Source organism: Diorhabda carinulata, chromosome 12 (genome assembly GCF_026250575.1).
Source record: "Diorhabda carinulata isolate Delta chromosome 12, icDioCari1.1, whole genome shotgun sequence".
In the NCBI taxonomy this organism is placed as follows: Eukaryota; Metazoa; Arthropoda; class Insecta; order Coleoptera; family Chrysomelidae; genus Diorhabda; species Diorhabda carinulata.
In genome coordinates, this window is record NC_079471.1 from 5,731,585 (window position 1) to 5,996,679 (window position 265,095).

General features: G+C 32.4%; 10 protein-coding genes across 29 annotated transcripts; 5 read left to right on the forward strand and 5 right to left on the reverse strand.

Annotated features, from left to right (window-relative positions):
* Nucleotides 1-15,468: 15,468 nt before the first annotated feature.
* Nucleotides 15,469-17,769, forward strand: LOC130899901 (WD repeat-containing protein 55 homolog). The gene is made up of 3 exons (XM_057810078.1): nucleotides 15,469-16,168; nucleotides 16,946-17,120; nucleotides 17,212-17,769. The coding sequence occupies exons 1-3, from the start codon at nucleotides 15,583-15,585 to the stop codon at nucleotides 17,702-17,704; spliced, it is 1,254 nt and encodes a 417-aa protein (XP_057666061.1). The 5' UTR covers nucleotides 15,469-15,582; the 3' UTR covers nucleotides 17,705-17,769.
* A 1,214-nt stretch (nucleotides 17,770-18,983) lies between these two features.
* On the forward strand, nucleotides 18,984-23,989 carry LOC130899949 (programmed cell death protein 10). Of its 2 annotated transcripts, XM_057810151.1 has the most exons (6): nucleotides 18,984-19,064; nucleotides 19,240-19,408; nucleotides 19,461-19,638; nucleotides 20,664-20,796; nucleotides 21,053-21,217; nucleotides 22,200-23,989. In XM_057810151.1, the coding sequence occupies exons 2-6, from the start codon at nucleotides 19,337-19,339 to the stop codon at nucleotides 22,282-22,284; spliced, it is 633 nt and encodes a 210-aa protein (XP_057666134.1). In that variant the 5' UTR covers nucleotides 18,984-19,064; nucleotides 19,240-19,336; the 3' UTR covers nucleotides 22,285-23,989. The 2 variants fall into 2 exon arrangements, with proteins under 2 accessions (XP_057666134.1, XP_057666133.1); XM_057810150.1 differs by lacking the exon at nucleotides 18,984-19,064 and having other exon boundaries at nucleotides 19,167-19,408; nucleotides 20,670-20,796.
* A 6-nt stretch (nucleotides 23,990-23,995) lies between these two features.
* Nucleotides 23,996-30,927, reverse strand: LOC130899946 (uncharacterized). Its single transcript, XM_057810148.1, has 5 exons — nucleotides 30,482-30,927; nucleotides 29,095-29,297; nucleotides 28,663-28,843; nucleotides 26,882-27,111; nucleotides 23,996-26,222 (listed from the first exon to the last, which is right to left on the reverse strand). The coding sequence occupies exons 1-5, from the start codon at nucleotides 30,832-30,834 to the stop codon at nucleotides 25,600-25,602; spliced, it is 1,590 nt and encodes a 529-aa protein (XP_057666131.1). The 5' UTR covers nucleotides 30,835-30,927; the 3' UTR covers nucleotides 23,996-25,599.
* Nucleotides 29,684-33,901, reverse strand: LOC130899948 (uncharacterized protein K12H4.2). The gene is made up of 3 exons (XM_057810149.1): nucleotides 33,584-33,901; nucleotides 33,222-33,482; nucleotides 29,684-33,152 (listed from the first exon to the last, which is right to left on the reverse strand). The coding sequence occupies exons 1-3, from the start codon at nucleotides 33,852-33,854 to the stop codon at nucleotides 32,983-32,985; spliced, it is 702 nt and encodes a 233-aa protein (XP_057666132.1). The 5' UTR covers nucleotides 33,855-33,901; the 3' UTR covers nucleotides 29,684-32,982.
* Nucleotides 33,902-34,978: 1,077 nt separating this feature from the next.
* Nucleotides 34,979-99,971, reverse strand: LOC130899950 (chromodomain-helicase-DNA-binding protein 7). 9 transcript variants are annotated; one of them, XM_057810154.1, is made up of 20 exons: nucleotides 99,716-99,971; nucleotides 91,522-91,739; nucleotides 91,071-91,330; nucleotides 83,269-90,444; nucleotides 81,587-81,885; nucleotides 80,416-80,505; nucleotides 62,055-62,276; nucleotides 56,121-56,406; nucleotides 53,592-53,726; nucleotides 48,683-48,831; nucleotides 46,927-47,271; nucleotides 45,530-46,825; nucleotides 44,828-44,981; nucleotides 44,322-44,733; nucleotides 43,885-44,010; nucleotides 43,108-43,473; nucleotides 42,217-42,972; nucleotides 41,233-41,699; nucleotides 40,790-41,128; nucleotides 34,979-39,505 (listed from the first exon to the last, which is right to left on the reverse strand). In XM_057810154.1, the coding sequence occupies exons 2-20, from the start codon at nucleotides 91,679-91,681 to the stop codon at nucleotides 39,239-39,241; spliced, it is 13,305 nt and encodes a 4,434-aa protein (XP_057666137.1). In that variant the 5' UTR covers nucleotides 91,682-91,739; nucleotides 99,716-99,971; the 3' UTR covers nucleotides 34,979-39,238. The 9 variants fall into 9 exon arrangements, with proteins under 9 accessions (XP_057666137.1, XP_057666139.1, XP_057666138.1 ...); XM_057810156.1 differs by having other exon boundaries at nucleotides 48,683-48,828; nucleotides 99,716-99,947; XM_057810155.1 differs by lacking the exon at nucleotides 99,716-99,971 and adding an exon at nucleotides 99,384-99,490 and having other exon boundaries at nucleotides 48,683-48,828.
* A 1,393-nt stretch (nucleotides 99,972-101,364) lies between these two features.
* On the reverse strand, nucleotides 101,365-108,022 carry LOC130899953 (ribonuclease P protein subunit p30). The gene is made up of 6 exons (XM_057810163.1): nucleotides 107,554-108,022; nucleotides 107,272-107,498; nucleotides 105,290-105,358; nucleotides 104,158-104,432; nucleotides 102,661-102,740; nucleotides 101,365-101,590 (listed from the first exon to the last, which is right to left on the reverse strand). The coding sequence occupies exons 1-6, from the start codon at nucleotides 107,645-107,647 to the stop codon at nucleotides 101,451-101,453; spliced, it is 885 nt and encodes a 294-aa protein (XP_057666146.1). The 5' UTR covers nucleotides 107,648-108,022; the 3' UTR covers nucleotides 101,365-101,450.
* A 105-nt stretch (nucleotides 108,023-108,127) lies between these two features.
* LOC130899951 (prolyl 4-hydroxylase subunit alpha-1) lies at nucleotides 108,128-129,983 on the forward strand. Its single transcript, XM_057810162.1, has 4 exons — nucleotides 108,128-108,850; nucleotides 112,717-112,946; nucleotides 117,027-117,300; nucleotides 126,062-129,983. The coding sequence occupies exons 1-4, from the start codon at nucleotides 108,414-108,416 to the stop codon at nucleotides 126,744-126,746; spliced, it is 1,626 nt and encodes a 541-aa protein (XP_057666145.1). The 5' UTR covers nucleotides 108,128-108,413; the 3' UTR covers nucleotides 126,747-129,983.
* Nucleotides 129,984-132,419: 2,436 nt separating this feature from the next.
* On the forward strand, nucleotides 132,420-210,911 carry LOC130899954 (uncharacterized). Of its 10 annotated transcripts, XM_057810170.1 has the most exons (18): nucleotides 132,426-132,622; nucleotides 135,850-135,928; nucleotides 140,452-140,506; nucleotides 142,203-142,334; nucleotides 169,010-169,392; nucleotides 175,551-175,728; nucleotides 176,091-176,283; nucleotides 176,575-176,821; nucleotides 177,477-177,744; nucleotides 177,878-178,130; nucleotides 178,544-178,750; nucleotides 180,351-180,654; nucleotides 181,664-181,807; nucleotides 199,522-199,792; nucleotides 201,107-201,130; nucleotides 201,284-201,595; nucleotides 201,877-201,950; nucleotides 206,658-210,911. In XM_057810170.1, exons 4-18 carry the CDS (start codon nucleotides 142,233-142,235, stop codon nucleotides 206,881-206,883), a joined length of 3,186 nt encoding a protein of 1,061 aa, XP_057666153.1. In that variant the 5' UTR covers nucleotides 132,426-132,622; nucleotides 135,850-135,928; nucleotides 140,452-140,506; nucleotides 142,203-142,232; the 3' UTR covers nucleotides 206,884-210,911. The 10 variants fall into 10 exon arrangements, with proteins under 10 accessions (XP_057666147.1, XP_057666149.1, XP_057666152.1 ...); XM_057810164.1 differs by lacking the exon at nucleotides 140,452-140,506 and having other exon boundaries at nucleotides 132,420-132,622; XM_057810165.1 differs by lacking the exon at nucleotides 140,452-140,506 and having other exon boundaries at nucleotides 199,525-199,792.
* A 392-nt stretch (nucleotides 210,912-211,303) lies between these two features.
* Nucleotides 211,304-219,887, reverse strand: LOC130899955 (immunoglobulin-binding protein 1-like). 2 transcript variants are annotated; one of them, XM_057810175.1, is made up of 5 exons: nucleotides 219,815-219,887; nucleotides 219,306-219,517; nucleotides 215,777-216,126; nucleotides 214,143-214,455; nucleotides 211,304-213,306 (listed from the first exon to the last, which is right to left on the reverse strand). In XM_057810175.1, exons 1-5 carry the CDS (start codon nucleotides 219,870-219,872, stop codon nucleotides 213,055-213,057), a joined length of 1,185 nt encoding a protein of 394 aa, XP_057666158.1. In that variant the 5' UTR covers nucleotides 219,873-219,887; the 3' UTR covers nucleotides 211,304-213,054. The 2 variants fall into 2 exon arrangements, with proteins under 2 accessions (XP_057666158.1, XP_057666159.1); XM_057810176.1 differs by lacking the exons at nucleotides 219,306-219,517; nucleotides 219,815-219,887 and adding an exon at nucleotides 216,385-216,593 and having other exon boundaries at nucleotides 211,306-213,306.
* A 21,431-nt stretch (nucleotides 219,888-241,318) lies between these two features.
* On the forward strand, nucleotides 241,319-246,005 carry LOC130899957 (sperm-associated antigen 1). Its single transcript, XM_057810177.1, has 4 exons — nucleotides 241,319-241,643; nucleotides 243,439-243,649; nucleotides 245,246-245,576; nucleotides 245,733-246,005. Exons 1-4 carry the CDS (start codon nucleotides 241,377-241,379, stop codon nucleotides 245,977-245,979), a joined length of 1,056 nt encoding a protein of 351 aa, XP_057666160.1. The 5' UTR covers nucleotides 241,319-241,376; the 3' UTR covers nucleotides 245,980-246,005.
* The last annotated feature ends 19,090 nt before the right edge of the window (nucleotides 246,006-265,095 follow it).

Genomic DNA, 265,095 nt, shown 5'->3' on the forward strand with positions numbered 1-265,095 from the left:
TAATAAGAAAAATTAGTTTTTCCCTAGTCCTTACGTCTCAAATATATAACAGTAGTCAATTAAATTATTCGTAGTTTTATTAGAATTTACAAAATAGATCAATTTTATTTAAAAAGACCTAAATAATTTAAGTAAAATTTATAGTTCTATTTTGATTGAGTTTTGATTAAATTTTCGGTAGTAGAAAAATTATTGTATGCAATTCGTGTGATTTTTCGACTCTGTGATTGTAGCAATTTGTTGAAAAAAGGCTACTTTATACAATTTATATATAAATAACTGTTTTAATCACGTAATGTCTCGTTTTAATTAAAACTAATCTTTGGGAGTCTGAAAAATTTTTAAAAGAAACTCTGGTATTTCCACGTGAAAATTTTCGATTCTAAATTAGGATGCTTATTCGGTATTAAGACAAAATAAAAAAACATATTTGAACACCGTAATTGTTGTTCCAGCCTCATTTTCGAAAAAATAAGGTCCAATGACACCGCCAGACCATAAACCGCACCAAACAGTCACGCGTTGAGGATGGAGAGGATTTTCAACTCCAACTCTTGGGTTTTCCGAGCCCCAGATTCGACAATTTTGTTTATTGACGTAACCACCAAGGTGGAAACGGGCCTCATAAGTTAAGATGATTTTTCGATGAAATTCCGGATCATTTTCATGCATTTCAAAGACCCAATCAGCAAAGACACGACGTTGTTGATGATCGGCCGGCTTGAGTTCTTGTGTTAACTGAACTTTATAGGCCTTAAGATCCAAGTCTTTATGCAAAATATGGTGTAATGACGTTTGTGGAATGGCTAATTCCAAAGAACGACGAGGAATGGACAAATCTGGGTTTTATCAACACTTTGGGCTACAGCAGCAATATTCTCAGTTGTTCTTGAGCGACGTGCAGGGGTTTTATTCTTCACATCACTAACTTGTCCCAACAGTTCAAAGTTTTCCACCAATTTCTGTATTGCGGTCCGAGAAGGTGCTTCACGTCGACCCAAAAATGTTTTAGTTTTACGAACAGTCTCTGCCAAACTTTCACCATTTTTATAGTGAATTTTAATAATTTCAGTGCGTTGTTGAAGCGTGTATCGTTCCATTTTCATTAACGACGTAGTTTCTACTTGTCAAATGTCAGAAATGACAGCTTCAAAAGTGACATTTACCGAAATAGCGGGCTGTTCAAAATAACACCTCTTATTGGAAAACCCTTTATTAAAAATCAATAAAAGCGTGTTTTGATTAAATTTTCGGTAGTAGAAAAATTATTGTATGCAATTCGTGTGATTTTTTGACTCTACGATTGTCGCAATTTGTTTAAAAAAGTCTACTTTATACAATTTATATATGAATAACTATTTTAATCACGTAATGTCTCGTTTTGACTAAAACTAATCTTTCGGAATCTGAAAAATTTTTAAAAGAAACTCCGGTATTTTCACATGAAAATTTTCGATTCAAAATTAGGATGCTTATTCGGTATTAAGACAAAATAAAAAAACATTGTGTTGGGGGACATAAGAACAAGAAAAACCAAAAACTATTTTTTAACATAAATGTTGAGGTTATGTTATAAATGTGCGAATACACAAGTTGTAGAATACTTTATTACCTACAACTTTTTACCCTTAAAAATTCTCTCCCTTCCAACTTCTGACCCCAGATGGACCGTAATTTTTCTTCAGTTTTTGTTATATTTTCTTTCTTTCCCAATAGTTTTCATTCTAGTATTATTTTTGACCATTTTCAAAGAGCAATTATGCTTATGCAATATCAGTATTATTTATTGATGCTTTTGCAATAAAATTTCTGATGATTTTTTAGCATGTGATCCTGAAAACTATCGTCTATGCTGACGATGCCGAGAAGGCTGGAAAACGACTACAAACTCTTTGTACCATTCTATATACCAAAAGTTCAAACAAGCGATCGAAAGAAGACCTAAAGAATCTTCTGTACTTCATGAAAGGTTTACCTTTGAAGTTTTCCCTCGATGGATACATTAGTCTAAACAAAGATATACTAATCAGCTTAATGAGCGAAGCGACATCCTATTTTATAATTCTGTTACAATTTGTTATAAGTATGGATCACTAATATTTATAATTTGTATAAATGAAACGAATATTCTAAATAAATAAAAGTCAGATATGAATAATTTATCAAAACTAGAAATTCCATGAAAGTAATAATAACATTTTTTATCACTACGTTCTCAGTATATAAACAATTTAACACTTTGTAGAACCGCCTCTGTCTCGTCTTAATGCTGGCGTTCTGTATGGAAAACTTATTTTTAAATTAAAATTATTGCTAAAGTCTTTAGGTATAGCGTCTCAAATTGATTGCAGCTTACTAACAAGTTAAGTTTGAGGAAACGTAAACATCGTTTCAACTGCCTAAACATTTTAGCCCAAACGTGCTAAATGCAATTTATGGCCGGTAAATACGGTGGCCATTCTTGTAATCCCGTGATAATCTACAAGTTCGCTTGCAATTCTCGCACATTGGGGTCTAGCATTATCATCACTTAAAACATATTCGTTAATTACCGCACCACAAAATTTCTGAATCAGTCCATTATAGCAAATCCATTTACTGACACAAATTGAGTCGCCTCCAAAAAGAATGATTGAGGCCAATCAATGTTCATTATGTCGTTGAATGTGTTCGATTGCTCAACGATATCTACATGCACGCTCTTTTGATTATTTGACTAGAAATCACCCTTTCAGTAGCTAATAGTCCTTGACGCGTGTACCTTCGTTTTCTTCTTTCAGTCAGAACTATTAAACTTGAGTGTGTGTGCAATTGTAGAATAATTTTAATTTTAAAAAACACCAGTATAAGTAGAGCTAGTCCTTAAAAGGTAACCTGTCGCAATCAATATTTACAATGGATTATTTTATCACTAACATTTTCTTCTTCTTCGATTATATTATCTACTGCTACCTATCGGTTATCTAATTACCGTCATTTCACGATTTTCTGCAATTTCATCTATTTAATATTCTTTGGATTTCTGTTTAAGAAGGGAATACAAAGAATACAGTTCATTTTTCACAGAACCGGGATGGGTCTTCATATTCTTTGAATTCAGTCAGAACTGTAAATATTTTTTCAACCACGCAATTTTCCTTAAATTCTGGAGTGATAACTTGCATTATCCATTACTATTATTATTCAAACCATTCTTTAAAGACATCAGAATTCATGTCCTTATGGTAGTCGCCGTTACGAGTAGATCTAAAGTCAATAACCACCTTTAGCCAAACCGTTTGAACCGACGATTTGTACTATTCCCAGTCTGCGCCCCTTTCTTGATGGTGTCTCTCGTTGATTCATTTTTCATCTTAATAAAACATATTTCTTGTTTGGTTTCTCATTTTGCTCATAGTCCTTAGGTAATTTCTTCTCCATACAGCAATTTTTCCATTTAAAACCTCTTTCTTTTCAAAAATTCCCAAGTGTACTTCGACTCATTTCAAAGTAATCCTTATCATCTCGAACTTTAACAAAAACTTTGTGTATAGAAGGAAATTTTTCTTATGGTTATAGATTAGCTCAGTTACCTTTATGAAAATCTTATCAAAATTATTTTGTAATAAAATTAAAATGGCCGTTTTGGATTAGTAAATAGGTTCTCTTACTCTCTCGTACATAAAAAGATTATAACCAAAATTATTTTTCAGTTTTCTACCTATCCTAAAAATGGCGGCTCGTTTTTCTAAACACCCTGTATAACTTCCTACAGGCTGAAAGCATCATTTTAATGAAAGTCTTCTAAATAATTCATATCGATTAATCGATTTTTCTAATAATAATTAATAATATCATCGTTCCATGTATCAATTTATTTTTCTTGATCTTCAATTTCACAAAAAAACACAATTAAACCTTAATTTTGTGGTACTCTTTCCAAGTGCTACGTAACCAATATAAAAGAGTCTTATAAATGAAAAATAAGAATTGTACCTTATCATTTCTGAAACGTTTTTCCTTTGACAAATGACAGCTTCAACTGAAATAAGAGTACACAATATAATTATCGAAAAATAACAGAATCTGTCTGCCATATCGGTACTATTCCTATATAAAAAGCAATAACAAAGCAACTAAAATAAATATGTAAAAAAAGAGAATAAAAATTAAATATAGAGCATTGAAACGAGCTCAAAGAAGCCATTTTGACCCTCCACGAACCAGATAAAAGCATTAACGCTTTTACTATACGTAAATGCATTTTGAAAGAGTAAAATGCTTTGTGTCTTGTAAACATAACCACAAACATTTGCCTCAACACAAAATCTTGATTATTAAAGCTTACTTGTGAAATGTTATTCTTCAAAATATTATAGTCAGTAAAAGAGATCGTTTGGCATGTTCGACGTAAAAACGAAATGTTGGTGGAATTTATAAATATCAATTTTAATTAGTTTGAAACTTTACAAGGCCAATTCAATGGTTAGTCTGTTCTAATTACTTATATTTATCATAAGTTATCTCTATGACCACCATTTTGTATAAGCCTATGACCATCTGCACGTGTTAGCTTGTTACTTCAATATAAGTTACAAAAAAAGATTGATTCAATTCATTCATTCAAATTTGTAGACCCCATGCCGAAAAATATTTCTTGGTACTAATATATTTCAAACTACAACGTTTTTGCATCTCTGTTGAACACAATTTTAGTATAAACGAATATTGATAGATGTCATTTGTCAAAGTAGCTCTTTTTTTAGTAATTGTTAACACGTTGAGTGCCGTTTATAGACGATTTTATACACTGATAAGTTAATAAGTTCTGATACACACGGTAGTTGACGTGTTAAATCAATATTTGTATTATTGACATAAATCCAAGTGACAAACTCTTGATAAAGAGATATATTAGATAAAAATATTTATAATACGATCCCTGATTTCTAAACTTCAAGTTTGGTTGTATAGAATTAAAATGTAAGTAAATTTTTTCTTTTTGGATATTCAATATTAGGTATCATAGATTAATTTTATGTTTGGTTTCTTATAAATGACTGTCCAACGGGACAAATAAAATTTTAGCCAAATTTTTGAACATCCCTGTATATTGGTTTATTAATCTCGAACTAAGAACTTATCTAATTCGTAAATTCAAGTAAAAAACAATGATTCATTGTTAAAACGACGAAAATTTATCAATATAGGAATTTATACAAACGAAAGCACATTTTAAAATATACAGGGTCATTCTTAAATTTTTACACTCTTATCGTTTCTATAATATACACTGTTATTTAGGATAATTCAAAAGATATGAGCAGTTTAATAATAATTTTGCATTAACCTAGTTTCTGTAGAAAAAGTATGCAAATGCATTATTTTCACGAAAAATCAATAGATAAAATGAAAATTTAATCATTTTTGTAAAGTTAGGTTAGGTTTTTTGATAAAAATGTTTTTTTCTTCACATTTCCGCGCATGCGTCAATCATCTTTTACACTTTTACTTTTTACACACTTTGATGAGATCCATCGAACAAAGTTATGCATGGTTCGATATCTGTTAGCCTTCCTGAGATAATGGCCACTTCCGGTATCTCTATAATATCAATGGTCTATGTATAGAGTTTTAGGATGATCCTCGTGGGGTGGATTATCATACTTTTACCGGTCTTATTAACATTTCTTCATAAATTTTTCATTCGAAAAATTCATTCCTACTACAAGCATATGAAACCTTGAATTCCTTCGAATTACCCTGTATAACTTACAAAATCTTATTCAATAACAACAGAAAAGTCGAAAAAATGTAGAAATATAAGATTTGTTACACGTGTATATACCTGTATTTAAAAAAATATATATTTTTTAGCATGAAACATTCCACTATTTTATTTTTATTAGCAAATGGTAAGAACCCAAAAAATGGGATACAATTAATAATTATTTTTCGAAAATCTACTTATTACAGATTCCGATTTCTATGTAGATTGAGACAAAGCGATTTATTCGCCGAACAACACAACATCATCATGTCATGTGTCCCCTGATTTATAAACGCATTGTCTGTGAGACACTTTGATAAATTAAGCAAATTTCATATTTTATAGATTTTTTTTATTTGGCAAGCAGTGTGCAATCAAATTGTCGTATTATTTTCTATCAACTGCTAGCGAAACATGAATAATGATGTCAAACAGTGGCGCGCGTACAAAATTTAATTTTCATTTAATCTAGAGATTTAAGTATAACTTTGTAACCTCATTTCTCCGGATTATTGAAGCATATGAATAACTGGAACTCAGATGGGGTAAATAATCAATATTAAATTGGACGCCACCAGCTTTTCAACGAGTGAATAAAATAAGGTGAAAAAGCTGGCAAGACCTTCCGGATTAAATTGAGCAAACTAAAATTATCCCAGGACACGGTTATCCAAATTACTATTTATTACTGTGAACAATAAAAAAAGATTCAACAAAAACAACAAAAAAGTTTTCAACAAATAAATTTATTGAAAAAATCTAATCTAAAAGAGCACAACGAATAAAAAGCAGTTATAAATTAAAAACAACTCAGATTTATACACATTGAACATAAGACTTATAAAAGGTTGCAGCCCTCAACTGAAATCCCAGATATTCGAGTTGTATTCTTTTGGAGCAGCGATTGAACCCTTTGTTGAACTCCCAACCTGGCAGCTGTAGAACTGCGGGGCAAAAATAAAATGATAAAGAAAACGGGAACACAGATGGAAATACATAAGTATTCGAAAGCTCGGGAATATATTAGAGTTAGTACACTTCGTTGTTTCATTGCCACATTCCCAATAAGAAAACGCCTCCCTCTTCGAATCCATTATGAAGAGAGGGATTAAAATAGGGTGGTTTTGATATTTTTTTCCCCAGCTTTCCATTTCCTCGGTGAAATTTCAAGGAGTAGGCAGATTGAAGCCTTGGAATCGGATCACTTCATACCAATGAACGATTAACCACCCTATCCCCATCCCTCTCTTTATGTATATATATGAATTTTTCAATTGATTGTAACAGATATGTAACAGATCGTTGTACATGCCAAAGAAACCGTTCGCCATAAAGAGACATTCTCAGGAAAATTATCATAAATTGTAAATCACTGATAAAGCTGGTTTCACGCGAGACGGTTTTATTAATTCCCATAATTTAGATTTATGGGCAGATGAAAATCTTGACGGTACAATTCAAACAAAGAATCAACATCAATTTTGTGTTAATGTATGTGCAGGTATAGTGGGTAATAATTTAGTAGGTCCCTTTTTTTGATAATAACCTGAACGGTAAGCGATACTTTGATTTCCCACCAATGTTATGTGATTTTCCTCTAAACATTCGTAGATACATGTGGTTCGTGCACGATGGAGCTCTCCCCATGGCCTAAATGAGGTAAAAAATCATCTTAATAACATTTTCCCTATTAGGTGGATTGATCGGGGAGTCCATTTGCATGAGACTACCTCGTTCCCCTGAATTAACTACAATGGACTCATTTTTTTGGGGATATCTTAAAAGCTTTATTCTGAAAAGATTTATTCTGGAATTTTGGAATGCTCTTTAGCAGTTCAAAGAAATATCCTCTGCAGACTTCGGAAGTGTGTAGAAGTGCAAGGTACTCACTTCGAACGTTTTTTTTTGTTTCGATAAGTTGTAAACTAACCAACAAAATTTTTCTACATTTCAATTTTTTCCTTATGTAAGTAACACGAAGTTCGATAGTATGTAGTTCAATTAGAAATATTTGATATTTGGAGTATTTTCAATGAATAATTACAATTTGTGATATTTTTTTTCGGAATGTCTCTTTATGACGAACGGTTTCCTTGGCATGTACAACGATCTAAAAATCTTTATATCTGCCCTGTATAGTATATACACACTTTCTGACTATATATAAAAGGAAATTCACATTAAATGATATCTATTCAGAGCCGGATTAAGCTAGAGGCTTGGGGGGGCTATAGCCCCGGGCCCCAGGTCCAAGAGGGCCCCATCATTTGGAAATCATTCTGTATTTTTTGATGTGTTGATACCACAAATCTAACGTATTGATATTATTTTGTGAATTTTTCCGGGTTTCTGAATTCCTTAAGGGGGCCCCGTCATTATTTTAGCCCCGGGCCTTATAAATCTTAATCCGGCCCTATATCTATTGTTTTCATAAAGTTTTTTTTGTCTTTATATATGCTGCTAACAAGTGTCATATCATTTTCTCAATGGAATTTATATTTTTCAAACAATATTATCTGTTATGAATCAAGAAATTTTCTGCTCAAGATAAAATATTTAATATTTAACCAGTTGTTATTTCAAGATAGATTTATTTAAAAAGGTTATCTGTACGTGCGAGTTCAATCACAGTCAATAAAGAAAAAATAGTTCATTTGACCTGTTTGTCTGAAACATTCCTTTTAACAGATCCGACTTCGATTTATTGTAACATATGTTCAAATACGAAAAGACAAACATGTATAGTTCTTCCGATATCAATTGAAGATTATAAAAACCCTTGCCGACGATTTTTTTTAATCTACCATAGGCGTAGATACCTCATTTTATAAATTTTTATAAATACTTTGAAAAATATGTATGCGAGAATTATTTATATTTATTTAAAGAAAGTTATGAATTTAATTAATCTCACCAAGCCACGCCAATGCTTATCGCAGACTGCATGTCAAGAATATTTTGTTGAAATTGTGTCCATACGGATTCGGCCAATAGAAATGCATTTATGTTTGCGATTCGATGTTTTCATTGGTAAAAAGTGGAAGAACTATAAACGACATTTTGGTGATGCAAGGTGAATCACCGCATATTTCTATACGAGGAATGTTAGACTTCAGTCTAAGTATAAAAACTGCGGTGATTCTTCGTGTGCTTGTTGATCAAGATTGAAAAAAAACTCAATGAACCTTATTTCATCTTTCTTTAGCAAAAATAAAGAACATGGTTCCAGTTGGAGCAGCTTCACACTCATCCAATAGATCTCTGCCACGAATTCGTGAACTTTTTCCTGGTAAATTAATCTTCTGGAGACATAAGTTGTTCTCCACGCAGTCCCGATTTTACACCTATGGACTTTTTCTTGTGAGGTTATGTCAGATCTATAGTTTTCTTACCTGGCACAGTTAAAAGAAAATTTCCATCACGAAATGGCAGCCATCACGGAGAATAGTAGTACATTTGGACGATGATATTTTTAAGAAAATAGTTTATGGATTAGTGCAAAATCGAGACAAAAAATAACTTATGAGAAAAGTTATTATAACTGTCTATATTGCACCGCTACTCATCGGTCGTTTTAAAAATATACTCGATACTGTCCTGTTTTTTAAAATGTGATTTAACTATAAAATTGAACTTCTAGCCTTTCGTGGGAAGTGTATAATTATGATAAATGCTATTAATTCACGATGCAGTCACTATTTCTATCGAATATATAATTCTATATATTAGTTTAAAAAAATTGAGGGTAAATCTCAAGTATATATGACAAAACAGTCAACAAGTTTAATCCAAATAATAATAAATATGAGGTTGACAAATATAAAACCAATTACCGTATTTCAGAAGTGTATTTATTCAAATTTTGGATACATATTTGATAGTATGCGGCAGTATTCACAAAGACAAACAAAAATATGTTTGTTATTGGATTACTGGATTCATTTATGGGATTCCATCGACCCACACATTTAAAATTTTAATGTTGTTTACAATAAAATATTTCAGGAAGATCATTGACCTGACCGAAGTGAATCATTTTCACATATAAACTTGTCATTTTCAGTCACATCAAATTACAGCGTAAATTTCAATATGATTTACTAATAATAAAATAGACTTTTATTTATTTGTTCGTATAAATTTTGTTAACATTTTGAGACTTGAAAGAAATTTTGTAGAAGATCTACCGAAAAATAATTACAAAACATACAATTAATCCATCTCAACAACGGTGTATTCGTTTTCAACCATAGACATAGTATTACTACGTCTATCAACATTAAATCAAATTAACTTTCACAAATCACTTTTAATCAGTCCCTTTTTAATTATAATATATTCCAACGTCAATCTTACAATTCCTGAATTATTTATAATTATGAAAAAATATTTCTTTACACAATTAAAGTTTTCTTATATAATAATATATCAAATGTTTAGATTAGAGTTCTATGAGAGGAAGCTGATAGTTGACATTTAGATTCATAAGCACTGATGCCAACTTACGAAATTTTCCCCTGAGTTTAGGAAAAATTATTTAAATATCTTATGTTAAAGATAAAATAGAAAGGAAAGTTTATTATAATGACTATTTCGTACATATTGAAATCTTCATAATATCTTACGAATGACAAACCCTAGATGGTCGGGAAAGAAACAATGATCTTTAAATTGTTTGATATATAACTAAAGTGTGGTTTAAGAAAAAATTCCACTACTATTATGGAGTAATCTTATGAATGATTTTTAAAATACTAAACTATAATTTAGATTCCATAATTGTTATTAAGCACATTATCCATTTATTGTTAGTGCGTATATTTTATGTAAACAGGAAGTACACTGGTTGACAAACAAGATTGTTCAAATATTTCCTGTTGCTGTTTCACGCCGGTATTTTTTCGAGTTGTAATGCGACAATCGATTAAAAACGCATTTTCATGCTTTTTATCATCTAATTTAATGTCACCTAGAGAAAAGAATCAAAGAAATTATCAACAGGATATACGGTCACTAGTTATTTAATACACGTATGCTTCAGTGTTACAAAAAAGTACTTAGAATCATTAATGGAACACCAAATATATATTATCTATACTTAATAATTTCATTGCCTCCAAAATAGGAAGCTTCCGAAATAATTTCATCACATTAATGAATAATCCTAATGTTATAACATAGTATATTTCCATAACTATAGCTCTGAAGTTTTCAAATATATTTTATTGTTTTTGAAGAAAATGTTTTATTATTTAAAGTATATGAAATTAAAATACACCGCTTATAAAATACTAAGAAACGATTCACATCATTTATTTTAGAAAAAAAAATTGAAATGAATCGTATATAACTATAGCGCCTGCGCGGCGACACAAGATGACACTAGGACACTGCTAGGAATACGTCTTAGTTTAATACTATTTTGAAACCACTTTTCTTTCTTATGATTGAACTCAATAAGTAAATTTTGCCGGCATTCTTTTATTTTTCCTTGTATGAATGGAAAGAAACACTGTAGTAAATAGCGGCTTATAATTATTGTGTCAAATGAATGTCACTCTTCTGTCTGTTTTCGCGATGTTGCCGCAATTGTAAATTATATTTCGGCAATAACATTGGAAAATAAACTTTTTGTTAACACTGTTAGAAGTACGTTTTCGTTTGTTGCTACCTTTAAATCATTTTTTTTGAACTCGTCAAATTCCTTGTTCACAGGATTCCTTTATTTTTCTTTCTAAATGTATCTTTTATATACTTTATATCATAATTTTGCGAGCAAAGTGAATGATGAAATCTTAATGGCATATTGTAGATTGTAACCCATGCAAGTTCTTAATTAAAAACTCTTAGAACCAAATAATAATTATAAAACGGAAATTTTCTCACGACCTACATACTAATAAGCTACCATTCAAGCGTGGGTAGCGGGCATACAACGTTGAGTTTGTCATGCTGTAAACATTTCTATTATTAAGGAAGTGACTATTTAACCGGTAGACAAAAGTAAAGGAAAACAAAATAATTTGTCTATTGTAGATAACATAAAATCGACATATTTATGAAAGTATTCCAATTTTATTCTCTCTTTTTCTGCAACTATTTTCATAAACTATGTTAACAACCAATTCGTTAAATTAATTATTACTATTCATGTAACCCTTGTATAAATACATTTAATAAGTCCGAATATTGACAAAGAAATTTCTACTTCATAAAATTTATTATTCTGTGGCTGAATTCTACAATTTATCATAGACTCAATAGACTGGTATAATTCAATTTAGTATGAAGTAAGATATTACATGTTTTGTAATTATTAATATTAAGCCAAATTATTATTTTATATTATCTAATATAAAATTGTTTCTCTTTGTCCATAAAATTGTGAAATTTTTTATATGTACCCAGCTTATATGTAATACTCCTATATGGACTTCGAGACACTTTATGTCTCATTCTCAAGCGCATGCTTGAGAATGCGCAGAACCGAGCTGAAATCTGTCTTCCTTAGTCGGAACAGCTTCCACTTATAGAATCTGTACATATAGAAGAAGTATTACATATATGGTACCCAATATTTATATTAATTGATCAGCTGAGCATGACAAATTTAGGCTAAAGTTTAATTATATGTATATGGAAAATGTTATGTAAAAATTAAATATCTATTCTTTTTTTTTTGTTCATTAAAGGAACTAGATTATTTTTCAGCAATATTCACTCAAAATCAACACAATCTTACTTTGTTTCCTTTCTCATTACATTCTATAAATAGCTCAAAGTGTTTTGTTTGTCAAAATAATTAAAGCCACGTCTTCAGTGCATGCAGACGTCTAAGCTTTTCATCGATGTTTATTAGCAATATACATGAAGGTATAATAAAAACCGTCGCTGGTATACTCTCCACACTTAATCTGACACTTATCAAATGTATCTGTCTATCTACTTTGAATTTTTTACATTTACATACAGTCAAATGCTTGTATAAAGTCAACAGAAAATATTTAAATCCACTTTTCAATAGTTTGGCTCCTGATACCTCGGCAGTTGATTCGTTTCCCGCGCCTATATTTATATTTTCTTTATCCCCGTATCAAAACTTTTTAATTTCATAATCCCATGAATATTTATCGTGGATAATACAACTTATCACATTTATGTAGTCACTACTATTTATGACTGCTGTACTGTATTACTATAAGGTTGCTCGACCTTGTAGTCCTTGATAGTATTTTTGCGAAGACAGATTTAATTGTTGACTATTCGTCACGCGATTGGTGAGTGGGAGGAAGCTGATTGACATAAATTTATCTGTTTTCGTTTATAATTGAAGACAAAAACAATTGCCTGTTGATATTTTTTATATACTCTCATTCAAGGACAAAAATTATCCTCTTTACATTCTTTCCTTATCGAAGTCTTGAATAAAATGCATTAGATAAATATATTTATTTGTATAAAGGTTCACTAATTTATTATATTTCATTGAGAATTGAAATCATTTTTTTGTAAAAGAATAGCAACGTCTTCATTTGTTGACCTACATCACGGTCTTATATACACCCTGTTACTCATACTAGTACATAACACCGTGACCCACATTTAGGCAGACAGAATTTCCAGGGTTGCCAGGTTACAAACAATACATAACAGACGGTACGTAATGGATAATCATTTATTATAATTTAGAATCATTAATAGTTTGATGTTTAAACGAATTGGATTCTAAATTAAAGATTGCAAAAAAGAAGTTGTCACTTTTTAACCTGCAGCTAAAAAATCAATGTAGTAACGTTACACTTTCGTATTTTTAAGTTAGTTCACTAGTTCAACGTTTCATTAACATAGATCATGTAGAAGCCCGTATTGTTTTGAATTAAAAAAAATCCCACGATGAGTCAATTTCTCACTAAATTCCCTCAAAAAAGCCATACTTCATGAAACTCGCATTAACAACATGGTCGACGCCTTGTTGTCATGACTGTTCAATAGATGGCGCTCGCGTCTCGTGGCTTGCCGGGGCCGGGAACCCAAGCGTAGAAAAATAAGATTTTGGGGTTATCCAATTTCCCCAACTTGTGAAAATGGTTAGGTTATGTTATATTATATTGATTAGTAATATAGAGAAAAGAATGATAAGAGAAAGATGATTGGATAAACTGAAAATTTCTATTTTAGTTTTATTTGCAAAGAATGTGTAGAAAACTTTTTTCAATGTTTTCTAAATATTTTGGACGCCAACAGATTCTCGTCTCTCTTTTTTTAATAATTCTCTGGTTTAAACCTCACACACTGTAATAAAAATCAGTCTGTTCGCCATATTTTTTAAATCGATGTTTGAGTATTATTATTCTAACATTATTTCAGACAATAAAAAATCACAGCTATTATACATAAATTTTTCTTTAAATATTATACACAACTCAACATTTATCGTGTATGTATTAATACTTCTGTTGTTCTGCTTGAAGATCTATGAACAGTTGGGTATAAGAAATCATACCTCAACCTACCGGGTAGGCAAAAATAATGCAGCCGCGAACCACATCAAAATATGCCCCACTAGAAACATATATGTAATATCACATATTTGGCTAGAATATGCACGGTCTACCATCCACTCTTAAATAACTGTAGAGGTGAGAGCTTTCTACCCGTCTAGATTTATATTGTTGTATGGTAGTCAACACAAAACAAACCCAAGGGTATGTTCTGTGGTACTTGATAACATTTTGAATAATACATATGAACTGAACCCAAAATCAGATGAAAGGTTTTTTTACAGAAAACATAATTAAAAAAAAGTAAAACAATGCTAAGATATCCCCACGATGTTCCATTTCACATAATCATCTAAATTTTCAAAACAAACTGAAACGGTGTATTTTAAAAGAAATAATTAAAGAAACAGAAATTTTCTCTTTTTGATTTTACTGAATTATTATCTTTGCGAATATTTCATATTATTTTCAATATTGATTACCGGTAAAATAGGAACGCATAATGTACAGTACTTACGCCGCCTCTGACTCTAACAACCAATGAAAATAAATGTTACGTTCAAAAATGAACATAGTTAATAATTACGTCATTAAATAACTGAATGTTGATAAATATTTTTAAAACCAACAGCTGATTGAAGTATTGAGTCAGATAAACTGTTGTTGCCAAAATGACACGTAATGTAACGCAAACATTCACAATACGCTGGTATAATATGAAATTTATTTTCTGCGTGAGTATCTCATGATCTCGACATGTGATTTATTCAGTCACATTGAATTGCAGTGATGAAATATATTTTCCGCGGAATTCACTTTATTGTTACTACCTCTTCCTTTTTGACAAATAAATAGCTGGATGAAAACCTACTCCAATAATAAAAATTAGTATTCATTATATCACTTATAAATTTACAAAATATACATGTGTTTTTAAAATATTGTATATAAACTTGTTAAACATTTGTAGTTTCTTTCATATTTTTCTCCAAAGTTAGTTGGAAATTTGATATTTAAATAATTACAAATTAGATACTTTACTTTCGACGTGAAATTCATCATTATTCTTTCCCAAATTTAATTATATTTGTAAAGCGATGCTTTACAAATTCTTCAAATGGTTGAAAAATACACACGTGAGCTATTCATTGCTTAGAATTCGCGACAAACGATTACATGATGCCCTACCTTTAGATGTACCCACGGAATATTACATATATGTAATTCTGTGACTCTGACACTTCATTGAAGAATAAAAATATAACCTAAAAAAATACAAGTGTGAATAGTAAAGTGCTTGTTTGTTATGGTTATTATTAATAATTATAAAGCATGTGCCAAACCAAACATCCTCAAGATCAAGAAAGTTCAGAAGAAGAAGAAGCAGTACCCATGATGAGTAACACAGATGAAAGCGATGTTAGCATGAGTGATTCCAGTTCAGATAATGAAGATGTGAACGTAAATGAAAGTTGTATTTTAGATAACAGTGAATCAGATATAGAAGAATCTCAAGAAATTGAAGACGAAGAGGAGGATGAAACTATAAAAGCTATAAGAAATGAAAACCAGCGAGAAAGAGATCGTCCTCCAAATATACAATGCGAAGATTTTATTACAGATATATCATTTCATCCTCACAATAATTTATTAGCGGTTGCTAATATTGTGGGTGATGTTTTACTATACCAGTATTCTAACAACGAGAATAAATTGATAAATACTTTGGAACTACATACAAAAGCCTGTAGGGATATTGAATTCAGCCTTGATGGTAATTTATTATTATCAACATCAAAAGATAAATCTGTAATGATCAGTGATGCAGAATCTGGAAAATTGGTTAAATTCTATGAAAATGCTCATGAAGTTCCTATATATTGTTTGAGTGTTATTGATGAAAATATCCTTGCCACAGGTATGTTACAGTAGATAATTATTATCTCAATATGTATTAACATTTTTATTTATAAAAAAAGTTGATTTTCTTTCAACCCATATTTCAAAGTGTCAAACAGTTCAAACTGTTAACTTTTTCTAGTTGTACAGATGTTATAATTGACATATTGATTTATTATTAATTTCTTATTTGACCATGTTTGATCACATCTATAGTGTAAATATTTGTCATTATTTACGTGTTTAACATATCATTATTCCTAAGAGGACTTAACTAACAATTAGTACATTTACAGAAGAACAAATAAACTTGTTAATTAATGTATGTTTATTATTTTTAGTAATTATTGAATTATGAACAAATTATTAATGATACAGTATATTCAAATCTCATTATTTTAATATATTCAAATTTTTTTGTTGGTTAAGTACGACCTATTGGTATTTGAAATGCTTCTAATTTGTACATTAGAACATCCAAGAAATTACTCATCTTGTAAAGGATAGTACAGTAGTGGTATTCATATTTGGATAAAAATATTCATTGCAATTCTGCTATTACATGTTTAAAGCAATTTATTTACTTTTAAACGAAAATAATTCTTCATTCTTATCATATTCCTTTGAATCTTGGTATTGATTAAATCATGAAAATAATATGTATCTTTAAGGTTAAGTTTCTTGATGTTTCTGTCTTTCAAAAATTAAAAAAAAAACAATTTAAAATATAAATTACCGAAATCAAGAAGATTTAGAAACATTCTTCTACTTATATATTGAATATTGCTATTGCTAGGAGATGATGATGGTACAATAAAATTGTGGGACTTGAGAGAAAAAAGTGATAAACAAATATATAAAACGAAAAAAAATGAGGACTATATTAGTGATATGGTCACAAATGAACCTAAGAAGTATCTTGTGTGCTCTAGTGGAGATGGATCTATTATAAGTATTGATTTACAAAACAGGTTTGTTAGTTTTTAAGAAATTTCAATATATCACATTAAACATCTTATTGTTCAGCTAACTTTTGTACACCATGCAAGTATACTTTTTCAGAAAAGTACATATGCAGTCCGAAGAATATGAGGAAGAATTAACATGTTTAGGAGTATTTCGATCAGAAACTAAATTAATATCGGGATCATCTAAAGGGAAACTGTTTGTATATAATTGGGAAGAATTTGGACTCCATAGTGATATTTTCCCCGGGCCGAAAACATCGATCAATGCTCTAATACCGATAACAGAAAATATAGTAGTGACTGCTTGTGAAGATGGAAATCTCAGAGCTACACATTTATTTCCACACAGACATTTAGGTGTAGTTGGACAACACGATTTATCAATTGAGAATGTTGATATTTGTAACACTGGACAATTTATAGCTTCCAGTAGTCATAATAATGATATTAAATTCTGGAATATACAGTATTTTGAAGATTTCGAAAAAGTGAATCATAAAAAACATAACAAAAAGAAGGAATTAAAAAATAATCTTCCATCATCAAACATCAAAAATGCCTCAGAATTTTTCAGTGGCTTGTGCTAATTCATTTTAATATATAAATTATATTCATATGGCATTATGTTTGGTAATAAAACAGTTTTATTTAATTATACTTTTTTTTATTTTCTTGAAGGTGTTTGACAACTGAATCACATCTGAATATCCTTAATATTTGTCAAATATACTCATACCTAAAATGGTCTATTTAGATCACGATCTGTGATCCTAATAAATGATCGCGATTCAGCTTGTCAATATAGGATGTTGTTTGACAATTTGATGTAAATGATCACAAAACATCCAGAAATTTTGAAATCTTGATTGCAATCCTGTGGTCACAATCAAGTTTGAAGATGTAAGTACAGGATTGCGTTAGTCTCATAGAGAAAATATTAAAGGTAGAGAGTGGTATATAAGTGATATTATATCATTGGACGATAAAGAAAGAGCATTAGTTTACTCGTAGATGAACCACATCCTATAGATAGTCTACTCGAATTCTCGTATCAGCGATATCTTTTGGTTCATAAGCACGATCGTGATTTTTAGTTACCACTCTCTATCTCCCTCTACTCGTCAATAAATTTAAAGCTTGTTACTTTTTTGCCATTCCTACCACTTGAAACTTCGACGTCATATCGATCCAATCAGAATATAGTAGAGAGAAATAGAGAGCGGTATATCGATGTTCTTTGTTTCCCATTCCTCGCCCTCTACTTGTTCCATATCTTCTCTGTGTTTAGTTTGACACCAATCGTCACGAAACATATCCAATAAGAAGATCAAATTGCATGTAAATTTCCCAAACACAAATTTATTTATGCCATCGTGGCGCTGGCTGGAATTGTGGGAATATGAATAACATGGAATATATTAGGTGTTCTGTATTGTAGATTTATATGAACCGCGAAAATAGATTAGTTCTGCCTCCTGCCGTCGTGGGCACTGGCATCGAAAATCCGCCATGTTGTTTATAATAAATAACAAATAAAGAGATTTTACCTCTATGATAACAACAAAGTTTGTATTTCTCTTGAGATATGTTCTATGCTAATAGATAATATATAATAGAATAATACTATTACTGTACGATTCCTTCTGATACTTTTTATACAGAGAAGTTGTGCCAAATTTAGAAAGAAACAACCACTGGTATAAGGTAGAGCTATTTTTGTTCCACAGTACGGTGATTGGTTAAATCAGATAAGGGAACAAGTGAAATTAGAATGAATACATGTTTTAGCCTTTGACAGAGATAACTATACCGTAAGTATCTATCTCCTTTTAACATTAGGAAAGAATTTCATCGAATGCGCAATCTAGTATTACTATATCTATGCACGAACCTAGATAAGAGCTCGACTCGTAACCTTTATTTCTTAACAGGAGACATTATTGCAGGGTATTTTGATTCTTCAATATTTCCACCTGTAACAAGTAATCATTTGTAACAACGTAACTTTAACTACATTTTATATGTAGGGGTTACTTAGATAACTCAGAATCTTAGTCCGATAATATGATAAAAATGAAGAAGAATACCAGTGACATTTGTTGATTAATTTTTTTGTTTTTAGAAATGTTTTTTATCTTTAATCTTATCTTTGGTCATTTAGTTCAATAGAGTAAGTTGAATATAAGATAACAGGTAAATTGACAACAATCCCAGAAAATATGACAATGGGAGATGAAACTCCTGTGACAACATTAATACTGCCTGTATTAATACGCCCTATTCTATCAGAGGTATGTGTGTGTAAATTTAACAAAAACAATGTAACTAATCATTCATTTGTAGCTAGAAAAACAGGATGTTTCAGCGTCGCAGACCTTACGGTCAGCTCTAACTAAAGCAGAGGCATCACATCCAGGGCTCACATATGACCTTGTTATTGGTATTTTACGGAAAGGGGATCTAACAGTCAATATGAATGAAAGTATTTTACGCTTACAAGGGGCAGTATCCGACTCTGATGGTAATTATATGTCTTATATCTCATATTATTGTATCAATTATTAACATTAGTTAATAAGTAATAGTTCCGATTCCACAATTATTGTACATTCACTTAGCATAGAATTGAATGATCATTTGGAAACAAGAACTTACTTAAAAGTTATATCATTAATTAGCAGTTAAACAAGCATACAATCATACACTTTTTTACTGCACTTATATAGTTATGTAGTTGATGAATAAGGTTTTTTCAAATTTTAAATTGGAAATATATTTTAAATAAAATAATTTGTTGGATGAATGGGATTTTATATAAAAAATTGTCATGAAGGTTCTAGGAATATTTGATAACATAAAATTCTAATTTTTTATCTAATATTACTATTCTTGAAATTTAATGAAATATTTTGGAATAAAGAGGATAAGAATTTGTTTATTATAATTGAAATTATAATTTTAATACATATTTAATATTATTTGGTAAATCTGCAAGCTATACCTCTTATATCCATAGAGATAACCTATTTATTACAACTTGAACATAAAGTAATAAGATTCCAAAAAAGTGGTGAAACCAGCAAATCTATGCTCAGCAATTATTAAATCATAATTTAGCGTAAGTTGGAAATCAGATAGAAATATCTTGCAGTTTTTTATTGTTTAAATAAATACCACTTTTAAATTTGGCACTGATGTACAGTGAGGTTCGAATATAACTTTGTTTGAGAACTAATGCATAATCATCTGGGTTTAAAAGCTTTTTCTAAATACGGGAATGATTTTTAAAGGGGTATAATTATCCCTGAAAGCCACTAGTAACTACTACTTTAAGACATTGTCAACTTGTTTCTTTTTTTAACATTCTGGTATACTCAATATTTCTTTTGATTGAACTACTTTACTAGGAAATAATTTATATTTATATTACAATTTTCATGCGCCAATTTTGACCACTATGTTTCAAGATCTGGAGCTATAACCATTAAATTCTGTCTATTTTCTCAATAAATAAGGTGAATGGAAAGGATTTTTTACTATTTTCAGTTGTAGAATATCGTCTCAATCGTTCAGAAGATGCATTCCAAGAGCTAAACAGAAAATCAGCTGCGTTAAAAAGAATCCTCAGCAGAATTCCAGATGAAATCACAGATAGAAAAACGTTTTTGGAAACTATAAAGTTAGTATTATATTGAAGTTCAGTAAAAATATAAATTTTACATCTGCCCCTTGAAAGTATTTAACGTATTTGTTTTTCTGTGTATTTTCTCTGAGTACATAATTGGAAGAATAGTAATTATAACCTCATAGTAGACTAGACATCCATGGTCTCAGATTGAGCTAAAATTTTGCATGCATGCAAACTTATACTAATAAGATTCATAATATGTCAACAAAATATCAATTCTTTCTTATGAAATTGAGGTATTTTTTAGGGAAATTGCTAGTGCTATAAAAAAATTATTGGATGCTGTAAATGCAGTGAATGGATTTATACCTGGTACAGCAGGAAAGCAGTCTTTAGAACAAAGAAAGAGGGAGTTTGTGAAGTATTCTAAAAGATTTAGTAATACATTAAAAGAATATTTTAAGGAAGGACAGTAAGTACAACTTTTTGATCATGTGTCATTTTATTTCTTACGTTCCACCTCTAACTTTCCAAATTTAATAACAATTCAACTAATACAGTTCTTAAACATATCCAATTTAAAGATAAAATGTATACGTGCTATCTATTTTGTAATTATTTTCTTGAACCAATTATGCTAACAAAAAAAACTTGATACCTTCGAAATAAAAATGATAGGTATGGGCCAAAAAAGTTAGGTGAATATTAAATCCTTATGAACGCTGAAATTAAAGGAAGGGACCATCATCAGATTTATGAAATTGCAGCTAATACGATGGCTAGAACATAAAACTAATAAAAAATAATAGCGAAGTAAAAAAATTAGCAGAATGAACCAAAAAGTTAATGTGACCAATGATCTGAACAAAATAGGAGTCTGCAGATGTTGGGAGTAATACCCAGGATAGGAAAAAATGGAGAAAAATAGCGGATAAAGCCAAAACATGCAAGAAACTTTAGTTTTAAAAAAGAATAATGGTTAGAAGTGGATTGCCTCACAATAAGAAATGAGTCAAACAGCTATTGTTCGAGCGGTTTTTATTCCTATTGGAATGTACAATTGATTATATATAATTGTTGAGGTATACAGAGTGATGAATAGTAACAAAATAGAAGAGTATGAACAGAAAACTATATAGTGTATAAACATGTAAAAAAGAAAAAGTATATTTATCGAATGGCTTGTCTATGGATTTTTAAACCTAAACTAATCATACCTCTTTAATCAGGACTGGTTGAAACTAAATAAAAGGAAATTAAAAAACCAGAGCTGGACTTGACTTATTCTTTATCTGTTTCATTCTCTAAAACAAATTAGATTGCAATAGTAATTGATTATTAACTTATGTAAATGTAATATTTGATATTAAAAAAAAAGTTATTTAAATAGATACTTTTGTTGACACAAAGCACAACTTAGAAAGGCCTCTGATCCTATTTTTTTTCTTTTTTAGTGCCAATTCAGTATTTGTTAGTGCATTATATTTAATTCATCAGACGAATATGATCATAACCACAGTGAAGAGCAAGTGCGAGTAATAAGAAGTATAAAATTACAGAAAATACGCGCCTTGTTGACGATGGTCGACTAAATGACTAAATAAATCAATAAAACGAAATTTGAATCATATCTATTTATTTTTTTCTTACTTTCTTTTTAAAAACAATATTAAAATAATTGATAAAGTTCACAAACAGGATTTACATATTTTATTGTCTCATTTTAACATTTCTAACAAATATATATTTATTGCTTTAGACCTTTATGCTAATGGGCATAATTCAATTTTTTATATGGAAAGTAAATTCGAAATTTTTCAATTCCACTGTTATACAGGGTCAGCAAAAATACACTGCGCCACAAATAACACATAATTTTAAAAATGAATAAAAATTGCCTTCAAGTTTTATTCAAATCTGATGACACTGAAATAAAATAATAATATGGGCATATACAAATTTTTATTAATGAATTTTAGAGAAATATATCATTGATTATTGAGTATTATTTTTTTATTACTACTCACGTCATTTCAGACGTAGTTAAAATCAGCCAACAAACCATATAATCCCACTAGTGTTTAACGGACTTATAATAAGCACCTGTTATAGATCAAGCTAAAATTGCAATTTTTAGTTTTCTGGGGGTAATTTTGTAACCATAGCCACTTTTGATTGTGCAATGTTGTTAATTGATAAATTTTTCTCTCTTTTATATGGTACATATGCAGTTTTAGATTCTGTTATTTATCTAGTAGTGTCTCCTTGAATTACAACCATATCCATGATGGTCCCTTAACATAATTTTTCCTCCAAATTTATTGTCCTATCAACATTGTTTTTGTTTTCTTGTGCATATAAAAGATGCTACATGTGATGATTTAAGGTTAAAAAAGAACCATCACTTCTATAGGAATGAAATTAGATTTCTTTGCACATTATCTTCACTAATTTGATAGTTATAACTACAGTATATTTTTTATGCAATACAGTGTTTGCAACAAAGTTAATGCTTTTGCAAAAATCATGCCACTTGAAATTATGGCAAGTAGTACATTCTCCAGTCGATATATTTTTATTCTCACAAACGTTTTGGAGGAGTTTTGCTTGGAGGTGGCTTTTACGAATATTTTAAAGCAAATTGATAACAGAATCCATACAATTTACTTTTTGCTGATTTTTTTAATATTCTGATAAATAAAAAACATTTACAACGTTGAAAATATATATGTTTAATTGATCGGCCGCAGTTTTTAAATTTTAAAAAATATAATTTTGCAACGCAGTGTATTTTAAACAGGAGAAATTATCAGTACCCTTTTTTTATTGTGGAATTAGTCATCCTCAAATGGTAGAAAAATTCCTATTTCTTCTAATAGAAAAAAAGTATAATGCAAATGTAATGTTCATCTCTAGTACCTTTCACCATTAAACCATAGTGACAAAAACTATTTTAGGCACTTCCGAGCATCTTTTAATCGACCATTGTACCAATAGTCACACTCTTCAAACAATACTAGATTTATTATTTTATATTACTTACTATTTGTTTTAATAAATTAAAATGTACTCCCGCATACTTGTTAACAACTTTTTCCCTCTTGGTTAAGGTTTAGAGTATTAAAAATTATTATTAAAAAGAATATGTAATATATGTTATAAAATATATAATGTTGTTATGACACATGTTTGTGTTGATTGTATAGACGTATAAATAAGCGTATTAAAATGATTTCAATTAGTAGTACTATTTTTCAATTTTATTCCCACCTCACAATTTTACATTGATAACACCTAATCTTAGAGATTAATGTTGTTACTAATTGACATAGACCGTGACGCCAGCTCTTCTGTAATATTTTAATCGAATCTAAAGCTAGGCGGAAGCACCGGTTACTTTTTTTGTATTTCTTTGAGTGACTAATTATTTGTTTTTGTGATTTTTTATAGGGACACTTTTTAAGAAGGCCTTTTTGTTTGTTTATCTAAAATTCTGGAAAATGAAAAAAATACATGAAACGAGTCTCTTACAGCCGAATTTTATGTCATAGTGAACACATCGGGATAGTAAAAAGAAAACTAGATGGTAAATAAATTAGAAGTTTTAGGGTGTTTAGCTATTGTTGCTTCATTGTTAAATGCTGTTTCTTTGACACGTTGGTCTGCTTTTTTGTTTCTTGGGATGAAACCCAAATAATTATCTTATGAGGAGCAGCTTATTTTCAATGTTTAATCATGATTTTCTGCCAATGAACCAGTACATTTCTCTGAATTTAATACCCAGTTTTTTGTTAAGATCTGCTTTGACCATGTTAATCCCCTATCTAGGTACATACCCAGGTGTTTTGTCTCATTTTCTTGTTTTAACTAAATGTTGTTAAGTGTCACTGGTGGGTATGTCTTCGTGTAAAGTAAATGTTCCCTAATTTGACTTATTCATGTTAGACTTGTTTATCCAGATTTGAATTTTATTTAAACTCACTTGTAAATTATTGTTCGTTGCGGTTTGAGGATTTGAATGTCTTACATGTGTCATCAGCAATCATATTGCTATTTCTGTTTTCATGGTGATTGGCGGATCAGAAGTATAAATTAGATAGAGTACAGAATACTTTCTTATGGTACCCTACGGTTATCTTGTATGTTGACATTTCACACAAAAATGTTCATCCTCCAAATATAATAATAATAGGTAAAAGTTACGTGGAAGTTTATTTTTGATTTTATATAACAACTCTGTGTGAAACCTTATCAAAAGCTAAGCTGCTATTTTGAAACGCTGCTGAGACAAAAAAATTTTTTTTTAAAGCCTTTGTTAATGATTTCTACCACTCTATGGATTGCTCTATCATACGATGTTGCTTACAAAAGTTAAATTGATAATTAAAGGACCGTTACTGGACGATATGACGTTGAAGTAACAAAATTGTTAAAAAAAAACGATGAAAAAAAAAATAGAGCATAAACTGTTAAGTAACAAGAAGGCGATCGAAGAGGACCACAATTGTTGTGGTACAGATCATTAAGAAGCAATTGAAAACTAAATAATGTAAAAAGGTAAATGGTATAGATAAATAAATAAATTCAAAATAGTATTGTAAGTAGAAGTTTATAGGTATAGATAAACTATAAATTGATGTTTAAACGAACTATGTACTCTACTATGTACTATGTACTATGAACTACAAATGAGAAAGAATATTAATATAAATAAAATATACAAATTTCAGAATAATATAAAAGTTACTTTTTTAGTTCGAGGTTCCCGTATAATTGATTGTAAGTCTGGCAATATGAACGTTTCCAAAAATGATATATAATTCATTTTATGGAACAAAAAATAAGAGAGCTGTACTATTTTTTCACAATTGTTTCTATTGTAACTTTCTGAGGTTTATTTAGAATAAAATAAAATACCATCGTCGAAAAACTTAAGATAAGACAAGAAATGATAACATAAAAAACGTATCTGAACCAAAAATCATTCTCGATAGAATCAACTCTTAACAAGTACCATAACAAACACATTATAATATTTTCTATAAAAACCACTACGAAGAATCCATAGAAAATTAACGTAGCTTTTTTAAACTTAATCTTGAATTCAATTATACAAAAAATATATACAAGACCTATAAATAGAAAAAATACGGATTTAGATCTTTTAACTGCGTCTGATTTGACATCATAAACGAGAATAACTACAATCAATATAAAATGGATGGTTAATACGTAGATAGTTTCTTTCATATAAAAGTATGCGAAAATAGATATCGTCAAAACTCTGGCTAATAAAAATGTGAACCACCAAACAATAGCTATCAACTTTCCGGCAAGATCATCATCCTCTAAACCTTTTACGTTTATAACTCTAGAAATGTTGAAGTCTGGTTCTGTATAATCAGAGACAAGGCTTTGGCTAGATACAATTCTGTTCGAATCATCAATTATTGGCACTGCGTATGACCCAGATGTATCTGTAAAATAACTATTAGTTAATGCACCATAAATTGTAATTACATGTATTCAATGGTGGATTTACCAGCAGGCTTAGTAGTTTGTAGCCTACAGCTTCAAATTTTTTCAATTTATTTACAAAATTTAAACAAAAAATATTATTACTGAATACACTGTTTACACCACCACTTACGATTACACTGTCTGATGCGCGTTTCGGTAACCACGTTATCGTCTTCAGAGACTGAAGGTAAACTATTTACTTTTTTACTTTCAGTCTCTGAAGACGCAAACTTGGATATCGAAATGCGCGTCAGACAATGTAATCATGAGTGTTGGTGTAAACAGTGTATTCAGTATGAGTATCGCCAACGGTTCCAGAAATTCCAACTTAGTTAAAAAATAGTATCGACAAGAAGAAGATGAGAATCTAATTGGAGAGGTGTGTAGAAGCTGCAGAAGACGGGTAGCCAACAGGTATAAAAACGGTAAATCCGCCACTGCAGTATTGTTTAACATTACTGAAATCTATTTCCGGTGCTTTTCATGTTCTGAATATATAGAACGGAATATATGGACACCGGATACTTCTTAAGTAAGGTTAACAATATCCTTTATATGTATAATGAATGAAACTATTTTTATCAGAATTTTAGAGTCGACTCATTAGAATACTTACATTGTGGTGGTCCATCTACTTCGTCTAGTCCTTCATCTAAAATTTTAATTTTTGTTTGTACATTCTCATCAAAGTCGGTTTCTAAAAGTGTATGTCTGTGATATAGTCCAGAGGTTGTTGGTTCTAAATAAAAATCACTACTTCTTCTCCTACTTAATCTAGAATATCTTGGAGGATCTGAATCATGTTCATTAACCAGTTGACTGTTCGTTAGCCTCTCTTCTTCATTTCTGTGAAATAAATATGAAAGGATACTTGATATGTAAAATTTGGTGCTCTTTACACTTCGACAACAGATAAAAACGTCGAAACAGTTATAAAAATAAATAATAAATCAACGAACAATTTTGATATATTGAATATACAATACATTAAGATATCTATAATAATATTATAAAGATTAATACATAGTTTGTTTGTTTGTATGAACGCGCTAATCTCAGGAACTGCCGGTTCGAATTGGAAAATTCTTTTTGTGTTCGATAGTTTATTTATCGAGGAAGGCTTTAGGCTATATAACATCACACTGCGACCATTAGGAGCGAAGCATCAGTGAAAGATGTTGCAAAAACGAGGGAAATTATTCATATTTGAGGGCTTCCCTAACGTGCGTTGGGTAAACATTTAAGTGACCAAAAAAATATGTATGCAAGAATTAACTTTAGTAGTAGCGTCGTCAGGAATCGCTGCAACTTTATTAGCAGGTGGACGCACAACTTATTCCACTGTTTCTTTACAGAAAGATAGCAAAAAGTTTTACAAGACGTCATAAATAATCTGGGACGAATGTGCCATGATCCATAGAGCTCATGTAGAGGCTCTAGATAGTACTCTTAGAGATATTAGATGTGATAACATCATGGATGCGATGCTGGTGATTTTCGACAAACTAGAGCAGACATTGTAAAGTCTTGTCTAAAGGTTCCCCATTAAGGAAGTTTTTTCATACCTTTAAAGTATCTACCAATATGAGTGCACATTTGGGGGAGGGAGTACAAACTTGCCTTCAAAGTTACTTTTAATAGGAGACGGGAAAGTACCTCATTTTGATAATAAAATTGATCGCGATTTAAGAGAAAGTTTTAATAGAGTACCCTGATATCATCAAAATAGAAAATAAAGATTATGAATGGATGTGTCAAATGGCAATATTAACGGCGAAACAGTAGCGTTGACGAAATTAACAACCTAATTTTAACTAAACTTCCATCGGATATAGTTACATAATGATAATGTAATGAATCAAGAAGGTGCGGTCCATTACCCACAGGAGTTTCTTAATTCTTTAAAACCGAGTTGCTTCTTCCTCCATGCACCAACGGTACTCCGGATCTTCCGTGATGCCCATGGTGTGGAGATGGCAGTGTCTGGTCACTAGATCAAACTACTATTCTTAGAATAAAAATCAGGCGCGTTTAAGCCTATCGCTAGATCTTCGGCCATATTCGATCTGAAGACGTAGCAGCGCGGAAAAGTTATAAATTCGAATTAACTCAAAATATTAAAGTGTTTTTAACAATGTTCTTCTGTCAGAAGTCTTATATGCAGACCATTTAGTCTATAGCCTTGTAATTACTCTCCACTTCATTTGTTTCTTCGCTTTTTCTCTCCAGCTCTGGATGCTTTTCTCTCTAGGATCTTCTTCCACTGTTTCCCTCTTTTCCTCTGGTATCTTCCATGCAAATCAACCACAAATACTTAAAAATTATTTTCTTTTAAAAGCTTCTTAATCGAAGTGCTTTAATAAAATTGGTCAATTTCAGAGTATGATTTATAGTTACCTGCTTTGGGGAACAAAATGTCTTCTCAGTACCACATTGGAAGCTTGAACATTAGCCACGTGTTGTTTGTACCATGGATATTGTTTCCCTGTTAATTTTTGGGATTTAAATCGTTGATAATAAGTAGTTGTTACGGAAACTTTTACTAAATTCAGTACAAGACTAAGTATTTGGGCTTTTTCTAAAAAAATACAATCCAAAATTTCAATTATGTAAGTCTGTTCTTAGTTTTTGAACAAATACAAAAAAAAACAATATTCATCTTGGTAATTTGCAAAAATATCCTAAGTTTCAAAAAACAAACACACATACTAATAACTCTATGCTATTAAAAGTGTTCCTGACTCAAGAAAACTAATCACTTGACTTAGATCTCCTTCAATTTGAACATAATAGTTGATTCTAAAATTAATATTTCTTAAATCATCTCACCTGTTTGGCGATTTAGATCATTGTTATGTCGTATAAGAATATAGAGTTGTAATAAAACTTGTGGTAAAGCATGTAAATAAGATTGTAAGAATATGTACAACTCTATAGACCGAGGAGATGTAATGACAGATACAGCATCTTTAGTTGATCTCTCATCCGCAGCTCTTACGGCTTCTATAGACCAAAATATTCTTTCTGCAAATCTAAGAAACGAAATAAATATATAGTTAATGATTATAGGATAACTTGCAGTACGATTTGAATGTAAGCAAAAATGTATAAAACATTATACACTATTTTTAACTTAATTTTAAGAGTTCAACAGGTCTTATAAGCCCAAGACTTAAGAGGCGGTCTACTGCTTTCTTCCATTTATTTTTGTTCATGTCTGTTTCACGCCAGTTGTCTATCCCTATTCATGAATCTTCTCTTCATGTTTCTATCCATTTTTTTCGTGGACGTCATTTTTTACTTTTAGCTCCTACTCTTAATAAGGACTTTTCACTCAACAATCTATGTTAGCCATTCAACGGAGTCTTTTTGCTTTCCCATCTCAACTTTGATCTCTACATTCGTTCTTCTCCTCCACTTGTTTTTACTGCTGCACTCCTCCTAAATGTTCATTTTGTTTTCTTTTTTTTTTGATCATGGCCAAATACTCACTGCCATACAGCTTTGTCGGTTTTATAACTGCGTAGTCCCCCTAGGGCTCCAAACGTTTTGTTCCCACTCGTCAGTATTTTGTCGATTTTTTTGGTTCCACCTTCTCTGTCACTGTCACTCCCAGTTATTCGAGTTCCTGGACTTCATCAAATTTATGAGTCTCTTTAGTCACTTTTAATTTGTTGAAGTTATTCAAATCCCTTTCTTTTTCCATATATTTGGTCTTTTGTTTGATTATCGTATTCCATAATCTTTCACTTTCTTTTCAAAGAGTAGTAACATTTTTCCTAATCCTTTTTCGTTCTACTTATATCTGCATCATCTGCTTAGGCACGGATTTATGTTTTGTTGTTGTAAATCATCCCTCGGGTTTTGATACCACTAATACTCAGAATCATTTTTAATAAAAAGTTGAAGAGTACTGTTTATAGTTGGTCTCCTTGCTTTAAACATCTTTTTGCTTTAAAAATTTTCCTTCAACAACTACTTCATTTTTGGTGTTATTCAACATAAGGCATAAAATATTTTGCAATAACTGTCTAAAAATGTATTTAGACTTTCCAAAAAATGTATAGAGATAGTAAAAGGTAATGTAGATTAAATACTCTTCAATATTGGTTCACCGTTTAAAACTAGTAAGTTATTATTTTTATGATTAATGAATTTCATTCGATTAAGGTTTTTCTTGTACAGTTTGAAAATAAAAAAAAAAACATTTACATACCTCCACATACTCCAAACTGGAAAAAGTAAATGTTCCAACACTTTCGTCCAAAACCATATTAAATTCACTTTTGAGCAAGACTCAAATTCAGGCCACAACTCCCAATTAGAAATAATTATAATGAAACTTGCCAATACTGGTATATATAAAATAAATAAAGTTAGAGAAGCCCAAATAGGATCTCCATTTTTATAATGACTAAAAATTACCGCAATATCCGCTGCTATTAAAAACATATAAAGAATACATGCACAAACTGAAGGTACTAAATAATTTACTAAAGCATCTTGCTTGGAATTAAGTTCATATGTTAACAAAACTTTTTTATTTGGTACATTTTTTACTGTACCCATTATTCATATTAATATATTATTGTACACTTATTTGTAGTTTTTTGTGACACATTATTGGAAAATATTTGTTGATGTATCTTATCTCTTACAGATAAACTAGATAAGGCAATTCCTATTTATGACTCTTTATCAGGTTACTCACTCTAGTTAAACTACACCATAATATAGGATATTGCTAAAAGGTAATATTATGCAGCCCCAAAAAAATATATTATCCTCTAGTGTTGACCATTTTCACATAAAAGGATTATTTATATGTTTTCATTCTATATTTTTTAGAAATGAATATAAAAATTGTCACATACATATTAATTTGCAAATAATTGTTACAACCAAGTATATTGTGGACCAATGAAATGAAGTGAATTTATGGAAAAAAATTATAAAAACCTTAATAATTGAGAAATTTTTTTAATACATATATATACTCAACATGTATCTAACTATTATGCAGGATCTTTCCCAAACCAAAAATATCTATTCATTGATGTACACTATACCTAATATACCCAATCATAGTTTTTGTTAATGAAGTCTAACAAGTCCACCACTGAACAGAGAAGAACTATCAAACTTTCTCAGCAACTATGGTTTGTAGCATATCAAACTCACACCTTAATGGTCAAAAGTCAACGGAATATCATAAGAAGTTATTCAAAATTGTGACAAAGATACTTTTGAGTTCATATTTAAAAACAGACAGTATCGAATGTATGAAAAAAAATTCCTTATAAAGTACACCACACACTCAACAAATGAAGTCTTCATTTCAATTGTGTTTTGGAAGGCGATAGCATTGTATAAATCCAGCGACAAAAATAAACTACTTCAGATTAATAAGAAAAACACAAGCCAATAGAAAACTACTCTACTACTACCACAAACATGTCCAAAACTTTTACGAATATACAAAATGAAGAAATACTACTCTTAAACTCTAACAATTCCTAGTTTACTTTGGCTGTATGGATACTAGATTCTCAAGAAAAAGATTGATGACTGCAAATGACTAAGTGTATTTGAAGATTTAATAAACCCAATTGAAATCATTACATCATCAGAAGAGAGTGAAATAGATCCTAAAATCAGTCCAAATAAATTTTTAGATTCCATATCAAAGACCCTAGAAGTTTCAGAGGAAACAAAAATATTTTTATTGTGTGTATATACTTTCTATTCCAACATAAAATAAAAATTGTAATAAAGTATATAGATACAAAATTGAATTGATTTTGAATATATATAAAAAAATAAGAATGGTAGGATTTTGGAAGATTTCCTATTTTATGTATTCATAGAATTGACTATATGAGAAATTTGGAGCATTAGAAATTTGATTAATCACTTTATATCTTGAGATCTTGATAACTAACAATTTCACCTTTAAGTATTTTTTTGATCCAATGAGGAAATTACTTTAGTTTTGTTTTTGATTTGAAGAGTGTCATAGTTCAAGATCTATACTGACAGGTATCTCTACACGGCAGGCACCACTCTAACTACTCGGCAGGCACCACTCTAACTACTAGAGTGTAATAGGGTTTAGCCTCTTGCTTTTTACATAGATGAAAAATAGTAAAACACAGTGACATCGATAGGAATGAGGTAGTCCTCATCAACCATCAATTACAGGCATATTTTTAAAACAAGAAATCCATTAATGGATGAAGAAGTGTAGACATTACACTTTGTAATTTGTAATATCCTCCTGGGAAAGCTTTTATTGATTCTTTTTACCATAGTAATATAAGTCAATACTTTCAACTGCAGCTCCCTTTTTTGAACATATTAGACTTGGAAAAAAAAATTTTGCCTAAAGTAGTTTTCTGTCACAATTAAACTCAAAACAGTCATTTTCTGATCAAAATATACTGATAAAAACAAATTTTGAACAGGGTTAAAGAGAAAAGCTATTGTTTAAGCAAATTAAACTCATGCAATTTTTAAATAATAAGACTGAGAAAAGTCAAATTTTTTGTTGTTTTATGTTAACAAAAATCATATTGAGACAAAAAAAATGAAGAGTATAGTGATAGAATAAGAACAGTAGTTTCTAACTTTAATATTTTCTACCAATTCTTCAAAAAAATTGTTTAAAAATAACAACTATTATATTTACATTAAACTTAATTTGTTCATATCCTTCAATCACGAAGCAGGTTCTAATCCTTTTAGATAAATAGTTTGTTTTTCCAACATATCAGACACCGGCTCTGGCTTATTATATTCTTCATCAAATTCACTGCCTAAGCTCCAAAGGGATTCCAAGTCATATAGTTCTCTTGCCTTTTCAGAAAATATATGTAATGCTATATTACCTAGCAAATATTTATACAATATGAATCAATATTTTCAAGTAATGTTTAACATTGACAAAATATAGTTACCTAAATCCAATGCCATCCAATCTTTGGAACGTTCACCCTCTATTTTTGGTAATAGATCATTCGATTTTCGTTTGTGTTTGTAAAGTCTCCTCACAAATTGTGCTATAGATTGCATGTGTCTTACAGATTTACCGCTTACAATACAAATGTATTCTACATAAACTACTTCATTTGGTACTGCAGCAACAAATATATTCTGTGCCTGTTCGCGTTTTAATACTTCTACCAAGTCCTCTATATCATATACTCCTTTTATACCACCTAATAAAAAAATAAATACATCCTTCTTCATTATTTCAAAATTTAACTATGGCAAAGATTCTAAACAAATTCATAGTATCATACATCCAAAATCAACTTACGCTCTAAGTTAAGCCCTTGATAACGGTCTTCTTCAACTTCTTCATCTTCCAAAAGCTGTGAATATTTTAAACGCTCTTCATACACATCTAATATAATTTCTGAATCTTTGTCATGATATACTTGATACTTAGAGCTCATATTTCCTAACGGTTTTGATACATTTTCATCTGATACAGATTCTCTATTAGATTTTTTTCTTATCAAATAAATACTAGGTTTTATAGATTTAGAGGCAATAAATCTTGATATATGTCTGAAATTCGAAAGCATCGTTCCAAAATAACATTTACAGTAACGATATAACCTATTTTCTCTATTCTTCTTTTTCGCTTTGATCTTCTTTTTTATACTTGAAAACTAATATTTTATTCAGACATTCCCAGACATTATTTTAGGACTTCAAGAAACTATGAATTTTCGATAAGTAATCCAGAAGACGTTCACTAGCGTTCGGAAAATAAACAGATGATAGCCTTAAACTTTTTTCCTTGTCTAAATAGTCATTTGATAGAAGATACTTTCTACCCCAAAACAGCAGTGTGTAAATGTGAACGTCTGTTGATTTATTTTTGTTTTTTTTAAAGACGTTGTTTAGGGATTTATATTTTCTGGCTTTTTGACATAAAAATATCTTGGTTGAAATTTGTAAAATCCATGTGAGCGGATAAATCGCTGTTAACAGATTTCCTGACCTATGTCTCCCAACTTATGAACTGAAGCTATAGAGAAATTGGGGAATTCCGAGCAATCGCACTGGACATGGCAAGGCTTTTGACAGGATTCGGCATGCCAGCCTTCTAAATAACGGTTCGTTATCTTCACTTATCTACTGGCTCAGTAGCTTCTTTGAAGATCGATCCATTCAGGTCGCTGTCGATGGCCGCACCTCAGAAAGGTTTGAGGTGAACGATGGTATTCCCCAGGGATGCATGTTATCATCGACGTTCTTTCTTCTGTACATCATCAATGCTCTATTCGGCAAAACTGCTTTGCTGACGAAAGCACACTGGTGGCGCCCCAATAAACTCGATCAACACCCAAATTCGTAGGTAGCAATAGATCATCGCTATCTATACCGATTTTAAAAACATTCTGGAGTGGGGTGAAAGCAATCTGATTGAGTTTACCGTAGCAAAGACCCAGGCTGTTGTTTTTACAAAGAATGTAAATACCGTGAAGTTGCCTTATTTCACCGGGAGTATTGCCACGTTTACGAACCCATTGAGTTGGTGTGAGAAAAGTTAACACCACCCAACAATGCTGAACAACAGTGAAACGATATCGTGTCCAGAAGTTCAAATTTGAGATTATTCCACCAGAATAATATGTGGGAGTGGGAAGAGTAGCAGAACGAAAAATAGGATAGTAGCGAGAAACCAATGAAACAAATTAAGTGTTTCTATTTTTTAATTTATTTATGACTCCACTACACGTACATTGAAAAAAAAGGAAAAATAAAAAAACACTAGATTTTATTTACACTCTTCACACACCGTATTTAAAAAAAATGATTTCGTTATTATGCCTAACATATTTATATATATACAAATTGCGAATTGTTGAACGTAATATTAAAAAAAAGATCTTTCTAGTTAACAAAACTATAGCACTCTCAAATAATAAAAAAATGTTTTTATTAATAAAAAAATTTTTCTTTTCCTGTCGTAATAAATGAAAAAAGTTGGCCTTACGTAAAAAAACATTCGATATTCATGAAATTATTCAACTTCATTGATACGGATTACAGTAGAACATATAATTTTCTATGGGGTGGATTTTCCATATCAGAATGTCAGAGGTTCGTGCATGAATACTGAATATTATGAGATTTTGGAAAAATCTAAATTTTTAAATAATAATTCATACTGAGTAAAGTAAAAACATTAAAAAATCATTTTCTTAAACGACATAGCAGTGTAATTGTATTGAAGATAGTGATCACTTTAATGAAGATTAGTTATCTACCAACATGGCAACTAAGCCTCTCAAATGGAAAATTTTGATGAAATGGACAAAAACGGAAACTGATATAAAATGTGATCATAAAGTAGATTATAAATTCCATTTCAAAATAATTTCATCAATATTTTGGATAACAGATTGGATTTCATCAAATTCATCTGGTTTAGATCAAAAAATGAAGAGTTAAAAGTTATTTCAGATAAAAATTTGGCTTTTTTACTTTAGGATATTCACTACTCAATGTACGTTAATATATCTTGTATAAATATGAAACTTCCATTATATTGTAGTTAATCTAAATGTAAAAAATGGTTTGGATTATCCGCATTATATGAAGTTCTTGGGCCGAACTGACCTAAATACTTTAGTTTCTACTGTAGTTTGTGCAATATTCTGTTTTAGTCACATTTAAATATATAATTTGGTTAAAACTAGAAAGAAGTATTAATGTTATAAAAAGTATATATATACACCTCTAAATATCAGACTAAATATCAGAATTGAAATGGAAAATACATACTCTGAATAACTATCTAATTCATCTTACATTTGATATACTGGAAATAGTGTTTATAGGATTCTTAATTTATATTTACTCTGCAGAGGAATTATAGGAAAGTTTGATGAAAAATTAATAACCATTTTGTCTTTACACATATTTCTTTATTAAAAATGAGATTATTAAACTTTGTAGTGCTACAGTTGAGCTATTATGGACTTTTAGCAAGGAGAGAACGCTTCACTACTGTAAGAGAAATCAAAAAAACTAACTAGAAACTTCTGAATGCAACCATACAAAACTAAAATCATTAGTTCTTTTCAAAAACAGACAATATTCTACAATTTGAATTTAATTTCATTTGTTGTAATTTAGTAAAATACGCATTTTCAATTCATTCCGTAGAAGCGTCTTCTCGATACATTCGAGTCGCGAGAACTTTCAGATTTTTTCTTTTTTGGAAAAAAAGAAATGCCCCAATGACTGAGTTTTGTGCTAATAATATCCTATATTGATAAGAAATTTTCAAATCTAGATATTTTTCTTCATTATGAGTAGATAAGTATATAAAGCAATAAGTTTATAAATTAAGCAAAAAGAAAATATGTAAAAAGTACAATTGAATCGTTTTAATACAATTACGGAAGACAAAAAACTGTTTAGTAGAGGTATAAAGTAATTTATTGTTAAATATTTATACACATTCTGCTCAATGATAAATAAAGAGAAATATATTAATAATTGAAGAACTTTGTTTCAGTTCATCTATATATATATATATAATAACACATTATTGGAGTGAGGTGTCCATATATCGCTCAATCTAAAATAATTATACACCACATTAGTTGATAATAAATTAATGATTACATAACTCAACCTACTAGAGGCTGCTTGTCAAAATAGTACAGGTATTTCTATTAAATGTAGACTTATAAGTATCTGATTATCAATAATGATTATGTAACAATAGTTTCAAATCTGCACAAACTTAATTATTCATTTTAGAAAAAACAAGAAACCATCAGTTTAATTATTATTATTGATCAATTTCACTTCATTGTTACTAGAGATGACTCAATCGAGAATCATACCTGTTTGTGAGATAAAATTTATTGTAAATATATCAGTTCTATGAATTATACTTGTTTTCCAAGTAAGGAGTCACATTATTCCACACATCGACTAACATATGTGAAGTGGCGTCAGAACTTCGTCTTTTTTTCCGTCTCTTCATACGATATCTTAAAGGACTGACAATAAATTTAAAATAATAGTAATTTAATACTTATATTGTCATATCATATTGTTATTTTATTGAAAGATATTGATACCTCCTTTTTCGCATCAGTCGATTTAAAGAATGGTTGATGTTGCGGTAGACATATTTTTTTATGTAAGTGCAGTAACAACACTATTAACATTTGTATTTGAACATGTCAATACCCTAGAGCACTTTTGGAAATTTCGAAGTAATAAAACTTTCTTTTGATATCCAGTAATTTTGTAATCTTCGTAAATATATTACAAAAAATCTTTTTCCATTCTGGAACCAATTTTTGATTTATTCATTACTTGAACATGGCAAATTTGTGCTCTAAGGTATCGATGTATAAGAGAATGTAAATTATCAATCAAAATCTCATGTTTTGAAGAAAAATATCCTTGTTGTTAGAATAAACTTGTCTATAATAAGTAAAATCAAATGGTCTCATTTCTTAGGTTAGATATCGACCATTTTGTGCATCCTCAATTGTAATACAGCCATTGCAGTCTTTTTATTCCAAATACAACACTTTAAATTATTTATAAACACCAAATAAACATGAAACATAACCACAAAGTAATTTTAAATAATAAAAATTGGGCTATGAAAATACTGTTCACTAAGAAAACTGTGTGCTACCTCTACACCAACACTCTCACATTTATACTGTCTGGTCTTTTGATCCGGATATGAACCAACGACTACGGAAGGTTCGAAAGACCAGATAATGTAGGTGCTAGTGTTGGTTTAGTGGTAGTAAGCGTTATATTAAGTAATATCACAACGGCTCAAGAAATTATAACTTAGTTAAGGTACTGGGATTTTGAAGACTTGAAATAAATTAATGAATTAGAAATTCACATTATCTGGATTTTTTAAATTCTTGTATTTGAATCTTGAAGATTTTTTTAGTGCCGTTAAACTATCATCAGGCCTAATAAGTTTTTTATATTAAATATAGTAAAACTGAAATGCGAAAATTCTTAATGAAAAAAAGGCAACAAAATTCTCATCTAGGCAATTATAATTAAGTTCAAATAAGGGTTACCTCTTACTGAGTTTAAAAAATAATCACTTCTTCGTGATGTAAAAGTGACACTTAAGAAAATATAGAACAAGTTGTGATGAGTTATGTTTTGATAAGAAAAGACAAAAATCAAAGCAGTGACATGACATTTTAGAGACCTCATTCTACATCACCGCCTCGAGTGGCCAATTCAAACGCGATTACCCTCAATAATACTAACTCCATAACTCCATACAAACTCTGAAAACTGTATAAGAGCTTTGTTTAAAGATTATCTTTAAAAAATTAAAAAAGAAAACAATATATTATATAATGATTCTGGTTATGTCCCATATATTTGGCGTTATTAAACCATTTCCTGTTTTAGATAGTTGTATAACAATACTAGTTGTCATTTGTTAAGCCTACTAGATTTTTCAGTAATTATATCCTAAATATTGTTAATCATTAAAAATGGGGAATACATATTATATTTTTCTCAAGCGTAATTGTAACAATCATCAGTTTTAATGACAAATATACACCACAAAATCACTTTAAAAAGTGTTCTATAACGTTGTATCACAGTTCACCCAATACCCACACGACTGTACAACAAATCGACGATTAAGTAAGTATAAGTCAGATCCTAGATTAGATATATTATTCAAAAAGTGGTTAATATTTTTTATAACTTCAAAGTATATCAATAATTAAACTGTTGTCGAAGTAATTAGGCAGGAGCATTAATTGTGTAATTTCACATCCTCTATTCAAAGATTAATAAGTGAAATTTTCAGTACGCAAAATGTGAAATTTGAAAATTCCACTTTCAATAAAAGGATCCAACTTATAAACGCGTCGTTAAGTTCCGAGCACTAACCAATCCGCAAAAATAAACAATAAACAGAAATAATAAATTATGAATTGTTCTCACTCTCCCGTTGCGCGTTTTCAGCTTCCATTTTTTGTCTGGCTGCCGCAGCGGCTGCAGATCGACTAGCACTTGAACGTAAATTCTTCTTCGCTATCACTGATTCGTGATCGATGGGAACTTCACCCGATTTGCGTTTGCCTCGGGTACGTTTCGCGTTTTTCTTAGGGGGCGTTTCCGATTCCTCGGATGTTTCGGCCTTCGACTGTTCGTCTTCTTTACTGGGAATATCAGGAGATTCTAGTGGTGAAACCTGAAATACGTTTTTGTTAGACAATCGTATTTATTGTAATCAAAAACTTTGAAATTGTTACATATCGATAAATTTTACTCATTTATTGAAACAAATGGAGGTTAACAGAGATGAAGGTTTTTAACTATTTGATAAAATTTCGAGGATTTTTCTAGATTGGTATTCAACTTCCTTTCCGTCTCTGAAGTATACCGTTTTTATACAAAGCCAGTTTATATTTCTCGTATATTGTCGAATGTTCTTCACTATAGTCTAGAATATTCCAGAATATTGTAATATGTACTCAAATTAAGGCAATTTATTTTATGTCCATATAGTTTATACAATTCAAATTATTTTTATAATTTTGTTCTATTAGCAATCAAAACTTTACAATAGTTCTAATTGGTTGGCTTGTGAGCTGTTGAGCTTCTGTTGAGTTATCTTTCAGGTCATTGCGCCAGTTTCTTTTGATTCTTCTGTCTGGTTGAGGTAGGGGATTCATGTGCAGTTTTAGTCTGTGTTTTGTACTTTGATCTACGATTACTTCTAGTATGTAATGGATTTTCAAGTCTTTTTGAAAAGTGTGGTTTTTGAAACGTACCACGAGGCGTACCAAACATCCAAATTGTCTTTATAATAGTTTTGTAAATTGCGAGTTTGTTTTCCACGGCCAGTTTTGATTTTTACTTCCTCTCCAGTTCTGATACTTAGTTAGTTTTGTGATTGGGAGCCTTGGTACTGGCTTTTTGTATACTATAAAAGGTATTAAATAACTAAAATTAGACAATCTAGTGCGTTAAGGCCGTGAATCTACTTCGCTAACACTTTGATCTATAGCAACGAGCTACCTGTTTGGAGGCTATGCGGCTTACCTCTTCTAGGTTTAAAAAGCTCAAATGAAACTGTCGGGAGGTTCTCCCATGTTCTTGAGATAGTAATTCATTGGACAGTGTCCAGTGAGTATACCAGTAACTCTTCTTGGCTCGTCTTTGTTCAATGAAGGGGCGTTTTGAAACAAGTTGGTAGATCTGTTTTTTAGGACTATGTCTTGGCCATATATTCCTGCCCCTATTTGTCAATTTTTTATTTTCGACCCATCAGTGTAGACACTAATGAACCTCGTTGGAACGCAATTTCTGTATTTGTCCATAGCTGTCGATTTGTTATTATAATTTTATAGTTTTTGATGAAGCATAGTTTGGAAAAACTTTTATGGATGTTATTGTAATATATAAAGTTTCAGAGTCAACTTATTTTGAAAGTTTTTGGCCTAAAAATACATTGAAATCCTTAAGTACGTACTTTAGACCCAGACAGTTCTGGTTCTTGTGGAGTAACAGATCTTCCAGAATCCGGTGATTTATCCGGCTTTTCTGTCTTTTGTGGACTCGCAGACGCCTTCACAACCGTTGAGGGTGGTAACAACGCTTCTATATCTACACCTTCCTGATCATTAGACATCGTCGAAGGAATGGAAACTGGTGGTGGGACTACTGGTGTTGGTATTGCCATTGTTGGGGTGACACTGGGCGTTGAGGAGGGAGTTGGTGTCGAAGTTGGGGTAGGCGGAGTCGGAAGAGGCGTGGGTGTTCTTGATTTGTCGGAGGCATCTCGTATTCTTTTTACTGGAGGATGCTCTACCTATTAACAGAAAGTAAATATGTTAAGAATAAAAACTTACTATTCTAATATGGTCAAACACTGAAATTCACATGATTAAATTAATGTAAATTGTTCATACTAACCTCAGTTTCTATTGAATGAGCTCTATCAGAAGATTCTGAAGATACTCTAGGCCTTTTATGTGACACTGATGATGCAGTTGCCATATATTTGTTCTGTTCCTCGCTCATAGCTTTTGCTACCAACTCGATATTTGTCCTACTAAAATGCTCTAACGCCTCTTTCATCTGTTGCTCCTGAGATTTTTTGGAGTTCTGACTTACTTGAGCCTCTAATAGTTTCGTGAAGTCAGATAAATTTGGTAATGCAGTCTTTTTCTCTTTCATTGAACTAGAGAAATCAGTTGGCAGCATACCTCGTAGATTTTCTAGAGCTTTTCTTTTGTCTTCTTTTTTGTCAGATTTGCCTTGTTTCAAAGTGATGTCTAGGTTTGCAGCTTTAGAAATACTTTCAAGGATTTGAGTATCAGGTGGTAAGAGTAACTGTTGAAGGTGCACGTCTCTACTAGATGATCTAGGTCGACCTTGTCCTGAAAAATAAAAAATTAAGTTCGTTAGTATATAATTAAACTGTTTCTAAAGTGGATGATGTTTGTTAGCTTCTTCTAATATCGTCCTCCAAAAGTGGCAAGTAACAATTGAATAAATGCTGTATTCTATAAGAACAGACGATGTATGTTCTTGTTAACTACATACATTTCTTACCATCACTCTAACAAGGTTTACTGAACATTTATTTGAACCAATGGTACACAACTTAGATTTGCTTTCTTGTATGTGTTAAGTGCCAGTGAAACAAGAACAAACTTAAGAAAAATTTTACTGTTTTATTTAGTCAAATCTAATGTGCAAAAAACAAACTGCTTTATATTAAACTTGTCCAATTTTCCTCCACCAAGAGGTGCAAGTATTAATTAACAGAATGATGACAAAAAAAAATAGTAAAAAAGTTACATTATACCACAAAGAAATATAAATATTTAAATTTGGATATATTTAGAATATATTATTTCAGGTCCTCCATCTTTACATAAACAGTAATCTTACCTGAACTACCTGAAGAAGTTGTTGTTGTGGCAGAAGGCGGCCTTGAAGTGGGTAGTTTATTCATTTTCGAGCTGCTATTAGGTGAAGCTGCGGGGTTCAAATTGCCATTCAGTAATCCGCATTGTTGTGCTAACGTATCGTATGCTGCAGACATGCCTGGTTGTAGAGTAAATGGATTCAATCCGCCCAATCCCAAAGGAGTATACAACAAACTTGGATTTGGAAAGAAAAATGGAAATGGATTAGTTGTCGGTAAACTAGAACTAGACTGAGATTTACTGGAACTGTGAGCCTCTTGAGGTTTACTCGATTTGCTAGTACTAGTACTAGATTTTGAGATATTTTTCGATGTATCAGTTGCAGCACCAGCTAAAGCCGATGGATCCATACTACCTAAGCCAGGTAAACCCAAACCGGCTAGATTCGCAAATAAATTCATATTAGTAAGGTTACTTAGACCACCCATTGATCCCAAAGCATTCATATTAGGCAATCCTGCAAATGGCATCAACAGAGGATTGGTCTTCGGGTCAAATTGTCCTAATCCTGACAGACCGGTAAGTAGATTGGAATTAAGGCCGGCTAAAGTTGAAGTACCCAACGATGGGAAGGACATGCTTGATGGTAGAGAAGTTGTTAAGTTGGCAGAACTAACACTAGAAGTTGAACCAGTTGGACTTGATAACAAAGGTGGACGACCTGGTACATTTCCTTTACTTTTGCTTGAACTGGTACTGCTACTGCCACTTGGTTGACCTGAAATTTTATTTTATTTCAATAAACTAATGATAAATAATGACTTTATGATTTTGACTCGTATAATTTTTTATATATTTATACATGATTTTTGATTCTAATGAAAATACGTATTTTCTATTGAATATATTTTACCTGGCAACCTCTTCTGTAAATCATGACTCAAATTCCCTCTCTCTTTCACTAATTCTGACCACTTTGGATCAATATCGTACATTGGATTTTCCATCAGCCATTGTCCTAATCTCTTCAGAGTTGGAGCTTTTGGTCCGGTTAATTTTTTGCCAGTTACTCTATGTATAACTGAAACATTTTCGTCTCCTGTTAATTTTTTCCAGTCTAATAGAGTTGGATCTACCCTTGGACGTCTTCTTCTTGCTGCTAGATAATCAGCAGATAAGGGTTGTTCAGCTAAGGCAGCATTTTGTTCTGCTAACCATTTATTCACCTTTGCCTCGTGTGAGTAAGAGTTTACTTTGGAACTGAAATCTGATACTTTGCCTGTTAAAAATAAAATATATAAGAAGTTTGCAAATACTTTTCCATAGGATGTTAAGAAGCATTACAAATATGAAAAATGTCGATGACTCATGCACATTAAAGCGACATGCAGCTATAAAAAATATTACAAAAATTAAGTGTTTGCATTTTAGATGGATGAAAAATATCAAAATCTTTGAATGAGGAAATATTCACATGTGAGTAATCTCCAAAATTATAACGAAAAATTACAATTAATCATCAATGTTTATAAATAAGTAAGAAATTGCCAATACAAACAACAACAAAGATACTGGGGAACCTTAGATTCCCAGTAAGAAAATTGAAAATAGAGCACTAAATAAACAGAAGAAAAATAATGATTTTTAACTAAGTATAAATTTCATTCCTAGATACGAAAAACTTATTTACCGATATCGGCAATCATTGCTTCGTAACTTTTCCTCTGCTGTTGTTGATGTTGTTCTTGCTGTTTCTTGAGCAACATATTTTGTTCTTCAGCTTGTGCCAAGAAACTCGAAAAGGAATCTTTACCTGCTATCGATTTTCAAATTATTTGTTGATTTTTGCGTAAGCATTATAAGCATTTAGAATGAGTTCAAAAAATAGTACTTGTTACAACAAACAACAAATACACAACAAGTATTAATTACATTTAGCAGTAGTAACATGATTTTTCCAACTGAAAGTTTTTGATTGCTTTGAATGTTTGTTTTAGCAAGCTTCAATGATTTCATTAAAATATGGATACTGTGAAATGGTCTAGACTTTATAATTTATAATTTGATTACAATGATATATAGATAATGTAATTTTGAAAAAAAAAATATTAATTTGCATAATCTTACCAATATCAGCTATCATAGCTTCGTAACTTTTTCTCTGTTGTTGCTGTTGCTGCTGCTGTTGCTTCTTTAATAACATGTTTTGTTGTTCAGCCTGTGCCAGGAAAGTAGAGAAACTGTCTTTACCACCGGTAGGTAACGAAGGTAGAATATTTTGAGAAAGAGAACTGCTACGACTAGAGGGAGCTGTGGAAGGAACGGAAGTAACGGTTATGGTGAATGGTTTTTGATTAGGATTATGTGAGGTGCTTACGGGGGCTGAGGTAGGAGTAACAGTTACGCTTGGAGTAACCTGTTGCTTTTTAGAAGACTCTGGCGTAAACAAGGATTGTTCTTTAGCAGCAGAAAGACCTAGTACAATTTCATCAAGTTTCTTGCGTTTCTTTTCCTTGCCAACTAGTGGTTCGGGTTCCGGCTAGAAAATAAGAATTTGATGACAACTATTTTGTGAAAGAAAAAAAATTAAATTGATTGAATGATTATCAATGTCTAATCTGAAATATACTTACACAATTCTTGCGTTTCATCAATTTTGAAAGGGTATCGTCCAATTTGTTGCCTGTTTTGGACGTACTTATAGGCGTGGATGACTTTTTAACAGAAAAATCTTGAACTTCACTTTGCAAATCTACATTAGATGTCTTTTCAGGTGGTTTTGGAATGCTGAAAAAGAATATACATTTTGTTTATTACTGCATTATCACAAACTCACAAATATACATATACTTATTTAAAGCTTTAGTGCACTACTAAAAATCCAAAGTGTCAAATTATAGTACATAAAAGTTGAAGAAAACATCACTGCGAAAGTGTGCAGTTGTTTTAAAACCCTCTTTTATCTTTCACTTTTTCAGGCGTCGGATTTTTCAAGCTTCCCTGTTTCTAGCAAGTACTTTTCATCTTAGATCTTTTGATATGTTTATGTTTCTAAATCTTCTCAATTTTAGGTCTCATCTGTTTCAAAATTAGTTTTTTTAATAATTTTTGAAAGATAAATAAATTTGACGTCAGTTTTATCTATCTTTATAACGGTGATACTTCGGAGCACACGAGTGCCTCTAATGACAAATTCATTTGTGGTAGCCAATATTGGAAATCTGTCAAATTTATCTATTTTTTTGTTACTCAAAGATATAAACTAAAACCTTCCATAAAAAAAATTACTAGATTTCAATTAGATGGTATTAGAAAATTAAGAGAATTTATCTTACCTTGAGCTCAAGTCAATGGGGGTAAGAGTACTACTAGTTCCTGGAATAACCGTGGTCTGCCCAATGGTCTTAGCTACAGGAGGATGATACTGAAGATCATATGGCATTTTTAATGTAGATAAATTCATCCTTGACGTCTGTTGATGGGCAGGAGGAGGTTGTAAATTACTTTGAGGAACAGGTGTGGATCTTCTAGATTCTTCAGAGTCTTCATTTTCCCATGTCAATTGATGTTTAGAGGGTAATGGGTTAGTCACATGACTACTATTTAACAAGGCATGTAATTTTGCTCTCTCTGTTTCCACATCTATGGCTATATGCCTTTTACGCTTTTTATTGACACCAAATCTATCGGCTGCATTAACTGATATAATTTCGGTTTCACCAATAGACAATGGAGTAGAAGTTTCTCTTTTGACGGGCTCACTAGGTATTTCATGGATTGGAATGTCAAATTCATTGCCAATGCCAGTGGCATATGCAGAAAAGCTTTTTGTAACAGGCCACTCTTTAGTTTCTACAGCGTAGATAATATGCTGTAATCTTACTTGTATGGCATATTCTTTGGGCCATTTCACAGCGTTATTGAAAAGTTGCGCAACCGTAGTTTCACTAAAATCTAAAGCTCCTGCTGCCGGTTTATCTCTTAACACAAAAGTGTCAACTTGGGAGAGCCTCGAAAGAGGTTGAATAACCTCCAAGTCTGGAAACATGGCTTTAAGCTCAGCTGCTTGTTTTGAACATAAATCTGCTTCAGCTTCTGCCAATTTCTTCAACTCTTCATTGTTGTCTTTCTTTTCTTCTTTTGCTTTTGAAAGATCTTCTGACTCTGGTTCTTTCTCCGCCTTCTCACTAACAGTTTCGGCTTCTACTTTTTTTTCAGTATCTTCAATTTCCGCATTTGCTTCTTCAGCTTTTACCTCAGGTTCCTTCAATTCCTCTTTTACTTCACACTTAGTTTCTTCTTCCTCCTCTTTATCTTCTTCTTCCTTAAGCGTTTCTTTTTCAATCACCTCGCTCTTAACTATTGTTAAATTAACTTTATTGTCTTCTTCCATTTTCTTTTCTGCGGGCTCTTTTTTATGTGCCACTTTTTCGATTTTCAGTGTTCCTTCGCCCTTTTCTAGTTTCACTAATATCTCATCCTTATCAAATTTCAAAATATCCTCGTGACTTTCTAATTTAATAGCATCTTTAGTGTCTGTCGTATCAGTACGAACTTTTTTCCGAAGAACTGCATGAAAAGATAGATCTGGGTCATTTAACAAGTAGTAGTCAGTCCTTCCTAGGCCGTGTCTGAAAGTAACAAAAAATTTAGTATGTATTTTCTTCAAATTTTTAAAGAAAATTAATATAAATATGAAAGTAAGTTCATCAAATATAAAAAATTTACTCACTTTGCTACACCTAATAACAAGTCCCTGTCATGTTTACCAGCAATCCACCATTCTGGCATATCTGCTGAAGTAAGACATACTCTCAACCTTTCGTCTAGTTTTGGATGTGTCAAAATTTCTTCTCTAATTCGGGACAATAATTCTAATCTCTCCAAGGTTCTTCTTGCCTTTTCTTCAGATATATGTTCTATGGTATTGTCATAATTGCTTTCTTCTATATTCATACCCGTTTGTTTTTTACACATCATTACAAAATGTTTATAATATTCAGTTAATTCCTCCTCGCTCTTTTTTTCTAATTTAGCCAGTTGTTTGAATTTGATCCAATCGTAAGATTTCTTTTTCCTGTGTAGAAATAGAGAAAAATTTGTGGTTAAAAGGATAAGAAATAAAATCAGAAATAATAAAAATGTAGATTTATAAAATTACATATAATGATTTACTCAACAGAAGCTTTGAAACTAAGAAAGAAAAATTCACGAAACGGAGATAAGTAAAATCAATGAATATTAGATACCAGCAAGATATGACATTATTGGTTTACAAGCAAAGTACTGTTACGAACAAGTCCGCTATATGGACCTTGGAGCCGGTTCTGCCTGGATGTAATGGAATTCTAAAATTCGACAAAAGCGCGGTGCTTTTGATGTAAGTTATAAATACCCGGAATCCGTTCGATGTTTGTTTTATAAAAGTTTTTATTATAGCTGGCGGTTTATTTATATTGTTTCTTTTGAAATATTTCAAGGTCTATTTATTTATTTGTTTTGTTTCTTTGTTTTCCAGAAGTTTATAATAAATAGTCGTAGTGAACAGACCAAAATAGAAAGTAATCGAAGAATTTAAATAAATTATTTAAGTTAGTTAAGTGATAGTGATAAGTGAAGTTAATGTAGTGTTGAAATAAATACAGAATGTAAGAGACAGTGTTTATTAATTAACCCCACGATTAGAAATTATATATATATATATATATATATATATATATATATATATATATATATATATATATATATATATATATATATATATATATAAGAAAAACATTACAGTACAGCAAAGAATCGATAAGACAAATCATTGATTAATATTGACAGGGCTTAGGGTGGGCAATCGTTTTGACTTTTCAGTCCCTCTGCACTTATACCTAAAAATTTATTTTGTACATGACTCTACATCTCATTGTTCTACCCCCAAAATTTGTGGACTCCTCTCAAAGTACAAGTCTTTTATACAACTGCTCCAAGTGTCCTTAGAGGTACTTATGCCTTTTGATCGCAGTATTTGTAGTTGTCGACATTTGTCATGCTTATCGTTTTAAGATGGTATTTGAAGGGGTAGTGGACCTTTCGGAAGACTGACTATCAATTTTATGTCATTTCTTCTTCTCAACTGATATGGTTATGAATTATTTGGATTTTCTTAGACTCAGAGTGTTCCTTCAGTAAGACTCCATCTGATCCTTCAGTTACTGATTCAATTGTTTGAGTGATATCTCATGATCAACAGTAGGGCTTTGGTCCATAATATGGAGTATTTGCTCATTTTTCGCAAGGTTCTCGCAAGTTGGCTTGGACATGCAAGCAATAGCCTTCGGGGTTTCAATTCAAACACCTCTGAGCATAAAGGTTTATATTGGTAGCAGCTCTGCCTGAAGCACATAATAGGGATCTAGTTTACCACCAAACTAAATGAAAAATTTTGCTATTCATTTTTGATTACACATTTTTGAACATCTAATGAAATATTTGTATACCTGTAATATATGACACCATACGAAGATGCGACCCTAAAGAAATCTGCTTCTTCACGTTTCGACCATCGTTTTCCAATCGTTAATTTTTCTTTTTCCTTGACTGGATCGCGCAATGCTTCTAAAGATTGTTTACCTTGTCTTTCCATCTTCTGAAATTATGAGTATCAATTCTTGGTATATATTTTATTTCAGTTAGTAAACATGCAATAAGTTAGTAAAAGGAAGAAAATTGAAATTTTTACCACATTATCATTTTGTGCAATATACAACAAATTCGCAATTTACTCATTTTATAGATTTGCAATTAGAATAGTTATAATAATAATGGGTGTTCCAAAATTAAAGCAGGGTATGAATTTATCACAATAAATTCTTGGTAATCTTGAAAAAAGAATAATGTGACAATTGAGAGTTGAGGGTAGCAAAAATAGAGAATTATTTTCTACAGTGTGTAATTTTCTTTATTGAACAATCTCTTGTTAATAATGAAAGTTTGTATTTTCAACTAGTAAGAGGGAAGATTATTCAGAAAACGCAAGAAGACTGAATCAGTCAGAGAAGCTAAGAACACACACATACAAGTCACTCTCTACAAGCATATACTCACAAAACATTTGTACCTCGATGCTTACAAAATTCTATCAACACTGAACAACAACTGAAGCCTAACGATCAAGTATCGAATGGAGTCACAAAATCCAAGCCACCAAGTAGGTGAGTAACCACCTGAGTATTACAGGAAGATATTAAATTCAGCCTTAATTATAGTTATGTCGATAGAAGAGTGAGTATATGGCAACAAGTTATTGGAAGTAGTTTTCACAATGTGTTTTAGTCAATACATAATTTTATTCTATGTATATCATCATTAACTAAAAAAATAATGCGGAGAACAAAATCTGTTTCCTTTGTAATTCAAAATTTGCTTTAATTTTGGGTCACCTTTTATTTGTGATAATTATAAGTCCAACTATATAAAAAAAAACTTTTTGATTCTTTTTCAATGTTTAAATTGCTGATGATGTTCACACAAATATATTGAATTATCGATATAAATAATTATAAAAAAAAACAAACATAAATAATAATTGAGGAAAATAAATATGATAAAAAATTACTAAAATGATATTAATGAACTACTAATATCAATAATTTATCTAAGTTGGAATTTTTGTAATTGTTAATGATATTCATACTGAACAAACTGTTTAGACTACCACTACACCAAAACTCACAATTACAATGTCTGACGCGCGTTTCGATAACCAAGTTATCGTCTTCAGACACTGAAAGTAAACTGCACTGCTGTAAATAGTTTACCTTCAGTCTCTGAAGATGATTATTTGGTTATCGAAACGCGCGTCAGACATTGTAATTGTGAGTGTTGGTGTAGTGCTAGTCTAAGCATCGTGTTCAGTAATAACTTATTTGACATTTGAGAAGATTCATCATTAATTTAGACCCAAACAAGTGTATGATTGAAAATACAAGCGTATGAATGCGAGTAAATGAGTTATTTAATATTAGAATTATTATATAATAAACGTTGAAATAGAAATATTAGTGGAAAATATAAAATTGATATCGCAAAAGGTGATAATGCAGTAATAAAATAATAGCTTAGAGGAAGGATGATATTTTAAATAAATATTTAAGACAATATTAGAATAATAACAACGACTATACCTAAGATACAAAATTATTTCTGTCAATGATAATTATTAGAATTGGTTATCAACATTAGGAAATACGAAAATATAAATGATATTATTTCATATTAATAATTCTTTCGAATTATACTTAATTTTAGCAGATTGAAAAATTTAAGGGCTCGTAAACAATCCCAACGAAAAAAATATCGATGCTACAACTAAAAACGAAAAATTTTACGTAATAATTAGGCATCATTCAGAAATATTTAAATTTTTCATTCTTACCTCAATATACCGCCCATTTAGATCAGACCCCATAGAGTCAACAGGCTACAAAAAGGAAAGAAAATTTGATACCGGATACCCAATACTTGAATTATAAATTATGATTAACTATTATTCTGAATTATATATTAAATAAAAAATTAGTAAGTTTATTATTTGTAAAAGAAGCCAAGTAGTACAAAAAACTGTATACAGGTCATCAATGACTCCTATTAGTCATAAATTCCCTCAATGAACTGTAGGCAATGTTAGTCGTTTTAAGAAATTATTTCATTCGACACCTGTGTCAGGTTAAAGTTGTGGCACTCAAACATGATATCGATTTGATTCCAATTGGCAAGTGATTGTGCATTTTTTGCATTGTAAAATATTGAGTCCTTAACTAATTCTGAACGTGGAGAGTGAATTTTTAATATTTTAAAGAATTCCCTGCAGTGAGCCTTGCTGTTTAGTCCGAGTAAATATGTAACAGCTCTCTTTTGTAGTTTGAAGATTCGCTCAAATTGAGTCGCACCAGAAGGGAAGGGCATATTGGAGATGCGACTCAATAAGGACATAATAAACTGTTAAGGAGGTGGATAAGTTTAGTTCTTTGGAAATTAATCTCAGCGCCCTGGAGCGGGCGGGATGTATGTAGCCAGTATATAAGTTTTTAGATGAAGACTTTATAAAATTAATTACAAAACAAAGGAATTTGTATGCCACCCAATAATCCGGAATTGAAGCCACATTCGAAAATGGAAGATTACAAAGAAGTTAAGAGGAAAATATTGTTGGGGTCCCTTATTTTACAAGCGATAATTGGGAAACCAACTTTTGAGTTATGTTTGTCTAGAAGAACAATTGAAACATCCTTTTTATGAAACTAAAGGCGAAGGTTTTTACGCTTTGCAGACAATTCAAGTTTTGATCCTCGAGTATCTCATAGAAAAACGTACAAAATCGATACACACAAATATTTTGTCATAGGGTTGATATAACTGGGATAAATACTTAAATGAAAAAAATAAATCCCACCAGAAGAGAAGCTTGTAGTTACTTCAAGGTTACTCATATAAAGAACGTTAATATTATGTTTTACGTGGAAAAACGATTAAAGAAACCGATGAAAAGTTACGTAAATGTAACCCTGAAAATGGAATTTTTTTATAAAAACCATGAAAAAGGTAATGATGGCTAAAAGTTATTTTAACATGCATTAAAATGAATTGGATGTGGGAAATTCTTTTAAGAAACATTTTTGAAATGCGCAGATTTGTTTTGCGAAAAAATCTATTATGTTAAGAAGTAAAATATTTTTGAGTTAGATGGCAGAAAACTATACCAATTTTTAATTCTGAAACTAATTATTTCTCACTATAAATATTGAAAAAACAAAATAGTTGTGAAGCGAGTAAAATCGATTGAAAGTTTGTCAAAAAATCGATAGTGTATTGAAATACGACATGATTGAATTGATTGTGCTAAAATCTGATCACATTTTTCAAAACTGGCCTGAAAAAACGGAAGAAGAAATTAAATAACCTTCGATTTAAATACAGTTGAAGTACAGAAATTTTTAAAACGAGTACAGAATTTTTAATACAAAATTAAAAACAAATTGGAAAATTATTTTATGTGATGCTGAACGTCTGGAGTATGCAACATTTTCCATAAAAGGTTACTTGTGCTGTCTGCAAAGCGGGTGTCGCGATTCATTAATGCTGATCAAAAGCTCGCTCGCATTAAAAATTCAAACGATACGTCGATATGTTATAGTTGATGAAACATAGGTACACCATTACACCCTATAAATAAAAAGAAAGTTGAAACAATGGATTCCAAGAAAGCAAAAAAAGTTTTATCTTTCCAAAAGGTCAACAAACATAGTATTTTAGGATTCAAAAGTTGTAATATTTATTGATTAGGAATGTATGTATGTGATCCCAAGGTTCTATTGTGTGCATGTGGCATTGGGGGGTGCGCAGTGTTTACAGCTGATCTATCAATCCCATTTTGTCCAGAAAGTTCACAATGTGGGATGGCTCTAACGAAGTATCCACACTTAGATTGACCCATTTAATCGTTCTTCTTTGGTTATGGAAGTTTATTGATTATTTAAAAGGTTTGGTTGGGATAATGCAGGCAACCTCCATCTAAATTGGTCTTGGGTCACTCGTGGTTATTTAAAAACAAAGGATTAACATGAATACCTCTTACTATGCTGATATGGTGAATGTATCGGTGCCTAATTTAAAGAAAAACTATTGCATTTGTTAAAGAGAAGTTTTATTCTATCAAAACAACGTATCTTCCAAAATATTTTTTTATGGTTGGAAAACGTTGAATAATAATAATAATATTTTCGAAATTTTACTTTTGTTGGAATTTTTTCAATTGTGATGTTTGTGTAAATGAAGAGTTTTTTCTATAACATAAATTCCCAAGTATGTACACTCATTGCGATCATTTTTGTCTATTGCAAATTATTCGGTTTTTATTGATCAAAAATCAGCACAAACAAGTAAAAATTAATAAGTGTGCTACAATGAAACCAAAATTTGGAATAGGAAAATTGCTAGCATGCTACTTGCGTGTTACAGAACATTGATAAAAAAAGTGCTCATCGTTATTACAGGCTAATTGACAATAAGTGCTACAGTTTTTACGACCACCAATTGGCGAGACCGGTGAGTGAGGTCTTGAAGTATAGCTGTCGAAATTTGTTACAACGATATCAGTTCAAAAAACATTTCAATACCTCACTCTACATCAGCTCCTCTAGTGGAATATTCAATAGCCCTCATTGAGAACGACCAACAGTTTACGGTTATCTGCCTAATTCATATTATTCGTATAACTGAAAGCTCAGAATAAATTTATTAACAAAATAAAACTAAGGAATATGTAGTTGTTTTAAAAAAAAATTGTTCTTTTCCTTTTTGAACTTGTTGAAGGCCTGACCTAAAGACGGCTGCACTCTTCGTACTTACCAGTAAATAAAGGGCCAGTTGCTGTAGGTCCCATCCTTGGAGGCCAAGGGCAGCCGCATCTCTCGGATCGAATTGCTGCGATACTTGCGCCAGAGCGGCCAGGGGAGAGGAGAGAGCAGTATCTATCTGGGGGGTCTGTACAAGTGCAATACTTTCACTACTAACTACCCGACACAGCCATGACGCTCATGCGTGTGCACAAGAGATGGATGGGTACAGGGTAGATAGAATTGATGATGAATGAATTCAGAAATATATAGCGAGTAAAAATGTTTCGAAATGAGAGTTATTTCACTTAGTTTTAAAAAAATATATATTCAAAATAATCGAAAGTACCTTTCAACTTCTAACATTGTTACTCACCACAACACATACATTTTATAAATAGATAATAACAAATATAAACAATGTAGGTTTAGATGATAAGTAAAAATCTACATTTAAAAGAGTTTACAATCAAGCGCTAAGCACATTTACTGTCAGGTATGAGATCTAAAAAAGTTCGTATACGAAGTTGCCACCATTAGTAAAACTATTCCCGGCCCTTGTTTTCATAGTACCAAATTTTATAATAAACTTTCTTATATTAATAATTGAAATTTCTTCAGTTTCATACAATTTGATGTAAAATTAACAAAATTTTAAAGCACCAAATGTTTCAAAAACATTTTTTCTATATTTTCACACATTTCCATCAAAATTTTTTGAAAATCTAGTTCGATTTTGTTATAGAACCTGAGATATCAGCGTAAAAGACTCGAATTTCGATGTATATAGAGTATTCAGGTCGAAAGTTTGAGCTGCCCTAATCACTTGCCACATTAGTAAAAGTATTCCCGGTCCTTGTTTGGATATATTAGATGCACCTCGTATATCCCCATATTGACTTCATATAATCGCCAACTACGCTTTAATTTACTGATGGTTCGGAATGTTTAACTACAGGAACCAAATAATAGCAACGCTTGCCGATTCTGCCTTCAGTTCGAGTCTCAAGCCTGAGCGAGAGTTGTTATACCACTCTGGTGAGACGTAATAACGTCGAAACTAGCAAGTGATCATAAACCTCTTGTGATTGCGAGCCATCGGTGATGTTAATATCGACAAAAAGGTCGATAGACATTACATTCTTCATAGGAGATGTAATTCAATATTCGTCGCAGCATTAGCCAGGAAGGTAGTTGTTTTCTCCGGCAAACAATAGTTTCGAACTATTAAAATTCGAAATAATATAAGAGTTGGCAAGTAGATTCTCTAAAACATGAAAGATAGATAAAATTTTTGACGTTTCGACTACTTTCAGTCTTTATCAAAATATATTGAAATCCAGGGGATTCTAAGAAGCGTCAATTTGAATATTGAATTGATTCCCAAACGATGAATATATACGTATATTCGAAAGCTCGGAATATATTAGAATTAGTCCACTATATAATTTTCGAAAAATTAAGAGTCGGAAAACTTTATTTTTGGAAATCTAGTTTCATCTTGTTACAGAACTTACAATTTCCTACAATTTGATGTCAAATTTTCAAATTTTGAAAGCACCTAATGTTTTAGGATCATTTACTCTATATTTTCAAATTTTAGTTCAATTTTCGAAAAATTAAGAGTCGAACAAAATTGTCTTAGAAAATCTAGTTCGATTTTGTTATAGAATTTACAATTTCCTTCAATTTGATGTCAAATTTTTTTTTGTACAAACAAAAATCAAGAGATATAACAGCTTAAAAGACTCTGAAGATGCACTTGCAAACTTCAGTGGAATTTATTCAGAGTATTCTACATTAGAATCATATTTATAATATATTTAACGTGCTTCAAGTTTTAAAAGATTTTTTTTTACAATCCAAACCACGTTTCTCACTAGTAAATTTCCTTGATTGAAAGTGAGAGGCCTCCAATCCGTGGGAAAGTAATAGAACCACTTCTTTAAAATCACTTACTGTTTGGATATATATACAAAATATAATGAATCTTTGCATTACTTGATCGAATGTTATAGGTACAAAGTTATTTATTAGAGTCGCTTTTCTAGCGGAACGTGACTTTTAATTGACTCGAATTACACGTTTTTGATTAACCGTGGCTTACAATTTACTTTACTAGTTTTGAACGACCTCATGGTTCAACAGTAAATTCTAGTAAAAAATGTGGAAAAGAACTAGTTTCAACTTCTATGAATTTAGTCAACACTAGTTTTGATTAGTAAAAACTAGTTTTAACAGAAGGGGTTCGTGTAAAGTTAAATGATTGCGTTTTTGTCGATCCACAAATTCAGAACTCTTCTGCGTTTGACTTGATTTAAAAACGGAAAGAAAGGTGACTTCAAAGGGGTTATTTATATGTTTATAAAAAAGTGGACTGGTGAATATAAAAATGACAAATAAAGATAAACCAAAGTGTTATTGACATTCTTTACAAGTGGCAACCCCGTTCTAGAATAAAACAACAAATATAACGTAATAACAATTAGAAACAATTAGATGATTGTTTTTAAAATATTATCAAGATAAAATGTATATTTACCTTAGCCTTTGAAGCTGCTAATTTCTGTTCTTCCTTCCGACAATTTCTTTGATACGATGTAATAACTCTTCTTAATCTTGTATTAAGATCCGTTATTGTTGGCCAATTTTTATCGTCACCTTCTTCCACGCCTCTATCTTCGCTATCGAGAGGTTGCGTTTCCGAAGATGCCGAAGGACCAGGGGACGGTTCGGCGATTTCCGAGTTTGCTTCGGAAGGATCTCTATTTTTAAATTTAACACTCGATTCTTCATTAGTATCGTCGTCTTCAACGTCATCCTCATTGCTGTGAAAAGGGATACATTTAAGAAAAAAAGTTCCGTTTATTAAATGCAATCTGGTGATCATATGAAAATTATAATCAAATTTTATCGAGTAACTACTAATTTGGAGTGGAATGGCCAGCCAAAAACCAGAAGAGCATATCCAAGTTTCGCAACCAAAAAAAAAAAAAATCCGATATTCATCCAAGTGCATTAGATGTTCGTAGGTTCAGATCCGGTAATAATGATCCTTTGGATCGCAATATGCATCACCCTAATCACAAAACACATAGAAAACGACATGCTAATAACAGAAGTGGAAGCAAATCCATGCCAATTAATCGAGGAAATCTTATACACCCTTAACCAACCTTGGTCGACGATCCAAGAATATTTATAGCAAGTTAGGGAATAAATAAAGTAGGTGTTTGGGTCTCCTATAATTTGTTCGAACATAAAAATATCAACCGATGCATTTTGCTCAATGCATTTATGGCAACGTTTCTCAACGGAGAAGCAGACCCGGCGAAGCATGTCAAGAAGGGTCCTTGGGAAGACCTATCATGTCAGGTTACATGAGCGTGCGGGCCTCTCACTGAATCCTCGTCTGCCCATCCATTCTCAAAAAAAGAGCATTAAAGTACTGCCGCACACATAACTTGTAGTGCAGCTAAACTCCATCCTGCATGAAACTCGAATATTCGAGTGTTTTGGATTGTTGCACGCATAAATCTTCGAGCATTTCCAGATAACTTTGCCCGTCACGTGACCATCGACGGACCCCCGAATGGATACCTGCCCTCCACAAACACACACCCCAGGCAAGTTCAATTCTTCTTTAAGGAAGACGTAAAGATTCTGGTCGTTCCAGTAGACGCAGTCATGTCGATTGTTCAGATTTAGGTCTGCTTCAACCGACCACAAAATGGAATGCTGGAACTGCGGATCATCCCGGCTGCATCCGAGGTATCACTCGCAAAATTCCAATCTGCGATCGATATCATCCTCGTGAAGTGTGCGGTAATGACGCGGACGGTATAATCGATAGTGCAAACGTTTCAGCATTCGTCGTAAAGGACGACCGTATATTTGTTACCGCACTGCAGATTGGGTCGGCTGCTTAACTAACGCTAGCGCTAATGTTTCCATATTTTCGTTAGTAGTTACAGATATCGGTCGTCCAGAACGCGGCGCGTCCACACCAGAGCCCGTTTTTAAGAATTTCTGGTACGTGTTCACACTGAACGATTTGGTAGCGGCGAGTTCGGAAATTGTTGTTGAAATTTCGTAATCTGTGTTCGTAGGCATATATAACAAAAAAGCTCTTTCTTGAAGCGTGACTTTGTATCGGTTATTCATAATGGAAACGCATCTACTCGACTAGCACGTGTAATCATGACACAGATACACTGTCTGAACCACGAACATGCTTCGTTTTAATATTTTTCGACAGTGTTGCCAGGCTTATAAACGTAGTCGGACTTTGTCGATTTTTCAAGAGCGTTGGGGAGGAGATTTAAGAATGGTATCCTTGAAGCTTCTAAACAGAAATGTGGAGTATGGAAAATATCCAATAAAAACATAAAGAGGACAGAGTGGTGTTTTATAACAATTCTAGATCGCACCTTTTAAGGTTAACCTTGGAAAATATCAATAAATTAGGATGGCTGGTCAGTTTTTCATAGGTTTCGAACGCTACATTTTCTTAGCGACAAAAATTAGGATTAAGTCCAAAATGGCATCTTGATAATATTTACCCGAAGAATAATAGATTTTTATCGGTCCAGCATGAAAAGTTTGCACATTAGACAGCAAAATGTTGTTGGTGACGAAGATGATTACATGGTTGATTTCGGTCTCTATTTTCAGTTTACGTATTCAACAACCAAAATTGAATGAGTCGAATTGTGAACAAAAAATAATAAACTAGATGTTAATGATGAAAATTTTACGAATACGTCAACTTAATTTTTTTCAAATCTTCCTTAAACATGTTGAATAAGTTATTGAAATTCAGTTCGTAAAAAATAACAAAACACTCAATTATTTTTATTTCTATAATTTTAATAATACCGTTACATTACCTTACATTTAATAATCGTCATTGAATATTTTCAAATTTCTTAATTCTTACCAGTTTCTCTTAATCAATCTCTGAAGACGATAATTTGGTTATCGAAACACACGTTAGACAGTGTAATTGTGAGTGTTGGTGTAGTGGTAGTGTAACCACTATTCTCTCAATCAGGCAATAAAAAATTATTTAAAAAAAAATTATCAACATTATAAACATCATTTTAGGAATGGCAAATAATTAGCTGCAGATTTATGTTCTTCTGGCAACACTGGGCTTAATACGTTTGCGTTAGTTATATGCATGAAAAGTGATTCTAATAGATCCACTACACTACTCGCTTCGACCAGTGCAACCTCGCAAAGAACTCAAACTTCGTTTCACTTCGAGCCCTCGAGGCGAAACTCGGACGCAGTTGAGTGAGGCGAAGTTGCACGAAAGATTTTCTCTACAATCGGTTAAACTCGATGGACTTGGCGAGTAATGTAGTTGATACTAAAAAACTGAAACTCGAAATGTAAATGATAAACGCACACCAAATTTGTAATTTTATGAGATTAAGCAACAACAGCGAACATCAAAAGTGATATCCAAAAAATTGTTTAACGCAATACCCATTCTATAATGTCTATATCTACCATTACCAAAAATCCTCAAAGCAACTCGTACTAGTTTCGGTTAGTAAGGGAGATTAAAATATAAATGATTAAAATAAATAGTAAGACTAAACAGCGATATACTAATAAAAAATAAAATAGCGACACCTCAAGCAGATCACAGAAATCAGATTTTTTTACATCGTAGTATATAAACAGTCGATTTGAAAGTAGCTTTGGAATTTGAACTCCTTTGGTAAGTTTTCGAATCACATATCTTTGTAGAATTGTTTTAAAAAATATGATCTACGTTTATTTATATACTTTCAACTATAGTTTCGATCAAAACTATTTTCTGGTCCCGTAAAACTTAGTAGTAGGCAACATCTGCCTAGCAAAGAGTCTTTCTATTTCCGTTTTAGTCTAAGCTCCAAGTCGATAGCATGTTTATTTTGTGTTTTGTACATGTTTTCTAAAAAATGTCGTGTGATTCAATGTTTAACGAAAAACCGAAATCCTTAACAAATTATACTTATTGTATGTCAAAAATATGATTATTTAAATAGACGTAGTGGTTTGAAGAGGATCCTGAATCAGAAAAAAAGATCTTCGCGAAAGAGCGCAGTTGCCACTCACATCGACGCGAACATCAACAATTTTAGCAAATAATATTAACAGTTTGCGCACGCTATAGGCATCAAACTGTCTTCAACCATTCGTATGTTTATTGATAATTTGAATATCAACTGTTAGCGCACGCTATTAACATCCGTTTAACCATTCGTGAGTTAACTAATAGTTGAATATTTAACAGTTTGCGCACGCTATTAGTATCGAACTAGCGTTAACCATTCTTGTGTTAACTAATAAGTTGAATATTAACCTTTAACGCACGCTATAGGCATCAAACTGTCTTCAACCATTCGTATGTTTATTGATAATTTGAATATCAACTGTTTGCGCACGCTATTAACATCCGTTTAACCATTCGTGTGTTAACTAATAGTTGAATATTTAACAGTTTGCGCACGCTATTAGTATCAAACTAGCGTTAACCATTCTTGTGTTAACTAATAAGTTGAATATTAACCTTTAACGCACGCTATTGGCATCAAACTGACTTTAAAAATTCCTATGTTTATTGATAAATTGAATATCAACCGTTTGCGCACGTTATTCGCATCAAACTGTCGTTTAAACATTCGTGTGTTAACTAATAAGTTGAATATTAACAGTTTGCGCACGCTATAGGCATCAAACTGTCTTCAACCATTCGTATATTTATTGATAAATTGAATATCAACAGTTTGCGCACGTTATTCGCATCAAACTGTCGTTTAACCATTCGTGTGTTAACTAATAAGTTGAATATTTAACAGTTTGCGCACGTTATTCGCATCAAACTGTCGTTTAAACATTCGTGTGTTAACTAATAAGTTGAATATTTAACAGTTTGCGCACGATATTAGTATCAAACTAGCGTTAACCATTCTTGTGTTAACTAATAAGTTGAATATCAACCGTTTGCGCACGTTATTCGCATCAAACTGGCGATTAACCATTCGTGTGTTAATTAATAAGTTGAATATTAACAGTTTGCGCACGCTATAGGCATCAAACTGTCTTCAACCATTCGTATATTTATTGATAAATTGAATATCAACCGTTTGCGCACGCTATTAATATCCGTTTAACCATTCGTGTGTTAACTAATAAGTTGAATATCAACAAAGAACTTGTCCGCGAAATGTCAAGAATGTTCAAGACCGAAAATCCGAAAGATTCGCGCAAAGATGATGCCATGAATGAACAAAGAGAAATTCCGAGAGCGATATACGAGGATTTATAGTGTAGAAGGAGCTGGATGAGTCAGGTGAATACTGGAAATAAGATCTGAATATTTGAGTATGGATCCGAGCACTTGTAAACAAAGTCAGCAATGTGTACAAAGAGAAACAAAAGCGAAGGTGGGCAAGAGAATCCGTTTTTCTTATTACCCACAACATCATCCATATATTTTTACTAACCAACAACATAATGTACAATATTATGTTACATGGATATTGCATAACAAAAATGCGCGGTGATTAAATACTTGCGTTCATAAGACTCCAATGCAAATTTACGAAAAGTGACGAAAGATACGAATAGTGCCAAATCCGGTAATGGCTATGTTGCAAAATTTCTGAAACTTTGCTGTAATTATTGTCAATAAGAATGCTGCTTTTTTAAATAGGAAAAATTACTCTCTGGATATAATTCGTTTTTCAATAATCAAGTTATTTGGTGAAAGGGTCCAGCTTTTATTATGAAAGTGATGACGCGGTGTAGTTTTCAGTGACATTTTCTTTGAAGGAGGAAATATCCATCCACTTACGTACTGAATATAAGGCACTACATAATATAGATTTAGGAGGATCCCGGATAGAAAGAAGAATTGCTCAAACTGATGTTGTACCAAGAAAAAACAATCATTAGTTTCAGAAACATAATAAATCTTCTAGGTCTACAGCAAGCACATACCTACAACCCGAAACATGTTCTAGTCGTTATTTGATGTGCGCATACAAACAGAAAAGCCACTCCGACGCCCTGCTCTATATGAAGAGGCCGTCACCGATGTGTGGGAGGGAAATCTATGTGTATACTCGCGAATCTCAAGCGCGATCGGGTCTTAACGAAGCTACGCGTATGATATCGAATAATTTCGAAAAAATTTAGATTTACTGATAAGTAAGTACCCCAAGGACGTCTAATACGGAATTTTTGTCTAATCCCATAATCTAATAGCAGTGAAATGTCTAGTTTATTTAGTATGCAATCTGAATACTTAATTAACAATTTTAATATAATTTTTCAAAGAAAAAGTTAAGAAAACGACATAATTTTTATCGAAGATACGATGGGTGTACTGGAAACATAATTTCTGTGATCTGCCTCTCGGTAGAATAAAAAAATAGGTTTTTCTGAGTGGAGAGAGAGACAGAAGAGGACTACTTACAGTGCGGGCGTTGGGGGTTGCGCGTTATTCGTAGCCATCTGAAGGTCACGGTCGGAAGGCGGTCCGCAACGAGACAGGAAGCATAAGGTGGGGTCAGCACGCATCTCCGTATAATTTTCATAGCCGTGCTTCCAAGTGCCAATGAGCAGAGACTTGTCGCATTCAGCATCCCACCACACGCAAGGTAATTGCTCCGTTACAGGAGGATATATCGGCAGGGCACTGTGGATTACGTCATATGCCAATTGTAAATTTTGATTGTTTTTTTTTGTTCTAGTTGAAAATTTTGTGCGCCAGTCAACTCAGATCGGATTGAAAAAAGTTTCTCGTCGATAAATTTTGATATTTTGAATTTTTCGTTTCGATGATTTACGGTATTCACTTAATTCTAATTAAATAAAAATCGTCACTAGCTCTAGTTTACTAAATTTTCAATTAAAGTGAGATCAGAAACAACAAAAAAATTATTTTTCTAACATTTGAAATTATTCGAATAAATTGTATGTAGTATTTCTCTAGAAAGCGTTAATTTTTTATCACGAAAATATGGAACGCCTTTTCCCTTTTGGGAATCAGTTTCCTTCAAAGTTTATAAAACAACAGCATTATTTTTATGAAGAATTAAGTGGAATATAGTAAAGTATAGTAAAATTTCAATTATTCAATAAAAAAGGAACCAACCAGTTCATTGCTTGAAGTTATCTTAAAATTTTTGTTTGAAATTATCCCTTGAATTTTATTCATAAATTTTACACCGTGTATTGAAGCAAATTATATTTCTAATGGAAGATACTTTTGTATGAGAAAAATAAGATTTGCTAAACAATCTTTCGGCCGAACTGTACGTTGAATTAGAAAAAAATTATGGTATCTCAAGCATATTAGAAAATTTGATTTAATGGTTTTCAGTTTGGTGGGTCTCAGAGGAGATTCCGTTACCCACCAAATCTTGTTGATAAAATTTGCAACAGAACCCTAACCACCAAAATAATGAAAAAAAATTGCTATTTTCACAAACGGTGATTTTTAAAGCCGCTTTATTTCAATTCAGATTATCCCTTGTACAAATTTCTCTCCCTTAATTAATTTCCAGGATTCAAACCATTTCAGGTAATCATCTGAAGTTCATAGTTACATAGTAGGCGGTCAAAGGGGGCTGTTTAGCACATAGGCCTTCAGATAGGGCCGCCGTCTCTCACTTTGTCCTTTGAGAAGCCGATCAGGCGCTTTGGCTAGAAACCTTTGATATTATTAAGCAAGCTATGAGGCCTGCTACAGTGTTTAAGCCACACTCGTGCAGGGCACTCACAGTTGGCGTCTTAGATGGCAGTGTCCGGTTACTAGTCAGATTTCGCGACTGTTTAGTTGGAGCAGTTATAGTAGTGTGACACGCACAAGGTCCATCAATATGTGCCTTTACTTGTCTCATGCCAGGTGTCTCTGCCGAGCCCGCCTTTAGATTAGACCTTTCAGAGAAGCGATAGCAACACTTTTAGCTACACCAATGATGGGCTCCGGGCCCATCAGTGAGTTAGTCGATCCCAGTCTGGCGAGTGAGTCCGTCTCGTCGTTTGCTTTGTTGCCCGAGTGACCGGACACCTAGTCGAGCTGAATCTTCCTTTTAGCCATCATTCACTGAGCAGATTGAGAAAAGATTCGCTTATTTTGGGGTTTCTTCCGCAGAAGACTGCTCTGTCCAAGCCACTCCTCCTGGAATCGTCTTTGTACCAGATGGCGATAACAAACTGACTAATAATAAGGAAATATCCGCCACGAAATGGCAACCATAACGGCGAATACCTACCGAGATGTAATTAATTCCTGACGTTTCTTAAAATTGTTTTTTCAAATGTAAACTTTCTTTTTAGACACCTTATATTATTTTTTTTTCTGTACTTCTCTCTAATTAATCTGACATTTTATCACGGTTTTTACAGTTCAATAGAATCGGCCCGAGACATTATTTAGCAAATTACATATTTTTCAAAACTCGGAAATGATCTGGTTGAAGAAAAGTTCATGTAATAAACGTTGATGTACACATTTTGGATTATACTGATTTCATAATAAATTGGTAAATAGAAGTTGGATTTTTGAAAAGTTATTATAGCTTTTCAGCCAGTCTACACCTATTCCTAGAATATATTTTGTGCTTTTAAATAAAATTTGCGTTCGTTTCAAAGATTTTTAAAAATATAATTTACTGAAGGAACTTGCGTGCTTAGAATTCGGCCTACTGTAAACTTTTCACTTTGACTACTTTAACAAAAATAACCCATCAGATTAAAAAAAAAATAAATACTGTAAATAGCAATTTAGTACACTTCAAGATGAGTTTAAATTTGTTTAAATTCATTGTAGGACTTGTGGTCAAACTTAATTCAATGCATGATACAAATTTTCTTGTTTTCATATTGAGGTTTATTAACCCTTATCTAAATAAATACTTAATTTTTAATTATGAGTATGCCTCATACGATTAGGCATGAATCTAGGTTCGATCTATTTTCTGGTAGGATATTAAGCTCCTCTCCTTCAACTGCGAGAATAAGCGTGGATGAGGTACGAAACGAATTCTTCTTTTCAGCTCACCCCATAAAATTTGTCCATCGTATTTAGGTCTGAACTGTGTGCTGGCCGCTCCATAAACCGATAACCGACTTCTGCAATGTAATATTGCAGTGCGCGACCTCACATTGGCATGAGTACAGAGTACAACAGTTATAAACAATCATGTCTACAATGCAGCATGCTGCAAATCATTCTCATCGTATTTTCTTTATGTCTATAGCTACTATAGAAGCTATATTTTTTGATATCATTTGAGAATACATGAGGGCATATTTTGATCTATATGGAACAGACCAGACTCCTATTTTTCCATTATCCCATTTGCAAAACGACCATAAGCTGCTCAAACAGCATTCCAAATTTTTACAAAAAATTCAAACCAAATCAACACGGCAACGGCTAATTTTTTTTGCTGTTTTGCAAAAAGACGTTGAGCTACGGTACGTTCTGGACCATTCGCAGATAATTTCATGGTTAGCTGCTCAAACGTCCAATTCAATGATCCTGTACAAAGCGATGATGTGCTGGGGTAAATTCTGGACCATTCGTATTATTTTAGTGGTTAGATGGTCAATTCAGATGAATCTGTGCAAAAAGACGTTGAGCTACGGTACGTTCTGGACCATTCGCAGATAATTTTATGGTTAGTTGCTCAAACGTCCAATTCACATGATCCTGGACAAAACGATGATGTGTTGGGGTAAATTTTGGACCATTCGTAAGTATTTTAGTGGTTAGATGGTCAATTCAGATGAATCTGTGCAAAAAGACGTTGAGCTACGGTACGTTCTGGACCATTCGCAGATAATTTTATGGTTAGTTGCTCAAACGTCCAATTCACATGATCCTGTACAAAGCGATGATGTGCTGGGGTAAATTCTGGACCATTTTTAGCTATTTTAGTGGTTAGTTGTTCAATTAAGATGAATCTGTAGAAAAAGACGTTGAGCTAGGGTACGTTCTGGACCATTCGCAGATAATTTTGTGGTTAGCTGCTCAAATGTCCAATTCACATGATCCTGTACAAAACGATGATGAGCTGGGGTATATTTTGGACCATTCGTAGGTATTTTAGTGGTTACATGTTCAATTCAGATGAATCTGTGCAAAAAGACGAAGAACTGGTATAAATTCTGGAACATTCGCAACAACATTCAGTGGTCGGGTTACTTTTCTGATGTCATCGTCTTACTATCTACTGACTTATAGGTTCTAACTCATATTTCTCAAAGGTATTGTTGTACTTGAGCTGCGTTTAGATGACGATTTTTTTCATGTTGTCAATTGATATAATAAAGCGACCATCATGATCAGTTGCATATCGCTTTGTAGATTTTCCACGCACATTTGCATACTTCATATTTGTTGTCGAGCAACAGCTCTGTGACTATGTCGATTTTTGCTTAAGCTAACAGAAATTAAATCCAATTATATGAAAATTTCTATTGACAAAGGCAATGAGTTCAATCTGTCATAAGTTTGTTATTCTAGTTTACGGGTATACGTATAAAATTTCCAAAATGATGAACCCCCAGGCGTTCACTATTTTGAAAATAGTCTACAAAGAAAAGTTACAATTTTGACAAACTCATATAGAAGAACATTAAATTGTCTTTCAAGCAGCATTGATTTCTTTTCTTCAACTGATGATTAGAGCTTAAGTGAAAAGTTGTTAGAGGTTTGATTTCTATTTATATTAACAAATAAATAAATGTTCCAGAATTAAGAATTTCTAGAGATGAGTATTTTCAAAAATAAGAGTATCTCGTCTATATAACTTTTTTTCAATTGAATTATGCACAAAAATCTGCCGAATGGTTTCAATTGAAGGGTAATTATAAGATATTGTGATCAATTTATTTCATGTCAAAGTATCCCCATACCATATGAATATTGGTCAGAATCAGAATATGAACCATACAACATTTTTAATTACAAGAAAAGCCTTTTTGTAAGGAAAAGTATAAGTAATCAATTTTCAAGAGAAATTTTTTCAATAATTGAAAATTATACAAGTTCAAAAGTACAATTCATCCCCAACGTACTATGAGCTTTAGAAACTAATGAACATGATTGTATAGGATTCTTTCTGATTCATAGTAGATTCTTAAATTGTTTATTATTCAATTTTTTGAAAAGTCTGTACTATATGGAAAATTCTTTTTTATCATCGCGGAAAACTGGCATTTGGGTTCTTAAAATTCTAAAGTTTAAAACTCGGTACACGGAAAACCAAAATAAAAAGAGTAACACACCCTTATTTTCGATATTAAAAAAACTGATGATTGAGAAAAACTGTCAAGACCTCATTGGAGAAAATGAAGAAATTAATTAATTAATAGTGAGCAACTGATTAATAGCAATTAGCAGGTCTTTTTATGTAATATGTACTTAATATACAGAGTGACCTTCCTTAATATGTTTAATTGTTTAACAATAATTAGTTAATTAATTATTGTGACCACGCCATTCAATCTTTGAAGATTGAGGCGAATTATTCCTATTTTTTTATAAAGCCCTATGGGTTTGGCTATTCTCATTATTTTTTTTCCACTCTACTCTATTTTTACACGCTTTAAAGTAACTTCGTCTGCATGTATGAGCCCTGTCTCAGTGAAGTTAATAAAAGGTTGTCCAACTATAATGCACGATGTTAATTGTGAGCCGCTTTTTAACGTCAAGTTTTTTGCCCAACTTAATTTGACATTTCTTTGTTTCAGTGTTTGACAACTTTAACCATGGAGAGCTACACAATTGAGCAGCGCGTTAAAATTGTTGAAGCCTTTTCGTGCGCAAATTTCAGCAAAGCGGGTCTGTAGGAAATGTGAAAACACCTGTGTATACTCGCCCCGTTCGTTCTGCGGAAAACATTACTGTTGTTCGCGATAGTGAGGCAGAAAAGCCGTCAACCTCGACTCGTCGTCGTGCCCAACAATTAAATATCTCACGAACATCACTGATGCGAATTTTGAATAAAGATTTGAATTTGCACGCTTACAAGGTTCAATTTACTCAAGAGCTGAAGTCCGCTGACCATTTCAAGCGTCGTCAATACGCCGAATGGTTGGTTGAACAGACAGAAGTGAACGGTGACTTTACAAAGAAAATCATCTTCGGCGACGAGGCACACTTTCACCTCAGTGGATTCGTTAACAAGCAGAATTGCCGCATTTGGACAAATGAGAATCCACGAGTGATTGTTTGGTGCGGTTCATGTGCTGGCGGCGTCATCGGGCCGTACTTCTTCTTCTTCGGTCAAGCAGTTACTGTGAATGGTGTTCGCTATCGCGAGATGATAACGGACTTCATTGTGGCCAGAAACTGAGGATATGGACCCGGACGATATGTGTTTCCAACAGGATGGTGCCACTTGTCACGCAGCCAACGAAACAATGGCTCTTTCAATGGTCGTGTTGTCTCACGTCGTGGCGATGTAAATTGGCCGCCACGATCATATGTGATTTGGCACCGTTGGATTTTTTTCTTTGGGGATATTTTAAAGAAAAAGTGTACGACAATAAGCCAAGAACAATTCAAGAGCTAAATGATGAGATAATTCGGCACATTAACGACATTGAACCTCAATTATGTCTCAGAGTCATTGAAAATATGGAAAATCTGATAGAGGTATGCCACCGAAGCCGTGACGAGCATTTGGCCGATATTTTGTTTCACACATAATTGTCATAGATCCTTCTATCATTATAAAAAATATTAAGATAATTCTCTGAAAACTTTTTGTTTTATTTACAATTAACATCGTGCATAAACATCGTGGTTGGACCACCCTTTACAACTCCCCAAAACATATTTATGAATTTATTTCAAAAAGGATTGGAATTTTGATCGTAACGTAACACATCACTTAATTCGTGTGACTGATTTTTTCTCAAAAAATTGATTTTATTCATCAATGTAATCTCCTTTAAAAGCAATACAATCATTCCAACGCTTCTCTAATTTCTCGATGCCGTGCTTGTATCAGGATTTGTCTTTTGCCTCAAAGTAGGCTTCAGTTTCAGCATCTTCTTCATTTGAGCTGAATTTCTTAGCAGCGAACATTTTTTTTTTAGATTAGTAAATAGTCGGTAGTCACATGGTGCCAGATATGGACTATACGGTGGCCGAGGAAGCAATTCGAAGCATAATTCGTTTAATTTTACCATCGTTGTCATCGACTTGTGAATCTGTGCAATGTCTCGGTTAAAAAGTGGTTTTTTCTTTGATATACGAGGCCGTTTTTCCTTGATTTTGATAGAGTTCAGATAACACTGCTATTGCTCAGCTAGTACAATATTTGTTTTCATCGAGAAGCAATGATAAATTAACACACGAAATTGTTTTGAATCCATTGTTTAGAAAATAACAAAAGTAGCTTCACTTAAATGGCTGTCACTTTTTTCAGACTAAACGAAATTTCATGAAATATGAAAATAGAAAACGAGAAAAAGGATTTTAAAGCGCTATAAGCGATAGCCATAATCCAAAAAAGGATAAAAACTTGAAGTAAAAAATTAGACCAAATTATGATTAAAATATTAATATAGTAATATGAATCAGTCGCCTAAGTTATATACGAGATTATATATGGGGCTAAAACTATGAAACGTGGTGTTGAGCATTTATTTTTGTTACATTATATGATTTTGATTTCAAATTTAAATATTTTACTCTCGATTAAAATTCCTATTTTTTGTTCTTCCCTGTACGCTGATCGAAAATTTAAAATTTTGACAACTGAAATACCAGTTTTTTATCATGATTTCAATTTCCTTCATTTTTTGAAACTTTATTATCAATAACACAAAATTATTGGAAAAAAATACCATTTTTTAAATTACATAAAAAGTGACGTTTTTAGAAAAGAAATTTTAAATTAATTGGCAATACCGAACGCAAACACAGTTTTAAAAAATGACAACTAGACATGTACAAAATTTTGAAGTGGGAATGGCACAACTGAATACACTGAGAAAAGTTTTCTATACGTGCACTTCCAATATATATTAGAAAATACCAAATTTATTGACATTATTACAATCGACGAATATTTGGTCTTATAACTAAGATAAGAAAGTATTTGAGCTCATTCTTTCAGTGTATTCTATTGTACTTTACAACATAGCTTGTCGAAGAAAGATCTCGCTTCTGTGTATGGTTTTTCTGGTAAAAACTCATAATATATATAATGAAAAACCACTGGGATCTAAATTTATTGAACGTTTGGGGTTGTATATCCAGTTTCTCGTTTAACTTAGATCGTGTAGAGGCACGTGTTGTTTTGAATCAAAAAAAAAATGCCCAGTGTTTTTTTCATCAAAAAGGGCGACGCAAAAAATTTAATTTTTAATGACCACCCTAATATAGCCGCTAGAAAGGCTCTGGATATTTTCAAGGAACATCTGTACCCATCCGATTTCTATATTCTAATTTTTTTGAAGCCCTAGGATAATATCTGTTATCAATATTTCGCTGGCAACTTTTGTGTTCGATATCGCAACCATGTAACAGTGATAATTAAAATCGAATTACTTGTTTCGAACAGAGTTTTCAAAACTTAATCTAAAATGTGTACGTAATCTTTATACATTTTCAAAATATCAACAAAACGAAAATTCGAACTTCAACTGACAAGAAAATATTTCAATACGTGATTCTCAGGTGACTGGAGTTTTTTAGGGACTCCCCATGACCTTGGCATCTTATATCACACAATTAATACATATTCATGAGATAATTATAATGCGTCACTTTTTATTTGAAAAAAAAATAGAGCCAAAAGTAGAATTTCAAGTAAAATAATTATGATAGTCCGATTTCATAAACATTTTACTCAATAACATCTTTATAACATAATAATTTATTAGTTTCTCGTTAAAACTAATATCTATAAAGGCGTTACGTTTCTAAACATAAAACTACTAATTTCAAGCTAAAACAAAACTAAAAATGCATCAATCTGCTTCGAAAGCTATTTATTTAAAGCGAACCCATGGCCTCTTAAAGGAACTGAATCTGTGTGATTTTTAAATCGACACTTCTAGTTTTCGTCATGCGAGACCGATAAGCAAAGGGTTTGGAACATTGTTCTCGATCATTAATTATAGAGAGCAATATTTCAAAATTTTGGGAAAATCAACTATCGGTTCAATTAAAGTGATAAATAATGCCGAAAAAAAATTTTCCACTGCCAAATTTACATATTCACACATTTATTTGATAATAAAGATAAATTCAACAATAGTTACTGTATCATTTATCTGGGGCAATTAGACCACCGATGTATGTATCTGAATTCTAGTAAGATTTACTTGAATTTTTTGTGTTTCATTTCTTAAACAGGAGTTTTCGTAAATCCAGTAAAAAACAACTCGTTTCTTATATTCTAACCCAAGAAATAATTTGCAAGAATCATCAACCGGGCAGATGGAAAGCGACAATTTCGAATGAAGATTCATGTCGTTGTTGAAGGAGATCAATATGCACCTATCAAAGTTTCCACAGCGAAAGTAATCTGCATAAAAAAGACCGATTCTCAAGCTAATATAGAAGTAGAAGTAGAAGTGCCAATTGGGTAACTTAATTCTTCGTTATGTGTTTTGTCAGTTCGATCCAACGTTAACAATCACCATTGAAAAGGTTTTACAACCCTTGCTACATGCATTTTCACCCTTCCACCTAATATTTTAACATCTATAACCAGCTGCAGGACTCGATAATAACTTCACTCGCCACCAGACAAAACAGCTTATACTTGATTACTTTCCAACAGTTATTGGCTGTTTTTAGCACTTCTTTTTGTGTGCTATCCAAGAGAGTTTGATCATTCGTCTATGTAACCGCATTTCCAATGCTTCAATGTGGTTAATTGATGACAGTTTTAAGTTCTAAGCTTCCACTCCATACAAAAGTACCGAATAAACATAGTACTGTCATATTTCTAAATTAAGGTGATCTCGGTACAGAGAAATATTTTCATTTATCCAAAATATCCTCTGGATTAATCAAAATTTGAATTAATTTTGATTTGAAACGTTATGGTACAAAAGCAGTCGAATAAATAGATGAACAAGATGTTGCTTCGTATGAACATTGGCGGGTCTATCGTAATCTGGTGAGAATAGATGGTAGAGCAGTTCCTTCTGTTACCAATTTAACCTTCCGCCAGGCGCTTAGACCACCAGGGGATAGCTAGTTGAAAAAACAATATCAATCAACAAAAAATTTAATGAATTCATTTCAAATAGGATCATATTTTTATTGCACAATATATTACGAACGATTACACCTGAACTTTTTTAACACGGTATTATTGTTCTTTGATTTTCAAAGAACCGCTGATAACGAAGACTTAGAAAAGCTTGAACGTCAATGGAGAGGTTTTTATGTCTGGCCCAACATACAACTGTTCTTTCATCAAATGTTGTGCCAGATTTTTTAAGAAAATACCACTTGGCGTTTCGGACGACAGTTGCCAACTTTCACTCATTATTCATTGAACGACTGAGATTTACTTTTGCCCTTTTGGTGCAGGAGATGCATAGCAGGTAGAAGAACTAGAGCACAAAAAGTCAGCCGAAATTTCCTATTTTCTAATAATAACGAAAACACGACGAAAGGTTCATTGATCCAGCAAAACAAAGAGAGCAGGGCTCAAAACTTGTGCCCGATAGATAAGAACTAGATAAAGACGCATATAAAGAAAAATTGAGGTGAAAACTGTATAAAATGAATTAATAATAATTATATTAATCGTAGCTATAGTAGATAACCTCACAAAAAACCGGCCTTTCCGATTAAGAATCCTTGTTTATATGTAATTAGAGGTTTATTTTATTTAGGCAATAATTAGGTACGTTCCTGCAGTATGATATGAACAACTTTGGTGCACTAGGCAGGACTTCACTATAATTTATTATGAAAACGTAACCAACAATAGCTGCTTGAACACCATAGGGAGGAAAAAAAAGAAAATCAACATTTTAAATAGTTTCACTTTCATTTCAACCACCAACTAAATACTGTATCATTATTTTTAAAATATTTTTCAACCTGATAAAACATGATGCACGATCTAAAATATGTGTTGATATGCGCACATGTTCCAAAATTTATTCAAAAATTCTCTTTTGTTATGTTACACTTTCAGAACCTCCTATAGAATAGCAAAAGATTATAGTTTTGATATATATACATATCTCCACCGTAGATTCTTTAATTTTGGAAAACTATTCAGAAAGTAATCCTACATAAGTTATGTGAAGAAATTTTACATATTACCACCAGCACTGTAGATTCATAAATTTTGAAAATATTTTCAGAAAGAAACCCTAAATTAGTTATGTGAAGAAACTCCACATATCACCACCGTAGATTTTTTAATTTTGGAAAACTATTCAGAAATAAATCCTCCATAAGTTATGTGAAGAAATTCTACATATTACCACCAGCACCGTAGATTCATAAATTTTGAAAATATTTTCAGAAAGAAACCCTAAATTAGTTATGTAAAGAAACTCTACATATCACCACCGTAGATTCTTTAATTTTGGAGAACTATTCAGAAAGAAATCCTCCATAAGTTATGTGAAGAAATTCTACATATTACCACCAGCACCGTAGATTCATAAATTTTGGAAATATTTTCAGAAAGAAATCCTCCATAAGTTATGTGAAGAAATTCTACATATTACCACCAGCACTGTAGATTCATAAATTTTGAAAATATTTTCAGAAAGAAACCCTAAATTAGTTATGTGAAGAAACTCCACATATCACCACCGTAGATTTTTTAATTTTGGAAAACTATTCAGAAATAAATCCTCCATAAGTTATGTGAAGAAATTCTACATATTACCACCAGCACCGTAGATTCATAAATTTTGAAAATATTTTCAGAAAGAAACCCTAAATTAGTTATGTAAAGAAACTCTACATATCACCACCGTAGATTCTTTAATTTTGGAGAACTATTCAGAAAGAAATCCTCCATAAGTTATGTGAAGAAATTCTACATATTACCACCAGCACCGTAGATTCATAAATTTTGGAAATATTTTCAGAAAGAAATCCTCCATAAGTTATGTGAAGCAACTCTACATATCACCACCGTAGATTTTTTAATTTTGGAAAACTATTCAGAAATAAATCCTCCATAAGTTATGTGAAGAAATTTTACATATTACCACCAGCACTGTAGAATCATAAATTTTGGAAATATTTTCAGAAAGAAACCCTAAATTAGTTATGTGAAGAAACTCTTTATATCATCACCGTAGATTCTTTAATTTTGGAAAACTATTCAGAAATAAATCCTCCATAAGTTATGTGAAGAAATTCTACATATTACCACCAGCACCGTAGATTCATAAATTTTGGAAATATTTTCAGAAAGAAACCCAAAATTAGTTTTGTCAAAAAATTCTACATATTACCACTTTAGATTCTTTAATTTTGGAAATACTTTTAGGAAGAAACCTAAAGTAGTTATGTGAAGAAACTCTACATATTACCACCGCAGATTCTTTAATTTTGGAAATTTTTTCAAGATAATGTAATAAATACAATAGGAAATTAGAAAATATCAAAAAGAAAAGAATCAAATTGATAGTACGAGTATATGCTGTAACAAAATGATTGGGTAAGATTCACCGATATCTTCTTCTAAGCAGAAGGATAAAAAAATATAATATGAAAACAAACTATAAAGAAATAATAAAAATGTTCAAGAAAGCACATGTTACAAAAAATAAGCTCCAAATAGACAGTAAAGAAATTGCTTAAAATTGGAAATCTACAAAAAAATATTGAATAATCTAAAATGTAACAAAACTAAATTGAATCTTAAGAAAACTCTAGGTAAAGATAATATCTATGAAACTGGCGATTTCCGAACTAACTGAATTAAATCCACTTTTTTATCTTCCCGGAAGAAGCTTAGTCTTAGACTTAGTGAATATATATTATATATGCTTCATAAAGTCTTTTGGCAGTCGAATGTTAATCGGCATACGGGTTATTTTTTACTTGGTCTTCCAACCCTTCACTTTACCTGTATTTTCTTCATTTGTAATAAGTAAAATTTTGTCTTTTCATATGTATTATATGGGAAATTCCCAACTTAAAACTACAGAAGAATTATTTTGAATATAATTGCAAAAATGTATTTCTTAATTCCAGTTATTCAGAGATAATTTTTTTGGTGTAGATAAACAGTAAAAAAAGATCTAAACTAATTGTCTCATGTCAAAATCCGTTAGTTGAATTTTCCCAAAATTAAAAAAATAATATCAGAAATCAAAACGATTTCGGTATATATTTCTAAAAATTAATTATATAATTAATAACGATATACATCAGTAGAATAAAAAAATGTTCCAATATTCAATAATTGAGCCGATCTTTACAAATTACCTGTAGATTAACCAAATCCTAAACGTATTTTGTATTAAATAGGAAGTGAATATTCCAAAGATGCGAAGATCATTTCGAAGTCCTTATAGAATAAAAATAATGCTTTGATTTTTTTTGTAGCAGTATTTTTTCAATGTTATTTTATCTAAAAGAGAATTTGGTATCAAGTGCCATACCGTCACTTCTCAGTGTTTTGGGGTTGGGAACCAATTTATTGGATGTTTTTTATTATTAGTGTTAATAACAAAATGTATGGTTAAAAAAAAGCAATGAAGCTGTGACATGTGATATGTAAAAAGGTACAAACACAACCTTACTCGTTTTGACATCCAAACAATCGGTGGTTAAGAAAAAACAATTTAAACAGCAATACGTGCATTTAAACTAGACCAAGCAAAATAAAATATATAAAATTTAACAAGCAAAACACTAGTGAAAACATTTATAGAAAAATGTGATATTTAAACACACAAAAAAATTAAGTTCATTTAAAAGGAACATCAAACATTCGACATTATAAATGGAAATACGTATACATAAAAAATATAGTATGGTAGTAGATTTGAACATATATATTTTTTTCAATATTTGTACATTTATAATTTTCGTATTTCTATTGCTTATAACGCTACAAATTGCACCCTGTTTACATGTAATTTTAATAAATTTGAAATGCATAATTAATAACCGCCCCATATGCAACCGTTTTGAAACAAAGGTTGCAAATCAGTTGGTTTTGCAACGTATAACAGCAGGGAGCCGCACACGAAGTGACTCGAACGAAACTAGTTTGCAATCGGTTGTGCTGGTGACCCAGGGTTCCCAACTTAAGGGTCTTTCCCTCAAATTAAGGGAGAACAGATGTAGGATGAGATGTTTTTAGGGATTTCTATTGTAAATAATAATTAACTAAGACTGTTTTAATGGATTTAAGGAGTTATTTGATATTTTTTTTTCAAGTCTAAACCCCAAGGTTGACAGCCCTAGTTACACCTACGGCGTCGGCGTTTGTGTACCGTTCTAACTATCCTTGTTTTAGACGTTTCCATCTGGGTTCCCAACTCAGGGGTTTCCCCTCTAAGTTTAGGGGGATAAATGTGGGATGGGATGTTTTAGGGGCAATATATCTTTAGTGATTTTTAAAATTTCAAATATCAATATATAACATTGTAAAGAATAAGTTGCGTAACATAATATCGATGGAAATGTTACAAAATATGATTATGGTTCGATCCACTCTACAACTGAATGGTGGATAATGAACAACATTTAAACCATCCGCAAAAATGTTAAAATTATTTTAAAAAATCAGAATATTAAGAAAATAATTTGTTACTTTAAGTTTTTGATAATTTATGAATAAAGAATTTAAAAAAATAATGTCGAATTAAATTATTTATTGATTGATTTTATTTGTTTAATAATATTTAATTATCTTCAATTATTTATTTTACAAATGATATAATTTTTTAGGGAGAATCTCTAATATTTGTGGGGATTTTAGGAGGTTTTGATAGTGGCTTTAGGGAGATGAATTTTTGAGAGTTGGGTGTACTGAGGTGACCATGATTCCACGTTGCATGTGTTGTTTTATTTGATTATCCCATGTTTATTATGTTTGTTCAATAAGAGTTATCAAGAACTAAACCTCAAAATTGTGCTGCTACCAACAGTCTACAGTTCACATTTTGAGTTAGATTTGGATGGATCCAAAATTCTTTCTGAATTCCCTCTATATTCTGCGGTATTGATAATAATAATCAATAACGCCTTCCTCATTCTGATTACATAGAAAAATTAAGTTCAGCTGCTGCACCAACTGTTGCAAGATCAACTGGTTTGCTACTTTTTTTCGACACAGTTACTTCGTCGTGGGCGGTCGGCCTTAAAATACCAAAAACAGTTTATAGTTATCACTGTACTTCACAAATGTCTATTTCTACCCTTATATTTTAATTAATTACTACCACTTAAATGAAATTCATTGTGGTACAAGTTTATGATCAGCTTTTGATAATATTTGGACATGACCACTTGACGTATCTGAAATTTATCAATTTTGACAAATTGTAGCAAAAGTTTACCGATTCAAATTCAATTTGTACTTTTTTTAGAAACAAATCTGTGAAAATACCCGATAGTGAAACCAAACAACAAAAGCCGTTAATAATTTGTAAATATTCATTCATTTTGGAAACAAATGTTACATAACTATGGTCAACTTTAAACTAAAAAAACAACAGTTTAAAAAAAATTACACAGCTTTTTATTCAAGTTTCATTAAAGAATTTTTGACTAATACATGTGTATTCCATCAACATTTAATTAATCTAAAAGTTTTAACTAGTGTATTGCATATTTTATTCAATAAGTTATTTAAATAATTCTCACTTGGTCTAAGTTGTGTTAAAAAGACACTCACTTGTCCGGTTGCAAAAGAGTCAGGATATATTTGTTGAAACAGTAACCAATGTAAAAAATTTTAATCGGTAAATCGGCAATTCAACTAAGCAACTAGCATGACTTCGAAGCAGAATCATGCATGTAACTGTTAAAAAAAGTCAAAAAGCGGAGGGCTCCCAACGATTTAAAAAAAAAACGATAAATGCCAATATTACAGGAAACCTTTATTATTTAATTTAGTATATTAATACATATATAAGCGGTTCGTTAGAATAAGAAAATTTCAAAAATAAACCAAGTACATAAATCTGGTTGGAAATTTTTATAAATAAATTTAATGTCAAATAGTTATTGGTTTACTAGACCAGGGTAAAAGCCTATAAAGATAATAAAATAGTGAAAAAAAAATGATAATAGTAGGATGAAATCTATTGGAAAAGGAGGAGAATATGATAAAAATTAAAGGAAAAATAATTTACGGGTGATCTGAGGTCGGGAAGGGGTTAGGTTTTTAAGGGTAAGTGAAAAAAAATGTTTTTTGTAAAAGAAATAAGAAATCAAAAACTCGGTTCATTTAATTTTCCACATAAATTTTGAGGTTATGTGTGAAAAGTGTGATTACAAAAGTTGTAGATCTTCTTATAACCTACAACTTTGCTATTCGACTTTTTTCCATAGGACTTGTAGTTTTGTCGGAAATCGAGATAAATCGTTTTTTACCCTTAAAAACTTCCCTTCCAGACCTCAGACCCCATAAATTATTTTTCTTCAATTATTATTGTATTCTCCTCCTTTTCCAATAAGTTTCATCCTACTTTACTTATTATCTTTTTTTCACTATTTATTATTTTTTAAGGCTTTCAAAGGCTTGTAACGTGACCACTTGTAAATATTTACCATTTAATTAAAAAAAAACAAGAAACCAAAAATTGATTCTTCTTTATCATTATCAAAGGTCCAATTGTTAGTAGACTACTTTTCATGATAAAATTCAACCTATCACCAAGTGTTCCAAAAATTATACAGCGGATTTAAAATTATATAATTAAATAAAGGAAATGGGTTCTTTTGAAAAAATTTTTGATCGCCAAAATAAATACAGTACCCAGCAAAATTAACGCAAGTAATTGACTAAAATTTTGTTGTAGCATCATAAGTCTACCTAAGATAAATACTTTCTGCTTCTGCGCAAAAAATTAAGTTTGATAAATGCAAGAAATTGTTTAATTTGACATAATCTAACGTTATAACTCAAATAAAACTTTAAAATGAACCCCAACGTTCGTCAAAATCATAATATTACCCCAGAAATATGTGTTGCAACTGTGCTTAAGAAGGCTTTTCACAAATTGTATGTAGTGCAATTGAGAATTTTTTAAGAGATGACAAGAAACCAAGGGGGCAATAGGTGTGTAACTAATGCAAATCAGGACCCATTTTTGTTACAACTACTTCACTTCACTAAGGCGAAACGCGAATTGGGCACGTATAGCACGTGTGAGGTGACGCTGCACAGCACGTAATTTTGTAATTTACAATATTAAATACATTGCCGCAAATTGAAGACGCAGCGCGACCTGACACGACACGCGCGAACTCAAAGACGTGTCCCGCTGTAGTTCAGACACACACAGTTTGCTGTGCCACACTTGTGGGCGACTAGCAAGTTTTCCTTATTTTTTTATGAAAAAATGACTGAAGAAAATATAATAGAGACTACATTTGGAATTTGAAAACTTCCATTGGTCGAATGTAAGGATGAGTAGATATTTTGCTTATTTGATCAGTTTCAGAATCCAGAAAAGAGAGCTAAATATTTGTGAAAAGCTGCATACAATCAAGGTATGCATTTGGTGGTGGTTGAATACTAATAAACAAGGGAGGAATTAATACTGAAAGCTACATTGTCATCGAACAAAGTTATCTGAACGATCACAGTAGCACAAGTCGTACCTTTTACTGTTTTAGTAGAAGAAAAATTTTTCATGCATGTCGATGCTCTGCCATATATAGTAAGAATCGTCTAAAATTACCTCAAAGAGGGTGAAATCCAAACAATATGACCAACCCGGAACCTCTTTGGAAATTAATTAATAATATAATACAAGCTTTATGGAATCTACATGAACTAACTAATTGAAATATATTATACTTTTAACAAAAATGAAAACGACAATGAGATTTGAAACATGGTATTTTCCAAACTCTTTTTTGTACATTTTTTATTGACAATATTCATTTTTTTACAATAGTATCATTAAATTTTTAATTCCATCTCCATATATAATAAATATATAAAATAAGAATCAAACTTATGCATTAATTTTGCTGGGGAATATAAAATTGTTATCAAAAAGACATCAAAAGAAATCTAACATACAAACTAGCAGATTTCAATTAATAATTTCAAATATTTCGTAATACACAGGATGTCACAAGTATAAAGTGACAAAAGTCATTAATTTTAACAATTATTCTCTACTGATTTCATTTACCGAATAATAAGATTTAATAATGCTTTTATAATTAAATTTTTTTTTTTAAATTCATAATTATATTTACAAAATTTTCGTTTTCTTTTCATGCGATTATAAAATAATTATTTTAAAGTGAATATTTCAAATTATAATAAACCATATATTTAATACTATATTAGTTGAAACTTGACAAAATTTCTCTTCAATCAACTGATTTATTCAAAACTAATAAAGATTCCAATATTAGTTAAAACACTTTAAACACATGTATTGTTTATTAGCTGAGAGGTTAGTAATTTTCTTAAATTGACGAACCGTGTTAATACACAAAAATATTTGAACAGGGGTTCCTGGAAATTGACTTATATGTTATCTTACAAAAATCTTACCTTTTGGTGATAAATAAAACAAGAAAAACAGCTTCGATAAAACGGAATTGGGGAGTTTCAAAAACAGTTAATAAGAAACATTTATGAAACAAAAAATGTTGAACTTACCTTGCATGCACACCATCTGCAATATGCTGAACTAAATCGCCAATTATTTCGTGTTTGATATAATACAACATCCTTACACGAAGCAGCACTCTACAAGTAAAACAAGAGACAGTTAACATCTTCAATGTAAATCAAATGATAAACTAAACAATATTGTTAAATTCAGTATTGTTTGAGAATAGTTTTGTTTTCATCAAATACCTACGTATTCTCTAAATTAGCATGATATTCATCATTGAGTGTTTTATTATTCAAACAAATGTCAATAAACAAAAATAGATGGCAATAAAAGAATGCAATGAACATCTAGGATCCATTATTATTATAATCGAACCACTAAGGGCACTTTCACTGAAGACACAGTCATATTAGGAAGCAACGAAAGTCCAGCTTCAAGGATTCTGCATATACGTTTAAATGACATCCAAACGTGGCTGAGCAAAAGGAAAATCCGCCCAAATGACTTTCAATCTAAGAAAAGACCAGTGCCCACCTTATTATATGCACAATGTACAAATACCACAAGATGCTGACATGAAATACTTTGGCAGCACCTAGGCACAAAGATCATATGGAAAGACCATATCATTAAAAAACGCAAACAAATTGACCTGAAAGTAAAATTGTTAACTGGCTAATTGGTAAAAAAATCAAATTAACACACAAAAACTCCTAGTCTAAAACTACAATAAGTCTATATGGAATCGAGCTCTGGGGTTGTGCAAATAAATCAAATATAGGCTCCTACAGAAAATATTTCCAAAATATTTTGGATGATAGCTAATGTACCCTACATAAAGACATTAACATCAATTTTATCAAAGATGTCATAAAGGAACGAAGCACGAATTATCATGAACAATTGGCTAACCATGAAAAGACGTTACTCCATCCACTTATCCACAAGACAGTAGAAGAGTAAAAGTAAACCGGCCAGCAGACCTACAAAAACGTAAGGGTAAAAAGGATTTGTCGATGGAGAATACCTCATCGCACCATATTAGAGCTCATATACTCTGAAACCATCCCATTAGCTTAAATAACTGAATATGTTTTGATGGTTTATAAAGTAAAAAATAGATGGAAAGATTAATAATTGAAATTAACTTCTTAAACTATTCAAATCTACAATTATACTATTAAACGTGGTGTAAATAATTGATAGACTTACTTGTTAGCATGCCTGCCTAAATGCTTCTTATAATTGCTCTCCAAAAATATGTCACCATCATACTTTTCATGTTTACTCCAATGATTAGGATCAGTAATAGCGGGATGTCTAAGATCTTTGGTTAAAATTCCCTTATCCTTCTTTTTATGCTTGTTTCTGATACCTCTAGGCACAGGATCTTTTAGGCCGTGATGATTCTTAGATATTTTCTGTTCGCCATTTTCAGATGGCGCTATCAAATCCCAAATAAAACTACGAATTTTCTCATCGCCTCGGTAAAATCGCAGACAATACAATAACTAAAAGTAGATTAATGTTTGTAATTATGAATATGATAAACTATTTAAGTAGCATAAAATGTTTATTAACAGATAAAGTAGAAAATAAAATACAGGGAACAAAATAAAATATTTACATGCTGATCAGACAAGATCTGAAGTGAGTACAAATTTAACGTATGGGCAATTGATAATGTAAATCTATACAAACGGTCTATTTAAAGGAATGAAACATGTAAATTCGAGTCTTACATTCAATGAAATATTCTGTATAGAATCTATGTGTAATTATCGAAGTTTCTAATAAACTTATAAATGAAGAATCGAATTATAAAAATTATCCTTATAAATCGTTTTAATTTTAGGTCTCTTTTGATAGAAAATGGAAATTGAAAACATAAATCAAAAAGCAATTCTTATAAAAAACTTTGATTCACAATCGAAATCAAATAAAATAATAAAATTAATTTTTTTGATGTCACATTATACAAAATTAGCAATGACAATCATAAAAACAAAAAATATCAGTGATTATAATTTTATCTGATAGTTATCCAACTATCAGATCATGAATTTAGATGCTTAGCTATTCAATAAAAAAAACTGCATTAAAAAAATAATTATCCTGGAAAATGATAAATAATATCTTCAAGAAAAGTACGAACATATACTATAATCAATTAAGAAACAAAACAGAAAGTAAACATCAAAACATAAAACATTATTCCTTAGCATATGTATAAGGAGTTTCCCAACAATTATTTCAATAAATATGATATTAGTATAAATCATAAAGGAGATAAGACATTATCAAAATTTTGTAAGTGTATCATAAATGTAAAGTCGCATTTTGGTTAAGAGCGATACATCAATTTTTACCTGTTGTTCAACATAATTTTCTATCAAAAGAGACCTAAAATCAAGACGATTTATCAAGAAAAACATAATGTTAATCGACATGGTTTTGAAAAACCCCAAAAAAAAACGAATTAAAAGCAATAATAATCTGATTTTTTGGTAAATTACCTGAAAGAGGTGAATTATTGGAATTAATTTTTTTCAAACTGTATTTGACATTTGTTTTTTCAAATAAATATTTCAATTCGATAAATTATCGTTTTATCATTTCTAAAAAAATGAAGTAGAAATTCAATGGATCAGTTGAGGTTCTACAGTGGAACAGTTGACTTTCTATTGAAGTATGTACTGGTATATCGGAATCAAAATATAATTCATTGATATTCCTATGTTCCTTACATGATTTATTTTAATATACATATAAAAACTTTCGGTGAAATATTTTACTTGGGTCCACACATTATTGTATTATCACTAAATATAAATTAATAGTGCAAGTTAATAAATTGGTATATCTATAAATAAATGAGTTTGAATAATACGTACAATTACTCTAGCGCAGTCTTCAATGTCTGTTTCCTTCCATCCCTTTCGTAACTGAGAATGTACTAAAATTTCAGTCCATCTACCCCATCCGAACGTAAGCAAACCTCTCTCTACCATAAAACATTCTCTTCTCGCCCAACTTCCGTATACAATATCTCCTCTTGGTTCTCCTTCCCTAGGAATGTAATCGTCTGGACGATACTTTCTTTTCCTCAATTTCTTTTTGGTTCTCAATCCACCTAGACCTTCGTTTTCGGGATCCGAATCTGATGAACTTTCCAATTCAGACATATCTATGGCACTTTCGTCATGTCCATATCGTTTAATTTGAGTCCTTCTTCGAGGTTCCGATATTACTAAATCTTCATTTTCGTCTTTTTCCGTTGTATCAATTTCTGCTTTTTTGGCCCATTTATTCCAGAAATCTGGATCGTCTATAGCTATATCTGACCTATTAGCACTAGATGCAAAACTAGCTTTAGAAAAAGTGGATCCCTTTTCAGACTCCATTGTAATAACTTGGGTTCTTCTAGCAAGAATAACATCAATATCTTCTTCACAAAATTTATCTCCATCGTCTTCGTCGAGTAATGCACCATAAGCACCTTTCTTCAATAAATCTTCTATTTCTTTTTTACTCAATTGTCTATTACCGGCATCTTTACCTCCTTGGGAAGTATTCATGCTTTGTAGAATGGCTTTATCGAGTCCTAATTTTAGGGAAGCCTTGTCAAACATTTCTCTTTCATAGGTGTTTCTACATAACAACCTATATATCTTTACCATTTTCTGTTGACCAATACGGTGACATCTAGCTTGGGCCTGTAAATCATTTTGCGGATTCCAATCACTATCATAAATAATAACAGTGTCCGCTGCTGTTAGATTAATACCTAAGCCACCAGCTTTTGTACATAAAAGAAATACAAATCTGTCTGAATCTGGCCTGGAGAATCTATCAATAGCTGCCTGACGTAAGTTGCCTCTAATTCTACCGTCAATTCGTTCGAATGGATATTTTTTGTACATCAAATAGTCTTCCAATATATCAAGACATTTAACCATTTGACTGAAAATAAGGACTCTGTGCCCGTTAGCTTTAAGTTTCGGTAATAATTTATCAATAAGCACCATTTTACCACTAGATTGTATTAGTGCTTTATAGTATGCATCCGAATCTTCTCCACATTGATTTTTATAGTCATACTGAATCTGTTCTTCTGCTCCATTCAATAAATACGGGTGTATACAGCATTTTCTCAGTTCCATCATAGTATTCATAAGATTTGGAATGTTTGCATGGGTAGTACCTTTGGATAAAAATGAAAAATTTCTTTCCAATATCCCTCTATAATATTTCTTCTGAATATTGGTCAGTTCTACTTCAACAACAGTTTCTTCTTTCGGAGCCAACGACTTTTCTACATCTTCCTTCAACCGTCTAAGCATCATGGGTTTTAGTAGAATTTGTAATTTTTGTACTTCTTGTTCAGTTTTCAATTGTCCAAATTCGCTAATAAAAGTCTCGTTATTACTGAACTGTGTTGGTTCCAAGAAGTTTAATAACGAAAATAACTCGTTCACGTTGTTTTGTAGTGGTGTACCAGAAAGTAAAACTCTATGTTCCAATGTCAACTGTCGTAAACCTTCTAATAATTTGCAATTCCTATTTTTTAACCTATGAGCTTCGTCAATGACACATATTCTCCAATTGAAACCTTTTAAATCAGCAAAATCCGTAACGATGATTTCAAAAGTAGTTATTAAAATATTAAATTTAGTTATTTCTTTAATAAACTGCCCCTTTTCATTTTTGTGGTACATTTCGTATTCTTGTAACATGTTTCTACTTGTTGCCGATCCATGGTAAACTATAACATTCATATCCGTCCAGCTTTCAATCTCTCTTTGCCAATTGGGTATAGTGGATAAAGGTGCGATAACCAAAAAAGGTCCTCTCACTCCCCAATCGCCAACTGCATGTAAAAATGTCAAGCTTTGAATTGTTTTACCCAGACCCATTTCATCTGCAAGTATACAATTTCTTCCGTTAAACCAAGAAAAGAGGAGCCAATTAAGACCTTCCAATTGATATTCACGTAAACTATTTCCACCTTTATAAATGGGAGATTTTTCTAGTTTTGTCCATTGGTCTGGGGTAGGTCGTTTTTTAACTTTCCAAGTATCTTTTGGAGGAATTTTATTGAATCTCTCATATTGTTGAATTTTAATTGGATCGACATCTTCTTCAAGTTCCCAGGTACAGTCTTCGTATTGTAAAGCTCGCCATTTAACCAAATAATGTTTCACAACTTCACCAGTTGTTGAGTCAGTGTGCTCAGAAAGATCTAATACTCTATCAACTTCAACATAATCAGGATTAAATGGTTCTTCTTCTAAATTTTCGAATATATTCATTTGTTGCGCTTGCTTTTGTCGGAACCTTTTAATCTTATTGGCAATCCTTCTATCACCTTTATAAAGTTCATCTTCTGTTTTCCATTCACAATGTAAATATGAAAAATTTCTGTATTTGACAAAATATTCCTCAACATCTTCCATTTCATCATCATCATTATCATCATTAGATACTTTCGTTTCAGGTTTGTGATTTTCTAGTGATGCAGTTTGCTGATCCTCCTCATCATCAGAGAATTCTTTTTTCTCTTCATCAGTATTACCTACTTTTACCTCTTTCTTTGATTCGTCTATTGGAGATTCCTTTTTCTTCTTTCTTCTAGTCATTCTAGCACTTAAAACATACTGCACAACCATAGAATCCTCCTCTGTTGGATTAACATATACATAATTCATTTGATTTTTGGCGTCTGTGTTGGAATTGCCGTCTTCGGCTACTAAAGGTGGCGGTGGCGTTTCGACGGGAGGTGGCGGTGCAGTGACAATTGGAGGAGTGGCAGGTACTGGAGGTTTCCTACTTCGAGTTGGGGTTGGAGGCGCATCGTCATCAGAAAATCTAAGCATCACGTCATCAATATATTTTTTACGCTGAGTGTTTCTGGCAGATCTTCGTTTAGAAGAGCTCTCACCGTCGTCAGGCGGTGACGGCGGAGGAGTTGAGATCATATCCTCATTTTCTCCATCAGATTCGGGAACAATAGTACCCCTACGTTTGCGGCCTGTACCTGTGCCGCGTTTAGATCTTTTACTTACTACTGATTTTGTTCGCGGTTGTTGCGATTTTGCTTTTTTACTTCGTTTGGGTAATTCGACTAATTCTGGACTTGGCTCATCATCAAAATTATATTCATCTTTTTTGTCATCATTTTCAATTGACGTACTACCTTCGGCGGGTGTTTGTGAATCAGCCTGCATTTCTTCAGGTTTTTCAATAGTTGTAGTATCTGAAGGTACCGAACTCTCTGGAAGTGTTTGGGAATCTGGATCGTCTGATTTAGATTCAAAAGGAACAGCAGCTTCTGCTTCTGCTTCAGATGTTTTTGAGGGAGATATTTCTTCGATACTTTCAGATGATTTATTGAAAGATTCGTCAGTGGCACTTTCCTCTGAATCACCTGTTTTTTTCTTTCTTACATATTTGCGTTTTAGTCTAGGCTCTTTAGGATCTTTTGATTCCCTTTTCTTTCTTTCCTTTGGTATCTTCGGTTCCTTTGGAGATTTCGGTGGTTTAGGTTCCTTGGGATCTTTCATATCTTTCGGTTTATTGGATGATCGTGGTTTTCTCCCTTTTTTTTTCTTTTCGGGTTCAATTTCTGTTCCAAAATCCGTAAATTCAGACATTTCGTTGGAAGGAATGCTTAAACCTGCACCAGGTGTGACAAAGTCTTCAGATACAGGTAATTGCTGAGGAGACTGTGTTATTATGGGCATTACTGTATTTACAGGGGGAACAACCACTTGATTTTGTTCAAGAAGTTTTTCTCCCTTTTTAACTCGAGGTTTTCTTGGTTTTGGTGGACCCTTTCCTCTGCCTCTGCCTGTTGTACTCGATACCTGAGGGCTATCTATCATTTGTGAATTGAACATAGGACTTTGAAGAATGCATTGCGAACCACCATTACATTGATCACTTGCTTCGTGTTGACTAAGAAGATTCAATCTCTCTTGAAGAAAAGTAATTTTTTCTTGATGTTCTGGTCCAGGTGGCATACAGTACATTTCTTGCAACTGCTGTTGTAGCGCTGCCCGTTCTTGATGATGACTGATTGGCGTTTGATAACCGGGAATGTCTTGTCCAGGCATCATACCTCCCATACTACTCATCATTCCTGTCATTCCCATAGGCATTCCGGAATGAGACATTGGCATACCATGTGGCGTAATTCTCGGAGGTATACCTCGGTTTGCCGCACCAATTGGCACACCATTTGGATTCATCATTTGATTGGTTTGATCAAACATACCAGGTTTATTATTTGATGGTATATTAGCCACATTCGCATGCTGAGGTATATTTGCATTTGCCATTTGATGAGGTATCTGAGGATGTTGTGACATAGGCGTAGACGGCGGTGTCTGAATTCTTTGTGAACCTACCATCATAGGCATATTCGACTGCACTGGCGAAGGAGACTGGATACATTGAACAGTATTTTGATTAGCGACACTGGTCGGTGCAGACATATTTTGATTCGATAATTGATTTGTGTTATTCTGTAGTTGCATGGTATTTTGACCTGGTGCTGTTGGTAAATTGCCAGGTATTGAAATTGATATGGGGTTACTTTGAACACTAATCGGTGGATTCTGATTCGATATAGGAATATTAGGTTGATTTCCTATATTAGGTATACTTTGACTCAACATAACTGGAGTATTCGACGGATTTTGGCTTGGTGCACTTGAAGGTGTATTAACAGCAATATTATTCTCAGTTTCAGGTGGAATTTGTTGTCCGACATTTTGTAAAGATCCGTTTTGTGCTGGAATAGGACTATCTGTACGAATCATGCTATTTGAAGTAAAAATACTAGGTAAGTTATTTTGATTGTTTTGGATCGAACCACTAACTGGGGGTGGACTAGATAAACTATTATTGTTACTAGAAACACTCTGTTCAGTTATATTCACTTGATTCTGTGTGTTGTTACTAGGAGATTGTTGTTGATTCTGATTTTGTATGCTACTAAGATGCTGAGAAATTTTCGGTAGTACCTGCGAAGTAATCATTTGATTTGAATGGACACTTGGCATGGTGGTGGATGATTCTTTGTTAGTAGTCTGTATTGAAGAATGCGATTGTGTTGGCGAAGGGGTTGAAACATTATAATTAACACTATACATTGGTGTCCGACTATCTCTTTGATTACATACGGCACTAGATGGCAGAGGCATTGAACTCTGACTATTTGAGATAGGCGATTGCAGTCTTGGAGAATGAATCGAACTATGATCAGACTTATTAGATTCTGGTAAAGATTCTTGAGATACTGAGTTATCTTGACTAAATATAGATGCATTCGATTGTACCAAGTCATCCATTTTATTACTTTTTGGAGTACCAGGTTGACTAGGATAACCCGTCATACTCGAGACGCAGTTAAAATCTGTAAAATTATTCTGACTACTTTGACTTGGAGTTTGTTGCTGTGAAGTTGAACTGGTATTACTCGATTCATCAATTTGTTTAACAGATTCGCTATTAGAGGGAAGACTAGTATCTTGAGTGTTGGTTATATTGTCATCTGTAGTTGATGTAGGAGTAGGTGTTGGCGGATGAGACGGAACAGAAGGTACTGATGTAGGTACATTAACTTCAGTGTTTGTCGTACTACTGGGCATTTTGTCAGGTATACTTGTAGTAGGTGATTGTACGGAGGTAAATTCATTTTGACTACTAACAGGAATGCTTTGTGATACTGATGATTCCTTTTCTCTAATTGTCATTTCCATTAAATTCGTACTATTACTATTATTAATATCACTCCTAATTTCATCATTGCCAAAACTTACATTGATATTGGGTGCTGGTGGCATTTGGGTATTTGGCAAACTAGAAGGCGGTAAAGACTGAGAAGGAGGAATTGATTGGCTGGTCGGTACTGGATTTTGATCCATCATATTTAACGAACCATTTAAACTAGATAAATGTGTAACTTGTCGAGACTGTACTGGAGGCCACTGCTGTTCACTTAAGGGATTTCTCATTCCCATTGCAGGGCTTAGAGGGTTTTGAGAACTTTGGGGAGGTCCTAACGAAGCTCTCGATTGATAAGTAGGATATTCAGATGAATTTGTACTAGAAGGTGGCATGACCATCTGTTCGAGAGCTTGTAGAGTACTTTGTTGTGAATATGCTGGTATTGGCGCAGGAGATGGTGCTGAAACCTTTGGTGCTATGTTAGCTGCAGGCCTAGGACTCAGAGTAGTTTGTTGCATTGGAGTTGGATGTGGAGACATATTCGGTTTCGCCGGAGACATACTTGGTCGCGGCGACATTTGAGATGTGGGCGTAGGTCTTGGTGACATTTGTGACCTAGGTGACATCTGAGGAGACAATTGAGGAAATGGTGCTCGATACTGAGGACTTACATTACCCATCGGACCAGCAGAATGCTTTGATTGGAATTGTTGTTGGCTAGGTGGTACTTCCATTGCTCTCTGCATGGATTGCATACTTTGGTGGCTTTGATTGTATCCTATATTAGGAGGATGCGCCATAGGATTAGATGGCTGTGATTGTTGTGGTGAAGGATGAGTCTGTGCTGGTGAATGACCTACTGAATGAGGTGTCTGTCCCATATGGCCCGCAGTTGGTGTTGCATGCGACAAACTTTGATTATGACTCATCTGAGCATATTGCTGAGTTTGCGAAACAGACGTCATATCCATTTGGTGGTGTGGTTGTGGGTATTGGTGATGATGTGGTAATCGCTGGTGCATATATCCGGCATAGCTTTGACTTGCTGCTGATGTAGGATATCCTGATGCAGCTTGCGGATAATGTGGCGTGTGTCTTTGTTGCATTTGATACGAGGTTTGATGTGGTTGTTGCATCATTGGATGTTGGCCGCCAGTAGGAAATTGCTGTTTCGGTTCTTGTTGGTGAGGGTAACCTGTCATTGACTGCTGCCTATACTGACTCATCTGACTATACCTATGCATGCTTGGATAACCAGCAGCGGCCGCTGCTGCGTTATGACTCCAACCCGCGGCCGCAGCTGCTTGCATATTGCTAGTGTCACCCATAGCGCCTACCTAGACGGAAGGTAATTCAAAAATCAGATATTTAAAAATAGTCTAATAATCTGTAAACAAATAGTTTCGAACGAAATGAGTCAGACAAAGTAATGTTTTTTTTTTTATTTCTAGAAATAAATATCTTGACGATTTTTCTACAACTTTTAAACAGAAGGAATTTTGAAAGAAAATTCAAATTTCTATATTGTTCTGTGATTACTGTCTTAAATCTGAACTCCATATTGCAAATAAAATTAATCATTGTCCTATTGTCTAAAGCTTTCAATTTCTATGGAAGCTTGAAATTATTTTTTTCCAATTTAGAACCAATATAGAAATAAGGTAATTAGAAGGAGAATAAAACCAATATTGAAACCACCATTGAGGCATTAGGTCCTTATAATTATCAAAATTTTGAAGAAATGTAATGGAAATATAAAACTAAGCAGAAATATTCCAATATGCACTGGCCACTATAATGATATGTAAAATAGAGATTTATTATTAAAAAACATAAATATTTTTTTAAAATCCGTCTTAATGATCGAATATTTAATAAAAAAAAAAACAATAGTATATTAGACTAAAATCAATTTAATGCATATTACTGTTGATTATCAATGTAATAAGAATATTTTGTTTACCTGCACATCTGGCATAGAGTACATATTGTCAGTCTGATAGGGATACTGAGCAGATGATGCTCCACTAGGCGGCCTTACTGCCATTTGACGTTGGTGTTGATATGCCGCTCCCGGAGGCGGTCCCATAGGTCTATCAGTACCATATCCTTGAGCATACATGCTCTGGGCGTTTGGATCCATATGATTGAAATCCGGTCCACCGAAAGTCGCCAATTTCTGTAGGGGTGTCTCTTGTGAGTATATCGGCTGTTGCTGTTGAGCTAAAAAAAGTTAATAAAGGGACTATAATCCACCATCTCTTATTTTCAAGTTTAGGAATGGAGAAGAGGTGATAAAACCATGTTTCACTTCCAAATTAATTATTAAGTTTCTTATATTATTAACCATGATTATGAAGTGCAATACACTTTGGTTTATTTGATACATTAATAAATTTTTTTTTCAAATTTACCTGTAGGATAGGGGTTGGTAGCATTCCTTGGTGCGCCAGTCACCGGCGCCGGATCAAAACCACTACCCCCAGCACCTCCTCCCCCAGTACCACCACCGAGTTCTGGCAGGCCTTCCAACATTCCGGTACCATCTTCCCCGAACAAGTCGTAAGAGTCCATCGCTTTAAGCGGCACATATCTTCGCTTCGTCTTTATTGCTCATCTCACTACAGCATCTCTGAAACATTAATAAACAATTAATAAAACCTGTACTTTGTAAAAAATTTGAACATGTCAGTCAAAATCTCAAGTTTATCTGGTCTATTAACCAAAAATTTTGTAGTCAAAGGTGACAAATATATTTGCAAAAGTAAGTTATTAAAATGCTACAATCATTTTTTCACCTAGTACAAATCTTAATAAGCTTCTGATCCTTTGTTAACGCCTTTCGATACATTAGAAACAAGATACTACACCATGAGATCAGATTACATCAGAAATATTACTTCCTTCGACTGATTATAAAAGTAGTATATCTATCTTCTTATACTAACCTATTTTATATCACTATAAATGTGTATAACGAATCGCCAATGCAAGACAGCACTTTTTACAAACAATATTTTACAATGTAGGGTATAGCTCTACAGGGGTCCCGGCTCTCATTGTGTTTATGTCTACCTCCCCGATGCCTAGACAGCAAATAATTTATAGAACACGTGTACCATAATTTTCGAAGTATACAGTTTATTTACCATAAATTTAAATAGTATTTAAACGTTCGTCACTCTAATTTACTCTGGAAGTCAAAATTTTATAATAAGATACAAAACTTTGATTCAAAAGATTCACCTTATATTTGATACCAAAGTGAAACATGTTGTAATCTCTTATGTTTTATTACAATGATTTTATTATATTTAGATATGCCAATTAAAAATAATTCCGATAATAAACATTCAATTACATTTAACAGGAAATATTTTCAGTTAAACACAAATTTCTTAATCATTTTGTGTATACAAGGAATGCTCAATAAATTCCTTGTTTATTTTATTTTCCTTGTCACCTTTCCTGTCATTTATCACCTAATTCTTTATATTGCTGTTCCAATAGATATTAGTATACTTTATACGTTAAAAATTAATTTTTTCTAAAGAAATATATTCAATAAAGTCTGGATTATTTGAATGTTTGTTATGTAATTTAGTCTCTCGCATCCTTTAGTAACTAGTCCAATATGAAATTTTGATCACAATATTATACTTGTATATACACTTTTTACGCATTACCTTTACTATTGAAAAACTAATTAAGACAGATTTGTAAAATATTTAATCAGTGATACATATATAAATCCGACAATTTCTATTAGTTCCGATGCCAATTTGAAAAGAAGCTTTTTCAGACCATATTTTGACAAATATTTATTATAGGAAAACAACTGGCTATATGCCACGACGAATATTGAATTACGCCCGGGAAATGTAGCAAAGGAATTGTCACAGTTCTCTTTCTATGGTCTATTTTTATGTAATAATACCGAAGTTCTAATCCAAAACTGATTATTACAGAATTATCCAAAAATTTCCGAACATTTTATAAAATGTAATACAAGTTTTCAGTCTTTTATAATCATAAGCTGTACTAAACAATAGAAGATTGCAAACCCGCATCATAAGATCTATAAAAATCTATTTGCAAATAAAAGTTAGAAATTGTGTTTCTTCTTAATTACAAGATTTTCTTCCAGACAAATTTCACTGAAAATGCGATTGTAGCTTTTAAATCGTTTACAGACAAAAATTTATGTTAAGTGATGAGTCTATAGAAGAAGTGGTACGCCTATGGATTACAAACGCTTCATCATTTTATAACTCTCTCATTCATAAAAATAGACTATAGGAGCACTATGAGTTGAGTATACAAACTAATAAAAATAATGTTATATTTAAGTTTATCCAAGGGCAAGAGCCAATATATATTTATAAAATCGTTTGAATTGTTGAAATATTTGACAACAATAATATTTGTTAAACATATATCCATACATATTTTGAAAAACAATAACAAAAACAATTCAGACACCAACAAAAGTAAACATACCAAGGTAGATTCACAAACATTCTATGAATTTTTCCCACTTACTCGAGACAATAAAATATGATTAACTTTAAGCAATTATATAAATCACAAGTCGATGTTTTTGGTTATGTTAGTATGTAATAATGTATCAAGTGAAATTAATAGTCAACTTTAATGAGTATTTATTTAAAATAAGTATTACGATAGGTATATATACATTTCTAATATTTCCTACTGATGTAATCCGACATTTTGAAAATTATATTTTTGATATATTTTAGTAAATATATATTATGAAGGGTGTTTTCTTTAATACGGAGACTTTAAATTGGATTTATAATAAATTTGAAGACGTTGCTCTATTCATGGTAATTTGCAAGACCAAACTAACTTAAAAATAACCAAGAACTGTGAAATTGGTTGTAGAGTCAAATTGCAGTTGTCCCAAAGGGGAAACTTGTTATGCTCTCCAAATTCCATATTTCCAAGAGGATCAGTCCCATTATAAAGGCTCTGCACCCTAAATAGGGAACTTTTAATGCTCTCCAGGTCCCATATTTTCTATTTCTTCCTTTAGTTATAGTTACAGAGTTTTCGTGTCTTGCTTAAGTCTTCTTCCACATTCTGTACCCATTTTGGTCTTGATTTGTGTCGTCTCTTTGTTCTGTTTGGGTTCCATTGCAGTATTGAATGTATGTCCTTTTTTCACTTCCTCACTTCCTTTCCTCTCCCCAAAATCTCCTATAACCACTTAGCTCTGTATTGTTTTATCAACCTCATTAAATTTTCTTCTCATTTTTGTCCAATTTCCAAATTTGTTCTAGTTCTTATGATATTTATGTCCTCATAATATCACTTCTAAATACCCACAGGTCTTCTTCATATTGTTTCATCTACTCAGATGTATACTATTGGTTCAATCGCAGTATTATAAATATTTATTTTGGATTTTTTTCACTTTTGAATATTTTTTTTAATTGCAAAGAAAGTTCTATTTGCATTCAATAGTTTTTGGATATTGTAACACGAAGATATCCAAACTCTTTTACTTCTTTGAGTTTTCTTTTACATATTTTGATATTCCCAACTATGTTTTCATTTTCTAATGATAGTATTTTTAGTTTATTGTGAGTCCAATCCTTTCCTTTTGTCTTAAAAATTCCATCAGCATCTTATTCATTACTTTTGTTCTTGTCTTGATAACAACTACTATATCATCAATGTATGCAATGACTTGACTTCATCATTTTATAAGATTTATTTTAATTAGTTTGTTAATTACAAAGGTTGAGGTAAGGTTAAATTAAATTGTTGATTATGTTCAACTTCTTTGTTAACTGTAAAATCATCAGTTTGTGTTTAAGTGTATGCATAGTTTGTAACCAATTTTCTTGGTATTTTTGCAATTCTATTTTTTCTGTTTATTACCGAAACCCATCTCAAAATCAATAAAGAGTTATTTCTATCTAGTTTATATTCAAATTATTTTAATATTTGATTATCATAATGGTAACGTCTCATTAGATGGAACCTGAAGTTCTTGGTTGATTCACCAAGTTGTCCTAGATTTGTGTTAATTTTATTAATCACAACTTGTTAATTATTTAAAAACAGATTTGATTTGAGCTACTTAATTAAAATAAAACATACTAAATAATTTATTTTCTCTTCACACTTGCATGTAAACTAAATATTGATTTATAACTGTAAATATTAATAGAATAGATGCAATTAGGCACTTGAAGGCTAATTGAAGCATCTGTTTTATGTGGCACTTATGTACCTACCCAGCATATATCCTATATTTTAAATAATTTTCATGATAAAAATTGTACTATTTAAAAATACACTCAATGTTACAACAGCACAACACTCACAAAATAATAAAAGACTACTAAAGTTGGTTATTTGAAGCTTGTAATGATACGAGGTCCAGGTAGGTATGGGGACCTATCAACTGTTATGCATTGACATAGGGTACTATTAATAAAATGTAACTAATCTCAAAGGTATAGTCATTTTGCACCTTAACCAAAATCAGGTAATAAAATGTTTAGACAAGGTTTCCCTCCAAACAAACAAATGTTCAACTGAAAGTACTGAATAATATTTAATGCTATACACTAAGGGCGAAATATTTTCTATTATTTAATTTTTTAATATAGATTCCAGTAAATGAATATTTAACCTCACTTTCTCAACACGTACTAAGTGAAATACATTGTATTCAATTTTCGTCCAAAAATAATTATATTAAACATAACAACTCTGTACAAGTGAACATACAAAAAAAGTTCCAGTGTCACTTTGAAGACAAGTAGAAATTTTTCCAATATTTGTAAGAAAATTGTTTTTTTCTTGACAATGAGGAAAGAATATATATATTCGATGTATAAAGTAGAGGATTTCTTACACACAAGATATATCAGTTTGATCTTCTCAGAACCAAATCCATTCTACTCTATTCTACTAGAACATTTTTTTAGGATACAAGCATATAGATTGAACATTAACCTTTTCAAGTCAATGATATTCCACTGTCATACAAGCTCCTTTCTTGGCACATCTACCAAAATTTTACTCAAAATATGTTTAAAAGGCAGCTATTTTTTTAATTGGGAAATAAAAGGGATGAAAAGAAATTTCACCAAAACTTAAATTATTGTTATTTTATATTATAGGTAGTAAATATTATTGGTATACTCTGTATCTTTAATAATTTAATGAATTAAATTATAAAACAATAAAATATAATTTTGGAAATTGGAAAATTGTTGGACATATCAAAAATTAGATGAACATTCACAAAAAAAATTCATTGTCCACAAAGTTCATAATACAAAAAAAAACTCATTGATAACAGAAGCAAATTAGAGTTGTCAACTATGACCAGTTGAGTGTATTATGTAAGAAGAAATGTTTCAAGATCCACAAGTCACCGAGAAGCTAAGAAACTTGGAATTTTGTTGTACAAGAAATGAGACATTTCATTCAGATTTTCTGATACGAAAAATTAAATTTCTGGCATCAAATATGGTATGTCTGGCAGTTATACTTTATTTATAGTATTGTCAATACTCATTAATATTTAATGTTTGTTACCTAAAATGGAACTAGAAGGACGATTGTTTATTACCAGATAAAGTTGTCTGTAATACGTCAAAAACAGTATTTAATTAATTTAAAGACAACAATATTAGACAAAGTCTCAAGCAACCCTAACTTATAGTTTGAAATTAGAAGAAGACATTCATCTATCTCCTGCAAAATCAGTCAGATAGCTATAATTTAAGAAGTATGACATGGATTCATCTCACAAGATTGCCAAGGACTTGTAAATAGAAGGCACAAGATGATTTCTATTGCTATCAAAGCTAAAGAAGATGCAATAGCAAAGTTTCGTTAATGTTTATAAAAGTTTGTATTTTTTATAGCTATTATTTTTGATTTTTCTTTCAAAGTTGTAAACTAGAATTTTATTAAAATGCTTGATGAAAGGTATAAAACCTTGCAATTAATCTTTTCATCGAAAATGTTACTGCCTACACATTTCACAATAAATTTTCTTTATAAAAGACTATTATACAGAAAAATAAGTTTCTTGAAAACTTTTCAATTCATAGCTGATTTTGCAAAGCTGTTAAATGTTAGAAATTAGCCTATTTTTGAAAGAGCTATACCTCAAAAAATTAAAGTTCAAATCTATACTTTACATATTACAAGAGTCATTCCATCTATCTAGGAGCACATTGTATTCAGGGTGAAAGTTAACAAGCTTAATATCAAACCTCAAAAGTATGTATTTATGCAAAAAATATTGATTTTCATATGAAAATTATGATGCTCCATTTAATTAAATATTATCTCTAAAGGGAGATTCTTCAAACAAAATAGAGAATTAGGAATATGTGTGCCAATTAAAATAAGGCACATTTCATAAGAAATGATTGTTGTATATTACAGATAGATGAGGTAGCAGTAATTTGCTCACAAATTTTAAGATTCGCTATAATAATAATAATTTTGGAATTATATGTTTGTGCATTAAAATTAATATTTTGTGCTTTAGTAGTGTCAAAAATGGAATAAATTTCTTCAATTTCTTACTCCTTAGAGCTTTTTATATGCTTTTGTTGATAAATCCTGTGATATTTATTTCGGTCTTTATCAAAGTGGAATAAACGCATCTATTATTTGGTCTCCTCAAAACGAATGCATTCTACTACCTTGGTAAGAAGTAATTGGATCAATCAAGAGCATTAGGTTTTTTCCCCATTAGTTGATCTGAAGAAGTTGCACAAATGAATGATCTAAGATACAAATATATGTATTTTATGATTGTGTTTAAATTCACATACTGTTCAATTTGTTGTTTGGCTCTTCTACAAAGCATAAACGGATTATGGAACATATATTTACTTTGGTGATGGCATACACACCCCTATCAATCTAATCCATACCAGATAATTTTATAGTTTTATTTTTTTCTTGTTAGATAATCTGAAGGAAGTGGAACAAAGGAAAGACTTAAGTAGAAGTAACAGTGATAATAAAGGATATGAATATAGACATAATAGATGTTTTCATGACATATAAGAGTTTATTAGGGAGTTGTTGATTTGTATCTGTCTAAGCCTATTATATTGTTTTTATATAATATGGATTTTAATTCAGTACGTACTATTTTGTATACTTATACTATATACATTTATAAGTATGACACATCCTTATATAAATTAATAGAATTTATTATGTAAAAATTAAATGTTAATACTTAAGTTCGTCTTAAACAATACATCATCTTCTATCTTATTGAGTTTCCTCTAAGTGTAATCTTAATCTTAACATGACAAAAATAAAGAATATTTCGCACAATTTGATTCCAGTAATACAAACTTCATAAAGTTAATGTGATCTAGTACTAAATAAAGGTGTGTCTTGTTCATTTCCAATAAAACAAAAGACATAAAAAAACATGGTAATATTTTAAATTACAGCATGCCAAATGTCTTCCAATATTCTTATTTTACTAATGTATTTCTACAATTTCTATATTAATTGCCATAACGCATGCAACATACCTACCAAATATATTAGTGTATTCAAATTGTCTCAAAATCGCAGGGAAGTCGTAGAGATACGATTAAAACCAAAGGGGAAAAGCTATACGCTTATGTCTACTAAAAAACCATGAGCTGTACAACTTTTCACCCCCCGGGCCCAATCACCGATGAGCGAGCACAATGAAAGACAGAGACAGACAGAAATCGAAACGAATTAATTAAAAAAAAATTATCATAATATCCGCAGCTCAGCAGCAGTACCAACAAACACAACTAATTAAAATCAATATATGCGACCTAAAAATAAATGTATATTCACGAAATCCGAAAACGTATCGTATCTTAGGTGTACGTTAATTTCATACTCCTATGCGATAATTGCAACAGAAGATGCAAGACAATTATAAAAATTGATTTGTATAACTACTCATACCGAGGATTACAAGACTGCAGGGGAAAATTCGATACGTTATAATAGTACGATAAAGATGTTCTTTGTTTTTTTTTTCATGGCGCGAGACTACGATTGATATGAAATCGCTACAACCGACAGCGAGTTATCAATCTAGCCGGCATAGAGAACAATGAACCTTTCCGAAGTTACGACCGCCATTTAGAGATGTCCACCGCTTGGGTTCGAAATTAGCGACATTGCGGTATCTATCAAAGCAAAGGTCAACATTGAGACTATTGTTATTACCGAAAACTATTCTCCATGTAAAATACACACTCACCTGAGAGTTTTACAATTCCTTTTATTTTTGATCAGAATTTAGAACAGACATACATGCACTTACACTAGCCATAATGAGTGAAAAGAGACTACTTAATTGGTTAGAATAATACGATTCGGTATTTAGTTGTCGAAACACAACCAATCAGGTGATATCTTGTAAAGAAATGTTGATTTTCCAAGAACCAATAGCGATTTAGGATTGACACAATTCACGCAAAACAACTCGATTTTCCAACAATATGTTTTCACTAATCCACATTCGCATTCAGATTTATAAAAATACTCACATGCTTTAAATTTATAATCACGTTGTAACGACAAACAACTTACCATGAACACCGTTGATTATGTGTATCAGTTCAGGCACTACTGCAACTACCAATATTCGATTTACACCTTTTTTCACTGTTTCTACACTTTTCCGAACTATTTAATGGCGTTAATTACATTTGATTCGACTTCGCGTTACTTATCGTTATATTTAATACTGCTTATATACAAGAAACTAATTAGATTTTGTGTACAAACTGCTCACAGAAATGAGACTCCATTTTATCATTACGCTTGTGATGTTGATTGATTGTCTGGTGCGCCCTCTGTCGCGTGTCATTACCCGCGAATATTTGAATATCGGATCGCCCATTGTTCCAGATAATTCTGTCGATTTTCACATAGGAAATTTTTATCATTTTTGTCGATATACCGACTTGTACTAAAACTGATAATGACATAATGTTTTTTAAAAGTAAAATATACGAATAAGAGTGGCGTACAGTTGATATTTTTAAAAGGGCCATATTACACTCAATAAATTGTGTTAGCCTGCGCTAAAGCTCAAGTTACGGTTATTTGATCGACACAATATATTTATTAAATTTAATAAGATTACCTTAAAAAATAGTATTTTATGTCTCGAAAATTGTTATATAACGAACATATGTGAATAATTTTTCCTCCTAACCTGATTTCTGACATACGGTACTGACTTGTTGGAACCAAATTTGTAAACGTCTGTAACGGTCGTTTGTTAATAAAGTCGCCAATTTTGAATGTGTCCAAAGAAATTAAAATAATTTATATGGACATTTATGTTAAAACGAATATTGGTTACATTTTGTTTCATAGTTTGAATTAATGTAAGTAAGTAAGAAAAGTAGGCTTCATCGGATAATTTATACAGTATGTATAGTATAGTTTATTATTAGGTATAATTCATGATATTTTAGGTTTTTCTACTATTGATACTACTTCATATTCGGTAAATTCATTAAATATCAATTCTTAATAAATTTTTAATGAAAATCAATATCAATATTTATATTAATATTGTATTTATTCACTTATTTTATAACTGTTGATTATCTAATTTGTATTTCTATATAGATGCCTATTATTAAAAACCCAATTTACTATGTTTATTAAATTATATTTGTTCAAGATTTTATTCGGGATTTTTAATTACTTTCAATTCTAATAAACATATGTACAGATGAAATTATTATATCTCACATTTTCCAAAAAGTTGTATTTCAAAATTATTGGGTGCTTTATTTTAATAGCTATCTACCTCTCCATTACCTGGTAATTGCTGATTTGGTCTCTTTTCATATATTTTGTTTTTTCATCTAATAAAGAAATAAGGTAAAAGATATAAAAATAAAATTTAATAAATACATTCAAATATCTAGATAAATAACTAACAAGAGAAATCAATTGATAAAAATGTAACATGCAATTAATATAACAATATCAGTTATAACTATATAGTATTACGAACTCGTCCACGACATGGACCGTGCAACCGATCCTGTTAGTTTATGTTAATAACATCTAAAATTTGGTGTACAAATTTCCAAGAACGACAAATCTTTTTATAACTTATTCGCAGTTTGTTAATGCCGTTTTCGTAGAATGAATTCCCGGAAAGGCATTTTTACATTCATCAAAAAACTTCCTCAAAATTTAAAAACGTAACAATATCAGTTTTCAAAACATTTTTTATTAAACATACATTTGATACCTAATAATACAAAAAATCCAAAAACTATATAATGTAATTTTTGTTTCAAGTTTTAGTTTTTTTCTGTTTCGGTTCCTCAGTATCTATTTCTTCTTCTTCATCATCGTTACTGCTAATTTCAACCACTTCCATTGTACTAGTTACATGTTCTACAAACATTACAGATTTACCAAGTCTTCTGCCCACTAAAAACAAAAAAATATTCCAACAATGAGAGAATCACTTTTTGAATATTTCATCAATTCTCAAGAATAATTTAGAACAGATACGTGTACCCATGAAATCAATAATTATAGAGGTAGAGTCATATATAAATAATTCTAAACCCGTATAAACCCACTGTGGGTGTTTTTATTTTTCATTCAAGGGCCAACTTCTGTTGTGACATATATCCATGTTATCCTTTTATCTGAAATTGTGTTTTCCCTGATTTCTTTGAGCTTCCTCTTACCTAAATCAAAAACTTGTTAAATCTTTTTTGCTGGTCAATTGCAATATATTCTAGAAAGGTGTCAAAGCCATCTAAGTTTTTGTTTCTGAATTGTATCTAGTAGTCCAGGTCACATCTTCCGCTAAATTTTCATTTTGTATTAAATCTTTTTGATGAATAAATTTATTTTGCTTTATTTTCGAAGAAATTTGTAGTTGTACCCAATTTTCACTACCCAAAAGTAAAATTTAGGTATCTCGATAATCAAAACCTTGTGCTACCTTTTTATGACTGTTATTTCAGTACAGATCAACTTGTTCATACAAATGTAGAGTACCATTTGAGTTCTAACCTCACATCAAAAAGAAAAGAATTCACCGTTCGAGTATAAGTCGTTTCCTTGTTTCTACTCAGAAAAAGCTCAGGAAATCTGAGGATAGAGATAAAGCCAATAGGTTAAAAGAGTTTTTTTCTCTATGAAGAGTTAAAATAAATTACAGTCCCTTTCAAAATAACCTTCATCGGGATATTAAAATACCCGTTGATTCATAAAAGTGCAAGAGAAAAAAAGTTAAAATATCCTCATTACAATGAGAAATTTACAAATCAATTTTTCTTGTTCTTAAAGTTATATAACTAAAATTACTATTTTGCCAGAATAGTTAACAGAATAGAAAAAATATTAGACGATAAACAAATCAATTGGCATAAGAAAAATCCTAAAAAATATATAAAATTGACGTGGGGATATTTGGTTAAAACTTTTGAATAATTTTCGTTGTTGAACATTTGAAATGTACAATTTAAAAAAAAAATTGTACTTACCAGAATTTAAAATTACTTTACTAGGACAATGGGAAACTGCCGTTTTGCATTGTAACTCACTTAAACCAAATAAAAAGCCCCTGTGATGTTTACACGCTAAGGAAAATGATCGTTTAAACAATTTTTTTAACTACACAAAATATTTTCCAATAGGTTACTCCCAAAGTCTTATATCGAACATATTTGACATGGACTCTGAGCGGTTGTTGTAGTGACCAAAAAAGTCTTAAAGATACATGGGATAAAATTGTAAGAGAAATAGGAAAAAGAGGATTGAAATAAGACCAGAAAAATACAAAATATATAGAAACTGAAAGAAACAAGGAAGTTCACAAATAAGAAACAATAAAGATGAATGACCTCAACTTCGATCACATTCAAATACTTGGAAACAATAATGAGACAAGACATAGAATCCATGCAAGATAAAGGGGATATAATATATGCAAAATCATAATGCATAATGTGTCCAAAGAACAACTAAGCATATTTGAGAGGAAAATAATTAGGAAAATTCATGGACCAGTGAAAGTTGGAAATAATGAGTATAGAGAACTTATGAAACATAAAATTAAGAATACAACAGTATGACACATTAATAGAATGGAAAAACGGCGGGGTATAGGGAAAATTACAGAATCTAGAATGAACGGAAAAAGACTGCACAAGATATGGAAAGTCCAGGAGTACGTACCAAACTGATGCAGAAATGAGAGAAATGGAGAACAATAGACAATGCTGGTAAAACATGTATCAAACCGTAACTAGGTAATGATAAAATGTGGGTTGACTACCCACATAAATACAGGGTCAAAAAATTTCAATCTACGCAGCTACAATTCTAATGTATGTATAAGTATTTGACATATATTAAAACCAGTTATGGTTGTAAACACACTGTTTACACTACCACTACACCAACACTCACAAATTTATTAGTGGGAGAATTCAGTATAAAACAGGTGAGTTATCAGGTTTCAGTTTATCTTCAGTCTCTGAAGACTATAACTTGGTTATCGAAATGTGTATCCAACAGAGTAATTGTGAGTATTGGTGTAGTGGTAATGTAAACAGTGTGTTCAGCATGAATATTACCAACTGTTCCAACAATTTCAACTTTGTTATGGTTCTGACAAGCGAAGGGGATACATTTTTGTTTCCAAAATAGTTGTAAAATAAATTGCTTTGTTTTTAATAGCTAAACACAAAATAAAGCATATGATATTAAGAAAATTAAATATCATTACAAAGACATTAAAAAAAATTAATACTGATAATACAAATATTCAAAAATGAAGAAGACATAAAAACAATAATTAAAAAAAGAAAAAGCTGAAGAATATGACCAGAAATGGGAATAACATATAAATATGCAGTTGTATCTTTTTACATTCTCTGAAACTATTTGTTATTTGTGCTGTCCAGCGTAGAAAATAACAAATAATCTTCACTCAATCTGTATAGAGATATTATACAATTATAATTTTAAAAGGATACATATTAATAACATCATATGGGTTTCTTATCAGCGCAGGTCGATTAGCTCCACTTGAAAAAATTATGTTTTTCGATTTTCCATATGAATGATAAAGATGGGAAGCATGTATTAAATGTTTCCGCTGTGAGCTATCTTCAATAGCTGGACTATATAATAATTCAAAGTAATAACTCCTTTCCATTAACTGAGTGTACAATTTTCTGTTCAAACGTAGATCAAATTTGATTTCAGGATTATACGCAAAGATGTCCGCTTCAAGAGTGCTGCAAGTATACTGAAAACATAAAAACAACTGTTTAATAATAGAATAAGATTTTTATCAACATATATTTGAAATTTCTAGAACAGTTAGTTGATTTTCAGACTAAACACATTGTTTACCACCCCTACATCCACACCCACAATTACATTGTCTTCATTCGAGCCGGACACGAGCCTAAGGAGGACCTAAAGGACCAGAAAATGAATTGTGTAACTGTGTTTGTATAGTAATAGTAAACAGTGTGTTTATATATTAGTGTCAGTAAAAAGTATTAGGCTATAAAGTAACTATTTTAATCATTTGTCCAGTTTATTTTGGCACAATTTCCTTTATTTTCTTATTTCTTACCAATTACTGGAACAGCCCACGGGGGGCTGAGACCCTCTTAAGAAACTATAATATAATTATTTGTCACTTATTATTTTATTCATAGGTTCATAGGTTTACATAATTTAAAAGATTAAGTTATTTATTCGAAAAAAATAAAAATGAAGGTGGGGTTCAGCATTTTCTCAAATCATGAGTGCATTTGTTCTTTTTAGCATCCATTTCCTAACTAGTTTCTGAAAACAAAATGAATGATTTGTTCACAAAATAATGGACTGGTTTTGTTTCAATATTTTAAATTAAATCAGTATTGGTAAGTAAGTCATCATTTTCTTTTTTGTTTTCAAAAACGTAGGATAAAAGATTGCAATATTGTAAATAATATTATATATAAGATTCAAACACCAGGTGTTTGCTACTTTATCTCAACTGGATAATATATGTACAAAGTAACATGATTTTTTTGTACTTTCAGAATTTGCATTAATCTGGCTAGTAGAATGTGTAAAATCTGATTTTCAGTATAACATTTGTTGACTTACCAGAAGTGCCTGATTAGTAGTAGGTGAAACTGCAAAGATGTGGTACTTTTTGAAATTTGATGACTTTGTCTGAAAGTATATTAAACATTATTGAGTATGACCATATTAAATTATTTCAATTTCAAAATATGGTAAACAAACAATTGTACATAAATTGAATTAAATATTACAATTTATCCAATCTTCAAAGTATACTGAAGCATATCTTTTATCATTATTCTTCATCTAGATCAATCTGGATATAACTGATATCAAATATAATGTGTTTAAAATCATTTGCAATGTTATTGAATGGTTAACAATGTCTTAAAACAGTAACTAAAATGTCAACAATGTTGAATTTTTTTTTGGGACATTGTAAGAATCTTTATGTCATACATTCTTTTTATCAGAGGAGAATAGGAAGTTTAATTTTGGTCTAAAGAATATCATTTTAAAAATTTAGAGGCCCTATTACAATATGGGAAGAGTTCAAGTAATTCAACATCATCAATTATACTTTTTTACAAATAATAACAAATTTTAAATATTTAAGTGTCTTTGAAAGAAGATATAATGAGAACAAAGGATACAATCAGCATATAGAGCTGTCTATAAATACCAACAATACTTACAAAATAAAAAAATAGTCCTAACACAAAAATAAATTATGAAATTGTAAGGAAAAAAATACAGACGATATAGTTCATAGAAGCACCCAGACTAAGATGGTATGGATACATTTACAGTAGTGAGTAAACACTGAGGAAAATAACTGAATGGAAACCAGTGATAGACAGAGCAAGGGAAAGACTAAAACTAAAAAAAGTAGATGTAACTAAATCATATGGCAACATTCAGTTGAACAAGAATGGATCGATAAAACTTCCCCTTATGATGTCACTAAAATTCCAATGGGAATGTGCAGTCACATATATGGACACGTATTTAGATACATAGATAGAATACAAGTACTAGAAATTTTGGCCAAAACTATAAGCCGAAGAGTGCCAAGAGTCAAATGTCGACCCATGAGAACGCAGAGATATTAACATATAACAATCTAATATGTGAACATGTATCATCTTTTGTATCTTTATTTTTTGTTTATTATTTATTATTTGTTGTTTTATTAGAATTGAAATTCAAAATGAGAGTGATCAGTACCATTACAGTCTACTTACACGAAAGCACTTTTGTATTTGAATTGATTAACAGCTCACATTTAAATTTTCAATGTATTTTGAGTTTTACAGTTAAACATTTTCAGAAAATATATTTAATAACCATATTTGTTTCAATTAGAAATCATCAGGAAAATATTCTGGAGATTATATATTTTCAACCAAATAACAACTAGAATGTGATAAAAATATATGTTGGAATAATATATTATTATAAATATTTAATACTACTGCAATTATAGTTTTTATAAGTATTATAAGTGAGTTTCTTGTAGTATAACTACCTGTATTTTTATACAGAAAGTGTACAATATTCGTTATTAAACAATTATAAATATTACATAATGCATATATAGATAGCATTTATTTTCATTTGTGATTTTAATCTACTTTTTCTTATTCACTGCCATATCTTAGAATTATCTCAATGGTCATTAAGAATATAAAAACATTTTTTAAATCAGAATACTAACGTGTATTTATGACATCAATGAATGTATGTTTTGGCATCAGTATTTTGTTGTTATTTTCTCAAAAAAAAGTGATTAAAAAATATCCATATGTACATAATACACACAAGAAATAGAAGAACTGGGAGTAGAAACTAAAATAACAAATATGAAAACACAAATATTAAATTGGGCAGAAAACATCATGAGAAGTTAATCTACAGAAATGGTGAGGAGTATAACAATGGATAACTCTATGACCAAGAGGTAAAGGAAAACCAAGAAATACTTGGAGAAATCAAATTAAAGATACCAGGATCCTAGAAATAGTAGACTGGAAAGCAAAGCACAGAAAAAGAATGTAACTTACAATTTTATGAAGACCATCTTGATTCGCGAATATCACTGTTAATCGATTAAAAACATGAAAATTGTCAATATCTAGTTTCTTAATCACATCTTGTATGGCACTCAAATTGTAAGGTACAGGAACAATATCTTGGTTTTCCTTAGATCCGCCTTTTTTCTTTTTCTTCTTAGATTGCTCAATATTTATATCTTCAATAGTCTGATTTACGGCAATAGTGCGGTATCCCACTAAAAAATATTTAAAATTTATTTACTGAAACACTCAAAGTGAATACAAACTTACATTGATAAAGGGATTTTATGGATTTTTCTAAATTGTCTTGAGAGAAAAATGATTGCTGTATACATAAATCATAAAATGCAGAAGTTTTAATCATCTTTCAATTTGATTTTGTTAATTATATTACATTATTTCACACACAATAAACACTTCTCTATCTTATACCTAACCTCAGATTCCGATTCTTCTATTTTAACCAGTTCTCTGTTTATCTCCTCGTTTTTCATTTAGTCTATTAGCCCTCACCACAATATTATTTGGTCCCTTTCACACTTTATATTCTCCCTAAAATTCTATTTTCTTATGATTTTTGAAAAAATTAAACTATCACATGGGAGAATCAAGATTTGATAGTGTAGATTGATTATGCAAACATATTTGTAATCTAGTAAATATTTTTAATGATGATTTATCTTTATTTTCGGTGAATTTCAGAATTATTTTAGAAATATGTTTTTTATTTTATTAATTTCTACACCTTCAGGAATGAAAGAATTTGGTCAAAATTACAAATTTGATTATAAAATTATTTACAGATATTAATGAATCCGTGATGGTGGTTGCATATATCAGGGATAATAATAAACAGCTTTTGTTGATGAATGTACTGTATATTTTCTGCGCTGATGATTACAGTTTTTGTTTATAGTAATCTTAAACTCTGGTATTGGGTTCACGATTTATAAGAGTAGGAGCATTGCAGTGTAACATGTGTTTTATAAATTCGTGATTTAAATTACACATTTAGTGGTATGGTTTGATGCACGTAGGTTTTACGTCGCGCTTATATTCAGAAGATAAATTGCTTCTGGAATAATCGAAGACTGATAATAATTGGTGATAGTTGTAAAATAATTTTAAACATGAATCTGTGCCATCATACAGTTCCTTTTTTGGTTTATTTGTGTATTGTTAACGTATCCTGCGAAGTTTTTACCGCGTTGGCGGATTTAGAAGAATTATTGGACACAGAAAAACTAGTTATTGATACCCTACAAAATTATATAAAAGCCGAAGAGCAAAAACTTGAATTATTGAAGAGATATGCAGACTTTTATCAGCAACAACATAATAGAGCCACCGAAGATGTTCAATTATATATTTCTAATCCTATTAACGCATACACATTAGTTAAACGATTAACCACAGATTTGACTGAATTAGAAAACCTAATGGGTTCACAGATTAGTAGAGACTTCCTCAATAATATAACACATTTCAAACAGACGAGATTATTTCCTACAGATGAAGATCTTAATGGTGCAGCCGTTGCATTGACTAGATTACAAGATACCTACAGGTAATAGATTTATTGTTCAATAAAGTGTTTTTTTGTTAAACTTCACTTTTAAAATACTTTGGAGATAGTTATAATGATATAAATAAATGAAAATTGTATAAAATATTACCAGCAATATTTAGTTCTAGAAAAACGTTTCTATATAATCTGCTGTATGACAATTTGAACTGTTATCTTCATTATATGTGTTATATGTTGATCTAGTTCAAGCTAGTTGTCAGTAATTTTGATTCAGATTAAACCATTCATTCATTTCTTGAAATGTTTGTATTGTAATGTACAATTTGTCAAATAAGTTCTAACACCACTAAGTTCAAAAAATGCTTTTTTTGATTTTTGTCATTCGATAGAGAATCGAAAGATGCACCTCCAAACAACTGATACAAAGATCTTAAAATCGATCTATGTTTATTACTTAAAAAAATATATATGTATTTTGATTTATATTCAAAGAAGCACAGTTTTTTGCTATTTTGAAAAGTTCATTTTTGACTTTCAGTGATGAATTATCATGTGAGCATTATAGGACCATTTTCATATTTTTTTTTATAATACCTGAGATTGCATAATTTAAAGTACTAAATGAATTACCACTTTTAACATGGAATTTTACTTATAGTAAGTAATATTTGGTTAGTAATTGAACCTTCCAAATTTAATAAACAATTATTTTGTAATTTGTAATTTCGCATATTAGCGCAAATCTCTTTGATATTACTGATTGCATAATTTCAACTCTCCTTTCTCTCATAGGTACATCTTTCATTGTTTAAGCATTCAAGGTTGATTTACAACATCTTTATGACATTTATTCTCTTCTGCTGCACGATTTTGAGTCACCACACATTAACATTCTATTTTTATCAATTTACTATCTGCAATATCTTTTCTTCCTGGCTTTCTATTCTTAACAAATCTAACTAAATGAAAATATTATAGTCTTAAAATAACTATAATTGTAAATAATTGAAAAAAAAAAACTATTTCTTGCTTAATTAAAAACACCAGTGGCAGACACTTTACTGAGGATATTTCTTTACAAAAACAATTTCAAATAAAAAAAAAAAATGAAGTAAAACTTCAATTTTTAATGCTATTAAGTAGTTAGGTAGGAGATCTGAAGATTTTTATTTCTTTTGATATAAATTTGTTTATTTAAAAGTGTGAATGGTCCTATACTAGAGGTGACATGAAGAAAGTCGGACATCACTGGGTACCAGTGGAGACAATCTGTTAATATTGCTAAAAATAACAAAGGTGAAATAAATAAAATGTTGAAAAATGAAATAGTATAATTCTAATTATTTAAATAAGGATACAAAAAAAATCATCATTATCAGTATCTGAAAAATACAGATTTTACGAAGGTATTTTTCATAAACTTTAAGTTAAATTTTGGCTAATACACTGGGATAAATTTGGATGGCAACACATGATACTATTTACATCCGATCTTATAGTTTTTGCATCAAAATAAATTTTCTTCAACTCAGCTGCTAGTTTCCTAGCACACGATATTATATTAATAATAATTTTATTAGAAACTTCCCCTTTACCATAAATTTAACAATTTTTCGTTGTTGCTTTGGAGAAAACATTGGGGAAGGTCCCATTTTTTTCCATTCAGGATATTTTCCATGAAATTTTCCCGAAAGAGTAGTTCTTGGTACATTAAACTTTTTTATAGCAGGCAGACAGAGCTGAAGATATCTGCTCTTTGCTCCATGCCAATATTTTCGTAGACATGTTAAATTGAAAATAAAACTTTTCCTATTTTTGCCCAAATTTATTTTTGTTTACTTATTGATACATCATATTCTTCATTTTACCTATAGTAGACTTAACCTAACCTAACCTAACCGCTGATACGAATAAAAAAAAATCTACCCAAAATCGACACACCCCTCATTTAAAATAAAACAAAGTAACTTCAATTCCAACCCTTGCAGAATCACCCTTAAGTCACAGAAAACTAACAATATTAAGTATATACTATTAATTTGAAATGTACTTACCGTAACATGTCTCCATTAAATGGCGGAAAGTCAGTTTTTTAACCTAAAGGGCATCCTATTTTTAATCTACCTATTAACAGATAAATGGAAACGATGATAGTTTTCTTAATTTTGAGTATCAAAGTAGAAAGTGTTGTATATAGATACGATGTCTGGCTAAAGTTTTCTGAACTTTTTAAGTAGTTCAATTATTAAATAATTACATAACCTTCAAAAGATTTCGTGCAAATTTTTTTTTATCTTTTGCTAATGTGTAAAATTGGTATGAATAATATAACATACACATTATATAATAACGAAGATAAGTTGTTGCTTAATAAAATTAATGATAAAATATTGATAAATATGAAATATTCATATATTTAATGATACAATAAAAAAGAAACAACTAGAAATATTTGCTTTATTACTGGAATTTTAGGAATTAAATACTAACAAATAAATAAACAGTCTCTATTTTGGCCTATCTGGTGCTCGCTTTGAGATCTTTCACTATATCATTTCATTTTTTCCCTTATTTTTGCTTCATTTTGTCAGTTCCACTCTCAAATCTCTACTAAACTCCTCCAACCATTTTTTCCTTGATCTTTCTCTTTTTTACCTACCTTTTAGTAGTTGTTTTACCCATTCGTCATTCTGCCTACACTACAAGTCAAAAGTTTTTGCCCACACTATAGTTTTCATGACACACAACAAATAAAAACGATCGATTTTGATATTCATATTTCAAAGAACATATATAGATAATAATTGGAGAACACCCCAAAATAAGCGAATTTTTTTCGCTTGGGAAGCACGTTACCGTCTTTAAAGCCGAGTTAATCGCTGTGATTGAATGCAGACGCCCGATACTCAATCAACGCCACATGAACACAATAATCTCAATCTGCTCAGACAGCAGAGCTGCCTAACAAGCCATAACAGCTAAAAAGGTGTGGGGTGCAAGAAAGTCCTACAAAATCTGGTGAATAATGGCTGCAAGATCCAGCTCGTTTGGGTGCCCGTTCACTCAGGCAACCACGAGGCGGACTTACTCGCCCGACTGGGATCGCCGAACTCACCGATGGACCCAAAGCCCATCCTTGGAATAACTATCGCATCTTTCAACGGTCTACTCGCAAAGCGGGCTCGGCAGGGATGGATGGAGATACCTGGCATGTGACAAGCAAAGGCAAACGTTGTGCGTTTCACACCGAACAACTGCTCCAACTAAACAGGCGTGAAATCCGACTAATGACCGTCATCTAACACGCCATCTCTACAACATTGGCATCACGGACGATCCGGAGTGCCGTTTGTGCGTGGTTGAAGATGAAACCGCAGACTACAACATCTGGGAGTGCCCTGTACTCACACGAGCGCGGCTTAAACACTTGGCAAGTCTCATAGCTTGCTTTATGACATCAAAGGGATCAAGCTAAAGCGCTTGACCGACTTCTCAAAGGACATCGGCCTTCGGTAACTTAACAGGTTGAGCACGGCAGGAATAACGGTCAAATTTTCAATTGTTTCAAATACTCCTTGCATAGATTCGAGGAATGCTTGGGATCGTTGTGATGCTGGAAGATGAATTAATTTCCTTTAATATTTTTTTATAGCCTTCTTTCTTCAAAATCTCTAACCTAACCAAAACATCCCCAAATCATCACCGAACCTCCGCCGTGTTTTACATTCAGAATTACACATGGACCTAAATGTGTTCTTCCTTTGAACTGCGCACAAACAAACACTCTTAAACCCAAAAAACTTTGAGTCATCACTTAATAAAACTCTTTTCCATTTTTCCACAACAAAACATATTCGTTGTATTCTTTGGGGACTCGCGGTACATGAAGTTGTGTATAATTTCAGATTAGACACGTCGTCTTTAGCAAGAGGTGAATTGAACGGTATCAAATATAGTTCTGAGTTAACAGCAGCAGACTGTTTCGAATTGGGTCGTCAGAGTTATAATAACGGGGATTACTATCATACTTTATTGTGGATGACCGAAGCTGAAGAAAGGTTACGCGATGAAGCTAACCACACGATAAGTCAAAGCGATATTTTAGAATATTTGGCATTTTCTACTTACAAGCAAGGTATTTATCTATTTTGTTATTTATTTGTGTTAATTTCCTTTCGTAGCGCGCTTGTTAACACAATAGAATATGCAGTTATACCATCATTTACATATTTTTTACGCCATTACTTCGTTGGTTGTATATTGAACAGTGGAAGTGGAAGTTTTTATTTTATTCATACACTCGTAAGCAAAAAAATCGACTCGATCAAAAGACTGTTGCAAAAAGTCTCCATTCTTTTTATAATAATTTATTTGAAATTGACCTATTAGTATTTAGTATTCATTTCCCTAGAAAGGAGAGCAAAGAAAAACGAAGAAATAGAGAGAGAACTGAGGAAGGAGAAAATAGTGAGATACATAAAAGCATAAAGGCTCAACTGGGCCGGGTACATAATGAGAAGAAAACCAATTGAAATGATCAAAAGAATAACGCATTGGATCCCATTGTGGCCAAGGAAAACTTGGAGAAACGAAATAGAGGAGGACATAAGAGCACTCGATATAGAAAACTGGCGAGCAAACTATAAAGAAAATAAAAATTAGAAAACGAGGAGTAATCCATCTCAAAAAACAGGATTTAAAGCACCAAAAGCGATAGCCATAATCCACATGGGATTGAAAGGCTTGATGATGATGATGATGATGATTTATTCCCCAATCGCTTTTTCATAGATCTTGTTCGATACTATCCCATACTTCAGTAAGCGCCGTTTTGGGGTCCGATTTCATACCTGGTACATGATTTCTAGCCCAAACTTTTCTCTTATCGCATAAATGCTCGATAGGATTCAAGTCGGGATACGCGATGGTCAATCCGTAACGGCAATTTAGACATTCTGTAAATATTTCTGTACGGATCCTGCAGTATGTGAACGGGCATTGTCCTGCATCAGGGTGAAGTTTTCAATAAAAACCAACTCGGTTTTTTCTTCCATTCAAATGCCCGCCCAAACTATCCAAGAACTTTGTATAAAAACCAAGTTTTCTTTTATGCAACGCTGCGCGGAATTTTTTTCCAGGTCTTCTGTAGACTCGCCCTCTCTATCGCTACCGCGCAGGCACGCTCCGCCCCTTTGTTCATCAGTCCAATTAACGTGTTCTCTGGCAAATCGTCGACGGGCAGCTCGGTGGTCTGGGGTTAATTTGGAGCCGGTAGCTGGTCATTTTGGGTCAATGTCACCTACCTTAAATCTTCTTCTGGCTCTCTCGCAACCACTCATCGCGTTTATCTGAGCTTTTGTTGGACTTGAACACCAGTGACGGTTCGATTTCTTAGCGATTAATCGGTCATCAATTTCGGGTGTGCATCTTTTTCTTCCGGAACCGCGTCTTCGATTAAAGTAACCAGTCTCTTGGTAACGACGGTAAACTCTGGAAACATCAAATTGACTTATGATCAGCGAACTGGTCACTTCCCGCTGATTTTGGCCTTGTCGGTGACTTGAGCAGCTAACTGATAGTGATGGGTCTAGTAGATAACCTTTTATAAGGATTAGCGGTACTGTAAACAAGCATAACAAGGGTTGTTACCTATCATAACATACTGTTGAACTGTGACAGCGCTAAAAAAATACAATTTCGTTCTCAGTTTTTTGCCAGTAACTTGCGATTGCGGGGGTGACGCCTGAGTCGATTTTTTTGCTCACGAGTGTAGTTTATTGTTTATTTTTCACCAATATTTTCACAAGAACGTAACTGTAATTATATATTTACCGCGTTCTCTTTTATTTTTTTCCACCTTTTCTTAAAAACTAATATCACAACAAACTTTTTAATCGGAACGAAACTAACAATGAAACTTATTAAGTAATTAAATTATTATTAAATTTCAAGTCGAATGAATTTTTTTTATAAACAATGTTATTATAAATTTGCATGTTTGGCGTAGTTTAGAAATTAACCCAACGGAAACATCGTGATCGTGTCCCGATAACAAGTGATTATATTTTTAGTCGTGCGTGCACTGGGATGTTGTATAATGTGTACATACGTTTTAAATCCAGATTCACTCATTTCCACATAACTTGATAATACAGGGTGTTACTCAATTATTATCAAGGTTTTGACGCTTCGTCATATATTAGGAACTATCAATGTTGTTAGTTTGAAGAAAAAAAAAATGAAAATGTTTGAAATGTTCGTGAAATATTGAAAAATTAATATTTTTTTTACATTTTGTCTATTTCTCCAGTGCTTTTTAAATAGAAATGAAAGTTTGGAAACCAAAATATCAACTTTCCCCGATTTGGCTCCGAAAAACTGTATTTTTTTCAAAAACAATTGAATTTCATGGTTTGATCACTTTTTATTATTTATTAAGTATTTTTAAAAAGTTAAAATTTTTAAATTCACGTAACTACCAAAAAAAAACATGAAAAAATGAAATTTTAACCTAAAAAATGTTTAATAATTTGTAAAAATTCTTTAAATTGTGAAGTTTTTTTTCAATTTATTTGTTTTTGTATGTACTTTTTGAAAAAAAATACATTTTTTGAAAAAAGTATAGTTTTAGCAGATAATTCGAGGAATTTGTGGTTTTTTGACTTTTTATTGGCCAAATCAGCATTGAAATTTTGCTTTTCAAAATTAGTTCTTATTATTAGCCTAAAGTAGCGAAAAAACAAACAAACTTATTGACAATCTTTGACCACCGAGCCATTTTTTCAAGTCTGAGAACAGAAAATAATCGGAGGAGGCTAAATCTGGCGAATAATGTGCATGAGGTAGCAATTCAAACTTTAATTCATTAATTTTGGCGATTGCAAGAACGGATTTGTGAGCTGGTGCATTCTAGTGATGAAACAACACTTTCTTCACTTTCTTCTTAGCCAAATGCGGCCGTTTTTGCTTGATTCCTTTGCTCAAATCTTGCAATAAGTTCGCAGAATATTCGCAGTTGATAGTTTTTCCTTTTTCAAGATAGTCAATCTTAAAATCGTCCCAAATAAACCGACGCTATGACCTTGCCTTCAGATGAAACGCTCCTTGTCTTCTTTGGAGCCAAACACTGGATGGAAACACGGCACCCATCTTACGCTTAGCTTTCTCATGTCAAAATTTTCAGTTAACATACGATGTTCCGCACTTTTTGAAATGACTACTTTGTCTGCTAGCTCACCCACTCTCAGTCGACGATCATCCAGTACCACTTCGTGGATTTTCTTCAATATTTCTGGAATCGTTACCTCATTAGGTCAACCACTGCGATGCTGGTCTTCGCAGGTCGTAAGGCCTCGTTTAAACTCCGCTACCAAAGATTTTACCATAGATAAAGAAGGAGCAGTCTCAACCAGAGTAGAATCTAGTTCAGCTTTTATATATTTACAAATTCCCTGGAAACGTTCACTATTGGTAATTGCCAAACAAAAACTAAACAACGTGCCGTCTTCATTTCTTAAAACATGTGTGTAGATTGTTCTAATACAGTGGTATTTTTGAACTACCGCCATCTCTATGTCAGTCCAGGTACTCATCCTCGTATATGGTAGATACAGATGATTTCATCCGAGTGCCATATTGAAATTATTGAATATTTAATACCAATCAACCTTATTTTCCAAGTATTATGACTTCTGCCTTTTAATTAGGAAAAGTAATAAAGATTTTATATCGAATTACATTTGAACAGCTGAAGTATATGAAACTATCTCTGTATAGTTTTGTTTGTTACAAATAATTATCATACTTCCAGTAATTGTTGAAAATAAATGATTTTATGGACTCTATGTATAACTCCTTCCTCTTGTTTACCGAATAATTTAGAGGTCAGTAAAATTACAAAAAAATAGGATCCAATGTCTGCAAAATATTTTCTAACATCATATATTCATTGTACTTTTAACTTAATAAGTTTGGAAACCAAACAAGTAGTAAGAAATATAATTTTCTATTCTTTCCTTATAACTTTTAATATATTTTTGCGGTGATTGGCTTGATTTTAGGTCTCTTTTTTCATAAAAAATCAGTTTAAAAACAACAGGTAAAATATTTACCGCAAAAACACAAAAGTACTTTTGGGATACATCCAGAAATTCCTTTCTTAATACATACTTATCCCCTAAATTTAGAAAATTCATGTTGAACAATTTTTGTGCAGGTAATGTACATCTAGCTTTAGATCTAACGAACAAGCTTTTGGAGATTATTCCAACGCACACAAGAGCATTAGGTAATAAAGTTTACTACGAAGACGAATTACAGAAAACGACAGATACTCCAAAAAAGAAAGGTGATGACGAATCTGAAGAGATACAACAAGATGAAGAAGTCCATACAGCTGAAGCTGACCCCTATGGAAAACAACACTACGAATCACTTTGCAGAGGAGAAATCCAACTTCCCCCCAAAATGGTGGCGCAATTAAAATGCAGGTATGAGTAGAAAAATATTAAAATGATAACCTTGTGTAACCATTCACCATAAATCAGAGGTTTCCATACTTTTTTTTTACATAAATAAACGTTCTTAATTTATTCAAACACTTTACACTACACTTAACTAACTTATAATAATTCACTTATCACTAACACTTAACTAATACACATATTTGTTTAAATTCTTAGATTACTTTCTATCTCGTTCTGTTTACTATGACTCTTTATTATGAACTAAACTAAACTGCACTCATCAAACTGGTTTATATATCCCAAAGGAAATTCTCAAAAGTTCTAGAAAATAAAGAAATAAAACACATAAAAAAATAGACTTTCCTAGAAATTAATTCAAAAGAAACAATGTGACCAAACATCAAACTAATAAAGTGTATTTAAACGTGCCACGCCTTAACCGAATTTTAGAATTCCATTATATCCGGACAGGACATGCTTTGTAACTCTAAACAAGCGTTGCAGACGGGACGGCGACGCCAAGTCTCGACACGTTGTACTTAATATGAAATATGCAAGTTTTTACAAGTTGATAAGTAAAGTCATATCAACTTTTTAGTTATTTGCTATTAAAACCAAATAATTCTGATAATATTCATACTGAACACACTGTTTACACTCAAGACTATAATTTGGTTATCGAAATGTATGCCAGACAGTGTAATTGTGAGTGTTGATGTAGTGGTAGTGTAAACAGTGTGTTTGGTACCCAATTTTTTTGTCACGCCAACGTAGACCCCCATCGAGTCTCTCATAAAACCCCTGGGGGTCCACCTGAATCACTATGGGAATCACTGACTTTAGAAAAATACGTGAAAACTGATGTTTATTCATACGTTTTGTATGCTTATTTTTCCATTTTTAAAATAGAAAGTTTCCATTATCAAAGTGCATTAACTTTTTATAGTGTTATTGGCATTAACGGACAGTCGACAATTTTTTATAATGTAAATTAATTTCACGGTAAAAAAAGTTCACTTTAAATAAAAGTGCTCATCCATTACTTAATTAGCAGTATATAATTATATATTGATGCATAATTGGATATAATTATACAAATTGATATTATTAACCTTTCCACTGATAACTTGTGTGTAATTTTGAAATTTTTATTTTAAAATTAGTATTTGCTGAATATTTCGTCACAAAACAGTTATCATATAATATATTAAATCTCCTCAAGTCATAGTATAAAAAAGTACTTTTCCTCTTGTCTCAATACAAATGTATTAGTTTTTTCCATACTGCCTTTAAAATAATAAATTCTCTATCATAATTAAAATCAATTTGAAACAGATCTTCACTATTATACAGATTTTTAAATCACTAGAATACAGTTACTTTTTACTTATGTGATAAGTATCGAACCTAACCTAAATAAAAATGTACATACCTCCTAAACCATAAACCTACTTCGAAAAGTTAAACCTAAGACAGACACCTCAAGATGAATACCGAAAGAGCCATGAGGCCTAACCTAACCTAACTAAAAATGTATATACATCCTAAACCATAAACCTACTTCGAAAAGTTAAACCTAAGACAGACACCTCAAGATGAATACCGAAAGAGCCATGAGGCCTAACCTAACCTAACTAAAAATGTACATACATCCTAAACCATAAACCTACTTCGAAAAGTTAAACCTAAGACAGACACCTCAAGATGAATACCGAAAGAGCCATGAGGCCTAACCTAACCTAACTAAAAATGTATATACATCCTAAACCATAAACCTACTTCGAAAACTTAAAACTAAGACACACACCTCAAGATGAATACCGAAAGAGCCATGAGGCCTAACCTAACCTAACTAAAAATGTACATACATCCTAAACCATAAACCTACTTCGAAAAGTTAAACCTAAGACAGACACCTCAAGATGAATACCGAAAGAGCCATGAGGCCTAACCTAACCTAACTAAAAATGTATATACATCCTAAACCATAAACCTACTTCGAAAAGTTAAACCTAAGACAGACACCTCAAGATGAATACCGAAAGAGCCATGAGGCCTAACCTAACCTAACTAAAAATGTACATACATCCTAAACCATAAACCTACTTCGAAAAGTTAAACCTAAGACAGACACCTCAAGATGAATACCGAAAGAGCCATGAGGCCTAACCTAACCTAACTAAAAATGTATATACATCCTAAACCATAAACCTACTTCGAAAAGTTAAACCTAAGACAGACACCTCAAGATGAATACCGAAAGAGCCATGAGGCCTAACCTAACCTAACTAAAAATGTATATACATCCTAAACCATAAACCTACTTCGAAAAGTTAAACCTAAGACACACACCTCAAGATGAATACCGAAAGAGCCATGAGGCCTAACCTAACCTAACTAAAAATGTACATACATCCTAAACCATAAACCTACTTCGAAAGGTGATTAAATCGAAGACATGCCTTAAGATAAATATCGAAAGAACTATGAGACAAAATTTACCTCAAAACTAAGATGTAAAAGTAAATATAAAAGGTATTAAAACACCATATTAGGACTAAACAGAACCACCATAAAATTGTACACATATGCAAAATGTGTCCTTACATAGGAATTATCTATCTAAAGAGATTATCATCTAGTCAAATAGCCAAGCAATCGTTAGAGCTCTAAATTACAAAGTCATAAGATCCAAGCTTGTTTGGAAATTCCTGGACAAGTTAAATGAGTTATGCAAAAAGAATAGTTATCCTCCGCAACATAATGGAGTGAACCCTTCTGTGGAATCAGCCACAAAATATAGAGAAAACACTACAAAAGGATGAACATAAAAAACAATCAGTACTGAAACAATCTACTGGGGTTGAGACAGGTAAAGGAACCAATAATCGAGTAGGATCTATTGAATGTACCAACATAAGTAAAAATAATATGAATACTACCAAGACTCAATGGACACCTGAATACGGTAGATTTTCCAGGGATAAATATTTTTGGAAGCTAGAGCTATCCCATAAACAGAACTTGCTGAAACAAGTTAGATTAATGGATCAGCTATGAATACTGAACCTCCCTAGTACAACAGCAAGAAAAAAGGATACATTTAGTTGAAAATAATTTATAACAACCAAGAAAACTTGAGATAAATATTAAAAACAGTTTATGTATTAGAAAATAACAAAAAAAAAACACATTTTTAGAACGTTTTTTTTGTTAAATAAAAATATAATATTATCAAGGTAAAACTAATGTTGATTTTGTGTCATATATTGTCTTATTGCAGTTTTTTTTCTTTCATCATACTGTTTTTTAAATTTTCATCTAGAGGAACAATTTTTTGTATTGGACTAATAATTGCAGGGTATTTAATAAACCGTATGTCTCTGTTAATTGTTTTTAGATGGTTTTATCTTTATAGGTGACAAGGTCATTGTGGTTAACAATTTCAAACTGAAACATTTAGATAGTGACCTGATTGAAATTTCTTCAATGATATTAATTAATGTTTTTGTTGATGGCAGTTTCGATGATTTGATTCAGTCAGTAATTAAAAATTCAATATCTAATTGCCTCATTCATCTACTGACCTATTTAAAAAAATATATTGTCAGTTTTGGTGATGTAAACCTTTGATTAAACCCCTACCATAAAATTTAGGTACATATACCATTAGATTACCAATTCAAATAACGTCTCTTTACGAATACATCTAATTATGGTTCTTATAATAATTTCCAACCTATTACTCTTTCAGTTGATATACAGGGTGTTCCAGAACTTGATGCAAAAACTTCGGTAGTACATGACGTGAAAATTATGCTGTGACGACCCCTCATTTCTGAGTTATAGGCATTGAAAGTTGAAATATCAGAACTTATATTTAAGAATGTTTTCTAAATTATACATTCGAACATTATGAGTTTTTAATGGATGATTATGTATGTCTATATACTATCTGAACACCAGATCGTTGTACATGCCAAGGAAACTGTTCTCCGTAAAGAGACATTCTGAAAATAATTATCATAATTATTTGTTGAAAATACTTACAGGAGGTATTAAACCATAATCAAATATTTTATATGGAAAGAATTTAAATGTAGAAAAATTTACTTGGTTAGCCTACCACTTATCAAATAAAAAAAACTATAATAAATGTTCAAAGTGGGCACTTCTACACACTTCCAGGGTGGGTCTTCGGAGGATATTTAAATGTTTACCGATGAAGTATTTATTTATTCATTAAGTCTCCATGAAATGTTTGATTGTGTATTAGAAACTCCTGTAAGTATTTTCAATAAATAATTACAGTTTATGATAATTGTTTTCAGAATGTCTCTTTATGACAAACAAAGAGTACCTTTTTGTTGAAAAATCGATTGAAAATGTCTTTTTGCTATCTTTAGATTGTATATTTCTTGCATCAAGTCCCGGAACACGCTGTATATCAACTGAAAGAGTATTAGACTGGAAATTATATGAAAATTGTTTTTCAATTGATAAATTTGGTTTGGTTGCCCAACATTAATTTTTTAAAAAAGAAATAATTGATTCAATTTATTTTCTATAGAGTTCAGATAATTGTGAAGAATCCGAATCAAATTGATGATTATTGTATCTTTTTTTATTTCGAAACGCTTATGGAATAGTTCGTGTAATGATTAATGAAGTGTTAATAATCACCAAAGAATTCATCTATTAATAGACTTTGGTCATTGTCCTACCATCTTATAAAGTAGTTCAATATTATTTAATGCATTAAATGTTCATTATATTGAGGGTTAATTTAAATATTGTCAAAACATATGTATATGTATAATCTTATATACCAGATTCAGATGAAAAGTAATGCCTTTGATGAAAATAAATAAGATACAAATTTTATTTTTGTACCATCTTTTTTCATAATTGCAAATTATGAGAAACGTGACTCCAAGTCAAGCAGCTATCAAGGCACTGAGCACTGTTACCGACTCAAAGTATGGAAGCACTGAAGGGAACTTGATGAAATAAGTCAGAATAATCTGGGTCCCTGAAGTACGGCAAGGCATCTAGATCCCAAAAGGATTTGGATCTCAGTGCAATCAACGAGGCACTGGCACTAGAAATTGACAAATGAGATTCTGGACTGAGGAGAAAGAAACTCCAATTCTACAAGTCCTAGAATACAACAAGATTTCAACCGTACGCAAAAAATGTATTGGACCACAAACGTTTAAGACCAAGGATCAAACCAACACAGATACTGGAGTCATTGGAACTCTAGAACTTTGAGGGATGTGGGGATGAGGTAGAAGTTCGTTATGTTATTTTATTGAGGGAAAAAGGGACATTTTTATTTGGTATTTTACGGATGGCGTTGATGTAGGAAAAATGTATCTCTGCAGGGCTGGAATTGTGTGTTGCTCTGCATTGGATTACATTTGGAATCAAAAACAAATGTGTCTATCGATTATATGGTGTGGGTAGAGCAGGGATGACTGTGGCTGTATTATCGTCGGCTGGTAAACCTGTAACACTGACGAGTGGTGAGGTGGGATGTAGGAATGGGTTTCACCTTATAGTAATAGGGGAATTATGGAGGAAGGTTAGGTAATTTTCAGGTAACTAAAAGTCTAACGAAAGAATAGGAAAGTTTCCTTTTGGGTTTTGAGGAAAGAGGCCGTCCAATTCTTATCCAGAAGGTGAGAAGAGTATTTAAATCAGCCACGTATCGAGCTTATAGATCATTTAGAGGGCTCGGACTTGGAGTTATGTCTTTGGTGACATAGAAGGTATTGCTGGGGCTGAATCAGTACTTGTATTGGTAGTACCTGAGAATTGATTGCTCGTAATACAAGAAGATTGTTATGTTGGCTGTATTGGGCGTTTGCTCTATATTTAATTATGAGCTGGGTGTAGATTTTATACATATGTAGAAGGATCAAGGGGTAGGTTCGTCTGAATGTTCCTCCGAGTGTCTTGGTGAGACAGACTTTACTCCATACTCTATCCAAGGGGCAATAGGGGCACAATAAACCTTAAGACTGTAGTGGACTACATCTACGTGCATACATTCAGCCTTCTGTAAACTTTTTCCTAAATCGATTGAAAGGTTTGAGATAGTTATATGTATGAACACTTCTGTACTCTAACAACGTTAATTTGAGAGCGAATAATTGCAAAAAAATTCACTTTTATATGTTATAAAAAACAATTTTCTTGCCTATTCTGTTGTAACAATTTAAAAGATATTATCAATCGCTCCCCGTAGTGGTGAATACTTGTTTAAATAATTAACATCATGTTTCCTTATATTATAATAGAAAAAAAAATTAAAAATAGTTGTTACAGTTTGATAATTTTATGTCGCATTCAAGGTTATTGCACTATGCATCATTTTACATGGTATTTGATTTCTTAATAAAATTTCAAAATATTTACTTGGACATTTTTCTTTTGCAAACCGCAAACCAACATTAATTTTCCTTATTTTAGAAAATTATTGTTACCAAGAATTGTATAAGACAGTATTCGCACTAAAAGCAACTGGTGATTTAGTATTGAATTGACATTTTCTAATAAGTATTAACTAAAATAGTTATTCAAGAAATAATAATTAGCCATTAGGAAACATAACCTTAAAAAGTCCTTGTAATGTAAACTAACGTAACTAAAAGCAACTAATGACGTAATTTAGTCTTTAATTGACATTTTCTAAGCAGTATTAACTGAAATTGTTATTCCAGATAATAATAATTGGCTATTCCACAACATAACCTTGAAATGTCCTTGTAAGTGAAGTAACGTCACTAAAAGCAATTAGTGATGCTATTTATTATAGAACATTTACTAAACAGTATTGATTGAAATTGTTATTCCAGATAATAATATTTGGCTATTCCAGAAGATAACCTTAAAAAGTCCTTGTAAACTAACGTCACTTAAAGCAACTGATGATGCAATTTATTATTCAATTGACATTTATGAATCAGAAATCACTGAAATAGTTAGTTCGGATTATAATAGTTAGCTATTCCAAAACATAACCTTAAAAAGTATCTGTAATGTAAACTAACGTCACCAAAAGCAACTGAAGACGCCATTTATTAATGGATTGACTTTTTTTAACCAGTATTAACAGAAATAGTTATTCCAGATTTTGAAATATCCTATACTATATATACGAGAATCATTTATTATTCTTATCTTCTCAGTTGGCCTTTTTCTATTTTTTATCCAATATTTTGGACTGATCAAATGTTCTAGATTATTTTGAGTTTTAAGAGCTTGAGAAAATATTCGATAGGAAATCGGTATGGCTATAAAAGAAAAAGGGAGACAAATGAGATTTTGGAAAAACGTCAATTTTTAAGTAGTCATTGATTTCTGTTAATCTTTACTTATTGTAAATAAATAAATTTAGAACTCTAGAGTGTTACGACACATTTAAATGTTCTGAGACACTGAAACATTGAGATTTTGTTAGATAGTCCGGTCAATTTAGACAACGAAATTACATAAATTACCATCAAGATGAAAGTCAGTAAAATTGCTTGAAATGGAATCAAAAATATCCCCGTGTATGGAAATATTCAAGGTCGAAGGTCAAAAAATGATTTTTTTTCTTCCATTTTCAGCAAAACTGTGAGTTTTATCATAAAAAACACCTTAGATAAAACTTGTAGATCATAAAATTGTCTACAAAAAACCTATCAACAAGTTTTTTGGTACGAGCCACTGTTTCTGAGATATAATGATTCAAAAAGTTGTAAATGTTGTAGTCGTCATAGCCAATCACGTTTCCCCAGTAGGGTTATCCAACGGGTCTGTTGTGATCATGTTTAATCTGAAACTATTTCAAAATAATGGAAATTAGCAGAGATTGAAACGATTCAAATTAATAAAAAAGTTGTGGAATTTGATCGTCCAAGTCGTAACTTTCAGATTCTTCTTCAGCTTCTACTGTAGCATCGTCTCGAGTTCGAGCTACTTCCAGCATTGAATCTCTAAATTGAAGTGTACTTACTTGGCTAATTCGACGGCTAAAATCTGAGGATTTTCTTTACTAATACTCTTCATTCAATTCCTGGTCACAAAAGAAGCATAGTTTTTTAAAACAATTCACTGAAACATAATCTAGTACGAGGAGGACTTACAATGAATGTGCTGGCTTCTTGTTGTTCACGTTGTTTTTTATTAGCTGCAGTAATAGACTTTCGAGTATAATTTTTACGACAATTTTCATGTATTCTCACAGATTTCCGATTTTTAAGATAGTCCGAAAATTCATCTGCTCTCTCGATACTTGGTTTAATTAATGTCTTCATACCACGTTTAACAGTAACAACTTCACTTTCAGTCGAAAGTTTAGCATAAATAAAACAATATTTTGACATATATTCTTAAAGTTTTAATCGTTATATAACAGAAACGGTGGCTCGTAGGAAAAAAACTATTTTGTATATAATTTTATGATCAACAATTTTTGTCTAAGGATTTTTATAAAACTTACCGTTTTGCTGAAAACCCATTTTTTACCTTTAACCTTGAATAACATATTTTCTGTACATGGAAACTTTCCAATTTTATTTTTAATATAACAATTTTACTAATTCTTAGTTTGGTGAGAATTTATGTAGCTTTACTCTTGTTTTATGGTTTAATTTGACTGGACTATAATATAGTAATAAAAGTACTGTCCAAAATACTAAATTAGTGGATTCCTTTGATCTTAAACTAGACCATATTTACAATTTATAAGTACCGTATGAACATTTTATAAATAATAAAATTTTTTTTGCAGATATGTGACTCACAACAATCCTTTTCTGCTCATAGCTCCTTTTAAAGTGGAAGAAGCCCATATCAATCCGAATCTTTACATATTCCACGACGTCATGTCAGATCAAGAGATAGAAACAGTTAAACGTTTAGCGAGACCGAAATTTCAAAGAGCTACAGTACAGAATTCAGTAACAGGAGATTTAGAAGTAGCCCATTACAGAATAAGTAAATCGGCCTGGTTAAAAGAACACGAACACAAACACATCGCTGACATTGCTAGGAGAGTTGAAGATATGACTGGACTGTCAATGTCAACGGCCGAAGAACTACAAGTTGTTAATTACGGTATCGGTGGTCATTACGAGCCCCATTTTGATTTCGCTAGAAAAGAAGAGAAAAACGCTTTCAAAAGCTTAGGCACTGGAAATAGGATAGCCACAGTTCTGTTTTACATGAGCGACGTGTCGCAAGGTGGAGCTACAGTTTTCCCCGTTATCGGTGCTGCTCTTTGGCCTAAAAAAGGTACTGCGGCGTTTTGGTACAACCTTCATCCCAGCGGCGACGGTGACATGTTAACTAGACACGCAGCTTGCCCTGTTTTAGCCGGATCGAAATGGGTATCGAATAAATGGATTCATGAAAGAGGACAGGAGTTTAGAAGACCGTGCACGTTAGAACGACCACCAGAAAATCTAATAGTATAATGGGACAATTATTAGTAAAAAAAAAATGGGCTTCACGTTTCAATCGAAGAGTACGGATAATAATATATTGATGAGTTTTGAAGGAAAATCCTTTCTAATTCCTTTTTAAATATCATTATGTGGCGGATCAAGATACATAAAAGTACATTCGATTTGGGAAAGCCACAGAGTGATTAAAAAATGAAAAAATTATAAGTGGGGAAATATTGCCGGAAACGAGTTCAATGTTACTATATAGAGGTCACTAAACACTAATATTACGACAGAAAAAATCTACGAGGTACCTAGTCTCCAGGTGAACGACATCTACGTCTAAAATCCGTGGTAATTCGTTATGGCGGCTCCACATTAGCGCCGTTAAACTCCGTAAACAGACGTGGACGGTTTCCATGGGGTTAACGCCTGTTCTCCATGGAGAGTATGAAATGAATTACCAATAAATTGAAAAATTCACAAAGAAACACATTGATCGGCTCGATGTATTTCAGTCATCCACCACCATCTAAATAGTGATATGTTGCCACAGCAAATAAAATTATTGCAGCAGCAGCTTTCATATCCATTTCGCTGCGGGTTTCAAGGACGATTGAGAACATACCGTGAATATGGAGGGCACACTTGTGCCGTAGATTCATGGCGGGAATTCACGGTACTAATGTGGAGCCACCATACGAAATCGGCCGATTATATACATCCTGGTGGCTTTCGAAGTCGCTGAACACGGATATCACGATGGCGATGACGTACGAAGCACCTGGTGCTTGGGATTGCTTATTTATACGTAGTCTCCTGCAGCCACGTTGACATTCGTTGTGAAATTGGCCGTATATAAACATCCTGGAGGTTTTTGAGGTCGTTGTACACGAATATCACGACTGCGAAGACCTACGAGGTACTTGGTGCTCGGGATTGCTTATTTATACGTAGTCTCCTAGAGCCCCGTTGACATTCATTGTGAAATTTACCGATTATATACATCCTGGGGGTTTTCGAGGTCACTGAACACGAATATCACGATGACGATGATCTGTGAGGTACCTGGTGCTCGGGATTGCTTATTTATACGTAGTCTTCTGAAGCCCCGCTTACATTCGTTTTGAAATTGTCCGAATATAAACGTCCTGGGGGTTTTTCGAGGTAGCTGAACGGGAATATCACTATCAATATAAGGAGTCTACGAGGTTCTCATTATTGAGAATTGTAGGTAAACTCAGAGTAACTAGTTCATTTTCTTTTTTTCATTTAAAATTATTCGGGTCATTAATTCTCGTTTTTTAAGCATTTGAGATGAACTTTTCCAAATGCTTTTTCATTTTTCCTCTTGATGAATGCAAGTTTCATTTCTTATTCATAATTTTTGTTCACAAAGTTTCTTGAGGCACTTTGTTGGGTCTTGATCCGTCTTACTGTTAATAAATTTCTAAATTTCGTGTTTTATATCCTTGACTTTGATTTCGACATGGCACAAGCCATGGAGTTGTCCCCAAGCAACAAATTTTCTACATTCAATGTCATCAAGTGATCAATATCTTGGCGGTGGAATTATACCATAAACAATTAATTTTATTTTGTTTATAAAACGAAGTTTGTTAGACATATGCAAATGTACATGAATTAACTGTAGCGATTACTTCTTTGGCTACTGCTGGTCAAGTTTCCTCGTTCACCTCTTTTTGAAAATATTCTGCCAGTTTAAAAATACATTAGCAAGGATTTTCCCCAGTATCTAATAATTTCTATTTAATTTTTGTTTATATTATTGTTGTAACATGATTTCAAAATATTTCAGCATACACAGCTTGAATGTATCTTTGCTGGAGCTTTTAACTATTGTTTATGATTTTGTTGATAAATTATCTTGATTTTGGGTACCTTTTAATTAAAATTTCGTTTAAAAACAAGATAATTCGTCAACTAAACTATATATTAAACACAATAGATACACACTGGCGACATCGGGTAGTTGGTGCGGTGCTTTGATGGTAAAATACCTTAGACGAGCGGTAAAAGTGTCTTTTCGACAGAATCTCTACACCTGGATCGGTATTCTCAGGTCCTCAATGTCGTTGAATGCGAGGAAATCGAAAGAGAAGTGCTTTATTTTATTCGCATGTAAATAGACAATTCTAACCTATCATTTTTATTGATTCAGGAATTGTTTTGGAAAATAATACCTCAATAATTTTGTAAATGTATCCACTCACTGATGATTGGGAGATATCGAAACAATAATTATTACCTACATCTTGCTGGCAACTACCAGTACCAAAAAACTTCAATGCTGCCAATAACTAAATGAAATAATTTCATTTTAAAATTTAGAGGGCATTAACAACTTTTAATAGTATATAAATATTATAATAAATACCTAGAAGCTAAATTTTTGTGATAATTTTATATAAATCAAAACCAAATAAACAGTGAAACAGTTCAAACTACTGTAGTTTTTACAGGTTCGTCCTAATTGTGTCTAAAGATATCCGAAAGTTTTTTTGTTTAACCGAAATATTTTTTTAAATTGATAATCACCGAGTTGTATTAGAGGGTATCTTAAGACAACTTCTTCTAGTTCTTCCAGCATTGGCCGCCCACTCTGAATCAGACGCCGTTTGCAACCGCCCAATCTGGGAACGGACAGCTGGTCAATAAGATAGGAGAATACAATGGGCCTAAACTTCAATACCAAAAAACAAAATTTATGATTATTTCGAGAAACATAAATGTTTGAAAACGCCACCATAACACCGTAGAATCCTTGGAAGGCTAGATTGAAAAACGAAGAAATTCTGATCGAAGGTAAAATTGAAAAAAAGAGGGATCTGAAAGAAGAAAATATCTTGACTGCGAAACATCAAGCAGTGGAGAGGACTATACCATATACAATCCTCAATACACACCGCAAGAAATAGAGAAGCGATGGAAAATGTTATCGCGAACATCCATTAGTGGATATGCATTGAAATAAATATAATGATAGGTTAGAATTGTCTATTTACATGCGAATGTGAAATGAGCACTCGTCTTTGGCGGGAACGTTCCTATTGCTAGGAGAAGGCATGAGAATCGAGACAACAATGAATTTCGATCCCCTCGCATTCAACGACATCGATATCGCTCCAAGGAAGGACCTGAGAATACCGACTCTGGTCGCTTCTTTTGAGTAATTTCGTATATATTCGATTTTTATATCTACTACCACTTATCGATTTTCTTTCAAACTAATTACCAAAAAATAAATCTAATTCAATATTTGTAGATTAGATTTTTGTAATAAATTTTGTATAATACTTTATATATTTTAAAGTTTTATATAAGTGTATATAAATATACTGTAATATATTTTTTTAAAGTATACATGGTATTTTGATATAACGTTCGAATAAAATATTATGTAACCGATGTAATATTTTCAATAAAACTTTCTAATAACGGTCTCCTCTTAATCGGACAACACCAGTTGTTAAATTGTAACACTATAGAATAAACTTCTGTTCATTGAAAAAGCACACACTTACATTTTGCCTACGTAAATCACTGTCACCCGACAGTGACAGATAATTCAATAATTAATTTGAGTTCAATTCAAGTAAAAGTGTACTCTAAATACTTCCTCACTTAACTAAAATTCAGAAAGCTGTCATTATCGCCAAATTGGAAGATAACTGGTCTATCAGAATACTGGCAACTAATCAAGGTCCTAATGCGAGTACCGTAACCAGAATGAAGGAGCGATGGGAACAAGAACGGACCTTGCACCGAAAGGTTGGGTCTGGAGGAACGGAAATTTCAAATGTCGCACAAGATGTTGCGTTTATTAATTTTTGAAGATAACATGCTTTTGAATCGGTTGCATATTCATCAAACTTTCCAAGATAACGTCCTATGCTAGGAAAGCATTACTTTCAAATGACTGGAAGAATTAATATTATTTTGGGCCTCTTTATCTTACGATTTTGGGTGTACCAGACAATGGGGAATCAGATAACCTTGCCACAAATAGCATAAAAGAAATCTTCGCTGACCTGACTCTGTTTTACTGTTTTACCGATACTATCATGGCAGATACTCTTCCGACCTGCATAACATATTCCCACCTAAAACAGTGTAAGACCTACTCGACAAGCAGACGTAGCTCATGAACACCAAATTCGCCTGTACACACCCAGAACGTCAATTTATCGGTACTCCTTCTTTTGGAGAAATGCAAACCTGTAGAATAAGCTACCAAGGCCGTCTTTCCCGAACATTACAACCTACAGAAGATCAATATCTACAGGGATCTCCAGGGCAGGCACCACTCGAATTACTCGAGTGTAATAAGGTTACCGTCTTATGCTTGCTTTCCACGTAAAAAACGGCTCAATATTTTGGACCAGAGCAGTACTGTTACCTCATGATATTTCACATCCAACTAATTCTATACACTCATGAACTGGCCTGTACTGGTCCAGTTCCAATGCAGCTACCAAGAACAAACCTAACCTCTTCCCTGTCATTGAAACTTTAAGGTTATGACACAAAAACAAACGCTGGGATCCATGGTGGGTGGTCAACCAATTCGAAGTGTAAGTTAAGAATTTTAGTCTGGATGATAGTCGGAATGTGAAAAGATGCATGGTCTTGATAGAAAAGCACATACTTTTCTGTTTTATTGTTTTACCTCTTTGAAAATAAATGATCATCACAATCTCATGACTGTCTCAAAAAATGATCACCATGACTTCTCTGACCAATGAAACCGTCTTAGAGCCACAGCTGCACCACATAGGCAACACAAATTACTATACAATAAAAATATATATTGTGATCTAAATCCGTTTGAAGCTTGTTTGGGTAGAAATCAAAAATTATGTTGCTTCTAAAAATTTTTTAATATAAGTTTACAAAATTTCGAGTTTATATCTATAGTTAAATTTGAGGACAATAAGAGCAGAGGAAATTTTGTCATAGAAAATACCCGTAATCATTTTATTGAACTAATCACCTCCGTAATTTCAATATTCAATTAATATACTTTTACTCAAGTTACTTTACTACATTTCAGGAAAACATAAACGTCTTTTGCAGTATTTTCTGTTGAAAATTATTTAATATCATTCAAATAAAACATGATTATAAATTCGAGTAATTTCCAGAACTATTTTTAATAACAGAATATCAAGTTTACATTAAAAATTTCTATTTTATCATATATCTTTGTATAAACTTTGAACTTTGCAACCCATTTCGATAATGTCATTAAGTAAATGTGAATTATCATAATATAGACTATTTTTCATTTTCATAGCTTTAATAATATCAATTTATTTTCTAACATTACAAAACGATTCCAAAAATAAGACTTGAAAAATATATATACTTTTTTGGGTCCGTTATTTACACATTACAATATGTATTGTTTAAATAAATAAAATAGCTTGTGGTGCCATCTCTACATTAATAGTCAAAGTAAACATTCCATGTGGTGGTGTCATCTTTTATAGGATAGTTGAACACCTCGGGCTTACCAACACAAAAATTTATCGACTATGGAAAACGTGTAAAATGTAGTCGATCAATTTTTCATTCAAAGTTCATACAGTTATAACATCGCTAGCGAGTTAGCTGGACAACAATACCAAACTGATTTATGAACATGGAGGGAATATAACAAATGTATACTACTTTTACTGTGTAGTATTGTGCATGGACTAGCCCATAATACCATCAGATCGTTTATGGGTTTAAAACACTCTGGTTAAAAGTTGAGTGAACGCGGTACGGCTTTCGCGTTTTACAGGTGTTCGTAAATGAAACTAGATGTAATAAAATGATTTAAAGTGTTTATGTGACTATGTCTTTTGTGTGTTTTCAATCTCTCAATCAAACTGGAAGAGGTACATAATTTCCTTTTTCTATTCTATTCATTTATTTTTAACTTCAATATCTAGTTGCTTAATCCGGCAACCTGTTTTTGTTTTGTTCAAATTGTCAATAATTATCAACTGATTTATTGGAATTTATTACCATGTGAATGATTTGTGAAATATCTGCGGAAATAGCGCTTGTTTTTATCATACTTTTTTAACTAAATAAGAACATGAACCTGGATTGTTTAAAACAAATACATTGTGTTATTTATCTTGATCTGTCAAATTACTTTATTTAATCTTAATGTCAAGGTTGAATATCTCATTTTGATATTGTTGTATGTTTTAAATATAAAAGGTAGTAGTTCATTTTTAATGATTTACTTAAATTATACTTAAACATTAATACCCCCGTTCCGAAATTTTATGAAAAATATTTATACGTCGTCTTCTAGAAAGCATCTAGTTGTGAGTGCTTATCATCTAAAAATAGTCCAAAAAATTTGTATAGAAAAGGCGCTGTATGATGAGTTGAACTTTAATTTTGATATACTTAGAATATCTAATTTTAATGGAAATACAGGTGACAGAATTTTATGTAAAAATAAATTGAAACGTTGTCAGCAAGATAACATTACTTTTTGAAGTATTAATAAACATGAATATGGCAAGAGCCATTTAATGAAGACTCTATCAACTCAAAATACATTTTGAAACTATATTCATGCCTTTTGAGCTATTAATAAAGTATTATATATAGCCTGTTGACATTGTTTCATCATAATGCAAGGACATTATTTATTCTGTTGCTTAATTTATAAATGAAACAACTGAAATGCCTATAGTACATTATTCACATTGCCAATATCAATAATATGAAAACATAAAATTATATTCAAGACACAGATATTGTACTACAATATGTTTTTATTATGCCCCCCTATCAAAGCTATTTTTAACATGTATGGCTCACTATCCAGTTCCAGAGTTTTAATTGCACATCATTGAAAAAGGTTGGATCTGCACACCCCATTTAGTTCTTGTGTATGTTTGTAATAGCAAAGCATTCTAGAAATAGGTGAAGTGGAATTTTAATCAAGAACAAGAGGTGAATAAAAGAAACAGTGCAACAATCAGACTTTATTATGCTTTGAACAGAAATTTTCTGGGAAGAAAAAACACCAATATGAATGTGTAAGAACCAATATTTCGAATTGTCCTTTTGCTAGCGAAAACTCACTCAAAAGCAAAATTCGAGTAGCTGAAATCAAGTACTTATGTAGAGTCGAAGGTGTCATCAGAAAATATTAAATAAGAAACATAATGATAAGAGAAGACGTCAATGTAGAATCTATGATAGTAACAATTGGAAAATTTAGATGGTTTGGACACTTTTATCGAATGAAAAGCAATAGACCAGCAAAAAGTATTTAGCAGTATTTACCAGCAAAATCTTGGGAAAACACAATTGTCACTATTTTACGAGAGAAAGAAAAGACACACACACACCCACAAAAGGTACACAAGGGTCTATGATTATATATTTTTTTCTTCAATTTTTTACTTCTTACACCTTCTTATATATAATTTATGATGAGTTGTCTTGATTTCAGATTGATTTTCTTTTAAATTGATTCTTTGGTTGATTTTTTTAAATGGATAAAATCTGATGTTCAGACCTATTTTGATCTTTATTAGAATATTATATTTTGATGAAGACCCAATCGAGTCGAAACGTCAAGATTTTATCCATTAAAAAAATTTCATCCAAGAAGACATAAAATCAAGACAAATGAGGTCACTAGAATCAAAAACCGCCAAGTCCATATTTTTTCGAAGTTCAGTTCGATATTGTTTCTTATAGATTGTTCCAAGCCGAATTCAGTACAACTGTTATTTTGTAGCAAATCCCGCCGCACCGTAGTGTATTTTGAGGCCAGAGTTGAGGTTTAGTCGCCAAGTCTATTTGCAGTTACACCATTTTCAGTTTCAAAATCCTCCTATTCCAAATCGGCCAATAGGAGGAGCGCCTAGTTCCGTCACATTGTTGTTTACCCTAAATGCTTCATTTTCTACAGGGTGTTTGGATTGATTGAAAAAGATTTGAAAAAGAAGGACACTATTCTTAAGCCAGAAAAGTATGAAGAAGTTCTGGGGATTATGCTAAAAAAGAACAAGAAGAAAAATAACATTCTGTTTCAGGGTGTGGTCTTTTATAGAACTGAAACTTGTCAAGCAAAATTTGTCCCAAACCAAAGTTTAATATGTCTCAAATAAATCCAAAAGCCATCGACAAGGAGGTTAGCTTTATTCTGCAAAATGAAGGATGTTGCGAAACTCCTAACAAAGCACTTTGGACAAAGGTGGAGAAACCAAGAGACGCTGAAATTTTATAGAGATTTGGAAAAGCAAGAAGCCAAAGGTCTTAACAATGAAGCTGAAGATCTCAACTATGCAGAAGATAAAAACATTATTGTCGATGAGGAAATTGATACAGATATAGTGTGATCTAATTTAACAATAAAGACATTGTTTAATTTTTAAAAAACATTAAATTTAATTTTATGATACTTTGTAATTTTTGTAATAATTGAAGTTTTTGCAGCCTAAGTTTATTTTTTTTTCAAATCCCCCAAATCCAAATCTTAGTATCAAAATCCCACAAGTCCAAACATTTTTTTCTAAATATTTATGAAAATATTTTGGGAATCTCGATCATACATTGTCTTTGTTATAAAGTAAAAATTATTGATATTTTGGTAAAAAAATTAATTTCCTACGATTGGTTTGTGTTTGTGGCAGTTTTTTCCACTTTTCTGAAAATTTCTTGAGATTTACTTGGCGGATTTTGATTCTAAGCGCCTCAAATAATCACAAAATTATTATATACGGTAATGGCAAAGCATTTTAGAATTTGGTGAAGTGAAATTCCATCCTTCTGTTCCTAAAGGATATACACTCATGTGTTTCTGCTCGACCTAATCCTATCAGGTGTTATTTGAGAAAGCAAATACTTATTGGATATAGTACTACTTAAAAGACTTTTTAGAGTGATCTTCAGTGACAAAACACCCACCGGGTACTCTCTTTCAGTTTCTTCCTTCTTTGAAAACTCTTCTCTATTTAAACATTTTCTTACATTGCAACAAGATTCTAGGCAAATATTTGGAGATTCTTGGATAATTTAATATAAATTATAATATTTCGCTTATGGTTCTAAAGTTTTAGTTTTTGAAGTATATTTTTATTTGCAGTTGACCATTCACCCCGATTTCTATACAAACATAAAACTTTTTAGTGACGAAATTAAAAGTAAAAAACTAGATTATTATGGTAAGTTATGGGGTGCTAACTACAAGTCCATAGTATCTAACCTTTTAATTGATTATATTTCATTAAATATTTTTTGTGTTGTAATGTTTACTAATATTGTTTTTATATAAAACAAAGTAATAACTAATAACTGTACCAAATTAAATTATTAATCGGGGTTAATGTTAACTACTCACTAAAATATTATTGCGTGCTATTCACAAAATGTAGTCATTGTGTTGTCGTCATTCATAACTGTTTTTACTTTTTCTTAGAACACTGTTATAATCATTCTCCTACATTTTTATTTCATCATGTTTAATTGACAGGATATAAGCCAAATTTTTATCTACGTACCATTGAGGTTAACTAAATTTATGAAGTTGTATACAATGGAAAACGAAATTTAGTATATTCAATGCACCAGTTACTACTATGCAAGGTATTTCATTGCTATCCTGAAGTTGAAAGAGAATAGCCCAGATATATAACGTAATGACTAGTGACGGGTAAATTCCCGGAAACTATTTTGTGGGTTTTTTCCCAGAAAAAAATCTTTGTGTTCTGATTGAAAATTGTTTTTCCATTGTTTTAGAAGATTCATTTTATTTGAAGTAAAACTGATGAAAAATATGGACTGGAGGAACTTATTACTTCATGAAAAAGTTATGTATTTTTTTGAAACAACATTGGCTATCATTCAATTTCTTCTTCTGTTTCTAACTCGTCCGGGTATCCTATATCCATAGTAGTAGAGGCGCCGGCATTGGGTCCTGATGTTGTCACAAAACTTTCATCTTCATCTTCATTTGGTGTTGCTTCTTCTCCCTGTTTTGTAAAAGCTTCCATTTATGGGAAAGAAAGGTTATTTTACCGGCCTTTTCGTTTGTTAAATGGGATCTTCTCTGTATGTATTTCTTTAAAACAACATTGACTATGAAAAAATCTGTCATCTTCCTAATCAGAAGCAGAAAAAGACGTTGCATCCATTAATGCAGTACCAATTTTCATTTCACTTTCTTCTTCTGTTTTTAACTCTTCCGAGTATCCTACATCCTTAGTAGTAGAGGCACCGGAATTGAGTTCTGGTGTTGTCACACAACTTTTATCTTCATCTTCATTTGGTGCTTCTTGTTATTCCTTATTTTGTAGAAGCTTCCAGTTATGGGAAATAAAGGTTATTTTACCGACCCTTTCATTTATTAAAAGGTATTTTCTTTTATTGTGAATCCACCTATACGTACTAAAGGATCTCTATGTCGCCTTGTAACTTACAGGAATTGATAAAATGCAAAGTGCAACTTCTAAATCTGCATATTTCGTAGGATAACTTTCCACTGTCCTATTGGTGACACAGAGGCCACAGAAGCCTAGATATATTTTCTACCACATATACCATATTTTGCTCGCTCGAAACTGAAACATTAATATTCATATCTTCAGCAAGTTTCCAAGGCATACACATGCTTTTCCGCAGTTAAATGAATGCCTTAATTTAAGGGATCTAACGGTGAAGCAGCTAAATGTATTGGTCCCAAAACCATGGACTTCCGTTCTTCAATTTTCTGTACAATTAGATTCTCCTCTGCTTTTGAGAGTGGGGATTCATGTAACAGAAGCTTCAATGCTTTCTCCAGAGTATTGAAGGCACAATGCACTTGGTGAAGTAGGCAGTCGTTAACCTCAAATTTTTTAATCAAATCTACTATGAGTTGTATAATCAAGATAAGTTTCTCAGCACGAAGAGATGGATGTCACGAAAACCAACGAGTTTTGACTGACATTTTCAAAGTAATGTTTATATTTTTTTGTGTGTTTACCTTACTGAATAAGGCATTCCGTACATGAACAAGGGGTACTGGATGATCGTCGACGAAAGTGCACGAGCTAGCAGACATTGTAGGCATTTCAAAAAGTGCGGTACATCGCATATTAACTGAAAATTTTGACATGAGAAAGCTGTGCGCGAGATGGTTGCCGCGTTGCTCACAATGGAACAAAACAGCGGCGTGAAGATGTTTCCATCGAGTGTTTGGCAATGTTTCACAGAAATAAAGTCGAATTTTTGCGATGGTTATAACCATGAACGACACGTGGGTCCATCACTTCACACCCAAAACAAAAAAACAATGGACTGAAAGGGCAAAGGTCGTTCCATCTGCAGGCAAGGTCATGGTGTCGGTTTTTTGCGATAATCAGCATGTGATGATGTTGATTTCAAATTTTAGCATTTTTTCATTTCACTTAGAGACTTGAAACACTTTTCCTCATAAGACAAGTCATTTTACTCGATTTGAAAAATAGTGTTTTTCGTAACATCTACTTAAGACAGATTTGTCCTCATTTACCTTCCACCAATTCCAAATATTTGCTTTTTTGCGTTGCGTTATATTTTTTTAACAGTCCTAACACCAAAAAGACCATAATGATTACGCCTAACCTCAATTTCAAGTAATGGTAAACATCCTATGTCCGATGTGGTTAGGGCAACCAGAGGGTCCGCCCAGACCATTTAGATTACACAAAGTATTATTTTGACAAAACTATTTTAGGGGGGGAAAATATTTTTAAGAATTTTCCGGGGAAAACGGGTTTTTTATATATTTTCCTTTCAGGTAAAAACCACGCAACATATCACAGCTAATATTCATTATTCTTGATATTTAGAGTGTGTCTAAAGTCATTCAATAGAGATTTTTTGTTTTGATTGATTACACATTAAGGGGTGGTATTTTAATATAATAGATTTGAAATTAACTAAATATTTTTGTAGTTTTTAAAGCTCAATTTAGTATTTTTGAATATATTTTCATAATTTTTTCTAAAACTTATGCATTAAACTATAGTTGAAGTAATTTATATTATATTTATATAATAGGTACCTACAAGAACATTTTTTTCCTTTCTCCAATGCTCTCCAATACAAATTAAATAAATTCTTGATCTTTCGAATATAAATTCCTAACATTCAGGCGTTGTGTTATTGGCAATTCTGTGTACCATAAATGTTATAGCTTTAAAATTTACATTCTCTTCTTAATAGGAGTACCAACGTTATTAAAACCGACATGAACAATATCTCTAACTTTTACACCTACAAGTACTTACAACGATTTATGTCGTGAAAGTAAATGATTTTTGTACTTTAAGTGACAGGTACCTGCTTTAAAACTTTTATTATATTGTAGAGTAGGTTAATCCTTTTCAAAGCGTCTTTATTTATTTGACATGCTGAAGCCCATCATTTTTATTCTGGTACACATATTCTATATAATACAGGGTATTCCGAGACTTGAAGAACAAAATTCAGGAGTGAGTAGTAAAAATTCTCGTAAGACCCCTCGTTTCTAAGTTTTAAAGCATTTAAATTTAGATCTCCTAAACCCTTAAAAAATCGATAGAAAAATTCATTTTCGCTATCTCTAGATTGTACAGGTTGTCCCTGTAAAAGTTACGGATTGATAACCATTGGGCATGAGTCGCCCCTGGTATTAAGATAGTAGTGTAGAATTATTTATTCCGTCAAACACAACATGGACATTCGTAATAAAAATTCATGATGTTCGAATGTATAATTTAGAAAATATACTTAGATATAAGTTCTGATTTCGCAACTTTAAATGCCTAGAACTCGGAAACGAGGGGTCGTATGAGAATTTTTTTGTATCACAGCATTATTTTCATGTCATCTACTCACTCCCGAATGTTCCGGTTGTTTGTAAGACCTATTTTGTTATGTTACAATAGATATTATTTATTTCGTTAATTTCTTATTTCTTGGACCTTTTGATATATTAATGCTTCTAAATGTTTTTGATTTTAAGTCTCTTCTGTTTTAAAACTATTTTTTTTTAAATAATTTTTAAAAGAAAAATAAAATTGACGTTTCGACTTTTAAGTTTTTATCAAAATATTTTTTAGACGACGTCATCTGAAAGTTGTTCGTCCCGTATTCATTTACATAACGAATGTTGCGTTTTGACTGTTCCATGTAGTGACAGTTGACAGTTCCGTACTGCGCAACACTTTCGGGACGCTCTGGAGTAGACAACTTTAACTTCCTTAAATGTGACTCTAGCCACTTTAATGTTGACAGTTGACAGTTTCACTTCGATGATTACAATCAACATTACTTTTTGCAAATAATTAATAAATTAATATTGACATTGCAAATATCATTAAGTACAAATATATTGTTCAATAAATAAAATGTTTATATTCTCTATTATTTATTTTCTTTCCTCAGTGTAATTGAAAAAGTTATGGATCTTATGCGTCTTATGAAAAATGTTGGGTACGCCGCGGCTGAAATACTACTCGTCTGCTTCAGACTCGTCCAACAAAGTAGCACTTTCAGTCCTTGGCATACAAATAACTATTGAAAAAGACTGAAATAAGTCGATACGTCAATTTTATCTTTCTTTCAAAAATTATTAAAAAAAAGTTAATTTTTAAAGACCTAAAATCAAGAACATTTAGAAGCATTGATATAATTTATTTCATCTACATATTTTTGGTGTTAATTTAATTTTTTTTGTGTACAGATTCTCAATTTTCATTTGGGCGTTCGATTTTGTTGTACGAAACAACAAAATCATTGTGAGTATTATTTGATTTATTTTGCATCGGTTGCGGGTTTCAACATCATTTTTCTCTACTATTTTACTTGGTTATGGGAGCACATTTTTCATTAGCTTAAGCCGGGTCTACGCCTCATGGTAATTTGGTTCCACTGTTGTGTACACAGGACGTTCATAGTTATCCATCTCAATTGGGATTGTCACATTTTGCGTAGTATAAATAAATTATATATTTTATTTAATAGTTTTATACTGATTAAATTAGACGTACTGAAAACACTCTTTACACCACCACTACACCAACACTCTCAAATACACTGGAGCGCGTTTCGATAACCAAGTTATCGTCGTCAGAGACTGAAGATAAACTAGTAGTATGAATATCAGGTACCTTCATACAGTTCAATCAAGGTCTGTTTTAACGTTACTCACATTTTGAAATTATTATTTTAGTTAAGCTAAACAATGAATCAACCACCCTCCGACACGGTAAATTCGACACTTCATAAGCAAGTGCCGAGTTATACCTCGGGGACAGTTGTAAAGAAGGCGAAGGACCACTCGGATTAGACCTTTTCTTGCCGAAGAAGGCTGGAAATGGTTCACCCGAGACAGCGAAAAAACACAAACACACATTAAGACCTCTTAATAAAAAGATAACACCTCCCAGAATCGCCCATAGAATTCAAACGAGAGGAAGGAGTCTACTCGCGAAACTGTGACGCAAACGAGGATGAGGACCTGTCAAAATGACAGGGGGTGGTGGAATATCCTTCTTCGCACCCATCCGAGGATTTATCCGGGCTTAGAGGGACGGGATTCATCACGCGCGAGCGTGTATGTGTGTGTGTTTGTTGTTTCTGATAATGAACACGATTATATTCCTTTGGTTGAAGAGGGTGGATTGGAAATTTCGGATGTTGAGCCAAACGCTATAGTAGAAAATGAGATTGATTCCGATGCGAATTTTGAATGGGAATCGTTTGAAAATATTCTTTTTGAAAAAGATGGAACGCGGTGGCAGTCTGATCCAGAACACAAACTAGTAGTTGAAACTTTATTCGTTAACGGTTGGGCGGGGGTAGGGGCATCGTTCAGTAAAATGATCTTGAGGTAAACTAATCGCAAAGGGACCAAGACCACGCTAGTAGGATGCCAAAAAGTATAAAAATCACAAATCTATCTCAGTAACTTTATCGTCGGTGTTGCAGGTTTTCTGCGGTTTCTTTGTAACCTGATTCACCAGTCAAATGACCTACAATAGGGAATAATGCCCGCCTCCAATTACATTAAAGAGAACAAAAAAGCAAATAACAATAAAAAATTACAAAATATATCCCCAAACTGGGAAGAACCGTTTTTTTAGACTGAAGCTTTCCTTTCTTCTTCGAGCCACGTTTGGTCCGTTTTTTTCTCTTTTTTTGGCCTGGAATAGCACGATTACAAACCTATCACCACAACTCAGGCCCTGAAGAGAAACAACTCCTCTATCAGGGCCAATTCCAATATACCCAACGAATCTCTCTCTTACTCTCAATAACTTTATCGATCGAGTTAACCCGATCATAATTTCCGAAAAGTCCTAATATTTCTCATGATAATCATATAACACTTTAGTTCTTGGCTGCTTGAGTTCGGTGGTGGATTTGGGAAACCATTTCCTTATTATTTGTTCCTATAATAAGATTTTTTAATATACATTTTCTGTTTTGAAGGAAAAATATCGGGCGAGCTCCATACGTCCGATGGGGCAATGTATGTCTCGTAAGGCCGCTGGGGCCCTCGCAGCGTCAGCAGCGGTATCTCAAAATAGACCGACAAAAATGCAGAAACATCAGAAAATACAGGTGAGTTGATGAAATATTTATGTGTTACATATCCCGAAACCCAAATTTTTTTTATTTTATATTCCATTTAAATAACACAAAATCGCCAAGAACTGGCCAAGTAAGCGCAACAATGCTGAAAGAACCCTTTAAAACAATATCGTAATACCCACCTACTTATTTAATGCTTTATGGCTCAAACAACTAAAAGTAACTTTCAAGAGATATAATGGTTACTAGGAAGAAAATCTAAATTGACTATCTTTGGGGTTGTCCCAGTAAAGATCTTTGCATTCTGTACATCACAGAACAAATCCAAAAGCATAGCAGCAAATATCATGAACGACTAGAGGGACATGACAATCCTCTAATACAACCATTACTATGACCACAATGGGAAAGACGACTCCCTATCGATCTTAAATGAAATATAAAGGCTCCTTGTTTAGCAGCAGTTGCAGCTACGGGTATATAATTCTGTCATTGTAATAGAGCACCTACTCAAAGAGAAAACATGGTTGAATGAAGAGGTGGCCTGAAAGAACTCATGCTGAAAGGTATATATAAAGGCAATCAAGAAGAAATTTGATGTACTTAATGATTTATTTGAAATGAAATCAATTATTTTTCAACCTATCTCCTGCTAAGCCTCTTGTAGTTTTCTTTGATCACGATCATTCTTACTGCGAATGTTGGTATTTTCGTACTTCTACAATTAATTGCTCTTCCATTTTCTGCTGGAGCTCTTCGCCTCATATAGAAAATGCGTCAGTGACAAATCTCAAGAAGATTTAAGTTTCAAGTTGCTGCTTCGATCCATTTTATTATCGTAGCGCTCGAACGACCACTTAGACAATTGTTTTTAAAAATGTCCATCATTTTCATCCATATAAATTGGTCTAAGCTGTTTCGTTGGGGAGGAGAATCATTAGAAGATGACCCATATGCGGAAGATCCGGGGACGATGACTAGAAATGGTTCTAAGTGCGCGGCAAAAGACTGGCATCTCCAAAACAAGTGTTTCAAGGATGCTACAAGAGCATTTAAATACGAAAAATTAGCGCAGGATGGGTGCCTCTAACTCTGAGCGCAGTGCAAAAGCAGCGCCGAGTAGAATACTGTGAGCGATTTTTAGAGCTTTACCGCGAGGATCAAGAATGAATGACCAGGCGATAAAATTATGGTTTTTTACTACGATCCGACATCTATGAAGTGGCATCGGAAAGGAGAGTCCGTGCCAAAAAAGCAAAGATCACGAATAGCACCAAAAAAGTTAGCGCTGTAATATTTTGGGACTGCGAGTATAACCTTTTTATTGATTTTCGGGTATCAAATACAAACTTAATTGCGCCCTATGACTCTCGACTTACTAAGGCAGTTGCGTCAAAAAATTATCAAAAAAAGGCGCGGCAAAATCAGTCAACGTGGGCGCTTGCTTCATGACAATGTTCCAGTCCACGCTGCTTAGCTTTCCAAGGCTGTACACGAATGTGGAGACACCCACCATACAGCTCTGATCATGCTCCGTCCGACTATTTTTTGTTTGCAAAGTTGAGGGGTGAAAGATTTAACAGCAACAATAAAATAAACGTACGCATCATAAAAGCTTCAGTCAGACGTTCTGAAAAGTGTGTGGAAATAAAGGGAGAATATATTGAAAAATATTCAAAGTTTCCCTTTTTTTTATGACTTTTCTTTTTCTATTAGGCTAAGAGCTCAGGATCTGCAGTACCTATGAGCTGAAGCAATAACATTTTGATGATAATCTTGCGACTCTTGATATTCAAACACGAGTTTTGACTTGTGTAAGCGTGTTTTCGGCATCTGATGACAAAAACATAAAAATATTGTTAAACAATCATAGAAAAATCGTTTTATTATTATCATTGTATCTCCCACATAAGCGAAAGTGGCGAAACTAAAAATTTCGTTAACTAAACCAGTACTAGTTACGGTTTCTCATTATTGAAATAGATAAAATATACATCTGATAATTTTGATTGATGTATCTTTTTTACATCTCACATACACGTTTGATCAGAAGAGTGATTGTTTTCTCTTTCTGGGCGAAACTCCATTGCATATGAATGCGATGAAAGCGGTTTTGTTTTTAATATAAATAAATGAACGGATTCGCTTCCTTTTTTGATAGATGCTTTGTTTTTATACCGTCGAATAAATTACCTAGTTTCAGCATGTCGTTCATTAAGTTACTCATCTTTTATAAAAGTAAAAGTATTATCAGAGTGGATCGGTAAGGAATACATTAATATTCCATCTTTTAGAATAGCTATTACCAGAATGACGTTCATTTTTTTTTAATAATAATCTACTGGCTTTCGAAATATCAAAATACGAGTGTTGTCTGAAAAGTTTCCGACCTATGAAACAAAAATAATTTATATAATTAAGTAGTGCAGTACATGAGTTGTTGGCCTCATATAGAGTCGCAAAAATCTTTTTGTACAACTGTCATTTAAAGTGACACGTTTAATGACAGCCAACAATGTTAAAAGCCATCGTATAGCGCGTTAAAAATATTTTTAACAGTGTTAGAATATTAAAATGCATTTTGATACCATTACAAATTCCATATAGACGTCAGAAGACATCAATTAATATAAAGTGACAATCCACCTCAATCGGTTTCAATAGATGTTGATAGACAATATCTGACAAAAGTAGATGCCAATTCACCTGAATTTATGTGAGTCGACCTCAATCGACGTCAATAGTCATCAGAAGATATCAATTAACAGAAGTGATAATCGACCTCAATTGTCTGCAATAGATTATAAATCGACATTATCTGACAAAAGTAGACGCCAATTGACTCAAAACGGTACGAATTGAAGTAAATCGACATTAATAGTCATCAGAAATCGTCAATCAACATCAAGTGACAATCGACATAAATGGATTGTTAATCGACAATATCTGACAAAAGTAGACGCCGAGTGACTTGAAATGACGTGAATTGAAGAGGATCGACGTCAATAGTCATCAGAAGATATCAATTAACACTAACAATCGACCTCAATAGATGTTAATCGACCAGATATGACAAAAGTAGATGCCAATTCACCTAAATTTATGTGAGTCGACCTCAATCGACGTCAATAGTCATCAGAAGATATCAATTAACACTAACAATCGACCTCAATTGATTGTTAATCGACAATATATGATAAAAGTAGACGCCGAGTGACCTGAAATGGCATGAATTGATGTGAATCGACATCAATAATCATCAGAAGACATCGATTAACAGAAGTGATAATCGACCTCAATCGGCTGCAATGGATTATAAATCGACATTATCTGACAAAAGTAGACGCCAATTGACCCAAAACGGTATGAATTGAAGTGAATCGACATGAATAGTCATCAGAAGTCGTCAATCGACCTCAATGGATTGTTAATCGACAATATCTGACAAAAGTAGACGCCGAGTGACCTGAAATGACGTGAATTGAAGAGGATCGACGTCAATAGTCATCAGAAGATATCAATTAACATTACCAATCGACCTCAATAGATGTTAATCGACCAGATATGACAAAAGTAGACGCCGAGTGACCTGAAATGGCATGAATTGAAGAGGATCGACGTCAATAGTCATCAGAAGTCGTCAATCAACATCAAGTGACAATCGACCTCAATGGATTGTTAATCGACAATATCTGACAAAAGTAGACGCCGAGTGACCTGAAATGACGTGAATTGAAGAGGATCGATGTCAATAGTCATCAGAAGATATCAATTAACATTACCAATCGACCTCAATAGATGTTAATCGACCAGATATGACAAAAGTAGACGCCGAGTGACCTGAAATGGCATGAATTGAAGAGGATCGACGTCAATAGTCATCAGAAGTCGTCAATCAACATCAAGTGACAATCGTCCTCAATGGATTGTTAATCGACAATATCTGACAAAAGTAGACGCCGAGTGACCTGAAATGGCATGAATTGAAGTGGATCGACGTCAATAGTCATCAGAAGAAAACAATTAACATTAACAATTGTGTTGAAAGTGATTACATTTTCTTCGTGAAACAGGTTCTACACTCTTACAAGTTTGAACTTGCTGCTTCGATTTATTTTATTATAGTAGACAACTCAGTCGTTTTGAAAAATATATCGGATTGAGTTTTGCGTCGCAATAAAATTATTAATTTTATGAAATATTTCAAATTTTTTCCCATGGAATATTAACTGTTCATTCACTGAGAAATGTTGAATAAACAGTACAGGTGTTAATAGTTTTTATGTTGATTGATATTTTCTTTCTCTTATTGTTGTCTACAGAATTCACACAATAAAACATGGGATAACATAACAATGGGTGCATAATAATTGGCCATTCAACTTAATTAAATAAAACTGCAAAGAGTATAAAAATCGCACGATGTTTCAAGGTGTGTGTGAAAAAATTAACCTTTTTTCGCTTCTAAAAATCTTTAATGAATCACTTTTCCAAAATGTTAAATATAACTATTAATTTTGAAGTTTTTCAATCATATATAATTTCACAAAATGATCCAATCAATGAGCTACCAAGATTGTGTGGGTGGTTTAAACCCTTTGGATTATTTCATTTGGGATTCTGTAAAGTCTCTTGTCTACCTGGAAATGAATATTCGAAGAGATATTGCCGAAATCCTGAATGATCGAAGAGGAGGCATCGGTTTCAAACTGAATTAAAGCGAGTGTGGGAGAAAAGTATTGCTTTCTATCCACTTATCGTAAAGCTTAGGAAATAAATCGCCGAATCGTGTTTGTTTTCCGTTTATTAGACCTCGGAATAATCTCTTTGAGCAGGTTTTTTTTTTGAATAATGGACATTTGAAGCCAGATGACGGCCACAATATATTACGCTTATGTAGAAAATATGCGATACGCGATGAACTCAGTTTACGATATGATTCTGAAGAAAACAATAGCAAAGGAGAAGAAAGGAAAAGTGGAAAAATAGAGGGTTTTCAATGTTTACAATAACTGATGGATAGAATGTTTCATTAGCCCTCGTATATATTTTTACGAAGCGAATATACACCTACAATTTACGCACGAGTGATCAATTCGATCAACCGTTCAAATTATACAGAAAATTAGTTCAACACGATTTTTTTTCTCCGTGGATTTATTAACAATAAACCTGATCGTAAAACGTGTAGAAAATGCAAATTATTTAATATTTAATTGGAAAGGTAGACAATCAGGTTGATTTAGAAGAGGTCAATGGCATGTAATTCCATCAAGCGATTTTACACTGTTTATATTTGATTATCTAAATTTGTAACAGCTCACATTGTTGTTAATCCATTGTTTATATACCAAATCACAAACACTATAAAATACAAACTTGATCTAATCTAAAATAACCGTAATATAAATATTGGAACAAGGAAAATATACCAAATTGATGATGACGGGATTAGGATTAGATGGATTATATGCAGACGCATTCACCCGAATCCCTCGACCCCCGACTGACCAATGCTCTTCTTAGAAAATTCCTTCTTTTGGAAATTACGTCGCATTTCTTTTATAACGTTAACGGCATGCAGTTAACTTAATCCTCTCCGATTTACCTGGTAGCACCTTTAAGAAAAACCAATATACCTACATCCCTTTACTTTCCATATTGCATATGCTATATCGTCACAAGGAGGTTGGATGGTAATAGTGGATGGTGGAGGGTGATTCGTGGACGCAGTGAAATGAAGCCAGTATCCAACTAACTGCAAAATGGCCCCTCGTTTAATGAATAAACTAATCGCGCTCTCCTCTATTCTCGCTAGGCTACCTGGATATTAAACACGACCGATATGGGTGGATTGCCACCTGTCGGTTTCTTAAGATGGTTTCATGGTTTAGATGCTAGTGAGGATCCGCTGGGACTACCGTCGTTATGTTACTCACAGGTACCTACCGTCCACCATCCTATCAACCTTCTTGCTAGGCTACCAGGATATTAAACACGACCGATATGGGTGGGTTGCCACCTGTCGGTTTCTTAAGATGGTTTCATGGTTTAGATGCTAGTGAGGATCCGCTGGGGCTACCGTCGTTATGTTACTCACAGGTACCTACCGTCCACCATCCTATCAACCTTCTTGCTAGGCTACCAGGATATTAAACACGACCGATATGGGTGGATTGCCACCTGTCGGTTTCTTAAGATGGTTTCATGGTTTAGATGCTAGTGAGGATCCGCTGGGGCTACCGTCGTTATGTTACTCACAGGTACCTACCGTCCACCATCCTATCAACCTTCTTGCTAGGCTACCAGGATATTAAACACGACCGATATGGGTGGATTGCCACCTGTCGGTTTCTTAAGATGGTTTCATGGTTTAAATGCTAGTGAGGATCCACTGGGTCATCATGTTACTCACAGGTACCTACCGTCCACCATCCTATCAAACTTCTTGCCTTGGGTTTAGATATTAGGCACGCGAAACTAAATTTAATTTTACGTTTTGATTATATGTTTCTGTATATTGTTTTGTTGGTTTAATATTTATCCACAGGATCCACAATTTTTCACGTTTTATTCTTACTTGAAGAAGGGAAATATTTCGTGACAAAGGATTCTGCCGCCTCCATCAGCGAACCACTCCTAACATAATCATCCAAGTAAACAACCGAAAAATGATCGTTTTATTAGACTCAATCTTACTTGCGATGGAAAATGAATTTATCCGAACAACTCAAACATGGAAAACCACTTATTAGACGAAGGACATGTATACCAGAACCCGTCGCAAAGATAGGTCGATTCGAAAGGAAAGTCTTGTTGAGTGTCTATAAATACCGAGGTATATAGTGGACACATGAAGCGAATGTATGAGGTTTCATCGAAGAACTTATCCAGGTTTAGTTAACCAAAAGCTGTTCCAACAAGACTTGGTAGTATCTACCACATCCATTATTTAGTTCGGATCTAGCACCGTGAGATTACCATTTATCCAGATCCATGGCGAAATTTTTGCGTGAGAAATTTTTTTTGCATTTTAGCCAAAATAGTGGTTTCACCAAGATTTCAAAGAGCTGGCTGAATGTTTTATTGAAACCATAGGATACGTCATTATTTTTGATACATCCTCTATAAAATACAACAATCAACGTAATCCGCAATGCACTGCAAAAAGTAATTGGCGGTTAGCCATGGCTCAAAAAAAGTTCATCGGATTAATATTTTCCTTTGGGTCATGAAGGCGCATGGCGATCGACGAAGGACGTCAGAACGGCGCTCTGGCGCCGTTTCTTCGCGTCTACGATCAATTACAAAGGTTCAAACGCCGACGCCGATGCGTCTCTTTTACGTCGTTAGTTTTTGCCAAAATTTTGAGCATGATTCACAATTCGCCTCGATCAATTGAGTGTGAAATTTAAAAAGTGATACTATTTGTGATATGTAGTGTGAAATTATCAAAAGTATGGAAGTTAATTTAAGTAATCTGCTCATGGACGAATGTCCTCCTGACCTAAGGGTAAGTATTTTACCTTCGGAAAGGCTTTTAACTACCCACATTTCATAGATGTTATACTGCGGTTGTTAATATGATTCACACATTTCATAATGGATTATTACATAAATTAGGAGTTAATAGAAAACGATTATTTTTGAAAACGACAAGTCATTCGTTCTTTTTATATTTTGGTCTGTTCTTAAAACGCAATTTAAAATAAATTTAATATAATTAGGTTCCTATTATTATAACGAGCCTGAATATGGCATTTTATATTTATATTGAACACATTTTTTATAATATAATGGAAAATTCATCCCTCAGTTATACGGATTCACGATTAACCTGACTAGCAACCCTGATCTAATGATTTTACATCTTTATTTTAAATAAATTAAACTACATAATACATACAAGGTGAGTGAATGAGAACGGTCGATAACTCCATTATCATGGAAAGTATCCAAAAAAGTTTTGAACAAAAATTGTAGGCGACATGCTCGTTGTTTGGAAAATTTTAAATATGACACTATGTAGACCGTCCACCTGTGTGGAATATTGAGATTACAAGGGAAGCAGCAGTACCAGCACTCGACAATTATCTGACTACCTTGGACCTTCTAAAGATACCATACATCATAAAAACATTAGGTAAAATTTATAAAAGTTGTCACATAAACAACTCCTTGGGGGAGAGTACGATTTCCATGGCGCCGCGGATTTGGCTTAATTAGGCCAAAATAAATCGAAAATGAGGAATGAAATTTTTTGATATCTCGCTTCGTTTTCGAGATATCGATACTTAAAGTTATAATCAAACGTTAGTTCAAAATTCGCTTTATTGAACAGATGGCGTTCAATACTTCGTTTCAAATGAATATTTTATCACTTCAAATTCAATATAAATCTTGTAATTCAATAAACAAAAGATTTTTTATTTAATTTTTATATTATTTACCCTGATACTGAGCAAAATGAATATATAACTTAACATACGATAAATACATGAATAATTTGATGTTATTCATAAAGAATTGTCGGCGAAGTCCCCCATAAGAAAAAAAATAATAAAATAAAACTAAAATAATCCTCACGAACTTTTTACATTCGACGTGCACCACGAGAAGGTATTGTCTAATAGCACATCGTTCCAACAAGAAGAGGACCCCTCGGCTCGTCACTTCCAAACCTCTTCTGTTGGGTAAGATTCTTGTGAATCTTTAAAGACATCCTCACCTCTGTAATCAGGATCGGTTGTGTCTTCTTCAATGGCTGTTCCTATATCATCATCTTCATCATCCTAATCTTCTAATCGCGGCTTTTTTACCGGTGAAAGATATTTTTTCTCTTGAGATGATGTAAATGAAGGAGGATAAATTTCTTTAAGTGTTAAACCTTCTATCAAGTTTCCTTCCACTACTCCCGGATATACTAATTTAATATCAAAAAGTAACTGCATGATTTGGGAACCCAGATCATCCTTGTACATGTCCAAACACACTTTTCTATAAAAATAGACAGCCATGCATTGGTGAAATAACTTTGGACATTTTATTGATTTTTTCAATAATTTATTTTGATTCTCTAAATCATTAATGCTGTTCAATGAATTTGATTAATAACAGTACCATGTCCAAACATTCATTCAACTCCTTCGTACTGTTTTGCGCTATCAGTATACAAGGGAAATATTGAAGAATCAATGTAAGGCCAAAATTTCGTCTTGCATTTTGAATTGACTTTGGAAAACAAGCCAATTTTATCATCCTTGCAATATAAACCCAGGACGGTTGTTGTCATCTGCTCGGTAACCCGGCCCCGATGATATTTTCTCTTCGTTAAAAACGTTTAATCAATCTGGACCGTTTTACCTGCGCCACCCAGTACAAAATCAGTTTGCGAAGTGATTACTTCAGCTATAACTCCATACCCATTTCTCCAAAATTCTCAACGCGCATTGGAAGATCACAACAGGTTGGTGGTTGTGAAGAACGCGAAGGAATCAATCCAACTTCTTCAAGAAATCGAATTGCATCTTTATTCGTTTTTAACAATTCACCAAACGAATATTAAATCGAAAAATTAACTAATTTTTTATGCAAATCAAGATTCTGTCAATAGAGATCGTCAATTGAATTTCAATTGTATTTTCTTGGCAAAAGCGCTAACAAGTAACAGTAAATAACGCGAGATGACGTAACTTCACCGTTCTCATCTTTAAAAACAAGTAAAAATAATTTTAAAAAACACAATTACAATAAAATAATTAACAAATTTGTTACAATTTATTATTTACTAAATATTTTACTTGATCTATACAAATATTAAATAAAAATAAATTTTTCCAACTTCAAGTATCGATATCTCGAAAACGAAGCGATATTTCGAAAAATTTTATTCTTCATTTTCGACTTATTTTGGGTCGATTTACAAAATAGTCAAATCCAGGCGCCACAAAGATCGAAGAACTTGGTGGTATTGAACTCTTACCACATCCAGCATTTAGTCCGGACTTTGCATCATCAGATTACTATTTATTCAGATCCATGGCGAAAGGAGGTGTTGAAAGTGCGGTGCATATTTCGAATATGAAGGTTTCCTCTTTTCATTTAACCCATATCAGTCTGTAGAAAGGGTTAGTTTAACAGTTTTTCCGCTAGGCAGCGTGAATATCTGGTGGAAAGCTCCATCTTCTAGCTACGCTTCAGTAGATCCATCACCTTGATTGTATTTGTTACCTTTTACGAATCATTGTCATCTACTATTTTCATTTGTGTTGTTGATATTGTGATCTTTAATGACATTATTTCCATATTTTACTTGATAGAGTTTTAAAAAAATAAAATTTGAACAAGAATCTTTTACTGCACTTCCATACCCTAAATACCGAGAAAAGAAAACTTTGACGGATGTTACTGGGAGTGTGAGTTGAAGGGATTTTACTGGGTTAATAAACCTTCGTCAACAATTTTTATGGATAATTTCCATGACCACGAAGGTTGTCTAGCTAAAAAATCACTATGTAGGTAATGTTGAGTGTTATTTCTCAAATTAGTACCCGTTTGATTGTAGAACATGTTGATAATTGTATTTTTACTACTTGAAACATTTCGGGAATTGGAATTGCTTTCGGTATAGTCGTCCCATAAGCATTAAATTCCAACCAGATAATTAAATTAAAATTATAGGTTAATACCATAAAATTGAATAGACATTTTGAAACGAAATAATTCTATACTAGTAAAACTGATTTTTATTTTTTTGATGCGTCATATTCAATTCGATTATCCTTTCATCTTCCTTAACTTTGTTATATTCCATGTTAAATTGGAATCGTGCTTGCGAACGTCGGCACATTATTAAACTTTTAGTTATGCTCGTGTTCTTAACATCGATTTAGATGGCGATACACGATGCAAAATGGAGCAGGTCCAATTTAAGCGACTTTCACGTGAAATAAATAATGACAGTAACTATTTTTTGAATACTAATGAAACGAATTATATTAAAAATTAGATAATACAGAAGATGTTTTATCAATAACGTTTCCAACGTTCATTTTGTTTATTAAATAATGATACAAATAGAAAGCCTTTATATTCGACGTTGGCCCATCATATTTGTATACTTTTGCATAAAGGGCGAGATTGCACTCCCAATACCCATCAATTTTCCTCCTAAATAATGTTTACTCCAACCTAAACAACCATCAACACACTCCAACAATTGCAGGGCTACAGTTTCAGAGGTACATCTCTAGCATGGCTTAAGTCAAACCTTACCAACAGAAATCAGCTTGTAAGGGTTGATACAACGATGTCTTCTTGCAAACCAATATAATGTGGAGTACCCCAAGGTTCAGTACTAAGCCCTATTTTATTTCTTATGTTTATCAACGACATTGCCTAGACACCAGCGGTAAAATATATCTTTTGCAGATGATACTAGTTTCTCTTGGAGCAACTCTGACGTCACGGTACTTCATTGGACCATATCTAGTGACCTAATCACCCTTACATCATAGTGCGATGCCCGTGTTACATATTGTCGCTTTATCTAAAAAAATAAGTTGAGCCTATTTTGAGCTAATATTAGTTTCCAAGGAACTAAACTTATCACCCTAATCGCAGTTTATTATGCCCTGTTTGAGTCGCATCTCCAATATGCTCTTCCCTTCTGGTGCGACTCAATTTGAGAGAATCTTCAAAACTACAAAAGAGAGCTGTTAGATATTTACTCGGACCAAACAGCAGGGCTCACCGCATGGACTTTTTTAAAAGATTCAAAATTCTGACTCTTTCTTATTCATCTTTGAATCCGTTTGTCTAATTAGTAAGCACGCTTCTCCAATTTCAGAAAGATCGTAGTTAAGGGCTCAATATTTTACAATGCAAAAAATGCACAATCACTTGCCAATCGAAATCAAATCGATATAATCTTTTCCCGCATAACAATTTTTTGACAATAAAGCATTTCTCTCTTTATATATATTTTCTGACGTTGCATACAATGTGAGACAGTAATTTAAAATCAATTGGATAATTCAAATAATAATTTTCATTGGTTCTGGGATTTTTTACCAAAAGTTATACTGTACTAATACTAATATAGAAATATTTCAATTGATATTATAATATGGTTTAGAAGATTCCAAATATTGATTTTTACTTCTTTATTCATTTTTGAATCCGTTTGCTTAATCCATAAGCATGTTGCTCCTATTTTAGAAAGGCCATTGCACAGCTATCCACTTAGGAACGCGATGCACGACTTTTAACTACCTACTTCACGTTCAGAATTAGTTGAGGGCTCAAAATTGTACAATGCGAAAACAATGCACAATCATTTGCCAATTGAAATCAAATCTACAACATTTTTTCCCGGAAGTGGTTTCTACGCTGTAAAAGACTTGTATTATAGTACTAATATTCAATTCTGAGCATTCTATACACACTGGTTTAATATTAATACTGATTTTTAATACAAATTATTACATATTGTAGGATTGTCGCCTGGAAGCAAAAAGGTATTTAAAAAACATATTGAAACCAGAATTATTAGTCTAATCATTTTCCTGTTGAATTTACAGAAGTTCATTTTCTTTGTAACGCCCATTAAATGGTGGAATTTTAAAGATTGATTTAAAACTTCTGTAACTTTCTGCTTCATATAAAAATTGAGTTAATTAATTCAATTGATATATCAAATATTTTGCCAATTTTTTTATTTTATTGTCATCAAGAACGAGAAAAGTGCGAAATATCGTCAAAAGGTTGTGGAAATTTAATTAGAAAATTTCATCTAAATAGAAAAACCAACAAACCGATAAACTAACAGAGTAAATTGAAAGAAGTGTGGTAATAATTAAATTTTTTCCGCTTTATTTTATTTACATCACCGAATTTTTTTTAATGGAACTCGATTTTAATGGTACTAAAAAATTTGAATAGGAATCCCGTTAGTTTATTATATTTAATTGCGACATTTTATTGGCGTTCCTCTTCATTTTTTACGGTTTCTCCCTTTCAAGTATGTCTATTGAAATTTTCAATTATTGCTTAATAATATGTTACATTATTATATCTTAATTTTAAAGAATAAGACTGTGACGGAATCGAAAGTATGCATGAAATTCCACCTGTGCGTTTTCTATGCAGACCACTTAGTTATTTACTGACTAATGTAATCAGGCCCGGTACCGTTAAGCGGCCTATAGCTTCTTAATAGACTTTTTTGAATGTCTGCGGCTCATTATCGACGTTTTTTACGCTATATTAGATACCGTAAGTAGTTAATGTACAACAATCACATACCACCTACTGAATAAGAGAAATTCCGTTTAGTAGAATCTACCGTTCCATTAGAATTAGAAATACAAGTTCTCACACATCAGTTGAAACAAAAACGTTTTTGAACATCCAAAACCTGATATGATGACATTTTGTTTACTCTTCTTCTGTGACTGTTTGGCTCCCTTTCTGGCTATCGTATTTACTCATTGCTCAATTTACTTCTACGTGGAATAGTTACTTCCAAGACACCGATCAGATGTAAGCTTGTGGTGGATAACGAAATAATACACCAGGAAATGAAATTTAAATATCTGGGAATCGAAATATCTGGACACGGGGACGTGGAGACGGAAGTAAGAAACCAAGCTACAAGAGCCTCAAGAGCAGCAGCATACCTAAATGACCGCAATCAGACCTATATTATCCTATGCAGCAGAGACCCGACCTGAGACCTCTAAAACGAAACGGATATTGGAGACTACAGAAATGAAAATAGTTCGAAGAATAGCGGGAAGAACACTAATGGATAGAGAAAGGAGTGAAAACGTAAGACTGGGTACTGGATAGAAAGATAAAATGGAATGAGCACATTGACCGCATGACGGAAGAACGAATTGTGAAAATATCAAGGGACAAATCACCAGCAGGACAAAGAAGCATTGGAAGACCTAGGAAAAGATGGAGTGACAACCTCCCAGGTGACTGAACAGAGGCAATGATGCCTATACACAGCAGGAAGAAGAAGAAGTGGAATAGTAGTTATTACCCACCTCGTAATCCATTCAATAAATTTCAAAATAATACAAATCAAAAAGAATAGTTTCCGTTATTTGTTTACTTACTTCGGTGTTTATGATTGTAGTTTAGTTCCAGTTAATCCTGGGAGAAGAGAGAAGTGCTGTGATTCATACTTTAAGGACCTTTATAGATTTTTTTGTGAAGTTCGTCTACGAATTGGTTTCGTTCTCGCAGATTCAGACTTTTATGTTTTGATATGAGTAAAACCAAGGAACTATATTTTGTAATTCCTGCATTAATCGCAAGTCGTCAAAGTTTAGGCGAAATTAACCGTACCATCTGTGTTTAGGCTTGATGCAGCCCTAGGGCCTGCACATCGTCCTTAAGGTCTCTTAATATGATGCAATATAACGTGCAATGTAATGCAAGATGCAATTCTAGCGAGAAATTGGCTAAACAACCAACCAAACGTCAGTCTTAAATCAGCTGAAAATCGGAAAACTAATAATTTCGACCTCGAGGTGAATTTAACCTTATTTCGATTTTGTTTTTGCTCATATTTGGTAACAAGATCGAAATGATTAGTTTTATGAAAGTCAGCTGATCTAAGACGACATTTGGTTGGTTGTTGAGCCAAAAGTAAAGGCTGCTTGACAAGATGCGATACAACGCGCAATGCAATGCAAGATGCAATATTTCTTGATCAAAAGCATGCGCAGATGAAGTTCAGCTGATTGTTTCATGTAAGATCTTAATATTATCGGTTTTGCGCCATTTTGATTGCGTGCAAGTTGCAACCTAATTATTTTTGGCTTAATAGATCAGGTCATAACTTTCGTAAAACTTGCATGCAATTTCTTGCACGTTGTATTGCATTATGTCCAGCGGCCTTTAATGTAGGAATAAATTCCATTCCTTTTATTAGAGATACATCATAATTAACGTTAGACAAATGAATAAATATGTCTTTTTAATATAAATCAATTTGAAAATTTCTTTTTCTTGGCTTTGGTCCTCGCAAAAACGTCGATTATATCATCATAATTAATTTCTTGGACAAGTTGAGCTTCAATAGACAGTAATGCAAAGCTTCAAGTCTTATCTCGACCAATACTTGAACGTAAATAGATTTCAAAGTAGAAAAAGATCTTTCTCTTGAACAATTTGTAGCCTATCAACGTTTGGGTAAACATCTCGAAGACTACGTGAATGTAATACATTGCATATTTTTGTGCCTACAACTTTGCTGAAGAATCTTTGAGTAAATGTAAACGAATACATTCATTTCCAAATGTTTCTTTTAAATCGCGAGGATTCTTGTGGACTAGTTTATTGGCAATTCTTTTCAATTCGTTTGTATCTATTTAAGATAAGTTATTGAAGAAATTAAAATTTCTGTAAAGCTTTTTATATGCACTTTTACTCAATCAATTGCACACTCAGACTATCTAAAATAAGATACTAAACATTTGTGCGGAAATTTTCTTGACCAGAAAAAAGAAACTCATCTGGCTGAATGTTTCTAGTTTCATAACGAGCTTTATCTTCATATTTAGAAAATTATCTGTCTCTCATGCCCTGAAGGAATAGAGCCAGAGAACTATAGATCTGCACAACGGATGATAAATCAGCTTGAGACTCTTGCAGTTAGGCACCATTGAATCGGTCTAAAATTACATTCCAAACAAAGATTAGAATTGCTGTTTCTAAATGCTGCAACTTTCGCCGCAATAATAATAAATTCCACTGCGTCAATTATTGCAAACCATTTTTTTGTCGAAGGCATAAAAGGCATCATGTCGAGCAGACCAACTAGTTTGAGAAAGCCTCTTAACTTTGTGCGCTGCACCAAGATTTCTGGATTGATTTTACTTTTTTCCGTCTCTGAAATTTTGGCATTTCAAAAATTTTGTCGCCCTTAAAATCATGACCCCTTAGACCCAGACCTTTGATTGAATTATGATGGGTTGTCAAGAGGATGATACCACATAATCATCTTCTTTGAAAAAATGTTCAACACATAAATCTGTCTATTAAAACTTCGCTAATCTTTTATCTGACGCAAATAATCTTGTCGCCATCCGTTTCCTGTTCTCCTTATATAAACTATAAATTGTCCTACGTAAAAAATCTTGAGTGGCTTGGTCAACTGATTTCATTTTTTCTTTATATGTTTTTTGGTACAATTTCATCGTTTTCATTCGCCCATTGTCTATTGAACGTCATATTTCTATTTATTCAACGAAATTTATGAATTGAATAAATTTTACTAATCGACGCTAATATCTAGCAGGAATATTTTGAAGAAATTCTGTACATATGCCTTACGACAGCTTCGGCTAATAAAAATGCATTTATGTTTACGATTCGATTGGTAAACAGTGAAGATGATGAGTCCACGAGGACTGACGGTTTTAGATCTATACCGAATTTCTTAATTTGGTATGAGTGCCGTGCGTATTCATGAAATATTGATTGTTCCTCGCATAATTGTCTTCTGCATTTGATATTGGAAGAACTATAATTCTATCGAACCATAATATCTTTAAAACACGACGATAAACCCACATCTCAAAAGCTTCCGAACGTTTGAGCAATATCCATGACTCTGTACCGTTTAAGAGCACAAGAAACACATAACATCGTGCAATTCTCATTCGCAGTTCAAGGTTTTCATAAAATTTGTTTTCATCACGTTAATTTTTCTACCAGATCTTTGTATGTGTTATTAACAGCGATGTCTGTTTCTAGTACATTAGTTTATTAAGCTTTAGTCTGTAATTCTGGCAGAATATGAGGAGCCTCTGTCGATGAAATAATCTCGGCAATTCGATATTTTTGTTACTATTGTACTACATTTCCCATATTTCCATACTACTTTGAAGTTTTGGCAACGCTGCTCAAATAAATGAACCTGCATGTAGACAAGTACAAAAAATAAAGTAGGGCGCCAAGTCGTGACTGTACTTGTATACATTCTAATGCTGAAGAACATGAATGAGGATGGGAGTTTCAACTTGTCAGTTAATCATTTATTTCACCATCGACTAAAAGGCGATCAACTGGGAACAATCGACATTTAACCTTTTCTTTTACTAATGAAGAAATTCGTGAGAAAATAAAGAGAAATTCGTTTCGAACAGATTCAAAAGATATCGGTTAATGAAATGTGCGAAAATAAGGATCGGTTATCCTAGAATCAATAACGGGTTTCAATAAAGAAAGAAAACATTGTTCTGTTCGGTTAAATGTACGAGGGCGGCTTGATGCAAAAATGATTTTTCAGATGTTGATTTCGATTCCACTATTGTATTGTTTCCTTTGTTTGGTAAATATCTAGGTGTGGTCAATTAAACATTACTTTTACTTGAGAAACCAAGGAAAAGTTACGTTAATATTATCATGAAAATCTCTTCAAATAATTTCTAAGCGGTTCTGTGCTTTGAAAATAGATCTTATGAACATGGATGATGTACTTTACAATCGTGCAATAAAAGTACGTGGGATGTAGCTAATGAAGTCAATATTTCAAGTGTAAAGCTTGCCATAAAAAGGTTATATTCTAGACCTAAAAGGAAACTTCCATTGTTCCCTATTCAGCTACTAGCAACGGCCTAAGAAAATGATATATCTGTAAAGTAAGACTTCTGGTACCACACAAAAATAGTTCCTATCCCTATGCTGTGGTGTTTTGACCTCTGGGGATCTATACTTTTTAAACAGACTGATGCTCCAAAAGGGCCCATTTTCGAGGCATCAGAATGAGAAGTGGAAAATCTGATGTGTGATAGAGGGCTGCCAAAGTGCCGTCGAGTGCCACCAGTCACTACAGATGCCGTACCTTCTGTTTGTGATGTAGTGAAAGTGGTGGCACTCGACGTCACTCTGACAGCACTCTGCGCCACACCAAGTGAACCATGGAACTTGCAGTTCCCGAGGGAATTCGCACATGACTTGGCATGGATTCACGAAAAACGGAAAATTGAAATCGCGGCGAGGCAATGAGTTTTTGGTGTGAAACTGGTAGCAATCGACGATACTCTGGCACTAGTCTACCACAGACCAGAATTGATCACTTCCCGTCATAGTCTTCAGAACTATCATTCCCGCATCCTCACCATAAAATGTGATTTTCTACTTCCCCTTCTGAGGCTTCGAAAATGAGTCCTTATAACGCTGCAATCTGCTTGAAAAGTACAGAGCACTTCTTTTCGAGGTGAAAACATTACAACAAAAGGGGTGTGAATTATTTTTGTGCGATCCCGGAACTCTTACTTACTAAATTAGTGAAATGGCCAACGAAAGCTGTAGCTGTACCCACCTTCCCATCTCACGCCTTGTCGAATGCTTCCCAAAAGCTGTTTAATTCGTCAAGCCGTTTGGTTATAATTCCAAACCCCTAAATTTAATTTTATGCACTGAGTAGGCGCGCACCACCCCTATCTGTAATGCCGAGGAAATGTTTTCCTCGGGATTGTTCCCAAGAAACCATCACTATCTCTCCCAATAAAATTGACACATTTTTCTCTCGCTCTTTCAAAACTTTGTGCATGAAACATGCTGTGATTGCTTAATACTGATTAAAAGTTCGGTTTTATTAAAAATTTGAACGAATTTTCCGTACACATTCCAAACTTTATTGCACCGTTACATGTCTGAAATAATGAATTAACAATCTTTTGTTATTTTTTCTTTTCGACTTATTTTTAGCTTTTTTAAGTAAGAATACATTTGGTATATAGGATATTCCACTTACAGAATATTTAATTAACAACAATAGTAAAGATAAATCTACCATATGTTATTTTTTTTCAATAATTACCAGAATGTCGCATAGTTGACTTGCTAACATATTTAGCTTTAAAGACACCTATTATATATCTACCTTATGCAATAATTACATACTCGTTCTGCTGATAAGATAGATAATTGTGTAGGTACATATAATTACGGTAAATTATGAAGTCATAAACTAGCACAATATATATACAATGGAGATTGAAAGACTGGAAACTTAAGATTAACCATGTCAAGATTACTTATAACAAACTATGTGCTCATAACTGCATATTATGACAGAAATATACGCGAAAATAATATTTCATCACACTCTATTTAACTTAAGTTTATACATGGCAGGTTAAAATCGAAATGAACGTCAACACGTCAAAAATAATGGAGCCGTTTATGCAGGAAGTATCAGAACGCGCGCAGCTTTTTCTTTCACAGCTTCAACAGACTCAAATAGTGGTCTTTTTAATGCAGATTTGATTCTTCACATGTTATTACCTCTGCTAGTAAGTTTAAATCGCATTTTTGCAAGCTTCTTTCTGTTAAATTTTGACGTCAATTCCTATAGATTCAGCAATCGCACGAATACTTAGCCTAAGGTCAGATTGAACAAAATTCCCTACTATTTCAATATTTTCATCCATTTTGACGTGAAGGGCGACCCGACCGTAATCATCTTCAACATATCAGCATTAAAAGGAACAGGATTTGAGGCTGTGAAAGAAAAAGCTGCGCGCGTCCTGAAGGAACTGATACAAAAAAACTTCCTGCATTGGAAGTTTCGCATGGAGCGATGTAAGTGTATATATTGAAGATTCTAATAAATAAATAAATATACATAATATGACCATAAAACGTTTTATGTCACCATTTAATAGCCACGCCTCGTAAACCGTCAGTTTTCACACGCAACCGTTAATAACTTAAACTGATCTAAATGTTTCTTCTATCGCTTTTAATATCATATCGGTATCACCTATAAAAGTAGAAAATTGATTATATCATCTTTCGACGTCATTTTTTACAAACTGTTATTCATAAATTATACATTTCATTTAAAATTCAAGGACGCAACTCAAACCACATTTTATAATGCGTAGCCTCTCACTTTTTTCTTGTGTATATGGCGTGACTTTGTATATATTAAATTTATTTAAAATACATACTTCCATAGTAAAATAATTGTTTGTTTTTCTTATGTTATAAATGAAAATAATCACTGAGTTTATTGATTTTCACAAGTGCTTTGTTTTAAAATAACGCTTAGATATTAGAGGATAAATCGAGAGTGTGGATAGCTTACACTCCTGTCGCATCCACTCGCCAATGTTCGAGTCGAATTCGTTGCGAATATGGATTGGACAATACACGCGAGGTTCTCATTATACGTGTATAAAATGGTCATGCAAGCTTGAAATGAACTGGCCCAAATTGTCCTAAAATGCACAAAGTGTATTTCGACAAGGGCTTTGTTCATATTCAATCCCTTGTTAAAAAGAGGATAAAGTTCCGAGATGTCAACCCCCTGATTTAACTGAAATTTTCACCATGTTTGATTAGAGGAGACAATCCCTTACAGGATATTTCCGACAAACCCTCGATTACCCCCTAGGTCCCTTCAAAGTTGGAGAAGAATCTTGATTCCCAGCAATTAAAAGTTCTTTGATTTGGCTGCGCAATTACCATGTTATTTCCTCAATTTAATAAAATCTACGAACACCGAAGCCAAACCAAAATTACGCTTCCGATTATTTTGAAATGTTCTCCAGAGCTTATCCTTGATTAGAGAAGATAATCCCCAAAAAGATTTTAACCGATAAAACTTCAATTGCATTACTTACCCCTTCCCAAACCCCTCAGAAGTTGTTATAATTTTACTAAATATCTCCGAAAATATTAATTTTAGAAAAAAGAAAAAATCAAATTGAGAAACTTGATCTAATCTCCTCCAAGTGTGTTAGCGGGCCTTAACTACCTTCCCTGTAACTGGTGAGCGGCTAGTAGGTTTACGTAAAAACTGTATATAACCTTTTTTGTAGAGTTTTTTATCAGCTTCATTTTTTGTTTGAAACTTTTTTCTCTAAAATCAATATTTTGGAGATATTTAGAAAAATTATGACAACTTTTGAGGGTTTTGGGAAGGGGTGGTAAGTAAGGCAATTGAAGTTTTATCGGTAAACATCCTTTAAGGGATTATATTTTCTAATCAAGGATAAGCTCTGGCAAAAATTCCAATATAATCGGACGCGTAATTTTGGTTTGACTTCGGTGTTCGTAGATTTTATTAAATTGAGAAAATAACATGGAAATTGCGCAGCGAAATCGAAGAACTTTTAATTGCTGTGAATCACGACTCTTCCTCATCGATGGCAATCGCCAAATATTGGTTTGACGAGTTTCAAAGTGGTTTTTGATCAGCCACGTCCAGTTGGGCTTTCGGAAAGGGTTACCTCGGAGTGGATTGAAAGGGCGCGAGATAGCTATGAGAGTAGGTTATAACCTGAACCTGAAATTTTGTGCATGAGAAAGTTGTCGCCGCAATGGGTACCGCGTTTAATCAATCCAGACAAAGAGAGAAATCAGAGCTGTCTGAGCGCAATCCTAAGGAGTTTCTGGATCCACTTATATACACCAGAGATAAAGTAACAGTCGAAAAAGTGAATTTTATACGGCGAATATAGGACACGAAGATTGTTTTATCATAATGGAATAGTCTAATAAGATGGCCAAGACATTGGTCGGAAAGGTGATGGCAAACGTTTTCTGGAATCCACTGTCAATAACCTGGTGAAAGACGAAATAGTCATAAGGCTGTATTATACTGAATTATTGGGTCGATTCGAAGCCAAATAGAAGAAAAAACGTCCCGATTTGGCGAAGAACAATGTGGTCCACCACCATGAAAACGCACTGGCTCATATATTCGCCCTTACCACGGCCATATGGTATCAAGACTGTTGCCTGCTTCACCGTATTTTCCAGATCTAGTTTTCTTGTTGTTTCCAATTTTGAAAGTGGCAGAAATTTGATTAAAATGAGAAAACCATCGCCAACACGGAGACCTACTTTACAAACCTCAAGAAAACGTATTTTTTAGACAAGTTAAAGAAGAGCATCATTGAGTTAAATGTATAGATCTAAAAGAAGACTATATTGACAAATGAATCGCCACTTTTACAAAATTTTCGTTTTCCTTTTGTTGACTAAGTATTTATGGAGCCACCCTCGTATATATGTTAATATACTATTTATAACCGTTACGTATATATGGTTAATAGCTTGAAATAGAAAATTCAATTGCGACATTTTCAATAATTATAGGTAACAACGCCAGTAAACTGATCTGGTCTAGACCAATTAATTCCATACGATAACAACTCCAATAAAAAAAAAACTTTCTACGTTTATCGCAACTCTCTCCTGCCGTTAGTACAACGATCTATTCGCCAAAATTCGTTTAAATACCATCGGTAAACAGAAAGTGATTTTAATAGGGTTGAAAACTGCTATCTCATGTATGGTAATACGATTAAGATATTTTTCCATGGCTTACACTAAATTATACTTCACAATTCATTAAAGTATTCCTAAAACTTAACTATTCACTTAATACTAAACACTTATATAATTTATTTAAATGTATCGTTTGGTTTGATCCTGATCTGTTCGGGATGACAACAGATTATTCATTAACTGCTACGGCTGTTAGTCACTCGTTTATATACACTTTAATCATATTCAGAATGTTTGAAATCTCTAATTTACAGTAAACAAATGAAAAAGTCTTTTTAGAAATTGATTCTATAAAAACGGCCTCAACATATTGTAACTAAGTTATAAAAACAATATAAAGAAATTGACGCTGTCTTTGAAAAACTTTATGTATATATTCCTTCTAGGAATTGCACTCGCCTTATCCGTCAAACTTGCAATTCTATTAATATAATAGAACAGAACCGACTTCGCGGTCTTCGTCTTCGTAACATTATCCCATCCATACAAAGGATCTTATGAAAATAACAAACCACAGTCTTCATTAAGTGCTGCTGACGGGGCATATAGCTGCAAAAATATGTGGATCTAATGTCCTAGATTACCTCTACGATGTTCCTGACGATTCGCCAATTCAACTGGGTACTCGCTGGTTTGGTCATAACCAGTTTCTTTACGTTGGATTTCAACTCATGGTCGCGAAAGCTTTGAAGTGTTTCCCACACATTATGTTTGAGTCTCTACGTCTCGAAAGACGACTACCAACTCTCGTGCGTTCTTTATACTGACAGGAATGTTGCAGGACTGCGGCAAAGTTAACAAATCTCGTTGTTAGGCTGTAGTGACTCATTTCTGTTGTTGGTGTCTTTTACCGAGCCCCGAATCTCCGTAAACAGGGGTGAACGTGAATACAGACGGTTTTCGCGGGTTTCCGTTTGTTGCTCGATCAGAGCTGGTGTTTTATCTCGCGGCAAAGGGTTCGCACCTCGTTCGCGGAGCGCTCACGCGTACGCACCACATTTACGGTTTCTGGCTACAAAGGCGGGTTTCATTACCGATTAAGAGCATACTGGGAACGTGGAGGGCACGACTTTTACCGTGGATTCATTGCGGTTGCAATATTTACTATTGTCGGCCATTTGGCTGGTGATCTGGCTCATCAGATTACAGGAAACCCCGGAAAACCTGCAACACCGACGATCACTCATCGTCAGATCATTTATTTTGTCGAGATGACGTTGTTTTACAACTTTCTAGCCATCCCTATCCTTCATGGTCATTGCCAAATTGTTAGAATAGTGGAATACACTTTTTAGCATGTAATTAATTCATCCTACCTCAATCTGACACGTTCGAGATTATCTCATGATCAATTTTTTTTACTAATTCGATTTTTTATCCCCCCAAAGGCGCCCTCTGTATATTAATTCCCGCTAGGGCTCATTTATTATTTGAAGAAACTCTCTTTCATTCAGCATCAACATACAGGGTCGCACAACAAACTTACAAAGTGTCCATAATCTATTTTACTTACAAATGGAGATAATGAAATAAAAACAAAATCTAATTAAATTCGTTCATATCACAACTTTCATCTTCAAATAAATACGTGGTTGGTTATTCACCGTAAAGTTTTAGTTAATTCATTATAATCTGCTGCAATCACAGATCGAAATTGAAAGTTATATAATCACATATCATTAAATTTAATATAAATCTATTCGAATTATTGTTTCGGATACCGCTGGAAATACCACGATATTACTTGGAATATTCAGAATAAATACATCGGGTTTGTACGTAAATGAACAAGTAGAATGTTATCGAAGGCAATTTATACATTCGTAGTAACTGTAGTTTATTCAATAAATATGTATAAGGCGAAGTGGTATATTGCATATTTTTAAATAACAAACGTACGTACATGATGCAATCTTAGAGGTATCCGTACTTAAATCTCACAATTTGTAAAAATGATTTATATTGTAGAGCGATTTTATAAGGCTAACTAAATAGTAATTAAATACGGTTGACCAAAAAGTTGTTTTTAATTATTGTCGACTCTATAAATGGTGTCGATACCGGCCAGGTTGGTGTTTGGCGAGGTACAATGCCTGACCCTTGAGGCAGCGAAATGTGACAAACACCACCAAAAACCCCGCCTAGCTGTTGACCAGAAACATTTAACTTTAACGTACCGGCCAAGTTGATGTTTGGCGAGGCACAATTCTTGACCCTTGAGGCAGCGAAATGTGACAAACACCACCAAGAACTCCGCCTAGCTGTTGAACCAGGTACATTTAACTTTAACGTACCGGCCAAGTTGATGTTTGGCGAGGCACAATACCTGACCCATGAGGCAGCGAAATGTGACAAACACCACCAAGAACTCCGCCTAGCTGTTGACTAGAGACGTTTTACTTGAAGAACAAATCATTTATTACGGACTACATATAACTTACTAACTATAACTATCAATTTGTTAAATACCTAACAAATGATTATATTCTCTCTACAAAATAATGTTTACTCCAGCTTACACACACAACTATCACTTCACCACAACAACTTCCTGCGATTTTTTTTAAGGTTTCGATTGTGTGAATTATTATACTGGGTTTTCCAATAAGAGGTGTTATTTTGAACAGCCCGCTATTTCGGTAAATGTCACTTTTGAAGCTGTCATTTTTTGACATTTGACAAGTAGAAACTACGCCGTTAATGAAAATGGAACGATACACGCTTCAACAACGCATTGAAATTATTAAAATTCACTATAAAAATAGTGAAAGTTTAGCAGAGACGGTTCGTAAAACTAAAACATTTTTGGGTCGACACGTGAAGCTCCTTCTTGGGGCAAGTTAGTGATGTGAAGAATAAAACCCGTGCACGTCGCTCAAGAACAACTGAGAATATTGCTGCTGTAGCCCAAAGTGTTGAAGAAAACCCAGGTTTGTCCATTCCTCGTCGTTCTTTGGAATTAGCCATTCCACAAACGTCATTACACCGTATTTTGCATAAAGTCTTGGGTCTTAAGGCCTATAAAGTTCAGTTAACACAAGAACTCATGCCGGCCGATCATCAACAACGTCGTGTCTTTGCTGATTGAGTCCTTGAAATGCATGAAAATGATCCGGGATTTCATCGAAAAATCATCTTAACTGATGTGGCCCATTTCCACCTTGGTGGTTACGTCAATAAACAAAATTGTCGAATCTGGGGCTCGGAAAACCCAAGATTTATTGTTGAAAATCCTCTCCATCCTCAACGCGTGACTGTTTGGTGCGGTTTATGGTCTGGCGGTGTCATTTGACCTTACTTTTTCGAAAATGAGGCTGGAGCAACAGTTACGGTGAATGGATTGCGCTATCGAGAAATGATTAATGATTTTGTATGACCGGAATTGGATGGTATTGATTTGGACAACGTTTACTTGCAACAAGACGGCGCTACGTGCCACACAAGCAACGCAACCATCGATCTTTTACGGGAAAAATTTCCGGACCGTGTTATCTCTCGAAGAGGTGATCACAACTGGCCACCGAGATCTTGTGATTTAACACCTTGCGACTTTTTCCTTTGGGGCCACGTGAAAGATAAGGTCTACGCCAACAGTCCAGCATCGATTCAAGACCTCAAAGATGGAATTCGTGAGGCTATCGAGGACATAGGGCAGCCGCTTTGCAATTTGGTTACGGAAAATTTCATGAAAAGGATATGGTCCTGTAAGCGCAGTCGTGGCGGCCATTTGGCTGATGTTGTTATCCATTATTAACGGCATACCTTCCTCTTTATAATGAAATAAACATCCGATCATTTATCTCAAAAAATGGCATTTTTCTTTGAATATCAAAATAACATCTCTTATTGGAAAACCCCTTATTTTGATCAACAAATTGCAGTACTACGGTTTCAAGAGAATACCTCTCGCAAGGTTCAAGTCATACCTTACCAACAGAAGTCACGGTTTCATACAACGATGTCTTCTTGAAAGCCAACAGAATATTGAGTGCCTACAAGTTCAATACTAAGACCTATTTTGTTTTTTCTGTTTATCAACGACATTCCCCATGTCTTTTTGCGAAGGATATTAGATTCTCTTGGATGTCACGGCACTTGGTGATATGATAACCATTGACTCTGTAAATTATATATCATATTTCTTTGCTTTTTAACCCTCCTGCCAGGGGATAAGGAAGACACAAAAATAAAGAGGTGACCAAGGGAGGTCCACTACAGAAAATAAAGATGTGATCCTACGAAAAAGCTGCTTGAAGACACGTTTCCGACATTGTAATTGTGATTTTTATTGTAATGGTAGTGTAAATACTATGCTCGATAAGATTTGATTCGACATTTTACATTGATAATCAAGTGTTCAAATTTTTCAATTGTTTCAGAGTCCAGATGATGAAAACAACAAACCCCGCTCCCCCTTAATCGAAACCGATAGTAACAAACAGCACCATCAGCAACGTTTGGTACAAACAACAAACGTCGTCGCGACAGCGCCAACTACTAAAGGTGTTGCGATGTCATTTGGTTTTAGACGTCGCCAAACAGCTCCGTCGATTGCTGCTAATGCTACAGCTGCGCGTCGATTGGCAAATAACGCTGTTGAAACGACTAATGCTATTTCGGATTCTTTTGATAAAAACGGCAACGACTCCAGAGATACTGACGCTTTAACTGAAAATGCTGCTCCGACCGGACGATCCACGCCGAGACTTGCGCCTCCAAAAAAAGAAGCTAATGCTACCAAAATATCTAGATTTGGATTCAGGTGTGTTAAACTTCAAGATTAATGTTTAGCTTTACGGGCGGTAGAATAGAATTGTAATTTTCTTTCTTTATTACGTGCTCAAAACAATTTTTCTATAGTATTAACCCATAATAATATTGAGGCAATTTGGATAAGGTAGTGTGACGCAATAGATCTTGCATATTTAAAAAATAAATACAAAAGACATAGTTCAAATAAAATAAGGAAATTGTTAAGTAATAACTGAAGTTTATTTTTTCAAAATAAGACCATCTAAATGATAACCTTCTGTACGACGGTATTTCTCTAACCGCGAAAGGAAATTATTGAAACTTTCTTTAGTAATGATGATGTAGTTGGTGCAATTTCGCTACTGATATACTCCTGGAGTTGATCGAAGTATCTCGGATTATTACTGTAGACTTTATTTTTGAGGTATCCTTACAAACAAAGTCAATAGGAGTCAAATTTGGACTACGTGGGCGTCAAGGAATATCACCTCTTTTCGAAATCAGTCTGGCTGGAAACATCTGTTTCTAAATCACCATGAGGTCATTTGACATGTGACTGATAGCTCCGTCATGTTAAAACCAAGTCCTGGAATTCGCTTTTCTTGAAAGTTTCAAGTTATGGAGCCAAAAAATCTTCCAAGATCACAACAACAGTAACGACGATATGAAATTGGGCCTGTTCAGAGAAAGGATATTTTCAAAATTGGAAAATCGATCAAGCATTTTATTAGCAAATGCAAGCCTTTATCTGAAGTCGTGGTCTTTCAATTCTTGTGTTATTTGTTGCTTGTATGGATGCAGTTTAATATTCAAGTTGGAAATTCGTTGAAACTTTGTCTTGATAATTGTAAAACAGACGATCTCTTGCGTGTATGGATCTTCTCGTACAGATTTACAATATTGTCTTCGATTCTAGATACTCTAGGACGACCTTTAGCTTGTGGTTTGAACTTTGAACCATTCTCTTTAAAACACTACCCATATTTTAATTAAAATAGCGTTAGAAGCTTCACTAATTCGTTGTAGTCTATATTCAAAACAGTATAATCGTCTGGTAACAATGTATGACCGACAGTTCTTGTAAAATAAGCAACGCTTCTCGTCGAAACGACTCGTTATGACTAAAACTTCATAAAAGTGGCTTCCCAATGGTAGTAAGCTACTCCTCTCCCCACCGCGCGATTTCTACCAAAATAGATGATGCAGTATGCACACTTCGTATATCCATGAATCATAAAATACGAGGATATATTGAAAAATTCTTAGCATACTATAGAACCAAACAAAATTTCAATGTCAAAATATTTTATTACTCAACATATTCTACTCTTAATTGGATACATTCATTACAGCGAACCTGCAACGTCTCTAGACATTTCAAAAAAAATTTTTCTTCTTGCTCTGCAAACTCTCCACAGGCCTCCACAGTTTTTATTACCTCCTCGTTGGAAGAAAATTTACGGCCTTTTAAACTTTTTTTCAGTTGAGGAAAGAGATGATAGTGGGACGGAGCCAAAACTGGTGAATAAGGGGGGTGTTCTAGTAATTCAAACCCTAAATCACGAATTTTTTACATGGGAACATGAGAGTGGTCAGTAATGTCGAATAATAATAAATCTCCAGCTATTGTTCTACCCTTATCCAAAAAATCAATTATGATTACTCCATGGCAATCCCAAAAAACTGAAGCAAGAACTTTTCCAGCAGATTTTTGGACACGAAACTTCTTAGGTGTTGGAGAACCAGAGTGTCGCCATTCCATCGATTGTTGCTTTGTTTCTGGATCTTAGAAATGTACCCAAGTCTCATCCATAGTAACAATTCAGTTTAAAAAGTCTACATCGTTTTCAAATCGAGCACAGATCGAACGCGATGCTTCTACCTTTGCACGCTTTTGGTCAACATTCAAACATTTGGAGATCCATTTTGCAGCAATTTTTCTCATGTCCATGAACTATATGATGAACGCGTTCGTATGAAATATTCAGTGCTTTAGATATTTAGTCCAATTCGACGGTCTGATAAAATCATGTCATGAACTGCATCAATTTTTTCGGGGACTCACACAGAAACTGGCCTTCCCGATCGGTCATCATCTTCAACGGAAAATTTGCCCAAACTTTTACAGTTGCATACGAAGAACATTGATCACCAAGGGTATTAAGCATATCTTCATAAATCTGCTTACCTCTTAACCCTTTCAAATACAGGTACTTGATGATGGCTCGATACTCCAATTTTCCGATTTTCAAAATTTCGGTGGACATCTTTTTTCTTTTAATTAATGGCGTAACTCTGGTTAACTTTTTCGACGTCAAACTTTACACTTACACTTCTAATAATTTATTGTTCGTTGCTATGGTAACGCAATATTTTGTTTATGCATGGAACTGGTCTAGGCTAACTAGATATCAACACATCCTCGTAAAACAAATTCACTTTAATTGAATAGTCTGTTATATCAACATGTATACCAGTGACAGTTCGATCAACATTTTCACTTGAATGTCCTGATTGTTGTGTGGTTTCTTTTTCTTTGTTCCAAAAGTACTTCTGGGAACTGCTTATTTTTTTCAATACACTTTTGTTTTTTATGGACATTTCGTAAAATTCATCACAATAATGATTGAAATTCACTCGGAGCATCAACATGGAACTTACCGTTTCGATCTCTTGACGAGATTTTTTAGATGACCAAATGTTATTCACCAGGAAAAATACACGTTCAACTGGAGGGAAATGACCTTGGCGCCATCCCACTGCCCAAAAATTACGCGTATCCTGACGCCAACGCTACTCATACGTACATTTTTTCTAAAGCTACATGAGGATTGATTTCATTATTAATATTCTAGAAGTGAATCTAAATCTTCACCGAATGTGCAATAAGAAATTACCAAGTAACAGTTTTTACTTATTTTATAAAACAGACGGAACCCCAAAAGTCTAAAATAACGGCACGTATGGCCAGCCTAATCATAATTGAATTTGCTTTAAGGAAGATTTTTTTCTGTCTGAAATTACATTATTTATGAATTAAATTAATCTCACAGAGCCACGCCACTGCTTATCGCAGACTTCTAGCAGGAATATTTCAGAAAAATTGTGTACACATGCCTTCCAACAGCTTCGGCCAATAAAAATGCATTTATGTTTACGATTCGATGTTTTCATTGGTTAACAGCGGAGATGATGAGTCCACGTGGACTGACGGTTTGTTAGATATTTTATACGAGGAGTAAACATTTTTCATTTCTTAATTTGGTATTTATGAAATATTGATTGTTCCTTGCATAACTGTCTTCTGCAATTGATATTGGAATAACTATACATGTTGTTGTAAAGATTTTCACATTTTGCCCAAACTTTTTGATGTACGCAGCTGCATCTGGTACAATGATCAAAAAATTATCTCCAGGAACAGGTGTAGGAAGAAAATATGTTGAAAGAGTCTCTTGTACACATCAGGCCACTGTCAGTACATTTGCTTTTTTTTTCAATTTCTTACAAGCAATGTATTGATGACGTTCTGCCAAAATATTTTGTTTTTGTAATTTCTTAAAAAATAACACGACCCGTAGTTCTTTGTACGACTTAATCCATACTTTCGCAGAACGACTTATTTTGAATTTCAGACTGGGAATAGCGGACTTATTGTTTTAATTTTGAAATGCCTGCCAAAACATCTTTCAAAATTTGTAAAATATGCGCTTTGCTTATTTATAATGAAGATTTTGCACAAATCAATACAAATATTTAATGTGAAATTATCGCTTCCAAACAATCTATAACTAAACCATATTAATAATAAGTTCGCAATAATTGGGGAGGCGTTCATTTTACTGAAATTTGATGTTTTTTTAAAAAAAATGATCTCATTATATCTCTAATTACTAATTGTAAAAAATAGAACGCCTCTACTCAGCTGTTTAAGAATGTAAACTCGTAACCACTCAATGAACTCTCCAAACTACTTAACTACTTGGTTTTAAAAATATTTTTATCTGTCCAGATGCATGTCGTTTATTTTTGTGTCGTTGCCTTTCAGTTAAAATTATTTTCCAAGGTGTAAATATAGTAATAGATACAGTTATAACATAATGTAGTTTTTTTTTCGAATTGAGAAGGAAGTGGATCTTTTTTTGAAGAAATTGTGGGAAATTAGAAAAGTAAAAATAAATGTGTTAGTGATTGTAATTAAGTAGAAATTCCTTGAAAAAAATTCATGTGATGTTTGAAAAAGTGTCCTTTCTCTTAGTCTACGTATCTTCGATTGGATAAATAAAGTGCCTTGGTGTTAAATAAAGAAAATATTCCAATATTGTAATTAATAAAATTTTAAATTACAATATTTTAATCGGTAAAAGTAAGAGGTGAATTAATTGACACTAAAACACTGGTAAATATTGTTAGTTTCTGGCTATAGAACAACTATCGATTTCTTGTTTGAAAATATCGCAATTTGACCGGTTCTATTTAATCTACGTCTTCATATAGTATACGGTACATTTACGATGAATTTCTGAAAAAAAAACGCGAAGGAAATCAGCAATTTAAAAACAACAAAATAAAATTGTAAATACCCTAACCTCACTTTCGATAAAAAAATTAAACGAGAATATGTTGCAATATCAACAAGTATTAAACTAATAAACTAAATTACTAGTTGAAAGACACTGAAATGGTACTTGTAGTTCATTTAAATTATAATTAAACTAAGAGTTCGCCAACTTTCAACTTCTTAGTTTAATTCCCATAAATGTAATACTTCTATATGGACAGTTTCTATAAGTGGAAGGCGATCGTAGGGACGTTTTTTCCCATACCAAATGTCCATATAGGAGTATTACATATGTTAATTCCTTAATTTTGTGAGGTTATGAACACATAATACTTCAGGTCAGTTTGTATTGTTTTTTGGTTATGGAAATATTCTTCGCGTTATTGCACTGATATGACAAAATAAAAAAAGCATTGTCTGAAAGTCAGCAATGTCCTTTAGACGATGGATCACTGATAGAAAGTATCAGGAGCTTTCCACATTTGTAGGACAAAAAGACCCAAACAGGGAATTTCTATTGGTTTAGCGGTAATTTATAATTTACTGCATCAACCAAAAAATTACCACCAAGTACGTTTAGTTTAATATTAGTTTTAATTTTGGCTGCACAAACCTAGGTTAAGACAACGAATTTTTTTCTAAATTATTAATTAAAATAGGGAATATTTTGTAACAAAATATAATAAAGTAACAGTAAATTTAATATTGAAATGAAATTTAATTATTATCGAAATTACCGAAACATGTAACTTGTAATTTCTATAATAAATAATATCATTTAAATACCATAAACCAAAACTTATATTGAAATAACTGTTTAGCAAAACATTCTAAACTGAAATAATAATTAAATGTGAACATATGGAAGAGATTTAATCTATGTTCATCAAAAAAATTAATAATAATATTTAAGCTACATTATGAGCCCAAAGTATTTCATTCTTTCCGGGCAAAATGTTAAAACATATTAATTAAAAAACTAAATAAATTTTAATAATACGAAATTCTTTTGCGAAATATCAAAAGTGTTAAATTAATTACCGGAAAGATTGCACTTTGGAATTTTAGGTTAAATTTAAACTTATTTGAAAAGTTGTTAGCCTTCTTTTAATCCTTGGATATTTCAAATTTTCATGTACGGTTATGTACCCACATTCAAATGTGCATTTTTCAACTGAAAACCAAAAATCATCGTAAAACACTTCACTTCTTATTTTTATATTCGTATTATTTTCAATATTGATGAATAAAGACTCATTTTGTAAGTAAAAGAACATCGATAATATTTTATTAGCGTACATAATGGAACATTATTATTATTATTATTATTATTATAAATTCACCTTCTATATAAATATTTTGATTAATTATACTGTTTTCTATTATTTTCTATGCAAGAATTTAGTCTATAAATTTCCAAGTTTACTATCTACCATCTGTATCATTATAATTAATGTCAACTGTTTAAAGATATTTAGTTAGTTATCTAGTTCTTCTTGGATCCATTCTTCATTTATCATTCTTTTATCAAATGATGTAGATCTAGTTGTTACTGTACTCCGTATTGAAAAAGCCAATTTATTTACCATCACAAAATTATTTTTCAGGCATACCCAATCGTCGAGATTGAACAAAGTAGGAGATGTAAATAGTACTGGTGAAGTAACAAATCAAAATAAGAACAATAACTTCGTTAAGAAACCGATAGCTCTTACTCGAACAGTACTACCTACTGACAATAATAACAGGAATAGAATGTACAAAGTAGAACCTCCACCATCGCAGGTAAGAATTAACTCTACAATAATTGGATAGGTAACTTGGTTACAAGGGAAGACATTAAAAATGTGGGACCCAGAGTCATAGCTAAATATTTATTAATAGTGACTGTTATTTCTAGTAGTTTATGCATTTATTCCAGCAAAACAGTAATTTGTAGTGTTTTTCTTTTTTTAAAAACTATTATTTGTTGTGTATTTATTATTTTATTTTTTAAAAACTCTAACTATAAATAGTTTCATTATTGCTTCAATCGTGTCAAAAAGGAAAGAAATTTTGAGTTTCCCAAACATGTACATCATATTAAACAATTTTCAGCCTCACATTTGAATTATATAACTTGTAGTAACTAACTTATATTTTTCCAGATCGGTAGATTTACCTTACAGTCAAACCAATTGCCAAGACCTGAACCCATTAGATTAATAGAAACTAAAACAGCGAAAACAGTAGCAAACAACAACAAACGTGTAGCAGGGATGTATCAGCATCATCCCGAAGAAACGTCTTCCAAAGACGGCTCTCTTACCGAAGATTCTGGTGTTGGAAGCCATTTTAGTAGTAAGTAATCGTTTCTAATTTGTGAAAATATGATTCTTGAATTTAGTTATAAAATTTTCATCAGCATCTAACAACCCATTCGATTATGATTCACACTTCTAGCATTTGAAAATTTCTACCTTTGAGGTCTTTATTTGCTTAGATTCTTCAGGGTATTTTCCAAACAATTATTCATATTGTTATTACTTGCAGCATTGTATATTTTGTTATAATATACAAAATCATCATAAACTATATAAAATAAATAAATAAAAACTGCATTAATTTATCTTACGAAATATTTTAATCAAGGTTATGTAGGAGAAAACGATGTCGTATTGAGAGGATTGGACCACTTGGATGCATCTCCTACTTTTGGGGTTAGAAGAAGGCGAAATAGTCATCACAAACCTCGAACATTAGAAGTAGTTCCTACTGGTACAAACAGATTCGATGTACGAGATTTGGAGGATTCAAACGATAGCTGCGACAGTGCTTCTGCTCCTCCGTTACCTCAGTTGCCAAGTGCTTTCCATTCCACACCTGAATGTAAAAAGAAGTATGTATCTATTGAGTTTAATATCTTCATTTCTTTCCAATTTTCTTCTTCATTTGTTGATGGAATATCCTGTTTCCATTATTTTTCTTAATCTATATATGTTATGATATATCTATACCAATCCAACCTGTTTCTTGTTTTTTTTTCTATTATTGATTCCTATTTTGTTATTTTTCTTATGTCTTCATTTTTTATCGTGTACGACTTAGCTTTTATCGTTATTCATCTTAGATATTTCATTTTTATTGTGTGTATTTTTGCCTCTAATTGTACCCTTTATTTTCATGCTTTTTCTAGCCTGTATAGTTATTTTGATATTCTTTAATATTGTACATATTTCTCTTCTAACGACTGTGTCGAAGGCTGATTTCACATCAGTGAATAGTATGAATAATTCTTCTTCTTCTTTCTATACATACAAATATATAACATCGATGTTGCCCATTCTTCTTCTAGTGTCTGTTTTAACTAGTATCTCACTTTTCTTCCAAAATCGTTTTGTTTGTTTTTTTGAGCCAAATGTATTTGAAAGTTATAAATAAATACTTGTAAAAGGACGACAAAAATAAGTAGTGTTCAATTTAATTTTAAAGAGTCTAAATATTTCGAAAAATTTTGAATTCCTTAAAGCTATATTTTTATAATTATATTCTAGCTCATATCATACATCAGGGATGGTTAGAGAACGTACTGTAGAATACCAACGCTACTTAGAAAGAAATAGTCGTGTAAGGAAAATATCAAAAACTTCATCAGAAGGATTTAGTGATGATTATGGAGAGGAAGAAAAGACTTATCGAGATTTATTTAGGAGTGAGAAAACGTTTGTAAAACCTTCAGGACTGCAGCCTAGTTTCTTAAAATCTAGAGCCAATAAGTTAAAAGATGATTCCAGTCCTCCTAGCTCAGATGAACAAGAATGGGTAAGAGTTATTAATATTATATTCACTATTCGTTACTATAAGGATAAATCTACATTTCTTTGGTGTGCAATGTTACTTCAATGTATTTCACCTGATGTTTACAGTAATAGTTAGAAATTTTGTTCATTTTCAGGCACATGGAGGTGAAGCAATGGCTGATGATGTTAGTTTTTCACTTAGTTCGAGCGATGAGAGCAAAGATAAGAATTATGAAGATCCACCTGTACAACAAATACCAATATCTACAGCAGTAATTGGATCAGCATTACAGAGTCTTATGACTAGTGCTTTGTCCAAATCATTTACGGCAACTGCTTCTAAAGAAGTTAAAAACGTTATGTTAACTATTGAAGATCCCAAGTTTGCTGCTGTTGCTAGCAATACTGGTAATAATAATTTATATAATAATCTATTGGTCTTCCTTTCTTTCTTGTTGCTTCTTTTGTACTACTTGAAAATTGGAAAAAAATGTATATATATATATATATATATATATATATATATATATATATATATATATATATATATATAAAGTGATTACTCAAACAGGTATTAAATTATTGAGTAATCACTTTATATGACCGTTGATTAGTTGAAGCGATTGTCTCATCAAGAGTAAATATTTCAATTCCATCTGAAAAAAATCCTCGCTGCGAGTAAATGTCTTTTAAATTACATAAAAATAGATATAATTATTATTTTTAAGTTTAACTTTTGATTTAAAAACTTGGATAAATCATTAATTTTTCAATAACTAATAAAATTTATTTTATATATTTTTTCTTTAATTCTTTTTTAGGATCTTTGTTGGATGATGAAACTTTGTTGTCTCCTCTGGATAGTGTATTGAGCTGTTCAGAATCCGAAGAAATTAGAAGGAAATTGAATCGCAGTTCATCTAACTCCAAAGATATTAATGAAAAACCAACACCTCCTACTCCTGGTACTCCAACAAATGCTTCAAATTCTCTGTCAATATCGGATGACAACGATAATTTGAACCATAGTAAGATTTTCATTGGTTTTAATGATTATAAATGCCATTGTCAATGACTCATTAAGTGTTAATAGTTTTATGTCAATAATATTGGACGATGCAATACAAATTCACTATTCCTATATTATTTTATTAGATTAAGTTAGTAGGGCAACCTCCATGGTTCAATCAGAAGTCTGAGACCATTGTGTCACCCTGTATTTTCCTGGAAACTTAGTTAACTAGCTAATCACACTCCCATCTTTTTCTCTTTTATAGCTTCATAGTTCATTGGGCAACCAAGGTCACATAGGCCCGTCGTGCCCCACCAAGGGCCGATATTCTTTGAAACGGTCATCAGGTGTATGTAACTTTCAATGAATTAGGATATTATTCCTAACCAGGCGAAGAAGGTGGATTGGTTTCGCTACAAGATGGAGACCACAGTCACTTCGGCAATGAAGTCTAGTAGCTTTTCATCTGTGATGTGGGTATCAAGTTATCCCGCTCGTCTCACAGCCAGCTGTAGATTCGATCGTCCCTCTTATTTTTCGTAATTAGCACCTACTGTGGGTGCAGTTTCACAGCTTTTGGAGGTCGAAGTAAACCTAGGATTCGGGTCTGTTAAACCCTGAGTCATCTGGACAGCCTTAACTTTCCTTCTCATTTTTCATCTCCGCACCACTGATACTGCGGCGTTTGAGCCGATTCAAAAACACAGGTCAGACTTCGACATCGATGCTTTGGGGGTAGTGGGTTCTTTCGTCCCAGTTTTATCAGAGCCTTAGAGGAAAGAGGATGATTTGTCATTGTCTCTGCTCTTGTAGGCACTTGGAATTTCGCCAGGTTTCTCGCAAGGAATTGTTGGTGACACGTGGTTAGAGAGCTCAGGTACCATTCATCCACGCGTTGGAATTAGCCCATAAAAATGAATCGTTCTTTGCACCTCCATGACCACGTAGGCGTGCACGGGGAGGGCGGCTGCTGGATCTCATCACCAACATTAAGGAGCCACGGCTCCTAGAGGGAACCTTTTATAACTTATTTTTAAGCATTTTGAACTCAAAATATTTTTTTTTACTTTCTATATTTCTGCTTCTGCCATTTTTTCGAGGCAATATATTGTGACGTCCCTCAGTATTTGATGTTGTTTCTCAATCAAGACAAGGGACTGACAGAAAAGATGCTCGATTGTCTCTTTTTCTTCGTTATACACTTGGCAATAGTTGTCCCCATTTCTGGAGTCCTTTTCCAACAGTACAATGTCCAGTAGTCACTCCAATGTTCTGGATTGAGTCTTCATTTATATTTGGTCAAATCGCTCTGGATAATGGGCAATCACTTTGGTTTAACCATATATCCCGATGCTTTACTTTTTTGCCAATAACATTTTTTAACAAATCCGTAGGTAGTAACACTGTTACTGTCTCTTCGGCATTCTCTCCTCTCATCCCATATACCTGTCTTAGAGTTCCAGGTACCCAGCAGAGGTTCAGTGTCACTATTTTATTTGCTTTTGATATTAATGTTTTTAAGGCTGCCTGGTTTTTTGCATAGATTGTTGTGTTTCTGTTTAATTCACCACTTTCCTTAATCAGTATTGCACTATTAATGTTATTTTTATTTGCAGGTGGTAAAGACGACTTCCTTATTGATGATGAAATAGCTGATCAACCTGCTCTGATATTCGAAGATTGCACTAATCCCGTAACTAATGACAATAGTTCAGAAACTATGATGGAAAGTACTCCCAAACCTAGAAGAAGGATTTCCTCTGGTGTAGAAAGCAGTCCAATGAGCACAAGAAACAAAAAATTTTCATACAACCGAACTGGGTCTCTTGATACACTAAGTCCTTGTGAAAGTATTGCTAGCGATGATTTGATGATGGATTTTTGTTACAGCCAAAGTAGTGGATTGGATGATTGTGAACTGTAAGCAAAATATTAGTAGATTTGAACAGTAAATTTATAATTTCTATAATTAATCACTGTAATTTATACATATAAAATACCACATGCTCATTTTCTTATATCTATATACTTTTACAAAACTTTAAAATTGTCTCATATTTTTTTTTATCCCAAAGATAATATTGCAAACAACAAAATATACAGAAAATGTAAAATGTACAAAACAAACAAACATATGAAAAAATGCGTTTAATAATAATAAAGCAATCATTTTATAATTCTGATTTCAAAAAATGTAATTTCCTTACCTTTTTCCCAAATACTAGTCATCGACCTATCATAATAATAATAGGTATACATAAATGTCTTTAGGAGTAATGTTAAGCATAACTAACCATATTCGAGACTGGTTTAGAAGGCAGAAAATACTCTCTTATAAATGAAGCATGATCTGGAAACACTGTGATTTACCTTTGATTGTAGTGAATGAAGAAGAACTGTGATTTTTCATGTTTCCAAGAGCTTTTTACTATATAAAAAATGGGCCTATTGCGGAAGATGGATACCAACATGAATGATTGGGATATGATATTAGGCATCAATTCTAAAATCAGTAAATTAGAGTTTCTGTCAATTTAATTTTAAACCAAACAATATGATGAATCCTACATTGATGTCTCTACTTACTATAAATAAAAGAAATAATTTGATTTAATTTTTAAATAATAGATTCCGATAAACAATTTATATGTCTACTTCATAATCATATATATGCATTTTTTCTTGAAATTTAGTTAATAGTTGATGAGTTGATTTGGCAATTATTTTTATTCTACCCTATATAAAGAGAAAATAAAGAAATTGAATTTTTCCGGGAAATTGAGGAACCTACTTATATAAATATGAAAACTTCTTCACATAATAACAATTATTTGTAATAAGTAACAAACCTTCTGAGTTGAACATTGAAAATTATTATTCTTCTTAATAAAATGTCAATCCTGTTTGATTATTTTAAACTTTGTTCTAGACAAAATAGCGGATATCCATCATTAAATGACACTCTAACGCAACAACATCAAGATACAACAGAAATTCAAAAGGAAAACAGGGATTGGAATTCCATCTCGGAAAGTTATACATTACATAGGGGATCAGAAAAGCACAATAAGGGGTAAGTCATAATATTATTTTTATTTATTTGAAAGGTGTTGAGAATTGAATCCATTTCGTTTGAAATACAATATTGCATCTTGATGAAGAAAAATTAAACGAAGAATTCGTTTATTTGTAACAAAATTTGACTATGGTAATTTTTTCAAAAAATATGGATTTACATCTGATTTACTGCTTATATTTTTGATTAGTATGAGTTGATTGGAATATTTATACGTATAATTGTATTTACATCTGATCTAGTGATTATATGAGAATGGATTAAAATAGTTATAATTATATTTTCATTGAAAAACATTCATACGAATCCTTTGGAACCAATCTCTGTACATTTTCCTATATTATAAACTCAAAATTTTGATTTGTTATTTGAATTAATAAAATATTTGATTCTAAACATACTGTACAATTGATTTAATTTTTTTTCAAATATTTTACATCTCTTTTTCCAATTTTATTTTTGGATTTCACTATTATAGCTATGTCATTAATTAAAATTATACATTAGCATTTTTTTATCACGGATTGACTCATCTTTGTTTTATTTGGAGTATTCAAATTGTAACAAATATCACGTATGTCGAAACAAAACTATTTCAAATGTTATAACATATGAATGCATATTTTGCAAAAATAGATTGATATAAATATGGAATATTTAATAAATCGTGATATGGCAACACAGATATTTAGTTGGAACCTTTAACTGTATAAGTGATTGAAAGATAAAATAAATCCAAGACATCTAATGTTTTCTTCTTCTCAGTTCTGGTGAGTTTTGGTTGCTTTCATCTTGATCACCATACCAGTACTTTCGGTACATTGCTTTATATATCTTATAATGTTGATTTGATTACTAGCTTTAGTATTAACTGTAATTAACAATATAGGATAACCATAGCAAAAAAACTAGAAGGAAGTTATAGTTTAGAGATAGAAATGATAAATAGAATTATGAATGGGACTCATCTGATATCAACAGTAGGTAAAACATACTGATATTAACATTTTAATAATAACAAATTATTTTGAAACAATGATGATAAACAGAATTAAACTAGTACAGTACAAAATAAGGGAGAGAGGTATTTTACAGGCATTAGTTTATATTGGGGAATTTAAAAGCAGCCTTTGATACAGTCCGAGGGCAAAAATTGTGCAACCGATACAAGTATTAAGGACATAAAGCAATATAATAAGAAGAAGGACATAATACTTTTTTATCGAATAACGTATATATGGAATTTTACCACCAATATTCAACCAAATTTCATTTAATATATTGACTTGGAAGTCTTCAAAGAATTAGTTTGTATTAGAGAATTTAAAAACAGTCTTTGATACAGTCCGGGGGCAAAAGTTGTAACAATGCATTTAGTAATATAATTTAAAGATTATTGGTAAAAATTTTTGATAAGGGACAAAGTGAAAACAAAATACTTGATTGCACCAATTGGAGTAACAACAATTAAATTTCTTCTCAAGTATTAACTAATAGACAAGGAATAGTATCGATATCTGGTTTTTCACTAGATAACTAAATGAGAATTACCTAACATTTAGGTTAGGGACAAAGTGAAAGCAAATTATTTTCAAATATGAACAGATCTAGAGAATTGTGACAGCTAATTTTTAAAATTAAAAAGCAAAAAATGCAACCAATCAAAGTATTAAGAAGAAGAAGAACTCTCTAAAGTATTAGTTTATATTAGGGAATTTGATACAGTTCGAAGACAAAAAATGTGACAATGCATTTAGTAATATAATTAAAAGACATGTGGTGAAAAATATTGATGAGGGACAAAGTAAAAATAAATGATTTTAAAATGTGAACAGGCCTAAATAATTGTGACAGCTAATTTTTAAGATGAATTATTCAATCAACTTTCATTTAATACATTGGCTTGAAAGTTTCAAAAAAATTAGTTTATATTGGGGAATTTGAAAGCAGCCTTTAATACCGTTCGATGGCAAAAAATATGACACAAGAATACTCTTTTGATTCCTATAACTCAAGGTTATTGAATTATGTACGTATCTATTAAGAGGATAATATTTTCCTAAAATTTCTATTCATAAATTCTTTTTATACACATCACCAAAATTATTGACATTCACAGTTGATCTAAGTTCAAGTTTGCAAACTTTCACTTTGAATTAAAAATATTTTATGTGAACTGTCCATTTTCTAGTGAAGTCAAATAATTTTTATTTTCTTGTTATTTTATCCTTTCAAATGGTTACAAGGATATTTCAACACATCGTAGTTATGAAATCTGTTATAAAATTACAATCACTTTGTTATGTGTGAGGTTGAAAGATTTTACTAATTGTTTGAGAAATATTTTATGAAAAAATTGATATACAATGATGCATGAAATAGAAATCGTTTCTTATTTCATTGAACACTAATATGAAAATAATATAAATAACTGCAATAAACCACAACATAAATAAATTACAAGAAATCTAGTTTATGAAACCTTGTTTACTTAAGTGGATGAATAAAAATTTTATAATATACGAGATGTTTTATATTTTGAAAGGTATTCCACCGTTCTGAAGAGGTACGAAAAGATTGAAACCTGTCAGTAGTTATCTGTCATGATTTTATAGTAGAAACACATTATTTATTAAATATGAGTATTGTGAATTTTAAACATTAAGATATGTAACCACCCTTTTACATATTAATAACAGGCTGAAACAGCAATAAATAACGGATGGTTGGCTTATGTTTTCCAAGTTTATAGAAAAATTAAAAGTTCAAGAATACTTGATTGCACCAACTGGAGTAGAACAATTAATTTTCTTCTCAAGTATTAACTAATAGACAAGGAATAGTATCGATATCTGGTTTTTCACTAGATAACTAAATGAGAATTACCTAACATTTAGGTTTTTGTGATGGTTTTTTGAATATATAATATATTTAGATGAGAGTTTCGGAGCTACAGTTTTTTGCTTAGGTACTGGAGCGAATATTTCGGCCAATTCAATCATTGGATTAAATAATTAACCATAGCTCTTTTTTGTTGTTATTTTCATTGGTTATTTTTAAGCTATATAAATTGAGAAAATATTTTAATTTTTTTCCGGATAGAGATATTTGGAAATAGTTTGACATATTTTTGGAAATTTCATGTTTTGATTCTTATATAACTAACAATTCAGATATTTGATTAAATAAAAAGATAATATTGCTGTGGGTTTTAATGACGATAAATGACAGTTTATTTTTTAAAGAGTCTCTAAAGACAAATGACAGTTCGTTTTTTAAAGAGTCTGTAAAAACAAAAGACAGTTCGTTTTTGAAAAAGACAATCTCTGAAAACAAATGATGATGAAACGGTCTATAAAAACAAATGACAGTTCGTTTTTTGAAGACAGTCTCTAAAGACAAATGACAGTTCGTTTTTTAAAGAGTCTGTAAAAACAAAAGACAGTTCGTTTTTGAAAAGACAATCTCTGAAAACAAATGATGATGAAACGGTCTATAAAAACAAATGACAGTTCGTTTTTTGAAGACAGTCTCTAAAGACAAATGACAGTTCGTTTTTTAAAGAGTCTCTAAAAACAAAAGACAGTTCGTTTTTGAAAAAGACAATCTCTGAAAACAAATGATGATGAAACGGTCTATAAAAACAAATGTCAGTTCGTTTTTTAAAGACAGTCTCTAAAGACAAATGACAGTTCGTTTTTTAAAGAGTCTGTAAAAACAAAAGACAGTTCGTTTTTGAAAAAGACAATCTCTGAAAACAAATGATGATGAAACGGTCTATAAAAACAAATGACAGTTCGTTTTTTGAAGACAGTCTCTAAAGACAAATGACAGTTCGTTTTTTAAAGAGTCTCTAAAAACAAAAAAAAGTTCGTTTTTGAAAAAGACAATCTCTAAAAACAAATGATGATGAAACGGTATATAAAAACAAATGTCAGTTCGTTTTTTAAAGACAGTCTCTAAAGACAAATGACAGTTCGTTTTTTAAAGAGTCTGTAAAAACAAAAGACAGTTCGTTTTTGAAAAAGACAATCTCTGAAAACAAATGATGATGAAACGGTCTATAAAAACAAATGACAGTTCGTTTTTTGAAGACAGTCTCTAAAGACAAATGACAGTTCGTTTTTTAAAGAGTCTGTAAAAACAAAAGACAGTTCGTTTTTGAAAAAGACAATCTCTAAAAACAAATGATGATGAAACGGTCTATAAAAACAAATGTCAGTTCGTTTTTTAAAGACAGTCTCTAAATACAAATGACAGTTCGTTTTTTAAAGAGTCTGTAAAAACAAAAGACAGTTCGTTTTTGAAAAAGACAATCTCTGAAAACAAATGATGATGAAACGGTATATAAAAACAAATGTCAGTTCGTTTTTTGAAGACAGTCTCTAAAGACAAATGACAGTTCGTTTTTTAAAGAGTCTCTAAAAACAAAAAAAAGTTCGTTTTTGAAAAAGACAATCTCTAAAAACAAATGATGATGAAACGGTATATAAAAACAAATGTCAGTTCGTTTTTTAAAGACAGTCTCTAAAGACAAATGACAGTTCGTTTTTTAAAGAGTCTGTAAAAACAAAAGACAGTTCGTTTTTGAAAAAGACAATCTCTGAAAACAAATGATGATGAAACGGTCTATAAAAACAAATGACAGTTCGTTTTTTGAAGACAGTCTCTAAAGACAAATGACAGTTCGTTTTTTAAAGAGTCTGTAAAAACAAAAGACAGTTCGTTTTTGAAAAAGACAATCTCTAAAAACAAATGATGATGAAACGGTCTATAAAAACAAATGTCAGTTCGTTTTTTAAAGACAGTCTCTAAAGACAAATGACAGTTCGTTTTTTAAAGAGTCTGTAAAAACAAAAGACAGTTCGTTTTTGAAAAAGACAATCTCTGAAAACAAATGATGATGAAACGGTCTATAAAAACAAATGACAGTTCGTTTTTTGAAGACAGTCTCTAAAGACAAATGACAGTTCGTTTTTTAAAGAGTCTGTAAAAACAAAAGACAGTTCGTTTTTGAAAAAGACAATCTCTGAAAACAAATGATGATGAAATGGTCTATAAAAACAAATATTTTGTAAAGACATAAAAGTTTGTTTAAAAAAAATTTCGTGGGAAATGCGATTCAATAAGGGCATAATAGACTGTTAAAGAGATGGATAAGTTCAGTTCTTTGGAAACTGAATTTTACAGATTCAACGACGTCAATCGTGTTTATCATTTGTTGTTGATCCTATATAATAATATATATATTTTATTTAATGGAATCATTTTGAAAAAAAAAATATTGAATTCGGATGATGATGAATTTTTTTTTTCGTCACGTAAAATCAAGATCATCATTAAGATTCATCACGAAAAACATCTAAAACGGTCTAAGAAGTAAAAAGTTGAAGATTTGCCTCTACTTGTTATAAATTTATAGAAATGATAAATTCACAATGAAACACCAGATCTACACTTTCATATCTACAATTATCGAGTTTAATAGACAATCTAGAAACCACGGCAACGTCGAAAAACAACTGTAGCATAAACTACCTTTGTAATTACAACTGAAACAAAACAAGTATTGCCAGTCGGTATGTCGAATGGAACGTTGGGTTTATAGTTTTCTTTTTTTTTTTTTTAATTCCTATTACTTTGGGTGGCTAAAATATAAAATTCGATAACTAATAATAAAAAATGTTTAATTCGTGGATTACGTAAATAAATTGATAGTTATGTGTTCATTTTGTTGATAAGATAACAATATATTTTCATCTTTATCGACAATGAGTAATACTTCTACAAAAAGTATAAAGGATAGTGTTAATAATATGAAAAGTGTTAATGGATATATCCCTGTGAAAATCGGATATCAGAATGGGTAAGAAGATGAATTTTGTCTATATATTCTATAGAAATATTTTTGAATCGTTTAAAAATGTTTGAGTTTGTCCAAATGTGCAAATTACGATTTTCTAGACATTTCTCAAGGTTATTTTCACCATAAACACCCCCCGAAACAATTTTCTTTGTATAACATGAAATTTTCATCCAAACTAAGTTGATAGCTATTCCGTTAATAATACAAAAATAACCTACAAAAGTCTATAGAATTAAAATCTCCTTACGTGGGGGACCAAGTGTATAGGACCCTTTTTTTAGGTAGATTCATAAACTTGCCTTTCCGTTTGCAGTTGCCGTTTGCTGTTACAAAATTAAAAACATTGAAATGCATAAAACCATTCATAGTTGCCGTTTGACGATCGGCATGCCGTTGTGGACTTTGTCGGCCGTTCGTAGAAATAGAAAAGAGCCAATCGCATTAGTTTGCGTTTGTCACGTGATTTTGCCTAATGCTGCCAATAAAAAAAACACAAAAATATAACTAAAACAAAAAGCAGTGAGTACGTCAAAAAGTATAACAAAAATTTTAGGTTAACGACAGCAACGTCAAGTTTATGAATAGGGTCAATAAATGTCAAACGGCAAACGTCATTCGCGAACGGTAGCGGCAAACGGAAAGTCAGTTTATGAATCTAGTCGCGTCAACGAAGCCTTTGCTTCGGAAGTCCTCAAGAACAGCTCCGATTTTGATAAATTTTTTTTTAAATTTTTTATATTATTTAAAATCAGAAACGGAACTATTTATATTGTTTAAACAATATCAACGACATTTATATAAAAAATTCAGTTTGGTCTCTATTTTTTTGTAAAAAAATCTCCATATATTAATCTTATTGTAACAAATAGTTGTTACAAAAAAGTTTTTAACAATAATTTAATATTAAAATAAAAAAAACATTTATGTGTTACCTGCATACGCTACAAATACTTCTTTTGCTTACACATATGTGGATGAGGATCTCTTTAGTATATTTTTCTTAATATTATTTTCGATGTCCCTTTTTTTTCCACTAATATATATGTCAAGTCATGTCGAGGCGATTTTCTTTACCAATTTTCTAAATAGAATTATTTAGGTAAAGAACCAGCGCATTCTTTGTTGATCATGAGCAGTGAAATCAAAGTTAATAATACTGCAGTCGCTATAGATCCAAATTTAATTTTCCAACGTTTATGCTTTTTAAGAAAAAGTAACGATGAACTTCGCCAATATTTTGGCTACGAGCTGGCTCCCTATCCTCTTTCACTGTTGGATAACGCTGGAATGAGGAAAATGACCAAATCAACATTATATGATGCCTTTGTACAATGCCAAACGGATGTTAGTGATGTTCATAGATTAAAATGGAAAAAAAATTAAAAATTTGCAACAGTACTAATGTTAAAGTTGTATTTGATGGATATAGTAATGATGGAACTAAAGTGTCTGAAGGAAATCGTAGATATATCGGCAATACTTCCATTGATTATTTATTTGAAGAAGACATGCCTTTAAACACAACGAAAGAGAAACTTTTAGGTAATAGCAAAAATAAAAATAGGTTTATTAATCTTCTCTGCAAAAAACTAGGCGAAAATAATATTGAGTGGAGTCAAGACGAAAGTGATGCTGAACAATTTGAAAAAGCTAGGTCGGAACTGTCAGTTTCAGATTAAACTAAAGCTTAAACCACCCTCAGGCGGCCGATGATGTTGAAACCGAAGTTTCAATCAATTTTTACTAGAGAGAAATACGAATTCAAATTTCAGAATATTCATTTACTTTCACTATATGATGTCATAAAATATAGAAATTGTCATTGGCATCAATAATATTTGTTATTTATATTCAGTGGCGTGGCGTGGAGTAAAACAAATGCGAGCAAAGTGCTTCTTTACTGCATACCTACTCATGATAATGAAAAAATATAAATTAGTAGTGAAACAATTATTCTTCGACTTTTTTCTTTACTGAAGTCTAATAAGGATATGTAATTATTTTTCGCTGCTAAAGCTGCTTTGATTGAGAGTATTGCTAAACCAGTTAATCGGTACTGCTTCAATATGTTTAATAATTTTTAACTTCTTTTGGTGGAAGTTATACTTACAGGCATATATTCCAGTTCATTGGTAATTATGTATTGATCATCTGACTGGCGTCTTTAAAGGATCTTGGTATATTAGGTACTAAAAATTGTAATTTTTTGTAAAGCTCGTAAGATTCTACGTCTTTGCTTTCTCCATCTTGAAGTAGTAGACTTAAATCATTTCAGTACTTTAAAACCTCGATATTTGGCAAAGATTTTGCCGTACAAGAATCCAAAATAGTTAATGTCAATCATTATAATAAATAAAATCTATCTATTTCCAGCGGAATCAATAGGCTCATCTACAGCTTCATAATTAAACATTTTCTTTTTCTTTTGTGAAGCGTTTTCTCTATAAAAGTCAATGGAATCTCACAAATTCGTAGGCTTGTGCAGTAGATTCATTACAGCCTGTTTCTCGAAATTTGTGACATTTTACCAGATCTTAGATATGTTATTGACGCGGTTTAATATTTCGTACCGTACGTGTATCGGGATAATAAATTCCAGAGTTAGCATTTCACGTTTTTTTTAGTACCGCTCGTTAGTTGCTATACTCTTTTGGGTCTTAAACCATTTTCCTTTAGGTCTGTCTCTACTTCCGACGCGCGGGTGTTTACTGCCAGTCTTTTTATGACTAGCTTCCTTTCTTTTTCTTCGTTGAGTAGGTACGTATACCACTAAATCTCCTTATACTCAGGAGCTCAGGAGCATTTTCAATCTGTTGAGATCCTCTTTTATCGCCGTCGCTATTTTCCCTGTGTGTATTCCCATTTTACACTGAGCATCGATTTTCCTCTGCCCTATCTGCTTAATTCTTCTCTTCTTATCTTTTCTAATTCTTCTTGAACTTGTTTGTCCGTTGTGTCTTCTTTTTCGGAGGATTGCCTCTCTGGTTTCTTCCTCTTTTTCTTGTTCTTGACTTATGTGTATCCTCCTTCCATGGGGCAGTTTTCTATTTGATTTTCCTCGGAAACTCTGGCTTCCGTTGCTTGTTTTTGAGGGCTCTCATTCTTATTTGTTTCCTTCTCCTTTTCCATTCTCTTTGCCTGCTTTTCGATGAGTGTTGTCATTTATTCTAGTTGTCTTATTGTGGCGTCATTGCTTTTCCTCACTCTTTCGACAGACGATCTTAGCTGTTTAGTATGAAGTATGCGTGTAAAGAAACGTTTCACAAAATTATGTTGCCAATATGTGATGAGTGTGGCCAATATTTTTTAGGTTTTTATTTAATTTGATAATAAACGGATATTTTCGCGAGTCCCCTTTAAAAGCGGGGTCGTGGGCGAAAGCCCACTTCGCCCACGCCTAGCTACGCCACTGTTTATATTTTATTGCTAAGCAGTTTCAATATAAAAACTATTAATAACAAACTTTCACTTCCTCCATTTCAAATCGGTGCACCAGATCATATTATGGAACATCGCTTCCTTTTTTTATACAAAAATATATTGGTAATAATTAAATAATTCAATTAATATGCTCGATTTATTGAAATTTTTATCAGTACTTAGTTGGCATTTGTGGTAACAAATTCTAAATGTTCTGTAATGTTTCCGAAAAAACTTGTACTTAGAAGTTTTGTCTTTTTGCACACATAATCGATTTAATGGTCTCCGTGCTGAAATTGTTGGAACGGTTGACATACAATAAAAATATTTGCTACTTCCAGAGTATTTCGTATTTTTGCTAGTTGCGCTAGAAAGACGTAGGCACCGATGTTTTGAGATGGTCTGAAAACTTCAAAGACGTACGGTTTCCAGAAAAGACGACATTAAGACGTCAAAATAGCGGACTGCTTCGGAAACTTAGATAGACAACATGAACTAAATTAAAAACTTCAAAATTCCAATAAAACAACTTCTATATTAACGATTATATTATAATAAGTGTACGCAATGAAATGGATATAGTCTACCTTTCGTTACTAATTCCATCTTTTCTGGCCATGAATATTTACTTCCATACTTCACAAAGTTACACAAACTCTATTATAGTATATTGTTATTCAATTCAACTCGTTCCTAAAGAAGTAGGGTTCAGAAGTCGCAAAAAAGCTATTTACTCGGTACTGTATTGAATGCAGCGAACTTCTCCAGTTAATTCAAACCACCGCCGTTTTTTTTTTCAACCTCCAATAGGCTATAAATAAAAGACAAGTTCATATAAAACAATAATTTTATTACCAAAAGATTGATATAGCTATGGTTACTTTTCGACATAATCACCGAAGATATTGAGACATTTGTCATATCTGTCAACTCGTTGAACCAGGTCATCTGAAACGACAGATTTGCGTCTTTTGTCCTCTTTTTAATGCACTTCATTACGGCCATCTTTAAACTTTCGACACCATTCACGCACAACACTATCACTCATGAAGTTTTCCCCATACATACGACTCATTCGCCCATGGATTTCTGCAGCACTATTGCCTTCAGCCTGTAGAAAACGAATCAAACTTCGCAATTCACATTTGGCGGGAGTATCAATAATGGCGGACATGTTTATGTGGCTGTAGCACAACGCCGACTGACGCCTGAATGTCAACAACGCGCAACACGGACCGATCGGAGGTTGAAAAAAAATGGCCCTCGTATAACTTGGGTATCGTAGGTCATGGAAAGATCGAGAAAAATACATTCGCTAATATTCTCTCAAGATAATCTGAAGACGATAAATTGATTGTCGGAATATGCGTTAGACAATGTAATTATTTGGTGTAATGGTAGTATTAACGGCGTGTTCAGTATTTTTGTCAGCAGCAAATACTTAATATTATATAATGAAAAAATTGGTGATTTTATCGTATTTTCCACATTACTTACCTCTTACTTTCTCCTCTAAATAACAATTTATGAAACGGAAGAGAGGATAGCAAATTGAGCTGCAATGTTTACAAAGAAACTGAGAATTAAGTTTTGCTCTGGTGATCGTTGAAATATGAAATACATTGTTGTTTCAGTTATTTTGCTGTTACAACGAAATTTATGAAATTTAAATATCATTTTCCATTATTCTTTTGAAGACTTTTGAAGATTTACGTTGGTTTATACAGAATAGGAAAAAAATTACTGTCTTAGGAATTTTTACAATTACAATTGGTACATAGTTTTTATCTTTCGAATACAAGAAAGATAAAAAAAATATTTACAAAGAATATACAATAAAACATCGTAAATCCGAAATCGCTGGGAAAGGATTAGTTCCGGATTTTAGAACCAATCCTTTCCCAGCGATTCCGGATTTTAGACGTTTCCGTATTTTAGATTTAGATTGAATGCATTTATGTTGGCGCCATCTATCGCATTAGTTAATAATGTAAAAAGAGGGAGAGGTACACATAAAATATAATAAAATCGCGTTTAATACTGCACAAGAAACATATTTATAAAATAATAATAAGGAGAAGATTAAATACTTTATAAACATATTCTTCATTCTATAGTTATGTATGGTGTCGCAATCTAGTGTCAAATACAGAAGCTAAAAATTACGATACGAACTAATCAGTCCGGATTTTAGATATTCGGCATTTTAGAAGTCCGGATTTAAGATGTTCAACTGTATATTTACGAATTCGTCCATTGATATAGACCGAAAAGCCAGTCCTGTTCTAATTTGTTTGGTTTGGTAGGGGCATCGAGTATTTCTTTTAAAGTCTGTTTATTTTTTGTTACTATAATAATTTCTAACAAGGCAATATATAAATTTTAAGCATCCGAAAGTTCGAGAAGGTGGTTTTAATTTATAAACCTAGAGTCTAGTGACAGTAAGTCAGTTAAAAGTTTGATTGCAATGGCGAGTGGATACAATGCTCTATCCGACGAAGTTTATTTGCTTTTATTACATATCCTATCTCGACTTGTCTATACAGTACTTTGATCTCTGTGTCCGTCATTTTCGTCCACTCGTTTTGCTATTGCAAGTCTCCGAAAATAATCCTAAGTACCTTCCTCTCCCTATTTTAATCTTAATAGTCCTCCCAGGGGTTCCAAATGTTTTGTTCCCTTACAGCTTTTTGTCGCTTCTGTCACTTCCAAGTAATCGAACTCTTGGACTTTATCAAATATATACTTCTTGTTTTGCTCTGTCGTCACTTTAAATGGGTTGAGGTTATTCAGATTCATCCCCATCTCCAAATATTTGGTTTTTTATTCGTTTATGCGCAATACATATTCTTTGATTTCTTTTCAAATATTAGGAACATTTTTCGTTGTACTGATGAGTACCATATCATCTGCGTGAACAAGGATTGTGTTTTGTTATTGTAAATCATTCTTTAAGGTATTTTGAGAGTTGTAAGTACTTGAAACAGATTTTTTTTTTTATTAACTCGCTTGCTTGAAATACCAAAGAGGGGCTTCAGGTTTAATCCTTGGCCATAGCTATTGTTCTGTATTACCTTCAGTATAAAAATTTGTTCACTAGTTGACTCTTGGTACTCGCCCAAAAACATTCTTTATGCAATTCCAATTTAGGTTTCTTGGAATTATTTTAAATTAACTTTTGTCAGGGAAATATAAAACACTAATTAAACTGTTGAGTCATGAGTCATTTGGCTTAAATATGACTGTTTACAAACCCCAAGGTCTGTTTCCAACTTTGACATTTAAAAATATTAATAACAACTTTGGATGGTCATAGGAAGAAAAACTGAAAACTTAAAACTTTATTAACATAGTTCATTATCTAAAATTCATATGTTGAAACCAATTACTTACCTAATTTCATCTTTGGGGCAACGAAATAAATATTTTTGTCCCTTTTTTGGTAGAACATCCATCCAAATAGCAAATTCGTGACATTTAATTGCAGCAGTAAACCTAAAACACTGAATACTTAGTTCAATTTAAAAAAGAATTGCTCGGCAAATGAGGACAATCGGTATATTTATGTACAACTCGAGGTGGAGGACAACCGGTTTAAGTATTTTGTCCGGCGGCGACTTCAAATGATCCAAAAGAGTAGCAGCCGATATATAATGGTGATAGGCATCACAAGGGGGGGGTCTAAAGTGAATCTTCTTGTCTTGTTAACTAAAATCACTTGGTTTTATAAATGGCTTCGTTTTGCCGGTTACTCTAAAATCGCGATCTTTCCCAACGCTATTTTTTCCTATGGCCGTGCAATAAAAAAAAGGTATTAAATTAGTTTTTTTTTAACTTAAGGAACAGTTCGTCCCTACAATTATTGGTTTATTATTTTCTCCGCCGAACAGTTGCTCCGACGATCCTTCGTGGTTAACTTACTGTAACAGAGTCATTGATCTTCATTGTTGAATCTCTCTTTCTGCAACATTGCCGTTTGTAATTTTAAACTGTATCACCTACAATGTTGTTTAATAGTTTTTGTCTACACTAATATAAATTTTGGTGGAATGACATGCGCTACGTCGCGCTTAGTCATCGTTTTGATAGCAAAAATAAAAGTTGTTGGTGTACCGGTATTTGGAGCATGGAATCGATCTCACGTGGGTCGCAGTCGATTGAAAAAATACGGTACCCATGGTGGGTATCGCGTTTGGTGGTTCTTAAAACGGTAAAATGAAACAAGTTTATTTATATATATATATATACCTAAAAGTCAATTTGGATGGTACATCGACCTTTTCCTGTTTTAGGAAGTCGATAATCCCCAATAATGAATATCGAATATTTACATAAGATCAGTGGAGAAAACGGTATCTTATAAATATAAAAATATAGACTCCATATCATACTACTCAAGAAACTCTTAAAATTATTACGCTTTTCGTTTGATAGACCAAAGAAGTGTCTTTACATGCATAATCTATCTAAAGTAAAGTGAAGACAGTTATTTTTAATCCCATTGATGGTAAATACAGCTAAATGTCGTGTATATGTTACAGGAAAAGTGGATTCTCCAGTAAGAGTTGACTCTTCCTAGGTAAAGTCGACTCTTACTGGACTTTTTAGAAAAATGAAATTAAAAGGGAAAAGTGATAAATTTTGAACAACATTTACTAGACAGAGTTGACTAGACCTAGGGAAAGTATACTCTTTCTGCCTTGAGTTAGTAAAAGTTGACTTATTGCAAGGGGAAAACCGATTTAGCCTTGGTAAAGTCGATTCTTACTGGACTTCTTAGTAAAAGTTGATTAAAAGGGAAAAGTGATAAATTTTGAACAACATTTACTAGACAGAGTTGACTAGACCTAGGGAAAGTATACTCTTTCTGCCTTGAGTTAGTAAAAGTTGACTTTTTGCAAGGGGAAAACCGATTTAGCCTTGGTAAAGTCGACTCTTACTGGACTTTTTAGTAAAAGTTGATTAAAAAGGAAAAGTGATAAATTTTGAACAACATTTACTAGACAGAGTTGACTAGACCTAGGGAAAGTATACTCTTTCTGCCTTGAGTTAGTAAAAGTTGACTTTTTGCAAGGGGAAAACCGATTTGGCCTTGGTAAAGTCGATTCTTACTGGACTTTTTAGTAAAAGTTGATTAAAAGGGAAAAGTGATAAATTTTGAACAACATTTACTAGACAGAGTTGACTAGACCTAGGGAAAGTATACTCTTTCTGCCTTGAGTTAGTAAAAGTTGACTTTTTGCAAGGGGAAAACCGATTTGGCCTTGGTAAAGTCGATTCTTACTGGACTTTTTAGTAAAAGTTGATTAAAAGGGAAAAGTGATAAATTTTGAACAACATTTACTAGACAGAGTTGACTAGACCTAGGGAAAGTATACTCTTTCTGCCTTGAGTTAGTAAAAGTTGACTTTTTGCAAGGGGAAAACCGATTTGACCTTGGTAAAGTCGATTCTTACTGGACTTTTTAGTAAAAGTTGATTAAAAGGGAAAAGTGATAAATATTGAACAACATTTACTAGACAGAGTTGACTAGACCTAGGGAAAGTATACTCTTACTGCCTTGAGTTAGTAAAAGTTGACTTTTTGCAAGGGGAAAACCGATTTGGCCTTGGTAAAGTCGATTCTTACTGGACTTTTTAGTAAAAGTTGATTAAAAGGGAAAAGTGATAAATTTTGAACAACATTTACTAGACAGAGTTGACTAGACCTAAGGAAAGTATACTCTTACTGCCTTGAGTTAGTAAAAGTTGACTTTTTGCAAGGGGAAAACCGATTTGACCTTGGTAAAGTCGATTCTTACTGGACTTTTTAGTAAAAGTTGATTAAAAGGGAAAAGTGATAAATTTTGAACAACATTTACTAGACAGAGTTGACTAGACCTAGGGAAAGTATACTCTTACTGCCTTGAGTTAGTAAAAGTTGACTTTCCGTAAGGAAAAACAGTCTTCCTAATAAATATGCTAGCATCCCGGATGCCAGCAAAAATGTATGTAAATATTAGTGAAAAATTATCATACAATTATTTTTAAATAACCAGACATATTCAAAGGGTTAAACGTCCCCTTAGACTGGATAAAGCCTACCTAGAATTATATATGAGAGAGCATAACAATACGGAAAAAATTATTTATTCTGTTTTAGATTTTCTCTCTTCTTTTCCACTTTTCATTCGTCCAAATCTTATGTCTTATGATCTTTAGTCCTCTACAACCTCTTAATTTTATTTTGTCATCTTGAAAAGAGGTTTTTTCACTGCCACCCTTTCGAAAAGACCAGCTTTTCTCAATTTCCTCTCAAGGCAGATCGCCAGATTCATTGATCTGATTTGATTCATCACTCCATAAAACATAGATTCATTGATCGGAGCTGCTATCTCTGGGCCCGTGAGTCGTCGATCACGTTTACTGATTAATACGATTAATACGATACGATATTCAGCGGTGGTGGTTTTTCGAGGCTGCTCTGAATTTTTTTCCATCGTCGTAGTCCATGGTACGACGAGCTATTTTTAATTCGGCGACAATGGTGCGGTTACTTGCGCATAGACTATGAAGACTTGCGATTAATGCACTAGTTTCTTGTTTTTATCCATTTTAAAACTTTCAAAAACAGCACAAAAACATGTATTGGTCCAAAAAGTACAAATCACAGCACGTTCTTGCGTCTCACAGGGCTAACTGGGACTAAACTACAATCATGAACTCCAAAGAAATAATTCACAGTTGCATAATAATAAGCAAATCAGTCGATACTTGCAAATTTTAACTTGTCACAGTCGCCGACGTATAAAGTAAACAAATAACGGACACTATTATTTTTTGTTTGACACCCTTTCGACTTTCGCTTGATAAACTTTGACCGGTTTTACATGTTTAATCCCTCATCGTTTTGATGCGCCCACAGTACAGTACGGAAATTACACCATCTGATTATTATTTTTATCGATCTTTGCAAAACTTTCTTGATGGGAAAAAGCATTCAAACAGACGTTTATAAATAATTTCCATTCAAAAATGGTAAATACTTTTTAGATTACCGTATATTTCTCTGATGGCAAAAAAGAATATTCAATTATAAAATGATATACAATATATTTTGGTATGTCTTATATAATGACCTTTTGTCGTTTACCATGAAATAAAGTGCCGATCGATAGTGTTGCTCTACTTGTGTTGGAATGAAACGTCTATCCATCCCGAAAAACGATTTCCCTTCAGTTTCCTTATAAATGCGAGATAGGAGCGATGTCGCCGAAAACTATCAATAATTTTTGCCGGTCTAAAAATGTTTTGTGATTATTGTGCCTCGTTTTCAAACAATAACAGACTTGTATATTTTTATATTTTGAAAATGTATAGGGTGAGTCAGACTTTTATAAGAAATTAACTAGAACATAAATAGTAAATTTGTGATCTCATAATAATGAAATTTTTTAAAAAGCTTGAAAGTTTGCTATTTCTGCTTGTGATTAAAATATTATCAACCCTCCCATAATACAATCCGTTCCAAAATTTCCAATTTTTTACATTTTATGTATCACAACTCGCTCTTAAATTATATGCCTCAAAACATTACAATAATTACTTGTTTTTTAAAATTTTCTCAATTTTATTCTGATTTCCAGCTCCACTGATCTTCCCATACATCTTTCCCAAACTCACTCAGTTTTTTGCCTCTTTGTGGATTCAAATTTGGATAATTAATCTTCTGCCATTGTTTTTTATAATGTCCGTCATTTGTCTCCAAAATCTCATCTTAGACATCGAATGTTTTAATTTTATGTACCAAATATTAGATCTAACCCAAATCACTATATACAAAAATTGGAATAATCCTCACACATTATTTTTAATTTGATAAAACCCATCTGACTCGCCCTTCTAAAAAACAGACTCGTTTTATTCAGGTATTAAATAACAAGATAAAAATTTTATTTTTACACGAGAGTAATTCGTAACTAAACCATGAAGAATGGAACTATAATTAGAACAAACAGGACTACAGAATTGAGATATAAAAGATCTCCATCCATTGTTCGAAAACAAGAAAATGCAACTAATGGTATATCTACATCTGTCAAGCCTGGAAGTTCATCTACGTAGGTTATATTTTACTTATCAGTCTTTGTGTTACTGAGTAAATATATAAATTAGGTCGAATTTATTTGAAAATACGTAATTTTCGATGTATTCAAAATAGTTTTCAAAATTTCCGCTAAGATATTCCAACACACATTGAATAAAGTTGAGTATAACTAGTCTGAAGAGGCCCAAGTAGACCTCAACTGGTCTGATTATGATTTTCTCTTGTTGTATCGATATCAAAAAAGTTTTCGAAGTAAATTTAGATCAATACAAAACTTTTGTTATATAGTTGCATTGTTATTAATTTTTCCTGTAGATAAAACTGTTCCTTTTATTTTCAGCAGTACCACTACCTCAAGATCTCGCCTTCTGTCATCAAGAGTAAGTACTCCCAATTCCATTGTAGATTCCCCGAAGTCCATAGCTCGTGTAACACGTCCATCAACAACTAGTAGCCCAGTTCGCTACAATAGAGTTGCTAATCTTTCATCAACATGCGGTTATGATTCAGATGAGAGTATCCGTCTGGATCGTGCCAGTCGTACAGCAGTCAAACAGGATATCGTCGTGATTAAGACTTTGTTGTTAAAACTAAGGAGAGCTCTAAACGAGGTTAGTAATCAAGCAATAAATGTCTTTAAATGTTTTTGAGTTTATTTGTTGCACACTATGTATTATATTGTAGATTTTTTTTTTGAGTTAATTTTTTGGGATATTAATTGCAACATTCTACATATTTTTGGTAAAAACAAAAAAATTACAATACACTCTTAATATGCCAATGAGTTGGTAGTAAAAAAACATGGTTTCTATAAGAAATGAAAATTTCAATTTTCTTTCAACACCTCACTGGTGCATCAACCAGAGGATTATCCCTGAAGTACCTGGCTTGTCCTAGAGATGACGGTAGAGGCTTGAAAAATACCACTGCAGCTATCAATAGTGACCGTCTTCAATGAAACATGGAACAAATTGGTCATCGTTATGAGATACAATACTTTTATTTGGAAGGCGTTAGCCCAAACCAAAATCAAAGTTGTTATCAACAGTAGAAGACCAGCATCGCAGTGGTCTACCAACCAATCAACCAACAAGTAACGACTCCTAACCAATGGAATAAAAACAGCGTCGTGAAGATGTTTCCATCGAGTGTTTGGTAATGTTTCACAGAAATAGCCGACCCTTTGGGACGTTTCATAACCATGGATGAAATGTGAATCCATCACTTCACACCCAAAGGAAAAGAACAATCAAATCAATGTACCAAAAAGGGAGAAACGGTCCCAAAGAAGGCAAAGACTATTCCTTCTGAAAGCGTCGGTTTTTTGGAATGCACAGGGGATAATTTTTTATTAACTATCTTGTGAAAGGAAAAACTATCGACGGCGAATTTATTGCAGCGTTTGAGCGAAGAAATCAAGCAAAACGGCCGCATTTGGCTAAGAAGAAAGTATTGTTTCATCAAGACAATGCACCAGCTCACACATCCGTTATTCTAATGGCCAAAATTAATGAATTAAAGTTTGAATTGCTATCTCATGCACCTTATTCGCTAGATTTAACCCCCTCGGATAAATTTCTATTTCCAGACTTGAAAAAAATGGTTCGATGTTCGTCTCGGTGGTCGAAGATTTTCCAACAAAATTTTGGTGTATTCTTTGTTGGGCCAGGTACTTCTGGGACCATCCTCGTACTACCATGTTTCAATTTAACACGTCCATTTCAGGTTCATTATATAAAATTGATTGTTTGTTTTATTTCTTTGTACTACTGTACTATACTACCTCTGAATCCTAAATACGAAGTCTTTAAGTAATAATTTAACCATGGGGATAACAGTAATACTAACATTTTGGCTTCTCATATATATATTTACCTATTTTGTTTGTTTTTTTTTGCATGTTTTGTGATTTTGTTGCCCTTCAGACAGTAGAAGAGGAATTGTTGAGGGTAAGTAACCAAAATTGCCATTTTTGGTGTTTCATAATGAATGAAAAAAAGAAAAATTTATGTAAACTATAGGAATTTAATTCTCTAATGTAGTAACCAAATTATTTCGTTCCACCAGATAATTAAATACTGAATTTAATTTTAATATTTCAGTCAGAAACTCACAACCCATTCGAAAGTCAGCACTTGACGAATGGGATCTTCAATAGTCTGTGTGCGGACAACGACGCAAGCGGAAGCGATGATGGTGGTCACAATGACTCCAAACAGGTGATGTCAGAACTAGCGGAATTGCGGAGACAAGTACTGTTTCTTCAAGGACAACTAGAAGATAGAGAAAAAACTGTACAAAATCTTCAGCAACAGATGTTGCGGCTCGCAGAAGATAATTACCATGCTAATTCGGCACCAGCTTCTACAACATGTGAAAGTCAAACATGTAACGCAGCTACACAAACAGAAAGGGTGAGTTTTAAACAAACTTACTAATAATTATTTATCTAAAAGTTTCACATCGCCTTAAATCCAGCTACTTAATATGAAAAGCTTGCTGGAACAAGTTAGTCTAATAAGCTTTTTCCAGGAAAATTCCATCAGCATTTTGCAGTATCGTGTAATGTTCTTTTCCTCTTGAAATTATTTTCTACCTTGTCTAATAGAGTGATTTTCCTTTGGAATGTATTTTTTCAGTACGATTTGTATCGAGCTTATGAAATACTCAATATATTAAGTTTTTTGTATTTAAGATTCGACCAATTTCGGCGGGTCCTTCGCTTCTTAATGGTTCACCAGTCGATGGTAGCGCTGGGTCCTTAGTCAGGTAAAAATAATAAACTTTTTATAGCACATTTAGCACAATTCATTTACATCTCATCTTCATCACTCGCATTTACACTTTTTTTCCATCATCAACTTTTAATCTCATTAGTTTAAGTATAATTCATGTATGCACAAATTTTTTAATTAATTACTTTAAGATCAAAATGGTTAGACCTTTTTGGTTCTAATCTAAATAATGTCAATCAATCCAGAGCAGCTCTTCTGGCTCATCGAATGTTTTGTAGTCTTATAGAATCAACTTTGATTCTGTGGTCATACTTTGCACTGCCATTAGTCCACTGCACTATATATGAAAATAGTATTAAATGGATTTGAATATTGGTCATAATAATGCTGGTTAGATTATGTCGAAAAACTAAACGATTAAAAGCTCTGTCTTTCATGGTTTGTTCAATTCCAGCTCTTTGAGGGTTTTTTTCGTCTCCTTCTATTGTGCGTTTTAATACATCAATGCTTTCTTCGACCACCTGTTCTGCTCCATCCTCTTCACATGTCCGTACCAGAGCAGTTGCTAAGTTCTCTCTGAAGTCGTGTATACTCGACCAGTTCTTCGTCGTATATCTTTATTCTGTATATGCTCTGTTATGGATATCTTGTACGATCTTCTTAAGTAGTCCATTTCCACAGCCTCTATATTTTTTTTTGTCTATCTGTTAGTTGCCAGCACTCTAATCCATACGTTAAAATAGGTTCCACTAAGATTTTGTATATTGTCATTTTTGTGTTTAAGTTAATTTTTTCAGACCTCACCAATGAGTTCAGAATTTGTGTAGATTTTGCACTCTACTCCTTATATTGTCTTTTGATGTTCCATCTTCTAAGTTATTTGAATTGTCTAACCCTATTTATTTGCAGTTCGGGGTCTCCTTCTGTGCTTCTTAATCAAACCCCAGCATATAATCTGAATCGTCCTCGTCGCCAGCTATAATAACTTGGTCATCTGCGAAAAATAGAGTTGTTAAGCACTTATCCTCTATCTTAATTCCCATTTCCCAACTATGTACTCAGAGCTTCCTGAATGTATATTTTAAATAATGTTGGTGATATACTGCACCTTTGTCTCAAACCTTTCGAATGCGAAAATTGTTTTGATAGGGTTTTTCCCAACTTGTCTACACCTTTTGACTTTTTGAATAGCTCGAACACAAACATTTCTGAAGTTAGATTTCATCATTATATCAAAAAGCGTTTTCAACGGTACCGTATCGTAGACCTTTTCGACATCAACAAATCTGATCTGGAATTTAACCACAGATACTGTCTAATATAATAATTTACCTCTTTTCTATCATAGTATAAGACCCCTTCTTTTCCAGCAATTTGATTACAATATAATATTGACCTTAAAGTCTTCATCAAGTCCTGACGTTCAATACCCAAAATCTCTTGTAACTTCTAAATATCAAAGTCCAAATAATAACACCAAGTTTTGTTAACTAATTTGTTAAAAATAAATTATTGCATTGATTTTGTATTATTTTTTGTTTATGCTGCTCTTGATTCTTGCATTCCTCGGCTGGGATAACAGCTTCAGAATCGGGAAGGTAGTATTAGCTGATATGATTCTCGGCATTATAATTTTGTGTAGTTTTAATTTGTTCTGTTTGTTACATCTGTTATATTCGTGTACGGCAGTGTAAATATATTGCGGTTATAAGTGGTACATGAAAGTTTTTTGAAAAATCAATTTCAATTAAAATCGAAAAGAGTATTATTTGTATTGTATATATGTTACTAATGTCCAACCATGAAAAATATAATGAGATATTGAACACACTATTCACTATCACTTCACCGATACTCAAAATTTCGATAACCAAGTTATCATTTCCAGAGTAAAACTGTGTAGTGTGTACATTTTCAAATTGCAAAAATTTCACGTTAAAATATTCCATTTGAAAAATAGTTGGTGCCCAATCTTAAAAACAGTACTCTAAATAAAAATTTTTTATATACGTCACTGACTTCTATGTAAAAATATCTATTATAACTAGCTTTCATTTTTTTTCCTATTTTATATGGGACCTGAAAATTAATTACATCTCCAAAAGTGAACATTTTTATTTTTGCCTTGTATTTCAGGAACAAAAGTAGTTGGAATATTTCTGTTTGTGGCTTTAATAGTTTAAAAAAAAAGAGATACAGGGTCGAAAAAACAGCATGTTTATATCTTTAATAACAGCTGAGATACAGTGCAGTCTCAATCAAAGTGGGACACAGCGTACATCTTATTTTTGGGGTGTCATATACACTGCCACCCAAAGGATCCATTGTGTCTCCTTTTCTTGCTGTGGTACTGGAGAGGCTCATTATTCACAGCTGATCTTTCAGAAATTTCAGTATTTGGGATCTTCATATTTTATTTAATACAATCCAGGGTGTAATGATATGGTCTGTGTATGCCAGTAGTTGTGTTCTCCTTGTTTTTAGCCTCCCTTATTCTGGTCAAACCAATTTTACGTACTATCCATATTGAACAGCTTACTGCTTAACGGATCTCTCTGTTTTAATCCTGTGTTTATCTAGAAACATTTTGATATTGTTTGGTTTGCCTTTATCTTTGTTTCTATATGTTCGATTTTCATTTTGTTTAGTATACAACTTGAAAATAGTGAATACTAAGCCTCAAAGAGAATGTAGATAAAGGTTTTGACATCTACATAGCAGAATTTGCACTTTGTACCTTTTGCTAAATCTTCTCCAAGTGTCCATTGAGGCGGTATTACCCCTACAAAATTCGTAGTGTTCGTACGTTCAATAAATCTTTGGTTATAGGTTCCCAATAATATCTTTGCCTGTCTCCCCCTGTTAATTGTTGTTTAACTGATTTTTTTCCTATCTTCCATTTCTGGTGTCTGCTCTATTGCCTTGTAGCCGATTCCACAGAAAGGTTCAGTTTCTGTGATGGGTTTATCCTCCCCTACTTTAGCTTGTGTTTTCCTTATTCCATTTCCTTCCACTCCAGAAGAAAGATAGAGCCAAAAATGAGTTAACGCTAGACAAATAATATTCTTCGTGTTACTGTTTTAATATCTAATGTATGTTTTTTGGTAGAGATTTTACAAACAAGTTTTTTTAATTTATATGAATATAGTTTTTTTAAGTAAAATATTGAATTTTTGTATTAAATCACTTAGAACCTGTTTTTATTTTTGTCTGTCGTCACAGTACTTTAAGAAACTCCAGGTACTCTACGATAGGTCAAATAAATTAAAATTATAGTCCTGACATATTTGAACGTCTTCCTAATTGTAGGTAACTACTTCTTGGTACTGTATGTTCCAATATGCCTTGAATTCATTCATTTGGGAATTAAATCATTCAAACATATTTACTTTTCATTTTTATTAAAATTATTTTTCCTAAAGTAATATTTTTCATGTTTAAAAGATGATTATTATTTCTCAAAACAATTATTTTGTGCCATTTGACCTACTTTTTTCAGAATTCATAACCCCTGGAGAGAGATAGCGAAAATCACAGAATAATATGGTATTTATAACACAAGATCTCTTTATTTTCCTCCAAATTATTTAATTAAATTTTTTTACTTTAAATTTTTTGTTAAACTGTTTTTCAATTGAGTAACAATAGTTTTTTTATCACAGAAAGAATAATATGGTATTAATATCACAAGATCTCTTTAGTTTTCTCCAAATTAATCATAAACTTTCTTACTTTTCATTTTTTGTTAAATTTACTTTATTTTGTGAAAAAATGAGAAATATCTAGACAAATAACTAATATACTGTGAAATTGTTGATAATTAGTGCAGCACAGATTCATTTTTAATATATTTCCACTTCAATAATATTGGAAATTTGTTGTGTGTATCAAAGAGAAATATAAATCCTCATGAATTTTAATTAAGAGAAAATAACGAGCAAAGTTAAGAGTATAATCAAAGATATAGCATGTGCAATGAACGTTTTTGGATACATATCACTTAAGTAAAAAGAAATATTAGGAAGAAAAACATTATTTTAGTAAAATTGTCCAAAAAATTCTTTGCATTATTGACAACCTGTCTAGTATTAACATATTTTACCCTAATGAGGTTGTTGTGGGAAAGTATTAATTTTCCATTAAGTGAAGAGCAAAATGGTTGGGTGATATCGCACATACAAAAACAGAATTTTATTATATTCAATTTCTTTTAAATCTATTTATGAGTGTAATGAATAAACCATTGTTCCTTCTGAGTATACAGTGCCTTAAGATATTGTTTTCTGGTCACTTTTGTTGCAAATGCTATTTTCTTACATAAAATTTTATGTTGATTATCTGTGATTATATATAAATGTTTTTCATTGCTATAAATTTTTTTACTCATATATTTAGTGTTGATACTTTCTACAATTTTATTAAAAACTTTATCTTCGTATATAAAAATGTCAATTTATTATCTTTATATACATTAAAATACATGTTAATATGAAATAAAGTGGCCTTATGTATAAATATGATATGCTTAGTTGCAAATATTTGTTTTTCCAGTACTTGTAATAGTTTTTTTATATTTTACATGCTGCTCTACAGCAATTCCAGGTAAGAATAACCATTCCATTACTTATTGGACTAGAAGGACCAATAAGTCATTTCATGCCCACTTGAAAGCTTCGTTCTAATTAGAATTCTTGTTGTAATGTTACTATCTAACTTAACAATACGATTTTTTTTGTTTCAGTGTGACTGAATCCTCATCACCACCGTCACCGAATGCCAGAAGGTCGCGACCTCCAACAGCGACATTATCAACTCCTGTTGACTTGACGCCATCGAAAAGATCTGCTTCGAGGCTTTGGAGGCAACCAGGGGAACCTCCTTCACCTCAGCGTTACGTCCCAAATTCTACTTCTTCTATACCGAGGCGGGCCCATAGTCGTACTAGAACGCCTGCTTCTACAACGTGATATTATATACTTTTGTCTTAAATTTTTGTTGTGAGGTTTTAGATTGAATTTTAGACGCATTGTAGTAGCAGTTGAAAATGCAGTAATTTTTTTTGTCGGGACACAAGTGTCATTCGATAAAATAAACGACGAAATTTTAGTGTCTGAAACTTGTATCCTGTTGGGATCAGATTTTGGTAGAACTATATCAGTCGGATCTGCAACATAATTAGATTGCAAGTTTACCTATTATTTATTAAATGCATCCCTATATAAATGATAATATGCTTCAGTAATTCAGCCAAATAAAATTGATAGTGTACTTTGACATTTCTGACTTTATATACCAGCAAAATCTTAATCGGAAATGTAATTTATAAAATGTTCAGTTCAATTCTTGAATGTGTTAAATGCAATATTAAATGATCCGCTTAAATATTTCCTGTAGTTAGTCGGAAAATTTGGAAAAACTTGTTGAACATGTCAGTAAAAGTGCCAAAATGTAATATATTATTAATTGCCATGTAATAACCTTGGTTTTTAGTTATTAAACAACCTTATCACTGTATTTGTTGTTACCTATACTTAACTACATTATGTAAAGTATAAATTGTGCAGTCTGTAGTATGGGTATTTATTATTGTGGCTGTGAAAAATAAATTTTTTTCTACTACTGCCAATAAAAAATATTTTGCTAAACATCTTCAAAAACATTTTTACCAAATATGTTCATTTAATTTCATAGGTCCACTATAATACAGTTTTCTAATTTTTCCTCAGTCCAACAGAAAATAAAAACATTATAACTCATTATTAATTTGTCATCAGTGTCGACGCTAACAACAGGTTATAATTTGCAAACCCTCCCTACAAAAATTTAGTTGCTAGATTAAAGTTATGCTAGAATACTTTTTGTTGGCATGTTACATAATTTTGTATGTCATACTGAACACACTGTTTACACCAACACTGACGGAAGTTCACTTTCAGTCTCTGAAGACGATAACTTTGTAATCGAAACGCGCGTTAGACAGTGTAATTGTGAGTGTTAGTGTAAACAGTGTGTTCAGTATGAATTTCATTACTATATGTATCAATTGTTTGTTTGGCTTTTTTATAAATGTTGTCATTTGTATCTATCAAGATTTGGTAGAAATCAAATTTAAAAGGTTGTTTTCTTTTGAAGGAATTGGTACTATGACATTCTCGGGGAAAAATTTACAGGTTAAAAAACTTTCTTATGAAATATTTTTTTTATTCAGACATTATAAATGAAAAATAAATATTCTTGAATGACAAATCAGTTGATGAGATTGATTCTCACCATAACTGTCATTATAGTATTCGACCACTTCAGCTAATTGCACTGGAATGTTATCATTAATCAAGGGGCGCACGGAATGAACGCGAACATGATGCTGGTTCGCTAGGAAACATAACCTTAAAAGTTCATTTATTTGAATAAATTTGAACTTACTTTTACTGGATGAAATATCTACAGTTATTTTTCTATAACATATTTCAAAATGAATGAAATAGATCCAGTCGAATTTTTTAAACGTATATGAATGAATCGGGGTTTATATGATCAACTTTTTAACTTATTGAGTAGATGGTTTACAAAACATTTAATAAGAAACCCTGATTGTCAATTAGACCATAAAGTTAATCATCAGTTCTTGTCATGGTGTTTACAAATGAGAAATTGATTCCATATATTATGCTAAATTGAAGTTTTCTTATATCCAGCTGACTGTTTGTTATATAAACAGTCATAAACATATTATATCAATAAGTAATATTTCAGGGTACCTGCAACGACAAACTACACTAGAAAAGTGAGGTTATGTTTTTGACAATCAACGCGTAAAAAGTTGGATAACTTCGACGTGTCATGAGCGCGTTCAAGTGCGATCATTGTGTGCGTTATCGCAGTTTCTCTACAAGTTGAACTATCTTTGACTTTTAAGAACGTGTAGAGCGTGTCATGTTCGCGTTCATTCTGTGTATCGCTTAACCTTGCATTGTATTAATGCTACACTCAAATAATTTGTAACCAAAATGGGTATAAAAACATGGTAAAATTGAATTGTCCCATATAATGTTCAAATTATTATAATTTACGACCATAATGATCTAAACGATCTCGATATGATGCTCAAATAGACTATTTCATTAAGGAAACTATTCGTTATTGTAATAATTACCTTATATTGATAGTTCCGGAAATTACTTGTATTTGAAATAAAAATCAATAGTTCCAATACAGTACAAGATCGTAAATCCGGAATTGCTGGGAAACGATTGGTTCCGGATTTTAGATCATACGAACATTTGAATGCATTTATGGTGGCGCTATCTATCGCGGTAACAAGAAATCATATCACATTTAATACTGCACAAACACACTATAAAATAATAATAAAAAGTGTAAATACTTTATAAACAGAAGTTAAAATAACATCAATAAAAGTAATAGTGAAAAAACAATAAATAAAAAAATTATAACTGGAAAGGCAAAAAAATTCTGATTCTACATGCTATCTTTATGTAAGATGTCGCCTTTTAGTATCAAATATATAAGCTAAAAATTACGATACGAACTAATCAGTTCGGATTTTAGAAGTCCGGATTTACGATGTTCAACTGTATACAAAACAGGGCCGAGAACAATATGTCTATAAAAGCGTCAATTACGTGAAACATGTAACGTCAAATATCATTTTTCTTTAAATTTATCACATGGAATGTTGTGTAGTGCCACAGTGCACTAACAAAACTGAAAAATTTAAGTCGTCGTTATGAAATCTTTCATTCGGGGTCGCTGATTTCGAATTCGACGCCAAATTTACGGAAACTTACCCCCTTTTCTTGCACAGAGTTGCCACATACAAAAATTTTAAATTTTATGTTGTGAATGTTCAAAAAATATACATAACTTAATTAAATGAAAATAAAATACCATTATCTGCCAGAATGACCACAATTTGTAATAAATTTCAAGATAAAGTATATTTTCATAGTTTCTAAATAGACTATTGAGTTTTATTTCTACTTTAATGCTGGTCTAAATGCAGTAGCAAATATCATTATGGTCTCTTCATGTATAAAAACGGTTTAACTAAGTTGGAATTTCTGGAACTGTTGGTGATATTTATACTGAACACACTGTTTACACCAACACTGTCTGACGTCTATTGTAAACAGTATTTAATAGACTATGGAGAAAAAAATTACTGCATTTTTGTTATAAGTCACAAATAATTATTCATGGGAAAATGGATTAGTTCATTTTGAACAATAATTTACATTAACATCACATTCCAATTAAGTTGGAATTTTTGGAACCGTTGGTGATATTCATACTGAGCACACTGTTTACACTAACACTCGCAATTACACTGTCTGAGGCGCGTTTCGATAACTAATTTTTATTCTTCTTTTCTGAAGATGATAACTTGGTTATCGAAACGCGCCTCAGTCAGTCTAATTTTGAATGTTGGTGTAGTGGTAGTGTAAACAGTGTGTTTATTATCACATTCCAATAGTTAGTTTCATTTTTATAATATATTATTTTATTACAAATAAAATCTAATTAAAATAAAGATTTTTCAAATTGTTTTCAATTTACAATATTATTTTTATTCCCATGAGTATATATTAACATTCCTAAATATTTTTATAGCAAATGTAAAAGATATATACATGAATACTTTTGACTGTGATTTATTTTTTTTAATGTAATTATTATTCCCCTGTATATCAAAACTCAAAAATATTTGTGTAACCTATAAAATTTAAGCCATAAATATTCTTTTTAGAAGGAAAAGAAGTATCAATTTCAAAATTTCGAAAAAATCATAATATTGTTTGAAAAATGTATTCTTCATGTGTAAATTCAACTGAAACGTACAATGTTCATTTAAAATATTTTGTTAATATTTATTTAATTGTGCAATATGTTATTGTTGCTCTTAACGAGTATTACTAGCAGTAATTAGATCGTATTTATTATTTATTGAATGAAAATATAGACAAGTCTTACATTCTATTGTCTTTTTATTCCCTGAACGAGAGTCGACAGACATATCTCTGAAACCTTTTTAGTAAAATTTTCGATGAATAAACTAAAACACATTGGAGAAAATATTATAACAAGACTAGGTATACAATATAAACTCCTAGCTTACAAACTCGCCTTCAAGCCAATATGGACCTATAGGTCCAGTTATGAGGGACGACAGCCAAATTTCATCTAAAGATTATAGAGGTTTCAGTCTAAAGTATTAAGCTTATTTAAACAGACTTTAAAACCACCGAACGAGCTAGCAGTGAATCTACTTGACACAGGGCCGGATTAAGCTAGGGGCTTGGGGGGCTATAGCCCCGGGCCCCATCATTTGGAAATCATTCTGTATTTTTTGATGTGTTGATACCACAAATCTAACGTATTGATATTATGATGATGAAAATAAATATTTATATTTGACTATACATACTGATTGCATGTAGTAATAACCAGGACAAAAAAAGTTTTCTATATATAATTAGGGTAAAACAATGATTCCGTTTTAAATTTTACTTTGTAAATATTACAATATTTTGGAAACTTGTAAAGCTAAATACTTGAGATGAATTTCTAGATTCCAAAACACGGGTCTAACAAATATAAGTTCATTGAAATAAATTGGAATTTATTCATTTTATTATTCGTTTAATATACTATTGATTTGTTAAGTTGTTTGAAAGTTTTTTTGTAGATAAAATATTTTTTAAAAAGTTATATTTCTATATTTTCAGAAAAATAAGTAGTTTGGAGATCTACTCTACTACAATCAACATTTTTTAAATTCAGTACATTATATTTCTGGTCACTCCGTATAAATAGAAATTAGTTAAAATGTCCAGTCCTCCCAATGGAATAGGATATTTTGAAATGTAAACCAACTATCAAAAGTTAGACATTTTAATAAATAGTTATAAAAAAATACAAACAAAAAAAAATCACAACTCAATCCTTAAACTTGCAAAATTCCAATATTTTTCATAATGGTCAGAATTCACCTATTATACAATATTATTTTATAGGAATAGCACATTCAAAAAATAACAATTAAATTGTTTCCAATTTCAGGAACTGGGCACACATTCAATTTTCAATTTCTTTCTGATATCAGGAAACAAGCTTCAATCAAATTATGTCCACATACCAGCAACTCAACATTGAAACCTTGAAGCAATGAAAAAAATTTTGTAGGTCTTTTCAATGACCAAAAGCTGTAGCACCCAAACGGTTTCATAGACTTGTTAAATGGGTTTTATCTTGCATAGATAGAAAGTTGAAAGATACCCACTTGGGAAATGGTGAACATAAACATTTTCTTACAAAATCATTTGAATGCCAAATGTTTAGTTTGAAACGTTGAAATTTGTTTTATATACAAAAATCTTCTAAAAACATGGATTTAATTCCAACTAGGAATTATTAATAGACTTTGGGGATCATTGAAATTACCTAAATGAATATGGTCATGTCATTAAAGCTCAATCATTCCAATAAAAATGTATCATCAGGATCGAAAGGGTGAAGATCAATATCATACCAAAAAGCATGTATCAGAATAACTTTAGAGGATTGGAAAAGGTGCTTGAAAGTGTTTTATATTGATCAACAAATATTCGAGAAAAATAGTTGCATTATATGATTTTTTTTATTTCAGTCAGTGTTAATAGTCAAATTAGACATAATTAAGTATCAGATAAACTACAAGTGGATTTTATGTTAGATATCTAATAATATTTTTTGAAACTTTTATTGGGTAATACTTTTAATGGCAAAAATTAAAAGCCGTGCTAGTAACAAAACAGTAATTGATATTAGTTACTGAACAAAACTTTTTAGATTGGTTGTTGTGAATATAACATAAAATATACCAATCTACAGAAACAGTAAATTACTAAAGTTTCTAAATCAATGTAGCGTCAATTTTCGATAGGCATTTGAAATACCAGTTCATCAAAAATCCTTATAAATACTATCGTAAAGACATCAAACCATGTATAACGACTGATTAACGTTGTACATCAGTTTGTAAAATACTTTTAATGTAGCCATTGTGTATGTATTTTGAAACATATTTTAGAAAAAACTATTAGTAAATATATACATGTATTTACTTCATTAACCATTTCTTAACTTCGATTCATTCTGTTACCCCAACCTCTTCTGTGTTCATCTTTAAATTCATCTCTGCTCCTCATTCTTGCGATATGTTCATCACTATCTTCTTCAATTAATTTTTCAGTTTCTTCTTTTTCTTTCTCCTCTTGATTTAAAGATAAACCAGCGGCGGCGGCTTGTTGTAAAGTCGTTGGACCTTTCTTCGGTTTAGTTGGATCAGGAAAAATACCGTCCTCTACTCTTTTGTGATAAAATTCTTCCACCTGAAATTAGTTTCGCTGTTAAAATAAATAAAACGTTTTTTATATTAGTCAATATATGCAGATTGTTGACTATTACCATACTATAGTGTATTCATTTCAAAAACGATGTTAAATTTTCAAAATATTTTTTAATGAACCACCACAAAGAATTACAGCAGAAAAGTAGGTGAATACATTCAACATTTTAATAATTAGGTTGAGACCAACATGTGACAGTAGTTGTTTACCTACTGATCAAAAATATTGGCAACCTTAATGTACAAAACGAGATGATTGTAAGCAAACTGTATTGCTGAGCATTCGTACAACATTTTTAATCGTGGTGTCTAAATAGAAGTTATATAAAAATAAATATGCCAAAATATTACAATAGTCTTTCTCTTACTAAAACTTACAATAAACAAAAATTTAGCATTGAAGAATGAAGATAAACTAACTTTTTACAAAATATTGGTAATTGGAGGTGATCCACGCAATTGGGTATCACAGTCATCTGAATCAAGACTCGATGATTTGGGAATAAAATCTAGCGCGTTTGAGTCGATCGGAAGAAGCAACTGGGCGAAAAATACCACAAATGTGATTTTATCAAAGCATGGATACTACAATTTCGACACCATACAATTATCATGTGTAGAAGGGTAATTGTGTTTACTTGTTGTCTATTTGTAAAATAAGCGCACTTTTGAAAAAGAAGCTGGTCTTAAATAACTGATATATTTATAAATGCAATGATATAGCTAATCATTTTCTAAATATGTTTTGATAAGAAGAAAATTTAAAGATTTCTCTATCATGTATATTCTAAAACTAATTGAAAGATTATTAATACATACAGTCATTATTGGCAATGATGGATAACCAGCTCCAAAAACAGCTTTCTGTATGTCATCTTTTGTTATCACAATTGGCTTCAGTGGAGGAGGGGGTCTTTTGGGTTGAGGTTTTTCTTCATTTTTCATATTAGCCATGTGTTCTAAGATCGGTTTTTCCATATCAATACTGTTTAATTCGTCTATTGCTTCATGCATAAACAGTTTTATCATAGTTAGAAAGTATTCTCTTTTTATTTCTTCATCGGCATGTTCGTTTTCCATATTTTTCTTTAAATCTTCTAATTTGGACTTTAGTTCTTTTTGTTCTTTAAATCTGTCATATGAAAAATATAAAATGTTAGTTTTGAATTCCTTAGTATATCCAAATGTCTTCTATATTAATTGGAATTTTGTTTTTTTAAGCAATATTATTTAAATTGAAAAATTGGAAGTTTTTATTACAAAAAACAATTAAATTTTATATGTAGCTTCCATAATAAAATAAACACATATACTACAGGTGAAAAGTTTTCGCTCACCCTATAGTTTGAGTGATATACAAATAAAAACAATACTATCAATTTTAATATAGTTATAAGAAAACCACAGTCTGCAATTATCACATATTTTAATTTTTATTCATCAATGTAGCCCCCTTTTATTATTTTGGCATTCTGTGTAGCAATTTCGACAAATAACCGACGATTATTTGGTTTCTTTCGTTTTTAAGGATATTCTAAAGGTGTGAAGTGGAAGTACAACACTGCTTTTTGATTTCCCTGTCCAATTTGTCCCACAACAACCCAATCGAGTTGAGGTTGAGCGACTGTATCAGTAAAATCATTACATTATTTCTCTCCAATTATTTCAAATACTCTTTGTACCGATTCGAGGAATGCTCCACCAGTCGCCCTTCCTTCAAAATATCCCCACACATGGATATAGAATCCGTTTTTCGTTTGACCTGAGCACAACAGTCTTAGATCCAAAAATCTCAAACTTTGACTCATTACTTCAAAATGTTCTTTAGCCCACTGTAACCACTCTAACACTGTAATTTTCTTTCGACACCTTAAAAGAGATTTCTTCACTGTCACCCTTCCAAAACTTCCTAGCTTCTCACAAATCTACTTTTCACTAGAAGTACTCAAAGGTATATCCCTAGATTCATTGATCTGAACTGCTATCTCTGGGCCTATGAGTCGTCGTTCATTTTTACTAATCAATGTAATATGTTTATCTTCAGGGGTTGTTGTTTATCAAGGCCACCTTAAACGTTTTCTGTCACAAAAGCTCCTAGTGGATGCATATTTCTTCACATTGTAGTCCATATTAATATGTAGAGGTATATTTAATTGGACAGTAATGATAGTTACTTTTGCCTAGACTATGGAAACAATTTCAACCATTAGTTTCTTGGTTTTACCCATTTTAAACCTTACAAAAAAATTCCTAGGTATACAAACTTGCATCTTACTGAGCTAACTGGGACTAAACTATAATCATAAACACCAAAGAAATAATATGAGCTCAAATAAAGTAAGCAAAATAGTAGCCACTGTTATTTTTGGTTTTGTTAGACATTAATTTTGCTTGAAAATGTGGATTATGGGGTAGGGAAAAACTTTTGAACGCATTTACTCAGAAATAATTACCTCTGAATTTTATTTGCTCTAGTATTAACAGAATATTCTAATTTCTCAAATTCTGTTTTTTCTTTTTTCTCCTTCTCCTCACTTTTATCTTTGAATTGATTACTGCCCATTCCATAATCATTACATCTTTTTAAAAAATCTTTAAAGTAAATTTCAGCTACATCAACTATATCTTTTCTTTCTTTTGAAGTTAATTTTAGAGTAAGGGATCCTAAAAACGCTGGCAACAGAAAATACTGTAAATCATTGGTGCTAATTTCTTCAATTCCTTCATTTGTGCTAAATATACTGGATATAGACACAAGCCTAGTTGCTTGTTCAAAGGTTTTCATGGTTTTCTTTATTTTTGTCTAAAAATGAAACATTCAAAAATATATATTTAAAAAACGCATAATTATTAATATTATCAAATGTTAATCTCCACCAATTCTGTTATAAATTTATTGTTTAAAGAATGTTTCAGCTTTTTTTATATACTAGTCTCCTCAAATGATATAGTAACAATGTATGAATTTCGTTTTAATTTAGTGAGTGAGAACTGTATTTGTATTTTTACAAAAAATATCACCAAAATTATATTTATATATAGAAATATTCCTATTGCACACCTGCAACTCATTGCTGTTTGTAGGTTGGTCACTGCTTATGATCGAATTATAATTCTCCAAACCTTCTTTGAACATCGAATCTAAAGTCTGAATATCAGTTTCATCGGTATCTTTCGTATTTTGAGCCATATTTCAGGAATATTAAAACAACTTTTCAATACCTCTTTTGATCAAGTTTTAAGGTTAAGTTTCAATTTTGGATGTCCAGTTGACATCTGTTAAAATATTAGAAAAAGAGTAGTGTATACTAATAAATTCGTACGTGAAAATTTTAGTGACGATACAACTAATACAAAATCAAATGAAAAAAAGGATATTAGGTAGAAGAAATAAACCACGAATAATATTTCAAGATATATTACATAACTTTTGTTTAAATATCAACAATTTTCTCTCCCAGGTAGTTCTTTCACTTTCTATCAATTTTACCATGTTACAATCGATATTTAACACTTGTTCGATAACACTCTCAACATTTTCTCTATATTTCAGTTTTGAAAACTCGGGAAATACAAATTCTTTTTGTTTCATTCGCTTTACTGCGGTTTTGTAGCATTTCCAAGGTTGTGGTTCAATTACCACTACCTCAGCAATACTACAAATATATTTCAAAAAGTTTTCTAATCCCTCGTCACCATAATTTAAATGTATCCACATTGTTGTTGAAAAACAAAAAGCTACTTTGAACTTTTCAACTTTCATTTGAATCAAATATTTATTGATAGTTTGGTCTCTTTTAGTTACATCCATGATATCTAAACATTGAAATGTAATACCATCAGATGTGTGTTCATTAGCTCTATTTATTAACAGTGGGTCAATATCAACCGCCAATATTGAAGGCTCTAGTGATGAATATGTTTTTAAAAAGTCTTTTAAAGCCATTGTTAGGTTCTAAAAAAGTTAAATGTATGAATTTTCAAATTTTGTGTGCTTGTGAAAGAAAGAAGCAAATCCATCAGCCAAATAATTTTTTAATGATACTTTTTTGATATCTTTGATAAAATTTACTAATAGTTCTAAAGTATGTCGATTATCTATGATTAATCGGTATGTGGTGAGGTTTAGAGGTAGGGAGTAGTTTTGTTTAACAAGTGCATATATGTAATACTCCTATATGGACAGTTGGAGACACTTTATCTATACTGCGCATGCTTGTAGATGCGCAGAACCGAGCTGGAACCTCGAAGGATAGAGAAATCGTTCTGCAATATTCGTCACTTAACTGATGCGCCAGGCGCTCGACTAATTGGAAAATGGGTCGAGAAGTTTTTGAAGATACCGGATTAATATTGGATAAACCAAAATCCGGGCTTCCAAGGTCTTTTGGAACAGTCGAAATCGTAGACAGTGCTACGTGACGAGCCTAAATTGTCTATTCGGGAGCGTGCTGTTGCTTTAAAAGTGCATAAATCATTATTGTTTTGCATTTTACTCAAAAATTTGGGGCTACAACCTTACAAAATTCAGTTGGTGCAAGAATTGAGGCCTCAGGATGCTGGTCAACATCTTACTTACAAATGAAACTCATTTTCACCTAAATGGACACGTAAACAAATAGAAATGCTACTACTGCAATCAATCCAAAGCACAAACCCCCCGCTTTCGCCTAAAATGACCATAAGGGATGCGATGTTAGCACGATGAATTATAAGCGCTTACTTTTTTGCATATGAAAGGGTACACACTGTTACAGTGAATTCAGAGCGTTATGTGCAGATGTTAGACGCCTGAACTGCAAAACTTTAATGGTTATGTCATTCTTGATATTATTGTCCTTACTGGTATGAAATTTCGAATGGTGTTGTGGGTTGAGTCTTTTGGTTTGCATCTATTTTTCATTAATGTATGGGGTTCTAGTATTCTCCTCACTCATCCATTTCACATGTTAGTTATTTTCTTCATTGTTCTTCAGGTTTTTTATTTAATATTTTGTCTGTATTTTTCATTTTTGATACGGTCCAATTGAGTTTAATCAATAAAATTAGTGTTATATATAAAACTCACACACAAATAATAGGTAAGCTAGTACTTACAAATTAAAGTCTGATATTATATTTTTAATACACACTAATGTTATACATGTATGAAATACATGTTTTAGTCGAATTTATAAGTCAAGCACCAGAAAAGTGACTTTGAATTTTTTTCATATTTAGATGGACAAGAAATTTGTGCGATATATAAGAAGAAAAGACATAACTACTCTAAAATAATGTGAAAGGAATGATACAAATATTATATAAGAATTTGTTGTAATGAAAATGCAATGGATTCAATAAGACATGTCAGCGTGAAATAATAATTAACAATAATTAATGAATATTTTTCACTACTTCAATAGGAATATTCCTTATCTATAATGTTCCTTTTGTATGAAATCTCAGAGAATTTGAACCCATTCAAATGTTGCTTATTTCATTATACAGATGACTGAGGCCAGATTTACTTTGCTAAGGTCTCTCCTTTGCTATCATTTCCACAAGCCCACTTTTGTATTGACAAATGAATTTCAAGTTAGAATACTAGTTTGTCACTCGATATGACCCACCACAACAAATTGAGCTGATAACATCAGTTCAATTTGAATTAGATCATTGGCAAAAGGAAAGTTATAATCATTGGAATAATAAACATTTATGACAGGAAACAAACTATGAAGAAATTTGTTTACATTTTTTGTTATATGAATTTGAAGATTGCTTAGATGATTCAACTCTAGTTATATGTCAATATTTCAACTAGATGTGGTACTACAAAGTAATATCATAGATAAAGAACATTTCTTGAGAATTTTATAGGTCAGAAACAATATTCCCAATTCATGACCAGTGAAGTTCCTTGAGGGACATGATATAGGTAAGGCAAAAATGGATTAAATACAATTATATGCGAAATAAGAAAAATGTAAAAATACATACTCCAGCATTACAACCAACGTCCAATGCAACACAAGGATTCATCTGATTCCATATATTTTTTGGTAATAAATTAATACGTTCTTCTGTGGAATGGAATTGGTAATAATTAATAAAATTTCCATATTGAACTGCTCCGGGATTACCGCCCTTAAATTGTAGATTATTTTCATGCATATCACATATAAAATGCACTTTCTGCCTAGTAACATAACCTAAAAATAATTTCTTCTCAAGTTTGACAGAAATAAATATTCAAACATTATTCTGAATTTTAGAGATACATTTTTTTTAAATTAATCGTTGATTTTTCCAAAATTATTGCATAACAAATCTAATATGGATTTATTCCTTGTTGATTATTTCCCCGAATTTGACCAAGAACAGCACAAACTTAGATAATGTAGAGCACAGAATATGTTCTGTGGTGTAGAGTGAATACTAATACGTTCGGTATTGATCAAAGATTACATACTCGATGTATTGAATTAATGACGATACTTATAATATACCTAGGGTGCATTGCACTAAATATTCACGGCCCCTGAAATACTCTTTTGGGCGTACCATATAGCAAATACGATCGTTGTGGTCGCGATGAGAAAGTCATTCATGACGTCATAACTAACTTTGTCACCCTTGTCAAGAGGAGGGTCGAAGTGAGCGTTGAAAAAATTAGCGGAGTTTTCAAAACTTCGCAACGAACATGGTAACCATGAGAACCTATCTCAGTATTTGATGCGATATGGTATATTCTAAGTACTTTTGAATCATTCTTGTGAGGTACCACCAAATAATGTGATTTCACTTAAATGTAAATCAGATAAGCACTCCACTAAAAAATTCAATAACGTACAGCTTTCGCTTTATTTTTTCTGTTCTTCCATTCGTTAATATTTATTTCAACTCTCAAAACGCCTCGTAAGCCATTCCACTTGGGTCTACGATTAAAATGCTTTGGACTAAGTGGAACAGGGAAGATCATGGTCGTGAACGTGATTGTCGTGAGTACTTAGTGGAATGCACCCCTAATCATAAATAAACATGATTTGACATTTAGCAAATTTTCAGACATGAATTTTTAAAAAGCCAAGGTATAGTATTTACAAGTTTTTTTAAATTAATCGCTTGGAAGTAATAAAAATTAAAAAAAACTGTGTATTTGTGAACAGGATAAATTATACTTTAAATTTTTTGTTACGATTCAACAAAGGCACCAAAGTATTTATTTGTGATTTTTATAGTGATAACATATATTTACCTTAATGCACACCAATGCTAAAGTGTCTTTTTTTGTTTTATTTTTATTTATTCTGTGTAAACAAATAAAGTGTGGGGTCTTTGCCCTTAGCACATAATTCGTTATCGACATTTTGTTTCCTATATGAATCGATTGCGGTTATCTTATATTTATCTTTAGTATATAATTATTAAATAGAATGTTTGTAACTGTTTGCATTGTTAGGTATTATTATCATGCAACTATGTATTAGTCTTATACTACACACAGATCAACATGGGTACATACATTAATTAATTAATAATTTATTTTGTTTAACTTCAATCATTAATAAAGTATTTAACAAGTTTATGGGGTGTTTTCATAGTTATCGATAATGAGTAGAATACACAAAAAGTAAATAACTAAAAAAATTTAATAGTTAATCTTGTTTTGGTCAATAAATTTAATTGACTTGAAATGATTATACAGTAAATTTTTTAGTCAACAGTATGTTATCTATCCAAATATAAATAAAATGATATATAACCGAAGCTTCGTAAATTTTGAGCTGATATTATCAAAAGTAGTGCTAAACACAGTCAGCAAAACGTGATCTATTGCCAAGGTCTTATTTTTTTGTGGCTGAATAAAACAAGATACGCATATTTTTTGAAGGCGGGACAAAAACCTGTGGATAAATTGCATTGAATTGAATTAGGCACTAAATCAAAATACAGGGTGCGGAATTCAATCCTAAATTTTTGAAGTAGCTGTGAAAATAATCGGATTCATTTCTCAAAATTTTAATGTAATTGTCCATCACGTCATGGTGTGAGGTCGAATGAACGGTGAGGCGCCAATGAATCGCTCCGTTTCAGGATATCACACGATGTAGGAAAATCTCATTAAAAATATTCATGTTTACACAGGATGTGTGGCTTGTGGCTCCATCTTGTTGGAATAACATTTGATAATTCACTACATACTGACGATGAATGAAGAATGACAACATTTCCGATTTGCGTTCATGATAACTGTTGAGGATTGATCAAATTGATAGCTGACCCGACCTATCCCAACCTTAGCTTATATCCTTACCTCACAGTATTTTGTTTTATATAGAGTCAAAGTTGGTAACCATGTTTATGTTAATTTTCAATTTAGTTAAGTTGGCAGGCGATAATCACTTTTTGATATATGAAAAAGCGACAGGCAGACGTGCTCCATTTTGTACTCTAAAGAATTGTTAAATATTGAGCAACAATTGTTTAGCAAGAGTTTTGTTAATCAAAACAAGTATTGTCAAATTATTCAAAAGGTACCTTTGGAAACATGCTTTTTCATATCATAAAAATTCATCAAATGTTCAACGCATTGAAAACATGCTCAAATGTCTGCATTAAATTGAAAAAATATATTGATATTACAGTTTACCTCACTTATAGTAGTGTAAGAGTGTTTATGAGTAACTTTTCATATCGACAGCAGTTTTATCAAAGATAACGATAACAACTGTTATTAAAGAGAGGAGCTTAGTATTTCGAGACATGACGCATTTCTTCGTCTGGCATAGCCGACTAAGGAGAACGATCGGGTGACTCACGATACATTTATTTAACATTAAATTTGTTCACAGAAGAAGAAACGGAAAAAATATTTTATCCAATTTTAAAGTTAATGGAAAACAAACCATTTATTTGACATTTAAAATTTATTAGATATAGTTTCAAAAGAATTGTGCGAAAATTTATTTGAAAAATCATGTTTATTCAACTGTTTCGAATAGGCATTACCAAACGAGGAGCAAAATATTTTTTATAGAATGAAATTATTATAAAAAAGGCATCATTTATTACTAGAGATGTAACTGTTATTTTATTTTCAATAGTTGACAAGGTTTCTTTTGTAAATATGAGAAAATACTTTTGTTATATATAGTGATAATTTTATTTATTTCGATAATGATACCATATTAATAATTTTATTATTTACTATATTGTAAATGAAGTTCTTATAGATAAAGTCGATAAGAACGACTTTATATGTTACGGTGGTTTCTTCTTCAACTCTAGTTTCTAACTTTAGCTTTGTTATACAAAATGAATTCAAATGCAACAAAAAATGTATTTTGATATATTTACCACTTGTGATTTTTACATTTACGACAATCCGACAAGAAAAAAGAACAATAATATATAATTCGATGATTGCGTTAGGTTAGGTCAAGTATAACTTGGTCAAGTGACGGTACAATTCAATAACAAGGTCTTTTTAGAATAAAATCGGGTCGGGGACAATTCGACATGCAATTTACTATATGAGTTTGTTTCAATATGTCATAAACTAGTTTTATTTGCGACAAAAACTAATATCTCATTGTTTGAAATATGAAATATATTATTATAACTAATAGAAAAATTACTCACGGGCTAGTTCTATACGTAGTAGTTAACTACAGGGTGGGTAATAAATTTTATAGTTTGCAGATTGTAATGGAATGAAAATATGTTATAAATAAAGAGTATTAAATGGAAAATTATTTCTTCAAAATAATCCTCTCTTTTAGATTTTCGTAAATAATTTTTTTCAGTTTCATTTAGACAGAACTATAAGTGTATTAAATATTGGATATCTAAGGATTTTGCAAAATCATTAATAACCTGCTGTCCTGTGCTTTATACTTTTAATTTTACACAAATAGGGAAAATATGTACGAGGGTTGTCTTGAAAGTTTCCTACCTAACAAAGAAACATGTTTTTTTCAGAATTATTTACCTATGAGATTAAACTTTAAGGTTAGTAAAGAGGAAAAAGTTCCCGAGGGCCAGATCTGGAGAATACGTTGGGTGGTCAACCAATGCGAAATGAAATTTTTGAATTGTAACCATGGCGATCATTGAAGAGAAAGTCCGTTATCCTGGTGGAAAAGCACTTTCTTTCCTTCCAAATGCGGTGGCTTTTTTGACATTTCTCCTTTACTTTTTCAAGCAATGATGCGTAGTACTTCCCCTTTAAAGATAGTCGTTGAACATAATCCCATGACTATCTCAAAAAAGGACCAATTTTACAGTCATTTTCGGCGAAAATTCACTACCTTGGCTGTATTTTTCGTTTCAAGAGCGTAGAGTGGATCCAGATTTCATCTGAAATTATGAATCGATTCAAAAATCACTTTTCTTACGACAGTAGTGTATGAGAAATTCAAAGTAATGCTAACGCGGCAATCACGCGCAGATAACTTAAGCATGCGTAATTCTTTAGTCAATATATACGTTATTTTGATATGTCTTTAGCCTCTTCAACATCTCTCTTGGTCGCAGTTTTTGGTGGTTATTCTTCAGTGAAGCTGATACAGTGAATGTTTCATGATCTTAAATGATGGTGCGGAGTCTCCGTACACAATGTATAGCTTCTCTTTTATTTACGTAGGGGAATTGCCATTCCAAAACACATATACAAATAAACGTCCAAAATGGCTGAAACTTGTATTGATAAGTGCCGACATCTTTAGGTTGACGTCGGAAACTTTTCAGACAACCATTGTATATAAATACACAATATTAAAAAATTTGTTTCTATGATATTTTTGTTAATGATTTAAATATTTAAGAATATTCTGGATATTACAATTTTTTCCAAGTACTTCTTCTATATTGTGATTAAGATTTTTATCCAGTCTTGTTTGTTGAAATTTTTTGCAGGCGGCTATTGGGTGTTTTACAGTGTCTTGCGTATGTTACGTTTTGAAGGTTCACTATTAGTAATAAATAATTAAAAGCTTATTGTCGCTTTTTTGACGTAATATAAAATCTTTCAACCAAAAACAAACATTCATTTTAATTGAAGATAGAGATAATGATGAATGATAGGGGGACGCGCGAGAATGCTTTTTATCGTCATTAGACACACTAAGCACGGCCACGTGCTTACAAGACCATAAGCGATTCTTCACTTCCACCGACAGGAAACCACCCAAATGTAGAGGCGGCTGCTCAGACATGGTCAGAAATTATCTAGATTTTATTATCCACTATAGTTTCAAATGTATTTTAAAACACAATGTATTATTGTTTTTTGTTGTGGCGTCAATCGTAATATCATATCTGTACATTATACAAACCTTTGTTGATAAACATCCTTTTATTTGTACTTTGAATGGTAATATGGAATTCCAAAGATTACGTAGTTTACCAGATTAAAAAGTATGGTTGAATGTCTATTGTGCATCATTCTGATATTCTCATCCTTTTTGTCATTCGACAACGCGCTCAAAGTATTATCAATAATGACGCTGACGTTGTTTGCCATTGTTGAGGTATTAATTATTCATAGTCTATAATGCAGGTTGAATAATTGATCTGTTATACAGGTTTTCACCAAAAATTTATAATTTCGAAATATATATACAGTGTAAACTAACAGAAAAAACTTTGAGATACAGAATTATGAGGAGTTCGGCGAAGAATACTTTTTATACGGGGTTAATCATGAAGAACTTTGCTACTTTTATCGTATGTCCCTCAAGGAGTATTTAATTCGAACGATGAACGATCAAATCTTTCCAAAAATAGAACATCTATAATGACTCATCACATAATAAGGTATATTTCTTACAATATCAATGAGAGGAACAATCAATATTTCATAAATACGTAGAATATTGAAAATAATGTTAACTCCCCGTAGAAAAATTCGGTAAACATCTAACAAACCGTCAGTCCACGTGGACTCATCTGTTTACCAATGAAATCATCGAATCTAAGCATAAATACATTTCTATTGGCCGAAGCTGTCGAAAGGCGTATGTACACAATTACTTCGAAATATTCGAGACAATCTGCGATAAGCATTGGCGCCGCTTGGTGAACTTATATATTAAAAAAATTGATGATTTCCATTCCGAGTCCGTTCAGGCGTTCTGCCCAACCGATTTGCTTAATTTTTTTTTTCAATGAAAGGTATTGATGCACAGATCAGCCATCAACCTTCGGATTTCATCTAATTTTCACCATTCTCAAGTTATACTCAAATGCGATTTCCCCCTGTACATTACTTATGGGAGTTTTTCACATACACACGTTCTATCCTCAATATCTCAGGTTCTATTCAAGATAGAGACTTCGTTTTGGTTTAAGAACATTTGCTGAAACACCTTCTTTCTTTTGAGTTTTTGAACACTTAAATCGGTTGAGTTGGAGAGGAGCTAGGCGCGGACATTCAATGTGGAGTTATGGATTTTTGTAGGTTTTTGGCAACTTTTCTACATTCAAATATCTATATCTCAGGTTCTAATATAGCTACAGAGTTCGTTTTGGTTTAAGAACATTCGCTGAAACACCTTCTTTCTTTTGAGTTTTTGAACACTTAAATCGGTTGAATTGGAGAGGAGCTAGGCGCGGACATTCAATGTGGAATTATGGATTTTTGTAGGTTTTTGGCAATTTTTCTACATTCAAAGATCTATATCTCAGATTCTAATATAGCTACAGAGTGCGTTTTGGTTTAAGAACACTCGCTGAAACACCTTCTTTCTTTTGAGTTTTTGAACACTTAAATCGGTTGAGTTGGAGAGGAGCTAGGCGCGGACATTCAATGTGGAATTATGGATTTTTATAGGTTTTTGGCAATTTTTCTACATTCAAAGATCTATATCTCATGTTCTAATATAGCTACAGAGTTCGTTTTGGTTTAAGAACATTCGCTGAAACACCTTCTTTCTTTTGAGTTTTTGAACACTTACATCGGTTGAGTTGGAGAGGAGCTAGGCGCGGACATTCAATGTGGAATTATGGATTTTTATAGGTTTTTGGCAATTTTTCTACATTCAAAGATCTATATCTCATGTTCTAATATAGCTAAAGAGTTCGTTCTTTTCTATTATAATGATTTCTGATACTTTTTTTATTGGATTCGATGCGAGCGAAGCCGCGGGTAAAAGCTAGTATTAATATAATTCATAAATTTCTTTAAATAAATAGAAATATGACGTTCTTTAGACAAAGAAATTGTACGGTGTAGTAAGAATAAAGATAGGTATGAATTTAATTATGAACATTCAGATATACAACCTCAGCAAGTTATTTTAAATATATTCGAAAGTTCGAAAAAGGAAATTATCATCAATCTAATAATGCAATCATAATAAGAATTGCTGAATTAACTAGAGCAAATAAATTTTCTATATATCGAGTAGTCACGAAAGGGGGTGCTGTGGATCATTCACAGAATCGAAAAACATGTAAAGAAAAGCTGAAATCAGTTGACAAAGCATTAGAAGTAATACAGTAAAAGGTATAGCAAATTATCCAGAATACAAATATATCAGTTTAGAAAAATTGCGTCAAGTTTTGTCAGCATGTGGTTTTAAACACAAAAACTGAATAACCGAATCGTCAAGGATAGTTCGATGGGGACAGATGGCATCAGATAAAAGACTACCGAAGTGCTAATAGACCAATGAGGTACAAAAAGGTCCCAGTTCACGTCTGGTACCCAGTTTAAACCAAACTCCCTTATAAGCAGGTACATTTTACGAGGAGAACGACGAGGAATGGACAAACTTGGGTTTTCTTCAACACTATTGCTACAGCAGCAATATTCTCAGTTGTTCTTGAGCGACGTGCACGGGTTTTATTCTTCACATCGCTAACTTGTCGCAACAGCTCAAATTTTTCCACCAATTTCTGTATTGCGGTCCGAGAAGGTGCTTCACGTCGACCTAAAAATGTTTTAGTTTTCCTAACCGTCTCTGCCAAACTTTCACCATTTTTACAGTTAATTTTAATAATTTCAATGCGTTGTTGAAGCGTGTATCGTTCCATTTTCATTAATGGCGTAGTTTCTACTTGTCAAATGTCAAAAAATGACAGCTTCAAAAGTGACATTTACCGAAATAGCGGGCTGTTCAAAATAACACCTCTTATTGGAAAACCCTTTATTTCGAATATTTTAAGTGATTTGATTACCTACAACATAATCAATTGTATTATTTAGTTTGGAATTTTTAGACAAAAATAATACAACTGTACCAAATAAAAATTACGAGAAACATTGAAAAGTTTTAAAATAAAGCGTTGACTTTTTGATGATTTTTTATATTTTACACTCATTGTCATTATTGTCATCATCAACTATTATATTTATGTACAAGAATACATATTTTTTTGTCTGTATCTATGTTACTTATACTATTGTGTTAGCTTTGGTAGAGCTTCTCTTACTTCCATTCAAAATGCCTCATCAGGTTTCGACCACAGAATATGCCGACATAATTTTTGTTTATGGATTTTGTCATGGTGATGGTACAGTTGCTGCTAGAGAATAAATACCACAGTAGATTTCATAATCGTCGAACTCCCACTCATCCAACATTTGGGTCAGTTTTTAATTTTTTGCGAGAAAATAGCACTTTTCAAAGTGGAAGAACAATAAACTTTAGACAAGAGAACTTAATATCATATTCAAATGATGCAGCGACTACATCATGGAGATGAAATCCATAATCCATAAATTGGAATTTGTTGATGGATTAACAACTATAGTTAACCATAGTTGTACAGAACACTGCTTACAGATGAAGCCCAATTTACAAGAAACGTCCAAATGTCCAATTAGTACGAGAATGGTCCCAGAAGGTGTCGGTTTTTTGGTATTTGAGCGGGATAATTTTTATTTATTTTCATGAAAACAATTCATTAGGTCACTCATCTGTTCTTGCGATGGCCAAAATTAATGAATTAAAGTTTGAATTGCTACCTAATGCACCCTATTCGCCAGATTTAGCCCTCTAGGATTACTTTTTGTTCCTAGAATTGAAAAAATGAGGAGGTGGCAGTTATTCTGACTCACTGCCTATTCCAGTTTTTAGGTTTCATATTATTCACAGACATGTTATTGATTGAATTTTAACAAACAATGCATATGTTAACTGCGAGACCTTCAATAAATTGAACAATACAAAATAAGCGTCGAGGATTACTGTCAAAAGCTGTTGTTTTTTTTTACTACAACTCCCGACCTCACACTACGAAGGTGACAAACAACTCCTGCAGGAATTTGACTGGCAAGTGTTTGATGATCCCCCGTACAGCCCAGATATCACTCCTAGCAACTTTCATCTCTTCTTACACCTAAAATCACTTCTTGATGATGACGATGTTACCATATAGTAAAAAACACAATCTTCTACGAATAAGGCATATAAAAATTTGTGCCTACGAAATTTCGGAAACTATGTAGGAAATAAATTTAAATTTTTGTACCATAAAAACTTTTTCTGTACCTGCAAACGTTTTTCTTATATAACCAAAGGGAGCTTACTTTGTGAATATACCTCGTATCATTACAATTAAAACTTTTGAAAACACTGTATATAATATGATATATTGAAATGAAGTTGTTAAATTCAGATTAAATTAAATATTAATGATAATCAATATCTTTGTTTAATTTTATTAACATCAACATGTTAGTATTTGCGTTCACTTTGCGAAATAATCATTGACCATCAACTGAGCACAATATTTCAACAGTATGAATAAAGTGCATGTACTGTCATTGTAGTAATTAATAGTCTGATGTGAAATATTGCATCCATAAAAGGTTATCTATTGGTATTAATGTTGAGCAAGCAGAAATGTAAGTAAGCATCATCCAGGCCACGTCTTTTACAACACAGACATGACACTAAAATGAACAAAGTGTATCAACATGTGGTAATATTCAGATATTTGTCTCATATTTTGTGAGTGGTGATTAGAAAAAAAAAAAAGGCAGCAGCGACACTCAGTGGACGAAATCCGAGATCAACAAATTACGATTTTTCATCTCAAAGTGTTCATTTTTTGTGTGACAACGGTCAATAACTTCGTATTATTTAAATTATTCAAATAATTATCGATAATAGTTAGACAATTACTTATCTAGAAAATATGCTGATATCTACACAGTGGCTAATAGCTACGCGACAAAGCTAATTCACCTTTATCTTATCCTATTTTCACAATAAGCAGTTTTATCGAATTATTAGTCTAGTCTACAAGTTTAAATTGGTGTAAATTCGATATACGAGGATGGTACCTGGCCTGACCTAGAGGCCTGACCTTTGCTTAACCTAACCTAACCTCACTTAACCTAACAACTATATTAGAAAGTACACAGAAGTACACAAGTACAACATGGAAAACATTGGTCATCGCTATGCGATATAATACTTTTATTTGAAAGGCTTAAGCACAACCAATATAAAAGCTGAACTAGATTTTACTCTAGATGAGACAGCTTCTTCGTTATCAACAGTAAAATATTGGGTAGCAGAGCTTAAACGAGGCCGTACAACCTGCGGAGACCAGCTTCGACCAAATGAGGTGACGGCTCCAGAAAAGTCGAATAAAATCCATAAAGCGGTGCTGGTTGATCGTCGACTGAAAGTGCACGAGATAGCAGACATTTCAAAAAGTGAGGTACATTGCATATTAACTGAAAATTTGGATACGAGAAAGCTGTGCGCAAGATGGGTGCCGCGTTTGATCACAATGGAACAAAAACAGCGTCGTGAAGATGTTTGCATCGAGTGTTTGGTAATGTTTCACAAAAATAGCCGTTTTATAACCATGGAGGAAACGTGGATCCATCACTTCACACCCAAAAGAAAAGAAAAATCAAAACAATGGGCCGAAAAGGGAGAACCAGCTCAAAAGAAGGCAACTGCAGGCAAGGTCCTGGCGTCGGTTTTTTGGATGCGCGTGGGATGAGTTTCATTGACTGTCTTGAAAAAGAAAAAACTATCAACCCCGAGTTTTATGCGAAGAAATAGCTCGAACAAAAATTTCAAACATATTGGCAGTTAATGGCTATATCGAGGAGCTTGATGTACGTTAAAAAAATAACTAGTAATAATTTTTGTGGCATTCAAGTTAACTTAAGAAAATTGAAGCTTATAAGATAATACTTCAGGCTTGTCTCTACTCTCCAAGTGCATGTTTCTTCCTTCCATTAGGCCAAATTGGAGAAAAAACGGTTCAATTTGGCGCAGAAAAAAGTGCTCATCCACTTTGATAATGACGAACCAACTCATATATTCGCACTTGTCAAATAGGTCTACGGACTGCTCCCAATTTATCATATTTTCCAAATTTAGTTCTCTTTTGTTCCCACATTTTAACTGGTGGGTATGAGAAAATCATCGCCGACCTACTTTGCAGACTTCTCTGTACGGTTCAAATGATTGTTTCCTCCTTTCACACTACCATGACGCCTTCAATGTCATATACAGTGTTTCTAAAATTATGCCAGTTTCCAATGTTCAATCAAACAAAAAGAAACCTTTATTATTTGAAGTACAGCCCATCATATTCTAAGGGCTTAACCCAACGTTCAGCAAGCTCTTTGAGATCTTGATAAAACCATTTTTTGAGCATATAGAAGCTTAAAATTGTCGTACTGCATTCCTAACATCTCCTCCCCACGAAAAATTTCGCCATGGATCTGATTAAATAATAATAGAAAACTTAACTACACCTGGATATTTATCTGATAAAATCTTGTACATTAGGATCAGCTCATTTCTACCTACCTTCCATTTAGCTCGATCATCTGGAATGACTTTTACGTACACTAAACCTTCATAATCCCACCAGACACATAACAAGACTTTACGCTCGAATCGACATCTTGGGACAAGTTTTGGTGGTAATTGTCCTTTGTCTAACTACTGATGTTCCATGTTCGGGTTGCTTAGATAAATAAAACGACGTAATAGGCAGGTGCTGGGTTGGTTTTTTCCTGCTCCTCTTGTAACCTCAATATCCCAATCAGGTGGTCGAGCTAAGCATGAACGATCTTCAAGCACCAAACCTCCACTATTAAAACGATTAAACCAACCGAGATGCGACATATTTTCCATCCTGCTACGGCTGCTTTAATCTTTTGTTTCCGATAAAGTTTTAACAATACTTGAATTTCAAATTCGTCGCAGTCTATACAATTTATTACAAAAACTCTTCATAGAGACTGGTCTTAACAATATATGACATTTTCGAAATTGGGGGGTACGAAGAAAATCGACAAAGATACTCTAATAAGAGAAAAATAACAATCCTCTTATTAGTTCAGTGGTTTTCTTCATCATTAGTCTACTAAGCTATATTTTCAATCGTTCGTTATTAAATGTTTTATATATGAAAGTTTTTTCTACTTTTTTCTGTGTATACCCTACCAGTAATAAAAATTTCCAATTACATTGAAACAATTTGCGATCAAATATTTAACATTTCATAAGAGTACAACACAGACAATGACATAGCCGATGTTTTTTATTTGATCGTGATTCATGTAACTGATAGTTGTTAATAAAATAAGAGAATGAGTGTTGAAAAGTTTTATTATTGTAGATTTAGATCAAACATATGAATTGCGCGATCGTCGGGGCTAAAAAATATAAACTTGCGATAGAATTACTTTTCTTCAATATCAGGTTAATCGATTGCTATTAGAAATAGGACATAAAACAAAACGAATAATTCTGTGAAGGTATCAATTAGAATTAAATAGTAATAATAAAATAATAAAAAAAAGTTATCGCGTAGTTATTTATACAACGAAGCGTATCAAAGACAAGGTACATTTTTAATGAAATCTCGAGGTCAATAACTTTTAAAGGTTCTGTTTTTTATCGAGCTCTACAAGTATTTTTACCATTGTTATACACTGGCCTTACGAGAAGACAAGAACACAACCGACATTATAAGTTGACCGTGTATGTCTCCAGATTATTGTTTTAGAACCGTAGACATTATTTTTTTATAAAGGGTGGTCCAACCTTAATGTTTTTCACCCAACGTTCTTTGTTTTAGCCTTGGACAAAGTTAAATATGGAGAGGTACACAGTTGAGCAGCGCGTTAAGATTGTTCTGAAAATAGGCGTTCTAATCAAAACGCAAAACGAAGTTCAGCAAAACTGTTGGAGATGGAAAAACACGTGAGCATGCTCGCCCACTTTGTTCTGCAGAAAACATGTTGCTGCTGTTCGCAATTGTGTGGCGGAAGAATCGCTAAACTCACCTCGCTGTCATTGCGAGTTTAACGATAACATTGAATAGTTTATTGTACAGATATAAGTGAAGCAAATTAACTCCATCGAAAAAGCAAATTTTCACCGCATTGGAATCTTTAATAAGCATAATTGCAGCATTTGGGTAAATAAGAATCCATTAGTGATTGTAGAGAAGCCAAAGCATAGAGTGACTGTTTATAGTCGTACTTTTTTGAAAGGTGAACCAAGCAGTTACCAAGTTCTCTATCGTGTGTCGATAACGGATTTTCTGCAGCTAGAAATTGAAGATATTGCGTTGAACAATGTGTGGTTTCAACAGGACGGTACCACTGCCATAATGCCAACGACACAACGGCTTTTTTGCAGCCGTGTTATCTTGCGTTGTGGCGATGTTAATTGGCTGCCATGATCATGTGATTTGATACGATTCAAAATCAAAAGTTCACATCAATAAAAGAGAATAATTCGAGAGTTAAAGGATGAGATAATTCGTTTCATTAAGGACATTGATTCTCAATTATACCTTAGTCTGATTGAAAATATAAACCATCGGAGATAAAGGTGTGCCATCGAAGCTTTGTAGAACTTTTCAGAAGGAAAGAAGAAAAACTTTTTGGTTTATTTAAAACCAATATCGTGTTTTATAGTTGGACTACACTTAATAAAAAATTTAAGTAATAATTTGATTAGAACTTAATCGATATCCTCAAAACTCAAGTTTTTTTCAATGGCTTTGGGATGTTAAATTTCAATCTCTGAATAAAAGTTTTTTAGTCAGCGAATTCTATCACCAAATTTGTATATTTTGTTATAATAAATTATAAAGTCTCTTCATAAAGTAACTTAATTTGCTGATATCTAAATTTCTGCTGATATTTCCTATCTCTGATAGAAGGACTACTAGCCCCTGTCTGCAAAATATGATTTTGTCGCCCCTCAAAGCATTTTGGATAATGTTTTTTTATTTTTTTAGACTTTAGAAGTCAGCTTTAATTGTTGACTAAAATATCAAAATGAAACAAACAGAATAAAATCATAACTAAATAAATTAAAATAAATTTAATGGTATACAGACACATTGTTTATGAATACTAGAATAAAAACCAAAACTAAATATTACTTTTGATAACAAATACTCGTACCAAGGTAACTTCGTTATAAAAAGTATAATAAATAGTAAAATACAGTAGAAAAATAAAAAAAATCTATTGTAGTAGCGATATTTTCCAAGATTTCTGTTGCAATTTCATTAATTACATCGTTAAAATTTTTACCATCAAAAATTTCTTATTCAATTACTAATATTGCTAGCCCAGACAATATTTTTCGAAGCATTGTCTATCTTAAATAATTTTTAATGGGTTTTAACTTTGAAAAGGATGGCTCGCCAGAAGCTACAGGCAATGTCAGAAGAATTCTTAATATATAATAAATAATTTCTCAGGACATCTTTTACTGTTTTCAATTTGTACATTTGCAGTTTTATTTCAGCTAGATCTTCCAGATTACTTTCCATATCAAATTCTTATAATTGACATGGATATTGTCAAATAACGTAAGATAGACAATTTGATTGATTTCCACTAATTGTACGATAGATAAAATTAGAATTATTAGATCTTGACAGCTGTATTTCCGCAAAAAAGTAGTTTTTTTATAATATAATTATTATTATAATTTATGCCATACTGGAATGTCACAAATGCTAAAAACTATTGGTTCATTATATATAGCAAAGAGCCAGACACGAAACATGAAAGAAATTTGTAAAAATTTGTATAAAAAATAAATCACGAGGTTTGCACAAGTATGGATTGATGTCACATTTAGGTCCGGTCATGAAACCATTTGAAATAATGCCAATAGACACAAGTGGAGGATTTGGAGGATCAAGATCAACAAAAAAATATGTACATTTGTTAGTAGATCATTTTACAAGATATGCTTACATTTTAACTTCAAAGACACCATCAGCTGATGATTTCATAAAACTTATGAAGAAAGTAACACAACCAGAAAATGTTGGTATGATTTCAACTGATCAATATCCAGGAATAAATTCAAAGGAAATTAGAGAATTTTTAAAATAAAGAAATACTTCTGATATTTACAACAGTAAATGCACCATTTTCAAATGGCTTAAATGGAAGATTGAATCAAACTTTAGTGAATAAAATTAGATGTACAATAAATGAAGAAGGACAGACAAAAACTTGGACAACAATAGTTCAAGAATGTGTGATTAATATAATGAAAACAATCACTGGATTTGCACCAAGTTATTTACTGTATGGAAAAGATGTAAGGATTTTACCAAATGAATTAAAACTGGAAAAGTTATTCATTAACACTAGTTGGGATACAGACAGAAAAATTGCTATAGAGAATACCATTAAATCACACAATTATAACAAGAAACAATTTGACAAAAATAGAAAATTTTATGAATTTAATGAAGGAGGTATGGCGTTTGTGGAAAATGGAAATAAACTAAATAGAAAGAAATTAGATGAATTAAAAATAGCACCATTCAAAATTATTCAAAAAATTTCAAGTACAATTTATAAAATTGGGTATAGAAAAACAGAATCTAATTTTTTTCATATAACGAAACTTATTCCAGTTTTGACATCAAAAGAAGAATAATAACAAAAGTATAACTGAAGAAAAGTCATAAAGGAAAAGTTGATAACATGTGAAGAGGTGAAGGGGAATTATATTCAAATCTGCCTCACTTGGAGGGGTGGAAGTGTAAAGAAATAGTATTTCTTTAGTTTTAATATGATTTGCTTAATTTATCTGTGGGTTATGATGTCTATGATAGATCTGTCATGGATGTCACAAATGTCACTGTCACAAGTGTCAATTTTGATTGATTAGAATAAGATAATAGAGGTTAGGTCGAGAAATATTGCTTATTTAAGAAGCAGTTGAAGAAATAAACATTAGATGTCGTTTCTTTGTTTTTTAAAGCAAAACGTGTTTATTTCAATTAATATGAAAATCATCTTATAAAACGACATTTTTCGTTTACTTCAGTGAAGAAAGAAGAGAAGGATGGAGAAACTTCGTTTTGAATTCACATTATTGCCTAGAAGTGATGGAAAATCAAATATTTATTGCATAACCTCAATAGCAAAAGTTGATAACATGTGAAGAGGTGAAGGGGAATTATATTCAAATCTGCCTCACTTGGAGGGGTGGAAGTGTAAAGAAATAGTATTTCTTTAGTTTTAATATGATTTGCTTAATTTATCTGTGGGTTATGATGTCTATGACAGATCTGTCATGGATGTCACAAATGTCACTGTCACAAGTGTCAATTTTGATTGATTAGAATAAGATAATAGAGGTTAGGTCGAGAAATATTGCTTATTTAAGAAGCAGTTGAAGAAATAAACATTAGATGTCGTTTCTTTGTTTTTTAAAGCAAAACGTGTTTATTTCAATTAATATGAAAATCATCTTATAAAACGACATTTTTCGTTTACTTCAGTGAAGAAAGAAGAGAAGGATGGAGAAACTTCGTTTTGAATTCACATTATTGCCTAGAAGTGATGGAAAATCAAATATTTATTGCATAACCTCAATAGCAAAAGTTGATAACATGTGAAGAGGTGAAGGGGAATTATATTCAAATCTGCCTCACTTGGAGGGGTGGAAGTGTAAAGAAATAGTATTTCTTTAGTTTTAATATGATTTGCTTAATTTATCTGTGGGTTATGATGTCTATGACAGATCTGTCATGGATGTCACAAATGTCACTGTCACAAGTGTCAATTTTGATTGATTAGAATAAGATAATAGAGGTTAGGTCGAGAAATATTGCTTATTTAAGAAGCAGTTGAAGAAATAAACATTAGATGTCGTTTCTTTGTTTTTTAAAGCAAAACGTGTTTATTTCAATTAATATGAAAATCATCTTATAAAACGACATTTTTCGTTTACTTCAGTGAAGAAAGAAGAGAAGGATGGAGAAACTTCGTTTTGAATTCACATTATTGCCTAGAAGTGATGGAAAATCAAATATTTATTGCATAACCTCAATAGCAAAAGTTGATAACATGTGAAGAGGTGAAGGGGAATTATATTCAAATCTGCCTCACTTGGAGGGGTGGAAGTGTAAAGAAATAGTATTTCTTTAGTTTTAATATGATTTGCTTAATTTATCTGTGGGTTATGATGTCTATGACAGATCTGTCATGGATGTCACAAATGTCACTGTCACAAGTGTCAATTTTGATTGATTAGAATAAGATAATAGAGGTTAGGTCGAGAAATATTGCTTATTTAAGAAAGAGTTGAAGAAATAAACATTAGATGTCGTTTCTTTGTTTTTTAAAGCAAAACGTGTTTATTTCAATTAATATGAAAATCATCTTATAAAACGACATTTTTCGTTTACTTCAGTGAAGAAAGAAGAGAAGGATGGAGAAACTTCGTTTTGAATTCACATTATTGCCTAGAAGTGATGGAAAATCAAATATTTATTGCATAACCTCAATAGCAAAAGTTGATAACATGTGAAGAGGTGAAGGGGAATTATATTCAAATCTGCCTCACTTGGAGGGGTGGAAGTGTAAAGAAATAGTATTTCTTTAGTTTTAATATGATTTGCTTAATTTATCTGTGGGTTATGATGTCTATGACAGATCTGTCATGGATGTCACAAATGTCACTGTCACAAGTGTCAATTTTGATTGATTAGAATAAGATAATAGAGGTTAGGTCGAGAAATATTGCTTATTTAAGAAGCAGTTGAAGAAATAAACATTAGATGTCGTTTCTTTATTTTAGAGCAACACATGTGTTTATTTCAATTAAGTTGAAAATCATCTTTTATATATTTTCGGCAAATTAGCTTTTAATGTTACCTTTTTCTCGTAAAAATTTAGGAAAACAAAAGTTTACAGTGACACTTCCCTGATGCAATAACATTATTAAAAAGTCCCTATTGTTCTAGTTGTTCAAAATAATATACACACCCCGAATCGGTACCAAATTAACGTCTTTCCAATATTAAACAATAGAAAAATAAGTTTATAGAATGAAGGTGTTGTTACAGTAGTGGCAGTTGATCCTATTGTTTCATATCCATCACAACACCATTACTTTCAATTTTTCGAAATCGCTGCACCTGTATATTGCTAAACGGAATTTACAATAATTTTTATTATCTGTATATCTAAGTGGTGTAGCTAAACACACGTAATATCGCGATTTGACAAGTAAAAGGTGTGCAGTACATTATTATTCTTTATTACGCAAATTGTACATACCTTGTCGTTAATAAACATGTATAAAAAGAACTGAAAGTATATACGAGAATGATATCATTTCTGTTGAAATGTATGGAGAAGATGAGAAATTAAATGATGTTTGAATGTTGATTGGCGGGTGGCGGGTACAGCTGTACCATTCCCTATCTTTTTCCACTTGGCTGGTGAGCCGATTCTTCAGATTACAGGAAAACCGCAGAAAAATTACAAGACCGACGAGGTGGGATTTGTAGAGGGTAGCGATAGAGGAATTGTCGAGGATCGCAAGGTAGTTTTCGTATGCCGTTGCTAGGACCCAAAGGGGAGGATAGGATAGTTTCCTTTTAGGCTTTGAGGAAAGGGATCTTCTAGTAGGGATTAGGAGGGTGTTTTTGATTAGATGGTGCGAATAATTATTAGGTTTGCAAGTCAATTATACGTCTTGGAATGGGTGTTATGACAATATCGACATTTTTAGTTCAGATCGTTCAGATCGGCTGTCTAATTGAGGGTATTGGAGAATCTCACTCCCAAATAGATGGTTTCTCTGTGGATCCAAAGCCTTAAGTCGACATTTTGACTTTGAGGTAGTAGTCATACTCTCCCGTATGGGTTTTTTGAGAATTGCAAGTAAATTTCTATTTAATCCGAGAATTGATTCAGAAGATTTTGGGATCGGACGATAAGAGAGTTTATATGTATGGGGCGGAAGCACATACGACGTGGTTCGAGTATTTTCCCCAACACCCCGTCGGCAGCCATAATTTTTTTTATTATGGGTTTGATCAATCCGATCTCTAGTTTATTCAGTGTTTATTACCACTAAAAGTAACCATGCCTGATGCGTATCTTCGAGCTCAAAGATGGCGTGCATTGAATAGAGAAAAAAAAACTAACTCAATTGTAAATGGGCAAAGCTTAAATAATCTGAGTGTGAACATCAGCTCAGTGAATGAGGTTAACCATAGTGATACAGACTTGTGCAATATACAAGCGTTTAATAATCATAATTTGGATAATGATGATAATAATAATAATGATTCTATAAATTCTATTGATAGCGATCTTGACAACAGTACTAATAATAATTTAGAAAGTAATAGCAGTAAAGATAAAGAAGAAAAAGTTATGTAATGAATAGGTCTTGGGATTTAACCTTGGCCAGGTCCTGGCATTTAAGCATGGCCCAATCTTGGTGACCAAGCTTGGCCCATCGTTTTGCCAAGACTGGGCCAATCCTGGCTTACAAGCTTGGCCTAGAGTTCTACATAGTTGGGCCAAGCTTGGGCCATTGCAACATTCCTCTATGGGTGGAAGACAGAGGTACGAAAAGTAATCTAGAATTTATGCAGTAAGCATCGACTTCATCTTCGACATCGTCTACAGTCATTTCAAGTTCGTTCCATCGACAGCTTTCGGCTATTCCGAAAATTAGAACATTTTTTTGCACCAGATAATCCGTAAACCGTAAGTTAGAGATTTAATAAACGTGCTTTCACTTATTAAGCAATATCTTATCTTGTAAAAGAAATATAAATGTCAAAATATCAGCCGATAAAGTCAAATCTCAAAAAATGTGATATAAACAGAAAATTTGGAAATACCGAAAGATCGGAAAAAGTCATAGTAAAGCCACAAATTCGGTGTTCTGTCCATTTTGCCCGACCCTGTATATTAAAACAGGCTTTTTGAATAATATTCTCACCCAACCCACGTATCAAATTCTAATTCAACCTTATCAACCATTGTATCCAATGTTATGACCTTTAAAAGTGTTAAAAAACTAACTTATGGTAGATTAGAAACGAAAACCATTCCAAGATGAATTATGGGAACCGATACTTGTCGTTTTCATGCTTCTTGTAAGGGGAGGTCATAATATCTAATCGAGGCTATCAATTTTCTTCGGATATGTCAACGTACGCCCAGTAACAGATGGCATTTTGTTTTTTTTTTTCGACGGCATCGAATTTACATTTATACAATTTTTTTCCCACTATACCATCTAGTTTTGAGAATTCCTTCGTAAGAAACAAACGTTTTTTTTAACTATTTATATAATGTATCTGTAAGATATATTTTTAAATCTGTTCAATAAAAGAAAAGACAACAGAATTTGTTTTATTTTATTATCTAAAACAAGATATCGTAGATTCTCGTATCTGCTGCGAGATTCACCAGAAACTATCCTCTTTCGCCACATCTGCGTTGTGTTCTGTAGGATGTATTGATTGAAAAAAGCATCACGAAGATTAAACAAACACCTAACAACTACAAACGACGTATGCATTTTATAGACGTTTCGCACATATGACCCAAGGTAAATCAGTTTTCTGATTTCTAAACTTCAGAGCTTTAGATGGATCTGTCAGCATAATTAGAAATGGCAATTCGACACCAAACTGAATGATTTAGTGTTGATATGCATTGATCAGTTTTTCTTGATGATACATTATTGTTTTGATGTGCTTGCTTACAATGTTGTTCGGAAACTGATTGTGTTAATCGATTCGTAGTCATATGATTGGATCCTTTCTACCTAAGTAGACTAGTTGTTAAATGGTTAAATAATTTTAAATATCTAGAATCTATTATACAATTGAATTAATATTAACGCACGAAAAAAGTGTAGATTTTGGAAATTTCCACCGAAAACACTATCTCGTTCTCGCTTAAGGCGGCTACAGACGTAACTGCAAGCTTGACAAGCATGCATGATCAAGCTTTTTGTGCAAGCAAGCTGGATCATGCATGCTTGTCAAGCTTGCAGTTACGTCTGTAGCCGCCTTTAGGATCCGCGATCAGATGATAGATGACCTATCTAATCCAGGATCATATTTTCCGGAAAGCTCTTGTGTCTTTTTGATTATAGTGTTAGTTATTTTTAAAATATAGATGGCGATTAGAAACATCTCAAGACATCGGAGGACGTTGTAAACCGCCATCTATCCTGCCAGAGGTTTTCTGTTAATTCTCTCTGCTGCATTTCCTTATCCACCATCTTCTTCGTGGTTTGCCTCTTCTCCTATTCCCTTGTGGTTCTAGTTTAGGTGTTCTGTTATCTGACATTCTTTGTACATGAACATACCAGATTAATTGTTGGGTTTTGATGTCATCGATTAATGTGTATCTGATTCGCGCACTACTTCCAATTATTCTGTTATTTATTATCCTGTCTCTACTAGATTTGCCTCTTGGAGAAACATTGTGGTGGTTTCTTCTTGCCTTCCTGATCCCTATGCCTTTGATACTTTGATTACCCGGCTCTAGGACAAGAAGTTGTCCTTATTTGGTGAACCAAGTGTGATTGCTTATACCAGTGCACATTCTGTCCCTGTCTACGTCACCCCCCGCGATGAGGTGTAAATAGGGATTCTTTTTTATCAAGTTTAAGACAATATGGTATTGCTCTCGGCCATTTAGCGAAGTATAAATGTTGATTGATCAATAAATTACATCACCATAGTAACACTAGAACTTTTATCGAACAAATATGTCCTATAAAGTTCCCTCAAACGTAACATTGTCACAAAACTAACATTATGTCAGTTTTGGATGATTTATCCAAAATTCGAGACTATAATATCGATTCTAGCAATAATGTAAAAAGCGAGTCTCTAATATCAAAGTATAACATACCAATCGACCATTTTGAATTTGAATATGTTGAGAAATGTAACGACGGCAGGGAATTGGAAAAAATTCTTCATATTTTGCGTTCGGGCGAAGAAGGATATTACCCAGATTTATTGAAATGTACCGAAAATCGCTTAAGAATCATAAAACCTAAAAGTAAATTTTTAAGAGAGGTACGTGTTAATTATATTGACATATTTCTTAAAGTAATTTTAATTCTATGTTTAGTATTATAAATATTTTCTTATTGTACCAAATAATACCGCAAGTACGAGGAAAACGGAAAAGTTTCCGACCTCTACCTGAAGATGCCAACGAATAAACTAAATCAGCAGCCTGTTGTCCAATACATAGATAGTCATTTAAACATGTCATAACTTGTTAAGACTATTTTCTAATTCTATGAATAGTACAATTGCTTCAATTTCTTTCAATCATTCCCTATTGACGACGCAATACGTTTTTAACATAAATTGTATGAAGTGTAAAGCAACTGTGGTAGCAACGTGAGTAGTGAGTGTAGTACGTGAAATTGAAGGGAAAGTTAATTAGCGAACGACACACAGAGGTGCCAGAAAAAAGCGCGAATTTCGAAAGCGCTTAATTGGTTTAAATAGTACATTTCTACCGTACCGAAAATCATGAATATCAAAGCGATGATCAACCCAGAAAAATTCCAGCTTTTCTCAAAAGAAACAGCAGGGATGGCAATTGAGAAATAACCATGGTATTACATTTCATCCACGTTGCATAAAATTTTATCCCATGATGCTGAAATAGTGCAGAAGTCGATTCTCCCAGTCAAAAGATTAAATAAATAAATACAAGACTATGAGGATCGAAAACTAGCAGAAAATGCCTTGTATTTCTGCCAAAGAAAACGTGTTCCATAAGCTACTGGAGATTTTGGACGAACATGAGACCCGAACCAAAGAAAAAGCACCTGAAAGTCAGTGATGCAGCTGGGGAACTGTTAATCTAATTTCCTTGCATCGTAAGTTTGAACCCCCGGTTTTATTATTTACAACATTCCCAAGTTTTTAAGCTTTTAAGTACACTACAAGTATTTGTTGAACTTGCTTAGTTCACGAAAATATGATGAATTTCAATTTCTCATTAGATCTGTAATCTTCTTCGAAATTCCAAAAAAAACACTTGATGTATTCTTTTGCTCCGAACCGAATGTTAATCTGTTATTAGGCCCAACTGTACGACATCGACAAAGTGTTGGTTTAATCGTTTTAATAGTGAAGATTTGATGCTTCGACCGTTGAAAAGACGTGTATAAATAGCTGATTGCTCTGTATGAGGAATGGATTTAGCTCAACAACCCGAACATGGAGAATCGGTCATTAGACAAAGGACAATTACCAACAAAACTTGTGTGTCTGGTGGAATTATGAAGGTTTAGTGTACAGCGTAATCATTCCAGATGGTCGAGCCATCATACCTAGGTATATATTGGACAGCTGATGCGAATGTATAAGGTTTTATCAGTTAAATATCCAGGTGTAGTTAACCGAAAGCAGGTTCTTTTAAAACAAGGCAATGCTAAACTGCATAATTCGAAAGTTACGCGGAATAAGATCGAAGATCTTGGAGGTACTTAACTCCTACTACATCCAGCATTTAGTCCCGAACTTGCATCATCAAATTACTATTTACTCATGGCGAAATTTTTGGGTGAAAAGAATTCAAAGGAGATATTGAAAATGCACTGCGACAATTTTTTGCATCAAGCCCATAGAATGATTTTACCAACTCTGCATTTAATAAACAAAGTGAACATTGAAAACCGACATTTTTAATGAGATACTCTGTATATATTTGCGCATTTGTTACAATTTAGGTTAATCGTTTTGGAGTTTTTTTGAAAATGAATATGCCACGCAGCTTATATAAATTGTGAATCACATTGTTAAAACTCTGTTGAACTGTTTTTCATACTAATTCATATACTTCTACTAGGTCTGTCCTGTGTTAAATAAGAAAGATCTGGATAAGAGTGATGTTATAGAAATATCTAAAGATTTAGAAAGTTTTGTGGTTATTGCTGATAAAAGAGATAAAGAGCTGGAAAGAAGACGGGTTAAGACAGTTGAACATGATTCAGATATCAGAAAATATGAAAAATTGATCGAGGAATCCAAAATTTCCGAGAAACGTATAAATTCAACAGGTAAGTCTACACACGAGATAATTTTTATTCTTAGAAAAGTTTAAAACTTGCTGGTTTTAAACTATAATTCACTTGAAAAGGAATCATCACAATTGACACAGAAGGTAAACTCAATGTTTCATCATAAATTAGTGACGGAGATAATAGTAGAGACAAAACATTGCCAAACATTAGATGATACGAATTGTGGAGGACTTTGTATGGATTAGACTAGAAATTATTTGTTTTGAAATGTATTTTTTGTTTAGATTAAACTTTGTTAGACCTGGTTATAGGTAAGACAAAAACCTGTAAAAACTTCGCATATAATAGCCAGAAGCTTTGTCTCTTGGTGACACTTGATGCAAAAAATTGCATTTAATTCAGCTTCTTGTGCAAGCGCTTCGAGTCAAAAGCATACTTAGAACTACCTTCATAACAGAGAACTCTTGATTGGACAAGAACATTATATGCAAATGACATGTAGAGTGTCACAAAGATCCATCCTAGGTCCAACCTGGAACCTCTACTATGACAAAATCCTCAGCCTAGAGATGCCATATAACTTCACCCTTATTGGTTATACTAACGATCTTGCAGTCACAGTCACCGATGCATCAGAACAATTAGTGGTGAACCAGACAAATATTGCAATACATAGAATATGGAAAAAATGAATCTAGAACTCGAGGAAGAGAGGACCGAAGCGGTACTCATGCTCGACCGCGGGGCAATTAGGCAGGTGACCATAGAAGTGAAGAACTCACGTGTCACAACTAAACCAGAATTAAAGTACTTCCGAATTTGTATAGACCGATAAAAGACACCGGCAAAAAAGTTGAGACATCTGCGATGTTTTTTAGGCTGCTTAATGCCAAATCTCAATGGCTCTACCTCTGTATAACCAAAACTCTTAAGTACAGCACTTAAGTATGCACCAAAAGACTTACTGATAAGGGAAAGAAGCTCGACGTATAGTAAAGATAATGTAGCCAAAGCAATATTCATAGAAAGGTACCAAAGACGTTGACTTGTCTTCACTGTCATAATATGGAAGATAGTGCAGAGCACACCTTTTTTGTATGTCAAAGATGGCAAGGAGAACGTAGAACAGCTATACAAGAACTTGGAAGCGTACCGTCACCAGAGAATATCGTCCTTGAAATGACAGCTAGCCAGAAAGCCTGGAAAAATATATCTGATATGGTGACAAAGATAGTTACCCAAAAACAAGAAGATCTAGTAGATAGACCAAGAAAAGTCCAAGAAGTATAATGAAGTAATACCTTCCTGGTGGTTCCGTTATACTCTCTGTTGACGAAAGGGGGGGTTAATGGGTAAAAATCCCACATAAAATCGCCGTGATGTCTTTTGAAGATCTCCTCTAAATCTTTGGATTGCTTACAGAGTTATTTGTATTCTAGACAATATTATCCGAGAACGTCTGAGTGTTGTTATGTATACGGAATACCAGAAGAAAATTAAAAAGATCTCATAGCTTGTTGCTACATCTTACTCAATTTTTATTTTTATAATTGCAAATTTATTATGGGGTCTTGAATGTTATGAGCTTGAATCTACCCCGTAATGAAAATATTTATATTTTTTTTTCTACAGATTATAAATCATGGGATAAATATGACCCGGATACGGAAATATTGAAAATGGATATCGAAGAAGAAAAAGCTAAAAAAGAGGCTTTAGAAATGAACGACAAACGTATAGAGAAAGAAATACTGAAAAAATCTAATAAAACCGTAACATTTAATCAATTCGGAACGGAAGCGGAAGCTGCATTTTTTTCCGAAAGGGAACGAGAAACAGGCAACGAGTATTTTAAAATTGGCGATTTTGAACAAGCCTTACAATGCTACTCCTCAAGTATACAGAGTAAAACCACTATAAATAATCTAAATAATAGGGCTGTAACATATCTAAAACTTAAAAGGTATGAAAAAATAACCAATTTATGTATGTAAGGTCATTATTTTGATTCAAAATATAAAACAGGAAAACAAAAAAATAGAAGCATGACGATTCAAAAAAAGTACCATCATACAATTTGTAAAACGATGAAATGACGAAAAGATTTTATTTTCATTAGGTATGAAGAGGCAGTCAAAGATTGTGATAAAGTGTTAGCTATAGAAAAAGATAACGTTAAGGCTCATACACATAAAGCTGAAGCTTTGGAAAAGCTAGGAAAATATGAAGAGGCTTTGGAAAACATAGAATTTGTTATTTATAAAGAACCTAATAACCATTTAGCTCAAGAAATCGCTGGCAAAATCAGAAAAAAAACTAATACTAAACTTAAAAATACCAGAATGAAAATTGTTGAAATAGAATAAATTAAATAACGTATTATTGAAGTTAATTACGTTTTTTATTTAATCATTAAAATTTTGAGTTGATTGCTTTTGCAGTCTTTCAAGTTTTTCTTTACTAGATAATCCCATATGAAATGATCTTAAAAAGAAGACGTATAAGTAACTGAAAATGTGCGATATCATGTCGTAACACACTTGAGGAATGACCATAATCTGTTACCCAAAATATACGAGGGCGGTTGAAATATGATCGAGAAAAACGCTGTAGATGGTGGTCAAGTGCCGACCGCCTTCATCGCGTAGTATTGTCATTGATTTTTGGGTGTAGGAAGGCAATAAAAGCACATAAATTTTCACCATATCAATTCGGTAGTGCGTGCCTGAGTAGGTTTGGTGTTCAAATATAGCCGCGAAACCGTGGAGAATGATCCGCATGAATCTCAATCGCGAACCATCATCACATCAGACAAATTCGCCGCTTAGAACTCATTTTGGAGGATCGTAGGATGAATGTTCGAAAAATTTTAGCTGAATTCTGGAAGAGTATTAGTTGTGTAGAGCCCTTCATCCACGAACACCTTCAATTTTGGAAAGTAATGGCTCGATGGGCTCTCAAACTTATGAACTTCGGGTAAAAATTCAGTTTGTTGCCTCTGGCTGATGCAACACGAGACGGAAGGGGACGGTAATTCAACACGAATCTTCACTTCAGAAGAAGACTTCATCTACACTAAATTTCTGAACGTAAAACCCGCTTCTCGCTCGAAACAGAGAAGCATTCCAGAGCAAGGTGCGATTCTTTTCTAGAATAACGTGCCCTTCACCAGAACTGGGGAGGGATATAATGGAACATCCACCCTACAGTCTAAATTTATCACCCTGCGAGTACCACATGTTTGGACTACTGAAAGAAGCCCTCGGAGGTTAAACATTCACCACTGACGACGAGGTACTGCATACGTGTGCTTACATGGCTATCCGAGTAATACAAGGAATTATTCGGCATCGGCATCAAGAAGCTTCCGAAGAGGTGCCAAAATTTGTAACTAGTGGGGTTAATTTGTGGATATTTTCGATAATATATAAATGTTTGAACCGTTCTCGTATAATCCTACCGAAAAACCAAACTCATTAAGTAGACAACAATCCATACATGCCACCCCATTGAGCCTATAAATTAAATTTTGTTCAATAGTTTCCTTCTCAACGGCCCCCTTAAAACAAAAATGCTTCTGCTCCACTGAATCTCTTCCGTAGTAACTCAAAGTTAGAGGACAGTAACTCAAAGTTAGAGTGCACACAATTTTTTACAATTTATTTTTCGTTGTTTTTGCTCAAATAATGTACTCAATTATTAAAAAATGTTTCGTCTTGACTTCGGATGACATTGATGAGAATAAATACTTGTTTGGAGAATAAGGACTGGTTATATTTTTTTATATACGTGTTTTAAGAATTCGGCGATCAACTACTGTGATTGAGGAACATATTGTTGATTCTAAAAAAAAAATAAGACAGATGCTGCAAATAAAAAATATAGTTCTAGTACAGGGTCCTTCACGACGAGCTGTATCGATATGTATATAGGAAAGTACTACGACTAGTGTTTTGAAAATTTGCTTGTATGAGTTTTCCGAAATGCTCGCTTCAGCTAAAATAATTTTAGTTTTCTGAAACTTCCGGTTATACCGGAAATGGACCCAAATTTCGTTATTTTGAACGGAATGCTATGGTTTTTATTAAATTTTTGGAATCTACGCGAAATTTCAATATAACTTTATATAAGACATAGTATGCCTAAAGTTCACCATTTTTTAATTATTTCACATTTTCGAAATTTTTGGACGCATGCAGCCCTCCACTAAAAAAATTATATTTCTTAGTTTAAGTGAGTCAGGTCTAATATTTTCGGGATTTGGACAAATAACACTTACAGCTTTCAAAATCTGTGAAAACCTTGACAAAAATTTATATAGGGTGTGTATAGAAAATGGTGCCGAATTTCGCTATTTAAAAACTTAATTTTTTCATATGGTAGCCCCCATTTTTCTCTTTACCATTGGATTCTAGTTCGTTAGTAAATTCATATATCTCAAATTGACGGTTTTTGTAGACACTTGAAATAACTGAAATCTTCATGGTTTTTAATTGTCGGTTAACATATCAACAAACAAACAATGAAAACAGCTTGACATTTAAGCGTTACAAAAGTTTTCATCATGTCCCGTTTATGATTTATTGATAAAGATTATTTCATTTTACTGAATGAAAATTTCATTTATATTGAAATTTCGCGTAGATTCCAAAAATTTAATGAAAACCATAGCATTCCGTTTAAAATAACGAAGTTTGGGTCCGGAAGTTTCAGAAAACTGAAAATATTTTAGTTGAAACGAGCATTTCGGAAAACTCACGCAAGCAAATTTTCAGAACACTAGTTTCAGTACTTTCCCGTATGCATATCGATTCAGCTCGTCGTGAAGGACCCTGTACATTAACAACATACGTAAAACAAACACGAAAAGAAACATAATTCATTCCTAAATGTTTAGATAACTGGTTGTTCGAACTTTATATCTAATTTAATTATAATTATATATAAAATGAGTAATTGCAACTAAAAATTTATAGCGTTGTTATAGATAACTATTAAAATTTGTACTTGTTTCTTGGTATTTATTTTTATAGTCGTACTTGATGCATAACAGCACTCGCCCGCGGCTTGTTCTGCAAACTTCATGTGTCTGAATTATGACACGTGTATCACAACTTGTTGCGTACATCTCCGATGTATAAAAATTCTAAATCGTCAACTTTTATAGTGAATAAATTGGGTTTTAATAAACTCGTACGAACAAATATAGTAGAAACTCTACTGTCAGGTCGACTTGGACATTGGAAGTCTTTCATTTCACCCTGATTAGATGCTCGTAGTTTCAGTCACACAGCTACACGTGAAAAATTTCTATAGACAGAATACTATTACAGCAAAGAACGTATTGTAGACAGGTAGAGTGTCCCGATTTCGTAATATTACCTGGCTGCAAAAAGGATCACCCGCACAATTTTCTTCCACATATATCAGGTAGACTGTACCTGATAATCTTAGGGTAAGCCAGACACAAAATTACAGTGAATGCCACGTTTAAACGTATTCGCTTTTAATATTAAGAATAATTGCATGTAATATTGGTAATATAAATAAAATACGAGTAAGATCTACGTCAGATATAATTTAACATCCGTACTTTCTTCTCAGAGAATAATAAAATGATGAAGCATTCCTAATCCATACGCGTATTACTTCTTTTAGTATACAAATTAGAATCGAAAAGATGAACTGTTGCAACCAATACTCACGATGGTGAATATTGGTTGGGTACTATTGTTCAATTTCCTCATTTTTCTTTTCCCAGTTCCCACCATCATTCTAAGATATCCTGTAGTTTCATCAATTTAATATTCTTTGCATTTCTGTTTAAGAAGGTAATACAAAGAATACAGTTCTTTTCTCACAGAACTGGAATGGAATTGATGTTATCTGAATTTAGCTAATTCTGTAAATCTTTTTATAATCATTTGGTTGTGGGCAAATCTATTTTTGTTTGAACCGTTCTTTAAAAGCATCAGCATTCATTTCCTCATTTGTAGTCACCGGATCGAGTAGATTTAAATGTCAACAAATAACCGTTTTACTGTTTGTGGATTCAAACCAGTAGATAAATTTTTTGAAAAAGCCTGTCTCCGACTTGTAACAGTTTCATCTTGCCAAAATTTATTTGATCTATGTCCCTCATTGATCCATGTTTCATCTAAATAAAATATATTTCTTCTTTGGTTTCTAATTTTATTTATGGTAATCCTTATCATCTCGAATCGTGACAAAAATCTTGTCAACTGTCAGAAATTCTTTTCTAAAGAAGAATGCATGTACTTTCCTTCGAAGTCTTTGTTTAAAATGATTTTCTTATTGAAATTTTGGGTTTTCTGGAGCTTTACGAGCTGCTTGGAAATCTTCACATTTCTCTTTTTGAATAACTTTAATAACCCCAAGCGATTTTTCGGCGTTTACGTGGCCCTTACAAATTTTTCATAATCACAATAAAATAGATTGCACACTGCACCTTGCAAGTTCTAACTAAACTAAACTAAATCGTATTTTCTTTCTTGGAATTAAAATAAAATTTGTAACTTTCATTGGAACACAGGTACTTATAGATCTTACTTTACGACTTTGTAATATTTAAAAAACAGAACTTTTGACCAATCCAAACCATTTTCTATTGTTCGTTCCTATGGTGATAAAAGGCCAATAAAAGCCCAAAAACTTGTATTAGTCAGAGACATTTATGAAAATGTTAGAAAATATTTAGATTTTTCTTAATTACGACTGCTTCCAACAAAACCAACCACCTTTGATGGTGGTGTATGTGAAAACTAAACTTATATTTAGTAACTTTGTTTTGTAATTTTATTAGAGGTACGAGGATGGCGCCAGCAGTACTTGGCCTGACCTAGAGATGACTGTAGTTGCTTGAAAACTGTCACTGTATTAAGAAGTAGACAATTTATACGGTATATGTTTCAATTTTGAAGACGCCACGTTGTTTAGTATATCTTTGGCAGCCATCAATAGTGAATTTGTAAACATGAAGCGAATTGATAATCGTTATATAATACAATACTTTTATTTAAAATATATTGAAATATAAAATCTGAACTAGATTCTACTCTGGGTGGGACTGCTCCTTCATTATCAACAGTGAAATATTGTGTAGCAGAGTTTAAACGAGGCCCTACGACCTGCGAAGACCAGCATCGCTGTGGTCGACCAAATGAGGTGACGGCTCCAAAAATGCTGAAGAAAATCCAAAAGTGCGCGAGCTAGCAAATATAGTAGGCATTTTAAAAGAGCGGTACATCGTATATTAACTGAACATTTGGACACGAGAAAGCTGTGCGCAAGTTGAGTGCCGCGTTTGTTCACAATGGAATAAAAACAGTGAAAATGTTTGGCAATGTTTCCCAGAAATAAAGCCGAATTTTTGCACTGTTTGGTAACCATCAATGGAACATGAGTCAATTACTTCACACCCGAAACAAAAGAACAATTAAATCAATGAACTAAAAAAGGAGAAGCGGCTCCAAAGAAGGTAAAGATCGTTCCAACTGCAGGCAAGGTCATGGCGTCGGTTTATGGGAATGCGCGGGGTATTATTTGCATTGACTATGTTGAAAAAGAAAAAACTATCAACGGTGAGTATTATGCGAACTTATTGGAACGTTTGGGCGAAGAAATCAAGCAATAACGGCCGTATTTGGCTGTTGTTTCATCAAAACAATGCACCAGATCACACATTCGTTATTACAATGACCAACATTATTGAATTAAAGTTTGAATTGCTACCTCATCATCCTATTCGTCAGATTTAGCCCCCTCGGATTAATTTCTGTTCCCAGTCTTTAAAAAATGTTGAATGAAGAGGTGATGTTGGCAGTTAATGACTATTTTAAGGAGCTTGACGATTCCTATTATGTATTAGTATCGAACTTATTGAACATCGTGGGGAAAAGTGTATGGAGCTAAAAGGAGATTAAGTTAAAAATATATTTTTTTCCAAAATTTTTATGTTTTCTTTGTTGAGCCAGGCACTTCTGGGACCACCCTCGTAAGCTGAATTTATGTATAATGTAATAAAATGTTGTAATGCCTTTAGTTCCATCCAAAACATCAATAAACAGTGGGTAAGTCTTTAATATTTCACTTAAATTCTGAAGAAATGCAGCAACGAAAATGCACTTTACAATAAATTTACATAACATAACCTAATAACGATTCTGTTTCGATTTCGTTTAGTTTTTTGCATAAGAGGATGATAGAGTAACTCAGATAAATCATATGAAAATAATTGAGTGCTTCTCTGAATATGAACCAAGTGCTTAAATGTACAAACACTCACATTTTCTATATCCACATTTACTATTAGGGTTTCTCATTGTCTTTTTCTTGGAATCAACTCTAGCGCTTTTAGAATAAATTGTTATTAAGAAACACACGTAAAGACTACCAAATCAGGCAATTAAAAATGTTTTTGAAATTATAATTTTCTTAACCAACTGTTACTAGCTTAGTGGCAATGTCCTGAAATGCGATGATAGTTTCTTGTACTGTACAGTACCGGATCTTCTGAATCATGTTTTGTCGAATGAATCATATTACATTAAAAGCAAATTATAATACAGGGTATAATAAGATTAAGATTGATGTTACTTGTAAGTTTTAACTATTTTTTTAAATGTCAAAAACATCTTAGAGGACAAAATTTCAAAAAATCTTATTTATTTTAAGAATAATTAAAAAAAAACATAATTTACATTGATACGGGGGGTGTTTTTGTGACTGTTAGCTTCGGATAATGAGTTATGTAAATTCAAAGTCATAACTCATTATCCATTAATAAATATTTTTTGTAAAATTTTGTTATTTAGAAGCCAATTTAAATAAGTACGTATTTACGAAAATGAAATCTTATTTTGTACTACAATAATTTTATTAAAAGTTTCTTCTTCTTCTTCCTTCTTGTATGGTATATTTAACACGTTGACTGCCAGCTACGAGATAACTCGTAGATTGCTTTCTTTTCTAGGACGCCAACTACGAGTTGTCTCGTCCGGTGTTTACTTGCCATGTTCAAGAACAGAAAATTTATGAAAAAACGAATAAAAAATATAATCATAAAAATTTGTTCAAATTTACAAATTAAAATAATATTTTATTGTTTGTGGAACTTCTTAAAGCAATCTTCCACACAAAGGTCTTGATTTTCTTTACATGCTGGACAGAAATAATGCGTATCTCGACGTTTTTTTGCTTGGGTTTTGTCTCTACGTTTTTTTTGCTTGGGTACATATACGACACGGCTTTGTCGGACGCTGCTTTTTTTCGGTAGGTGGTAGACTCTCTAAATAATGAAGCTCTTTTTTCGAAGCTGGTTGAATCTCTTCTTCAATCAACGCGAAGACGAATTTTTCTCTGAACTTGATCAGTTTTATTTTAGAAGAAGTTACTTTTTGAAAAATTTTGTGAGCATTGTGTATACATATCTCTATAATATGTAATGAAACCCTTTTTAGGCCATCTAATAGTCTTTCTTAGATTTGCGTAGTACTCAATTTCATTTTGAGTCAGTGGTCTTTTCTTATCCATATTGGATACTTGATATTTTAATTGCAATAATAATTATAACACAAAACACTCAGAATTATGTTACAGAAGCCAACTTGTAACACCGTTTTTTATGATAACTATGCACTAGAATTTGAGTTTTTAATAATATAATGTAATTAAATCAAATTGTCATTTTAAACGGAATTCTGAACCTTGCCGTGGCAGTCAACGTGTTGAAAAACCTGGTTCTTATTCAGTTTGAGCCTCTTGGATCCAGATTGTCACACCATCTCGTTATCGGTCGACCAATACCCAATCAGTAAGCCTCAGAGTTGGACTGATCACAAGTTATAGGTTTCGGAAATAGTTATCATCAGAGTACTTGAGAGAGTTATTTCTAATGTATGATTGCAGTTTAGTAGAATGGCGGTTTGATAAAATAGTGACAATAGTTCATTTAGATAGTACGTGGAGTAGTAACTCATAATCGATAGATTGGACGAAAGCTTTTCAACCACTGGATTATTCCACTAACTTCGGCATTTCACATAAACTTTTCTTAAATCTTGTTCATTTTCTTGATTAAAAAAGACCTCAACGGTATAGAAATCCACTAAAATACATACACCGTCCCTGTATGCCATGAAAACAGTATTTGGTACCGAATAATTCATTTTAATGCAGCTCTGTAAATTCAAATTTCAACCCATGTCTCGCATACAAAAGGATGGATTTATTTATTTGTTTATAAATTTAATTACGATGTTGGAATGCAACTAATTATTTTCGTTAGATATATAGTTTCATTTACAGTAAATAGATTGTTTATAATTGCAAAGTTTAAGAGCTACATCGATTCAGCAATATCCATCCACTGTGCAGATTCAGCCTAGTCATACTTGCATTAGCATTTGCTAAAAAGGTTGCCGACGTTCCATATAAATAATGAATGCACCCAAATATTTTTCAATTATTCAGGAAATTTTACAAACGACTTGCACAGAGTACACTGTAAACTACCAGGAGATAAACAATAACCGGCTAACTATAGGGGGATAAATCTGCTGGATACAACAATGAAACTCGTTACAAAAATTATTAACAACAAAGAAGACGCGCAACTAGGATTCAGATCAGGAAGATTCTGCGTAGATGCTGTATTTATCCTAAAATAAACTGGTTGAGAAATCCATAGAATATAACAAACCAGCATTCATATGGTTCATTGACTTCGCGAAAGCGTTTGGCCGTATTAAACTGAACAATGTTATATACACATTTATTGTACAATATAAACATACCAATAAATATAATACAAACCATCGAAAACATATACTCAGACAATAAGTTCAGGCTTGCTTAGTCTCATGTTGTTAAACATAATAATGGATGGAATCATTAATAGGGTGCATCTAGTTAACGGATACGAAATGGGAGACAGAGAGATCAAAATCTTCTCGCCATATGTGCCTAAAATGAAGATGATTTTCGAAGATTATGTAAAACGTTTTTTCAAAGGAAAATAGTATAATGATACGACTATCTAAAAGGTCTAATAAGGGACATTGAAATTGACATAACCAGTCATGGAGACGTAGAAGACGAGGTGCGGAGAAGTAGTCAGATCTTCGGATCGTAGTATGACGAAACAAACACCTAAGACAAGAAACAACGAAGTTACAGAGCAAAAATAAGACTTATAATAACCTAAACATCGGAAACAAGGTCGGATACAACTCTGGGAGACTACAGAAATGGAAATTCCAGGCGGATTTCGGGAAAAACAATACTAGACCGAGAAAGAGAAGCGATAACAACAGACATAATATTAATGAATGGGTATCACAGCTTAAGAAACAATGTAATCAACATATATAAATCGAATGACAAACGATAAGCTGGTAAAAATTGTAAGAGATAAATCTCCAATTGGAAACATGGAGTAGTGGTCGGCCACGAAAGAGGGGAAGTGACATCCTGGAGCCAGAGAAAATATATCGAAGATTGAATAGGTGATAGACCTATTATAGAAGAAAGAAGTTGTAGAGTACAGCACTGGCGCCACCAGAAAACTATACATAAATTAAATAAAAAATTATAAAAAATACGATTTATCAAAAAACATCTTTTTATTTCAGTATTGTTAGAATTTAAAAATAAATGTACTTGTTTTACTTTTTTAACAAATAAAGAAAACTTTGTCAAAAAAACGAAAATATAAAAATTAATTATTCATTAATTCGATGATAATAAAGAAAGAAGTTTAAATAATAAAAGGAGGAATTCCAAAAATAAATTTAAACATTTATTAAGATAATCTTCTCTATTTTGTTTTATTGTGCCTCTGTGTACAGACATAAGGCAAAGGCCGCTTTGTCTATTATTCCCGGTCTGGTTCCGGACCCAAGTTTTCACTCTCCTCATGGTTGGGTGAAAAACAGTAAAATTTTCAAAATTCGATCATAATGTTGATAAAAAAAGTTATACGAGATCAATAATGATTACCTTAAGGATCTTTCAATGGTGCATATTGTTGGTGGCAAGCATAAGGCAATCTGTATTGCTTTGCACACACATTGCATGATTATGAGCAATAAGATCCGTTAAGCACATTTTGCTTAAGCTGTCGAAACATTTTTGCAATATCTTTTGACCAGAGATCGTACCACACTAGACCTTCAACTGTACTCTGAGTACAGCGATGCTGTCTGTAGGTTTAGAGGAATCTGCAGCAATCTGACCATGAAGAAAGATAATCTCTAATAAGTTTTGAACTCTTCGTATTGTCTTCATGAATATGGTGAAGGTAACTTAATATAAGTAGTCACTAATTAATACATTTCCTTTCGATAAGGGCATTATGTTTAAAGAAATTCAATTATTTTCAGTATAAATGGAAGATTTATAAATTTCTATTAACCCTGCAGAGAACTTAGTACATTCTTAGTCAACTCTGACTGGTAAATGTTGATTAAATGGATCGCTATTTATCAACTTTCACTAAAAAGGCCAGTCGATATCACCTACACCGAAAAAATGAAGTTTCTTTCAAGAAATTATCTACTCCAGAAAAATCTACCTACTAGGTGGGTGCAGAGATTGTTTAATGCTTATCAAAGGCTCGGTCGCATTAAAAATTCAAACGAACGTAATCCAAGTGAATAAGATCGTCGCTAATCTGTTTTAGAATTTCAAAGGTGTAATCTTTATTAATTAATTAGAAGAGGAGAAAACGATAACTGTGTTAGTTTGCTGACACGCTTTGATCGCAAAATGAATTAAAAAACTACCACATTTGTTGAAGAAAACAGTTTTGTTCCATCACGACAAGGATACTGCTCTTTCGTCCATCATTGTTACCAACTGCGTTACGATTTATTGGTTCATATTACCATCTAATCTGGTTCCTTCTATTATGTTCTTGCTGGTTTAACGTAACTTTTTCATTGAAAAGTCACTTTTCCGTCTAAGTGCCATCGTATATTAAATGAAAAAAAGGATCTTGGACTATTGGTATAAGGTTATTCAATTATTTCTATTGAGGGGAAATTTACGAGTCTAATTAAGCACCTCTAATTGAAAAAGACGACTTAAGTTGGTATATCAAAATGCTAATGTATATTTTTAACAAATATATATATATATATATGACTGTTTCGGATTTTATCGTTTACTGATTACGCTGGCAAATTATTGCAAATTGGATTTTTTTCATCAAAGAGCTAGTAGCGTATTCAGTGGCAATGAACTCATTTTAGAATTTTCAGTAAATAGAACGTAAAATGTTTCGCGATTGAGCAATTTTTTGTGATCACATCAGCTCTGTTTAGGAGAACTGATTTCTACTTTTTTACAAACAAATTGAATAAAGTCGCGTCTACACGTTTTATGGTTTATTTTATGACAGCGGCTGGAAAACTTTTTTATTGGTGGTATATTGAAAAGTTTAGGTTTATCAAAATCTTAATATCCATGAATTGTTCCATACAACTCAACTACAGGTCAAAAGTTTTTGCGTGATACACAACAAATAAAAGCAATACGATCGATTTTGATATTTTTTTTCCAAAGAACATATATAGATAAGAGTATAGTAATTTAACGTTTTTCGTATCTAATCACACTCTTTCTATTCGTGGGGTGAATTAATAAACACTATCTCTTACGTACTTAATTTATTTAAACACTATACAATACACTTAACTTATAATAATTTACTTATAAATATCATTGAAATAACATCTGCGATCACTTAACTACGAATTAACTTACTGCGCTACATAAACTGATTAATATACCACAAATAGAATTCTACATAGTTCTAGAAGGAAAAGAAATAAATCAATACATTTCACAAGAAATCAAATCAATCAAAAAAATTGATTAATTAACCGCCTTCTGTTATAAAAAGTTCGTCGAAGGCGCGCCCACCATTTATACAAAAACAAATCAAAGGCGTTGCGCGAATTCGCCGAATTTTAAAATTCCATTGTAGCTGGACTAAGGACCCATTTTGCGAGCTTATTCGTAACAGTGATAATAAAACTATAATCTGTAATTGTTACACTAAATATTTAAATTTTTGATTCATCGATATAACTCCCTTTTGCTTTTGTTATTTCGCTGTACAATTTCGGCATTCTCTATAATAATGTCGACAAAATATCCTTTGTCCATTTGGTTGAATTCGGACACTTCTTTCTGTCTAATTTGTTACACAGCAACTCAACCAGGTGACTGTGATGGACAAATTATTACTTTCAGTACATTATTCCTTTCCAATTCTTTCAATTACTCTTTGGACAGGTTCAAGGAATGGTTGGGATCATTATCTTTCTGTTTCAGCCGCCCACTTAAACGTACTAAATTTTCCTAGGAAATTTTTTATAAGCTTTCTTTCTTCAAAATTCCTTCAAATCAGGTCTCCAGTTGCCCTTCCTCCAGAACATTCCTAAACCATAACCGAACTTTGACTAATGTCCAATTTTAATGCTCTTTGTCTTAAAAGAGGTTTCTTCCAAAAAGGCTAATTTCTCTCGTTTTCACTGTAGAAGTACTAAAAGGCAGATCGTTAGATTTATAGATCTGAGCTGCTATCTCTGAGCCCGTGAGTCGTTTAAGGGGACCCCTAGACCCTACAATAACATTGTACAATATATTTTATTGTACAATATAATTGAAAGGCGCTTAGAATCCAAACTATCAATTTAATTGTACAATAAACGCAATGTTTTCGGGTTTAATCAAAGAATAGTGTTGATCCGGTGTGTACTGTGCGTAAAGCTGCTTTAGTTGTGCTGCTTGTGGCTAAACTTAAACGTAAACGAACTACTCGGTGGTCGAAAGATTGGGGTACAAGAAAAGATAGAAATACACTCACGAAAATCTTTCAAAAGATTTGATAATATCTGAGGAAGCAGACTTCAAAAATTTTGTACGACTGAACTTGAAACAGTTTCAAAATCTACTAGAATTGGTAACGCCATTGATTATACAATCATGAGAGAAGCAATATTACCTTTTCAACGGAAGATTTGAAGTTTCATATTGCTATTTACCCACAAAGTTTTTCTTCAATAGTTATGGAAACCTGTGCAGCAATAATACATGTTTTGAAGGAACGTTCGTTTGCCTCTGAGTGATCGGCATCATTTTCATGTTGAAAATTGTTCTTGTTCTGGTGATTATCTTGTTGGAAGTACATGTTCTGCTGGTTATTTGTCAACTGCTCAGGTGGAAATTCAGAATTTTGCTTTTGAGAATAGTTTATAAAATACCGAGGCGATGGTGCTCTGCTGTAATTTGTTGGAGTTGGCGTGGGTCTGGTATAGGTTGGAGATGAAGTTACCGTAACTTTTGGAGTATTTATTTGTAACGTAATTACGATGTAAAAGTCCTGATTGTCCTTCCATGATAATGGCAGCAACAGCATCTTTAAATCTGCAGCTCAAGACAAAGCCCAGGTTTGATATTAATCTGGTTTCTCTCTAAGACGGTTAGATGCCAATTACAAAAGTTCATCATCAAGTTTTCTCTTTAAATACTTGTGTTTAGTCTTCAGAACTGCAAAGGATATAAATAGTGTTTTATCCACTAAAACAGTTGTGGAATCCTCCTAAAAAAGATAAATAATTTGTTTTTATTTCATTTTCAGTTACCGCAAACAGCTGAGGAATGGGAACAAGTTGCAGTAGTACGATTACTTTTCCTAGATTTGTCTGCTCTTGACAAGATAAAAGAGAAATTTGTTAAAGTGTATTATATAGTGTATATATATATAAAGTGTCCAGATTCTATGGAATTTTAAAATTTCGGTGAATTCACGCGGCGCTTTCCGGACGACGTCTTTCACATGTTTGATAAATGGCTGAACTCGTTTGATGTTTATTTGTATATGATTTTTTTAGTAGCAGGCGGTTTAACTACAGTATTTCTTCTAAATAATTTCTAGAAAAGTCTATTTATTTATTTCTTTTGTTTCCTTTTGTTCTAGAAATTTATTTAGGTATATAAATGATTTGTGTAAACGCAGTTAGTTAATTTAAATAAATAGTCGTAGTGAAAAGAACGAATTAGTAAAAGTAATCACAGAAATGATTTATGGGATAATCATGAGTAAATTATCAGAAGTTAAGTGTATTGTATCATTACAGTATCGCTCTTTTCATTTTGAAAGGGACGGACTTTGGAACATCCATGACTGCAACCAAAGTAGTAACATTGTAAGTTGGATATTGGCGAAAAAATCATCGTACAAGTAATTTATTTGAAATATCAGGGTGTAGTGACAAAATATGGAGACGTAAAAGCCGAGGTTCAAAAACGAGACCATACACGACAAATAATAAAAAATTTCAAACACGGCAAAGACGCTAAGGATAATTACTGTAAAGATACTGATGGACAAAGATTGAAGCAAACAAATTATAAGAGCACGAAGGATAAATAGTAATAACATGGAAGATCGAATATATTATACAAGAATTATTGAAGTTAAGGTTTGATACAACGATGCCTTCTTGCAAACCAATAGAATGTGTTAGTGCCTCAAGGCTCAGTACTAGGCCCTATTTTGTTTATTCTGATGATGCGATTCTTACCTTGTGAGTCTCAACGGATTCAAAACTAGAGTTTTGTCATATAAATGCATACTACATAGCACCACCATAGACGTCGTTGAATCTTTAAAATTCTGGGTTTGTCTCTACAATTCTTTGAAATGGGGGTTAAATATTCCCGCTTTATGTAAAAAATAAAGTTTTGTCTGTTAGGGAGATGCTAGATATTTACTTACACTAAATACTACCAGGACTTCTTTAGAAGATTCAAAATATTGATTCACCCCTTCCTTATTCATATTTAAATCCGTTTCTCTTTTTTTAGAGAAGTCATTGGAAAGCTATCCATTTAGGAACGTTGAGCACAATGTTTATTTACTTATTTCACGTTCAGAATTAGTTAAAGGCTCAATACTGTGCAATGCGAATACAATGCACAATCATTCACCAATGGAAATCAAATCTATATCTTTTCCCGCATTTTGCATGAATTTGAAGTCATATTTCCTAGAAAGTTAATGTTAATATTGATTTTAATACAAAATATGTATTATCTACATTTTAAAAGATAATATCGTTATTTTTTTTCTGGTGTGCGCTTTAGATTTGATATAGTTATTTGTGTGTTTGTTTTATAGTTATTTACAAACTCTTGTGTACAAATTGTGACCAATTTTTGACAAACACAGCATTTTTCTTCTTCTTAATTTTATGAAGAAGAAGAAACAACCCAAAACAATCGAAAACTCTTATAAATTGATCTAATTGTGATTTTGTTATTTGAAATTCTTTTGCAATATGGGTAAATCTAAAGAATAGTTTCATTAATTGATGGCATATAATTTTACACACTTATAAGGAACTCGTCTTAACAACGCCAATAAATTCAGTTGGTGAAATATGAATCCGTACTATAATCGCTTTCAATGTAAACATTTGTATTTTTTCTTTCCAGTGTGCGTATCTAAAATTCCCATGCGTTCAGCTTAAGCTTGTTTAAACATAAATCAGTCAGATCACGTTTTAAGAATTCAACTAGTACCGATTACAATGAACGTATGCAGATTATATTCTACAAAATAAGAGAATTCTCAGTAATGTTTATACACACCCATATTTTATACTGCAATAGTCGTTTTTATCAGCTTGCAAGGTTGCTATTTTTCGGTAAAATCACTAAGTACCAGCAGAGAGGAGAAAGAGAAAAGATATCCAAAGATAAATTTCATTGGGGTATTAGATTTTGTTTCCTTGGATGTTGTTGAATGACGTTGGTGATTTGTGTGTGTGGAGATAGATCGTATCCAAATATGTCAGTAAGAGCTGTGGCTGCATTCGATCCTTAACTTCCTTTTGACGCCTTTGTGCCGGACTTAAATAGAAGGGTGTCTAGTAAATTCCTGGACAAAATTAACGTATTATTCATTGATAACTAACAGTTGACAGTGTTTGACAGTTGTTATTTGATTAAGTTGGAATTTCTGGAACCGTTGACGAACCCAAACCACTAACCAACACTCACAATTACACTGTCTGACGTGCGTTTCGATTACAAAGTAATCGTCTTCAGAGACTGAAGGTAAACTAAAATCTAATGACTTGACTTACCTGTTTTATACTAAATTATCCCAACAGTAAACCTTCTCCCATCATTTGAAAGCATTGAAATTGCTAGATGTAAGAGTAGCTTAAATAGAGACAAAGGGCCAATTCCTTACAGCCCACACTAATTTAGTAATCAAGGAATGAATATGAAGATTCCCGCCAAGGAGTTTTTCCTCATGGAATTAATTTTCGCGGGAGAAGGTGGAAAAATTTAGTATAAAACAGGTAAGTCGAATCATTAGATTTTAGTTTACCTTCAGCCTCTGAAGACGATCACTTGGTTATCGAAACGCACTTCAGACAGTGTAATTGTGAGTGTTGGTGTATTGGTGGTGTAAACAGTGTGTTCAGTCTTGATTCGACAATATTTTCGTATTAAAACTCGTTTTATACTAAAACAGTGTTAACATTTTCTTAAAGTGCTGATCATGACAAAGTTTCTGTTTATTATAATTGTTTTCATTACATGCATGTTTGGAAGTTCAAATTTGTTGATGGAGGAGGCAGTATGAGCATCGACTCACCTGAATGAAGGATATGTTGCTGGTTTGTAGGAAGACATCATTCCAGCATCAATTGCATAGTATGGCGACATAATGAAACGAATTCGTACGATTAGTAGGCAGGACAAGGGCGAACATGTTGCACTAATCAAATTGATAATCGTTTTTTGAGACAACGTGCTCTCAGAAACAGAAGAGTCACAAGCAATCTGCTAAAAAATGATTTATCATATGTTCGAAATGTCGATATATCGTCTCGAACGGTTAGAAGACGTTTATATGAAGCAGGGTTAAGCAACAGAAGACCAGCCAAAAACAGTTCAGACGTTAAATTTTTCAAGACTACATCAGAATTCGACCATCAATAATTCGAAACGATTTAATCTCTGAAAAGTGTCGTTTGGTGGTGGCTCTAAAATGTTTTGGGGAGAAAATCGCTTCGATGCTCGTAAGAATGCCCAATTAATTAGAAACATTATTGTCGGCTTCGTTCTTCGATGAAACTTAGTTAGCCTTAAAGCTCCAGATGGATGTAAGCTTGTCTAACGAAGGCAAGGAGAAAGATTTGCCAGCTGTAATATCTCTCCTAATGTGCCTTTTGGTGGTGGCTCTAAAATGTTTTGGGAAGGAATCCGCTTCGATGCTCGTAAGGAATTGGTCCCTATACGTACGAGGTCTATGAATGCCCAATATTACTTAGACAACTTTATTCTCATGTAATGCCTTTTTGCTCTGTTTGTTGAGTATTTTTATTCATGCAGGACATCGCTAGTCCTCACGTGGCTTGACATATTATTGATTACTTACATGATGTTAAGATCCCTTTATTAGAGTGACCACCTAACAGTCCAGATATGAATCCTATAGAACATCTATGGGACTATCTCAAAAAGAAGATTCGAAGTCATAGTCCCTCTGTTTCTAATTACAACCAGCTTTTTTTTAATTTGGAGGTATGATAGCTTATTCATGTATTTCTAACAAAAACAATCTTTGATTGTACTAGCTCCAATTGTTGAAACTAATCCAAATGTTAACACCTCACTTTCAAAATGTTAGAATAAGGTATTGGGCCACTGTAGGTACTTGAAATTGGCGTCATTCTGCTGATAAGAATGTAGTTATTGAAGTCGGCTGACTCCACTAGTTATAACATCCTATAAAAACATCTGGCTGATATTCAAGCCGATGACATCTAGCAGATACGCCAGCGACGCCAACCTTGTCCAGAAGTTAGTCAACAAATTTAGACTTTTCAAGTGAAATATTTTGAATCAAAATTATTATTTCACATCCTCTGCTCTATGGAAAACATAAGGAAGAATGCATAAAGCATTAATGCCCCAAATTTCATTTAAGTTAAGCGTACCCTCAAACAGTGTATTTGACTAGGTAGTCTACAACTCTGTGTTGATGAGAATAGCACCACCGTGGAAGAAATAGAACGTTGTGCCGTAACGAGGAAGAGTGGTGACGAAGAAGAAGTTGGAAGAATTAATGAAGGAGATATTGTTCATAGGTGTGGACGGCCGTTGAAGCCGTTGAGCACCTATGCCTTCAGATAGTCCCATCATGTGCCACTTGACGTTAACAAAGTCCGATATTCTTTGATAAGCCGATCAGGCGTTTTGACTTAAACCCTTTGATGTCGTTAGGCAGGTTGTTGGGTTTGCCCAGGTGTTTAAACCGCGCCTGGGTGAGTGCGGGGCACTCACAGATAACTTGGTCTGCAGTCTCGTCTTCCTCCATGCACCAGCGGCACTCCAGATCATCCGTCATGCTCATGGTGTGAAGGTAACGTCTATGAAGGAGACAGGGTTGTGACTGCGTTGCCTAACAAAAAATTGATGCTGAAGTAACACCACTTCTCCCCTGCAACACAATGAAGACGGTTTTTAAGCAATTGACAACGGAAATTATCTTCTATCGGTCAGCAACGTACAATACAAACTGCCCAAGCTCAGATATTACAAGGGCAATCCCGTTGAAGGCTGTTTCTGTGTCTGTTCCTCTTTAATTTAATTTAATTAGGCAGGTATGCTAAAAGTTCACTTACCTTCTTTTCTGAAAGGTCACATACCTTCTTGAAATATATTTTAACATGTTCTGTCTATTTTGGCCTTGAGTAATAACTTCATGAAAGCGAAGGGTCAATATTTAGCTTGGTGTCAACGTTAGGAACTGCAAATGTCAACATATGGAGTTTTCGCAGACAAATGTGTTAACAAGCGAAAAAATTCATTTGTGTTAATAGAAAAAACTATTTTGGTACGTCCAATACTTGCAAACTGTTCATAAGGAACTCAGAATTAATAATACGAGGTGTGGCTATTAAATAACGAGACTGGTTACAAAAAAGTGTTTTATTATAAAAATTATTCTACATTCTAATACTCCCCTTCAATATACTTCCCTTCCCTCGCCACACATCTTTCCTACGTTTTTTCCATTGATCGAAGCAATGCTTGAAGTCTTCTTTGGTAAGTACCTTTAGCAGCTCTGCCGTTTTTTGCTTGACCGCTTCCATCGACACAAATCGGGTCCCTTTCAAAGCAGATATTCTTCTAAACTTTCGAGGAAATCTGAGCAGACCTGTTGACGCAAGAGCTTTTCGTCAGGAGTCAAATTTTTTGGCACCAGCTTTGTTTTGTCATGCGTCTTGTAAAATTTTTCTAACCGTTTCTTTATCGGTGTTTACAGCCTCGGCAATCATCCGGATGCTCATTTGACGATATGCACGCACAATTTGGTTACTATTTTTGTAGTTGAAACAGTCACAGGGCGATCTGGGCGCTGGTCATCT

What these genes read in the sequence shown, in the direction of transcription:
- LOC130899948 (XM_057810149.1), bottom strand. Translation starts at nt 33,854, where the DNA reads ATGCTTTCGAATTTCAGACATATATCAAGATTTATTGCCTCTAAATCT. An exon ending in TCAAGGGCTTAACTTAGAGC is followed by an intron (nt 33,483 to 33,583) that starts GTAAGTTGATTT and finishes TTTTTTTATTAG; the next exon opens with GTGGTATAAAAGGAGTATAT. An exon ending in TTGGATGGCATTGGATTTAG is followed by an intron (nt 33,153 to 33,221) that starts GTAACTATATTT and finishes AATATTTGCTAG; the next exon opens with GTAATATAGCATTACATATA.
- LOC130899901 (XM_057810078.1), top strand. Translation starts at nt 15,583, where the DNA reads ATGTGCCAAACCAAACATCCTCAAGATCAAGAAAGTTCAGAAGAAGAA. An exon ending in TGAAAATATCCTTGCCACAG is followed by an intron (nt 16,169 to 16,945) that starts GTATGTTACAGT and finishes TGCTATTGCTAG; the next exon opens with GAGATGATGATGGTACAATA. An exon ending in AGTATTGATTTACAAAACAG is followed by an intron (nt 17,121 to 17,211) that starts GTTTGTTAGTTT and finishes ATACTTTTTCAG; the next exon opens with AAAAGTACATATGCAGTCCG.
- LOC130899955 (XM_057810175.1), bottom strand. Translation starts at nt 219,872, where the DNA reads ATGGTACGCCCAAAAGAGTATTTCAGGGGCCGTGAATATTTAGTGCAA. An exon ending in TTTAGTGCAATGCACCCTAG is followed by an intron (nt 219,518 to 219,814) that starts GTATATTATAAG and finishes AATTATTTTTAG; the next exon opens with GTTATGTTACTAGGCAGAAA. An exon ending in CATCATTGCCAATAATGACT is followed by an intron (nt 213,307 to 214,142) that starts GTATGTATTAAT and finishes AACTAATTTCAG; the next exon opens with GTGGAAGAATTTTATCACAA.
- LOC130899953 (XM_057810163.1), bottom strand. Translation starts at nt 107,647, where the DNA reads ATGATTAAAACTTCTGCATTTTATGATTTATGTATACAGCAATCATTT. An exon ending in CTACTAATCAGGCACTTCTG is followed by an intron (nt 104,433 to 105,289) that starts GTAAGTCAACAA and finishes TTATGTTTTCAG; the next exon opens with TATACTTGCAGCACTCTTGA. An exon ending in TAAAGTAATTTTAAATTCTG is followed by an intron (nt 101,591 to 102,660) that starts GTAAGTACAATT and finishes TTTTGTTTTTAG; the next exon opens with TGGGCAGAAGACTTGGTAAA.
- LOC130899946 (XM_057810148.1), bottom strand. Translation starts at nt 30,834, where the DNA reads ATGGGTACAGTAAAAAATGTACCAAATAAAAAAGTTTTGTTAACATAT. An exon ending in TGATCTAAATCGCCAAACAG is followed by an intron (nt 28,844 to 29,094) that starts GTGAGATGATTT and finishes GTATTTTTTTAG; the next exon opens with AAAAAGCCCAAATACTTAGT. An exon ending in AGTAGATGGACCACCACAAT is followed by an intron (nt 26,223 to 26,881) that starts GTAAGTATTCTA and finishes GTTATTTTACAG; the next exon opens with ATACATCTGGGTCATACGCA.
- LOC130899957 (XM_057810177.1), top strand. Translation starts at nt 241,377, where the DNA reads ATGTCAGTTTTGGATGATTTATCCAAAATTCGAGACTATAATATCGAT. An exon ending in AAAGTAAATTTTTAAGAGAG is followed by an intron (nt 241,644 to 243,438) that starts GTACGTGTTAAT and finishes TACTTCTACTAG; the next exon opens with GTCTGTCCTGTGTTAAATAA. An exon ending in ACATATCTAAAACTTAAAAG is followed by an intron (nt 245,577 to 245,732) that starts GTATGAAAAAAT and finishes TATTTTCATTAG; the next exon opens with GTATGAAGAGGCAGTCAAAG.
- LOC130899951 (XM_057810162.1), top strand. Translation starts at nt 108,414, where the DNA reads ATGAATCTGTGCCATCATACAGTTCCTTTTTTGGTTTATTTGTGTATT. An exon ending in AGATTACAAGATACCTACAG is followed by an intron (nt 108,851 to 112,716) that starts GTAATAGATTTA and finishes GTATAATTTCAG; the next exon opens with ATTAGACACGTCGTCTTTAG. An exon ending in ATTTTCTACTTACAAGCAAG is followed by an intron (nt 112,947 to 117,026) that starts GTATTTATCTAT and finishes ATTTTTGTGCAG; the next exon opens with GTAATGTACATCTAGCTTTA.
- LOC130899954 (XM_057810164.1), top strand. An exon ending in TGTTGGAAGCCATTTTAGTA is followed by an intron (nt 176,284 to 176,574) that starts GTAAGTAATCGT and finishes ATTTTAATCAAG; the next exon opens with GTTATGTAGGAGAAAACGAT. An exon ending in TAAGGAGAGCTCTAAACGAG is followed by an intron (nt 199,793 to 201,106) that starts GTTAGTAATCAA and finishes GTTGCCCTTCAG; the next exon opens with ACAGTAGAAGAGGAATTGTT.
- LOC130899950 (XM_057810154.1), bottom strand. Translation starts at nt 91,681, where the DNA reads ATGGACTCTTACGACTTGTTCGGGGAAGATGGTACCGGAATGTTGGAA. An exon ending in TACCAACCCCTATCCTACAG is followed by an intron (nt 91,331 to 91,521) that starts GTAAATTTGAAA and finishes AACTTTTTTTAG; the next exon opens with CTCAACAGCAACAGCCGATA. An exon ending in AAGACTGCGCTAGAGTAATT is followed by an intron (nt 81,886 to 83,268) that starts GTACGTATTATT and finishes ATCTACTTTTAG; the next exon opens with TTATTGTATTGTCTGCGATT.
- LOC130899949 (XM_057810151.1), top strand. Translation starts at nt 19,337, where the DNA reads ATGACAATGGGAGATGAAACTCCTGTGACAACATTAATACTGCCTGTA. An exon ending in GGCAGTATCCGACTCTGATG is followed by an intron (nt 19,639 to 20,663) that starts GTAATTATATGT and finishes TACTATTTTCAG; the next exon opens with TTGTAGAATATCGTCTCAAT. An exon ending in GAATATTTTAAGGAAGGACA is followed by an intron (nt 21,218 to 22,199) that starts GTAAGTACAACT and finishes TTTCTTTTTTAG; the next exon opens with TGCCAATTCAGTATTTGTTA.